General features: G+C 38.5%; 1 protein-coding gene across 1 annotated transcript; it reads left to right on the forward strand.

Moving 5' to 3' along the window:
• The first annotated feature begins 29887 nt into the window (after positions 1-29887).
• LOC139692228 (sodium-dependent serotonin transporter-like) lies at positions 29888-216774 on the forward strand. The gene is made up of 14 exons (XM_071590293.1): positions 29888-29917; positions 30730-31075; positions 99968-100102; positions 165892-166050; positions 166291-166342; positions 168764-168902; positions 171152-171286; positions 172494-172597; positions 178852-178976; positions 182658-182756; positions 186118-186263; positions 203686-203886; positions 207942-208109; positions 211756-216774. The coding sequence occupies exons 1-14, from the start codon at positions 29888-29890 to the stop codon at positions 211837-211839; spliced, it is 1923 nt and encodes a 640-aa protein (XP_071446394.1). The 3' UTR covers positions 211840-216774.
• Positions 216775-288358: the final 71584 nt, after the last annotated feature.

The following is a 288358-nucleotide window of genomic DNA, read 5'->3' on the forward strand; positions in this document are numbered from 1 at the left end:
GGGGAACAAACTCCTTATGGACCACTGCTTCACTGCCAAAAAAGACGGACATTGTTTTTGCTTTTAATTTTCTTATTCTTGCCTTTTTGGGCTTGGAGGACTGGTCGGTGTGCCACTAAGAGTTTTGGCGTATTGTTTCTGGGGCGTATTCAAAAGCCCATCTTTCATCACCAGTGATGACGTCATCCAAATAGTAAGGGCCATGAAATTAAGAATACAAAGTTACTTTCCACTGTTCTTTATTAGCGTACAACCGGTTTCAACGCTCAAGCGTCATCATCAGGTACAAAATAAATCAGTCGCAGTTCACTTATATACCAATTATGAGGGAGAGGAGGGGTGGGTAAGAGAGGGGGGACGAGGAGGAGGCGAAAGAAAATGGAGTTGCGATTGGCGTTGATGGGGAGGGGGAAGAGGGGTGTTAAGTGTCCGGACAGGTGTTTGGTTGGTTTTGGTTATTTTTGTTGGTTTTTTCTTTCGCCTCCTCCTCGTCCCCCCCTCTCTTACCCACCCCTCCTCTCCCTCATGATTGGTATATAAGTGAACTGCGACTGATTTATTTTGTACCTGATGATGACGCTTGAGCGTTGAAACCGGTTGTACGCTAATAAAGAACAGTGGAAAGTTACTTTGTATTCTTAATTTCATTAACATGAATTTCCACAAGGTTGAGCCAGAAACAATTGAATAAGGTCCATCTTCAATGCGTTGCAAAAGTTCACTTGAAATTTCCGGTCGGTTGGTCTTTTATTCGTCTGACAACACCTTGGGCACTAGCTTTGCGCACACTTTCCTCATCACTAAATATTCGGTCACGATACAAAACACAACAGTAGACGACAAGTTCAGTTCATTGGCAACCATCTTGATACTCATTCGACGGTCAGAGTCCAACAATTGACGAATACGAGCCACATTGCTGTAAGTTTTGCTGGTTGAGGGCCGCCCAGAGCGTTGTTCGTCGTTAACCTCTTTTCGGCCCTCCTTAGAGGCCTGTAACCACCTCGAAACTTGAGAGTAGGACAGAGTAGAGTCCCTGTAAGCCGCACGAATTATTTTGTTTGTTTTCTCAAGAGATTTTTTCAGCTTAGCAAAAACTTAGTAATCGCGTAACGTTGCTCGATTGTCGATTCTATTTTTCTCGTGACACGGTCGGCGCGCAGAGATTTACAATAACTGCCGACCTGCCACTTTCACAGTTTAGAGAGTACTGAGACCGGTTTTTCGGCAAAACTAACCGTTTCTTGCTGCTACTTCAAGTGGTTTAATCCCACTCCGAGTAATAGGAGCGGCGCGGGAAATTCAATGGCATTTCTTTTGGAACGCACCCTGGATTTTCTGCATTTTTAATGACTTCTTCGGGGAACTAGCGATATCCGCTCTTCTCTCACCATTCTTTAAACTTCCCCATTAGTCTCCCTCTCTTTCCAATATATTTTCTCAACGTTTCTCCATGCACACAACTCAAAAGCCTCTCATCTTTGCTAAACCTCTTGCCTCAAGGGCCATTTCTCCGATCCGTAAAGCGATATAAAGTCTTTACTAATCTTTTCTTGATAACTCTGCGCACATTTTTACTAATTCCTTGCTTCTCAGAAATGCTTCTTTTTTAACTTATATTTCTCTTATGTCTCCACTAATGCGACCCAATTAATGTAGACAAAATATTTGTGTGCAATTCATCCCTCTGCTTATGTTTTCAAATTTTGGGTTTGAAATTTTCTGACAATATTTTTGAAAACATTTTCTATTATCCTTGTCTCTTATATCAGTGTTACCAATCCCTCTCTGCGAGTCCTCGCAGATTACTCACGCAGAAATAAATACATTACCCTTGTCGTCAATGTTTATGAATGTGAATTCATAAACGTTGATGAACTTTCACTTCTTATCAACGTTTGTGAATGTGAATTATCAACATTTTTTACCGTAAAGACGGTGTTCAATTCATATAAATTCATGTGTAGCCTTGATATGGCGACCCAAAACGATATAAATTCGTATTTTTAATATTTTGGTGACTGATAGAAACGGGAGGGGGGCAATTCTGTGCTCGTTTGCTCTGGTTTTGAAGTCTCTGCCTGTTTGGCACATGCATTTCGCGGGGCAGAAGTCACACGCTAGTTCATATACTCCACATTTTTGCCTTTTGGATTGATCAATAGTTTGGAGAGGTTAAAAGGGGTGTAAAGGGAAACTTTTTATTTATCTTTGGGGAAACTATTGGCTATTTTATTTGACAGATGGCCGATGTAGGGGATCCTGCACCAACATTGAGAGGTTCGGGTGCAGGGAGATGTTTCCGGGGTTAAATAAATCAAGTTCTGTAATGCGTAGGTTTTCCTTTTCTTGAGTATTTAGGATTTCTATTCGGTTTATACTGTATCCATTGTTAATAGCTATAGTTTTAATGGTGTTAAGGTCTTTTTCGTAATGGGATTTTTTAAGTGGGATGTTGAGGAGCCTGTTTAGCATCGAGTGGGAGCTGGCTAGTTTGTGTTCGACAGGATTTAGGGAGGCATGTGGTATAATTTGGTCTGTGGATGTGGGCTTTCTGTAAATTGAGAATTGTTGTGTTGAGCCCTCTCTTCTAATGGTTAGATTTATGAAGTTAATCGAGTGATTCTATTTTGATTCGGGAGTAAATATTATGTTTTTTTGTTCCAAGTTTAAAAATAAAACAAATGTGTCTAGTTGTCTATTGGTTCCTTTCCAGCAGCAAAGAATGTCATCTACATAATGGAAACAATACATTACATTTCCGGTTAATTTTTTGCCTGAGTTGAAGATTGTATTTTCCAAATTATCCATAAACATATCCGCTCATAGAGGTGAGAGGGGAGAGACTATTTTTAGGCCTTTCGGTTGCTTGTAGCATTTATTATTGAACATGAAGTCATTTTGTTCTACACATAGGTTCATGAGTGAATATATTTGATGGAGTTTTTCTTTGGGAAAGTGTCAGTGCGTAGTAGAATGTCTTCTTCGAGTTGAGTGGTTTCAAAAGCGGGGATGGACGTGAATAAGTTTGAAACGTCAAAATAAATAAATTAAGATTTGGTGGGAATATTTATATCTTTGCGTTTTTCGGTTAGATTGATGATATTGTCCATCGCATGTTTTGCTTTGAATTTTGTAATTTTTCGGACCATATGTTTAAGTTCAAAAGCTAGTTTGTATGTTGGGGCGTCAGTGTTGGATACTACTGGCCTGATTAATTGTTGGTTTGGTGTAACCAACCAAGGAATATTCAAAATCCTCCTTGAGGGGCTGACACAGTTTTGTTATAAAATCTGAACGGTGCGGATGGTTTAATTGCACGGTTGTTTACATAAGAACATGGATCGATCTTTTCCATGGATGAAATTCTGAGGAAAATAATACGTAGGATAAACCTTAAAGCAACGAAGACGCGAGGACTCTCCGGCGTAGGTGCCTCGCGGCAGATGTGAAAGTCGGCGGCGATACTGATGACGTGGTTTCAGGGTGGGCGGTGATAGGAGAGGAGATTGGATCGGAAGGCATTCACCAGTGAGAGGCGAAGAAGAGGAGTTGATACGAGTGAGGAGGGCGGCCACGTGGGGGGGGAAGATGGGGGTTCCATGTGCTTGCCTAACATCAAATTCCTCTCCGCCCTCCTCCCCGGTCAATTTTCTTATCCGTTTGAGCCTTCCATAAGCCAAGTCGTGCGTCTTTTCCCCATTTCGGACCCACGTCCCCCCATTTGGACTGGAGGTGAGGGTCTCTTTGATCTCCGCTCACAATTTTGTCGTATTTTTTAAGATTATTTTTTTCATTCATCTTTAACTTTCCCATTTTCCAACTTGAAAACATGAAATATCGAAACTTGTAAGCTCTTGAGCTCATTCTTTCGATCCGTGCATGGCCTCCACAGCGTTCCATTCCAGTGGAGGAAGGTCAACGGAGGCGGATTATTCGGAATTTTCAGTAATTTCCTCCCTTCAATTAGTTAATTCCAGCTCACCCTGTTCTTGCGTACTTCCTTTTCACTATATCTCGTTCACGTAGTGTTTCGTACATGTTTGTGCATTCCTGCGACTTAAAATATTTTTCTTATTCACATTTTCATTCGAATTTTTATCAATTAATATTTATGCAGATGTATCAAATGTATTAACATACTTTTCTTTGCGAGTCTTAGCGTCGATTCTATTGTGATTGGAACACCTGATTGAACGAGTGCACAGGGGAAATCGTGAAAAGCTGGGTAGTGTGCGGATTTCAGACGCCGACGAATAGATAAACAAAGAGATTCTTCCAGTTCTAAACCCACTACCGAGTGCACAAAATGACTCATGCCTCCACTCCTCTTCTTCCTTCTCCACGTCACTTTCACTAACGCTTACAATGACACCCGTCACGTGGCTCGCGATCGACCGAAGTCAAATGCATGCGATGGTGATTGCTAGTCAATGGTTTATTTTTTCAAATCGGGGCACCGGTCTGCTTTTCCAGGTCGGGAGTTGTCCTTGAACATACTACCAAACAACATATGCTCTCATATAGCGGGGCAGGGCGGGTGAAGTCCCCTGACAAATCTAGGAGTGGCTTTGGAAGAGGCGGAGGGATTCCTGCCCCCTGTCACAGCATGGTTCGGCGACGGTGTGACACCGCCAACAGATCCTCATACTCCAACGATCATCCCATTCAATTCACTGCACTGAAGAGCTGAAGGGATAACGTCCCTTGTCAAAAAAATTACTACATGATACGTCTGGTATTTCTTGATTCACTCCCACTTCGCAAGCACAGAGAATTAAGCAGTTCAAGATAAACTTTGTTTTTAACTATATTTATGTATATATATATATAAATTCGTTTATATATATGTATATATATGTATGTATATATGTATATATATGTATATGTATATATATTTATATAATATATAATATATATATATATATGTGTGTGTATATATATACATATACATGTGTATATATATATATATATATATATATATATATATATATTGTGTGTGTGCATATATATATATATAAATATATATATATATGTATGTGTGTATATATATATATTTCAGAGCGCGAATCTTATGATTTTTGTCATGTCATGACGCAACCTTGTTGATGGAATGCCGCCATTTGAATTTGAATATACCTGGGGAAGGCGAAAAATAATTTGTTACCTATGACGAACTTTTTTGTTCCAATGTCAAACCTGACTGACAAACCTGAAAAAGGTTAGGTTGTCAGTTAGATTTGAGTCTGTCAGGTTTGAGTCGTCAAGTTATATTAGGTCATCACTGCAGATCCGTATTTTCATTAGTTTTCATTATTGGTGTGCTTGAGTAATCTTTTATTTTATTTTCACGGAAGTCACGGGGTTTGCTGTCAAACTTTCGGGATGAAGATTTTTGTATCAATTAAAAAATGCTTTTCATGACTCTCATTAAAATTCTTCAGAATCATAAGCTATTACTAATCCTATCAAGTTCTCATTAGCCAAAAACTATTTTTATTCGTAATAATGAGTCTAATGTAAAATATTTCTTACCAATAGACTGGAACAGATTGAAGATTGGTCTCAAACTAGTTATTCTATTTAAAGGAAAATGGAATCACATACTATTTAAACAAAAAATAATTAAGGCCATCAATCAGATAATCTAGTTAGATAGATGTGAGTAGAATACTGTCATAGTTAGGTCTGAATTTGCACGTTGAGGACAGATGAACCAGCTCCTTTCCATTGTGTGTCTGTGGCTTTCTAAGAAGTTACATTATTCAAGAAATCCCTAATTTTCTTCCGAAGAAACTGCGGGAGCTGCTGCAACAGTAACCTTTAACGAAATCCGCAAATATGTATTTCAATGCAACAATTTCAGAGTGTAAAAATCATTCGCTTTATATCACCACCATCTCTCCCATTTTCGTCTAAAGGGCCTCTTTAATCGGAGAACTGTATTACTTGCTTATAATAATAATAAATAAGTAAAACGCAGCTGAGGTGGGATCATAGGACGCAAACTTCAAATGGCAAGCTATAAAAACCTTGGTTAAGCATAATGATCTTATTATTTCTTCTGCTTCACGTCCGGTCACATCCTGACTTATCCTAATAAACTTTTCAGCAGCAATTTTCTGAACCACGACTCATACTTTTGGCCAAGTCCACTTCATCATAACCTTCATCTCTACAGAGACACTTTTGCACTTCAACTCTTTAACTTTTGCCACTATTGAAGTTGTATACCGACGGCATGACGACTGGAGATGTAATTTTGCCTCCCAAACCGTTTTAGCCCTTCAAAAATCTATCATCTGGTTGATGATAGCCACACCCAAATTGTCTACGAAGATATTAACAACGTACTTTAAAATACCTCTCACACGTCTTAAGATCTCAGAGCAGCTTGGCTTGCCTACAAACATGTAAGATATTCACCCTCTCGTCCATATATTTGAAAGTACTAAGCGTTACCATTGAAATGCCTTTCGTAAGCCCACGGCTTTTTATGACTTCGAGGAAGCCTTAGATAAAGTCTCTTACGATGGCATGCCGTTGAAACTCTTCTATTTAAACTGTCACATGATGTAAATCATTGTTTCCTTTTACTCTGGTCTCCATTTATTTACAGCAGCAGCGGGAAATCCCCACTCCAATATATTTATAATCCGCGCTGTTTGCCCAGGGAGGTGTGCTATTTCCGAGCCTATACATTCCCAAAGCCGATTCCAATAAATTCTTTCTTTTCGCTGACGGCACCAATATCTCCTCTTTTCACGTCTGGCCTGCGATCGCGGGACAAAATCTACTAATATCCCAAAGTCTCTTCGCCCAATCGGCTTGAAAATCCTAAATCACACGCAGTCGGACGTAGTGCCAATAGCTCATATTTTTTCACTCTAAAGATAAACTTAAACTCATGGATAATCGCTCATTCGTGAAAAAGAATTTAATACATTATTTGTCAAAATGTAAGGCGCCAACGTAAATAGTAATTAAAAATTCCAGCTTACCGTAAGTTCAATGAAAAAAGAAGAAAATTATTATTCTATGACAAAGAAAAAGCACCATATGCTTGCAGTAAAAAAGTCATCCATCCTGACGTCATTTATGTAGCCAAACCTGATCTGCCTTTCTTGAACACTTTTACCTCACCCGACTACGATCCTAACAAACACTCACCCTCCGCTCCATAACAAGCGCGCCAGATGGTACCGCAGAAATAAACAACTCTACTACGAGCTCATTCTGCTTCATTCGTCTCTTTTTGAGGGTCTTACACGTAATATTTACTCGAGGCTAAAAAAATTATGTTCTAATACCCTCTTCAGTATTATATAATTACTATGTATTGAAGAAAAATGAATTTTTCGATCAAATTGATTTGCTTTAAATTCGCTTCCCTCAGCAAAAACTAAAGCAAAACTGTTACTTTAGCCAGAAACACTAAAATTGCTATCATGCTAATCATGGGCTCTTAATCAGACAATAGGTTTGCTGCAGCTTCCCAAACTCTATTGCTCCATAACACCTACCATATTTTTATTTCTTCGTATTTTCTTGCCATGGTGTCCTTCATCCCTCGATTCATTAATATTTTCCCAGACCTCCCTTTTTAATTTCTCTCTTCTGTGGCCCCTTGAACTGGGAACAATTGGAATTGGTCAAACTGTCACGAGTAATTATTACTTCTTATTATTGTGTGTTCCAAAGGCTCCTCTCTACGCTCACTCCTTGGAGTGAAACTTAATTGGTTATTCCACCTAATCTGTTATTGATATATATCTTCTGAGACCCATTATCCGTATTAAATTTAAACATCCTTATTATTCTATGCCTAATCTCAATGCCTCATAGTTAAAAAAATCCATTTATGTTTTAAAAACCGATTTTATACATTAGGAATAGTAAAAATTGCTGTTAGTAAAGTTTCATTTGGTAAAAAGCTTTCCGCTAAATTTTTTTATCTTGTTTCTTCCCTTTGCTAATAATCCTTTGCCTAGATAGTTAGGTTTAGGTATTTGATAACCTATCCATCTTTTAAAGCGCTATTCTACGTATTATTATTTCAAAAATTGCCTCCCTCACTTGTAGAACAGACCATTACTTCAATTTTATTCTTGTTCACCTTGGTGATGTACTTATTTATCCCCTTGTTTGCAGAATCTACTATCATTGTAAATCCTTATTGTTTCCCTAGAGGTATTAATCTGTCATCCAAATAGTGTAGTATACTTATTTGTCTCATATGCATTCATAGGCCACCTTTTATCTTTAAATATATCTCCTCTGTTATTTTATCACTGTACACGTTAAAGAAGAGCGGTAAAACTCCAAACTTTTTGTATGTTTTGTAATACTAATATTTCTGTATCACATCTTTATATCAGAGCTGGCCTCTTCGTATAATATTAATCATTCTTTCATATTGCTCATTAATAGTAATCGCATTTGTCTTGCCTTGTTACTGCATAGGCAAATATTCTCCTTTCTCACATTATATTGCATTAGGTTCCCATTTAACTATATTTTTTCCGTGGTACTCATATTTTTCAATTCTCTGTTAAATTTAGTATTTCACTATATTTCTTTAGACTCATTGATACAACCATATATTTGGTTTTATTCAATATTCGTTCAAAGTAAATTTCATCCCCTATCTATTTAATTTATATATTTGTTGCGTTGTCCTTTCTCTCCCTTATTTATTATTTTGTTGCCTTTTTCTGCATTAGTCATTCTTTTTCTCTAGTATTTTGACCGAATTCCATCTTTCCATATTTGATGATCAGTTCTATATCAGATTAGTTGGATATATTTATAATAAATTTCAATTTACGGTCCAAATTATGCGTACAAACATATGAATTTATTATCGTTTTTTTACCAATATGCAATTGTGCGAATGCGGTTTAATTTTAGCCAATTTGTAGTAACCAATTTTTCCGCATCTAGAAATTTTGTCTTCAAGAGAAAAGTAAAAACTCTCTAATGGACTTGCTTAACACGTAGCTTCCGTATGAACTAAATCAGAGAACACATATATTTTCAATACCTTTTAAGTATTAACCGCGATCTTCGAAATGTGTCGTGTTGTGCAGTCGTGCATGCAGACATGACTGGGGAAACAAGTTACGCATTAAAATCATTTATTCGTTTATTTTTCCCAATCTGTTTAGACATCCATATTTTTTTTTAAGATCACCAGGATGTAACCTCAAGCTATACTATAATAATGAATGCTAATAGCTAAGCGCTAATCAACCAAACCAATTTGAAATTGAACGGATGCCTTAAATAACGTGCCATAACTCACGTTTGACTGAAGTTAGATCTTTACCCACTCACAATATCCTTAACTACTTTCATTGGGGACTCAAATTTCCCGAAAAACCGCGAAAAAGTTTTTTAAATGGCCTGATTATATGTACTCACCTTTCCCCATATGAAATGGAGGGAGTTGTTCCAGACCTGTAGTCACATAGACGCATTGGAGAGTCTCATCAAACATGGTAGTCCTGAAACGAGGAAAATGTAACTACAGGGGTCACGTTTCACTTTCTTTGACATTTTCAAGTCCCACCCTCTCAAGCTCCGCGAGTCCCGAAGTGATGATGAACTATTTTCGTTTACTCTCAGTCAAGGGTGGCCCCCAACCCCTACGGTGGCTCCTCCGTTTGGCCGCCACCCTAAACCTCTCCGCCCCTTCTGATTCTCCAATTTCGAAACTCAATTACGCCCACGAAATTAAAATAACAAAAACGTTAACGTATATTTGATTCGAAGATAGAGAGAGAGGAAGGGAGAAAGTTTTTATTTTTTGTACGATAAAAAATAGTATTTATGCCGCGATCTCTTTATTGGAATCTCTTTGGCTTGCCACGTGAGCGAGGATTTCATTTTATCATACCCGTCATTCCTCTCTTTCTCCCTGAACAAAATGCCGATAGAGTGGTTTTATTCAGATCTTCGGCTGTCCTTTGTCGGTGTTCTTTTCCAATTCTATTGCCGCACGTCCCGCGCTCACTCCGGAGGGCACGGTTGACGGGATGACTGCGACAGCTCCCGGCGCCGCCGAATCATAAGCATTGAGTGGGTGGGCTGAGCGACTCTCGATTAATTATAGACAAATCATATTTCCGGTTCAAAAATAAGCCTGGCTGGCTGAATGTTTCCCATTTGGTCGCTTTGGGGAGGGATCCAAGGCGCTGATTTTCAGGGGGGCAGGTTGAAGTGGAAGACGCTTGGTTGTCTAGAAATGGAAACGCTCCGTTGGACTTTATATGTTAAGGGAGAGAAACAAAATTTGGAAGTGTTTTAGACGATGATGGGCAGTGTAATGACACTCGGAGAAAATCTTCGCCAGCTTAAGATAATATAATGTGGAGGGGAGTACCGATGACATGTACTAAGTGTAAATATGCCATAGAAGTTTATTAGAAACTTGGATACGGAACGGAACATTGTATGGACACAAAACGTGGTTATTGAGGCGAGGGGAAAAATACAGATTGGAATATGTCTAGGTGTGGATTTGGAGAAGAATATAAAAATACAAGTGACCAAAAAGAAAGCAAATATGAGTATGTTCTAGGAATGGCTCAGGAAGGAGAAACGTTTTGAGAAATTCGAAAAGGGTAGGATTCTCTTGAATTTGAAAACATCATAGGATTAATTCCGAAGAAACTGCGGGAGATGCCGCAACAGTAACTTTTAACGGAGTCATCTGTTAATGTGCATTTCAATGCAATAATTTCAGAGTGTAAAAATCATTCGCCTTGACTGGGATTCGAACCCAGATTCCTTAATATCCGGTCGAGTGCTTTAGCCACTTAAGCTACCGAGGCGTCCTCTTAAACTCTGAAATTTTTGGGCTTTTAAAGGAACAAGGTGTTGTGACGAAATACCGTACATACAATGTCACAGTCTCCGTTAAAAGTTACTGTTGCGGCATTTCCTGCAGTTTCTTTGGAATTTGTCGAAGTATAAACACCATAAGTGTTTAAAGTTGGCTTTAACCTCGTGGACTGTGGCGCGTCGCGCACGACTACGAATGCCAGTGACATTGTATGTACGGTATTTTGTCACAACATCTTGTTCCTTTAAAAGCCCAAAAATTTCAGCGTTTAAGAGGACGCCTCGGTAGCTTAAGTGGCTAAAGCACTCGACCGGATATTGAGGGATCTGAGTTCGAATCCCAGTCAAGGCAAATGATTTTTACACTCTGAAATTGTTGCATTGACATCATTGGGTTTAATTGAAAATAGAATAGCATATGAAAACCAATAAAATACCTGGTTATGAAATGTTGAACATGCTAATAGAGGAGAAAATGTATGGAAGTGGCGCAGAGATATGAAAATTTTGATGCCGGAATGAAGAGGAATAGAATGTAATCTATGTGAAGATAGGAAGAGGTATGGTGTTATATGGCGTTGGGTAGGGCTTAGAAGTGTGGCAATCATATTCTTTGGATCCATCTTAAATCTCGGTTCACCGGCAGGGAACCGTCGATGGTAATGAAGTAAATCAAAGTTCAAATCCTGAATATTTGATTACAACCGAAAACGCCTAATCATACACTCGCATCCGCGCACACAAGTTCAATTTCCTAGATTTTCAAGTTACCGAAATTTCAGGTCCAGAACATGGTCTCATTTTACCTGGTCAGGCACGGAAGCAACATGGATGACTAATAATCTAAGTTATTGCGCGGATTTTTTACCTAATGACCCTGGTCGTTGTTACCTCCATTTACCCGAATACCATGCATATACTATTACTGGTTTTGAAAGTTTTTTAAATGATTTATTGTTTTCAATCTTCTCTCAATTATCTTAAGTTTCTGTTACCTCGAAATACGTAAATACCTAATCTTATATGTAAGATCTATTTATGATCCTCAGAATCTCATTCTCGAATATACTTCCGATGCAAAATTTTCTTCCTTTTCCTCCGTAGAAGAAGAATTAACACGATTCGAATACATCTGATTAATACGACCGGGAAATTACGGGAGGATAGGAAGGTGGAAGCATCTGATTCTTTCTGGGAAGAGTTGAGAACCAAGAAACCTTAGCTGAGGCACCAAATGAGTACCTGACGAACCAGTTGGTAATCGAGCGCCCTACTTTAGGGGGTTGTATTGAATTTAGGAACTTCCCCACGAATTGTATGCAACCGTGCGTACAAGCATGTTAATATGGAGAGCATATAAACTCAGGATACGGGCTTTATTTTTAACTATATGCTCCTTCAATGCCTTTCAACCGTTTTAAACGACGCTCAGTTCAGACAAAGGAACCGTTATTGAAATCAGGATAATAATTATTACATACCAACCTGGTAATTGTTTTCCTAATCACAATACATTGGCAATCAGATGAACTCTTTTACGCGATCCTACTCTCGTTTTGGCCGTCGTTTATTCCAGGTTTGCACGACCTGTACTTGGCTTTGTTTTCGTCGATGACACCATTTTCGCTTGATTAAAAATAAAGACTTTAGTAAATTATTTCCATAATTCTGACAGGGGAAGCTTTTATATTAGAGGCAATGTTAACTGGCAAAGGATTGCAATCCGTAAAATGGATGAAGAGAAATCTGGACATTGAATTGGATTCGCACGAGAACATTAGAAAACGGTACTAAAGTTTCGTGGAGTTGTTTATTGAAACTTAAGCATCGTATCTTTTTCCTAAAGTTCATAATTGACTCCTTTTATTCCATTTCATAATCCCTAATGGATGATGTTTGAGTCCAAGGCCAAAGAAAGCCATATCATATTAATGAATGAGATATGAGCCTGCGCCTCGAACACCCATGATCTCGCCAAAGGGGTGGGCGAGGAACTGCTAAGTGTCGAAGTTTTCGACGGACGGAAGGCAAACAGCCGATTTATGGCGATCGCTCTCGGAGAACTTAAGCTGTCGGATATTGGCATGGACCGGATAAGGAAACAGATAAGGGTGCCCGCGGAGGACATTCATTTCAAGTTTTGTGAATTCTGATTTTTTACTTTTCATGATATTTTAAGGCCACATACTCGTCAAAATTTACGATTCATTTTGTTCCTTACTCGTAGTCAGAGGGGGATGATTCTTTTTGACCTTATAAATATAATCAAAGGATTTAAATTTTATTTTTATTCCTTCAACTCTCTCTTTGAAGAAAGGGAAAGAATGGCCGATTTATCGGCATTTTTTAAGAGCAAACATTTCCAAGGCAAGGCACCGGTCTCGCCCAACAGGTGGCACAAGGACTTCATACTCGTAACAGTTATTCTTTTTGTGAGATTACGACCGCGTTATACTAAATATGTCGGCTTTATGGAGCCCAATATTGAAATTTTAGTGCTTTCGTTACTTTGAAAAATATATATTCGAGGATATATTCACGAAATGCGTAATTTTTGAGGAGGTACATTGATTCTGTAGTGGAACATTGAAGCAAATCCGATTATGCTCGATTATCAAAGCTGCAAGTCATTGTAAAAGCAATATTAGTTATATGAAACGGTAAATTAAAATGAGAGTAACACCGTTCCAGCACTCGTACTATATAATGACTCCATTTAATTGAGAATGAGGATTTTTAATTTTTATTATTGCATTCAAGATTCTTTAGGACTTGAAATTCAGTGCTGGCGTGGTATTTTAGTGAGAGCTGGGCTACTGATTAGAAGAATCCAGTGGAGCGCCCGATAATGCCTCGGTGCACCGTCAGCTTTACTTTAGATGAGTGATTTTTTTAGGTACCAGATCTTCTTGAGAAGTTCCATGCACCACAAAGAAAGGACTTAATGGAACTCTACCCTCGCGTTTGAATTTCACTCATCGTATAGGGTATGACATTACCTCTAACCTCAACTATAAAACAAATCTTCTAGTTGTAAGTGTAGTATTAAATTATCTTGCATGCTAAAAAAGGGGCCTCTGGTGTTTTCTCCAACTCATTCAGAGAGCTAATAGCTAAAAACGCGGAAATAGAAGAGTGGATAAGACTAAATATTTTAACGTACTAACTATGGTCACCTGATGCGTATTTAAACAAGACATAGTAACAGAGTTTGCCATGAGAGCCCTCGCAATTTTTTCGTGGCCACTGACATGGAGTATTATCAATGATTTATGTCCAGCCTGCAGTCTCAATACATGCTTTTCCTAGCTGTTCACTCGTAAAAATACCTAGACCATTTATCTACTTTGCTCTAAAACAATTTTCTCACATAAAATTTGTTGTTCGGGTAATATTTATGCTTTATTTCTCCTTACTCTCCATGGATTCTCAGTTTGTCCGATATTTTCCTGTGACCGTGAATGCATTGAATAATTATCGCATGAGTAAAATATTGAGCTCAAGCAATTGCAGACTTAATTCTTATCGATTCACTTCTATTGATAGCTTGGATGGAATCGGTTTTATCGTTTTCAGGCCTGAGTAGTTATGAATAAAACGCTTACGCTTCAAAAGATATTGCTTCCCAATGTTTCCTTCCACGAAATTTTGATTGTAGTTAATCAAGTAAGAACATCTTAAGCCAAAGAAAAAGGGTCGAAGGATCAGATTTCAAAATGAATTGCATGAAACCCAATAGTAAAGGATATTTCAATGTTGGATTATAGCATTGGCTAATTATCAAGACCAGCCGTCAATTAATGATTGACTTACGGATGACCTCGTTTTTTCTCTCTCTTAATTTAGATTTGGTCTTGAAAGGAAGTCGTTAGCCGTGAACCGAAGCAAGATCTGTTGAATTATGGATTCTTTTATGTGCTGGTGTCTCCTAGCGTTTTGCATTTATTCTTAACGACGTTCAAAAGAAGATGCTAAAAAAGAACTAGATGAGTTAACTGGCGGGCAAGGATGAAAAATATGACTGTTTTACGTATCAAAAAGGCTAAAGTGAGAGCCTTCTTCTTACGTTCTACGACCGTGACTCCACTCAAGCGTCTCTTCCGCAGAAGATATAAAAACTTGAAAACTCCGAATTTTTTTCCATAAAGAACCATGCCAGACATGTCGGTACTATTGTTATCGCGTTCCCACATTAGGAAAAACAATGTAAGTAATGTTTACCGCTTTCATAGATTTATGAGTTTTTTTTTAACTTCATGGTGAAGATTATAAAAATTTGTTGATTTGCTGGGGAAAATTTGTCTAACTTTTAATGTAGTGAGGTTAAGGATTGGTGGACTCAACAAAAGTGCAAATCGTGCAACGTCATGGAGAGGATATAGAGGTAGTATTTAAATATGTTAGCATTGAAAACAGCCACAGCTAAAAAGCTGTGGCTTAATATGCCTCTTCGAAGCCTTTAAAACGTGGAGTCGAAGGAGCGTGATATATACGTAGCAGGCGAAAATGACTAAGTCTGGTTTTTATCCTTGTTAATTATTAATATTTTGTGCATTAATTATTACTAAAATATTTTTCAATTTATATAACTGGGTATTAGTGACAGCAAATACTTAAGATATAATAAAATATTCATCTAAAATTGAATAAATTTAAATTATCTTGAAAACTGCAAAAACTGAACTTAAGGTACAATATGTCTTGTATGCGACAAAAAGAAAAAAACTGCAAAAAATACATGAAATTCTATTAATAAGATTTTTATTTCACATCTGAAGTTAGAGAATACAATTTGTTCCATTGTCATTCTTTTTGCAACCTAATTAGGGATGTTTAATATGCCATTACCGGAAGTCTGCAAAATATCAAAACAAAAGAAAAAGGAAAATATTTTTTCTTTAGAAATACATATTTCAATAAGTGATGATTCGTTAGGCTAGTTTTGGAAAAATTAGCAGGCATCACAACCTGTAAAGCACCAAGAGTAGAATGGAGGAGAATGCAGAAATAAAATGAGAATGGCTTGAAACCCTTCAAGAAAAATTTGACCTATTCAATTAAAATCTCATCTAATTAATTCAACAATAAATATGCATAATTAAGAATGTAAATGGTAAAGTTTCAAAATAATTCATGCTCATTAGTCACTCTTTCAAACCTCGCAAATATTTATCACTGCAGTTAGCGTGAATAGGTTTAGTATGCCGTGTATTTCCACAATGTGGAGCATGAGTTTAAGACATAAGATCAATTTTGATCACTGAGCGGCACATGGGTACATTATTGGGCCTCATATATACAAATTGGCGACATGAAACTTAAACCTCGTGATAATTTTACAGCACTTACACGTTATTTTGAAAGAGAAGGCCTGTCAAGGTGAATGCTGCAGTTTCGTACAGTATGGAAGCCAATACGACTTCTAAATAATGACGTGATTTACATTAATCAATTTTGATAAAATTTGAAATGAAGAATGAGGAGAGGGGTAATGTTGATCGAGAAGAGGCTCACGATGTGTCCTGAGCCTACGGTCTGCCACGCCCGATGAAGTGATTTTGTCTCTGGATCATCGAATCATAGCCTCGATGAGGGGAGAAAAGGCAGACCTTAAGCATGGACATCCCCATTGTGCTGACTGCCAGTCGCAAGGCATTCCCAAATGGGTAGAATTCTTTATCAGTAGCGCCGGCAGAACTACGTCTCTAGTCCAACTTGAACCTTAATATCGGTAAAATCGTGGATTCTTCTTCTGAAACATATGCCTCACGGGATATGGTATATGGTGGAATTACAATGATAATATCTTAATGTAGGTACGCCTCGTGAATTTGTAGTCATTGAAATCTATTATTTAAGCATAGCTAATGTGCTCAGTATTGTCTATTAAGCGTCACAAAGTTCGATTCTCTTGCTCTAGAAATGAATTATATGAATGGCAGTGAGTATTAATCTGATGCATTCATTGGGTTATTATTGAGAAAAATTGGTAAGTTACGGTAACAACAAAAGTCTTAGAATATGGACGTGACTGGTCAGTGGTATGTAATGTGACCGATATTTTCGTGTGTTATTTCTCTCAGCCTATAACTTGCTGTTAATATACAGATATTTACTGAAATGCCATCTTTTCTGAGTTAAATTTTACGAATAGTTATTAATGAAAGCATAATATTTCCATGAGTAAATCCATGCGTTGTTGCACTTATTGGAGTAAAAACAAAATATTCTTTCCAGTTCTTATATACTGTCGATTGCCGCAGGTTTTGCATGCAAGTAAATATAATAAAATTGTTCAATAAAAGTAGAAAAATTAGCCGGAATCAAGAAAAACATTAAAAGAAGGAAAGGAAGAATATTGCAGAATATATTATAATGTCAGGTTGCTTTCATCATCTTCTACACGCTCTCATGGCGACTTGTAGGTGTAAACGTAAGATGTAAATGCAGATGGGAATGCAAGTGATACACATACTCATCTCTTTTTGGGGAATTTTTTTTAGAATTGAAATATCAAGGGGGTCAAAAAAAGTTACGTTTGGAATTCCTGGAAACATTTCCCGTCCACGTAAGTGCTTTGCACTAAGAAGTTAGATCACTAGAAAGATAAAAGATATTTCCCTCGCCAGACGGCCTCTTCTGCCCCTGCTCTGCCCCACCCTCCACCTCGCCTGGGTCTCTTCCTTCTGAAGAGGGATCATTTCTTCTTTTTCCGCTCCCACTCTCCTCACCGACTGTCTCCCCCACCACCCACACACCCGCTTCCATCGTGTCTTCCGATTGAAAGTCACGAGTTGCCGTCCCTCAATCGCTCCCTTCACTCCGAACCCTAATGATCCACGCCCCCAGGCGATAGTGACCGGAAATAGCGGCGGAAGCACCCCGGAGGTGAGAGGACTTCTTTAGTTAGCTCTCCACGGTGGATGAGTTCCCTTGAGATTATCATTTCCCCGGCGAATAAATGAAGTAGTAAGATTACTCCGGCTGTAATTTCGAATGAAAACGTAATGATTTTTATTTGGATAAGCTTGGACGTCTGCCGGACTTTCAACGAATTTTCGCAATCATTAAAAGTCGCATTATCGGCACCAAGCATTTTGCTGAAAAAATCAGGTATAAAATCCAACTCCGTTGAATTAGACATAATATATTTCAATTGAGTTCAGCTCAAATTTAGAACACGATAAAATTAGTTTCATTAAAGTTAAATCATAATAAAAATTAATGCTCAAATAGTTGAGTGACAATATTTTTATCCCCGTGAAATTTGTGCCTTGTATGGTTTTTTCAAGGGGATAGGGATGGTGCGGTGGCTAACGATTGACTTTCCACCGATAGTTCCGGGTTCAAATCCTGGAAACAACAAATATTTTTCATTGGTATCCCGATCCCTACTTGAGGTGCTTTGTAGAAAGCACTTTGAGTGAGTACGATGTGCGTCAGATGGTACGTTAAACTACGGACCCCTTGGTGCCTTTCGACAAGAAAGGTGCCAAGGGCGTCCGTAGTTTAAACTACGCTGGTTTAACTCTTCCCTTCCTTCCCATCCATTCCTAATCGTGCAAATGACGTTAGCTGTTGGTCGCCTCCCATAAAAACTACTACTATTTGAACTTCAGCGATATAACCCTCCACCGACGTCAATGAGTAGTAATGATAACTACCTCTCCCGCTAATGTGATGAGTTCGATGCCTGCGAATCGTTTAATAATTTCGGACTCCTCCTGACCTCCATAGCTTTTCATATTACATGCCGAAAGTAAAATATTGGCTTTTAATCGTCCGCAAATCCTTTTTTATTCAAATGATTTGGTCTACCATTAATTTTGCGTGATCTGCGACTGCTTAGTTAGTGTATTCAGCTGCCAGATCTTAAGTTCCAAATTTCGATATGCGATATATTTACAATATTTCGATGCACATCTATCGGATCAGACACGCGAATACATTGGCTTGCAATGTCTCGCTCTCGCCTTCATTCAAAACGCTTAAACTAAAATTCTCAAGGTCCTGCTTTTCAATGTCCCTGCAGCACTTATATTCGCAGACTCAGTAAGCAGAGCTCGGGATATGAAAGTGAATGGTTCGTATTTTTGTGGTGGCTCGTCATTTCCGGGTGGTAGGCAGTTGGTCATCCCTAGATTTACAAATAAACGAGATTAGCGGGCTAAAGATTTCTTTTAAGAACCGAAGGGATCTGGACTGTGTATTACGGACTTTTTAATGGTACGTCACTCCGCACGAAAGACTCGTTATGCTCTTCGATTGCCCGCTTGAGAGCTTCCACACGCCTCCAGAAGACGTGGAGTGATAAGACTGATACACATAAAAGGGTGTTCCTATGAAGAGTATGGGATTAGAATTAAGTAGGTACCCTTTTGGAATGAATTGGAAAAATATACGATAGCATAAATGATGTCATATTAGTTTGAGGACGGAATCTAACCGATTCAGTTTTTGAAGAATGAATGGAAAGGAAAAATTATATTTTGCTTTACAAAATATCTTTTCATTGAAGCTTCAATTTAGTGTAGGCACCGATATCCCTAGTAATCAAAGACACGTTCTGCCTTCGATTTCGTCGTATAAGTTAGGTTGTACATACTTCCAAAATAATACAAGGTAGAGATGAAAACTGGAGTCAGTTACCTGTTCACATGCGTTTCAGTCATAAGTAAGGTGTTCCTAGAAGGTTCAATTACATCATGCCTGTAGATCGTCGTAAATCAATTTTGAAATCTCTGCCTGGTTTTCCCTTTTAATTCTGGTCTCGTATTGCCATTCCGCGTATCAAGGAAAATGGGAATGCCTATTCAGCCGGGTGCACCTCCTTTTGCGAATATGGGTGGTGTCCCCTTTGAAACACATCCGCGTGGGATTAAAAGAGTGGTGTTTTGCATGGACTTCGCACCCCGCTCTCGGTGGGATGATGGTTTTGGCAAGAGGTCTGGCCCACTAGGACGCCGATGGGACCACCTTGGCTAATCTGCTTGCGCCTATCTGAATATAAGTTGCGCGCATATGTATGCGTGTGTGAAGGGTAACCAAATTCGATGGAGGGGGTGTGGAAGAGACGGTGTCCTGAGCTTGACATTGGGAAAGGGTAGTTTTTTCGGATATTGTTCGAGATTTGTGGCTGGGGTAACTTAGATCGATTGATTCCTACGGGGCCTTGCGAGGGAATGTGGGTCTAACTTTCGCATACACATCCACCCTTGCGTGCTTAATTCCAACTCCTTAGGCCACTTAACTCCTCGTGGTGTTTTTACACTCTGTAGTCTGCACCTATCTATTATGTGAAAAGGTTTAGTGAAGCGAAAAAAATTTCAATCCTTGCCAAGGCATCAGGGTATCTTCACAACGGAGTTTTCTACATTCATAAGTTTAATGAAAATTTAAAACGGGCTTTTTATTCACGACAGTTTAAATACGTAAGAACGCCTACTATTCAAAAATCATTGGACAACATTGAATTTCGCTCAATACACCCAATCACTGAAGCCACTCGACATTATTACTCATACTATTATCATATTATATTGCTGATTATTACACACTGAAACGTCCGTGTAACAAACCATTGTACTCAACGGAGAAAAACTATATAAGTAGACTTACTACAATTGTTTGAGTAGTATCAAGTGCGGATGTTGACGCCATCCAAGCGAAAACCATGCTAATGAATAGAATTTATCTTTAATTCTTTTATATTATTAATTGACAAAATATTACCTAATTATCTGTAACCGTGTTATTTTTACTGATTGCCAGGTTCCTTCTTTGTAAAATCGATGTTTTTTTGGAAAAACTCATGTTTTTCTTTAGAATTTCAGAGAGAATTTCAATAGGCTAAATGTTAGTGGAATATAGGTGGCTGCGAAGGAAGGCGGAAAGTAGAGTGAGCAGGGAAGTGTAACCAAGAGAATCGGTAGTCTGGACGACATGGAAGAAGAAGGTAAAAGGTGTGAGCGACTAAACGAGGAATTAATGCGGTGGAATAGCTTTTGAGAAGAAAGAACTCTGTGAGTCGTGAGGCGATACATAATAGTTTCAGGAGATCGCCGCCCGCTACTGACCTCTAATCAATGGGCCACTTATGACGATCAAGCTGATGCACTTCTTGCGAGAGTTTAATAGGGACACGAGGACGTACTCCCTCCCTTAAGGGCTGGGGGTGAGAAAGCAGTGAGAGAGGAGACAATTTGCATTCCTAGAATTCGCTGCCCCCCCAGAGGACACTGCGGATGACGGGGCGGGCGCCCCTTATCTCCTATATCGTTCACCCTGGAATGGAGAAGGGCCGGCCGCACTTGTCTCGCACAACAAGACCTTAGCTTGCATCTGCCTCGTGGGCCACTTGCATTTACATCGCTCCCTCTCCGGAAGCAGTTTCAATGTGTACTTGAGTGTAAGGAGGCACACCGGTAATTCACATTAAATTCACAATGAACTCTAATTACTCACTCATACTGTAGTCAACAATCTTGCATCAAAGTGAAAATATATGTTTTTATACTATAAATGGCACACTTAGAAAACCTTTGGTGAAAAAAGTTTATCATTTTTCACAATAATATGTGTCGCAGATAATTCAAAAAATCACATAATGTATTATTTGGAAACATAGTAGATACAGGAGCTACTGAGAGTCAGTGGAATGCTGTAGACTGTAATAAGATAAAATTGATTTGATGTTAATAATAAGTATCTAAGTAATTGAGTGTTAGCTCTAAGAACACCGTTTGGCATTCATAAGCCACATATAATCCACAATTTACACCTGCATATGGGGTAGACTCTCTTCTACTACGTTCCTCAAATACTCATGTTCCGGTGTCTGGTGTGATTTGGGGTGTATTTGGAACTTGAGCTGAACCGCTAGGAAGTTTGAATATGCTAAGTTACTTCTGGGAACAACGATCAATTTCAGATGACTTGGAGGCCATGGTTAACTAATGGAAACCGTTCCTGCGGACGTTCAAACGGGTAGGGGATATGGCTTGAGGAGAACAATCTTATTTAATTTCTTCGTATCAAAGAAACACTACTGAACCAATATTTATTAAATGCAAAGTATTGCCTATACTATATTTGCAATATTTGCTAAACTCAGCCTTAAATATTTACGGGCATGAAAACAAGAATGTATATAGTCGAGAATTAAAAATTACCCGGGGGAGAATTTCTTCAGGTTTCTCAAGGCTTTCAAATCGCCGTTCCACCACAATGCCTAAATTTTCTACTTTGCATAAAAAAATCACTTCTTAGATTCTCTACTCTTTCATATTGAATCTTTGTCAGATTGCCATTCATTCAAAGGTAAATCATTTGAATGATTTAAAAATCAGCACTAAAATGGCAATATTATATTTAACTTTACATTTCTCTGCAGAGCATCAGTCAGTTGATTCCTGCCGCAGATATGCTTATGGTGCCTCGATAATTTTCTATTTTTGTGAAAAATTTCAGTATTCATCGAGATTATAGCGTCAAATATCATCTTCACTGTCTAAAGTCGAAATTTAGAATAAGTACTGAATAATTCTTCTGGTTGATGTCATTTCTGAGGTTGGTTATAATAATTTTTTCCAATGTCCCCCGAATTGTGCTTGGTTTACACATTATGAGTAAAGCAATCGGCACTGTCGCATTTATTGCATTCCCTAGCACTGCACTCTCTTTTGGTCTTCAGGTTTCAATGATTTAAGATTCAGTGATATGAGGATTGCTCTAAAATTATTGGTAAATATTTTGCAATAAACATATTTTATAAATGATTTATATATTTATTTTTCTCAAATCTCGTAAAGGAAACTCCAATGTTCAGTTCAATATTTTTTTATTTTGTATTGCTCAGCCAACGAACTAACGTACGCTGATGCATAACGTACCAAGCCTGATTATGATGGATGACAAGTTTAAACTTTCCTGTAAAAATGGATTCACTGCGTTCTACCCCATAAAATCAGTGCCAAAAAGCTTCGATTGGTATAAGTGGAAAGGGAACTAATATCTACAAAAATATTCTGCAAATTTTGGCGGATAGAATATCTTCTTACATTTTCATTTAAAAGAAAATTGTCTGGTCGATTGAAAATATATCTTATTCCATCATAAAAATATAAACATCACCCGAAATACGGGAAAGTTTTATTTGAAACTTTTTAACTGGGTTGAAAAAGATACAGCCCTCCTTTACGGAAAAAAATTATCGAAACAACATCGACTTTACATGATAAAGCAAAAGGTTTTGGATTAAATTATTTTAGTAATTATTTAGCTAAAGAGTTAGAGTAACGTGACAAAATTTGAATAAATATGTAAAATTAAAGTGTCTACAAGGTATGAAAATATTAATAATTTTAGAGCAGCTTGTGTGTGTTGCTCAAAAGGAAGGGAGAATGAGCAATGTTTTATCGGGGCATGCATATGCATAAATCGCACTCTTCTTGGCCTTCCACCCCTGCTCCCGTGGCCTGGAGGTGGCAGAGGAGAGGAGGAGCAGGGAAGGTCGCATATGTATCACGGAGAGGAGGGCTGGCGGACCACACCACGCCCCTGTTTCACCGCCGACCTAATTTCACTCCACCACCGACGATCCTCGTGCTAATGCTAATTGCACCCTCGTCACCCTCTACCCCCGCTTTTCACCCACAAACCCACCCTTCCCCATCCCTACCCTGTTCCCCACTTGCATCTTAATGCCCATGACGCACATTCGTTACCCTTAGCCACGGGCATTTCCGATTTTCTGGCCGACTTTACTTCTTATATTCCTCCGCACACTTTCAAGTAGCAGACTTATGTTTTGGAATACAACCTCAAAACATTCAATTCCTTTCGTTTTTTTGAGTTTTTGTTTCAAACACAAACAGCGAACTTAGTTTGCTCGGACAAAAAATGAGTCCCATTGGAAGTTTTTTATGATGACTAGGCATACAACGTAAAAAATTAAGAGTTTCTTAATAATTTGCTTCAATATATTTTTGTTAAATAATTAAATTAATTAGATTATTAAATTTACATTTATATACACTGCGATATCTAAATACACGTTGCTGCGTATACGAGAGGAGCTGAACGTTAAAAGATGGACAATAGTCACAGCTAGATGCGATTGTAAAGAAAACTATAAGTTTACTTAAAATGAAAAAAGAAAATCACTTTTCTCCCGTATCGTGGTCAGATACAGTAATTATGATCTCATATCTTTCGTGGGAAAGATTACATATTTTATCTCATCCGTCCATCTGATGCAAAACTTAGTCTCTCTCGTTTCATTGAATTGATCTTTCCTACCGTAGTGCGATGGAGGCATTAATACATTTTTAAAATCATTGCTGAAGATACCTGCTTTCAATTTATGCAAGACATTTCATATTTAAAGTAACACTCGCTCCGTGAGTGGATCCGACCCTAATTCCTCTGATAAACTTGATACGCTACTCCATTTATCATGACAACGTTTTACAAAATTTTCACTCATTGTTATGCAATTGTCATGCATTCAATTATCTCAAGATGGAAGGTATCAACATTGATTAATTGAATCCAACGAGATCAATTTGAGCCAAGCGATAGAAGAGTACGTTTGGTGTCCTTACTGGTGACCGTTAGAGAGTAATTTATTGAATTTCAAAACCTTTAAGTATTTTTAGTAAAAAATGTGAAATGTTATATTTCATATTATTTTACATCAACTGTGAAATTGTCAAGTTAAATATCTTGCTATGAATGCTAATGGGAAAATATTAAAGAGTTATTATTACTGATTACTAAGAGATCAGAATCCTTTTCATATTCTTCTACATCAACTGCCAAATTGTCAAGTTAAATTATATTGCTATAATTGCTAATCGAAAAGTATTTAACAGCTGAACACTTAGTAATCAATAATAAAAGCAGTTATTATTGATTACTAAGAGATCAGAGTGCCTTTACACTAGTCTACATAGACGTACCATTCTTGGGGGTTAATACCTTTAGCATTTTTCACTAATATCTGGTATTTACGTCCAGTTGGTTTCAGTTGAATTTTTGTCCGATTATTTTTGGCTCTCGATGTTTTTATTCCCTTAACCAAATGCCAATGCGAAATACTTAAATAAATGATTACATTTTCTTCAAAGTTGGTGCATTGAAAATTTCGGCATTCAACTACGGGGATTGAATCCTCGAAGATTCATCCGTATTTACCAAAAGTTAACTCATTTAAGTTAAATGCAATAGATTTCAACTGAGTTCGGTAAACACAAAACAGTTAGTCAACGTTAAGATAAACCATTATTTACTTTTCAGTTGATAGTTGAGGTAATTTAACAGAAAGATTTCTCCTCCCGTGAAAACTCAAGGCAAAACCTTTATCCGCTCCTCAGAGAAGAAGTGAAACACAATAGAACCTCACATATATTTACATATTTCGTGTAAGATTGAAATTTCCTGTTGAAGTTAAAGTTTCAATCTTTTATATTGTAACAATTACAAGCTAAAATTATTGACATTGAGCTTTCAATTCGTCCAACTCATTAGCTTTTAATGTGCCATGTTTTACGTCGTTTTTATGATAAAATGAACGCGTTATCTACATTGTACTTAATACCTATCTATATTGAAATTAAGGGTTGTTGTTGAGATGAATTGGACTACCTTACGTTATTTTCTCTACGGTCTATCAATGCATGCGAAAGAAAGAGAAGTTCTCAAGTCCTCTGTCCCTGCGTGGCAGCGATGTTGGCCAAGACGTGGCGCCCTGCGGCCATCTACGTTGATTGCCTCATGTTTCTTCAAAACCCCGCATTCCTCGGAGAGGTTTTAATCCACTCGTGGCAAACGGTCGAAGGGAAATCGCGGAGACACATTAGGGTGATTGAAGCCCGTCAGTGAAGGCACACAGACATACAAACACACTCACAAACACCCGCAGCAATTGGGAATCACTTATCAATATCCTTCCCATTCGAATTCAGACGGGTAGGAGAGTTTTTGAAGTTTGGTGGGGTGGAGGTGATAGATGATGGATGATTGGGTGGTCAGACCATTGCGATACTTCTCTTTCCCCATTCCCCCCTTCCCACTGAGACGAGGTCTGCGATCGGCAATCCATTTCCATCATTACTCATCCCCGACTCGTGGAGCAAGCGGCAAGGGGACGGTGGAGACAACATGCCCCCTGGGGAAGCGACGACATGTCCCTCGGCGCGGCAGTCTCCTCGGCGTTGCTCATCGCTTTCTTTCGTGCCAATCTCCGCGATTGGTCGTCGCCTGAGATTCTGTCGACGGGAGTGGAGGGGGATTTTGTATCGAGCATTGATTATTGCATGCTGAAAGAAACCACTTATGATTGGCAAGCCGCACTTTTTATTGCTACCTCAAACAGGCAAATTTGAGAAGCTTTCAATTTGTCCCATACTATCAGTATTGATAAGAAAAATAATTTCGGCCATTATCGTTTATACATTATCCGTTCATTTTACTAATTTATTATTATTAATCATTTAAACCAAGTTACGCGTATCGAAATATAATTTTTCACATTATTGTTTTTATGGAAAATATAAATTATAAAATTAAATATTACTTAAATTTAAGAAAGAATGAGTGTCAATTGTTTGGTTTAATTACTGGAATTAGATGATGTTACATAGCGTGGGAAGTTTTTGTTTTGTCTTTAAAAAGTCATGATGTTATGAAAATGAGAGTGTTATCAATTGATATTTGGTATTTTAGTACCCTTCACGCCACCGCTAGGGTGAGTGTAAAGGGGTAAATAAATACCAGAATAATTTTACCCGAATATGACCCTACAACAGCTGAACAATTATATTATGATCCCCTATCGTTCGTGGCAAAAATGACATCTTAAATCTATCTGTTCTACACTTGATCTCTCCAATTTTATCGACATGATCTCTCCTCCCGTAGTACGATGCGGGTAATAATACATTTTCAACATCATTGCCAAAGAGGCCTCCTTCCAATTTATGCACGAGATTTAAGCTATAATTTAACCTTCGCTCCGTGAGTGATTTCCAGCATAGCTGCTCCATTATTTTGGGTACACCACTAAGTTTATCATAACATCGTTTTACAAATCTATCTCCTCTACGCTACACGCGATCCAATTCGGCAATTGATCCTAACTTCGTGAGGATCTAATACACTTGCAGCATATTCTAAATGAGGCCTAACCAACGGCAGGTTACATTTCTCTTTGACCTTTTCATCACATTTACCCAGTACTCTTCCAATAAATCATAATTTTTTGTTCGCTTGTTACACCCAGGAGAGATCGAGAGTGATGGCAACGCCTAGGTATTTAATCGAGTTTACGCATTCCATTTCGATGTTCCCGATGCAGTAGATGTTCGGGAGGGAATTACTCTTTTTCAAATATTCTCATTGCAGCACACTTTTTTAAGTTTAATTCTAGCATCTTAATGTTGCAGCGTTGTATAGCATTTAGGTCATCCGATAAAGCTGCTATGTTCTCGGAATTACGGATGTCGCGGTAAACCGCTGCATCATCGGTAAATAAACGTATCATACTAGTGGCTACGGAGTCCATGCCGTTAACGTAAAGTAGAAATAAAAGAGGTCCGATAAGATTTCCCGATTTCCCTGGGGAACAACGGAAATAACTTCTGCTGCATTTGAGTTAACTCCACGTATGACTACTCTTTGTAACTGTTCATTAAAAAGGTCTTAAATCTAACCCAGGATATTTTTATCTTTGCCATGTGTTTCTAGCTTTGTGAGTAGTTTACTATTATGTACATTGCCGAAGGCAGTCTTAAAATATAGAAAAATCGCGTCCACTGGAATATTGATCTCTCTTGAAATGAAAATATCGCGTTGAAAAAGCGCAAGATATGTCTCGCAAGATCTAAATTTTGTGGTCTATCATTGCTCGCCTTCTCCTTGTACTCGTTTTCAAATATTGTTGTTACGTTAGCTGGTTTACAATCTCTGAGAACCTTGTGATCTACTAGTGACTACTAAAATATAATTATTAGATATGGTGCAAAATCCGACGCTAGATCCTTTAATATACGAGCGGGTATTTTATCGGACCCGGAGGATTTATTATGCTTAATATTTTTCTATTCCATTGAATGAGATTTCAATTTTGGGTATCAGTTGACCGGCACGATTTGATAAGCTATTTGAGGCATTCGGTGAGAAATACGTGAAGACGCTTTGAAAGAAGGATTTAGTAAGTTAGTCTTTGTCAACTGCTCCTTAATCTTTTGCCTTTGTCATTTTTAAGTGAATTAACTGTTGAAGGTAGAGAAAGAAACTTTGAAATCCCACATAAAGGTTTATTACTTGACTCGACCATGGTTTCGATGCTGCGGATCATCATAATTAGGTGATGCGCAGTCAAGCAATACATACATCTTTATGTGGAAGTGCAATATTTCTCTCTCTACCCTCATCATGAACCTCTCTGACGTACGACGGAAATGCTTTCGTATTATCTTTAAAATTTTCCACAAATCTTTTCCTTTTGAATTTTCTTAATGTTTTTCCAAAATTCCTTCGTGGAATTCGCCCTAGATATCATGTGATCATAAGTGATCTCAATTCTTTTGTCTCTATAGATATCATCCTTCATTTTTTTCATCTTGGCGTGACATAGCCTTTGACGTCGCAATGCTTTCCTAACACCCGCGTTGTACCATCTAGGTTCCGTGTTATCTTTTATAAATTTACTGGAAATGAACTTGACTGCTGAGCGTGTGATCTCAAGGAACTAATTCAACGTATCCTCAGTTTTTCGGTAATAATTATCATTGTTAAAACTTGTAAATTGACTTTGTAGCTGAAACTTTAGTCCATTGAAGTCACCTTCTTTAAACAAGCAAATTTTCCTTTTAGGCTTCTTATTTGGGACCCTATGTAGCGAAAACTTAGAATTTGATGTCCTCTGGTCACTGATTCCTTTTATAGTTTCTACATTTAAGACTTTGTTGGGTATGTTCTTAGATAAAATTCAAGCATGTTATCGCCCCTCGTTTGTGAATTGACTAGTTGATGCAAGATGTTCAACGTGGAAGAAATCAATACCGATTCGCAGGTATCTTTGTCTTAACCCCATTTTAAATCTATGTGTGCTCCAAAATTTTTGAAACTGTACCCGTTTTAAAAATTTGCACCAATCAAAAGGTGGGACATTGAAATCTGCGACGATTATAACGTCGCGATCACTGTATTGTCAAGACATAATCATTTTTCTCTTTCATCATGTGGTCTTATACTGGTACTACTAATGCGATCATAGTTGACGTAAATATTTCTTCATTTGTAATTACAAGTAGAGAAAAATGCTGACTGAATTAAAATAATTTATTTTCTTCCACATAATACAATTAATATTGTACTCAATAAGTATACACAATGATGGAATATTTAAGTAAAGCCATCGAATAAACCCTGTGTCAGTGTTACCGATAGAGAATTAATTGGGACATTTCATATGCCTACAAAATAAACAGGACATACAGTTAAAAAAATTATATTCCGTTGTTTGTTCCTATTTTTACATTTTACACTGCAAGCCACCTCTTGAATTTATGGCAGGGCGTAATTACACACGAGACTTTCAACATCAAAAATGTTGTTTTTCTTAATTTTTATCTAAAAAGTATGTATTTACAGTTTACATATTTGTATATATATGTATATATATATTTTTTTTTGTATCTAATTGTACATATACTTACATTAAAAAGGGGCGTCGTAGTCCAGGAGTTGAGCGATGGAATGGTGACCGGAGGGGACGGGCTCGATTCCCGAATAAACCTCTGGGTATCCTCAGCATCTACCTAGCTGCGTAATTTTATGGTAACCAGAACTACCTAGGAAACCAGGGAAAAGTAGCACAAGGAAAGTAACTGGCAGCCAAACCCAGGCGTGTGAATTTCACACACTGTTGCGTTAAGAATTGAGTAAACTCTACTATCATTATTAAACCGGCTTTTGATTCGATAATTGGGTTTATGGCTTTTTATAAGCTTGTAAAATAATTCAAAGATAAGCAGACATGCATGGTACTCTGGAGATAGCCACTAGGGTATGTGACAGGGGGTGATTACACAACGGAATACCTTTTGCACAAAATTCTCCTCGTTAGCCCCTATAGCTCGGTCGAACAACGTTATTCTCATCTCTCGCACGTTCGTTGCTAACAAATCAAATATATTGTTGCCCCTGGTTTTTTTCTATCTATCTAGCTACATGATGCCCTGTAAACCACCGCTAGAGAGTGTGGCAGGGGGTGATTATACACCAGAAATTTAGCATTAAAAGTTTTAATTGACAATTTTGTGTATGGTTTCAAGGTAAATGAATGTTAAAGTAACTCGCAGGAAACCTTGTCTTTACCCTCAACTTTAAAACTCTCTGTGTTCCAATTGATGGGATATTGAAGTCTCCACCGATTACGAGTATTATGTCTCGTTTGCTTTTTAACGTTGAAAAACTTTTGATTTGCTTCTTTAACTATAGTGTTGGATTTGATCTATCGTCCTTTATCGTCTATTATGAAGAAGTTAATGTATTATTCAATGTATACGTATTGTCCGCTGCACTGTTAATTATCCTCTGGATTTTTGTTGCATGAACATTTGGTTGACCAATTACAAGGGGACGAATTGCTTTTCGCAACAATTTAATAGTATTTCATTGTCAGTGAAATGATAATGCATACTCAATTGGTTCACATTTACGTAAGGCAACTCAATAAGCTCAAATTATTTTTTTTTCTCTTCCATTAAAAGACAACTAGTTTTTTATCCCTGTGACATTTAAGGAAAAGCAATTGAACCGTTTGGAGTGGATTGAAGAGAGTATCTCAAAACCCACCTCCTTTTCTTCCCCTTCCAGATGAGTAAGGTGGAGGGTGGCGGCGAGGGGGGCGGCGGAGGAGGGGGCGAGGAGGATGAGCGAGAGGGCGGGGGCAAGGGTGGCGGCGGCGGAGGGGGTGGTGGAGGGGAGGCGACGGCGGCCGACGGCGACGCCGGCACCGCAACGGCTGTGCTGCACAGCCCCCAGGCTGGGGGCGGCGTGGTGGTGCTGGACGGGGGTGGCGACGCGGTGGTAGTGGGAGAGGCGGAGGACGGGCGGGAGACATGGGGCAAGAAGGTGGAGTTCCTATTGGCCGTCATCGGCTTCGCCGTCGACCTCGGCAATGTCTGGAGGTTCCCCTACATCTGCTACCAGAACGGCGGCGGTGAGTGTTGTCCATCAACCGCTGAGCACTCTGTGATCCTTGAATATTTCATGTTTCTCCCGGATCAGTGAGACGTAGTAAATCCCGCCGAAACTGTGTCATTATAAATTTAAATTTGTAAACATTGCCACTGAAAATATTTTATTTAGCACTCTGGGGTTCAACATAATGTTGTTATGGGGGAATCAGGTTGTTGCGGTGTTTATTGCACTGGCTTTCCAAGGGTGTTTGAATCCCATCGGTGACAGGATTTTTTAGTGGTCATCCCGATCCCTACTTGCGGCACTATGAGGACAGCACTGCAGTTGAACGGCTTCGTCCATTGAGTAGGGTGATAATTTCTGCGAACCATTATTGCTTTTTGATGATAAAAATGCGGTAATGTCGACTCCTCTCCACCCGTACCTGATTTCCTGATTTCCGACTTTTATCAAATTGCAACCTATTACCAGTGGTGCAAATGACCTCAGCTGCCTAACGCCTCCCATAATAACTACAAACACATTATCATCTTGAGAGGTAGCCGCAGGATTTTCACAGCAATTATTGGCCGGGTGGGGGATGTAACGGCTTCCCTTAAGGGTAAAGGGTGACGGTGATAAAGCGGTTGCACATAGCGGTGGTGGGGAGGGTTTTGAAGATGGGTCGAGTAATGAGTTTGTTTTTTTATGATTTCAAGGTTGGTTTTCTATCGTTTAATGTATTTCAATAAATTAGTTTCATAAAAAGTTATGGTTATGCCTAAAGAAAAAAATGTACGAGTAATACATAAAACAATTTGCGAAAAAAATATTTTTTTATTGGAAATGTATAAAAAATTAATTTTACCCAATGCTCTGTTAAAAAGGTAGTTTCTGGCTTTTTCGTTGAATGCAATTCACGATAAACTGAAATACCATTATATGGAAGATATGGTTTTCACAAAACCGCTTTATGTGGAAATGCCAAGGGTTTCAATTTCGTTCCCAATGTTACTTCATCCGAGTTCAATGCAGACACATCCGCCACAAAAGCTAAAGGGTTTTGTTTTGCCCCATAAACGTTGCGTGAAACAAATATATTCCACACTCGTTCTTTTCTATGCTTACTAAGGAGGACCGACTATAATTGATCTCGCTAAATGAAAATCAAACGTAGAATATATTTTTTTTAATAAAAAATTTATCATAAAAATTGGAACCAAGGATGAATAAAGGCTAGGCTGCAAGGATAGTTATTGTACGTGTATGTTACGAGAGGCGATAATAACTGTAGCAAGGCATTAGTTAGTTAGTTTTAGTTAGTTAATTAGTTATTTACTGGTCAAACGTATGATTTTCTCTAACCCTTCCAGCGACTTACTTTCTTATGAAATGTCCGTCAAGGTTGTTGTATTTTAACTTATTGTCCCTCACGGTTATTTAGGACACTGTTGTTAGACAATAATTCATAACTTATCTTGAATTCAGTGGAAAACTGTACTCTTCTCATTGCTCTCAATTGTACCCATTCCGTTTATTTTACGAACAATTTCAACATCTATTCAACGATTTACTGATTTAAATGAATAATTGTTTGAAATGTGCTTCTAAAAGGAGGCCCTAATTACATAAATTGTAAGAATGTCTCTTTAGCAGTGATGTTGTAACTGTTATATTACCCCCATCGTACTACGGTAGGAGGTATCTTGTAAATAAAATTAGAAAGATTCAGAGTAGAACAGATAGATTTAAGGTGTCGTTTTTTCCACGGACGAAAAGGGATCACCACAACATTGTCCGACAGCAGTAGCTCAAGGAATAGGTACTCATTCTACGGGCCACAGATTTATCGGTATTACTATTAGGACCATACAACTCTCGTAATAGTGATGTAATGATTTGATTGGTAGAACAATAGGAAGCATTGCTGACCGTAATTTCAACTGTCTGAAAATAAAATAACACAGAATAACAATGATTACCGATTGGTCGTTGTGCTAATACCCCCCACCAATGATCGTTGTGCTTCCCCTTCCCCCCACCACACCCTTACGAGTTGGTATACAGGGTAAAATGCAGATATATGTAAATGTGATTCGTCTTCTGGAATAAACAGCTCATACGTTGGCAATCCTAACGGTCGTCCCACGGCGGCGCAGCGTCTCCGCCACGGGGGACTGCTGGCGCGCTCGAGAGCCCTCGACGAAGATTGACGCTCATTCCGCCGCCCACCCGTGCACGTCAAATAGCCTGAGGAGAGACGGTTCCCTAACTTCTTGAAACGAAAATGATATCCTCGTGAGCTCATCCTTAATCCTAGACCGCTCTCATAGTCGTCCTATATCATAGCATTGGGAGATTGTCCTAGCTTCACGAAGAATCAGAGCTAGATCCGATTACCGTTCCAAAATGTCGTTTTAGAATCTTCCAAATTTGAAAGAGTGGTTGCTTATGATTTAATGCGAAAACATAGCTGGTTACTTTTAATACTTTTTCAATAGAAGTAAATATCTTCACTCGTTATGTCGGGATATATGATTGATGCAAAAGCCTTGTTACATGTGCTGAAGCAAATACGTTTGGCCATTGTTGATACATTAATCAGGGTTAATTTAAAGCGATCTTTTGATTCTTCGTCGTCCCAGAGCATTTATATATTTTATGAAAAAATAAGATAAATTGTTAAGTTCTTAAAACTAAATTTGAGCAAAAATTAATAAAATATAATTTGCCATTGAGTTGTAGCAGTAATGAATATTACTTTCATCCCAATCACTTGACATTTCCGTGACAACGGTGAGTTGAGTTTCACAATATGTCATCGATTTTATCGTCTTTGATAAATTATATTTCATCATTATATTCAATATCACTAAATATTATCATTAAAATGCCTTCATTTATCATTTTTTGGCTGCGAATGATTTCAATATAATGTGCACAAATCCAATGAAAAGACTTCCCTAAATCCCTATGCCCAACTATCTCTATTCACGCGTTTTCAATCCTGAGCCACTTTAAATGAAATCTTGGGAAAGCCCCTAGTGATCTTTCGGTCCAATGCAAGCAAAAGTGCGCTCAGTAATTCACTGTGGCTGTTTAATTAGTTGGTGAAGGGTATTTCTCAAGTAGAGGAGATCAGCTGGTCGGGGAATCCAGTTTACCAATCCATGAGTTGTCTTTTTAGATTCGCTGAACAGCTGCGCGGTGGAAATTCTGAGCTCCTCTTGAGTTCGAATATATTAAAACAAAAATACGGATTCATATCTCGAGATTGAACTGTTAAAATTTAGGGACTCTAAGCGATGGTTTCCTACAGTTGATTCGCGAGCAAAAACCCCTGTAATCAGAAGATATTTCATTCTAAGCTTGCTTTTGTAACTTTTGCGTGACGTTTATCGCCACACTTTAATCTGCAGGCATCAAATACGATTCTGTCAGACATAGTCACAGCAAAATTAACCGGAAATTTCCTAGTTTATAAAAATAAAATTTGAATTGCTCGCAAATTATGAAATTGGACGCTTATCTCTAATGGGAAACAGAAGTTTATTTAAATGATAAGTTTACTGCTCCCAAAATTAAGAAATTTCTGAAAACGGCATCAATATTAAAATATGCTTCAGCATGAGTGAATATTTAAAATTTAAAATATAAACATGACATTTAGAGGCAAAATACAGTTTTTAATATAGGCAGACAGAATTTGGAATGAATCGACATCTTTGATTTTTTCGTGAAGAATTATTTTACCATAGTTGTTGAAATAATATTAGATAAATGCATGATTGATCCACTCCTGTCTTATTTCCTCAATTGGAGAATATAATTAACGCTAGAGATATGTATACTATCTGTTTATATTGAATGAATCATGTATTGGAAACATTTACTCATGATCTAACAGGAGGGATTACTTAAAGGGAAAATTGAGCGAAAAATTATGTCTTTGTTTATCGTTTTGGCGGGAGAGCTAGAATGCATTACTTTTTTTATCCAACGATAAAAAACAGCACTTCTGATCAAAGATTCTTGCTTCCTTGATTTTGAGGTTAATTGGCGTTGTTAGGCATGACACGCGTGCACCACTCGCGCAATATCGTGCTCATAAATTCGACCCGACCACACCCTTGACTCACGTGTATTTACACGTACATACAAGGACGTCGTGGCTCGTTACGTTGACATGTGTGGATGTTAAATAAAAGACTTTCCTTTGTGGCAAGTGTTTTTTATTATCAACGGCAGGCAAGATGGAATTGAAGCAGTTTTAAATTGGCAATAGAACCAAGTTTTACCAGAGTCAAATAAATGAAACTTCTATCAAGTATACATTACATAAAAAGTTAAAAATATTGTATATATATATATATATATATATATAACATTTTTGCACGATAAATAATGCAATTAAAAATTATAATCACCTTTCAATGATGAAAAACTATCGAACATCAATAAAAAGTAATTAAAAAATTAGGCTTTGGATCGTTTTATAAAAGTTTATATTATCTATTGTTTTAGAACAAAAAATCTGTAAATTTTCTCACCAAATATTCAGAATTAACCGTTCAAGGTTTCAGCAACTTGTGTCATTATCAATAACCATAATCACGGCAGAGTTGCTCATTTGTTTGAAGTGTTTAATTTCACTGCCACCAACTGAACACATTTCTAATGGCTGATGACCTAAATCCCCATATTACACGCCCTTGTGACAGATTGCAGGACATGATGTTGCAGATGTGAAGTCCAACCGCGAACACGCGAAAGTGTGAAGCTACACTCGCGATCCAATCCATTGCATCCCATTCTCGCTTAAGTACACGTGCACTCGGACCAACGCTTCTCAAAACGTTTTAGAGGGACGGAAACCGCTCGTAAATTTGGACATTTGTAATCTTTGTGGGGGGATGGGGGTGGGAGGTTGCACGGGAACGCCCCCGTTCCCCGTCGGAATTAAAAGAATTCTCCGCTCAACTGGATGGACGAGATTTCTGAAGGCTGGATGAGGCAAGAGCTCAGGGGAATACTTCGAAAGACACTTCCCTGCGCCACCTCGTGCGCTCTCCCGAAGGCGATTCGATGTCCCGTTAACGTCTGTGCGCCGTAAAAATTTATGTTCTTTGAGAGCGCGTAGGTAGGGAGGGAGGGCCGCCTCTCCTCTCACCTAAGTCACCCCGCTCCGCCTCCGGAGGAAGGCGGCTCACATCTGAAGGCTGTCTGCAACGGAGGGAGGGAGGAAAAATCATCCGTATCGTCCCGCATTATGTGACCCAAGGGGAGTTGGCGAGTGGAAGGGCGGCGGACCGGGTGAGGGCGCCGGGGAAACGCGGGATAACGAGGTGAGGCTACGAAGGAATTTCAGGGGTTTGGGAAATTATTGTATTAAGCTGGCGTAGTGCGGCGGCATTGCATCGAGAATCGTGAACGCGTATCTTTCACGTATTGTTACCTTCGTGCATGATTAGGCAAGAGAAATGATGGCATCCTTGAGTTCACCACTATTGCTGGAAAATCGTCATTTTTAAGAAAGTAAGCAATGACAAGTACTCAGAGTAAACACATTAAGAAATCAATAGAGCGTATTTATGGAGCGTAGCGTTTTATGAATGCAAAGACGTCTCTGATATACTACCTTGATCAAAAAGTTCCCGGAATAACCACCGTGTGGCGCTCCCATCGTTACGATTTGAGTTCTGTTTTTTTTGTTAAATTGGTACATCTGTTGTTGATATTCCCTTTAAATCTTAGTGTCATAACTTGATATTTGCAAAAGTTACGTAGCCAAGAGTACATCTATCTCTGTGTGTGTTGGCGATTTTTTACAATTGCAGAAATGTATTTAAATTTGCAACAACGAACTTGTATTAAATTTTGCGTAAAAAACGGATTTAGTGGCGCACGGACGTTGGAAATGTTGGAAAAGTGTTTCGGCAACGATTCTCTAAAAAAAACGGTCGTTTACCAGTGGCACGAGCGGTTCAGAAGTGGTCGTGAGTCAATCGAAGATGATGAACGCAGTGGCAGACCATCGACATCGAAAGACGGTGAAAAAATTGATAAAGTAAAAGAAATGTTGGTCAATAACCGCAAATTAACCATCAGAGAAATAGCGGAGGACTTGAACATTGCCTATGGATCCGCCCAAGACATTGTGGTTAATGATTTGGGTTTCCGTCGTGTAGCAGCAAAGTTGGTGCCAAAAGACCTCAATTTCATGCAAAAAAGAGACCGTGTTGACGTCGCAAAAGACATGATTTGCGAGGCTGAATCCGATCCCACATTCATCAAAAGGATCATTACTGGAGACGAGACGTGGGTTTATGAGTACGACACGCAATCCAGACATCAGGCAAGTGAATGGCGTTCACCAAATGAGCCGAGACCAAAAAAACCACGTCGTTTTCAGTCAAAAAAGAAGGCAATGCTGACGGTTTTCATGGATTACAACGGTGTAGTGCATCATGAATTTTTGCCAGAAGGCCAGACAGTAAACAAAGAGTATTATTTGGACGTTATGAGACGTTTGCGTGAAGCAATTCGCCGAAAGAGACCAGAAATGTGGGCAGAAAACTCGTGGATTTTGCACCATGATAACGCACCGTCGCACAGTGCTATCATTATTCGTAATTTTTTGACGAAAAATGCAACAAATACCATCCAACAGCCACCGAATTCACCTGATTTGGCTTCCTGTGACTTCTTTCTGTTCAATCGAGTTAAAAAACCATTACGGGGAACGCGTTTTAGCAGCCGAGAGGAAGTAATGGAAAAATCGCAGGAAGCACTGATGGACATACCGAAAACCGAATATAAAAAATGTTTCGAGGATTGGATCAAGCGCTGGCATAAGTGTGTTGCAGTCGATGGGGATTACTTTGAAGGGGACAATATAGATTTAGATGAATAAACTTGTATTTTTAATTTTCTGAATAAATTCCGGGAAATTTTTGATCAAGGTAGTAATAGGATAACAGAGGGTCGAGGCTTTTTTGACGTGGGTGTGGTGAAGAATGGAGGACGTCCAAGTACGGTGGACAGAGAAGAAGCATGACGTAGTTGATGTCAGTGTTATTTAAAGAGAGAGGAAGTTGCCAGAGGAGATCCAAAGAAGGCAGAAAAATTGGGCGGAGAAAATATTGAGAACCAGATAAAGGTTGTAATAGAATTGAGAATGATATTCATACGAGGTAAAAGAAAAGAATAAGCGTTTTAGGAGGAATGAAATAAGAAATTTTGTAGGAGATAATTTTGTCCAAATAAGATGATGTTCTCGTCATACTTAATCCATGATAGTTCTTAGGAAATGTGCTAAATATTTGTATTTATTTTTTGGTTGATAATTATAATGCATTATAGAGACGACCGAGTAAAATGTTCTGTATGCAATGATCTGTACATCTAAATTATGGAATTGCCTCTGGTAATGCTCCAATTCTTATTTTATTAGCTCTCTAGAATTCAAATTGACTGCATTATCCCACTTTTGAAGGTCTCGAGGGTTAAGAAAGAATGATATAGTGAGAGGGGGGAAGGGAAACACCAAAATGGAGAACTTTAAGTGCACCATCGACTCGGAGCTTGAACGGTCACAGAATGGTTGGTTGGCAGGTGAAAGGTGGGGACAGATGAATAGAACGGAATGCATGCTTTCAACAGAATAAAGAATTATTGGGACTATCAACCATTTAAATTTTTCCAGTAAGTCATATCTCTGCCCTTGAAACCATAGTGCGGAATTACGTAATGAGAATGGAACGTTCGTGCCAGCGCAGACTCACCCAGGTAAAGCGCAGTCACCCAGCGCTGATAAATTGACTACCTGATGACAATGGAGAGAAGTATACCCATGGTTTGTGCGCATGCATTATTTTATTGACCATTTCTCTTTTTAGGATGATTTTTCCATACTCAATACCGTTAATTTATTTTGGGCAAATTTAATGATGTTCATGTGATGGAACTTGAGAAGAGAAAATGATTATGCTTTGATCAATGAATATGAAAAGTTAAAGAGAGAGCTTTAGATCCAGGAAACCTTTCTTTGTAAAGAAACCTTTGATTTAAAAATATACACGAATAATTATGATATGACCACTTTGAGAGTTTCAATACGGTTATTGAAAACGACTTGAACAGAGAACGAAAGTCAGGCGAGCGAGACTTCTATATAATGAACGTTTTGAAAGATATGATTTATCGATGTAATGAAGGAAATAGGTAGCTATTTTTTACACAAGGTTTTATTGCATGTTCTCGTTGATTTGATGCCATTTTTCCATTTTTCAAATGATATTCTCCGTGGTCCCTAGCTCAATTAAGTGGCATTAAATTGAAAGGAGAGTATACATGTTTATACGCTAATTCCTTTTATATTGCTTGATGAAGTGGTGAGGAAAAAAGAAGTAAAAATAGCAGAACTAAATGCGTTTTATAAGTGATTTATTTTTAAATAACGTTGATATTAGAGAAGGGAAAAGGTGGTAATAAAGCTGATTTTATTTGGAGAGCTCTCGACACTGAAGTGTTTAAAATGGCAAGCGCGATTCCGGGAAAGCGAGGAGGACTTAGCGCACATTCACTCTCACCTGTTCACCCCACGTGGCCCAGCACACCCGCGACGTCACTTCCCTAGGTTCTCGCTGGGCTCGAAAGCGTTCCCCACCTGACGCGCGCACATCTCCGGCACGTGGCGGGCCGGATCTCTCTCCACGGCACACTCTTCGAGGCGGGAAATGTTTAATAAATTGATCGTCCGTCGTCGACGCGAGTGAGTTACAGCGGACAGAGGGAAGAGGTTTAGAAAAACTCGCCTTTCGTGAGAGGGTCGGCGAGATGGGAGAGAGACAAAGCCCCACGGCTGCTGAACCTTCCCTCTGATTACGAGAACGGGATGAGGATGAGGTGGGAGTCGCCCCCTTATCATGTTTTCTTCTTCCAAACTCCTCACCCTCCTCCTCCTTCGTCCCTTTAATCCTCTTCCCCCACCCCGAGAGTACCGGTAAACTCACTCCATTACTTCAAAGAGGAAGAAACAAAAGACGTCACATTGTCCGCATTCCGCCGCCTGCCTCTTCCCTCCTTTTCCTCTCCCCGTCTCCTCGGAGGAAGAGGCGGCGTCTCTCTCCCGCTCTCCCTTACAGCCACTCTCCCTCCCGCCGTCCAAAGGAGGAAGAGAATGGGGCCCACCTGCCTTGAATCGATGCCCCGTTCCCCCTCCTTCGTCCATCACCGGGGCCGCAGCCACCGCGGTTGTACGCAGTAATGGTTTTTTCCCTTGGGTTATGGAGCCTCTACATTTTTCCAAGCCTCCAAAAATTTAAGGAAAAACCTGAGATGTTTCCGGAATTAAATTTTAAAGAGTCGGCGGTCGTTCATAATAACCATTCATATTTCCAAAAGTAAAAAGTTGGAATTAATTCCTATCTAATTTCTCAAATCCTTGCTCTCACGACTCTCCCAGCGACATTTGTTTACTTGACTCTTTTATTCGATGTTTAAAAAACGTATCACGTGACGATCATGTTTTCCGTTCCTTATTTACGGAGTCTGGCTGATGTTTGAACAAAGTGAACTTGGTTAAAATTAATTATCTCTGAAAACTTATGCTATGAATATTTTCACAGTAAAGTCATCTAGGTAATTAAGAATGGGGGATGTAATCTGGTTTACAAAGTGAATTTACTCTGTATATATAAATAGTTTACTTTGTCAGTGAGAAAGGTGAACATAAATCCACAGCCACGGTGATGGACCAGAAGTTTTGCTTTGTGCTATAATGGATGATTTGATTAGACGTAAATGAAAAGTGTATTATTCTAATTTATCGAAATCATATATCTTCCGTGGAAGAGGAACTGGAACATTAATTTTCTCCTAAGTCCCTCCGTTCTCCGCGTATAAGTAACTGTTTCCTCCAAACCTCCTTTTTTTCATTAGCATGCCTCACCTGGCACTCACTTTCTCCGTCTCTTTGAGTGCATTAACACCTTTTTTTAGAGGAGAAGAATGCTTAGGATGTCAACGGGAATAAGAAAGAGACAATGGGAAACAAAAAAGAACACACAATAGGGGCCATTTCGGTGAAATGGAAACATTTGTATAGTAGTACCCCTCTGTCTGCGATTACAGCTAGCCGTACGCTTACGTCAATACACTATGGATTTGAAAACGAGGCATAACTTGCTGTTATTAACATAAAAGTGAGAGAAAAAGCTGTAGCCGAAGAGATTACTAAATATGCCTATGTAAATGTATATTTATTCATGTCAGTTACAGATGAATACCTTTAATATAATATTTGCGGGAGATTTATTCTATTAAGTACACAGACTAAGGCCGTTTATTATGCTTTTAAATCACGAATAGATTGGTTGATATTGTGCTTTGATTGGTTCAACTCTTAATCTGTCCGAATTGCATTGTAATAAATAAAAAACAATTAAATAAATACAGAGAAAATAAGGTGTTATCTTTGGTTAAAGTTTTTACTGAAGCAAACATTTTCTCCATATTTGTTTTGTGATCCTTCATTCATGTTTAGAATATTTTCAAATGTTACGATTGAAACACTTAGAAAAAAATTTCGTTAATTCAAGCGTTTTTTTGGCCCTACTGAGAATGTCGTTAGTAATTTACTGACGGCGTCATTTTATTCATCGTCCTTAGACGAACTTCAGTTCCGACGACGTTTTCAGTAGGACGAATGAAATGTTGAATCTTAGGAAATGCTTAAAATGCAGCACAAAATCTTTGAAAAATAGTTTAGAGAAAATAGGTCTCTAGACGATGCATACAAAACGTAACAATTCATAATGTTTTACTGAACTTTCTTGACAACTACTTAAAATTAATTCATGAACACTCAAGCAAAATCAAGTCTTTTATTTTAAAGTTCTACGAAATTAATGCCTGTAGTCTTTTAATCTTATTTTCGTATACCGTGTAATTGTATGTCCCTATTCTATTTGTTTCAATTTTTTAAAATAATTTGGCTCAACGCAATTTGTTTTAAGCTAATTGATTCTTCCGGTGGAAAGATTGTCAAAACAATATTAAAACTTCCCTGTATTCCAATGTATTCTAAAATGTTCAAATTTTTCGGGGGATAATATTTTTTGAAATGTTCTGTTGTCCCTCAAATGAAAATAATAACATAATATATTATTTTACAATTTATCGTATCTTTTTAATTTTATAATAACTTTTGTGGTTTCTCTTTAGCATACAGAATAAGTGGAAGTTGGTTCTGGTGGCATAATAATTGTACACACAAGAGTGACTTGGAAATAGGGAAAAGATTATTCTTTTTCGTAAGGTTCATTTCATTGCTGACTGCAAAAACAACCTAGAAAAGAGGAAAAATACGACTATCCTAAACGCTCTAATTCTTAGAAAATCATATTTTTTCTACGTTCAATGCACAATTACTCGTGGGTAGTTCAAGAAGTCCAGAGAAAAAAATAGGAAAACAAATTATTTTGGGTAGATTTTATTTTAGCTCTAACATTATCTCCTTTTATCTCCATACCCTTTCCCCAGCGTTTCTCCAACTTTTTTAAGCTTTCCAAAAAGTAAGATTTCGGAAGGTCCTCAATAATAGGCATCTGCGTTGGCAATGGCCTCCTCATTTGACGTGAATCGTTTTCCGCCGAGCCAGTTTTTCCATCTTGGAAACAAGAAGAATCACTGGGGGGCAAACCTAGCAAAAATGCTGTATTTTTTAATAATATGAACTTTAATTTCATAACTATTTTACCATTTTTCTAAATAAGAAAATGTTTTCTGCTTCAATCGACGTTGAAAATGAAGCCATGCGATGGATATATCTGAAACTTTTAGTGAGAAATTCTAACGCATTCTAGTGAGAGATGTGGCTTACTACAAGTAACCTATCTCGATACTACGAGCGTAATCTCTTGGATTTTCTGAGGAATTCTTGAACGACCGACCTATGTAATTAAAGTAATCAGAGGTTAAACTGCCCTCAAGATCGGGTTCATCTGACCTTCTTTTTACATTACTTTCCGTTCCAGTGATGCTTCAATTTTTTCTTTATAACGATAATTCATTCACATCAACTGACCACTCATCAATTTATTTATTCCTCTCCCTCTCTTTGAATTAACCTTCACTCTTCTTATACTCGTAACTGTGCTTTCTTAAAATACACCCAATCCAATTCGTTTTCCTTTTTCCGTTCATAGCTCTCATTTTAATTTTCCACTTATACAGCCTTTCTTACAATGCATTCGTTGAAGAACTTATTTATTTATATTTTTTCCATCCACATAATCTATCTTATGTTTAACCAAAGTCAAATTTGAAAGCCTTTTTCAGATTTTCTCTCCTTCCCTACTATCGACCGATATAAGTAAAATATTTCCCATCCATTGGATGCAACACTCTTAATCGAACATTTGGCTAATCTTTCCCTTTGATCTATGCCTATTAATGATTTTGGTAACTATGTATTTAATAGTATCTAACGCTCTTTTTCTTTTTTTTTAGTCTTCACTACCTGCTATTACTGCTGAATCATCCAACAAACGTCGAATGAAATTAACTTAATCTTCGGTAAAGAAAATACTTTGTTCTTCCACACATATCTTCATCTTCTCCTTTTCAATCTACTCGTTTATATCCCATCGGTTCGTCCTAAACGTTTTCAATAGTCCTGGGTGTATCCAGTAACCTTATTTAGTAGAGGCACGAATACCGCTTTGATTTCCTAGCTGTTGCAGCACCATAAAGGTGCTTTGAAGTGGTTTTCAAGGGCGCCTAACCTTAGGGGCCCCTGTCAGTTCCTCTCTTAAAACGGCAGGCCTCGGATTTGGGGCCGCTTTAAAGCAGATGCTCACCCGAATGTCCCCACTTCCGTATGGAAATGCGCTCGGGGGACGAAATTCAAAACCATGCGTGGCCTCCTGACATGTTGACATTCAATCGGCTGACAATTTGTACAGTTCGGAGCACCTCTTGCGATCTTCGTGTCACTTCAAAACAAGGGGAAGATTAAAGAGGTGGAAATTCGTTGACTCGCCCAATTAAACTCGGGGTTCAAAGGGTAAATTTTGCACTGAATATAAACGCAACCATGGAAGGGTGCATACGAAGACTCCGAGCTGTTTATTCGAGAAGATAAAGGCGGTAGGTGTAGCTCGGAGTGGGTTAATAATGACAAAACTGTCAAAGGGCACGTGAGAGTAAGGCTGATATTAAAGGGAGCATTAAATCGTTACCTTCTCCTCCTACTGTAAAGCGCGGATGCTGACGCGTCAAGAAGGGGAAAGTGAAAAGCTAATCAATTGACTGGTAGTACATGGTAGTTCAATCTCAAAGATGATGTGAATCTGTGGAAACACGCCAGTAAACCCATCGCGCTTCAAACTGCGAATTGGAAAAAAATATCATGTAGTTCATTCACGATGAAATATTCTGGACAAATGAATCAAGGAAATTTCTTAATGACCTCTTTGCAAAAGAAGGAAGAATAGCTTATAATAATAATAAGGATAATTATTAACCATAATAAATTATCATTGTTCAAATTTTTAAATTAGTTATACAGGGTTAAGAAACAATGATACCCTTATTTGATATCACTTTACCATTACCTATTTACTCAGCCTTCAGCATGCTATACGATTATAACTTCATCAGATACTGAGGATGGCATATTAACGTAATGCACACACGATGGTTTCAGGCTTAACTAGATGCAACTTAATTTTGAATGAAAGAAAACTACTAGGTATTTGCCTCAAACTTATTATTTGGTACAACTAGATTCAACTCACAGTCGTCAGTAGTACATGCAGTACTCGTAGTAGTTTCAACGTATAGATGCATACTATATCTCCTGAGGATGGCGCCTAGGCGTTGAAATTAATTGTACTAATTAATAAGCTTGTGGTAAATACCTAGTATTTTTCTTTCATTTAACGTAATTTATGGAATCCTTGAGCTACGAATGTGACCTATGTGATCTAATGCATTGCTGCGTCCTAAAGAGGACATTTTTCCGCAGGCAAAATCTAGAAAACAGAAAATGACGTAAAGATCTAAACTTGTCGAGTAAATGTAACCTGTCGTGTAAATGTAACCTGTCGTGTAAATGAAAAAAATATAAAATGGTTTGTACGAGGGTCATCCGGAAAGTAGTACCCGTTCGTGAAATAAAGACACAAAAGTAAATATTAACAAACATAAAAAATTTTATTTGAAAGAGGATACTTTAAACTACTTCTCAACATAATCTCCAAGCAAATTAAGGCATTTGTCATAACGTGTGACAAGTTTCTGTATTCCTGCTGCATAGTCCTTCGCCGCCAGCTCATTGAGATACGCGAGGGACCCATCTTGCACAAATTTTTGCATAATGCAGATGGTGTTTAACAATTTCATGAACAATTGTTCGAGAAACATTGGGAAAATGCTCACAGATGTCATCAATTGTGACGCGCCGATCGTTCCTCACGAATTCGTCAACTGAGCTCACCAGTTGGTCTGTAATGACAGACGGTCTCTCCGAACGCTCATCGTCGTGTGTGTTCCCCCTCCCCATGTTGAAGTTGCGACACCACCGCCGAACAGACGACTCGTCCATTACATTGTCTCCATACACCTCCTTTAATTGGCGATGAATATCACATGGGCGAACGTTTCTTGCATTGAGGAATTTAATCACTGCCCTCACTTCACAACTGGCGGCGTTCTCAATTTTTTTAAACATTGTAAACAATCACAGAAACAACACAGGCAATGCTAGCGTCACGCAACTTGGCTCAGAGAAGGCAGACAAGCCACTGAAGCTATCTGACCTCGTCCAGCGGCTACTCGCGTCGTCAGCACTTCATGCGGCACGAACGGGTACTACTTTCCGGATGACCCTCGTACGTACAAGGTGTTTTTTCCTCCTGAATATGGAGATATTCCGTATTACTGGAGTTTTTACACTCTCATCGTGGTTCGTGCTTCACGTCAGATCTTATGCAAGAATACATGGGAAATCAGAAGCATCACTCATTACCTAGTATTTGAAAACTCAATTGCACCGATTGTGGAATTAAAATATTCCAAAAGAATTAAAGGAACCTCTGTGAGCTGCAACGGTAAATTTTGTATGAAAAAACTTCGCGTTGCTTTCGCATTCAAAGAACAGACGAGGCAGGAACACTGCGAGTAAAATGAAATCCTTTGGGGCGAAGAAAATGTCAAGTCTATATTTAAATCCCTGGGGTTATTAAGAGCGCACACTACGTCGGCGGATTACGTAGTTCATCAAAAAATAAAATAAAAGATGTAGGTGGCGACGAACAATGGAAGGACGAGTCCAACGACCCGCGATTTTTTGTCAACAGAGGATCAGATGATTCTTCATATTATCATGGATTTGAAGCTGAAGCATAGAATTACTGTAAACCACTTTGCTTAGCTCATAATATTGCCTGCAGACAAATGTATAAAAGAACTATGCTTCTGCTCAAAAGACCTAAAAGTCCTTAAAGTTATTTATCCACCAATGTACGCTATTGCCAATTAAAGACACTTAAAGTTCCAGCCAAATTCAGTCATTAATTTTACAGTCCCCAGCTCCAGTAAATACTGCATATTAAACACCTTATTCCTCGAAGAATTTTCGTATTGGAATTAATATTTGATATGACACACATGTTTTCGCCCGTGTTCCGTGAATTTTCTCCATTTTATATGTATTACAGAAATATAGAAATTTCACAATCAATATTCATTAACCTAATAATCCAGGTTCATGCATTTATTGCCCAGTCAATAATTATTTATTGTGAAATTCCTGTGTTTCTGTTACCTATACAATTTTATGGAGCGCACAGTTAAATAACGCATTTTAAGTGCCCTGGATTTAAACAAATCACTTGAGGTTTATATTTGTCTTTTTTTGTTTACAATATGCACTCTTCCATATGACGTCACCCTTCCTTCATCCTTATGGCCGTGACGTGAGGCATATGGCAAACTATCTCAGCCACCCTTGGTTATTCCCTTACGTCCTCCACCACTCCCTCCCACCTGGGATTCTCCACTGAGTGCTCACATCTAAGAAGATCCCAGCATTTTTATAGCGTCTCTCGTATACACGGTTGGCGTATGAAATTCATATAAAATGGTCAGGAGGTTAGTTTCTTTTTCCATGGTTTTACCGCAAGATCAGGTCGGGAATAATTTCATGGCTGAGGGTATCTTAAGTCACCGGTAATCGAACTCACACCCTCCGTTCAGTCAAAAACTTTATCTGTTTGACTACCTAGCCATTGGACCACTACAGATTAATATAATTACATTTAAATCACAATATAATTACGTTTTCTCTGAATCACCCCTTGCTAAGTTGAAAGAGTTTATTTCTGAATCACACTCAAGCAATCTGTGCATACATGTATATGGTAAAGTTGGTAGTGTTGTTCTGGCATGTGTGCTGACCGCTTACACATATGAACTCGAATAAGAGAACAAGAGTTTTTTTTGCGTTTTATTGCTTTTCCAATTTTCTGTATTATACATGATCGCTTGCACGTCACCACTTGGGTAGGTGTCAGGGGGTAATATTGCACTAGGGTACATCATCAAAATGAACTAATACTTATATGTTAATTACTAAAAATACGCGATGTAATGCAAATATTGGATATAATTAAAACAACAGTATGCATTGCGAGTAAATACTTGTAGGAGTATAAATACTTCTCAACAAAGAAATATAAACTTTTCGTGCGCACACAAGGTTTCATAGCCTCTCTATAAATTTGATCCACACTTCTATTTCCGACAACTATGCTCATACTCACTATGCTAAGCCTCAGATAATTACTAGTCTAGCATTTTAGATTTTCTTCTTCTCTTCCTCTCCCTCTCCCTCCAAGGCTTGCTGAACCAAATGATTATTTACTGAAACAGAATGATCGATTAAAAAAATTCGTTTTACCGCATCAATTTTGTGCAGCCATTGTTGATTTTTGTCTCACTCGTCATGGTGAGCGATTAATCCCGCAGTACCTGAAATACTGACGTAGAATACTACTTCTACGATACGTGAGCTTAAATTGTTTTTTTTTCACGCGCATAGAGTACCATGTGACGATACTCCCGTGGATACAAAAACTACGTGTCTTTAAAGTTTACCTTCAGTTTTAGGCATCAGTCTTTTCCCTTTTTTAAGTGCCAGTAGTCAATGACCGATCACGCCTGCACAGACTTTAAAAAGCTTTGAAAGATTATTTAAAGGGCAAAAACCGTAACTCACTGCCAAGACCGCATATTTCAGATATCCTTGATAGCCGATGAAAATGCCAGCGTTATAATTTGCAGAGATAATTGATACTATTATAGCATCACATTTACTTGGTCAAATTCTTCCGAAAAGTACACTAGGTTCGAACTTGTCGATGTTTTGGCCCAGTTCGATATGCACTAGTCATTCTTCACGTACATTTTTGAAATCACAAATTCCGTTAGCTTATTGCGATGAGGTATCGCGCAAAATATGGGATCAAGTGCCTTTTTTTTAAAATCTGGGAGAGGATACCCTTCGGCTACGGTACATTATTGCGTACAGTGATATTGCGTCAAAACAATTTCCTGCGCCAGATATGCTATCAAATCATTGGATGAAGTTGGATTAGAGAATAATCGCGAGATTAAATGACATTAGATGAATATGGTGCAGTTTTTGATCTGACAACTTGCTCTCGCCTTAACTCTCGTCCCTCGATCACCCCTGGCGACCCCTTAAATCGTGGGTCTAAAGACATTTTCGGAAACACGAAAAGGAGAAGTAAAATCTCATCCCATTAGGACTTTAAGTCCCAAAGCTTAGGTATTTTTGATCGTGGCATATAAGGTATTAGATATTTTTGATCGTGGCGTTCGAGCGTTTTATAGCTGTGTATTCACGCATTCGTAGGTTGCGTCAACGCAGATTGGACCGGAAGTCAGACTCATAAATCAACGCCGCAGGAGTATCCATTTCTCTGCTTGAGCATTATGTTTGCTATGTGTCCAGTTTTGAATTACGTTTTCGCCACGTTGTAAGTGCCGACATATTCTGATTTGTTGCCTGGGACGATGACATTCTGACGATGGCAAAACTTCAGTAATAAACCGCCGGCGATCTCCGCCCTAATTGGCTTAGTAGTTGGCACAATGCTCATCGCTGTCTTCTGTTTCTTTTCGGCGAGAACGTATTGCAGAACCGGATGCTAAACGAATTGAGAACCGAATGGAACGTAAAACGATACTGGCTACTTGTTGGTAAAGTAGTTTTTAGCATCAATATTCTGCATTTAAGGCGGGACGGGTGGAGGGTTGAGTTGAGGTTGGGTTAAAAAGTTGTGGAATCTATGGGGAATCCTGACAGTCTCTCAGTGATCCGAATCCCCGCGAAATTTTTCTTCCGTCATCACTCTTCCTTGAGAAGTTTCTCTTTTGAACACATTTTTAAAGGAGCGTGAAGCGTATCGCTTTCAAAGTATATTTCGAGTAGTTTTTCGCGTGATCAGTAGTAATTCTTAATCTTCACGGTTTTACTCCTAGTGACGCTGACAAGAGAAGTCCGTGCCAGGATTCAAGGTGAAAGTTTTAACTTGTGCGTGATTGAGACCGTAGGGACGTGCAACACTGGGACGTTAACAATCGCCAAACTCGTGAGGAAGTAGACTAAGGGCGTATCACGAAAGTTAAGGGAGAGTGCATTTATGAGCAGTCAAAATATTTAGTTATCGACAGGTTAACATTTTTTATTACGACTATGTTTTCTCAGGTTCACATTAGGTGAAAAAAATTATCCCTGGATCTTTGGAGAACGAGTTACGAACTCTGCCTACCAGTTCCCCGGTCGCTCCATGGAGACTTGAAAAGCGTTCCGGGAGCATTCAGGCCTTTCCCGGTAGTAGTATGCGATATTCTTTTAAAAGTATCGATCTTCCATAAGAATGAATCTATATACAAGATAAACCAATTTGTACATAGATAATTACCAACGTTAACGAAAAAATCAACAATATCATACTTATCGTCAAAATATGCAACAATATTTACAGCGGATATTGAAAATATCCACCTAACCCATCCAATGTCGTTTAAATACAATATCGACAGTATCATCGTTATCGAATACGTACAATGCGTATATGTAGTTTATATCGAATCAAATACCTAATATATCATCCGTATTAAATATCGTCATTGCCGTATATTATCCGGCAGGGAGGTACAAAATCGTGTAGCAGGGGGTGTGAGATCACCAGGAATTAGAGTGGTTGATAATTAATAGTATTCCGTATCATTTAATAGATATGTAATAGTTTCCCGTATGATTTTATTTTCGATAGTTCCTGTTTCGTTGCTATAAGATGTACTTACGTACTTTAGAAATAGCGTTTCTATTAATGTCAGCTGGAATTTTTTATTTTCGTCTTCAATGGTTCTATGACCCAAATGAAGATTTGGCCACCTCAATTTTCTGCCTCCATCCATCTCGCTCCTTTCTCCTCTCCAGCTCCAGACTAGTCTTAGATATCCTCTCCGTTTCACCTTTTCATTGATTGCTTTCTTTGTCACTTTTATCTCAAGCATAAGGTGGACAAATCCTACCCAACGAAGTTTAACGTTGCATTACCCTCCTCTATCTGAAAGATTAAGAGATAGCTAACGTTCCGAAACTAAGAGAAATCACGGTATAAACATTATTCACATTGACTGGGACTCAAGCACGAATCCCACGATTATCGAGTGCGTGCTTTAACCATTTTGTTGTCAAGGCCCGATTCTGACCAATTTAAGCACTAGACCGAAAATAGAGGGATCCAGATTCGCGTTCCGGTCAATGTCAATGGTTTTTACACGGTGAAATATATGTATTTCGGTGCACAACTTAAGTAAAGTTCCATTTAAAATTAACAGTCAGAGTATCTATCACATTTCTTTGAATTTATGTAACCAAAGTTGTATACACTATCGACTTCTAACCAAGTTTCTAAAGCAAAGTTAATTCTTGCAGCCTTCAATGCACATTAATTTAGAACTCTTTTCCCATCAAGGAATCAACGACGAAAAGAAGTCTAGGACACAAATAGGAGTGAAAAAATGGCAAAGAAACAGTGAATTTTGAAAAATAACCGAAATAAAAGCATAATATTTTGAGCCACCGTTAAATTTTAGGAAAAACTTTATGCCGTGAAGTAGAAAAAGAAACTTGATGGTTTATACAGTTCACATAACCAATAATGTACACATATCGTACATATCGACAATAATTATCGACAGCCGATATATCGGTTCCGAAAAATTATTCATAGGCATCTATCTGTTGCATGTAAAAAATATCGACATGTTGTCGATATGTCATCATATCGTACAGACCCATCCCCAGGGGACGACGGACGCACTTTCACTTCGCGGGCAATCCCCAGGCGAGGGAGAGGGAGGGGTAATCACCCCCTCCTCCAATTGGCGCCCGTCTGCTTCGCCTAAATAAAACATCTGAAAACGAAGATGGCTTCCTGAAGATCCCATAGGGGGAGTCAGGGTGGGGAGAGTAAGGGGGGAGAAAAAGAGGGGAAGAAGAAAGAAACGAACTTTCCTCCCTCCCCCTTTTTGATCGAAAGGGAACGTTCGGAAATAGATTCCGCGATGAGGGAGCCTTCAATAATACCCGGTCGCAGGCAAAACCACCACACCCTTGTCCTTTCCGCCAGAAGGATCGAGGGCTTTCGCCGGGCGGGACGTGGCTAGGCCCTGGAGCAGGAGAGATCGAACCCATGCATGATATCTAACTGCCGTCCGCCTACTCGTAATATCATGAATCCTCCGAGAATGGTGGTCTGCACCGGATTCCTACGTCAGCGTCCGATTGCGTCCGGAGAGTTTATTTCGTGCATCACGCGTCTTCTTCATTGCTCTTCTTTAAACCCATACCCAGTGTCTTCAAGTTAAGTCTTATCTTAGGTCTCGAATATTTTGGCCATAGGTCTCCGCGTGGTTGTATGAAGAGTCGCTAAAATGCCAAAAGTATCGCGTTTTGTGAGCCTTAGTTTCTCCCAAGGCTCTCTCACTGAAAACATACCTTAGCTTCACGTTATAGTGATGGATAGATTTATTAGGTACGGCTGGACGTGAGTGCAAAATAATGGTTCCGTGTTTAATACGAGAAAGTGTCTTAATGTATTCATAAACGTAAAGAAGTAGATAGTATCGGAATGTTATTTAATTTTTAAGGTCACAACGAGCGTTTCATCGCCTAGGAGCATCTTAAAGCTAAAACTCGATTTACTATACCTTATGAATTTTATAATTTTTCCAAATACATTGTAAATATAATTATTACTAAAGATTAGATCAATTTTTAAATCACTTTTATTTGCTGCAATAGAAAATTAGACGATGCACTAGTCGGGTACCTGAGGGACAAATATCAAGAAAAGTTTAATTTGGTGTTATATTTTATTGTGCATTACAAAGAAGTACCTTAATTTAATTTTCTCCCCGCTATCTACTAAGTTGTCATCACAAGCATTCAGTATTGAGTTGGTGAATTCTTTAAAGAGTTGAACTTAAAAGAGAGCATACATTTGTAATAAAAATTTACTCTTAGCTCATGATTAATATCGTGCCATGCACTTGTCGTGTAAATTTCGTCGAGATGCTTAGTTCCAAAATAATTTCTTCAAGTTCACGTAAGAAACTGAACGTTACTGTCAAGGTGACTTAGCCGGAAGTATATAAATATATAAAGAGAGTATGGTGGAAGAAGAAATGCCTAGGGAAGATAATAATACGTATCAAGGGGGATGATATCACAATGAAAACATTGCCTCATTTTCAAACGCACTTTTGCTGAACATGGGTAAATAGGCTCTTGCATGAGGAGTTTTCCTTGAAATGGTCGTAAAACAACATAGTCTGCGGTGGAATTGCGGCACATCGCAAACCTCATCATCCTGAAACCATGAAGCGAAACGGCTCCGTAGATGCCTGCAGCACCGTGTTATGGAAAAACATGCTGAAAAATGCCTTTTGCGCGAATAATAGCGCAGCCTTCCTGCGGAAATCAATGTTGTGTAAAGAAGCATGGAATGCAGAAACCTATTTATAGGACGCTAGTTCCACTGGTTGATTTGTATGCCATCAAAGCGTCAAAAATTCTCAGACTTCAGTTTACGGTTACCATAACAGATTTAATGGAGAGAAGTTACATCCCCTAGACAGTCTTTTTGCATCAAGTATATATATATATATATATATATATATATATATATATATATATATATATATATATATATATATATATATATATATATGTGTGTGTGTGTGTGTGTATTTAAATATTTGTATAAAATGCGAGCGTTTACGTTCGATACACATGAAATTGTTTAACAAAAACAGAGTTAAGGATTTAAAACACCTCAAAGTGATACCAACTTATTTCAAAGAGCACCTTAGGATGAGGATTTTTTACGAACAGTCCCCACCTCGGGCAAGCCATCGGGAACCTTTGGGATCGCAATCTCAACCGTGGGAGTGAAATGAAAACAGCATAGATAAAATATCAGTCAAATTGGTGTCTCCAAACTGATTAATACTGAATATGAAATTCCCGTTGACGCAAATTATGTTTATTTAAAATGATATTTATGATAGAATTGGAATAAACAATATAATTGATTGGGTATTCGCAATTCGTAAAGAAAAAATGCTCCAAGGCGTCTGGAATTGGATCCCATTGAATCCCATTCACAGTTGGTGAGATTTTCTTTGATCAGAGAGATTCAACGTTGACATTGTATGTATAAGAGATGCACGAATGTTTTTCGTATTCATTTGACTCTAGATACTAAAACAAGGATTTTAATATTTCAGGGAAGTGCAAAGGTCTGGAGCCAGGTTTTCTGTGCCATAGATATTTCGTTTTTTTCTACTCAAGTTGTCAGTGAAAGAATACTAAACCTCTCAAGCTAGGAGACGCAAGGTATTTTGATAATAAAAACCGGTGTTAGTTTAACTTTTTATATTTATTCCAGCCGCATTTGTTTTTTTCCTAAATTTTATGTCTTTATTCGAAATATATCTAGATCTCCTACACGTATTCATAAAAAAATCACATATTTTTCTAATAGAAGTAGCAATAATTGATTTTTTTTAGGTTCTCCGAAGGTTAAGATCGTTTGGGGGCGTAATATAAATACAAGAAAATCTGTTAAAGGTGACCAAATGCAGGGACGAGGTGGAATTGCATCCCATCTCCTTTCAGAAAACTAATGAGCTAATTAATGTTCTTATCATTGCTCTTACAGGGCACGTTTCCTTGAAATAGTTTTGAAATTGGCTTTGAACGTGTTCTATCTCTAATTACTTCCATCTCGTGCTGTCTTTTGACAGTGCCATTTCAAGTGTTTGCCTCAAATTCTCGTTAAATGAGTGCTGCCCTATCAGGGGGCATGATGCGAGACAGTGTGAGAGAGAGAGAGAGAGAGTGGGATGTGGAAGCAAAGGAAGATGAGTTTGTGGCGCTATTTCCAATATTTCGAACACTCGAAGATCGATCGTCCTGTAATCGTGAGTTACGGTGTTTTTTCGTATTTGTCAATTGATTTACTTACACCAAGTAAATGAGAGAACTTGGTGTTGTGTCACTCTTCCAAATAATCAGGAGTAAACACTGTGTGCCTGGTAGCTTTAGGGGCTAGAATTTTATTCTTTATTCTTTTGCATTCACAGAGAATATTTAATCCAGAGTAGCGAAATATGTTGAAAATATGACACCTATTCGTTTAATACAAAACTCTGTAATTTTTATATCATTCAGAGCATGTATAATTGCAGCCCTGGCCAAAGTTATATGTGAGCTGAGTAAAAAGATGTTTCTGATGTTTTCCGAAATATAATAATCCGATATTTCAACATTTTACGGAGTCAATCGGTTGTTGTCCAATCCTGATACATTCACAAGATGCTTCACGTGATCCTGGGTGGACGAAAAGTATTGCTTTGGTTTTTTGGGTATTTATCTGCAATTTCCATTTTTTATACCACGATGTTATCTCGTCCAATGCATCTTGTGCTCTTTCTTTTATTGAGGTCATGTTTTTCCCTTTTACCAGGATTGCGGCATCGTCAGCGTAGAGGGCAGTTATACTTCGCCAGTCATTTTTGTGCTTTGGGAAGTCGGCTGTATAAATGTTGAATAGCAGAGGGCCTAATATGGATCCTTGTGGGACACCAGCTTTGGCAGTTTTGTTATCGCTTTTTTCTTCGCTCCATTTGACTTTAAAAGTTCTTCCGTCTAGGTAAGACTTTGTCCAATTTATCATCCATTTGGGGAATTTCCAAAACTCCATCTTTTGAATTAGGCCCCCATGCCAGACCTTGTCGAAGGCCTTAGATAGGTCAAGGAAAATACCGATGGCTTTTTCTTTTTTGTTGTAAGCGTCACTTATGAAGTCTGTGACTCTGTGAATCTGTTGTTCGGTTGAATATCCCTGGCGGAATCCGAACTGTTCCTGTGGTATGACTTCCTTTAGCTCCGCGTATCTCTTGATGTGCGGTGCTACAACCCTTTCAAGGAGCTTACCCAGGCTCGAGAGGAGGGATATTGGTCTCAAGTTTTCCTCTTTTAGCGTTTTCCCCCCCTTTTTAGGGATACATTTGATCAAGGCCTTCTTCCAATCTTTCGGGTAGTATCCGAGTGCGATTGACGCGTTAAAGATCCTTACCAGATACTGACCGGCCGCTTCCGGAAGTCTTTTTATTATTTCGTTAGAGATGTTGTCCTCTCCCGGGGATTTCCCGTTTGGGAGCTTGGCTATTTCTTCAACAACATCATCCAGTGTGATAATTAGTTGCCCCTCCGGTGACCCGGCGTCGTTTTTGTTCAATGGTTTTATTTCGGCTTTTTCGGCCCCCGTGTCGTTGGTCGTAAAAATGTTTTCATAAAATTTTGCCATATGTTTGGCCTTTTCTAGGGACGTCGTCAGGGTCTCTGTTTTTGTTTTTATACTAGGGTCACTGGTAGGGGATTTCCGTAGTTTCTTTGCTAACTTCCATACGGAGTGATTGTTTTTATTTAGTTCTGCTAGTTGCTGATTGAATTTAGCAATCCTAGCTTCCTCAATTGAAGTCCTTATTTTTTTGTTAAGATCTTTAACCCTATTTTTAAGTTCTCGGGTGCCTAGGCGATAGTATGATCTTCTAAGAGCATTTCTTTCTTTAATTAGGGTTTTTACCTCATCGCTTAGCTTGAGGTAATCATACGGTCGTTTCTTTGCCATCGGTATCCCTTTTTTCATGCCTTCCACAATGGCATTTGTTATTTCTGCTACCATCTCGTCTATCGTCTCAGTCGTGTCTGGGCTGCGGCTCTTTTCTAAGCCGTCTACGACAGATTCCCTGAAGAGTGGCCAGTTTGCTAACCCGAGAGAGGGTCGTTTAGTCCTTTCCAGGTTTATTATCGGTTTAGTCCCAATGCTTAACAATACCGGGTAGTGGTCGCTTGTTAGGTTTTTATAGGTAATGGCTTTCGCTGGGCTCCTTACATTTTTTAATATTGCGAAATCGATGACATTTTGGCCATGTACCCTCGTCGGTTCGTTTGGGGCAATTATTTTTGCTTTGAGATCATTTGTCCATTTTCTGATAAGTTTCCCGTTTTCGTTCTTTGTCGGGCAGTCCCAGTCATAATGTTTAGCGTTAAAGTCGCCACCAATAATTGTTGGTTCGTCAGAGTCTAAGAGGGCGTCAAATTCTGGTTTTACCATACTTTTTCTTGGTGGGAGGTAGCAGGAGTATATTTTTATCTTCCCTTTGTCTATTAAAATTTCCAGCCCTATGCTTTCTAAATTGTTAGAGGTTAAAATCGGCAAATCTGTGGTAGTCAGCTCTTCTCGTACTGTGATTGCTACGCCTCCTGCAGCTTTTTGTCTCTGTGTAAGGGCTCGGTCATTCCGTCTTATTTTATAACCGGGGAGTTCCCAGCTAACGTCAGTTTTTAGATGCGTCTCTGATAGAAGGCATACTAGTATGTCCACCTTATTCCTTCTGAGGAAATGAAGAAGCTCGGGCGTATATATATATATATATATATATATACATATATATATATACATATATATATACATATATATATACATATATATATACATATATATATATATATATATATATATATATATATATATATATATATATATATATATACATATATTCAAACACAAATTCCCGCCAAACGGCGAACAAATATTCATTTACTTCGAAATAGATATAAGGAAAAGGGAAAGGAACACACATAGAGGACGAACATAGGAGAGGTGGGGAAAGCGGAATCAAGCAGATCACGAATGCAAAAATATTTCCTATATATATATATATATATATATATATATATATATATATATATATTTATTTATCTATGCTTTGCATAAAAAGTATCGGGAAAGTTTTGGGACAATAGATTCATGTATTGCCACAGAACCTCCAAATTCTTCAAAGTTCATCCCTTGAGCGTCAACGCACTTTTGCCAGTGGCTTTTCCACGAAGGCTCCCTAATAGGCAGACTTTGGAAGGTCCTTGAGGGTACGCGTTCAAGTTATTTTCACGGCACTGAGGACCCAATGATGTTGTCCTGTGAGGGAGGGTTTCACTATTGGGAATAAAAAATAGTCTGCTGGTGCCAAGTCTGGACAGTAAGAGAGTTGGGAAATCGTCGCGATGCTGTTGCAGGGGGTCATCGCAAGCAGATTTCGACTCTTCTTTTGGTCTTACGTCAAGACCTTCGGGATGAGTTTAGCGTAGATGTTTCGCATCTCCAAATTTTCAGTAATAATGGTGTGCAATGTCATCTTATCAATGTCAATGCGTTCCGCGATCGTACGTCCACTTAATCGACCGTCTGAATTCAGCACTTGTTTGAAATTGTTACCGATACTTTTTATACAAACCTTGTGAAAGGACAGTTAGCCTGTGTCCACCCAAAACCTATGTCAAGCGGTTGACTACCTAATAATAATAATTAGTATCCCATATGTAAAAAGCAAAGATTATTAGGTATTTTTTAATTCCAGTGAAGCAAACGTACGTGTGTTCGAGTCACTTCATAGCCATCTCCTACAACCATCCGTCCTTGCCTTCCAGTTTTTACGTATCCGTTGACCCGGCGCCCTGTGCGTAATTGTCATCCTTTCCCATCGTCCTCTCGTGTCGCTTTGGAAACCGGTTTGTATTCTCCCGTCTGGGGGCTAGCGACTCGTCAGGCCTCTTTCATGGCGCCGAGGCGAGAGTCCGTATCACTGGGCACCTCCTCCCACGTCGTCTCCCGTGGGAGTCTTTCCCTCCGCGCCCTCTGATGCGTGACTCGGAAGATTTCCAAAAGGGAGGAGGAGGCGAGGGACGGATTTCGCTGCTGATTTGGAGGATTATCGCTTCGAAAACTTCACCCGTGCCCCGAAATCTCCTCCCCAGCCAGAATACCTTCGCGTTTCCCTCCCCAGCCAGAATACCTCGAGGTTTCGGTCCTCAAGAGCTTTTAGCCCATCTAAAGTGATTTGTTTCCATCAACTCTTACTCAGAAGCAACCATCAATCAATCATACGTGATCCACGAATCAAAGCTAGGTTTATTGCTAAAATAGAAATTTAATCTCATTTGAATTAAATTTCAAATGATTACGAGTTTACCATGGGACGTAGAAGTGCGAGGTAGAGTGTTGGACTGCAAACCGGAGAGCCCGAGTTTGATTCCCGAGCATATCTCCGGGCACTCTAATCTTCACTCGAGCTGTTTTATTTGGATACCAGATCGTTCTGGGAAACCATAGGTGCCGCAGGGAAAAGATCTGGACCCCCTACCCTGATCTTACCTATCAAAGCGACCTTCGGGTTGAAAACTGTATTTATATAGTTTACCTATGTACCAGAGGGTTGATTTGCATTTGTGTGGTACTTCGTATTCAGACCTGTATAATGTAGTTTTGTATGTTTGATTTGTTTTTAGCTCACAAATTCAGGCTAGAAATACCCGCTCCTTTCCCACAGTCTTGTGTTATTTTTCTAAGAAATTCTACTTTCCATAAATTTTCGCTTTTTAATGATGCTGTCCGATGGTAATTATTTCATCTCGGAATTCTGCAGTAACAAACAAACTGTCTACAGCTACGCTAACATGTCACCTGAGAAAAATTGTCAATTGCAATATTGCGGTCAATGCAAGTTTTCAATGGGCAATAAATTTACTACCACACATCTGGTCACACCAAACAGGGCATTATGCGCTGCAGAATCGTGTACTGTATTATGCCATTATTCTGTTCCATATACACTATGCCTCCTTCATTCGGTCCAATATGGTTAATATTTTCCTTCCTCCTACTCACTTACCCAATATTATTTCCTCTGCTACAGTCCGCTCAATATGCACCGCGATCCATTTTTAATACGTTATTCGAATATCACCTTCCAGAATATGCCTAGCACTTCTTCGTTTGTTTCCCTTTTTGTTCATCTTATTTTTTCCGTTATTCTCCACACCCAAATATCAAAAAATTACCGTAAAGGCATTTTTCTGGCCTGAAATACTAAATAAAATATTTATATTTAAAAATTGAAATGTAAAATTGGACATATTTATTATAATTTCATAATTATTCCACTGCAAATCGATATCCGCCCAAAATCATCAAACATTTACGATATATCCATTGATGTTGGAGGTCTCTGAACTTCAGTATATGAAAATCGTTTTGGATGGGCGAATGAAACGCATACAAAGCATGTGATCGTGTTCGAAAGGTTAAAAGTCGTCCTCCGCCGTCAAATTTTCGACCTCGAAACCCACGTACTTCTGGTTCGAGCACAAGGTTCGGTGTCACCGGAGAAGTGTGACAACAATGGACGGCATTTCATTCGACGGGCACATGTCGAAGAATGAGGTCCGTGATACGAAAGCCACTTCGTATCCGGTGGGGCGGGGAGGGGTGACTGGTCCTCATCAGCGCCGCACCCAGGACCCATCGCGGTGACATCGTGGCGATGATCCAACAGATTGCAGATCCCTTCTGGTCGGCTATGACCCCGCATTGATTTCCTCCACTTCCGTAAACACGGGGTTTGACCTTATTATTTCACTCTATTCTCTCCCCGGCGCTGTTTCACTCTATCGCCGCCCGACGCGCGCTCCTCTACGTAATTTCCGCACCGCCGACGTTTCTCATTTTCGCGACTCTTTTTTTCTCCCCCACCTACCCCACCCTCCTTCCTGAGGTACGCACAGCGTGCTTTCGCCGGTCGAGGCGCTATCCACCCACTTTTCTCAAAATCTCTCCCACTTTTCCCTCCCCTTCCCGCGGTCAGCCTTGGCGCCCGCGGGACCTCAACTCTCCCACGCGAGCGAAAGGCTGGCTATCCGGCTCCCCCGCTCCACGTTAGCTCCATCTCGAAATTATAAGGCAAACCAAATTTCTTACTTCCCAATAGGGCCGTAATTAAATTGAATGAGGCTATTTTTGGTATCAATAACTCCCTCCTCTCCTCGGCGTAAGGATCCGTGAGATAAGACCGCATATTCCCTGACGAAAGCATCGGCAGCATCATTAATATATGTAAAACAGGGCAGTTTTCCTAAAAAAGTGCAGTTACGTTTCACATAATCATTTTTAATCAATATTATCTACTTAACCTACAATATTGTGTTTAAAAATTAAATTAACTTGCATGAAAAATTGTTTTTTATTTATGTACGATCAGAATACTTACAGAATAGCTACAGAATACGAGTAAAATGAAACAAGCATCAAGAAATTTCTTCAAACGATGAAATGCTTTAATGTTTGAATGATTCTAAAGAGACAATATCATTAGTGAGCCCGAACTTTTCGTTGATGATAAACAAACATCTACGGGGATCGAGATGGTGCGGGGGCTAACGTACTGGCTTCCCACCCTGAGGGCGCGGGTTCAAATCCCGGCGGTGTTGAATATTTTTCAGTGGTATCTCGATCCCTACTTGAGGTGCTTTGTGGAGGGCACTTTGAGTGAGTACGTCGTCCGTCGGATGGGACGTTAAACTGCGGACCCCTTGGCGCCTTTCGTAAACAGTAGGCTAATGTCGACGCCGGGTTTCTCTTCACCCTTCATCCTCTCCTGTCCATCCCCTATGGCGCAAATGACTTCAGCTGTCGGTCGCCTCCCCTCAAAACTACTACTACTACGAACATCTACATCTGCATAATACCCGGCAAGCCGCCGCAAGGGCGTGTGGCGGGGGGTGTTAGGTTACCACCCGTAAAAGATAACAATACTACATGCAAAAACAACAACATGGAAAACTACACCCACAGCAGCGCACACACTCATGCAAAAATCACTTTATCCAACACTCGCGCAACGATATATACCATAAATCAACGGACAACTGCACCCTAGGATGCAGCAGGAAAGCCATCCAACAACACGCAAGCCCGGAACAACACGCAAGAAGGCGAAACTCCACCACCACATGAACATGCAACACAAAACGTTCTCCTCCCCAAAGAGACAGTGAAAGGCAGGGAATGCGACCCAACGTTGCAGGTAGCGGGCAGTTCCCCCCGCGGAGAAGGACAAGGGATTAATGGGGATACTTAAAAACAGATGAACAGAACACTAATGAGGTCATTCGGAAAGAAGGGGTTATGATAACAAAACACACGAGGTTAGTGAAAGAGCATGCAATTGAGTAGAACTAATTATTCCCTAGACGATGAGGGTGGCAAGTGTAATTTTTGCTCTCTATAACCCTGCAGTTGCTATTCCGTATTGTTCGTGGGAATAAGGAGTCCTTGAGTCTGCTAGTTCTGGCATATATTTCCCGAATTTTATATGCATAATCCAAGCGGCCAATGTACGTAAGGGTGCGAATAATTTGCGAGACCTCGGTGCTGAAATATGCGGATTTGAATTTATTTAGTAATTTCAATCTTGCATTGCATCGTCTCTCTTCTAATGATTCCCACCCCAACTCCATAAGCATTTTGGTGACGCTTTTCGTTCCATCGTAAGAATTTTTAACAGAACGGGCTGCCCGGCGTTGAACCTTCTCATTTTCCCGAATGAGGCCTTCTTCACTTGGATCCCATACGCTGCATGCGAATTCTAAATGAGACCTTACAAGAGCGTGCTAATAATGTTTCTTGACTTTTGAGTCACTTTTGCCGACAATGCTTCTAATAAATCCCAATTTTTATATGCTTGCCCGCAGACTTTGCGTATGTGAGTCCCCCAAGTTAAGTCTTTGATGGATGTAACACCTAGGTATTTTACCGTATCAACTACTTCTAGGTAAACTCCAGCTAATTTGTAAGTAAATCCCGTTGATGTTTTAAAAAATTTACCAGCGAAAATTTATTATAATGTAATAACAATCCCCATTTAGAGCACCATTTAGTAATGCTATCTAAATCCTGCGCTAGAATAAAACGATCCTCATACCCAGATATATCCCGGTAGATCAGCGTGTCATCCGCGAACATCCTACTCTTACTTTTCACTGCGCGGTTCAAATCGTTAACAAAAATCAAGAAAAGCAACGGCCCGATTACGCTTCCCTGAGGTACCCCCGAGGTGACTCGTACGCTGTCGGAACTAACGTCATCAAGGACTACCCTCTGTTCCCACTCTGAAAGAAAGTCCTCAACCAAATTTATTGCGCCCTGGTTTACATCCGCGACCTTTAATTTATGAATAAGTTTACCATGGGGAACCTTATCGAATGCCTTTTGAAAAACTAAAAAGAACGCATCCGCTTGCCTAACTCTCTCACCCGATAAAATTAGCAACTATAATGTTGTAACCAAACAAGCTGACCGAAATAATACATTAATAAAAATTTCTTAAGATGCCTTCCGACCTTCCTCCGTAAGGAAACGTAATGAATAGCACAAAAACACCTCCCCATCCCCAAAAAATGTTAAGTGATATAAAATAGCCATCGTTGCCGAGATCCACTCCCTCGTTCCCTCTCCTTTCGTCTTCTTTGCAGTGGAGCGACGATCCTTTATTCCACGTCCACTGCCGTCCGCGTGACATGGGACAGCGGCGGCGAGAATCTCCGGGTGGCTCTGTGAACTTTATCTCCCTACCTTCTCCCTTCTCTCTCCGCTCTCTTCTTCCCCTTCTCTTCCCCTTAACCACCCTTGACTTATCCAGCCATTTTAAGTATCTGCCAGTATTTTAAGTACCTTATTCTTAATGGTTATAAATTTATGTTTAGCGGGAATCATGGAGTATTCGATTGGTTACCAGACATAAACTCCCGGAAGATTTCCTTGCACAGGACCTGAACTCAGGGGAGAATGCAATGGAAAAACAGTTTATTCTCAGTTTATCAACCTCCGTCTATTTTGATGAAGGTTCATTAATGCTCAGAAAAATTACGATTGTTCATTCGTATCCTATCAAACTTTTTGAAATTTTTTCCAGTTCGATTAATACTTTTCCTGTTCTATTTATGATAGTTAGTACTCGTTTTCGTTTCTCACTTCTTGACTCGAAATCATATAGGGGATTAGGGAGATGCCAAAATTTTATTTTATTAAAATTGTCTCTTTTCTTGTTTTTCCTTTGATGTTTTCTATTTTTATGTAATTTTTTAAAAATTTGGTGTCTATTATCACGACGATTTTCGCCATTCCACTTAATATAATATCCTAAATATTAAAAATTGTTCTATATATTGTACATTTATTAAGTACTTCCTTATTTATTTTCCTTTCGATCCATTTCACCTTCTCAATTCTTCTCAAGACCCACATTTCAAAAGCCTTCCATCTACGTCTATCCTCCTGCTTTAATGACCACGTTTCCACGCCGTACATAGCTACGATCCGCATCAAAGTTTTTACGAGTCTTTTCTTAACATCCTTACTCAACGTCCCTGTCATCAACTCCCTCCTACTTGCGAAAGCCATTTTTCCTAGCGCAATTTTTTTCGTTACGCCGCTACTACTTTGTCCGTGTAGGTTGCTGGATTGTGTTTTGTTAGGAGTCACAAAATATTTATTTGGTAGTTGTGTCCATCCAAAACCTACCTTAACCGATAGATTACCTTATAACATACACACACACACACACACACACACACACACACACACACACACACACACACACACATATATATATATATATATACACATACGTATATATGTATGTACATATATATATATACATATGTATATATGCATATGTATATATAAACAGATATAAGGAAAAGGGATAGGAACACATATAAATGATGAACACAATAAAGGTGGGGAAGGCGGAATCGAACGGATCGCTAGAGTAAAAATATTTCCTTGACCGGGACTCAAACACCGGATCTTTCCACTTGCCGGGCGGATGCTCTTAGCCACTTGAGCTATCGAGGAAACGTAATTTACCCTGAGATCCGTGGGTCTAATATGTCTAATATATACATAATTTGTTTTTCCTAGTATAAAATTATAAGATCAATATTTTTGAGTATTAAAAAAACTACTAAAAATACTACAAAGTAAAAGGGAGAAAGACCTGTAGTGCAACAGTGCTTCAGACCACCTCAAATCTGAATCAACGGCGCACATGGTGAACATTTCTTTTCAGCTTTCATTTCCTTAAAGCCGAGGTTTCTAGAAAGATACAGGCGTAACAACGGATGCTGATGTGTGGTGCTAATGACAACGGCTACCGCGGTATATCTTTACAGAAATCGCGTATACACAATAATATCAAAATCACGATAACTCGAATGCACGAGGACGAAGTGGTTGGAGAAATATTATTCCCGCCAACGCTGCTCACGTACGAGTGGTCCCGGAAAAGTCCAACCAAGAGCCCTTAACTCAGGGATTCGCGGAAGGATTCACGTAATGTTAGCCGCAATTCCATATGGAGCCCCCGAGATGGAGTTCCCCGAACCCTAGGGTCGGCCGCTCCCTTATTGTTCGCGCTGTGCTCTGCGAAGTTTTGGTCCCTCATCAATCTCGGAAGATGTGGTCCGAAGGGAAAGAGCCAGAGACTCGGACTTCGCCCCTTCATCGAGTGCGCCGTCCCACCCTGTGAACTTCGCCTTCGAGGGCAAATCCTCAAATTTATTTCAAGGAAATCTTGTCACACTTTTTTCATTTATCTCCAATGAATTACACAAGAACGACCGGAGTGCTTTATCACCCTGGAAAGTCCACTGTAGTAGCTTTGTCTGTTACCATAATTATTTTTTTCTTGATTATAATATCATATAGTCCACTTTATGAAAAGGAGGTTATTATTTTCAATATTGATACGTAGTGCCATTTAAGGTTAGTTTTGGATGGACAAACAGAGCAATGCCACAGTCTTTAGCCTAGCCTAGCAAAACACGACCTGACATACCACAGTAAACTGTTCTTCAATTACGCATACATCCTCCCTTCAATCCATCCAACATGCATATCCTATTCCCGCCCCTTATTCATTGGCCTAACGTTTTCCCCTCTTAAACAGTTTTAAGCATTTCATCGCTAATCGAAAGGCTCTGCATCCGCCTTTCCTTACTCCATTTTATTTCTCATAGTAATTCTCTCTCGTCCTCAACATACCTGGTAACATTCATTCGTCTAGTTCTTTAATTTAAAGTTCAGTTAACCTTTTACACGCCCAAAGGTCAGAGATAACTTTGACATAAATAACTTTGAAAATAAAAATATTTGTTTTTGAATGATTTGACTAAAAATTTACATTACATGTTTCGTATCATTTTTCAGCATCACATGCTTTTCATAGGAATCTCTTAAAAAGTGGGATATGGATAACATAGGAGATGAAGGATAGCCATTTTTTGCAGACACGAACGGTTTATCCGGCTCTTTTATCCAACGGTTTATCCAATATTTTAGGTTTATCAAACTTTCAACGATTCGATTCTCTATTCGCTAAACTGGCTTTAAAAAATATCCTTTCGCCGCATTTTTCGCGGGTAACTTAGCCCGATGAATAGGTGAGGAATTCCTTCGATCATTTCAGCTCCAAATCCAAGGTGGCGAAGCTATTCCCTTTTTAACTACAGAATGGAAGTCAACATCAAGCAATTGTCACGTTGTAATTGATTTAGCCTTCAACATCCCTATTCACTCAAGTGAGACTGTCATGAATTCTATTACCTTCTTTTTTGCTATTTTTTTCGACTTTTGTGATTGATAACCCTCGAGAAAATTTTTAAGTTAGTCTAAAGTTTTCAAACGAAAGACATCTCTATTGAGTGCATTCATCAAAATTATTCTCTCTACTGGTCAATGATTAGGCTCAGTGTTGTTCAGTCATTTTTTTTGATTCATGGTGATCGATTCACCGTTTCAATGGCATTGATTAGTCACTAGTTAAACGAATCGCAGTCAAATAGAATTCTATTTCAATGATCTGAGACAATAATATGAGAATAGTTTTTAGGAGGCTTCATTTGTGTCCCCGACGGCCACGCCATCTGTCGACTGGCTCGCCCATGCGTTCTCCTTTTCTCAAGCTAAGCTAGTTCCTCGACACTCCGAGCGCCTCCTTAGAGCGCCGCTCGGTCTTCTTCCCTCTGTAGTCGCGATTGCAATCAATTGAATGCATTAAACATGCTGAATTGTCCATCGGAGGAAAAGTTTTATCGTATTTTCTGTTGATGTAACTGCATTCCTGGCAAACATGTTTTAAATTAGGCAGACTTTCGGCCTGGATTCATTGATGGCTAATTGGTTGCTCCCCACGCTCATGTCCTCTTAAGATTGTCTCTCTCAGATAAAGATGGTATTTTACTTAAAATTCCAGTCACAAATGGTGTATGGAGAGTGTGTTTAGATTACTTAGTTGATTGAAGAATACGTATTAATTTATCTGAATTATGAGAAATTTTTTTGCAAAGACCTTCGATATTGCTGTTTTGGAAGCATGGTAAATTCTCTTAATTTTCACCAACAAACAAAGGTGAAAAAAACTTAATCGATGTTTTCTTATGGAAAATGCAAAATTTCCCCTCTAATTCTACTCTTATGACCTGAATGTTAAATCAATGGTGAGATAAAACAAATCACATTATATATATATATAAATTAAATGCGTCATAAATTTTTCGAAAATGTATTTCACTGCCAACAATTTTCACATCAATTTCTTCTAAACGAATGCATGGCTAATACATTGTGATGGGAATATAGTATTCACATTACGCTCCGTAAGCTATTCCACATCGAGTAAATCTGAAAAAAAGCCAAACTTCCAACCAGAGGTCAATAATTCGATTCCCACCTCGGGTATAGTGGTATTGTTATAAACCCATGGAAATATATATTAACCGCCCCTAGAACTCTCAAAATTACAAGGAAAATGCTGTGGCTAGCTAAGACCTATACAATTCAATGAACGGAGGCAAACAACATCGGAGTGATTCGTATGGATTTCTGAAAATAAGTATACCATGGTAATGTAGACTGAGGTCACCTAGAATAAAATACTTACATTATTATTTAAATATTACTTCAAAAAGCAACACTTGAAATGCGTGAAAATGTCCTTTTTTCAATAAAAATGTCTTCGGTGCGCGTAGTTGCAGTTGGTAACTCTCGTTTTCGAGTCCCGGTCAAGGAAATATTTTTACTCTTGTGATCCGTTCGATTCCGCCTTCCCCACCTTTATTGTGTTCGTCCTTTATATGTGTTCCTATCCCTTTTCCTTATATATGTTTCTGTATATATGAGTATTTATTCGCCGTTTGGCGGGATTTCGTGTTTGAATGTGTATTTGGCCAATGTGGCTCATCTCTTTCTTCTGGCTATGCGTGCCACGAAACGCACTGTTCCTTTCCTGTATGATGTTGTATGAATTCTAAACCACTGCCCTTTCCTCTTGTGTATTGTCTATTTCTCCTTTGGTGGGTGAAACAGTCCCCTGACGCCATCTCTTGGCTAAAGAATCGGGGCGCTTGGCGACATATTAGACCCACGGATCTCAGGGTAAACTACGTTTCCTCGATAGCTGCCTTGACAGCAGGACGTGCCTGTGTTCACCGAGTGTCTAAAATCGCCGGCGTCCGAGGCTTCGGCCGCCGGGGTTTGGAGAGCGGCACTGCCGGACTCTCTCGGAAATCGAGGTTCCGATCGTGTTTTGTTTCGAGCGGCGGTTGACCGCCTAGTTCATCAAGAAGCGTGCAGTTTGACTCTCGACTTCTTCCGCCGGGAAGGCCGTACTTTTGTTTTGTTTAGTGGATCTAGACTGACCTTGACTCCTGGTGTAGAGCTTAGGCTCCTTTTGTTTGCTACCGCCGGGTGCGTGTGGCGGGGAGGGAGCGTTCGTGAGTGTTTTATTTCCCTTTAAAGTGCTCGTTTTTTTTTGTTGCGCTTTCCTTCTTCATGCTAGTGTGCTGAATTTGATTTCTTCAAATGGCTGTGCGCCGCTTAAACACGCTCGCCTTGCAAGTTGACGAGAAGGCGAAGCCCCCTACCCCGTTGGAGGTCCACCTCTTCACGTTAGAGTCGCTGGGCCTCACACCCGAAGAGATAGTGGCGATCCAATTTGGATACAATCGCCATTTGATATTCCTGAAGTTGGCAACCGAAGGTACAATGACAAGGATTTTAGACAATACTCCGCGGAAACTACCGTTTCCGTCTTTAAGTGACCAGAGGACGACAATAACAATTGACGAGACTTCCGGCAGCCCGTGTAATGTCAGGGTTCTTTGTCTCCCCGTGGAGACCCCATTGGAAGACATAACAGGCGAGCTCCAACGCTTTGGTAAAATACATCGCTCGTGGGAGAACAGGTGGGAGGGAGAAAATATGGCGCGGGTGCTTACTGGCACCAGGGTTGTGCGGATGACGGTCGAGAGAAATATCCCCTCGTACCTCCACATCGGCGGCAACCGGGCCATCATCATCTATGAGGGTCAGCGCCGCACTTGCGCCCGCTGTAACCAAGAAGGTCACGAGCGCAAGACCTGCCCTCGGAACCAGGGAGGTAAGAGCTATGTGGAGGCAATGACGATGCCCTCCAACCCTAACGCCGCCGTGGAGATGGACGAGCCCGAAGTGGCTGTGGAGGAGAGAGCGCGGTCGCTTCTACTCATCGAGGGTGCGGCCCCGGCTGCTCCCGTCGGTCCCCCGCATCTCCCTTCAATTGGAGGGAAATGTCAGCGGGAGCGAAAATCGTCAACGGAGGAAAGGGAACCGAAAAAGAAGAGGGCTGACAAACCCAAGCTCCTGGACTCGAATACGGATCTAAAAATGGCTCTCGTACCTACCACCTCGCCTAATATCACACGACCTCCAGCCCCCGTCTCCGTGAGCTCGTCAAATGAGGAGGGATGGTCTTTCGCCCCCCCTCCCCCCGCTCACGCCATCGACGCCCTCGCTACGCGATCCTTGCATCACGGGTTTCAAACACCCGGAAACCTCTGGTGACAGGTGAGGAGGATGCATCTGATTGCGATGTTTTCCCGTCCCCAACAGCTCATCCCTCGACCCCTTTATCATTGACTGTAAAGGAAGCGTCACCGACCCCGGAAGTCGACCCGCATACAAGTTTCCCAAAGTCAAAAATCCCACATACCCCATCTTCTTTCCCCATTAAGGACAGCCAAGGTGTCGACGATCTTCCCAGCGCTTCTCAAGATACGGACCACAAGCAACTATCGCCCCTGATTTTTCCCGACCACAACCCTTCCGCAGATGAGCCCCAGCCCGCCACTCCGACCCTCCCCGAGGGTACCTCCTGCCCCTTGGCGGCCCCCAGCGGTGCTCCTTCGAAGAAGGCCCCCTGTGGAACGCTGCCGAGTTACCCGGTCTTCGTGGGGACCACGGCTGGCTCTTCCTCTTCGGACGAGGCCGGGGGGGAGGGATGTAGCGAAATGCCGCGTCCTCGCTCGTCGACCCGTTGGACGAGGCGTCCCAGGAAACGGCGAAGCACTCGTCGCCCTGGGTCGAGTCGCGACCGGAGCGACGCTAGCCACGATCAGAACTCTGGGAAGTGATGTCCGGTAGCCACCCGGTGCCGGACACATTTCGTCCATCGTTGAAGAGTTTTTTTTCTGAATGACTGATTGAATCGATAATTTCAACCCTGCCATTGATAATTTCTTACAATACATAATTTTCCATTGCTAGCTAAAATCTCCCTCCTAATATCTGTGGACCTTGTCTTCCTTTCTTTTTTCTTTCTAAATGTTAATGGTCAAATGTACGAGTATGCGTCTGTATGCATATGCTTATGTATGTGCGTGTGGATGTGCATGTGTGCGTATGTATGTACAAGTGGATATGTATGTGGGGTATATGTATCATGTATTTATCCATGTATACACTTATACTAAAGAAAAACATGATGTACCCATAATCTGTGACCTGATATTATGCATAATGCTAACAAACTCTGTAATATTCTGAGCCGAATAAAATAATTTATATCATAGCTCAAGTGGTTAAGAGCATCCGCCCGGCAAGTGGAAAGATCCGAGGTTCGATTCCCGGTCAAGGAAATATTTTTACTCTTGTGATCCGTTCGATTCCGCCTTCCCCACCTTTATTGTGTTCGTCCTTTATACTATATGTGTTCCTATCCCTTTTCCTTATATCTGTTTCTGTATATATGAGTATATATATATATACATATATAGTATATATATATACTATATATACATGTATATATATATATATATATATATATATATATATATATATATATATATATATATATATATATATAATCTCTTAAAGAAGAATGAAAAAACTTTAATACTAAAAGTTCCTTTTACCATGTCAATAATAAATTTCGACTTAATTATTCCTATCTTATTGACACATCATTGTCAATACGCACTGACGCTTGCCAAGAGAGGAAGAGGGAATTCCACAAGATGTGGCACAACCGTGCCATTTCCACCCCGAGCAGCCGTGCGTCCTCCAATTGTTGTTCGCCGACCCTGCCCGCGCTCACACCCTGACGGACTCCACACCCTACGTAATCCTCGCCGCATCCACTCTCACGTACATCGCCCTCGACAGTCAAAGTGCGTGCACACGGACAAAAGAAAGGGAGGGCGGCTCTTGGCGTGAGCATGGCACGCCCCATTCCCCTTATCCACCCTTCTCTTCATCCAGCGGTCGCTCCTCCGGAAACCACACACCCTGTAGAGCCCACCATGTGCGGGTCACGCATTCATCGACTGGCGGTTTGTCTGCTTTGATCGTCGCCTTTTGGATCATAGGCGAAAGCCGCTGGCGCCCATCTTCTTTAAAGCCGTCCAGAGAGGCGCAGCGATGATAATGCCCGAAGAAGACGCTCTTTTCTTTATTCCGTACCATAGAATTACATCCGCATCAGGGTTTCTAAAGACACAAATCCGCGGTCCAAATAAAAGAAAGGAAGGAACACGGTGGAAGTGCTAAGGACTCGTATTTCAAAGCGACTAGTTAAATTTAAAGATCTCTGAAAACTTTTGTAAATATAATAAAAACAAACTAAAGCATACATTTCCTGATGAGCAGACGTATAAAGTGTTTGGACGTATTTACTTCCGTTGTTGGGTGTTTCACAAGAGAAATGCGAGAAGTTGTGAATCAACCTGTAGCTCTGAGAATAAGTAAGCTCCTGTAAATGGGTAAACATTAAAGATATATAGGTAATGGTTTTTAATTTCGAAAAGATGTTCTGGGAGTCTCTTTGTAACATCTAACCATTCATCACCACCTTGCGATTGTAGGCACATTTCATAAAATCTGTGAAACATATGTAAGCATACTGGATAAAAATTGCATCACACGAGTACGCAAAATTACATATGCATATCGTTTATGTACTTACCTATTCGAAAAATAAAAACCGAGACTTGATATAGGCCTTGAGAAAAAGAAAGAAATAATATCTTAACACAGATCCGTTAACCGAGATACGCTAACTTCTTGGGAAAAGTAAAGATTATGGTATTAATTCATATAAGACAAAAATGTGTGAAAAAAATGGGAAAACTAATGGTAAAAAAGCTTAAGATTAACCTTGTGGATTATTACTACGGTTTATATACGAAATTATGCTGGGAATATTTTATGAAACATATAACCTGAAATTGATAAAATGCTGCCATTTATGTTGAATAATAGGTGAATATGGAAGTTATAGAGCTAAATGCTAAATCTATAGCCACATATACATAACATCCTAGAATCGACCGCTAGGGTGATCCCATATGATGCATATATTATGATATTTTAGCGTTGCCTAATTCCTAAGTATTAATGGGTTTGTTAAATAGTGCAAATGATGATAATTGTCCTTCAATGAGGCTTACGTGCCCTGCGGTATCTATGCATAAAATACTTCTCCACAAATAGTAGATGAACTGGTAGTTAGGGAACAAATAGCGAAGAGTTAGACAAAGCAAAGGCCTTACTCTAGACTATAAAGCTTGAAAATATAATTGTTTTCTAAGCGCCATATTTAGCAATTTATTTTTTGTTAAACTCTAATCGTTCGTGGAAAAAATAAAATTTTTAAGCTGATGGATCTATAATTAGCCTTTTTTTTCTTTTTTTCCCATAACATCTCCTGGGCATTGCGATGGACCCAGTTAGAGCATTTTAAAAATCGTCGCAATAAATATCGGATCTCAATTTATGAAAGAAATTTAGTCTTTTATCTCACCTAAGTTCGATGAGTGATTCCCACCCAGTTACTTTAATAATTCAGAAATGCTGCTAATTTTAATAGATTACAATTCCTCTGACTCCATTAGGAATTAGACTTGTGATCTTGAATCTCTTCGGAAATTTCATTGTATTTTAGATGTTGATTGAGGGATAATAATTTTTCAAGGCTATTCCTTGGGAATGTAATCACCAGCTCACGAGGGAGGAAAGAACTGTCTCACTAGTATTTTCTCTCCGGTGATATCTCCCTCACGCCTAGATACCTCCTCCGCCTTGCTTCCCTCTTTAATTGGCCCGCGCATTTGCTCATCAGTATTAATTTGCAAGGTTTTCTCTCCCCTTTTCCTTCCTTTCATATTCCCGTAAAATCGGTGTAAGTCCTGTCAAATTGTGCCCCATTATATCTTAAGGTGTTCCCAAGTCATTTGGTTCTCCTTAATTGTTTTTTTCTTCCTTATTATATATATTTTTTTCATAGCCTATTTCGCCATAGCTATCTTTCCGTTCACTGCAGAGATGCATTTATTATATCTTGTAATTACACTTCCAGTGTAGAAGAACTCCTTGATTCCGCTATCATTAAATTTACGAAGAGCTATGTCCTGATTATAGAAACTACCATAGCTTTGGATTTATTCACATTTATTTTCAGTTTCCATTTTCCCAAAGCTGTGGAAAGGATTTTTAGCATTCTATTCATATAATTGGCTGATTTTTCCAGTGTCACAATATCATATACTAACCAACGCTGAGTAACTTTCTTTCATTTATCTTCGTACTATTAGTCTTCTCCTTCATTGCCTCTATAGCTACTTCAGTATAAGTTAAATGGATATGGCGTAGGTGGACATCCTACTCATTTCCTAATGTTTCTTTCTTACATCTCTTTACTTCGATTTAAGTGTTCTGGTTGAGCTGCATTGTAAGCCTCCTGTGTTTGCAGTCTATTAATATTTTCCTCATGTTGTCAGGCACAAACTTTTTATACACAGAATTGAAGGCTTTTTCCGAATCAATAGATGTAAGGAAAACTTTTCTGTTCATTTCAAGCCTCCTCTCGAGGATCAAGCGCAGTTCTAGGATAGCTTCTCTCGTTCTTTTACATGCCCGGAAGCCAAATTGATTTTCTCAAACATTTTCCTCCACTTTTCCTTAGTGATTCTGTTCCCTGCTGTACGTAAAAGTATCTTGAAATGATGCGATAGAATAGCAATTATTCCATTATTTATGAATTCAATTGATTTTACTATTTTTGGTATCATAACAGGTTTTGGCTATTGCCAAAGTCTTCGAGTACCTTTCCGTTTTCATGATATTACCATACTATTTTATCGATTATTTCTTTCATTTTATTTCTAAGTTTTTTATAATTTCTCAGCGAGTACATTATCCACATATTGCCTTTTAAACATTTAATTTTTTTAAGGGCATGCTCCAATTTCCACTTCTTGATTGGGGGTCCGATTTCTGTTACAGTTTTTTCTCTGCTTTCAATGTAATAATTACTCCATTAGTTATATATTTGCCATGGTTTAGCTTCTTCATGTATTTGACACTAGAATGCACCATGAAAATCACATCTTTTAACATAAAACAGTTAATTGGAGGTTCGAAAATCTTTTGCAAAAACGTTTATTTGGAGTACATTGTTACACAGATGTGAAAATTAGAAGCTGGGAAAGATGAAAACGTCTCAGTTGAAAACAATGGAAATGTACATTTGTAGAAGAATAACAAGAACAGATGGACAGAGAAGATAGGTAACATAGAATTTTTGAGAGAATTTAGAGAGGAAAGGTATAATGGAAGAGATGGAGAAAAGGCAACTTAAATTTGTTGGGCATGTTCTGCGGTATAACAACTTTCAGGATAAATGTAAAGGAGGGAAAAGTACAAGGGAAAAAGGAAGAGGAAGGCCAAGAAAAATATTTTTGGGTAAAAAAAAGTACTAATGATTTGAAAATAACCGCACTAGAATGAGGCACATGTCTACTACGACAAGGCTCCGCCTATAGTGGATGATAATGCTTGAATCTCTCGTATATTCTCTTTGGAATATTTGCTCATCTCTCATCCTATTGGTCGGAGGAAAGGAGGTGACATTAGCGCCAATGAAACTTAAAACCAGATGAGAAGATTAACGGGACACCATCTCCATAAAATGTTGCTGAAAACGATTTTTTACATTTAACACTTTTTTTTCAATGACCATTATACTAACACTCTCTCCCAAAGACTCTTGCAACAGATTTCGGGCTTTCGCGATAAAATATTTATAAATTCACGTTCCGACCCCTTCATCACCCATTTCATTCTCTGGAGTTGCCTGTTTCTTTTTAATGGACCTGAACCTTTCCGACTCCTAATTCATCTCATTCAAATGCAAAAAAACCCGACAAAAAGCAGTTTTACCGACAGTAAGCAAGCTGCCAGTACAAGACATAAATCAAGGAAATCTGTATTCTCTGGGCCCGGGTAAGCAATAATACAGTTATAATGATTAATCTTTAACTGATTGCTTTCAAGACGAAATCAACACTGCAAGATTTTAAAGGGTTTTAATCCTCTATTCGGTAGTGATTACGAATGGTGATTAGAGGAATCAACATTTTTTTAAATTAGGTTTTCCGCCAGATTGTGTATAAATAAGTATTTTTTATTTATTTTTAAATGAATATTTTTTCCCTTCCCCTATTCTCTCATATAACTTACCCACCCTTACTTGTATTTGGACCCACTGCCACACACCATTTTCCTGACTCGCGGCGTATCGCCAAAGATGGGTTTTCTTAAACGACTTCGAACAAACCAATGATTAAAAAAATAATTTGTGCACATTTTTATCTAGTGATGCCACTGCAATACTGCAGGTGGCAAAGGAAAAGGAACTTCCTCTAATTAATGACCATACCTATCCCTAATATAAATATTTTGATACGCCAAGAGTTATTCCACGGTTAGCTCTACCCTGTCTTATCCAAACCGACCCTTTCGTGGGCTTCGGCATAACGTTTATTACTGTAATGTTTTAAAGTCTCCATCCCGTGTCGTAGATCGGACGCCAAAGTTATCATAACTTTCAAGCATACAGGTATATCAGTTTTCACAGATTATACAGAAATGAACTCGTAGAAATGTGAACTCTTTCCTTTAGAGAAAATTCCTTTAATTTCTTCGGCGTCGAAAAATACATCACTCACACGCATTAAAAAGTCTCTTCGTATCTGTAGAAGGCAGCTCAGCTGTAGCTGGAAGAGAAAAGTGAGTCAGGGCATGCACAAGTACAAGGCAGGAAAAGCTTTCGTGACAAATGAAGTGTTACTATCCGAGGAATCGGAACACTGAGCGCAAAGAAGGAATTTTACCGGAAGAGGAAGTTGCTGAGCGGTGATCACTATTGAAGTATTGAAAGAAGTGTGCTATCATTTCGTTTGGTGAATTCGTGTGCCTACAGAAGCCACTTTTTAAGTAGAGTGAATAGAAGGGTCATAAGGGTATTTTTATAATTTAGCTGATAAATCTGTCATATTTTGGCGGTGTATTCACACAGTTAAAAGTGGCTAGATAAATGAATTCATGCTGCTTTTTGGTAATTACCGTCGCGTTGGTGAGTTGATGGAAAACTGATTCGCCCCCAGTCCTGGAGGCGTCTTCAGATCGAAGTGGGACGCCTGAAGGACTGGGGACGAAACAGTTGTCCATCAACTCACCAACGCGGCGCTAGATTCCCGGAAGCATTATGAATTCATCAAATAGACGTCGCGGAAGCCTAAGGATGGCTTGATATACATTCGATTACCGAGTTCATCTGAGGAGAACAAATGCTACACTCAGTCATTGATATCGCGGCTTTCTTTCTTACTAATAATGAAGTATTTTCTGGATAAAGAGAAGTTTCTCATGAGGTGGAAGATTGCGTTGCGATTTATCTGGAAAATGCTCTGCGTTAAGACACGCTGAACGGTCTTTAACGTTAAAATTTAAACTCTGAAAATTCCAAAATCTGACATCCATTCTCTACTCTGTTTTATTTCATATTAAGTTTTATTTTAGGTTTTGGAAAATTATAGTAACAGATTATAAATTTAGGGGAAAGGTGGAATTGGAAGATGAAAATTTGCAGTTATTTTTGGAGAGACTTTTTTTTTCTCGTCTATTCTACGTAACTACTTACTCACAACTTAGAGGGAATAGTACGTTCCAGAGTATAAGAATATAGAATTCAGGCAAAACAGAAATTTATATAAAACACGAGCTGTAATAAAAGCATTGATTATTTGTCAAGTAAATATTATTAATACCAAGAGGGAGAAATTTAATGTTTCAAATTGCGACTATTCTATTTTAATTTTTTTTCGATTTTACGGGGAAGTAGATTATACAGGTAGATAGAATTTGAACCCAGAATTGATTGCGAAATGGTTTAATGTATTGAAAATTTACGATATGATTAAGGTAGTTACGATTGTATGAAAAAATATCGTTTTTTAGCTGAATGAAAACTGACGATAAGAAAATACCCGCGAAATATATTATTCGACAAATATGCACACTTTTGAAATCTGCTGAAGATCGCAAACACCAAATTTAATTCTAAAATACAACTCAGATAAAAATGTCAATCATTAAAATACTGGACTGAAGCCTTTTTTTCCTTTTCACTTTGTCGTACCTCCTTCTTCGCACGGTGATACCTCCTTCGTCAGGCGTAGAAGAAGCTGCGAGATGTGAATTCTCAACGCCTGGCGTAGGGTCATTACCACCAAAACGTGAACGAAATTACATAAACCCCCTTTTCATGTGTCATAAACATTTCACCCAAACGGCAAAGTGGTGACACATTAAGGAATATCACAGAAATACGAGAAAAAAACACTCACTTCTGTTTCTGAATTTCTAATGGTCTCAGCCACCTTCGTCGGTGCGAGAATACGATTTGTTTGAAGAGCCTGTCAACAGAGTTGTAAAAAGAGGAGAGTTCTGGGTTATCCACCCTCGATGGGCGCAACATGTTATGCTTGGTGCGAACGCTGAGGTGCACCGGTCGATCAAGGCGTGGAGGAGAGGCCACTCTCGGCACCCAAGATCACCCTCTCTCTCCCACCCCTCGACAATCCTTTGCCTCCACCCTCCCAAAATCCCCCTCTTCTCCCTTCCCCTGTCGCCGAGAGGGAACGAGCGAATTATTTCTTAGCGTCGTCTTCGGGAAGGAGTACTCCCGCGCCCCCTCCCCTTACCTCCTTTGTTTTTTTCTTAATACCACCCCTTTCTTCTATAAATGCCTCCAGCCCCTCTCTCGCTTTCTCTTTTTCTCGTCTCCCCTCCGACATTCTCCGCAAAAATCCTCATAAAAAAATTGTGGACCCTGAAGGAATAGATAAAAGGTTCGGAAAAATTCTCCCTTCAGAGAGAGCTTATTTATTCCCCTGGAGTTGGTTTTTTTCATTTCCCTCAACCCCCGTCCCAGTTCTGAGGAAGCAAGCGAAGATCCCTCAAGAGGGAGATCATGTATTCTTTTCCCCCTTCTGGTAGGAGGGGAGGTGTGTATGTGTGTGTGGAGAAGAGAGGAGATAGAGTAGGAAGGGGAGACTTATTGTCACGGCGCTCGGATGCCGTCCTCTCGGCGGAGGTTCGGCCCCGAGGGCAGAGGGGGGTAGGGTAGAGGGGTTGGCTTCCCCACGCGCCACTTTGTAACGACGACACACGGGTTGCCAAGGAGCGGATTTCCGTTTTCGTGGGGGGGGGGAAGATGAGGAGGGAGGAGAACGGGGGAAGAAAAACGTCTCGCGAGGAGTGGCGACCGCTTCCCATTGGCGCGTCGCAATTAAGCGTCGCAATCAACTCGCGACTACCCTCTCTCCCTCCACGCCGCTCCCGTTACAATCCATCCCGCCCAGCGGCCCCTCAACCCATCCTGCAATCCCGAGACTACTTACACAAAATTAAGTTTCGTATTGTTCTTATTCTTTATACATGCATATTAATTTTACTATCTATATTGCATAAAGAAACTACACCATTTTGGCCGTATACACAAACAAAATGCACAAAAAAATAGAGACATATAAAAGAAAAAATACACTCACGACTTGATATGTTCCTGCGGCCTTCATCACCTTAAGCATAATATGAATGACCTTTCCAATATATAGAATTATAATTTTATATATATATATATATATATATATATATATTATATATATATATATCTATACAGGGTTCGTCCGGAAAATAAGTGTACTGAGCTCAGGAAAAAAATTTATTACACTTTTACATATATTAAGCTAATATTCCTCAAAATAGGACCCTTGTGAGTCGATACACTTGTTCCAGCGGCGTTCCCATTCCTGGAACGCTCCCGCGAAGGCATCATCCGGAACCTCTCGAAGACACGTCGTCACGGCCTCTTTGACGGCGTCCAAAGTCCCGTATCGCGTTCCTTTCAAACTCCTCTTTATCTTCGGGAACAGAACAGTTCTCTAAAAAATGTGGATCATTTTTGCAGTGATCCGCAAGTTGTGTCGCGATTTCCAAACGATTGAGTCTTTGATCATCACTGAGCACTTTCGGCACCAACTTTGCACAAATTTTTCGCATCTGTAATTGGTGCCTAATAATCTCGTGCACTATTGTTTTTGGCACATTACACTGCTCTGCTATCATCCGAACACTAAGACGACGATCAGAGTTCAGTACATCGCGAACTTTTCGCACATTTTCGTCGGTGAGTGTCGTTGATGGGCGTCCAGGCCGTGGTTCGTTGTCGACCTCTTCTCTGCCCTCCACGAACACCTTGTGCCACCAAAAGATCATGTTTCTGGACATGGCTGACTCCCCGTAAGCCTGGTTAATCATACCGACAGTTTCGGTAGACGATTTCCCAAGCTTTATCGCAAATTTGATGGAATAACGCTGCTCCAAAAACTTCGGCATCGCGTTCCGTGACGTGGGTCGAGCGTGGAGGTTCGCGTTAACAGAGCTCCTCACTACACCACAGCTCAGAGCCGACTGCCTTTTTCAGCGTCGCTTGCCAACATACCCCCCTCCAATCGCAGCCCGTCAGAGCGGTGCTGGGCGGCCTAGAGCGGCGGGAAAAAATCAGTACACTTATTTTCCGGACGAACCCTGTATACATATATAAACCATAAACACAGAAATCAACCCTAAGGTCGGGTTGATAGGTGATGATAGAGCTCACCCAGTACTAAGCCCAACGGCATGTGAAATTCACACATCAGGGAAATATAGTAGTAGGCCGGTTCCTTTCGCTTATTTGGGTGTTCTGCTTTTATTTCCTTCTGAAAATTCCTTTTTCCCAAAATTAATGCGTTCCCTATCACTAGCTTCGACAGTTACTCCGTCATCATGATGGTCTAGCTTATGAAACCGCTTTTTGGGACAAAGGAGTCCTTGAAGAGCATTTGACCATATTAGAAAAACCAAACTTTAAGGGGAAAAACGACTACTGTCAAGAGTAAGTTATCATAAAAAAGTAAAAAAAAACGGTATTTATTTTTAAATGCGTAGTATTTTTGAATGGAACCAGTTACCTGGAGAGTTGTTTGAGCCCTTTCCATCAAGCGTGAGGAGTTTTCAGAATAGGTGTATGGCAGACACTTGACGAAGGACTAGGTGCTGAATTTTACGACGACTGTATGCGATATTGGTTCTTAGTGATGTGGACGGTCTAAGAAGTTTAATTGTGATATTGGGTAATGATTGAAGGCGATAGATGTTGGACGGGATGCGAAGCTGGGCAAGGTGCGATGGTATTTAATTACCCTTGGTTAACCTTGTGTGCAGAGGTTGAATTTTCATTTATTATTGATTGAAAAGATTTTGGTGAAGAGATGGTTTTTTTGGCGATAAAGAAATATTAAATATTTCCTTTAATTTTATTATTTACTTTTAATTTTATTACTATTCTGAGGTGAAATCAATTGTTTTTCTAGGGACTTGTGTGTCATCTGACAATGTCTATATGAACATGTAATTGAATAACAATAATTATGAAGCTTTTACTCTTTATTAAAATAAATTAATTTAACATCTATCCACAGAAATCAATATGAAATCAAATGTAAGTAACGGTAGAGTCATCCCTGAGATAATCCGTGAGTAGTTTGAAATTCTCACATTCTGTAAAATGAGGGAGACCAGATGCCTTTCCAATGCCACCATGTGGTGTCCCAGTTAGAGTAACCAGGAAACAGCATCACCTGGAATTTTAGGAATTTGTTTCAAAGTCATCCCTTGGGATTTGAACTTACGGCTTTTCATAATGTACTCACACACTTCCCAGCAATATGCTACACTGTTCTTAGCATTCCAAATTGTGCACTGTCTTCTTTTTTATAATTTGTATTGAACATGGATGTTGTCAATGTCTGCTACTATTGCTAAGGAAGGAAATAAAAATTAAATTTTACAGTCACGCGTTTAGACGCAATAGTTTTGTGGTAAGTGCTATAAGGGAACGATTCATGAGAAGAAAGGAAGAGTATTAATACAGTATTTGAACAGGTTCAGGCATTGATAAAAACAGCTAGTTGCGTAGAGGTCTAGAGATCAGAATAAAATAGGACCGTAGGGTTGCACCCACAGGAATAGCCGATAGTTAACGAAAACCTCTCGGCCGAAGTAGGAAAAGAGTGCCGAAAATATCCTTTGACCCTTGGCATGATTTTCATATCAGATTTGAGTTTCAAAATATTTACTCAAATTTCGGATCGCAATCAAGGATATCAGATATCGCGGCATTATGTTACCATTAGACGCCTGAGTAACAGCAACAGATTTCGTTTTACTTATTCTTTGTTCAACAAACATATTCGATGATTGCCACTGATTACCACCCCGCAAGTGCCGGAGAAAGACTTTTTTTGGCATCAGGCTTGAATTTAGGAGTCATAAAATTATCCCTCCTTTTTTAAAAAATAAACTTTTAAAATAAATTTTCGATTGACTATAGAAACATAGTTCTTCAATGATCAGGAAAGGATAAATAGTCGAAGTTTAAATAAAATTTATGTAGAAAATTAGTTCATGCAGAATTTATCAATCGTTTATAATTTCTAGTGGAATAAAAAATATGACTTATGAGTTGATATGGCTGTGGCAGTCCAGTAAGTAAAGTGCTGGGCTACAACTCAGAGGACTTGGGTTTGATTCCCTGCGATACCTCTGAGCGCCTTCCGCAGTTCGGTGATTTTTTGAGTACCAAGTTTTCCTGGGAAACCACAGGCTACCCTACCTTGCCAAGTGAATTCCACACGTCGTTAGGGTTTTGTGTTAGATGAGCTCTACCCTCTCCTATCATACCAACCTTCGGGTGATTATTGTGTTTTGGTTTTTTCAATCTGTAGGTGTACTCGATATATAGTATTGGTATAGAAGAATAGAAGTTTGATTCACCACAAAAATATGTCCTATTATATTCGTCACACTTAATTGATTTAATATTCTTCTATGATTTACTGAAGGCAGTAGCCATATAACCGGAAATATATTTAAAGTTCATGTTAGTCTTAAATGCGCTCTCGTATATTGGTTATTTTCGTAACTTGCAAGCCACCGCTAGGGTGCGTGGCACGGTGAGAATGCACACCAGATTAATTTTGACCTGAATATGACCCTATCGCGGTAGGAAAATGTTATTCTGATCCCTCATTGTACGTGTAAAGAAGAACATCTCAAATCTATTTGTTCTAACTTAATCTTTCTACTTGTTTGACATGATCTCTCCTACCGCCGTGCAATGGGGTTAATAATGCTCGTACATTTTCAACATCACTGTTAAAGAGACCTCATTCCAATTTATGAAAGAGATTTAATCAGTAATTTAACCTTCGCTCCGTAAGTGATTTACAAAATAGCTACTCCATTATTTTGGGTTCACTACTAAGTTTATCATAGCAACAATTTACTAATCTAGCTTCTCTCTACTGTACGTGATCCAATTCGGCAATTAATCTAACTTCGTGAGGATCCCGTATACTCGCAGCATATTCTAAATGAGGCCTAACCAACGACAGATAACATTTGTCTTAGATCTTTTCATCACATTTACCGAGTGCTCTTATAATACATCTATTTTTTTGCTTACTTATCCACGTATTCTACGAATGTGTTTCGCCCAGGAGAGATCGTGAGTGAGGGCAACGCCTAAGTATTTAATGGAGTCTGCACATTCCATTTCGGTGTTCCCGATACAGTAGGCGTTCTGGAGGGAATTTCTTCTTTTCTAAAAATTAATCACTACGCACTTTTTTAAGTTTGATTATAATTGCCAAGTGTCGCAGCAGTGTAGTATAGTATGTTTGTTACTCAGTTGGCAACCAAATTTTTATAAAGTTTTTAAAACCTTTGCCGGGTTTGTTTGCCTAAAAAGATCCAATATATGACACCTCTACAAAGTGAACACTTAAGCATTACGATCTTTGATGATTTCTACCATTCAAGTCAAGTGCTTTCACGCCATGGACCACTAGAAGATAGGCTTTCAGTGGAAGTGAGCGAACGTTTCATGATTTCACCCCTGATGGAACACATCGTGGGAAACATCCAACGCACTCGAGTATACATCCAATGTGTACACTCGAGTGTGGACATGCCATGCTGGGATAGTCTCTCTCATCCCTTTCTGCAGAGAAATATAGCACTTCAGGTGCTTTTCTACTTCAGGGTGGCGCTCTCTGCCGCGGGCGGGTGACGTTTGGAACGTCGCATTACCCGACAGGCTCTCGAGCAACAACTTTCGTTACCGACGAAGTCAACTGATATCTTAACCTCATGATTTTCATTTCTTAGTACGTATCAAGGGAGTAACTGTCGTACTCGCATTTGTTCATGCCATCCGTGTGACTGGAAACGCCGTCGCAGCGAATTTAAATGTGGATACATTCCGTGCTTTAAGAAATGAGTTTTCTTTTAGACTGAGGCATCTCGATTGCGCTGTTTTATACTCCTGAGAATGAACATGGAGGGTGAACGTAAAAACAGCATTTTACTACGATTTACATATGTAACCCTCTTATCGTTAAATTAAAATATTTTCAAACAGTATTCTTATGCGTAAATAGCATCGATGTGCATTTCAAAATACAATTTTGCCAATTTTGCAACTTAATTTCTTTTGAAAAGTTTAAATTGCAATAATCTGCAGCAAGCTGATTGCAATTGAAATAGCTTGCATATTTTTACAACTGGAGACATTGATGAATATTGAATTTAGAACAAGAAAGCAAACATATGACTTGCACGTAGACAGTATAACCTTGTCTATTCTTCTTTATTTAATTTGCGCTTCTTAAATTGTTTTAATTAACCCCTTATTTTAATGCTCGATGCATGCCTCAATGATCACAAGCCCATTCCGGGAGAACCATTTTGTCTGAAATTGGACCGCATCATCAGCGTCTATCCGAACACGACTTTATCTTACACTATTTGGACTGGATTCATTTGTTTCGACTAGAGCGAAAAAATCCTAAAGATAAGGTTCGCGGAAGGATAAGAAGACTTAAAATTATTTAAGTTTATTCCAAATAAAATTAACTAAATAAAGAAATGAAATTATATCCACAGAGTTTAATTAATTTGAACGTTTTCATTTATTTTCAATTTATTTTAGAACCCTGCAAGCCACCGCTAGGGTGCGTGGCAGTGGGTGGATGCACACTAGATTAATTTTGACCCGAATATGACCCTACTGCGGTCAGGCAATATAATTCTGATCCCTTATCGTTCGTGTAAAGAAAGACATCTTAAATCTATCTGTTCTACGCTTGATCTCTCTAATTATTTTTGACATGATCTCTCCTACCGTAGTACAATGGGGGTAATAATACATTTTCAACATTACTACTGAAGATACCTCCTTCCAATTTATCCAAGAGTCGAAATTATTTAAAAATAGCTTTGGTTTTTCCACAGCGATGCTGTTGGCAATGGATATAAGGGCGTTCGATCTTTAACAGCGTACATAAAAAGAGGACGCCATTGTAAAACTGAGACAATTTAAACATAGCCGAGGAACATACTGGGCCTACCACTCCGCTCTTCATCATGTAAATTTGTGCGGTCGTTTATGAAGTCTCAACACCATATTTAACATTTCCTTCGTTTATTATTGTAGGTCCGTAAACTAGGCACAACTCTTAATGGGTTTGGAAAGCTGATGATCCTTTAGCAAACAAAACAATCAAGCCACATTTCGCATTTTGCAACTGGCGGGAACAAATATTTTCTTGGTCATTATTATTTACATTCATCGGCAGGCAAACGACTACTAAATCAAAGCAATAACTTCAGTGGCTTCGAAAATAATAAATAGATGGCGCTGTATGCGTGTGACTTGGTTCTAACCAGCTACTATTTAAATATGAGAAAATGTTCCTTAGCTTTCGATTGCGTCTAGTAATATCCGCTGTCTTTAATACAAAGGACGAGCGCCATACGAACATAATTTGACGAAAAATAAGCAAAATCATAATAAAGAGGAGATATGTTTAAAATAATTACCAAATGCACACAATTAATTCTATTTAAATAACCCAGAAATTGTCACCGAAGTGAAGTTCACTTCAAATATATTCCATGGTTCTCTTCTGTGATTGTTTGAAAAAGTTGACGTAATTCCCTCCATTTAAGGTTAGCCTAGGGAAAGAACATGAGTGTACGAAGTGCCAGTAGTTTTTGGTTGAATTTTCTCTAGTGGTTTCACGTCTGATGGTATGCGCTGAATACCGTGGTAATGGAAATGTGCATCCGGATCTGAAGGAAGCTATTTATCGTTGGTGTACATTGACCAAGGAATATAAACAGATGAATGATCCTCCTAGATGTGTCATTAAGTACCAATCCATCCATTCTTGATTTTTGCGAGACTTATCAAATGGCCGAATAATTTTGCTCAGTGGGTTACATTTTTCACCAATGTCGAATATGGTGTTGATGAGGGAAAGGGAAGGCCGTAGCGAGAGCAAAAAGATAATTGACCACCGAGTAGTACAACATACGCAGTCCTTTTCGCCAAACACAATAAGAAACCTCGAGGATATAAATCAACTACGCTTACGACGATTCAAACTTTGCGCAGAAAGTTTGAATTCGCCATGCTCCGTCTTCCACTAGACTGAAAAGAAATAGGAGTTCCCACGCGGGTGAAAGTTTTGGAAATACGACATCGGAAGCAATCAATGAAATTGGCGCAGGAAACAAAGACTTTCCTAATTCCACCAAATGCCCTGAAAGAAAACGAGATTAGGATAGAATCGGGAATCGAACGTAGGACCTTACGTTTTCCGGGAGAATTCTCAGAATCACTGGACTGCCTTGGGTTTTTCTAGAAAATATTCCTGCTTCCATTGACTCTCGTTTGGATTTCCTCTAAGTTTAGAGGTCATGACGGTTCTAATCATCCGCTAGAAAAACGAAAGCTCCTTCCGCGGTTTAATCCCTGCCGCGGGTGTTTGATTTCCTGAGGCAATTCGTTGAGAATCACTGACTATTTGGGCCCAACCTTTCATATTCTCCAACTCTAACGATCCCTTGAACACCGGATTCCTACGAGATCAAGAATATGTATCTCACCTTTCTTCCATCTTTCCTTCCCCTCTCCCGTCTCTCATGATAACAATCAAAACAATTTCCGTTTCTTAAAGATCCTCGCCGGTCGCGGGCTCATCCTTGGAGTAGTTTGTACTCTTTACGGGCGCCACCGTCGCGCACGCGTCTTTTCCGCTAGGTCAGTTGTGTGGCAGGATTCCTCGGGTATTCTATGCGCATAAACGGTACGAATCTTGACTGATGCGTGCAATTTCGCAGAAATCAAGAAATATTTTACCCGAAGTGACTTGAATGTGTATATATAAAAGAATTAGTGGTACGCTGCAAGAGTAGTTCGCGAGTAATTGATTATTTAGTTTCATAGCTTACAAATGGTGTTGGGAAAAATATCATATGGATTTACTTAAATTTTCTCCTGAAGGAAATTAATTTAAGCTCAATGAACGTATATTGAAATTGGATCGTTTTAAGGAAATGTCTCTAATACGACAGAATGGATTTAGAGCACTAATTCTCAATTGTTTGGGAAAATTTGTCAAGCATTTTGACGCATTATAAATTGCTCAAGAAGCCATATAGAATAAAATCAACGTTACATGTATACTGCGTCTAAATGAAATAAATATATGTGAATAAATATATGCTTTCCCAAGTTTAGTGATGTGAGGTAAAAATTAATGATTCACCTCAATTGTTTGTGAATAAAAGTGCGTATCTGACCATGTTTACTGCAATGCATAAATCAGCTTATGCAATTAACCATGCTTGGTATTATTCCATGGTGAAAGAACATAAATCAGTACAAAACAAAATCAAATTGCTTGATGCTAATGTTCACATTGAATTTATTTCACGCAATGCATTTGTACTTAATTTACGCGAGATTCAAAGCAGGATTACCTAACTTGTTATGGTACAACAAAAACAATATGTGGTACCTCACTGTGTAATCCTAATGTAGATATACCTTGCTGTGTCTTATGAAATACTTTCAACAAGTTTACTTCAATTCCTATGATTTTCTTATTTCAACAAAATTATCCTGGCAGGGTATAATATACAGAAAAAGGTACACTGTCTTATTGGAATACAATATTGTGAGCAAAATAAGGGGTGGTGATTGCTGTTTTAAAATTCCTACAAAATTGCCATTATTCTGGCCTCTATGAAAGCTAAATACCATCCTACTACCAGCCTAGGCTGAGAAATATTCTAGAATTCGAATTATTTGCTTTCATATCTAAAGAGCGTCTATTCTCGCTAGAGGAAAACCTTACCCTTATTCTTGAGATACGTTTCAGGATATACAGGTTAGTCTTGGCTTACTCTCAGATGTTTTATTGACGATTTTGCATATTAAAATTTTCCTCGATTTTTTCTGTTCATTATCACCTTTGGGTGATGTCCAGGGAAGATTGTATTTGAAAGGGGAGGGAGACGCGTGGGTGAAGGTTAAAGTGCGTGAGACTGCATAATTGGTGAATGGATTGTTATGAATGTGTAAGGAATCAAGAATATTCGGCACTGAGAAGAGACATCAGAATTTTGAGGGATCTTAATGCATCGTCGGAGATATTTGTTTCAATCGGGGAAATAGCCATCGAAAAGAAAGAGAAAATGGCTTTAAATTGGACACAATGGTTTGATTGACATGGGTATGAAGGTGGCGGAGGAGCTGAAAGTTATATAGGCTGGTAAAAAGCGGCAGGTTTTAGTAAATATGAAAGTGTGGAGGGGCAATTCAACAAAAGAGAGTGCCCCATGTCAGTGGCACATCAGGCTCCGTCTTACAAACATGGAGGGACTCTCTGATCCCTCTTCTAATTACACATGAGCCTTTTGTCTTGCCAGTTTTAAGCTAGGAAATGATTTCAATTTGTATTGCCTTTTCAAACCTTATTTTAACAATAGGAACGGGGTTGGGACGGATTTATACTATTTTGAATTTTCAATGTATGCAAAATTTAGATAATTTTTCCCAGATAGAAAAAATAATACGTGGCACTCTACGGATCAGAGACATGAAACATGAGAAGATGACCGCTGAAAAGTAAAAGAAGCCTTAGAAAAAGGGCGCTGAAAGAGAATGCTGAGGAATAAATAGACAAAGTGGAGAACGAAGTATATAAAAGAGCAGAAGAGGACAGGTCCATGTGGAGAATTTTGCGACAAAGAAGACCAAGATGGATTGGACACAACCTGAGGCAGTTAGAAGCATAAAAGAAGGGAAAATTGAAGGAATGATCCCATAAGTAAGACCAAGGTACGAGTAAAATGAACCGACAAAAAAGAAAATAAAAGAGAGAAGCTATCTGGGGGCGAGGGAATTAACACAGAATAGAGAAGAATGAAGGGCTGCAGAAAATCAGTCTTAGGACTGGAATATTAATGATAATGGAAGCAGAGAATTTGTAACTCAATATCATTGTTAATAAATTTTTAGCATAATTTGGACCTCCCTAATTAATAGTTATTCCCGATTTTTTTTGGCAGGCAGACAAAATATATATGCCTCATTTAACGTTTCCAGTTAATCGCAGCATATTTTGAGTGTTGTAGGTCCCTGTAATACATGTATGTTCGCCAAAACTTTGCATTATAAAACTAAAGATCGCACAGTATGGCTAACTTCATATTAAGCCGTGCGTCTTGTGGAAATCGCTCAATGGGTTAGGGTCTGCGGTTTCCTAGGAAAATCTCGCAATCGAAAAATCAAACAACATGGCCAAAGATTGTCTCCATCAATCAAATCTAATATACGTACGCATTAGAATTAAGTTTTGGACGGTCCCTAAGTCTTGGATGTGCACTAAAATTTTTGTGCGCGTGTTCCCTCTCCATGTTTCCTTTTACCATTCTTCATATTATCTACCTCCATAGAAGATGTTATACTCACTTGGAATTGTACTCGGACCTTCTGTTCAGCAGTCCAAGGGTTTAATGATAGGCTATCATACCCCTTTTCATTATCGTTGATTAATATCAAAATATATTTCTAAATTTAATTACCTTACTCCGTAAAATGAATTCTCTAAAATTTCGCAATTCAAAGCATTCCTCCGCCATTTGTGCCACCCATTTGTTTAGCTCCCCAATCGGAGGAAGCCTGGTACCATAAATCGAAAGGATTACACATCGTGAATAGGTATATGAAAGATAATTTCGGGAAAAAAATCTTTTTTCACTGAATGAATTTTCACAGAGTAGAGCCTCAAGCCATCGATTTCAAAACCTCGTTAATAACATGAAATAGCTGAAGAATGATACCTAGTTAAAGCAAAAATTATTCGGAACCTTTCGAAAATATAAAAGAAATAAAGTCTTAAATTTTATAATTGGCGGTAAGAAAAAATTGCACAATTTTTTTCATCGTGAAATACTTACATGAGCTTACTAACTTCTCTTCAGCGAAATGCATTGTTTGTTACTCCTCGTAAAGACGCAGCATCAACATCAACGTTCAATAAGCATATAATTTCGTAGAACTATTCTCTGCAGCGTTTATATTAATGGATATAAAGAGGCCCAAAAATATAAATAAATAGTAATTGACTCCTTAAATATCGAAATTTGTGACAAATAGAGTCCTGCTTGATAGATAAAACGTCTGTCCAAAAAGTAGTGAGACATTTTTTCCGGGATAGATGGACGGAAGGGCAGCGGTTTCTCTGACTGGGATCGAGGGAGGGGAGTCTCAGCAAAGACTGGAGATTGGTGGCAGTTGACTTAATCTTTACAGAGTGGGGATCGTTCGTTTGCGAAATCTCTATAACGTGACCTCGTTACGCTCCGTCATGAACCTGTCATTGAAAATCATCAAATTTTGCGCGAAACTGGGAAAAACGGGGAAAGAAACTCATTAGATAATCAATGGGCAGATAGGATGATTTTGAATGGCACATGTTGTTTTGGGAGAATAGAGAAGATGTTGAAGAGGCCAAACGTTCAGGAAGCCCGTTAACCTCGTGAAGTGACAAAGAAGTGACGAAAATCTTGCAACAATGAAGACATTGTTGGACGAGGATCGCAGAATAAGTGTTTGTATGGCTTTTGATGAATTTAAAATCCGTAAAAGTCATGTGCATTGATTTATAACCGAAAATATGGGAAAGGTGTGTGCAAAGTTGGTGCCGCGAGTGCTCTCAGACAAACAAAAAGAAACTCACTCGCGGATCTGCCAAGATCTTCTCAACCGTGCCTCATCCACCCTACAGCCCTAACGTTGCCCTGCTAATCTTTTTCCTCTTCCTTCGCCTGAAATTATTGCTGAAAAGACGTCACAACGGTTCGGTGGAAGCGTTACAACAGGTCATGACGAGAGAGCTTAGCAGTATTCCGGTCACCGCATTCCAGAAGGCGTGCGAGGGTTGGAAAACCCACTGGGAGCGGTGTGTGGCCGCACAATGGAGCTACTTCAAAGACTTTTGAGTAAATTTATTAACTATCGCAATGCATATTTTTCATAATCGACTCAATCCTACTCTTTCTGGCATTGTCCTTGTATGTGCTAGGAGCATACGGATGCCATGATAAATCGCAAGTACAAGTATGATCGTGTGGATAAGTTAAAGCTGTCAATCATTTTATCATGTACTCTTTCACTGATAATAACAGGTGTTTAGGTATCATATTCGAAAATACATTTTAAATAAAAATGAGAACTTACGGTTGATAATTTTAAAAATAGACATTATACTGGGTGCGGCAACATAACGTCCTTTTTTATAAAGCAAAACCACATTAAAAAAACGAAGTTATATCGCCGCACCTTGTATTTGGATACATACAAATATTTTCGTCCTTAAGAAAGTTTTTGGGATCAATATAAATTTTGTTGGTTCAGTATTATTTAAATTCAATCAAATAATTGAAAACGCTACATAACTTGGAATTTTTTATTACTTCCGAGGGAAAAATTACACCAGTGATTTTAATTGTATTGTGGACAGTTTGTTTGTTTATTTTTCCCCCGTCCATTTTTTATGTGTTCTCTATGTGAAACGTTCGCGTCGGCATAAAGTGTACTTGCGCGTACATTGTGTTTTCCAGCCAAGCTGTCAGTAGCGGCTGGACCTCTTTTCAAGTACATCCTACTCACGTTCTTGCCAAGATGCAGTACTTTGAATAACGAGCCTTGCACCTCAAACTTTTACAGCGACTGCACTCCAGGCTGGAAGTTGTAAATTCGCGACTATACTCTAAACAATTCGAGTTCGTCGTCATGCGTCTAAAATCGAGGTTTCGCGCTTACCGTTAAATTGATCATAAATTAACTCAAAGATAGTATTAGTTACCATTTTAAACAACATATTATTACAAATTAAAAAACATTTATGCTTGGTTTTCACTCTATTTCATGGCTTTCACTTTATTTAATAGTTTTTTTTAAATAGCCGAGGTACTCAGTTTTTACCGTGTGGTGATGTAGTATGTTATTTCATTTTCATTTTGGTTACCATACAGTTTTGAATTAAAATTTATTAATTTTTTAATGTTCTACAGAAGGCTGTGACACACATACGCACACTCACGGAAAGGAAATGTACTCTCAGGGGTTAGTGTAAAGTATTTGTTTGTGCAATACAGTCATTTCTTCTGATCTTTTTCTCTTTATATTTGACCGATTTTCCGTTTAGAATAATTAATTTTATTCCCATATATTGGTTTATGCCGTCTTTATTCGTTTTGAAGTGTAAGCACGCATTGATAGCAGACACTGTTTCAATTCAGTCTCCTCTTATAATTTCGTATGCGGAGTGGGTTGGAGAGGATAGGGCAGAAACGGACGGTAGGGATGTGAGTGAGAAGGGAGAGAGGTATGGGATGCTGACTTATGACAGGCATCACGTGACCGAGGAAGTCGTTTCATTTCCCCCGCCAAATTCCCTGGAATAGAAATCTGGATTGGGGAAGTGGGGAGGAATTGGAGGGAGCTTGGTTGGTGGGGTGGAGGTGGTGAGAATCGGGTCTCGGGTAGAGAGTCGGGAAGGGGATACGAGGGTGATAATAAGCGCCTGGGAAATATTCACCCTCCTCCGACTGATTCTTCGCCTCCGAATGTTGGACGCCGCGAGAAGGGCGTGTGGAGGCGGTGGGTGGGAGGAGGGGTCTTAAGACTTTAATCCCCTTATTAAGAGTGGGGAGGGAGGGGGCTGGGAGAAAGAGCCACTCACTCACACTCTCCAATGAGTGGCGTGGGAGGAGGCAGGTGGATTACGTCGCCAACTTTGCTTTCGCCCATCTCTCTCTCTCTTATTGTTTTTTCTGAATCCCTATTTATCCCCTCTTACCTCTCACCCCACCCTCCATGTCTCCCCTCCCTTTCTCCGCACCCCCGGGCGATAGCGCATTCATTTGTGAGTTGAAATCAACGAAGTAGAACCGTACGAATGTTTCAAAATTCCACTTTCGCTTTATTTAATATATTTATACTCTTCTAGAAAGAATCCTATTCACACCGTGTAGCGACTTACCAATTCTAATTAAACTTTCCACCTCATCACGTTTTTTACCTTATACAAACCGTTTCATTTCCTAAAGCAGGGACTGTCCTCTGCACGAAAAAGAGCCGCAGGGAGGTTTGGTGTACCCTCCTGCCTATTATGGGATTGGTGGTTTTCGGGCATGACGCAAGTTCCTTGAAATTAGAATGCAAAATGTGGTTTCTGGTTCCATGTAGACTCGTTCGATTTTCTCGCTACCAATCAATCTTTTCCTTCATTCATCTTCTCCTTTTCCTGACGACTTCCATTATCATCGTTTGCTTCTGGGATATCATCGTTTGTAAGGTACATCCCACGGGAAATCAATGAAATCTCTCGGTGTATTAATGACTGTCTTCCATAGTTTCCTTGCAACTTAGGTTAATATATGAGGTTCTTCTTGTCAGGTTACTCCCCCAAAAAATGTGCATATTATGTACTTTAGTAATACATAATTCACACATCAATATAACATGCATGTGCATTGATACATAATTCATGATACATTACGTTTTCAATCATTTAAAATTATGGTAAACGAAATCCTTCCAACAAACCTGTTCCATAGTTTTACTGAATACATGGTTCCATAATTTTACAATATGTATATATATATATATATATATATATATATATATATATATATATATATATATATATATATATGGAGATTTTTAACTAAAAATGCATGTAAAATTATGATCCATGTGTTCAGTAAAACTATGGAACAGGTTTTTTGGAAGGATTTCGTTTACCATAATTTATATATATATATATACATGGAAATTTTCAAATAAAAATACATGTAAAATTATGATCCATGTAATCAGTAAGACTCGGTATAAATATAATCAGTATATATATATATATATATATATATATATATATATATATATATATATATATATATATATATATATATATATCCCTCCCCGGACTACAACCTTGACGTGGTGGAAGGGCTTGTGCGTTCCGATGACCCCTAGAGCTGTGCTGGCGGGAGTAATAATTATTGCTCCTGGTAGGGTCACCCATGCCAGATAGGTCGAAGGTTAGGAGCCAGACGAAAGGTAGTCCACGCAGCGTCTGTTCCTCAGTGAGGCGGCTGCAATGGCGTCTGACCCCAGTGGGGCGGCCAGTAAGTGATGGTGTCACGTTAAAAACACTATTGAGGAAGGCAACGGGAAACCACCTCAATTATCATTCCCTAGAAAAATATGATGGACAATAGAGATAATTTGAGTCCTGGCAACCACGGGGCTCGGCCCAATCGGCCGTGTGTCGTGCCCGGCAGCGGGGGAGGCAAGGCTTCCGCGGTCGTCATCCCACGAAACCCTTGCAAGGGAAAACCAGCAGCAGCAGGACAGAAGACGCAGGAGAAGAAGACAAAATTAGTTAGAATAGGAACGTGGAATGTTAGGACAATGATGAGGACAGGGAAATTGGAGAATGTTAAGCGAGAGATGGAAAGGGGAAATATAGATATTTTAGGTCTATGCGAGGTGAGATGGAAAGATAGCGGGGATTACTGGAGTGATAAGTATAGAATAATATACAGCGGTGGGGACGAGAGCCAACGAGGGGTTGCCATAGTATTAAATGAAGAGGTAGGAAGAAGCGTAGTCAACATAGAGCAGGTAACGGATAGAATACTACTAGTGGAGATAAAAGCAGAACCGACGAACTTAGTTATTATTCAGGTATACATGCCACCGAGCAACCATAAGGAAGAAGAGGTCGATAAGATATACGATCAGTTAGAGGACATGATCGCGTGTGTTACAGCAGGGAAACATTTGATAGTGATGGGGGATATGAATGCGACGGTAGGCGAAGGAAGAGATGGTGATGAGGTGGGCGACTACGGTTTAGGCACGAGGAATGACCGCGGGGAGAAAGCAGTTGAGTTCTGCAGGAGACAGGGGTTAGTCATCACCAACACTTGGTTTAGACACCACAAAAGACGCAGGTATACATGGAAAATGCCAGGTGACACAGGAAGATATCAGCTAGATTATATCCTGGTTAGACACAGGTTTAGGAATAGTGTGATAAATTCCCACAGCTTTCCGGGAGCGGATGCGGACTCAGACCACAATTTAGTTGTTATGAAATGTAGCGTACGTTTCAAAAAGATAAGGCAGTGGCGGCGAGTTAGAAAATGGAATGTAGAAGCATTAAATGGGTTGAAAAGGAAGGAATACAAACAGGCGGTAGAGAAAATAATGGAGGATGGTAAAGGGCTTATTACTATCGAAGAAGAATGGGAAATGATCAAAAAAGGGTTGTCTAAAGCCGCAAAAGACACTATTGGAACCGTTAACGCTAAAAGGACTAGGAAACCATGGATCACGGATGAGATGATTACAAAGATGGATGAGCGGCGAAAATGGAAGAATATAAATACAGAATTAGGCAAAATGAAGTACAAAGAATTGAACAATAAATTGAGGCGGGCAACAAATAAGGCAAAAGACGCATGGTGGAAGACGCAGTGCGAGGATATGGAAAGTCTCCAGAGGAAGGGCGAAATCGGTGCGCTGTACAGCAAAGTTAAATCGTTATCGGGAAGTAAGAAAGGAAGAGCTATGCTAATAGTTAGAGATAAGGCGGGTAAGGTAATAGTTGACGCAGGAAAGATCCAAGAGAGATGGAAGGAGTATATAGAAGAACTGTATAGTAAAGAACTCAGACCAACACAGTTAGACATTGAAAAAGAAAATGACGTAGAGGAAGACAGCTTAGGTCCAGGCATACTAGACAATGAGATAAAAAGGGCATTAAGGGAGATGAAACTAAATAAGGCCGTGGGGGTAGATAACATTACCGTGGAACTTTTAAAATGCTTAGGAAAATGTGGGAGGAAGAGGCTATATGGGCTGATCCGTAGCATTTATGAGGAGGGAATCTGGCCGGAAGACTTTGTGAGAGCAGTTTTAGTTCCGATTCCGAAAAAGGTAAAGGCCACGTCATGTGAGGACTATAGGACAATTAGTTTGATATCCCACGCAGCTAAAGTTGTTCTCAGGATCATAAACAAACGGATAGAGAGTAGGGCAAATGATTACTTAGGGGATGATCAGTTTGGGTTTAGGAAGGGGAGAGGTACGCGTGATGCCATTGCAGTAATGAGGTTATTAATCGAGAGGAATATAGAACACAACCAGGAGGTATTTGCCTGTTTCGTAGATTTCGAAAAAGCGTTTGATAGAGTGAATTGGGAAAAACTAATGAGTATATTGCAGAAAATAGGAATAGATTGGAGGGAAAGGAGGCTAATCCGCAACCTGTACATGTCTCAGACTGCTCAGGTGCGGGTGGGAAACGGGGAGTCAGGATGGGCAGTGTTAGGAAGGGGTGTAAGGCAGGGTTGCCCATTATCACCGTTGCTGTTCAACCTGTATGCAGAGGAAATGATCAAAGAGGCATGGGAAGAACTAGAGGTAGGAATGAAAGTGGGCGGGGAATTCGTAAAATCAGTTAGGTTTGCTGATGACCAAGCTTTAGTTTGTCAGTCAGCCAAGGGGCTGCAAGCATTGCTGAGTGAATTGGAAATTCAATGCGACAGGTATGGGATGAGAATCAACATTAATAAAACAAAGGTTTTGCGATTTTCTAGAAAGAAAAAGGGTAAGCTTAACATTAAAATAGGAGGACAAAAACTAGAGCAGGTAGAACAGTTTACGTATCTCGGTAGTGTTTTGGACCAACACGGTCAAAGTAGTAGGGACGTAAGGAGAAGAATTGCGCTAGGCAAAGAGGCTTTCACGAGGAGGAGGGAGTTGATGACGGGGACTTTGAGTAAGGATGTTAAGAAAAGACTCGTAAAAACTTTGATATGGAGCGTAGCTATGTACGGCGCGGAAACGTGGTCATTGAAGCAGGAGGATAGACGTAGACTGGAGGCTTTTGAAATGTGGGTGTGGAGAAGAATGGAGAAGGTGAAATGGACAGAGAAGAAAACAAATGAGGAAGTACTTGGTATGGTGGGCGAAGAGAGGGGTTTGTTGGGAGCAATCCTATGGAGGCAGGAAAAGTGGATGAAGGGGGTGTTGACCGGCAGTGGGATGTTGAAGACTGTGATAGAGGGTAGAATGTTGGGCAAAAGAGGAAAGGGAAGGAACAGGATAGGGATGTTTGACGGGATGAAGGGAGGAAGAAAGTACTCAGAGATGAAGAGGGACCTGGTGTAGAGTAGAATTTAGGGTTGTGTTTTGTTAGTAGTCACAAAATATTTGTTTGGTAGTTGTGTCCATCGAAAAACCTACCTTAACCGGTAGATAACCTTAAAAAAAAAAAAAAAAAAAAAAAAAAAAAATATATATATATATATATATATATATATATATATATATATATATATATATATATATATATATATATATATATATATACAGGTATATTTATAGTTGGATGACAACTTTACCATGTCACTAATCATTTAGCATATCGTACAGGTTTATCATAAATATCATTTAGCAATATTGTACACCAACAGAATGGAAATTATGGACTAATTTTAATGGACTAGTTAATAAAATTATTGGAGGACTTATTGCCAATAATATTTATGTCTTGTCAAAGAAATATTTCTTCGTCTGAGCTTCCTCTTTGCTATCTCATTTTTGCTTATGCATCATTCGTAACCTTACTGGCTACATAGGAGGTCTATATTTCTTGAAGCACATGTTTTCCTTATCTAATTTTAAATCGTGTTTTTTCTACTGCAGGCCATTACTTAAGTTATTTATTTTCATGCTGTAATTATCCACCTGCATATATATACAGGTTATTTTTCTAGTTATTTTTCATATACAGAACATAATGACATCGCTTTAAAACTCAAGTTTTAAATTCAACTTGAGCAGCCTAATATAAATAATGAGTTAGTTATATGCATTGCAATATTAGCTATTTAATGATTATTTGGATAAAAACGTGAATATTAGACTCTATGAGTGCACACGTACTGAAATGCGTCATTATTTATTTATCTTCGGAGTTCTTTGTTATTAACTCGATCTTTCAATGTAATTTTTCATAATTCCTTTGTAAAATTGTGTTTGCATGCTTTCCAGTCATCTTCTCTTAACCATAATTCGCGTCTTACAGCCTTACAAATGAGAGTTCCTTTGCCAGTTTTATTTCAAATTGATGTTAAGTTTTTAACAGCAATGATATACACAATGGATCAGTATTCTTTGCCTTTAAGAGTTGCTTTTCTCTAATTCTTCCTGAAATAAAGTCTTCTTCCCTTTCCCTATTCTGCCTGCAATATCCCATCCACTTTTTCTTTGTAATCCTGTCACCACAATGGGAAAAGTTCTATATTTTTTTCATTTGCTCCCTTTCCTAGTTGTTTTAAAAACAGTTTTAATGGAATAGGTAACTCCACGTAAGTGCAGTATTAAATGTCGATGCCCTAAATTGACGTCCACTCGCAGGTGCGACGTATCTAAGTAGATCACACGATTGCAGCCGTCCAATTCCGCGACATTTCTCATCCCTGATGTCCTCCTCGGCACTAAAAACAATCTCAGACTGCTCTCTCTTAAGCGACGTCGACCGAGGATAGCAATCTCCTCTCCCACCTCCAATCGTCCGTCGCCATCCGCGGTCAATTATCTCCAGCAGCGCTCCCTCCCATTCCCCCACCCCCGATTCGAATAAACCCGTTGAACCCCCACCTCGTATTTTTATCAACTGAGGAATCGACTCACTTCTCCATCGAACAACCAATCACCCTCTCCCCCCTCCTTGATGGGGGCAAGGCTCCTCTCACCTCGAAAGATTAAATATGAGAAATGGGAATGAACTGCGATGAGCCCCCGGTGCTGACACGTCGTGGGTTGTGAAGCGCCCAATCAATTATTAATTCTGCGAAAGAGATTGCCAAGCGGTGTCCTTCCAGGTGACGGGGAAGGGGCGAGGTTTAAGGCTAGGGATAGGATGGGGTGTGCGAGGAAAAGGGGCAATAATGAATCCCCCTCCTCACTCCTTCCACTCGTGTCAAGAGTAATACAAAAGTGTGGAGTAAATCCACGGGCAGAGGCAAGTGTGCACGATACATATGTACGTGCATATAAAGATTAAGGATTCGTCAGGTAGTGATATTGAATGAAAAATAATACTTTTGGGGTAATATCGAAAAAACCATTGCGCTGAGATAAAACAGGAGTGTAATTATATAGAAAAAATTAAAGCTAAATATTCAGTCAAGTTGGAAATAAGATGTATGCTAACTTAATCGTTAAAGTATAAAGAAAATGATTACGTAAAGTAATCCGGGTAATCCAAAAGAGGTAATACAGTAGCATGTTAATTGGAGGAATACACATTTATGGAAATTTTAAAACAAAAGTATGGGTTAAGAGAATAATTCTTATCGGAGCCACCCGAAGGCTAATTTTAGGTATAAAATAATCTCATTTTTAGATATCTTGTTCGTGTTGAAGCCAAAGCTTTGTGAGAATTCATGAAAACAAATCAAGCCCATATCGAGTCACCGGTAAACTTGAATTATTGCCACTGTTTTTGCTAATATGTAGTTTCCTCAGGTAACTTCGAAGGTTGAGTAGTCACACATTTTATATGATCATTATCAATGGGTGAGGACAGGTAAGGACGATGTGCAAGGGGCGGGGGGAGATGTGGTCCCTAATAATTTTCTTTTATGTCTGTAACGCTGATTCCTCAAATAAAAAACGAGCCTTAAGAGGTTTCCGTAAACAATTCTTTATGGGATTAAAATTATTCCAAGACGCTCACTTTGCAGTCGTGTCATAATAGTTAAAATTTAAATCCTCTAGGACACGTAAAGCTATTTGTAATCCCCTTTTTATTTATATTATGAAATTTATAAATTATGGAGTATATCCAAATTTAGGGGTATTTAGTATTATACTAAGTTTGGTTTAATACAGAGTTTAGTGGGGGGGGGGCAGTTGAAGCATTATTTAGCTCGAAAGAGTTCCCTACACCACACCGGGAAGTGTTTTTGCTGGGTTCATTGAAAACCGAACTTTGGTATTTTGGCCACCCAATCAAAAACAATAATTAGGTTTTGGTGTTTTAGTGATATATTATCCCCGTTGTAAGTTCACTCCCCTTCACCATCCTACCGATGGGTTTTAATGGTTTCACGCAGGTAGGTGAAGATGTTCTCATTACCATCCACTTTCTCATCCGCAGGAGCCTTCCTCATCCCCTACACACTGATGCTGGTGTTCGGCGGTCTACCACTCTTCTACATGGAGTTGGCCCTGGGGCAGTTCCATCGGTGCGGTTGCCTTACCATTTGGAAGCGCATCTGCCCAGCACTCAAAGGTAAGCTGAACAAATATTCCCGTCTTCAACCCTCTCCCTCATATACACTCCTCTTAAGGGGTGATTTATTCTCAAGTGTTATGTGTTCGTTCCGCTTTCGATGGTAGTCATTTCAGCTGCTACTCGCAAAGGTAAGGATTGCCCAACTGAGGACTACAACGGATATCTTAGAGTGAAAAATTCTGTCAGACTTATGAGAGCGCTTTCGCAATAATATGCCGCAATTATCTCTAACACATTATTATTCTCTTGTGGGAGGTGTACATTAATAATATCTTCCAATTTGGACTTTCAATTTCCAATATTTTTTATAAATTTGTAAATTTTCATATTTAAATACAGCCTGGTATATTTTTTCATGGCTGTTCACAGATAAATTTCAAGTGACCAAATAATGTATTTGTTTCTGTACCGAATTAAATGATATTGGAATTCAATTGTTCCCGGCTCATATTGGAATTACTATAACTTTGAAAAGTTACATGCTATTTTATTATTATTCCATCAAAGAATGCAATCGTGTGTTTACATAATAATGTATATGTTTTTTAAGACACGCGAGCAAATGTGTTTTCCTTTTTACCATACTGAAGGCAAATTGACACTTTTCCAAGTCAGGTTTGGCCTTAAAGGAATTGATTCATCAGTTTAAGAAATAAAACTACGCTCTATTAATAATACAACTGATGAAATCATGTAAGGTCTAATAAATGAGTAAAAGTCTGTTTCGGGCGTTTTCTTATAATTTCATTTTCATGAATACTACTTGCACGAATGTCTCTTAAGTCTAATAAGTATTTTGACGTTGAAGACGTTGTTGGAGACAAGTTATTGAATATTTACCAATTCGATTCCCTCCCACGTGCAATTGCCTATTAACACAAGGTCTTGACAAAAAAACCGCGTCAGATTCGCCGTCAATCCAAATATCAGGAAGGAGGAAAAAAACCCACTTCCTTTTGTAAAGGATCGCATTTCAGCGATCAAACACTCGATAGCATTTCCCATTTGATTTTGATTGATACGGAAGAGAAAGCGGCGCGGCGAAATGACAGCGGGCGGGCAGCGAAGAAGCCAATCCAAGTTTATTCGATTGTATAAGTAACCGACTCCCTCTCTCCCCCTCTCTACATTTCTCGCTCGGGCTATCCTTTGATTGCTCACTGGGGGGGGGGGGGGGGTTGGGGAAAGGGGTGTCAGCGAACGATTGAACTGGGGAGGGGAGTGAGTGTCGAATGGAAAAAGGGAGTGGGGAGGCGTGGCGATCGATCAGACGCCGAAGGAAGTTGAATAGGGGCGCGAGGAACACCTGTCGGCGGAAGAGAGGCATCAAACTGCGAGAAACTGAACGGGCGTGATTCACACTGGAGCCGTCTCCAGGAAGGGCGTTAGGGGACGGCGTGCGAAAGGCTCGAATAGATTCGTGGGCGAAAGGCGCTGATCGTCATCGCCAAACTCACTCACGCCTCCGCATATTTCGCATTGGGCGTCAGTTTGGGTTGACAATTTCTGAAAAGTTGATTCCGGGAGATGACTGCTACATTAATAAGCAAACCCAAGGGATAATCTCATGAAGCTAAACTGCCATATATGAAAGAATGGTAATTTATCTTAGGTGTGATCCGGGTTATTTTGAATATTTTAGAGAGATAAGTAAATGACAAAGCTCGAATAATTCCATCCAAACACATCGTTGTTCATTCAAAGATCCATAGGAATCATCTTCGAAGTTATTCGGTGTGATTGTTTTTCACTTTGAACAACGTCAACAGTTGTTTTTATATTTGATTGAATTTCAATTCGATACAATTTCCACCTTGTTTTATGCATATGGGATAAATAGTTTAGTGAATTTGGTATTTTTTTTCTTTGCTATTAAGAAACTAGGAAAAAGAGAAATTATGTCATTATTGTCTTTGGAATTCAAAATATATGTATTCCTTTTCCTTTATATGCATTCCTTTTTCTTGATAAGGAACAAATTAAAAATGGTATTTTTTATCTGAAATTTCAATCAAGAGAGGTTGAAAGTATGTTGGGCTTGGGTAGACATTACTGTAATATGAATATGTACGAAGGTAGTTAGGTATAATATATGGAAAGGTCTCCGAATCACCATCAGATGCCAGTGCTAGCGCAATGAGTTCCTCGCGTAGAAATAGGCCATCCTTTATGAGTATACCATCCTTTATGAGTATACACGTAACGCGTCAGTGCTCTAGGAGGATATCTGTGGTGATGACACCTCTCTGTTGTTGTTCCTATGTAGTGGTTTGTGAAGATGGAAAAAATTGAGATCCGAGCAGTAATTCAATATTTCGTGAAGAAAGGTATGAAAACAAGGGAATTTATGCCAACTTATAGAACACTCTGGCGGGCTCTAATCTTTCTTATTCAACTATTTTCAAGTTGACAAACGAGTTTAAGCTTGATTGGGACAGCTTAGATGATGATCTGCGTAGTGGTCGGCCGAAATGTGGCAATACTCCAAAAGTTATGGCAAAAGTGCATGAAATGATCATGGAGGATCGCCAACTGAAAGTGCGAGAAACCGCTGAAACTGTAGTGGTATCATCTGAAAGGAGATATTTAATTGTAATTGTGGATTAAGATATGAGAAAGTTATCTGCTAGATATGTGCCGTGACACTTGACACAGGGTCATAAACCCATCAGAATGGAAATTTCCAAACATTGTTTGACCCGTTTCAAGAGCAACCAACAAGATTTTGTGCACCAGTTCGTGACCACAGATGATGCATGGGTCCCCTACTACACCCCAAGGACAAAACAGTGGTCATATTATCGGGCCTAAGGATATATTGTGTTGCTTTAGTTTGCGCTAAAAGATTTCAATAAGGTCCATAAAAAAACTTAACCCGAATGAATTACTGATAATAATAATGTTTCGAAATCTTCAATTCATTTACTCAATGGTTTCCGGATTTCCAATGCATAGTTATAAATATTGGTAGAAATTAGACCAAAAGATGCAACCTGGGACGCCGAAAACACTTTCGTCTACAAAGGCTAGTGATCTTTAAGTCACCGCGGAAGAATTCGCAATGAAATACTAATTTAATAGGAAACGTTATGTGAGTCGGAAAAATAAATGTCTGTATTAATTTCAATGTACTACAAGAAATAAAAAGCTCACCCTGTTTGTTAGAATTAAATAAGCTAAAATTTAGCTTTTCCCCATTTTGCCAAAACTTTTATTATTTTTCCTTTGTTCATAATGAAATTTAGCCATTATTTTCTCCTGATATGGGATTATAACTGATTCGTTCAACGACAAAAATTATTCTATTTCACTCTATCCTTTTCTCTGAATCTACTTAGTTTTTCTACTGGGAGATGTTATCCTTCCTGGAGCAAATGGCCTCTACTGTCTAATTCTGTCTACCTTCTCTAATAACTACTACTGGAACTCCTTCATGTATAAGTACATAAATATCGAAAAATTTCCAGGAATCAACCTAAAATATATCGGATGCCTTACAAAGACTAATTAAATTTCACTCATCTTGTGACCCACCCGTTTAAACTGCTTATATGAAGAGAGACTAGCGTTTTAGTGTGCCCTTGAAGTCTTAGTTTAATTGCTCTGCGTGGAAGGTCTTGAAGTGGCCTCGTGTATTAATCTCAAAAGATTATCCGGGCCATGAGGGGGCAGACATGGATTAGGGAACGAGGAGAGACACGAGTGAGAGAAAGAAGGAAGGGCCACTTGCTCTTTTGCGTGGGCTGCAGGCAGAAAAAGCGACCTACGATATAATATAATCGCGACATTTTGGAATAAAACCCATTAATTGAAAATCCTCTTTAAGTCCCTGCCGAGATACACGCCTGGAGGGTGTTTCTACCTGCCACCCGCCACTCTCTTTCGCCCCCCTCCCGGCTCTCCTTCCTTCTCCCCTGAGGGCACGCCAATACTGATAGCGGCACTCTTCGGGATGGCCCGTTTCTCATTCCACTCAGTCTCACCCGCGACTCCCTGATTAAAGTCCCGCGGATATTACGATAATACTCGTATAATGATTATAACAATCATCATCACTTCATTTCTTGATAGGTTAATTTACTGCGTTCCATTAATCTTCATTATTTTTTGATAATTTCTTTAACCCCCCAATAGTCGTGCTGTTTTCTGTCTTTCTCAATATGTTCTCTTTATTTGTCTCTTGGCATTCCTCGAACGATCTTTCGTTCTTATTTCTCATATCTTATATTTCTAACTTATTCCTTGTCCCTCTAGGTGTGTTCAATTCGTCTAGTTGTCCTGTGCCGTAGAGTTGTCTCCACATAGTACCTTATTCTTCAGCTCTTCTGTATACCTCTCCCGTCTTCACTTTGTCTACCCCCTTAATCTTCAGCATTCCCCTACAGCACCATATTACAAGGATTTTTATTCTTTGCTGGTCCACTTTTCTAGGTCTCTGACTCGAAAATTTAGATGCTTGATAGGAATGTTTTGACGAATCACCTTCTTGTTTTAAAAACTTTCGGACTGATGAGATAGATAGGATGCAGAGGATCCATGGTGGTCGTTTCATGCGGATGTTGGTACCCACACAAATATATGACACACTCGTGTGTGTCATATATATATGCACGAACATATATATGTATACGCACACACATTCATACAAGGAAACTTGCCATATGGCGATCAAATATTCATTCCAATAGATATAGATACAAGGAAAAGGGATAGGATTACCTATAAAGGCGAAATATGGGAGAGGCGAAGAAGGCAATCGAGCAGATCATGAGTGCAAAAATATTTCCTTGAGTGGGACTTAAAGCATGGATCTTTCAACTTTTCAACTACGATCTTTCCTCTTGTTGTCCATTTCTCCTTGGTGAAACGCCATTTCCTGGCCAAAAAATCAGGGCACTTGGTTGCATAAACCCTGCACATATTTCATTGTAAAATACACTTTCTCGATAGTTCAAGTGGTTAGGTCAACGGCTAGGCAAGTCGAAATTCCGAGGTTCAAGTTTCAGTCGAGGAAATATTTTTGCATTTGTAATCTTCTTGATTCCGCCTTCCCCACCTCTGCTGTGCTTGTCTTTTATAATACGATACTCGTACACACCCATTTTTCGAATAAAATTTGCAACATTCTTCCATTAATTATTTTACGATTTGTTTAAATAAACTAATAAACTAAATTAAGTAATGTTAAGAGCAAAGTGTTACTTTTACACACACGCAAACACACAATTACATGTATGAACGAAAAATGTTCACAAAATAAATACAAGGTTAGTCACGAGCATGGTTTTGTAAAAAGTAGAGGCAACTCAAAATATTTAGTTTCCTTCTTTTGGTTGAGGAAGTTATTAAAATATTAAAAAGCCAAAACTGTGAATGTCTCTTTATTTTGTGCTTCTCAGTTTTACATGCAATCGTCACATTTTGGTCTGACCCTGGTGTATGCGTATGTGTGTGTATATATATATATATATATATATATATATATATATATATATATATATATATTAGTACACACAAATATATATATATATACATATATATGTATGTATGTATATATATATACATATATATATATATATATAGATCCGGTGTTCGAGTCCCGGTTGAGGAAATATTTTTACTCTTGTGATCCGTTCGATTCCGCCTTCCCCACCTCTATTGTGTTCGTCCTTTATATGTGTTCCTATCCCTTTTCCTTATATCTGTTTCTGTATATATGAGTATATATATATATATATATATATATATATATATATATACTTAACCAGGAGGTATTTGCTTGTGTCGTAGATTTCGAAAAAGCGTTTGATAGAGTGAATTGGGAAAAACTAATGAGTATTCTGCAGAAAATAGGAATAGATTGGAGGGAAAGGAGGCTAATCCGCAACCTGTACATGTCTCAGACTGCTCAGGTACGAGTGGGGAACGGGGAGTCAGGTTGGGCAGTGTTAGGACGGGGTTTAAGGCAGGGTTGCCCATTATCACCGTTACTGTTCAACCTGTATGCAGAGGAAATGATTAAAGAGGCATGGGAAGAACTGGAGTTAAGAATAAAAGTCCGCGGGGAATTCGTAAAATCAGTTAGGTTTGCTGATGGCCAAGCTTTAGTTTGTCAGTCAGCCAAGGGTGTTTTGAATTGGAAATTCAGTGCGACAGGTATGGGATGAGAATCAATATTAATAAAACAAAGGTTATACGATTCCCTAGAAAGAAAAAGGCTAAGCTTAAAATTAAAATAGGAGGGAAAAAACTAGAGCAGGTGGAACAGTTTACGTATCTCGGTAGTGTTTTGGACCAACACGGTCAAAGTAGTAGGGACGTAAGGAGAAGAATCGCGCTAGGTAAAGAGGCTTTCACAAGGAGGAGGGAGTTGATGACGGGGACGTTGAGTAAGGATGTTAAGAAAAGACTCGTAAAAACTTTAATTTGGAGCGTGGCTATGTACGGTGCGGAAACGTGGTCATTGAAGCAGGAGGATAGACGTAGACTGGAGGCTTTTGAAATGTGGGTGTGGAGAGGAATGGAGAAGGTGAAATGGACAGAGAAGAAAACAAACGAGGAAGTACTTGGTATGGTGGGCGAAGAGAGGGGTTTGCTGGGAGCAATCCTATGGAGGCAGGAAAAGTGGCTGAAGGGGGTATTGACCGGCAGCGGGATGTTGAAGACTGTAATAGAGGGGAGAATGTTAGGCTGACGAGGAAAGGGAAGGAACAGGATAGGGATGTTGGACGGGATGAAGGGGGGAAGAAAGTACTCGGAGCTGAAGAGGGACCTGAAGTAAAGTAGGATGTTGTGTTTTGCTAGAGGTCACAAAAAATTAAATTAGTAATTATGTCCATCCAAAAACCTACCTTAACTGGTAGATTACCTAATATATATATATATATATATATATATATATATATATATATATATATATATATATATATATATATATATATACATATATGTTTATCATCCTCTACAGGCGGAGCCTTGTCGTTGCAGCCATTTCCCTTTTTTGCCATTCATTTCAGTTCCTCGTACACTGTTAATCTCATATATATACATGTATATATATATATGTATATAGTTGTTTATTAGAATGTAAATTAACGTTACTAGAGAAATTAAGGCTGTGCAATCAATCAATCAAATACTGGGGGTTGCCGATTTTCAAGGGGGCGGGAGTGAAGAGTGAAATCGTTAATCAGAAAAACAGGGTGGAGACAGGAACGACATGCGGGTGGTAATGGGGCGGCAAACTCTGCTTGTTTTTTCCACCACCAGGAGCAGCTGCGTACCTTCCTCGCGAGTCTTCCCAACCAAATGACACCGTGCTCCGATGCTCAATTTTGAATCCAATAAATTGGAGGAGGTGGGAGCTGGAGAAATGTGGGGAAGATGAGGTAGGGAGGAGGGGAGGAGTAAGGTGTCGGTGGCTCCATCACAGTATTAGACCGGTAGAAAACCAAGGTTCGACATCAGTGTAATTGCGGAAATATTGAAGATACAGAAGACTTCCATTAAGTTTCCGACTGGAGAGAATAATAAAGTGGAGAAGAAACTGCTGTACTGTTGCCTCCGTCCATTACTGTGCCTCGTATCTAATTTTTTATTTTTAGTTGCGAGCCGCTGTGCGTTAATAAATAGCGAGAAAATATCCCAATAACTTCATGGAGTACTGAAATCCCAGGGCAGTGTTCCTTAGCGTTATATTAACATGACATAGTATGCCGAAGAGATTTTTGGCAGTGGGGATCAGGACGTCAGTCATGGAAAAAATGGAAGAAATTAGTTAATGGGTATTTCTGTAATTTAATTTGTCAGTGGAGTAATAATTGTATGAATACATGTATATCTTGGCGGACAGAGCTTCCGTCCGGGAAGCATAAGGTACACTTTCGATTCCCGGAAGGTTAAAAACATTTTCTGTTCGGCATAGACGTCTAGGTACTCGAAAACAGAGAAGTAAAATGAAAATTTGGTGTCAATACCCCTCATTTTCTGCCTCAACCATTCCTGTTCACATTTACTCCCGCCTTTGGAAGATAAACGATTGAATCATCAAAAGAGTCGGCCGTAGCGTTTTAATGAATGGGAAGTGAGAAAATACGTACGGTCGAAGAGTAGGTTCGGCTTCCCCTTTTCGTTCATTTGTTACTTTACCTGGGATACATACGCACCAACGAGTATATGCATATGCGATGTGTTAGCATGGCCTATCTCCTTTGCCTCTCGATATACATACATGTTCACCTCTTCTCCATCCTTCGCCCGTGATACCCGGGTCTTTTCAACTCCATCATCCTTCGCCTTTCTGAAAGAAACCCCCCGAGCTCCTGACTCCCCTCTTAGGGGTTCCCCAAGATAGAGAAACGGGGGGGAATTTCGAAGGAACCCGCGCCGCCGACTGCAAATATTGTTCCTCCAAAAATTGAAATTTCACCCCCGATGGAACCCTGAGTGAGTGGATTTTTCGCTTTTCTTTTTAATTTCATCCCTTCTCCCCAGCCCCCCCTCTCCACTCCACTATCCCAATCACTCCCTTTGTTTCCCTGTGGGCGTGTCCCGGCACCCTCTTCCCGCCCCGAATCAATTCCCGTCCCACATCACTCCCGATTTCCACTAGCGGCGGGTGCGGAGGCGTGTCGCCATATTCGGGCGCCCGCCTCAATGTGAAACCTGCTTCTCTTTCCGGGCGCAATTTATTCGGAACTCGTTCCGCAAGGAATGCTTTGCAATTTCAGAATAAAACTAATTGATTAACAAAGGATAACAAACGTTCAATAAGGACTCATTCCAATTAGGCTGACAAATAAAAAGTATGCCAGTAGATAAGGGTCCCTCTTATCCTTTTTCTACACCTACAAAATACCCCGCAAGCCGCCACAAGGGTGTGTGGCGGGGTGTGTTTGGACACCACCCGAAATAGAGAATAAGACCGCGAGTAAAACTAACAAAAGAACGCCAATTCACACCAGCAAAGACGTTTATGTGCATGCAAAACCCATTTTAACTCGCACACACCCAAATGCATAAAATATCAGATAACATGCCCATACACCTATGAATGCATTAAATGTCCGCGCAGCGTTTAATCGTGCCCTAGCTTGTGACTCGAATCTCTTGACTATTTCTATTGTGGCTTTAATTATATTGATATGCAAAGAACTATAATTGTTTAAATCTGTACTGGAGTATCTCCCTTATCTTTGTATTCTAACCTACCCAAATAGAGTTTGACCATTAGAATTGCTTTTTGGCCATTGTTAAACTCATGTCGTCTGAGCCCTCTGATATACATTTTTGGGGGTATTTTACCTCTATGGGCGCTATTTCTGATTGGCTTTAAATTGATGTCAGACTTCGGCATTGTACGAATTGATAATTGTATTCAACTTATTCATATTTTTTAAGGTACATTTGTAAGCAAAATTGATGAAAACAATGAATTTCCCCTGATGATTTTCACCGTTTATAAAATGGAGTCGGCGAAAGAGCGAAAATATTTACGGTCACTTATTTTTATGAACCACATAGTCACTTGAAACTTTATTGTACATTGCTAATTCTAATATTCCATGTTTAAATGTACTGCATTAGTTGATATCCGACTTTCCCTGAAAATATTGGCCTTGGCAAAACTCCGAAGGAGTTGGATTTGAAACAGCTGTATTTTAGAAATTTTATCTACAAATCATTTTTGAAATCTTGGTTAATGCATTTCACACGTTTGCTGAAAAAATTCTTTGAATTTTAACGGATCTGATGTTACAGCATGATATCAATTCATGGCCATACAGTTCACCTCCCCAACCATTTTTGTTTTCGGTTTGAACTTGACTCGTTGCGCTCCACTCACATGTAATGGAGAAAGTTTATTCCAGTGATGCGAGTGACTCCTTTGACGGACTCCCGTTTTTAATTTTCACTTGAATTCGAACGAGGGCCTCTTTAGCCAAACTTGGCTAAAATCCCCGCTAGTATTTTACCTTGCGTGGTCAAGGTTTTGAAATGGTGACGCGAGCGTTGAAAATGAATCTACTTAAGTCTGTAAAATATGTATGTTAGTATGTAAAAGATAATTCACCTGTGCATTATTTTACCCTCTGACATGACTTCTTATATCCTGGAGATCATAAAAGTTCTCGTGCAGGTAAAACATTCATCGTTTATGATTTTCTGTGCACCAGGGCTTGTGCTCAGAAAATTAAAGATTTTTGGAAAATCGTAAATTGCACTTAATTTTATTAACTGGTCTATACACCCTGGCAGTATATTATCTGTTATTTTACATCAAAATCAACCTTTGGTTTTGTTACTGGTGAAAAAAATGGTAATTGTCTCAAGCAGTTTAAGTAAATCATTTTTTCTAAAAGCATGTATGATGAAGTTACCCTCGAGTAAATAGTCACACGCATAAGTATACACCTTGCTTGTAGGGATTAAAACGTTGCAATGACGATGGAAGTGTTTTAATACGAGTAAAATTTCAAATCCGGGTAGAAAAATAAATGATGCTCGTTCGAAATAGGGTAGTTTAATTTAATATAAGACGCAGTGAAGGTAAAATTTATTTAGAAACTAAAAAATCTGGCAGTATTAATTTTTCAATAAACTTGAGTCAAAGGCAAATGGGAAAGGATACGTTGATCACGTGTTCTCGCGGGGTGGAGAATTGAGGTTCTTTGAACGCTACCGCACCGTGTCGGATCCAATGAACATGACTTGGCCCCCTCGCTCTTTGATTGAAATGGGAAAAGCTTGACGTGCCCATAATGATATATGTGAACCTCTTTCCCATGCGTACAGTATTAAGCCCAAATGTCCAAGTATATTTATTGCCGTCGATGGATTAAATCTAAAGCCATTATTTTTTTCTTCGCCGTTTTTTGATGTGTCATCTATTACATGCTTCGCGGCGGTCGCCTGCCTAGTTCTTCCGTGACAGTTCCCATTCCATCTGTCAACTCAGCGTTAGACATTTTATTTCTGCTCCTTCCTAAATTGCGTACTCCCTCCCGATTTGGTCTGCACGTGACGTACGCAAAACGGAAAAGAGGGGTGCTGTTTCTTTGCTACGAATAAGGTCGGTAAGAGCGAAGGACACGGTCCCTCTACCACACCCAATGGAAACGATTAGTGGCGTTATTTGTGGATGATTAAGCTTAGGTTTTGTGCAGGGCACGTCAAAAAAGTTTAAATCATTATAAATATATAAGGTTTGCCTCAAATTTTAAAAATGTGTATCCAAAATAACGTCTTCAATCGTAATGGATGGGTAACTTACGAAAAATATACTTCGCCATGGGAAAATATGCCAATTTTTTAGCGTTTAATATATTAATCTAGAATTATGACAAATCTTTCTAAAAGTTTACTTATTTAGAACAGATTTTACATTATTTAATCCATCATTCAATGAGTACTATAACACGTATAATAAATGTGAAACTCCAATAGCCGTAAACAGTTTACCTTTCTAAACAAAGTGAAAATGAAATTAGTTGGCTAGCGCCACAAGTCAAAAAGGGGTAAAGGTAAAAAAGGATAATGAGGTAGGTAAAAGGGGTAAAAGGTAAAAAAGGAGAGGATAAGAAAGGTGAATACGAATACGCGTATTTCGGCCACAAAGTAGCCCTCTTCAGCGTACTGAAGGGTAATCGTCACTACAACACAAGTCGAAGTGAGAAAGGGTAAGGGCAATCCGAAGAATATATAGTGTTACATGTGTGGGGGAGGGGGGGGGGTTGGTGAAAAAGACAAGAGCCAATGGACGAGGCTGATAGTGGAGGAGTTTGAAACGATAGGTTATGTAGTGAGGGGGAGGGGGAATTACACGGTTTCTATCAATTCTATCAATATTACTATAACACGCTTTACTCGTATTTCTGTATAACTTAAGTGATAGCTATCGTTTTTCCTGATTTGGATTTCCGTTGTGGCGAAATCATCGATGAAATTTGTGATAATAAAAAATTGTTTAGATTTTTGGAAAGTTTTCCTTGCGGTTAGATGGATAAAATTATATTTTTTAGTGCATAAACCTGTAAAATTTAACATTATATGAATCCTTATGAATAGTAATTCATCAAGAGACTATATGAACTAACACTCCAGAGTAACCTGCACCTCCAATAGCGTCAATAAATCGTCGCTTATGTTCAAATCAGTTCTCACAGAGTAGCTCTGACTGAAGTCTTGATGGAAAGTTTTCAGGTGAAGTCAGGCAGACAATGTAATGACTGAATAGATTACTTTTTCGACAGTATGTGCTTGATGTTCCTAATATATATCCGGTTGCGGCCACTTTGTCATCATTAAGACAATCACAGCTGATGGTTCATTTGAATGTAGTAAACAGCTCTAAAAACATGGTCGTTTCAAAGTTTTTTTCTAATGTTAATATAAAAATAACAGATTTCGAAGGATTAACCCCAGTTTTACTTCTTCAAACTTTTTATTTGATCAAATGCTATGAATGGTATTTGTTCAAATAAAAACAGTGAACAAGTACCATGTTTGTCACGTCTTTGAATAGAAATCAATGCCACAATATGAGGTCTGAAACTGCTAATTTTATAAGAATATTTATTTATTGATCACCTTTAAGCGTTTTATTAAATGCCTGTATTTGCTTTGCTGATCAAAATTGCTCAATTATCATGTAGAGAATTATTTACTTTGTATTATCTTGTTTATATATTACGGAGCTTAGTTCATGAATATCACGATCGGACGATTGCTTTTGAGACAGTGAAATGACATACTCATATTCGTATTATTTAATTTGACTGAAATCTATTCTTTTTTCTGACGTGCCCTAATAAATGGAATTAAGGAAACTGTGAATAAACACAGTGTAAAAGGAACTTATAAAAGATTATAGAATATTTTCGAATCATTAAGAGTTAATGGTGATTGCCATTTCAATGTCATCCAACTACGAGTACACAGCATGAATGAAAGTATATTATATGCAGTGCCAAACAGACTTTCTCAAGTGCCTTTTAAACACCCTAAAATGTGTTGCGTAACGATTTTTGGAAATATTTCCACTGTGAAAACTCTGAACATTTACAAATAAAAAAGAAGCAATTTATAAGTGTTTGTAAGGTACATTCGCCTTAATGTTTTTATCACTATACATTTTATAAAGTTGTATTTTCTCACGTATATTAATGGAGTAATATTCTCTGATTTTAAAGTAGCATCCGTTCCGAGATTACCCATAGAAGTGGAGGTCTTTCCTTTCTTCTTGGCGGCAGACAATTTCTCAGCCGACAAGCTTAGAGCACACTGTGCAAGGCATTAGTCAACCCTAGTTTTGACTTAGCTAGCCACGAGGTTTGTTCAATGTCCACGGTAAGCGTCCCTCTACGATTGCTCTAAAATATCCCCCATCCCTTTATTCCTGAAACTCTCCCCTCTCCCACGCCACCAGTCTCCATTCCTTCCCTTTTTCCAAACGAGATCCCTGACCCCATTACTCTCCAATCCACGTGCATGTATAAGGATTGGCCAAATCAGAGATGCGGAGCGACCTGTTGCTGGGGGTGGGCGGAGCAGGCGGGATACTGTGGCGGGGAGTGGGGTGGAGAGGGCTGGTTGGCAGGGGAGGAGGTAGGGCGTGTCTTCCAAACGGAAGCAAAGCCAGCAATTGCTCTCCGAGTGCATGAGGAGAAAAAATACACTTTGCCGAGACCAGACCAGACAAAAGACGTCGCCGATCTGAGAAGAAATGAAACAATCTAAATCCACGTATTTCAGTTTGCTACGCGAATCGTTCTCTTCAGAAAGAAATCTCTCGCGCAAATGGAACTGTATAAAATTTTTAATAAACCACAGGAGTCAAATCTCTGGTTGGTTTTATAGTTCAGGGTAGAGCTCATTTAATGCTAAAACGTAGAAATGCACAATAATCAACGTTGAAATTTGCACGTTCGCTGTAGAAAGGCGGTAGTTTATTTGCCTCTTGCCTCTTACTTCTTCCAGGATAGTTTAGTTCCCAAAACATCACACAGCTTGGGTGAGGATGAGCTTCTACAAAGTCACCGAGACTCAAACCTGGGACTTCCCCATCAATAGCAGGATGTTCCACTCAATAGGATACCATGCTCCTAGAAAAGTATTAATAGATTGAAACAGAAGGAAGACTGAGGTATTATTATACTCTGTTTAGATCGATTTGGTGATGTGCAAATCGGCGATTACGTATCTGCTTTGAATTGGAGTCACTTCACTATTACACAAATTCTGGACTGAGTCAGGACCAATGAGATGAATTGACTGTATCATATTTTGTCGGGAAAGATTGAATTGAAATCTTAACGAATGTTATTTAGATAGGTTTTTGGAGAGTCTAAGGGGTGAAGTAATTTATTACGATCGTAACGAAACAAAATTCAGTCGCTGTCCTACATTTCAGTCTTGGACGTCCATATAGGGACTTCACGATCTGTGACTGTAGAGTAAAAAGGTCGCATTCTGAAGTCTTGGAATTCAACTGAAATCTATGTCTACTTTATTTAATAAATATAGAAACATTGTACGCCATTGCTTTCGATGTCTATCAAAGGAAACTTTCATAATGAACTCCCTGATTTTCTTTACTGGCTCTATTCTGAAGGAATTTCGGATATTAGCTGAAGACTAAAGGACCATAGTCATATTCACTATTTCAAAGCAAATTACATGGATTTGGCCTACCACAATATTCTTTATCTAATTTCCGTTCCGTGTTTTTAGTCGGAACGTCTTGGAAAAAGTTTGATGTTTCTAACTAGGTGATAACCGTCCTGATGCCCTTTAAATCATCATTTTAGTGTGTGACAGGAGTAACTGTACACTAAATCGCACCACCAAATTAAATATTTCGATAATCGGGCTTAGATTTACAGGGACTGACGGAGACGTTGTGCAATTCAAATGGTGGAAATAGTTCAGGCCGAAAAATACCCAAGAACTTGACGCATACTACATAATTTACGTTTAAAGCACCAAATACTCCACGTTTGAAATTTCGGCTGCTTGTACTCGTAATAGCTGCAGCAAAATATGAGTTAGAAGAATGGCTATAAAGTAGGCTCCCTAACGTATTGAAAATTTTTATTATAAATAATAATTCTAGTGTCGTATTTTTGGGGAGATAATCTTAGCCGTCGGTCGTTTATCTCATCTCTGTATTTTTATATTAATTAACTATCCTACTGTAGTACAAAGGTGACAATGAAATTTAATTTCATCTAAATAGAGTGTGAATCGTAATATATATGTAAGTTTAGACAGTACTGGAATAATAGGTACAAGAGTGACTCCAAAATTAATTCTATCCAATCATGCCGCTAAGTTGATCATTGCTTAAGGAATTAATCAGTTCTTCATTGCATATTAATTTATGCATATATCTAGCTCAGTAATAAAAATAACCTCGTAATTATTATGTATACATTTGCGGAACTCTGAGGCACAACTAGTGAAAAATAAAGTTGCCGTATTACCTATTTGTCACACATACCTAAATATCTTTAAATGAATCCTAAATCCCTGTTAGTGTTTGCATATTACTAAAAAATAGCAAGGATCTGAAACTGCAATCGGGTGAAAAATTCATTGACCAGAATTTCGCTCGCATATTCTCTGCAAGCCACGATAGGGGCATAATGAATAAACCCCCGTGAATGGTGAGTGGTGTCCTTTTGAGGATTTTATTCTCTTCTACTACGTTTTGTTGAAAAAGAGTATGAACCACGTGACGGACAAGACACCATCGACTGAAAAACTTCAAAAATAAATAAATAGAAACTTTCCCCATTAAATTCATATGAATATAAAGAGCTGTACGGAGGCAAAATGAAAAATTGAATAATAATGTTTCACTTTATATTAAATCTTATATTAAAAATGTCCTCTTGCAAATATTTTTGCTTGAAGGGAAATACAACTTCGTTTTCGCGAAGTGCTCGTTCGAGCAGATTAGTATTGCTAAAGAATTTTAATTTTAAATCATTCTCTGATAAAATTTGAAGTATTTGGTATAAATATATCTTACCTTGGTATCGTAAAATAGAATAAATATTGGTAGAAATATTAGTTGACTGAATGCTGCATTGGATCTGGTGTAGCGTAGAGGAAATAGATTTGAAAAACACTGTTATAACAAACTGAGTAGCGTATCAAAATTATGAGTGGAGCTAGGTTTGGAATCATTCAAGGAGCAAAGGTTAAATTACAGATTAAACCTTGAATCAATTGGAAGGATGTCTCTTCGGCAACGATATTGAAAATTTATTATTGGCTCCATCGTAAAACGGCAGGAGAAATCATTTAAGCAAAATTATAGAGGATGAGTGTAGAACAGATGGAGTTAATATGCAATTGTTTCGACGAACGATAAGGGATCAGAGTCAAGTTGCTCGACCGCGCTAGGTGGTAAAAGTATTTTTCGTCAAAAGGTTGTCTGGTGTATAACCATCCTTTGTCACACACCCTAGTGGTGGCTTGCAGGGCGCTATGTAAAAAAATAAAAAAATTAAAGAAAATACGTTTAAATTTAGCTCCTTGAGTTTGTACTAGATTTTCATACAATCATTCTTCTGAAATATTAAAAGTTTTAACTCATCTCAAATTTGGACGTCTTTAAGGGTTGCGAAATGTCTTCTAAAATTGTGCAAGAAGATCCTTACACTGTTGCTATTCAGATTAAATTTCTTGAATGAAGAAATCTCTACTTCTGATTACCATGTGAAGTAAATAGCTGATATTTACCCTATGTGTTTTTAATATCACAGCTGGAGAATGCTAATACTCCAATTACGGAAATATGATGCGTCATTCAATCCCTTTTTTGCACTTTATCAATCACAAAATTTAACCCCGCTCAAATAATGTACCTACAATGCCGTTGCTCCAACATAATTTCATTGTGACTCTCTACAGTTATAAAAGGTGAAAATTGGAACGAATTGATGTTATTGTCTCTTGGATTTTATGAAGCATACCTTTTTACATAACCTATACGGGGGTGGAATGAAAAATAATGTGGATTTGTAAATGTTGAAATAATTATATAAAACTCATTTCTTCGTCATGGATGCATAACAAGTAAATATTACCCAAATCTGTAGGTATATAGTATGCTCATTTATCATAGGAGATATATATGTCGTGCACAGAATCTATTTACGATATTTATTCTTTCACATGAGAGTGACTTAGTAAGTATTAACTCTCTGATCAAACTTGAAGAGAACGGTGTTTTGGCTTTCATGCTACATGCATAAATGGGTCTTTTTGATCTCTTGGTCAAAATATTGTTCATTCTCCAAAGATCAAGGGTGGAAAAATAAATACTATTTCCATGAGTTCTATTTGTATTAATTTGAATAATCTTAATAGAACTGATTCGTCCAAATATATGTGCATTTATTTCGAGTAAAAGGACATAAAATATGTTTCTTATGGAAAATACCTATGAATGATTTACGCTGAGTACTTTTGTACTTTTGATATTGGGATTACTCATTCGATCAAAGTTCATTCTTTTGTAATATATAATACCATATAATTATCTGAATAATCAATACGTGCCATGACGTTTCATGCATATTATTTTAGAACTATAATAAAGTTGATTTATTTTACCCTCAACAATAAATAACTATGTAATAATTATCTCAATATCCTTTTCACGCAATGAATATTAATTACTCTCTTCTTTAGTAGTAAAATGATGATTAGTGCAGATTACAAGTATTTTGAGAGCCTATGCAATGTTGAGGATTGATACAGAGGGAAGGACGTTACATAAGCGAGGGGACGGGAGAAAAGAGTAGGCATATTGGGCGGGATAAAGGTAGGTTTGTGAGGATATGAAAGCTTTATTTCAGTGGATTGTGTCAGGTTGTGTCGTATTAAGCGAGACTTTAAAATGAAGCAAGTACCCTGAACGGTTGATACCAATAATGCAAATAGATCAATTTTAACTAGATTATTTCATCCATCACTATGAAACGTGCTATATTAAACTTGTCAATACATATCAAACGGAAACGATAACTTTCATTCTTAAGTCATCGCTATCTCCTGTAACTTTCCTCAGCCATTTATTTTGGAAGGAGAGGGAACAATGATTCGCTTATGAGCACAAACTTGATATTCACCAGCAGATGGCATCCGTCCCCTTTTCCAACGAGGACCTCCAAACCGTTGCCGGATTTAGTTCCGGAGCATACTTTTGCGATATGGTATAAGTAACACCACCTCACATTAAAAGCACAAAGATGGGGGAGGAACGACTGAATATTAAGCTACCAAATACGCAAAAACCAGAGAAATTCAAGGTTGGCGCGTGCGACCACTCCCCCTCGCTCCTCTCTCGCGCTCCTTGACGACGTTTTCTGCCGACAAGTCTCGCGAATGACGAGAGCGAGTGCGCAAAGCGGTAACGCCGCCTCCGATGCAAATGGGACCCCATTAACCCCGATGATCGAGAGAAAATAACAGAAGTAGCGGAGCCCTTCAATTAAGGGCTCGATTCAGATTGCAGCAATTATCATTTCCGGGTGGTGAGCGAAGCGAACGATTGGATCGATAGCGCATTAAAGGACTTGTCAAGCTGGCGCCATCGTTACCGGATCCGATAAACACCCAACGACGAGGATCTCGCAAAAGGATTTGGAGCGCTACCATTGGTTTACGAAGCAGATTTTACGAGCAGCGGGAAACTTTTTCGCTTTTGTGATTGGGATTCGCCCGGGCACTTCCGCTGGGGCGACTCCGCCACAGTGAAGCAATTGAAAGAGGGAAAGGATTTTGATTTAACTAATGGCTTTATATTCTTGTTCCACCGACTGCTTCATTTCCTTCCTGATTTGGACGGTAGAAGTGGGAACGGATTTTCTCGTGAACCCTTTCGGTGCACCCCCATTTAGACGACAAGTAAGGATAGAGAGATAATTTGAAGGCTCTTTCAAGTAGCATTTTTATATTACCTTTTAGGCTTACGTTTCGTGAGCCAGGAGCGAAATAGGTGATTCAAAATTTGGACTTTGGCATATCAATGTTCCCAAATTAGTTCTCGAACGTTCTCGTTCTGTCGAGCTAACTTCGTGTCCGGATCTCGTTTGAAATCTCGGAGAACGATATAGTTGAAGAACGAATACATTGCGGAAGTTGTCTTATATTTGAAAAATGTTTTTGCTTATTGCTCGGGGTATTATTTAAGGGTTACGTTCATAGATTTCCCACCAGATCAGTAATCCAGTTTCCTGTAATTTTGACCGTTAACGTACCCATCTTCGTGCTCTCATCAGCTTTTCTCCCGATCCTCCCCATGTTCGACACTCTTTAAAGGAAATAACCTTCTAATAATGATATTATGGTGAATTTTCCCAAATTTGCGTAGTTTATTTGGAGTTATGAGAACTTTTCTATCAGTCATGTCATCACGAAATTAATTTCCATTATGGTATTCGAACTCACCACCTTTTGAAGTGGGAGTACCACGCACTGACTTACTGAACTCTATTCGGTAACTGCATCCAAATAGCCTAAAGAAGGTCTTAGTCGTGTTGATGCGGCGTTGAAGTCCACGGTAAAGTTTATGCCTATTAATATGCTTGAATGTTCTTTGTTCAATTCTTATATTCGTTACTATTGTACCCAAGAAATTTTGTGAAAGACTAATAGGTAGAGTCTCCGGTAGAGGTAGAGGATTTCCTTTCCAGATCCGGATTAGAAATTTAGATACCTCCGGCATCTTCACCCAATCTCTATAATTTTTTGGGTGCTAGATCTTACTGGGAAACTACATGTGGAAAAGAAAAGAATATGCTCCCACCGACCGTGCTGCATCACCATGATGAACTGAAAGGTTTACGAAAAGAACACCTTCAACCTAATCCATCAAACCTACCTTCGGGTTGATACACTGAGGAGGTTTTTCTGACTTCAGTGCTGGTAGCAGTGGTACAATCCGCTCAGAATAACCTGTCGTAATCTTAGCAGTCCTCTACACAGGTGGGTCTAGTCCTCCTCGGATAATAGGGGCGGCAGTTTTGAACGTGGACGACAGAAATGCGCCAGCATTGATTCAGAGGGGAAAGAATATTTAGAGAAGGTAAGGTTGGTTTCCTCCACCAGAATGGGCGTGCTAATTTACATCTGCTTACACGTGCTCCCACAAATACACTCCCCTCTGTGGGAAACGTTCCAAACTTCGGCTCCCACGAATCAAAATCAGTGACTGCGCATGACGCCTGGCATGAACACACCCTACCTCACCACATGAGATCGGCCAAGTTTATGAGAACGGGCTATAAGTAGTGAACGAACGAGCTTGGCAAACGAAACCACACATTGAAAGGATTACGACCTTAAATATGAAAAAGATAAGAATTTATACCCGCCTCGTCGTGGAGATGGGGGAAGGGGGGTATGATTGCCGCGACTGGAGAGATTAAGCGAACTCTCCCTTGGTCAAATTTTCGAAATCCAAATGTTTCGGCGTGCTTGAAAGTTTCCAAGAGGTGTCCGTTCCTCCTCTGTGCCTCATATCCCATCCTCGAATCTTACCCGGGCATCCTTTAAATTGGGCCTCCCCTTCGTGAGTGATAAGGAAGGCGCGGGTCGGGTGGACGGGGGAGGTTATCGCGGGTGAAGGGATGGAAACAAAGAGGGAGGTGGAGGCCCTTATCTTTCTCTCTCGCCCCTCGGTGCCCAGACATGGGGCCTCGTTAAACGTCCGATCCCGTCGCTGACGCCCTCACCCGTAAGCAAGGGAAAGACAGAGAGAGAGAGAGAGACAGAGAGAGAGAGAGAGAGAGAGAGAGAGAGAGAGAGGAGAGAGAGAGAGAGAGAGAGAGAGAGAGAGAGAGAGAGAGAGAGAGAGAGAGAGAATACCCCGGCGACGATGCCAATAAGACATGCGACCCTTGAAGAGAAAGAGGGAGGGAAGGGTGAAGGGGAGCCGGCCCTGGATCACACACGCCGCGGTGACGATCACCTCGATGGGGGCAACGGGGGGAAGGAAAATGGGTGGCGGAGGGCACCTCTATATCGCGACGCCCTGTCATATCTCTCTTTCTCCCGTTCTTCCCCGGTCCTTTTTTTCTCCACTTTTACCTCTCCCTTATCAATTTTCCCTTCCATCCTCATCTCATATTAGAGGAAGATACACAGAGAGGTGATAGGGGTCAGCGCTCCCTTGGATAAAGTAAGGGAATACACTGTGGTACATGTCAAAAAAAAAGAGTTACCCCAAATGTCTCGGGATAAATGTTCGTCAAGTACAGTGGAGCAGTCTTTTTTGGGACCTGAAAAGTGTCCGTTATTGAGAGGTAGACTTGATGCACAAGCCCAACATTTTCCTCCCTTTGAAATTATAAAGACCAAGTTTCCTTTCCTAAGATTATCATGAAATCTTTATGGTTGCATTCTCATGGCAATGAATTTTAATTAATTGAAGCAGGCGTTTCAATACGGGTTTCTTGATTCCAGGAGAAAACACTTGAGTCATTTCCTCAAGAAACTGCTTTAAATGCTGCTATTTTAAATGCAAATGAATTAGCAAATGTTTAGAGGCCATCCGTTACAAGAGCTACAGCTCTAATTTATACCTTCTAAATATAAGAATTAATATTTGCTATTGAGAGGCCGTGCATTTATACACGTTTATTGTTGGCTACCAGGTAAAATAAAAATAATTATGTATCCGCCATAGGAGAGTGGAAATATGTCCTATAGATGGTGCTGCCGAGGCGAAAACAGAATGCTTGTGACGAAAAGTGAGAACTTGCCGTTCTGTCCTCATTACTTGGTAACAATTGACCATTATGTGCATACGCTAAATGTTTTCGACGACTCCGTGAGTTATTACTCTTAATTCAATACTTCTAAATTAAACAAAAGATTTTAATAGATTTAAATATAAAGAAAAATTTTATCATTCAGGCATATACTTATTCTCTTAACATATTTTGATTAGTTTATCTAGTGAAAAACTTATTTTTCATTGTTAGTGAAAAGTTGCACAATTTTATTCCTACTTCCCTTTAGAAATGGATTGATTGCATTTGAATAAATAATTTAATAATAAATTTGGCCAAATAAATTCCTGAAATTACTAATAGAGGTCAGTAGGTGGTACAGAGAAACTTCCTCAAACGTAGACTCAATTGCGAACACTCCCAAATTATTATTACCTAGTAATCTAACGTTAAAGGTAAGTTTTGGATATAGACAAACTCAACATTCCTATGATTTGCAAATTCCTGAAATCACAGGCCTTAGTACAGTGTATCAAGCAGGTCTTTCGGGTGAGATAGATTTGATTGGTGCTTGTCGATTTAAGGAAAGTAGTCCTCAGAATTGGAACTACTACCACTTAGTATATAGTATTCTATAATGATTGTATAAAAATGCTTCGTATATAAATGCTGCGTAGTATAGGAACTTGATACCGGAGAATTTCTATTTTGGCAGCTGAGGCCTTCTTACATCATTTATATTTTTTACAGGTATATTAATTCTGGTGAAGTTTATGTTTCTTTACCTTTTAATTTAATATTGGATACGAATGTTAAATTTTATGTTTTAATCTCGTACCTGTTTCAGTTTCACAACCATGTAACTCTTTAGTAGCAATTTTTCCATAATTGAGATTTTACTATTAGCTTCTCCTGTTCCAGTTTCCCCTGTTGCCTTTCCACAATGCTGCTCTTTCTTCTATGGTTTTTTGTTTGAATTTGGATGCCATATGTAAGTAACGGCGTTCCAAATATTATAAATTCTGATTTAACATCAAAGTTTTCCAGTAAAAATAACTCAAACGGACTTAAGTGACGAATTTTTGCTTCGACGCTGCATCAGACAAAAGGCAATGCGATACTTTCTTATTACCCATCATCCTTAACGGAAATGTAGTTCTTTAATTTAAAGGAGACCAAAAGCTTACCACTCCTCTCTCTTGTGCTTTACCACAAAATTCCTTTACTCAAAATTAACTATGGTGAAAGTGGAAAATATGTCCTGCCCTGAGAAAAAGGACGTTTTATTCTATTTTCGCTTATTTTCATTAGTTATTTTTAAAGTTAAAATAAATAGATCTAGCTTTAAATTATATGGCTCCTAATTAAATCCGTAGAAAAATACGTGAGGCATGGCTGAAAGAGTATTGCAATACTGCTGGTGCTTATTACTTTGAGTTAAACGAAAGGAACGACGTACTAGACTCAAATTTGCCCGAATAAGGACACTTACAACCACGCTATAACCTGACACCCCTCTTTGCGTTGTCAAGACACCGCTCTTTATCGCGCAAAACTTTGATGTATATGTAAGCATGAGGAAATTTAGCAGGTAATCAGATCAGGATCTTCGGAATTATTTTTGAGGGTATCTAACCTTTTTTCAGATGTATTTCTAAATTGTGTCAGGAAAGAGTATTTGAATCTGTCTAAACCATCTTTGATTTCTTTGATTGTTCTACTAGTAGGTGTACCAAAACATAAAATTTTCAAATTTTGGCTAAGTTTTATAGACGTATTACCACGAGTTTTATTTTTGTGTAGATACTATTTGACAAAACTTCAAGTGCTTCCAAAATCTTTGGTTCTTTCCAAATTTTGGCTAAACACAGCATATTATTTCCTGACCTTATGACAAGAGATTAGGGATTAACATATTTTGAATTTGAAATAATTAATTATATTTCAAAATAATTTAAAAATCACAAAATTGTGCTGAATTAGTGGAAGAAAATCACGTGAACTACTATTTATGCCAATAATCTCCTCTTGTGAACACAATAATTGTGCATTTTATTCACCAAGTGACAATACATTCGAACTAGAAGAACAAATATAGTTTAGAGAAATAATCATTTTCAAACTCAATGAAAATGGGTAATGGAAATGATTTTATTTTTATTTTTTTAGAGTGTTCAATCACCTCATTGACCCTTTTCAAACCCAATAAAATAGGTAATGAAAATGACTTTTTCAGATTGATAAATCCTTAGTTTTATATTTAGTGTCCTTGTCATGAGGATCACTATTAAATCTTTCTTGATGCTACACGGAAAATCAGGGTGCCCTATACTGTTCTGCCAGTTATGTTCTCAAGTGCGGTTTCCAATCCATTTTATCCTCACAGCCTCCCAAGGCCTCTCCCTCGCGAATGAATGGTCTTCCTCGCCCCCCTCGCCCTCACCTTCCTGTCATGGTTTAGGTCGCTGGGGGGGGGGGGGGCGTTGTTATTTATCAGCTTTTACTTTTCGTTCTCAGATTGTCAACTCATCGTTAATAATTTGGATTTTGAGGTGGGTTAATTTCCTCTCTTAAAACTAACATTTTCCAAATTTACACTCATTGGGTTCACTACCATGACACCTCTACACTTGTCTTTATGCTACTTTGTCGTATTTCGTTGTTTTGCAATTTGTTTTTCACTCTCCTAATGTTTCCGTCACCCAGGAATGAGATCACTCCATTTCAGTCACTTAGGTTTTGGGATAATCAACAGAAAAATAATCAAAATTCATTTCGTTCCATATATTTATTCTTACAAATTAAACTGCTAGGTTATCTATGAAGGAGGAAGTGTCAACTCACCCTTGGGTGCCAAATACAACAAATACCAATGGCCCGGAAACGGTCACGATAGTCATTTTAATTTCCCTATTATTATTATTGAAGGTTTTATTCCTGTAAGTATTCCTTACTCGTGAAAGATTTTTTTCGTAAACGCGTGCATGTGCATAATCCGCGTGAAAAAATCCTTCGTCATTGTAATTCCCATTGATTTCATAGAAATGTGTCCATTTTCAAATCCACAGAAATTTCTTTCGTTTCTTCCTTGGTGTCTAAAATATTCCGTTTTATATTTTGTCTCCTCGTCATGTGAGTTCCTATTAATTCCGTCGTTAACGTCAGAGGTACACTTGAAATCTTCCCTGTCGTTCCAAACGTTTTATTGTTTTCTCACGGACGGTTATCCTTCCATTTTATCCTCGAGATCCCTCCGACGAGAAGTAAGGGTGGTCTCTCCCTGGCCTCACACGTCTCAACCCGCCTTCCTCACCCCGGCCCACCCACGCCACTTCCTCCCGCCCTCCGCTCCCCTTCCGTGGGACGTGCGTGTGCGCCGTCTGCATCTGATACATGCACATCTCCGTCTCGCGCTTCGCTTTTATTTGTCCTGACCGTTCCCCTTCCTCCCTCTCACCATTCCCTCTTCCGTCTTTCCTTGGAGAAGCGAAGACGGGCTTGTCACTCCAGTCAATATCCCTCACAATCCAGTAGAACGACCTCGTCTCAATCCAAATCTATGGATCCATCCGGAATCCAGGCAGCTACCTGCAACTCCGCACCGGCATGGTCACTATTCCCAGTTTAAAAACGTGAGCGGATTCACTTAATTTTTTTGCGACCCTCATTTCAATATTTTGCCATGTCTAAAATAATTTTGGCAAGAAAATTATTAAGGAATTTCCCGTAAATTATTAACGAAAGGAATTGAGGGATTCAGGAGTTAAAGGAATTCAGGAATCAAAAATTCAGGATTCTTGGAATTTTACAACTAAATGAATATTGCATTCTCAAGCTTAGCATGAGAGGAGGTCTGGGATCTATCCTAGTAGATATCCCTAACTCAATAAGCCGAGTATTAACCTTTCTTAAGGATACAGGTTTGCTATACAAAATATAATGGTGCATGCATATGGGTATTTATTGCGAGGTATTTATTTATTTTACAGCTCTTTGTCTTCAAAGTACGACAGTGATGCAAAGTGACTAATGCTATCGATACACTCTAATTTTTACCGCTACTTCTACTACTGGACTACTGACACGAATTTTATGACAGATCGTTGCTGCTGTTTTAAGCCGAACACCGACATTTTTGTGTTAACGGTATTGTACTGGCATGACTACGACCGCTACCTTTATTATGGCATTGTGATAAACACATCTATTTGCTACGATGTCGTACGTTTAATGTCGAGATTATTTTAGAAATTATATCGGTCAAACCGGTAGTAAAATTTATAAAAGTATCAATATGAAAATAATATATACAGGTATTTATATGTATTAATGATCTGAAGGCACTCGATTCTCAGATACATCAGGTTCAATAGTGTTGTAACTATGTTACTCGTATATAACGAAGTATTGGTTTAATATATTTTGAATAGTGCTATTTTACATGCGGTAATACCTTATCAAATATGTTATTATTATTATAAAAAATACACATGTGCTGATAGACATTGTTAGGTGGCACACAAGTCCCAAATAATCACAAGAGATAATTGATAAAATCAGACTTCAAAACACAAATGTCTTTAACAAAACAAGCGAATCCCCATCTCATTCACATCCATCAATCAGCAAGAAAAAAAGATAATTAGAAAAAATAAGCTATTACATATAATACAATACACCACAAATAAATCAAATTATTACATACAGGGTCGCACCCAAAAGTGGTAGGACTGATTTTCTCTGGCACGAACGGAGCGGTGGAGGGGGGTCTGCCTGGCAGGGTAAGGTGGAGGGGGCTCTTAGCAACAGACCAAAACTAACCTCAGTCACCCGCGGGTTGTCGTTGAGTGAGGTCACCGTTTTTAGAGAAGCAAGTTTTTTGTCCGCGTCGAAAAACAAAATGAATCTGAATTTAGAGCAATGTTATTCCGTGAAGTTTTGTGCGAAACTCGGGAAGACGGCAACTGAGACCCTCGATATGATCAAGCAGGCTTATGGTGACAATGCCTTAAGCCGTTCCACAGTATTTGAGTGGCACAAGTTGTTTAAAGAGGGTAGGGAGCTCGTTGAAGACGACCATCGCTCCGGACGGCCGTCGACGGCAAGAACCGACAGGAATGTGGACAGAGTGAGGACACTGCTGAACACAGACCGACGCTTAACCAGTGAAGAAATTGCAGACCAGTTGGGTCTGTCTGCATCCAACGTCCATCGCATTATTTCACAGGATTTGGCCATGCGCAAGGTGTGCGCCAAGATGCCGTGCCATGGCGCACTCGTCATCAGACAGCTCCTGGCCAAATACGGCGTTGCCACGTTGCCGCACCCGCCCTATTCTCCCGATCTGGAACCACCGGACTTCTTCTTCCTCCCCCTGATGAAAAGACAGCTCAAGGGACGACGTGTTGACTCGATAAAGGCCGTTCAAGAGGCTTCGACGAGGGTCATCAACGGCATCCCCAAAGAAAATTTCCAGCGGGCGTACGGGGAATGGGAGCAACGTTATACTAAGTGTGTAACAGCTCAAGGAGCATACTTTGAAGATTATTAAGTCGATGTAAGTATATCGTCAATAAAATTCTTGTAAAAAAATCAGTCCTACCACTTTTGGGTGCGACCCTTTATATTCCTTACATCTTTTCTTAAAAGTATACACTCTGTTAGGAAAGGGCTCAAATATTTTTGCAAGTAAGGTGTTCCAATGAGCAATTGTTTTGTTTTGTTATATATATCGGCATTTTTCCACATTTTTCATTCATCCTGTTAGCGGAATTTAAACAAACAGTCAAGTTCCTAAAATTTAAATTCTTATTAATTGAATTACTGCTTACATTGGACAACTTCGTGGAGAGAGGAATTATTAAATATTCTGATAAAACCCTTTCAAAGCAGAATACTTATTCATTTTGTTTCGCCCATTGAAATTCCAGGTCCAGTTGAGAAAATCTCATACGATACCTTAAAATTTTTCCCGAATATTCAAACCTTGAATTCGAATTCATTAATCTCGCAGACGAGAGAAGCTCAGTAGCAATCTTTAGACTTGGATTTTCAATTTTTATCTCAACATGCAGCTACTGAAACAAAAGGGTCCTCGATTTCCTCTATAACGAAAGTCTTGAGCTGAATCGAAGGTGGATTTCTCCGTGACCTTAAGAATGGATCTCGAGTCATCACAACAATGTAAAAATAATAACTGTGCTTTTTCATCTGAAAAATACATTACATTATGAAAGTGCATATCACTTTGGTCTAATTATGTGCAATTCACCTAAATTTCATATTTCTTAGAATTATAATTTTAATTCTCATAAGTATTAACAGCTTATCTCTCCCACCCCTCTCTTATTTTCATTGGTTCTATGAAAAACTCACGAAAATCCAGAGAGATATATTATTTGTTTTTTTAATTTTAACTGAATGTCGCTTTCTTCACTCAATGTATTCTTTCAAATTGATTTTTTACCAAGATCTTTTTCATAAAATATTCAAGGAACGTAGTTGAAATAATTTATAGTATAATAATTGTCCCTGGACTTATACATTTATTGCTTTTTTTCGACACACAATTTGCGGTATTAACAAATATAGGAAATGAAAAGAAATCAGCCCACCTCTACCACTCAGTACTGTGCATCAGGTTTTGTCATACTGCTCCTTTGTTCTGCTCGAATTGGGGCACATTTCTTTATTTCGTCTGAATTGATTTCTATTCAACGTTTGAAATCATATTCTATATCCAGCATCGTCTAAAATTGGTTTCTTTTCTTCCTGTTTTTCCCTTTCCTTCTGTAACTCCTGCAGTCGTTCACATTTAGCCTTCAGCCAAACCAGTTATTCCTCCTTTTTTATATTATATTCTGTATGTTTCTTTCTGAAATTCCCTCAAGAAGAATGATAAAATTCTCTATCATAAATTGATAAAATGTTTGATTACTTTCTAGTTGAGTAAAGCGTTTCACCTTTCTGTATTCACAGAAAGAGAGAGAGCAGCTGGAGATATACCATATACTCGACCAACTATATTAATACGTAGATCGCTGAGATTATAAAATGCCGTGCAACCCACATCGGAATGAGGGCCTTTCAAGTCAATCGAATTTAAATCAAAGCTTTACCCTCACGCTCTCTTTTTCTATATTGCATTAATCAATCTTCCTCCTTCCCGAAGGACATGTCCTTGGCGTCATCCGAGAGCGCAATTAAACCAATCATCCGTGCTGTTGCGTATTCGTTCCGCCAATCAATTTTCAGAGGGGGCGTGGCAAGACTAGCATCGGCGACCCTGATTGGCGGATGGATCCCGTTCCGCTCTCTTCTCTAGGGGTCATTAATCGCAGCCCGTCGTGATCACCCCCGGGAACGTCCGACTCTGGGGAGGTGACGAAGCACCCTGGGGCGGCCCCTGGTCACCCTTCGGATGGGACGACTCGCTCAGCGATGTCAGCTCGAGACACCAATTTTGACCTCCTCTCTTCTCCGTGGGGGAGTCGTCTCTCGCGTCGCTGCCCTCAACTGCTCATCGCCTCCTTGGAAACCTTTTGAAATAAGCAGATACCCTAAGTTTACCCTCCGAGGCAAATCATATGAATGGGGATCGGGATGGCATTGTGGATAATTTGTAAGCTTTCCAACCCGAAGACCCGGGTTCAAATCCTCCAGGTTGCAGGATTTTTCAGTGGTATCCCGGTCCTTACTTGGGATTTTTGTGGCGTACACTTTAAGTGAGTGAGACCCGTCTGTCGGGTTGGATGTTGAATTTCAAACCCTTGGGCCATTAAGAGCAGGCTGATGCCGACGCCGGGTTTTCATTCCTTGTGCAGCAGTGAACCCTATTACAACATCTCGCATCTCCACACTCCAGAAAAGATGTGATATTCAGCTACAGCCAATAAAATATATGTTGTCGCCACCATGATTTCAGAAGATAATACGAATTTTTTAGGATGTCCAATTACAAATTAATTTCATGTTTTTCATCACTTTTTCAGACATTTCTCCTCCTTAATGTTGATTCGCTTATTTTTTCTGTAAATAACTCCAAATATTTTAATCATATTTCATTTGTATGATGCTCTTCCTATGCATTGAATTAAGCAATTACTACGAGGTATATCTGAAAACTAAAAACCGTGTTTTATATTTAAATTTTGTCAAAACAGAACGAAGTTGTGCGCGCCATCTAGTTATTATTTTCGAAGTCACCGAATTTATTGAGCTCTTTATTTCTTAAAATATAAGAATCTGAACTCTACGGCCTCGTAAAATAAAATGAAAACTCCTATAGCCGTAATAAGTTAGTATCAAACCAACACAACAAAAAGTTTTGTATTCATTGCAGGACGAGTAGTTCTAACTTATTACGGCTATAAGAGTTTTCATTTTATTTAGTTATTTCTTATTTAGCCGCTGAATTTTGATTACTTATTCGTTTGCCTGCCTGTGAATGCAAATAATAATTTCCAAGAAAATCTTTGCTCCCACCAGTTGTAAAATGCGAGCTGTGATTCGATTGTTGTGCTTGTGAAATGTCATCAGCAGCCCAAATTCATCGGTAGTTGTGTCTAGTTTACGGACCTACAGCAATGAGTAAAGAAAATGTTAGAAAATGGTGTCGAGACTTCAAAAATGGTCGCACAGTTGTACATGATGAAGAGAGAAGCGGCAAGCCTAGTATTCAGACCGAAGAAAAACTTCAACAACTGACCAAGAACTGACTGACCTGATTGACGATCAAAGATTAGTGCTCTGGCTGATAAATTCTTCTTGTTACACGCACCGCTATTTTATGTTTATTAATGTATACCCTGCAAGCTACCGCCAGGGTGTGTGGCAGGGGGTGAATACACACCAGAATAATTTTACCCGAAAATGACCCTACCGCGGTAGAACAATGTTATTATGATCCCCTATCGTTCGTGGAAAAAACGTCATCTTAAATTTATATGCCCCACGCTTAATGTCTCTCATTTTATTGACATTATCTCTCCTACCGAGGTATAATGGGGCTAATTATATATTTTCGACATCTCTGCTAAAGATACCTTCATCCAATTTATGCAAGAGTTTCAATCTGTAATTTAACTTTCGCCAAGTGAGTGATTCCTACTCCTCTAATTATTTGGGTAAGCTACTAAGTTTATCAAAACAACGATTTACAAATCTAGCTCCTATACACTGCAAGCGAGCCAATTCGGCAATCAATCCAACTTCGTGGGAATCTCATTTGTACTAGCGGCATATTTTAAATGAGGCCTAACCAACGAAAGAATTCATTTCTCTATGAATTTTTCATCACATTTACCTAGTACTATTCTCATTAACCTAAAATTTTGTTAGATTGTCCACATATGGGTCCCCGTATGGGTTTCACCCAAAAGAGGTCTTCAGGTAGGTTAACGCTTAGGTATTTAATTGAGTCTACACATTCCGTTTTGGTGTTCCCAATGCAGTAGGCGTTCGGGTAGGAGTTGCCTTTTTCCAAAACTATATGATTAGGCATTTTTTTAAAGTTTCTTTTCTACGAGGGTCATCCGGAAAGTAGTACCCGTTCGTGCCGCATGAAGTGCTGACGACGCGAGTAGCCGCTGGACGAGGTCAGATAGCTTCAGTGGCTTGTCTGCCTTCTCTGAGCCAAGTTGCGTGACGCTAGCATTGCCTGTGTTGTTTCTGTGATTGTTTACAATGTTTAAAAAAATTGAGAACGCCGCCAGTTGTGAAGTGAGGGCAGTGATTAAATTCCTCAATGCAAGAAACGTTCGCCCATGTGATATTCATCGCCAATTAAAGGAGGTGTATGGAGACAATGTAATGGACGAGTCGTCTGTTCGGCGGTGGTGTCGCAACTTCAACATGGGGAGGGGGAACACACACGACGATGAGCGTTCGGAGAGACCGTCTGTCATTACAGACCAACTGGTGAGCTCAGTTGACGAATTCGTGAGGAACGATCGGCGCGTCACAATTGATGACATCTGTGAGCATTTTCCCAATGTTTCTCGAACAATTGTTCATGAAATTGTTAAACACCATCTGCATTATGCAAAAATTTGTGCAAGATGGGTCCCTCGCGTATCTCAATGAGCTGGCGGCGAAGGACTATGCAGCAGGAATACAGAAACTTGTCACACGTTATGACAAATGCCTTAATTTGCTTGGAGATTATGTTGAGAAGTAGTTTAAAGTATCCTCTTTCAAATAAAATTTTTTATGTTTGTAAATATTTACTTTTGTGTCTTTATTTCACGAACGGGTACTACTTTCCGGATGACCCTCGTAGTTTCCAATTGTCGCACCAGCGTTGTATACCATTAAGGTCATCTGACAGAGCTGCGGTGTCCTCAGGATCACGGATATCACGGTTAACCACTGCATCGTCGGCAAATAAATGTATCTTACTGCCTACGGGGTATAACTACGGGGTCCGATGACACTTCACTGGAGAACATCTGAAGTAACGTCAACTGTATTTGAGCTAACTCCATCTATCACTACTCTTTGAACCTGACTATTCAAAAAGTCTTTAATCCAACCCTAGATATTTTTATCTATCCTATATGCTTCTAGCTTTGCGAGTAGTTTACTTAGTGGGAACTTTGTCGAGGCTTTCTTAAAATCTAGAAAAATCGCGTCCACTGGAACATTGCTCTCTCTCGAAATAAGAATATCATGAACAAGAAGCGCAAGTTGTGTCTCGCAGGATCTACCTTTTCGGAATCGGTGCTGATTTTTCATTAATAACTTCTGATTATAGAGGTGTCTCACGGTTAAACTAGCACCTATATGTTCCATAACATTGACCAAAATGGATGTGAGGCCGTGGAAGACCGTGATAAAAGTGACACAGCGCAATCACATGGGACAAAGACTTATATTATCAGACAACCAGTTGACCGATGATAATGGAGCTCCCTTTCGACATATATATTCAAAGGATTCGAAACCAATAAGTGGTGTGATAACTTACATCAAAACGATTTTGTCAACGTTCAAATTATTGATTATTGAGATTTTATTCCTCGTACCATTCTCAAAAGAGAATAAGTTTAAAGTATAATGCATACGAGTGTGTCTCGGCGCGGAGCCATGGATGGTTGAGAAAGTAGATTAGATTTTTTACCCCCTTGAGGCGGAACTTTCCTAATCAATCGTCTTGACGCACCCACCTGTATTTCCCTGGCTGTTTCTTAACGTCTTGTCTTTAGTTTTCCTCAAAATGAATCCTCTTGGCAACGCCGGCGCATCAAGTACACCCACCCCCCCCTTTTCCTCGCACATCCCCCTGCCATGCCTGATTGGCCCTATTCTTCTACTCACACTCTGCAAATCACTCCCACGAGCACCCTCTTCCCCTTCCTCTTCTCGTGCAAACCGAATTTCTTCTCCTTCGACTGATTATCCCCCACCACGCCACCCCCCCCCTCCCAATCTCCTATCAACTCGTTCGTGAAATCCCTTTCGAACACCCCTCTCGAACTCTTGTCTCGTCCTGCGCCCGTGTTCTTGAGCTTCCTCACTTCGCCACTTCTCACGAGGAAGAGGTTCAACGTATAGGAAGGAAGGAAGAGAGAAAATGAGAGGTGTGTTGGTTGGGGAAGGCGTGGATCTTCTTGGAAACCACACTTTCTCATCCCTCCTTCCCACTACCTTGTTCTCACCCTCCGAATCCCTACCATCCCCCCTCCACCCTCCCCCTGCTCTCCAAAAGGAACACAGCTTCGATGATTTAATAACCCAATTTCCGCCGATTGAAACAGATTTTGAATGTCGTGCGATTGAATTACTCGAGAGGTGTATATAAGGAGAAGGATACAGAGGGAGAGAAAGAGAGAGAGATGGAGAGAGGAGTTTACTTCTTGTGACGCGCCGGGTTTCTTTCTCCTCTTGCGCCATCAAACCCCCCTTCCATCACCCCTCCTAGACATTTCACCCCCGGAGTCCTTGCGTCCTCCTTCGATATGAGCCCAAATCTCTGGCGGGGTGGGACTGAATCCCTTTCTCTCTCTTTCTCTCTCTCTCGCTGAGACCTAGATGCAATTCAAATAATTAGTTTCCATGGCACAGATTTCATTCGGAATATATTTACTTCTGCCTATTAGTTGATGTTCCAGTAAGTTTGATCGTATTATGTACTTGCCTAGTGTTGGCTTGCTAGTGGCGGACTCCTGCACTGGAAATAGGTGCTTTTCCGATCTAATTTGTGGTAGACATAAATTTTATCACCTGTGAAATATTAACCCACGTATTGAATCAATAGAATTTTTCGCACTAAATGCATAGAAGTAAGAAGATTAAATGGTTTGAGAGGAGGGAGAGGGCCGAGTGAGTAAATAGATGGACAAGGGAGAATTGATGGATGGTGGATATAGTCCATATTAAGATTCAATACCAATTAATCCTCGACCTCCCCTAATGGGCGCTGCACATGGTGCGTTTCCCTTATTACGAAGTTATTTTATTTTTATCCTTACTTACCGCAGCACTGTACGTAAATCAATGTAAAATAAGGTTCCTTTTTCAGGCCCTAAATTAATTTTTTCTTCGTTTTGTTTCACTATCGGTGATTCAATGAAATCTGTTTTTCCATTGATAAACACTTTATTGGTGGGGTTCCAGTTTCTCCCTTTTGTATTCATGGCAGTAATACAAATTTTATTAATATTCCTGATTAGCACAATTTTCAAGTTATCTTGTTTTGAGAATGGCATTTTAAATCTAGAGTGTAATATTCAGAATAAAATAAATAACACAATATATGGGGTTGATCGAGGCGAAGGAAGCATCTGAGAGTGCCAAGATCATTTTGATGATATGATAATATGGATTATTTAATCGGATATTATCTCAAACAGGGATGCGATCAGTAATATTTGCCGGGCAGACTCCTTTTCTTCGCTCTCTGAGATCAAGACTTTATTCAGTATCTATTAATCACAGTTACACCCCGAAGGTTAGTTTGATAGATTAGGATGAAGGTTCTGTAGTGCTAAGCTCAACCGTGTTTAAAATCCACTCATCAGTGTCGGGGGCTAGTTCCTTTTCCTGTGACGCTAATGGTTTATCGGGGAGATCTGGTACCCAAAAAATCACAAAGCTTGGGTGAAGCTGAGAGTGCCCAGAAAAATTTCGGAAATCAAATCCTGGCCCTTCGGTCAGTAATCAAAAGCTCTACCCACTGGAACTCCATACCCTCCTATACAGTATCTAATAATGATAATTTATTTTTAACATTCCCTTAAGGTGGTTGGTCCGCTGTCGTGTTAATCCCGACTCCGAATGCGTTTTTTTTCCAAATATTAATTACGCTAATGAAATATTAAAACCTACTAGATATGTTCAATAAATAGTGATCATAAATTTTTTATGTTCTAAATTTTTTATACATTACCTTTGGGTTATATTGTTACTAACTGTGTAATGCGAGTGATGAGAGTAACGTTTCATTTTACCTCTCTGTTGCGTAAGTGGCAGCCGTTGCAATTTGGATGTTCAGCTCGACTACTCTTGTTTCTGGTGATGAAAAACACTTACCAATGAGCCGTTTTTTCATATTAGGGAACCAGAAAATCACAGATGTGGCCAGGTCTGGGCTATATGAGGATGAGGAACACAACTACCTTGTATTTTCGCGAAAAGTATTTCTGACATGCGATCGTGCATTCTTTTGGAACAAAATCCAGCCTGTTGCTTTGAAATGTAGCATTTTGCGATTGATGTCGCATTCGAGAATTATTAGCATAAACGTAAAGCATGTTCTATTTATATTTTTCAGCGTTGCTATGACATGCTAATACACCTTTCTTTGAATCCGGCTCTAGATTATATTTATTGGTTCGGAAAACTCCATTAGATTTATTTGTTTCGTTGTTAATATATTAAAACTTAATATTTCCTATTTTCTCTTCCTTCACTTGTAGCTGGCACATACTCATTTATTCGTACATTAGATATTACATTCTCACATTATAAGTTTGTCTCTGCGCATTACTCTTACGCTATTTCTTTATTTTCTCGTTATTTCCGAAGTGTATAAGTCGCATTTGCATGATTTTCATTTCAATTTTTTCGCTCCATTTTTTTGAGTTATCTGCCGGATGCATTCATCAAAGGAGACCGAGAAAAGGTTTTCTGTCCGGCATTTTCCCATTAATATCAGTCTTTTTTCATTAAATATAAATTTAATTATTATTTATTTTTGATTCGACTTTATTTTTTTATTACTCATTCTCATAATAAAATTTATTGAATGAGATAAAAAGGCGTGAAAACGTATGTATAAGGAACTTTTTGTGACGCCAAAGATGAATGATTCTTTCAGGAAAAGAAACCATTGATGTAATTCTCATTAATTTAATCGCACTGAGCGTACTGTGATGCATTATAGCGCATCATTTATGTATCAAAAAAAGTTTTTTCTCCGTGCATTTTGCTGTCATGCATGACTGTGGTAGAGACAAAAGAAGTTTTGCAGGACATTGTATTCCGGAAAAAAAGTAATGTGTGCTTGATGAAATTGCCGGTACCTAATCAGAATTTATTGATTTTCCTACTGCAAAGAGGAACGATGTGAAGTCTACTTGTTTATACAGAAATGCAATGTCTTTCTTTCGTTCCGTCGAAGAAAAATTATCTATTCATTCACTCTCGTCTCTTCCTCAATATCGCACGCTCGCTCCCGCTCTTCCTCACCGTCGTGTTTCGCGGAGTTAACCTCTTAGAATGACATCCACGAGGATATTTTATTTTTAATATATTATCCTCAATCCATAATAAACTCACAATTACACCAATTTTGATAGGATGAGAGGTTCATTTGCTGTACTTCGGTATCTTCAGATGCCAAAATATGATGGATGTTGTGCGATTTCTGAAGGTTGCGGATGGGTAAAGGAGATAGAGTGAAAAGGAACATATGTGGTATTTTTAGGGCGATACCGAGTTAAGTCTGCCAAATTAACCTTCTTTGTAACATTTTTTTGGAACTTTTTGCTATTTTGCAGAAAAAATGGAAACATTCCTATCTTGTATTTCTAATATAAGCTATGTTTGAACTGTTGGATCGACGTTTATTCTGTTTCAAGGAACAAATTCCCGGAGATAAAAATTTCTTACTCAAATGATTTTTGCACGGTGAAATGTAGTGTTTGAAAACATTTGTCCAGAGAGAGCGAGTTAGTAGGAAAAAGGAAAAAGAGGAATTATGGACTAGGGTATAAGTTTAGATACTCCAAATATGGATTTGAACTTTACTACAGAAAGCGGGGAAAAAATGAGGATTTCGTCTTACACTACTACAGCAATCGACTCGGAAATTATTTTTGATAGGCGAGCAAAGAAGTATGTAGGCACACAATTTTCACGTAGTCCCTCGTAATTCTCTAGGGGGAACTCGTGTTCGCCTGCAAGCGCGACATCCCCGAGGGCTTAGATGCACAGGAGGGTCGGAATGCGTAGTTTGGATGATGAATCCCGAAAATTCCCCCAGAATTATCCTGCGGGTTCGGTCAAATTCCCTTTTCTCCGTCGTCATCGTCACTGTGATCAATCATTAGGTTGGTTTGGGATAGAGGAGTAGTGGTCATCTCATCTCATACCATTCGCTACGGTGCGCGGTTGATCTTGGCGCCCCGCAGCGAGTTCCATTCTCGCATTCAGGAAAGGTGGGCCAGTTCATTACTCCGCTACACCATAAGGTTATTCACTAAGTGCCGATTTTCAAATAATTTCACCGCACGACCTTGTACTCTTTCGGGTGCGTCATCCAGAATCGAACGCGATACCCTCCGGTTACTTGACGATTAATTGACCTGCTACCCATAAAATTATCGGGTCAATTTGCAAAGGAATCGTTCTAAGATAGAGGTGTTAATCAACTCGGAAAGTAACTTGAATGCTTTGTTGTACCTTATCTCTTAAGACAAATAGAACTTCCTAATGAATTTGTAGAAAAGTTACGTAGAATTAGATTATTATGAATACGTGAAATTTTTGAAATATCACCCGTCTAGCAATAAATATACTTGCTACCCCGATAAATGTTATGGAATTGGATTTTAGTGGGCAATGGATTGGATCAGAAGATGCAGAATCTCTTAATTTAAAGGATTGTGAATAGCATCTTAATTGAAGAACACTTCCTGTAATGACAAAGTAAAGCAAATAATAGAGTTCTTAAGTATCTAATGGTTTCATATTAGTTATGCAATATATATGTACATGTTTTTATTCAAATCAAACGAAATATAATCAACGGTGACATTATTTAACCGACCCTCGGGAGAGTGTATATTCGCTTTAAATTTCTTCAGAAATATCATTCAGGGGCTAAGATTTTAAATCGTGTTTTAAGCATAATTGCTCTTTACCCAATTCTTAAAAAAGTCTGCTACTTTGAGTTGTATTATTTCCTTTAGATTAGAAAAGCATTAGACATTTCTTCAGTGCGAGTACGTTTAGTATTTTTAACTTAAAACATGTATTTTTTATTCGGCTGGCCAAATTCTGAGTATATCTACGGTTTTGAATGGTACCAGGAAGCTGCTAAACGTCAGAGAATGGGATAGCGCGAGTAAAATAGTTACCATATTACGTAGAAATTGAATCTTTTTCCGTCAAGGATAGTGTACTGTTTAGCTATTTTTTTAAATTGGTGGAAAAAACCACGCCCAACATGAATTGCTTTACATTGGCTTCGAAAGTATTATGAACATCTACTGCATTGGGAACACCAAAATGGAATGTGTAGACTCAATTAAATACCTACGCGTTACCCTTACTGACGATATCTTCTTGGTGAAAGACCTGCAGGGAATATGTGAAGAAGTTAAAAAAAATTAGGATTTATCAGACGAGTACTTGGTGAATTCGATGAAAAGGTCAAAGAGGAATGTTATCTGCCGATGGTTAGGCCTCATTTAGAATACGCTGCAAGTACATGGGATCCTCCCGAAGTTGAATTAATTGCCGAATTGGATCGTGTGCAGCGTAGAGGAGCTAGAATAGTAAAACGTTGTCATGATAAATGGAGTGGTATATCCAAAATATTAGAGCAGCTAGGCTGGGAATCACTCACGGAGCGAAGGTTAAATTACGGATTGAAGCTCTTGCATTAATTGGAAGGTGAAGTTAAAATACAGATTGAAGCTATGCCATAAAGTGGAAGGACATACTTTTAGCAGTGATGTTGAAAATGTATTATTACCCCCATGGTACTACGGTAGGAGAGATTATGCGAATAAAATTAGAGAGATTAAGTGTAACACAGATAGATTTAAGATGTCATTTTTTCCACGAACGATAGGGCATCATAATAACATTGTTCGACCGCGGTAGGTTCATGTTCAGATAAAATTATTCTGGTGTGTGTTCGCCCCCTGCCACGCACCCTGGCGGTAACTTGCAGCGTATTTAAATAAAATTACAACCTTTTAGTTGCCATTTTCTCGTGGAGAGACAGTATTTACTTTTAAATAGTGTGTTCTGCAATTTAATCCTTGACATTTTTCTCTATGAAATGGTTAAAAAGCCACAATGAGCGGCCTGGACATCTTTCCGTCCTTTGCAAACGGTACTCGTCTTCACTAGTATTCATCTCAGAGACAGGAATGTAAACAATATCACCCATTCCACTCTATTCTCAATTTTTTAATTATCTTCTCTCTATTTAAACAGTTTCCACTTTGGCTCTCAATTTTTCACCCTTCCTCACCTCTACCTCATTTCACTCTGGTGACTCTACAATAATGAATAGGTAATCGCTGTTGGGAGATTTTTGGATGCAAGTTTCAAGTGAATACCGTCATCTGGCCATTATTGGGACAGAAACGGTGGAATGGAGAAATGTTTAAGGCTGGATGACAGACATAAATTCTAGATCAGCCTTAGACTTGACTTTAGAAGTGAAAAACTTTGCAGAATGTTCAAACAACTCAGAATGAAGATATTTACCAATTTCCTTGATTTTCATCCGGAGTGCTCTTCAAAAGACGGAAATATCTGACTATATAATAAGATTGCATGGGAAATGCGGAAATTTTTGGCCATGTTCTGTTACATATTTTAATTAATTGAGTTGATATTGTACTTAATACACCTAAAATATGAAGCCTTTTTTCGTATATTTATGCATCGTATCCCGCTGAATATATTGGAAAAGAATTTTTCTAAGTGCTGTTTCTTAACTATTTCCTCATTCTTTCGATTGACATATCCTTTTACTTAACATTTCTTCTGCCTTTTGCTCTTATCGAGTAATGCGGACAGTTAAACCATTAGTTCTATAAATTATATGTTCTTAATCGACACTGCGCGCTTGATCTCAACTTAAAAGTGTCATTATAATTGATTTATTATACGAGGGTCATCCGGAAAGTAGTACCCGTTCGTGCCACATGAAGTGCTGACGACGCGAGTAGCCGCTGGACGAGGTCAGATAGCTTCAGTGGCTTGTCTGCCTTCTCTGAGCCAAGTTGCGTGACGCTAGCATTGCCTGTGTTGTTTCTGTGATTGTTTACAATGTTTAAAAAAATTGAGAACGCCGCCAGTTGTGAAGTGAGGGCAGTGATTAAATTCCTCAATGCAAGAAACGTTCGCCCATGTGATATTCATCGCCAATTAAAGGAGGTGTATGGAGACAATGTAATGGACGAGTCGTCTGTTCGGCGGTGGTGTCGCAACTTCAACATGGGGAGGGGGAACACACACGACGATGAGCGTTCGGGGAGACCGTCTGTCATTACAGACCAACTGGTGAGCTCAGTTGACGAATTCGTGAGGAACGATCGGCCATCCACCGTATAGCCCGGACTTGGCCCCTTCAGATTTTCATCTCTTTACAAAGCTTAAAGACTTTTTGGCAGGAAAAAGATTTGACAGCGATGAAGAACTTAAAGAAGGAGTGACCCTGTATCTCAATGAGCTGGCGGCGAAGGACTATGCAGCAGGAATACAGAAACTTGTCACACGTTATGACAAATGCCTTAATTTGCTTGGAGATTATGTTGAGAAGTAGTTTAAAGTATCCTCTTTCAAATAAAATTTTTTATGTTTGTTAATATTTACTTTTGTGTCTTTATTTCACGAACGGGTACTACTTTCCGGATGACCCTCGTATAAAGAGGCACGTTTGTATTTATTAATCATAATTCTACTCAGAAATCTTGAGCGATTTTGAACGAATAGCGACTAAAACGTGTCTAAAAATCATAGGCAGAGTTGAGGAAACTCAATTATGCTTCCGGAGATGATATGGTTTCGTTAAATTTCTATTTCGTTCCTTAGGTGTATTAAGGTGTACTAAAACTACTCTAAAGATTACATGGTGTCATGAGAAATAAAGCCGTGAGGTACATTCAATAAAAAAGGCAAATTATCCATGTATATTACAAATTATAAGGAGTCCATAAAAAATAATCAGCACTACCTTTACGATAATGTCATATGACTGGATATTTTAATGTAGCAGTGGGGTTTCCATGATAACGTTAACGTTCCATGGCAAATATTCCCGAATGCTCTCATGGGATTGTATAAGAAATTTTCGCATGCTCGATTGGTTTTAAAAGTTTTGGAAATAGAAATTGTGATATATTCCAATAGGTGTACTTATACGGTAAGTCTCTAGAAGATTTCCAGTAGGCTCTTTCTTCTTCATGCAGATGAAATAAGGTCGGGGAACGTTTATAAGTCTAACGTGCAGACTGAAAAACGTGAGAGGGCTCACTTTATGCACAACTCTTTACAATTCGAAGTTCGTCTACGAAAAACTTACGGACGCTGATAAAAAAATCCTCTCTCTCTCGCTCTCTTCTCGTTTTCCCTCCCTCTTCCCTCCAGCCCCATCGTGGGGAAAAGAGGATGATGTGCTTGGGTCCGAAGGGGGTGAGAGAAAAGGAATGGTTGGGGTAAAGGGCGGGAGTGGTGAAGTTGGGTGGAGATAGAGAGAAGCGATCGCGGGCGTAAATAAAGGCCAACGAAGCAAGATGAGGGAGCGAGTGGCAGCGAATGAATAAAACAAAAGGGAATGCATTTACACACTCGTATTTATTGAGAGAGGGAGGATTTAGAGGAGTACAATGTGGGGAAGGGGGGGTAGGTGAGGGGAGGGGTGGCATAAGAAGTGGCCGTAGCAAGGAGGCCACGCTACATTTGTCTTCTTTGCCGAGGCTAGGCTCTCGGTGAGCGATGGGAGCCCTATAACCCATCCCACACCCCTATCTTCCCCCAACGCCCCACCTCCTCGGGCCGCTATTTATCTGTCCTTTCCCCTCACTCCACCCCCCACTTGGGTCCTCCCTGCCGATCGCTTGCTTTTAGCGCCTTGCCAATTCCCAAAGCGGCGGACCCTTTGAGAGAAGTAGTCGTCCATCAATCGATGAGGCATCCGATCGATCACGTGAGCAAACCTATAGCTTTCCCCCCACCCCATCCTCCCCGCAATAAATGCATAATTACATAGTAAATCGCGCGAACGCTTACGAATCCCCTTTCTCCGAGACGTCCAAGTTACGCGCCACCTTCGGTAGAGGATTTGTTCGTTCGGAGTGTTGAGAGCATCGTAGTGTTTTTGCGAATTGACCAAAGGAAACGCCCCGATATAAGTTTCACCTCGAGGGCATGTTACAATTAATAATGGTAATATTAATAATATTTCGAATGAATTTTCCAGACTTCTCTTAGAGTCAAATGGGTGGTGTGCAATGTGGAGCTATTTCGTAAAAATTGATGTTTGACGTAAAAATACTGTCAATTTGGATGGCTGAAATCAATTTTCTTAGCTATGTATCTTAAATTCAATTGTGTAGAGCAAAATGGGCCGTTTCGTTATAAAACTCTTCTTATTGATAGGTTTTTTATGAATTAAATTAAATGTAGTATATTTACTGCATTACAAGATGTAATGATTTGTTACAATAGCATTTTATAACGTTAATAAATAATAAATTGATGAAGTAATTTTACTTTTCAATGCGGTTTTATTCACTAAAAAAGGTTTCATGTTTTCTTCCATCAAAGAATATAAAAAGGAACTGAAAATGCACCCAATTAGTAGTACAGAGTTGGAAGATCCGACATTATAGCAGAATAATGAGTAGAATTACCAGTACTCGTACTCTTGTTTGAAATTGAGTTGATTCTGGTGATTACATAAGATAATAGATAGTAATGTAAAACTGAAGTTTAATAATAGTTGAAATAAGTGTGATGAAACTTGAGGTTTTGTGAAAGCCCTCAGCATCTTGGATCTTAGTTGAATGACGATCTCTCCCAAAATTCGTGGAAAAAATTAATCAGGATATTTGGCCAGGATTGTTCATCCATTCAAAAATATTATCTATTGATATAGGTTCTATCAAATCTTATTTGATTTTCATTAGATAGAAATAGGCTTTTCCTCCAGCTCAGCAATATCAAATAAAGCTGCATTTTATGATGGAGACACCAACTCATTTTCAGTTAAGTTTCTCTCCACCGAATTCTGCAAAATAACGCAATTGTTTAGGATAATAATTTTTCTTGAATTAACGTATGGCCTTTTTATGTAAAGGCCATTATTAATTGGTTACCCCAGAAATAGCTTTAACTAAAGATAGCCACTTGTGTAGTCGGTTGATTTAAAGCAATGATCCCAATGAAAAATAACTCGCAACAGTTAACACTCAATAAATATCATGATTTTTGTGCACCTCGCTGTACTTTACATTCCTCTTCTACGTATTTATGCCCATGGAGTTTGGAATATTAGCGATAATCATATCCTAAGGTATTTTGGGATTCTTCAATGGATGGGTTTCGATAATAGGGATCAATTAGATACGGAATTACGCTTCGAGACTCATATACCGGTAATATCACACTTTACTCCTCCAATTAAGAGAGTAACTGTCTAGTGACATAAGAAAAACCAAGCTCATTACGAGAAGTGCAACCTGAGCTCCGGATGAAAATTCCTTGAAGTAGTTTAAAAGTTTTCTCTGAATGCTTAGTTTAAATTAGTGTTTCAATCCGGAGATTTGTCAAATCTAGACCTACCTAGATCCCTCTCCAATGCTGATTCTCTTTGACACTGATAGCTCCATAGTCAAGTATTGCTCTATTTTAGTAGCTTAGTCTATCTCTCAGGGTCTTCTCCCTTATGTATTTCGACATTTATTACGCTCCTGAAAATCGACTATTTGTCAAAGTGTGCCCAATCAACACTTTTTTTCATAATATGTCTGTATCTATGTATTGCCTTACCATCCTATACTCATTCATTTCTTGATCTGAGTGAATTAGCTCGATATTTTGTAGAATTCCATTAGGAAAGAAAAATATTTTGATCGAAAAAATTGTTTTCCGTGGCATAATGTACAGTAGGAGAGATCATGTTGATAAAAGTAGAGAGATTAAGTGGAGAACAAATAGGTTTAAGATTTAATTTTTTCCACAAAGGATAAGGGATTGTAATAACATTGCTTGACCGGTGTAGGGTTATGTTCGGGTAAAATTATTCTGGTGTATATTCACCCCCTGCCGTACACCCTAACGGTGGCTTGCAGGGTATACAAGTATATATAAATAAATGTATTTTTTACTTTACTCTGGTATCTACATATAGGCGATATATTTTTTAAATTGATGCCTTGTACCACCAAGTCTGAAATTTCTGCAGCTCAGGGAAAGTAATTGTATAGGTACATTAGGTAGGTACATTATATCGAGGAACGCAAAGTTGTTACGATTTCTCGTTTTTTTTCTTAATTAATAATTGATTGTGTTTATTTCATCTTTTTTGAAGTATTTTTCGGAACCAGGTTCTAAAGCCCTCCTTACACTTAGTGCTCTTTTCTAGTGGCCCACGTGTCTGATCCATAGATTAACACTCCAAAATTTTCAGATATTGCTTCCTTGTATGCAAGAAAATCCCTTCAAAGAGCCCTCGTCGTCAACCCGCCGACTGCCAATACCTGAGCCGCCGTTTGCTCCGCCTCCCTAGTCCCATTCACTCACACTTCTCCCAGGGTGGTATCCTTTCGCAATGAATTTGTGCTTTTCTTTTGGCTCACCCCAAAGTTTCTGCTAACTCCGTTCTCTTGCCGTCACCGAGACTCAAAAAAAAGTCGCTCCCAGCATTTTTCGCTCCACGGGCCGCGTAGCGGGGTCTTCCTGGCGTGTCTTTGAATCGGAACGTGACTCAGACGTGAATTTCACTAATGGAGGGAATCACTTGGTGCCAAATCATCAATTGTTAATAAATGTCAACGCATCACATTTTTTGTCGCAATACAGTCGTTGTTTGCGATAAAATCACAACATTATATGATTTCTAGAAATAAATTCTCCCACTGTTCATTTTCTCCAATCTCATGTGTTTTCAATAATCGATGTAGAAATTCACCATTATTGATTAAATTTTCTCTTTGGTTTTATTATACAAACTACTTTAGAGTTGATCTATTTATCACTCCGCACACAAAAGAAAAGCGATGACACGAAAAACACCATCAAATAACTGACCGCACAACTATGGCAAAGTGGAACAATAAAGAATAAGTATTTAATGACAATCTAATCACTTACTCAACTTTTAGAAGGAGGAGGAGTTTTATGAAAAAGGCATTGAATAAAGATGTCAGAAGAAGACCATGAAAAATTTGATTTCGGTCGTAATTTGTACAGCGCGAATAATTGATCATTGAGGCAAGATGATAGTCGTAGCCTGGAGGCTTTTGAGATGTGGGTAAAGGTTTTGGATATGTGTCTAAGGATAAAAATGTTTAACTGAACAGAATGGAAAACAAACTAAGAAGCGTTAGACATACAGAATAAGGACAGAAGGATTTTGGGAGAGATCCAAAGGAGGCAGAGAAATTTTACGCGCAGGATTTTGATTGGCGATGAAATATTGAAGGCAGTAATAGAAGGAAGGACCTTAGGCAAACAAGGCAGGTGAAGGAAAGGATATACATGTCGGACGAAATGAAGAAAAGATGAATGCCTGAGGAGTTTTAGAAAGGTTTTTTAGTGCATAATTTCTGTTTGTATTTTTTAAGAAAGACATAAATAAAGCTGTATTTAGGATGTGTCAATCTAAAATCTATCCTAAGCGGGAGACCTTCTCAAAAAGTAATTATATAATCAGTGCAGATTGATCAAAATGTACCTCGTAATTTCATTTTAAAATGTTCTCTTAGTCTGAGAAGACCGTGGCAGATGGAATGAAAGAGATCGAACCCCCTCGATTACCCTCAGCCAAACTATGAGTGCATGGTCGACTCGCAAATACGACGACGCTTGATGCAATCGCTTTCGTTGCCGTCATCAAACGATTCCTCATCCAAACGAGACCAGGCCGCCTCATTCATATTGCATCTCGGGATGTGGTGAAATCACATATAACAATGACGGAAGAGTCGAAGACAAGATAGGAGCATCGAGAAAAGGTAGTGGCAAGAATTACACTCAGGGTTGACTTACACAGGAAGGTGAACTTCTATATTAAAGCTTGCATGGAAAGTCGATTTTTTCGGCAAAATATCGCGTTTAATATTCCGATGACAACAAAATTGGGGCTTTAATGGGAAAGAGACGTGTTTTGGGCATGAAAACTGAGTTGGAAAACATCAAGTGGCGCTTACCGGAAGGAATTATACTAATCATTGTCAATAGGCTCCGATGTTTTGAGATCGATCTCTAAAAGAAAATATTTTTAAGTAGAAAAATATTAAACCACAATCAATACTATAATTTCAGTCACTAATTTCGCACTAGGTAGGTCCGTCCACGATTAAAAATCTCCGACATCAACCATTGAGCACAGTGCGTATTGGTTTTACTTTTGCAGCGTTAATGATATCCCTAACGACAGTGATATACTGTTGAGAGAAAAAATAATCATATGCCACTTCATGATAGATGCTGTATTCCCATTTAAAAACCTCTTTCTCTAAATGTTCTCCACCAAGGTCTCATTATCAGTTTCCACAGGCCTTTGTGTCAGCTCGCTGGATTCTTTAGGTTTATTAGATTTAAAGACATTTGAAAACTCTGCTTCAGCGGAAAATAACTATTTCAAGGACAATTAATTTGTGTGTTACACTGAAAAGTAAATATCTAATTCCGGTCATTTTATCATCATAGAATTTTCCCTTTCCGCAATTATAAAGCCCCGTAAGTTCTTAAAATCTACTATTACCATACCACTGGGATTTTTTTATAAACCTTTACCATTATCCTAGAACTTATAACCACCACGATGAACGGTATAAAGATCCTACAGCGTTATTAATCTAATTCTATATATCTTTCGGTCAAAGAAATCACGCCTTTATATTTTTGCAGTTTGAGATCTGACATTATTTTCTTCATACATCCCATCTAGGATCTTTATTTAAGTCCTTCTGCCAAAATTTCCCTTAATCGAATACCTTTGCCAATCCTTTTTGTCTTTAAGTGTGCTAAATATAATTATGCCGTTATCTCTTTGTATAACACATCATTGCTCAAACATTCTCATTAATATGTTTCATTAGACATAGTTTCTTCTATTCCTCCGTTTGGAGGATGTCTATACAACTGCTTAACGATCCCCTTCACCACGATGAGCAATCAATCCAAAGAATGGTCTGTGACAGCTCTCCACGCTATATATCCAGTTTCCTCCTCCATTCTCTCTTAGCTCCTTGCGTTGGCACCTACCATCATCTACTTCTTCTAAGTCATCTTTTAATATACCCTTTGATTTCTTCCCTCTATTTTTTCTTTAATTAACATCTTCAGTGAAATATCATGTCATCATGTTTGCTCGTTCAGTTTTAATTTCACTCTTATTCATAGAATCGGCGTTCCTATGTCATCCATTCTAGAAGTGCTTCTTCGTTCGTAATTGAAAAAAATTATTTTTCATCATTCTTTTAATGCACCATATTAGTTTTAATATTATTTTTTTTGCTGTCCTTATCGCTCATGCCTCACAGCCTTAGAAAAGTGATTTCCGTGCATACGTTTGATTGAATCGTTTTCTTACATCTGAAAAAAAATCTCCTCGTAACAGTTCTCTAAATATGACCCAATGCATGCAACCAATTGCGTATTTTATGGAAAAAATAGAAATTATTCCGCTGAAAAAACAGTCCGTTGTTGGTACTCACACTTCTAACTAATCAAAAATGTAAATATTCATTTATCCCTTCTGTCACCTGCGGCAATTTGATATTGTTCAAAACGCCCCAAAACTACATAACTCCACCAAAAATTGAATACATCTAATCAAGTAAAAAACTCGATTGCGTTTCCTTACTACTCTCCACACTAATCAAAAATGTAAACATCCAACCCTTCCATCCGTCACTCAGATTGTGCCAAAGACCCGCATTTCCCCCTTGTACAATCTTCCCGCAAACCGAACCCCCTCCCCCATTCCTACTCCCACACGCACCCGCATTCATTCCACGGACGACGGCGAAGGCGATGAATGCGATTCCCTTGCAAAACCGACGCTCGTCCTCTTTCTTTCTCTCTCTCTCTCTCTCTCCTTTCTTCCATCCCTCCCTCCGACTCATACTCCACCCCTACGCACCACTCCCCTCAGCCTCACTCCCGGCCACCTCGCCCTCAAGCTTGATGAAAAGTCAATAAACCGTTCAATAATCTACCTACTTAAGAAAACGCGAGAATCTACCCCCTTAAGAACCTACGTCGAATATGCCGCCTATCATTTTGGGGCCCTTCTCGATAAAACATTAGATATTCAAGAAGTGAGCGGAATACGGACGGAAGCCGTCTGAAGGTGCGTGAGTAATTACCGAGTAGGAGCGCCGCCCATAATGCAATAATAATGATTATGTTAATTATTGTTCGGTGGCAGAACTATCAAATAAAAATATCGTAATATGCAATATATGCTACACGTTTAATCGCATTCTAATGCGGTACACGTGATACAAAATGTGTGTCCTGCATTTTACGTAAACAATGTATGTGGTAAATTTAGCAAGTAGCCATTAATTTTACAATATTATTTCTAAAGAATATGACACATTTACAATAATATACATAATAGGATATACTAAATTAGCAAAATAGGTATACAACATAAATTACGAGCTTTTGTGGCGCAGACGTGGAACAAAAACGAATTGTTTAAATATGAACTGAGATTCTCAAAAAAACAGATTGAATCTTTTTAGAGTGGTTACTTTTCGTTTCTTGCTGGAAATAAAGTGCCAAATTTACATTGCAGTTAAAGCGATCAATTTTTCGTACCTTGTGTTTTCATGAAACGCATAGCAGAAGATAATGTTAAAACCTCTTGTGCTTGGGTCGTAGTCATGTCAAGTTCAAGTAAGGAAGGTGAAATAGGTAACACGGTTTTTCATCAGTGAACGTCGTGTACACTATTACAGTGCAATCACTAATTAATCTGTGGATGGAAACTACTGGATGGAAGTGAGGTTCTCAAAGATGGATTTAAGACATCACAAATGTATTAATGATCAAAGGAAAATTCACTGATTAAAGGAATTATTTCAATTCCTCTGCATGTTCTTAGGTAAAAAATATTGAAATATTTACTGAAATCTTGCGAAACTCAAATGAAAGTTATTTGTTATCCTCTCACTTTATGTGCTACCACGAAATATTGAGAGTAATGCAATAAAAATGTACATCTCCAAATTGAAAATTAATCCCACCCCTTTTTAGATACAATGGTAGGTTGCCATACCACATGAACTTACAGGAGATTATAATGTATATTATATTCTATAGATTGCACAAGGACTGAGAATGATATTCGTAATTTCGTAACCAAAGAATCGTGGGGTAATGAGAAAAACTTTGACCGATTTACATCAATGACAAAATGAATTATCAATTATAAACCTATTTGGACTTAATTTTCTACAACCTATTTTTCGACGGTTTTACAAATTATTCAGGTAAAGAATAAAGATGATGTAAAACCATCGAATCTTACATCTCATTAGATTCAAATACATCGGTGGAAAAGTGTTATTATTAGTGAGTTACTATTCTCTGTATTCCACCGTAACACTCCTTGAACTTTGCAATTTGTCAGAAATTTTTTTTATCCGTGAACTAAAATAATCAACAATTCAGCGTGTAATTAAAAATGTAATCAGAGCATATGGCAGTCTCTTCTTCCCACTTTAACACAATTTCATCAAATTCCTGACGGGATCTCATTTTCCCGGGAAAAAATTAGATTTTGATCTTCATTTTTCCTTGTCCTAAAATTATCATCACGATCATTAGCCACGACCATTGTGGAAGAAGGGTTTTTCCGCAGCCACCCCCTCAGCCAGCATTTCCAGTCTTTCATAACTTTCGGTATTTACATCTCTCATTATTTGCTCGAGATATTCCTCTGCACTACTATTCAAACATGTTCCAATGCACGATTGCCTCAAGAGGGTGGATTTTACGTCTTAGATCTTACCAGTAAGTTTTTATATTACTTCAAAATATTTTTGCACAGCGTTTTCAAGGCAATTACCCCATCATTCTTCGTAGGTATTTTCATTTTTTATTTCATTCATCCATTCAATTTACCTAATCGCTGTGTTATTTGTTAAATACACCGCTTCAAATAGTGAAATAATTTTTTATTTGCACCCTGTTTGGTCGTGAAGCAATATGTGATCGGAGTAGTTGGCTTGTAACGTCACAAGGGTACAATTCAAAGAGTTTACCATACAATCTCGCAATGCGGCATTTGATGGTGTCGAAGGTTTTCACATTTGCATACTCGCGTCTGCAATTACTGAGACATAATTTGAATTTTCTGTGGACCCGCTCAACTTTAAAGAGGGAAATGACCTTTGGGCGTTGTCTCAATGGATGGGATTCTAATTATCTGCATTAACGGGAAACGATTAGGAAAATTTAGAAAATGGGAAATAACTGAATTTCGGTAGCATAAGAAAATAGAATGATCATGCATCCTTTATAGATACCAAAATTTCAAGTACATATCTAGCAAATGTGAATTCGGAAAACAAATCATTGCGTTTTGAAACAATCCCTTAAGAGCTAAGGCCATAGAAAGATGTCCAGGCAAATTCTTCACGGCTTCCTTCAACGCTTCCTATAGAGTATAAAATTTATTAAAAATCTCACCATTATCTTTTTAATTATTATATACAATGCAATTTCGAATAAATCATACTGATGGATTTGAAATTGTATTGAAAAACCTATTAGAGTAAATTTTTCCCCTTGAATCAATACCCAGATCTTGACGTGTTTATATAAAATCGATTGTAAACTAAATTGATAGTAACTTTGTTCGCGCATGTAAATGTATATTGGCTATTGTATTCATTCATATTTTTTTCTGAAACGTTTCTCGAAAAGAACATACTTCCAATTTTTAAGGCCGACGTAGAATTAAAAAAAAACCATTTGCCAAAACGTTTTCAGCTTATGCCATTCATTGCTAAGAGTTTTCGCGTCATCTCCCATTGACTTCCAAGGAAGATTGAAAAAAAATCAATGGCTGCTTATTAAGGGATAAATACTATTTTTCAAACGTCTGCATAAAAGATATTAACAGCAGTATCCCATTAAGCATCAATGACTTAACTGGTTACTCACCAATATGGGAGAACATTTGGAAATATTCCGACTTCCATGCTTAGAAGAGCACTTTTGTAAAGGTTTTACTAAGTGAGGTACATTTGGGCCGTCGAGAAGAAAATCCACACCTTGGAGATGAAGAAGGGAGAAATTACCCGTTTCCCTAATGAATACTTGAAGCTTTTTCAAACACTGGCCAATTTCATATGGGAAATCCTTTTCAAAACAAGTCGGGAACATTGAAGAGAAATATACAAGATACTGTTTGCTAAGCCGCGATGCAAAATTTCCTAATATCCATGCCATTAGACTGATTCCAATGAGTACATTTTTAGACTTCATATTTTAAATTCAACCGGCCATGGTTTCAACCACTTGCGTCATTCTTAAGACAAAGGTTTTCAATACCATTGTCTGTTGAATGGAAAATATAGTGCGCAAACTTATATAGCGAAATTGGCATGTACTCATCGATACAGGAGTATATTCCAAAATTTTAGTTGGCTTTCCAAAATATTGGAAAACTCACACCCTGCCTAAATATTGATAGTTGCGTTTTATGAAGATCAATAACAGTATATGAATTTTTTTTCAGGAAACACTTGGAAAGTCAAGTAGAATTACTTATATTTCTTTTCATCTTCAGGATAATTATCGAATGCAGTACAATTGGAAGATAAGCTTTCACAAATGTCGAAAAGGTATTTTTACGCTTTTCATAGTCGTAGTATTTAAGGGAAGCGACCGACAGCTGAGGTCATTGGCGCCATTAGGAATGGACAGGATTTTTGTAACTAATTCAGAAAGTAGACGCCACCAAGTTGACACGTGTATACGCGGATTTAAATGATGACCTTTAGGTCGTTATTTTGGCATATGGCAGTGAGCACGAGTATTATATCGAAGTTTTATCACGTCTTGTGAAAATTGATTTTATTATACAATTGCGAGTAATTTTAATATTTGGAATTTTTTTTACGCTGCTTTGGTCAAGAAGTTCACGGGAAACAAAGAACGTTTAACATTCGTCTTTATGAGTCACTTTTGCTATTGGTATTTTTCTCTCGGTGCTGGCATTAAAAATTGTTCCGTGCCTATTTTTCAGCATTTGAAGTGATGAATTTAATCCCCATGCTTATGGAGGCTTCTGTTGTATTTTCTTTTAATTTTTTACACTTTTTGTCCTTCCACAACTACGCTTCATGGATAAATTTTCCATTGTATTTTATTTAATTTGGAAACTACGTAAATCTACTCAACACGCTTGTTGATGCAAATGAGGTGCAACTGTTTTTAACTAACATCAATTCGTAGCTTTTTACTTGAATACCATGTCTCCATTGATCATTAATAATGAAGCTAAGTTTATTTTAAGCATGAGTTTTTGTAAGACTTACTCCTCAGTGGCAAATTGAACTTGAGCATTGCTGTTCGTACATGCGCTTATATACCAGCCCTGTTCCTTGACCTCCTTCCCAACATCTTCTACCAGTTTCGGTATTATTTTTAGCATCCCAATTCTTTCTCTCACATCTTCAATCTAGTTATTTCCCTTATAATTAAAGCCTAACAATGTCCTATTTTCTTAAGGCTTCTTCGGTAAATGTGATCTTTCTGGACTTGACTGATTGACCTAAGCATGAGGCACTTTGCCTTCCCCTTCACGTTTCCTAGACAAACAGCACTTCAACTTCCGCTCAATTTTGCGGGTCATTGATTAACCACGAGAATTCAAAATATCTATAAGGGACTATCCTGAGAAGCTTGTTAATTCACAGGAGGAGGTCGTGTATCACTTAGTACACTATCCGCTCTCTCACCTGCATCAATTTTGAATGTTCAATTCAATACCCATTTCATTTTCGCTTTCGTAAGTTTTTCAATACTCTGACGCCCAATCGGTTTTATCATTTCATCTGACAAAACATTATTGACTCACAACTCAAAACATTTGAGTATAAAGTGAGCATTCCATCGGTTCATTCTCAATGAGCAAATCAAAGGTTGGTTTCAAAGAGTTGAGGGTAGAACTCACCATTTAGATCAATAGCCGTACGTTTTATCCACTCGGTTGCTACATTAATGATCAAGGAATGTTTGACAACCACAAATTCACCCTGTACAAGGTAATGATGATTAGCCATCTCATGTACAAAAAAGTTAGATCATCGTTGACGAATACAAAAAGGTGAAGTTATAACGTAATTGAGGTCATTTTGCTTGGTATCGGCACCACCTCTATTTATTTAAGCCTCGAAGTAAGAACCCTAGCGTAAATCGTCCCTAGAGGACTACTATGGAAACGACCAATGCATTCATTGTTAATAGGTGAAACAACAAGTTTCCTTCATTTTCTTCTGAGTTCCTAAATTGACCCTTGTCTTCATTTTCTTCCAATAGAGGGGAGCGGTTTCCAATGGCTCCACACGTCGCCGTAAATTTTTCCATTGAACACGTTTAGATCATTCTTTCTTTTGCCTCATCCTTTTCTCCTGTCACTTCTTGGACACGGAAAAAAGTCAGAGCGGGCTTGCATCTTTCTCCGCAATCCACATAATTTATCGGGGAAAATGCGTGTTTTAAATCCCCAATTCTAAAGCGTGAATTCTGTCCTAATGAATTATCCATTACGGTATTTCTTAACACTGTCATAAGTTCTTTTTTTTCCAATAATTTTGCGCGTAAATGGAACAAAATATGAATGTGACATGGGTGAATAATATTCAAGAACAGAGTAGTATGAAGGGAATTAGTAAATGGGAGTGAGCCCCACGAAATAATTTAAAAACCTGGCTTTTTACACGTTTCCCATCCAGAAAAGAATCGGCAAGATGGCTATATATGTGATTTTCCCTTCCGCCGAGTTGAAATATTTGCAAGTATATTAGGACTTATAAATTTTCGCCTGTGATTAGATGTTGTTTCCCTGTTGGTGAGATTGAACCGTCTTATTGGTACTCTCTAAGTCTTAAGTATTCTATTTATCGCGGCAAAAATACCGCGATGTAAAATAACGTATGATACATAGGTATGCGTTTCCAATCTCTATCTTTAATTAATGTCATGCAAATGTACCTCCAAGTGCAACAAATATAGTACCGCACGCTTATGATAATGTTTTAGGTGCAAGAGAGAACTTTATGGACCTAAGTTTTCGCAAAAGGAGAAATTAAACTTCTATTTCATATCATCTATATTATACCTATATTTTCTAAGTTTTTCATATATATTACATAAAATAAAGTGGCAAAATTATTCATCCTAAGGACCATGCATTAAAAGTACTTCAATTTCTGATCCATTTTTCAAAGTAGAAAGAAAAAAGTCCGGGTGTTTTTGAACACCAAAGAGCCAATGCGTGTCGTTTCGGGAGGACAGAAAGGTGCTTCCGGACGGCAGGGAGGTCATCAACTGCGTTTGTTTGCACAGTCGTGTCCGCCATTTTAGGACACGTCTTTGGACCTTCAGGCGAACAGCACTTCCCTTTCCTTAACGGGGGGAACTTATTGCAAATGGAAATCGATGCGAGAAGCTGATTTGCATGTTACCATCCCTCCAATAAGGTACGGGGCGACTTTTTAATCACAAGTTAGAACTCGTAGGATGCTGTAAATTTGAAAGTTTTTTCACCTCATTAATGAGTACTTCAATCTGTTGACAGATTGATAGCAGGTCTCCATCGCTTCATTTTCATTAGTTTTACTATACGAGGAACCTCAGCCCTATGCTTCTAATGTTAACTTCCTTGCTCCAGGCTAGTGCTTTAGTCTAGCATACCTTTTTCCTTGATATTCGTATTAGTCCTTCGGTCTTCCCCTTCAACTTTCCATCCATTTTGTTTTCTACAAATCCATTGTCTCAAGCTGTGCCCAATTTCTATGTACTTCCTTGCTCCTTGTCGTGCATTATTTTCCCCTTTCATGTGTTGTGTAAAACTTAATAGAAACAAAATGAGAAGGAATATGGGAGGAAAGCCGTATAAAATATATGCTCGTGTTTATTAATTGTTCATTTACACTATCCCTTTGTTTTCATCATTCAAATTCAAAGTTTTTGGATTCAATTCTCTAATTCTCCGTTTTTCCACTGGTGCATTTGCTCTTAATGGTGCATGTACTTTCTACCTCACAGACGCAAGATCATATGCTTACTGAGCACAGCATTATTTATGAAATAGTGAAAAATGCTCCAAACAAATTCGAAATGCCTCATACCGAGCACATTTCATTTCCCTCTTTCGTAGGATATGAATTCTGCACGTTCTGTTCTTCAACATGCACCCGTGCTTTTTCAGCTGCTCATTATATCATCAAATGTCTGCCTCCGGCTAAAGGCTTTAAATGCTTCAATTTTCCTGTTTTACTATTCCAGTGGCCCTTGTATCCAATACGAAAAAGACTTCAGTCAACGGAAGTATTTCCTCGAGTGATACTTCCGTATGGGTAACAGAGAGGTGGTAATTTCTTGTGATATCCTTCCTGATTCGTGTTTCCTTGGAATTTGCATAGGTGAGTTTGCCTCAGAAGGACCTAAGACTGAACCGACCCGTCAATATTGCAGTTTCTTAAATCCACGGCCGCTGTAATGGCTTCAAAGTACAATTCCTTTAAGTCAGCGTGACAGCTTTGCGAGTTTTGCAGTCTTTAACATTCGCTTTCGGGTGGACACCTCACTAGATCCCGACCGTAATCCCTCATCTCCCTACTCACGTCGGAGCGGGGACCTCCTTGCAATCGTCTACACGTATCCTATCTCCCATTTGGGGCCGTCCTCACAATGACAGGCCTTCCCGTCATCCATCACCGCGTCTCAACTCAGTTTAGGCGATTAGTCGAGTCCACAGTTGAATGTCCGCATTTTTTCTGGTTATCCCAAACTTCCTCTTACTTCCATTCGTCTCAATCTCTACTCTCCCGACACCTTCATCACGCATTCTTAAAGTCGGATGAAGAGAGGGCACCTGGAGAAAGATGCAGAGTTAATTAATGGTCACTATGAGGCGTGGAGGCTCTTAAGTGCGAAACGCAATCTTACTAATTTCCTCCAAACATATTATAAGTCATTTATCCTAAAATTACGGCTTATAAATGGTCAGATGATATGGTACTCACTTCCATGTCTTTTATCTTGAATGATTTTTCTTCTGTGAAAAGGCTGGTGTTTTAGTTGTAATAGTTTAGTTAGAAGTAATGTTTAATTTCATGATAGAGAATATATGAGGATTTTTCATTTCAACCTGTTCCTTTAATACGGTCGTTATATATTTGTGTATATATATTATATATATATATATATTATATATATATATATATATATATATATATATATATATATATATAATACACAGTAACATACAATATAGAAACACAAAAAAAGAGAACACTCACACGTATTTTCTTGATATTTCGACGGAAACAATCCGTCTTCCTCTGAAGATATAGAAGTAATGGTAAGTAAGTCATTACTTTTATTACATTATTAAGTAAGTAAGTCATTACTTCTATATCTTCAGAGGAAGACGGATTGTTTCCGTCGAAATATCAAGAAAATACGTGTGAGTGTTCTCTTTTTTTGTGTTTCTATATTGTGTGTTACTGTGTATTGTACTATTCGGCACTTCCGTGTTACGTCTATGAAAGCATATATATATATATATATATATATAGTGTGTGTGTGTGCATCGCATTAATGAAACACAGGTTGAATCCTGTCATGAACACGAAAAATAAGAAAATATCATTAAGTGTTAAGTTTTGTATGCAGTTATATCTTTTTGTAACTGAATTTTTGTCTCAATTCATTTTATCTCTAAAAAAATATGTGGAGTCAATTTTGAACCATTGTTTCGGAAACTCGAGGCAGCGGATTTACCACTGAACTCCATCCTCTTTTTTTTTAGCTAGTCTTATTTGAAATATTTCCCAGCGAAATACATTATCTCATTGGGGAAAAGAGTCAAATTAGCATGTTTATCGAGCCGCACTTTGAATCTCTTCAATTTATATGTTAGCCAAAAAAGTTGAGTGATCCAGTAATTGGGAAATACATCCCCTAGTTAGCCTGATATGGCAAGTAAATGCTTTTAACATTTATAACGTCTTTAATATCTCTCTATTTTTAATAATTAATTTTTTTTAAATCGTCATTTATTTAACTCTGTGTAAACCAAAGACACAAATGAACGTTTCACGACAACTGATTAAAGATTACCCAATAAATCACTTTATGAATACATATTACACAGAATGTTTCGATCATTTTTCGTTGTGAGTGGAAAAAGTTAAAATTCTCTCGGGAATGGCTGAGCGAATGCACAGACTTCCGTAGAAAATTTTCTTTTCTAAGTTATTGGGAGGTTGTTAATTCATCATGCATAAAGTATTCATTTTTCTTCTTGTTAATATTGAATACTGTGAGTGATGAAAAGTCTGTATATCTTCCGGGAGACCGCCGTACTCTGCGATGGAGATTATATCAATATTTACATACTACCCCGCAAGCGGCCGCGGGGGCGTGTGGAGGAGGGTGGCACGTCACCACCCGTAAAATAGAATTAAACTATATGCAAAACCAAATCATGTTGCCTCTTTACAGATTTTAGTTTGATCATGCCATCGTTAAATTTTAATCATAAGAAAGAGAGTACTTACGTATGTACATATATTCAAATCATGCTGTAGGACTGTTAAATAGATGGGTCTATTAAATAAAAAGTTTGACTTTCAGGAAGAAACTTGTAGCTTCTAGATCAAGTATATTATTTCCCCTGGTGGGTGTTAGTACTAATTGGTTTAACGAATGTGAAGTGCAAGCACGAATCAATGACTCGCATGACTCCTGCTATGAAATTATAGTTTTCGTCGTCTATGGATGGAATATTGAAATCCCCTCCGATTAAAATTCTCCTGTTGTATACCTGGGAATTCAAACTAGCCACCTATCTTTCTAATTCGAAAATTGACGTTTCTCCGGAATCGGGGGCTTTGTAATATGCACAAATATAGACTCTTTGCTATCTAGGGATTTTTATGGAACACCAAACACTTCCTATTCTACTATTAGGGAAAGATTCACTTCTGCTTTCGTCGTAGTAGTAATTTTTCGGGAGGTGACTAAGGTCTATGGCCATTTCTAAGGTCATTACCGCCATTAGGAATGGATGGGAAAGGAACGGTGGAGAGAAACCCGGCGTCTGCATTAGCATCCTCTTGTCAAAAGGCGCCAAGAGGTCCGCAGTTTAATGTCCCATTCGACGGACGTTGTACTCACTCAAAGTGCTCTCCGTAAAGCACCTCAAATAGGAATCGGAATATGGGACCGCTGAAAAATATGTTGTCTCTAGGGTTTGAACCCGGGCCTCTCGGTGGGAAGCCTGTAGGTTAGCCACCGCACCATGACGATCTCCCAATTCAGATACTGTCCAGGGGACTGGCGTCCGATTCCAAGTGATTTTGGATGTCCTCCAAAGATGTGAAACTTTTAAAATATAGGATCTCTATGAAAAGCTGAAGTTGGTACAAAGGAAGAAGCTGTCTTTCCTACCCTGATATGAGTAACATACGTCGGCACATAGTATTAGAGTTTAGCATTTGGAGAGCTCTAATCGCACCGTTTAAATGTTGAATGATTTTTATAATAAACAAATTAAATAAGGTTCTGTGATGGTACTTATCATTGCCTTGCCAGCCAATTCAGCATTTCCTAGATATTACGATTAAAATGTATTTTCATATTTATTTAGATTTCAATCCATACTTATTAAAGGAAGAGCAAATAATTTTTGGAACAGCATCTTATTTCAAAACTGCCTCTATATACTTCTATAGTGCATGCACTGCATATGTATTGCATAAATAAAAACATTAATAATTTGAGAAAAATTGTAATTAAAAACTAAGATAATGATAGGTAAGGCAGTAAAACATTCATCCTAAAGTCGTGATAAATTTTCTGTCCTAGGCAGAAACACAACTTTGTCCCTTTAGTATGTTATCAATCACAACTCTTGCAAACAGCAGGAAAGATAGTTAACTTCTAACCTACCCCGTTATATAGTGGATGATTTTCTAAACATCATACTGATTCTTCCTCTTACATTAATTATTTTCGGAAATTGCAAATTTGGGTGTGTATATATGTTAGAATGAATTAATTATATGATTTGAAAACCACTCATTGAATATTTCATTTTAAATCCAGAGAAAGTCTCTTTCAGCTGACTACTTCGACGCCCTGAGAACATTCCATCAAGGAATTTTGACATTATTTAACCTGAACTTTTATTGTTCGCCAAGAATTTTTGGGCCATGACGCTTTCACGTGGTGATGTCAGTTTTGGATTCCTATCTAGTCACTGCCAAATGCTAGTAGTTCGAGAGATTGAGCGCAATATCAAGACCTAACTTGCTTTGGCAAATCAGCTAAACTATGAGGCAACATTTTCGAAGTATAGTGATGGCATATAATGGGCTTAATTTTTGCAGCGTTAGCCTCGAGATAGTTAGCTCCATCATGATGAAATATTTTGGCTCTTTTGTCTAAAATATTTCCCTTTTCCCTTCCATCTTCGTCCTGGTCACTGCTGTGCAGGTCTGCGCCACCAACTCGCTGGCTGGGGGTTAAACGGATAGGGTGGAGGAAGCTGGGTGGATACGCGCGGAAAAAAGGAGGGAGAGGAGGATCCTTTGCGTCAGTGGCTTCACCGCCACCGTGTTTGCCCCAAGAGTGAAACCTCTCTCATTCCGGCCTGCGCTCCTCCTATATATGTATATATATATCATAATACCCCGCTTACACCCCACCACTGCCTCCGCCCCACTCCGTACCCATCCCCTCTTCGTGTTTGTTTGGCACACAGCCGCATCTAGTCCATCCTTCGGAACGATCCTTCGTTTTAGGTTTGCACGGGAAGTCACTTCGAAGGGGACCGTAAATCGCTTTCGCCAACAGATTTGCCGCCCCACCCTCTCTCCTCCTCCTCTCCAAACGTGGCCGTAAACCCCCTCCTACCCACCCTCCTGACCACTCTTCCCCCTCGCCTCGTGTCCTTCCCGCTGTGGCTGCCATCTAGCTCTCTGCTTTTGTATTCGGGGGTAATGTGGACGGGAGCCCTTTCGAACACGCACTCACAGACACACGCACTCCGTTCACTCTTCTGTTGACTCACCCAACTCCTTCAACTTTTATCCTGCATCTCCGCTTTCATTTCCATCGCGGATCGAATGAGAGCGAATCCTGGGATGCTGAAAAAGCTCTAGTCCTAAAAGTAGTCACTCGAAAAACTTTATTTATGCATGTGTTTGTGTGTGTGTGTGTGTATGTGTGTGTGTGTATATATATATATATATGTATTTTGATGCACTCATTTGTATATATATATATTTTTTTTTAAATATGCACCTCAGGTGACCTATATATATATACACACACACACACATAAATATATATATATATATATATATATATATATATATATATATATATATATATATATATATATATATATATATATATATATATATATATATTACCTGATGGTGCTGCGTGACAGCGAAAACATTGTCATGTGATGATAAATAATTAAATGAATGCCGAGTTTTTTTGCCATTTTTATGTCTGAGGGAGTCTGCTCAAACTGTTGAAATCGTAATGCCTACGCAAATCTCTGAAACTCCTTGTTTCAAGGGGTAGGCCAGCAAGTAATTCTGCCTCTAATGTCGTAGGGAATTGTTTGCGGATTAGTTTGTCTGTCGGAAGTACACAACCTAACCTATCTCAACCAAAGTGCCTATTGACCTCAAGAAAATAAAATTTCTTCAAAGACGTACTTGAAGAGGGAAGTGTATTTTTTCTTTGCTTGGCGCAACGATGCCATTTGCTTATTAAAGTTCTTACCCGAAGAAAAGAATTAAATTTAGTTTGACAATTGTACCATCAATTTAAGAATGTTCGGGTATCTCATCAGAAAGCACTGCTACTCGCACTTTTATTTCCTAGTCTCTTCGTAAGGGGTAGAGCAGTTTTAACTCCCACGCTTATTTTCTGATTATCGTTAATTCCGTTCATGAAAAACCAATCAGAGGATTTTAATCTATAATTATAAAGCCAAGAAAGTACTTGTTAACGTTAGCGAGACTCGTTTCCTTTCGGCCACATCAGCTTTGGCGGGAAAGGCAATATGGAATTTAAATCGTAATTCTCTTCTTACTCCAAAAAGTACCATTAGTGAAAATGATGATTTAAAGCAAAATGTACTAATTTTAAATACAATTCACATAGTCAAAGTATTTAAGATACTTAAGAAAATGTGTTTATTGATAAAAATGATATATTTATATTATTTAATTATATATTATATACATTTATGTCCGAGGAGAGAGCTGAATCAAAAGATATACGTCCTACTATCTGACCTTGTCACTGTAAACTGTAAAGAACTTGTTTCAAGATACTACCTTGATCAAAAATTTCCCGGAATTTATTCAGAAAATTAAAAATACAAGTTTATTCATCTAAATCTATATTGTCCCCTTCAAAGTAATCCCCATCGACTGCAACACACTTATGCCAGCGCTTGATCCAATCCTCGAAACATTTTTTATACTCGGTTTTCGGTATGTCCATCAGTGCTTCCTGCGATTTTTCCATTACTTCCTCTCGGCTGCTAAAACGCGTTCCCCGTAATGGTTTTTTAACTCGATTGAACAGAACGAAGTCACAGGGAGCCAAATCAGGTGAATTCGGTGGCTGTTGGATGGTATTTGTTGCATTTTTCGTCAAAAAATTACGAATAATGATAGCACTGTGCGACGGTGCGTTATCATGGTGCAAAATCCACGAGTTTTCTGCCCACATTTCTGGTCTCTTTCGGCGAATTGCTTCACGCAAACGTCTCATAACGCCCAAATAATACTCTTTGTTTACTGTCTGGCCTTCTGGCAAAAATTCATGATGCACTACACCGTTGTAATCCATGAAAACCGTCAGCATTGCCTTCTTTTTTGACTGAAAACGACGTGGTTTTTTTGGTCTCGGCTCATTTGGTGAACGCCATTCACTTGCCTGATGTCTGGATTGCGTGTCGTACTCATAAACCCACGTCTCGTCTCCAGTAATGATCCTTTTGATGAATGTGGGATCGGATTCAGCCTCGCAAATCATGTCTTTTGCGACGTCAACACGGTCTCTTTTTTGCATGAAATTGAGGTCTTTTGGCATGCTACACGACGGAAACCCAAATCATTAACCACAATGTCTTGGGCGGATCCATAGGCAATGTTCAAGTCCTCCGCTATTTCTCTGATGGTTAATTTGCGGTTATTGACCAACATTTCTTTTACTTTATCAATTTTTTCACCGAATTTCGATGTCGATGGTCTGCCACTGCGATCATCATCTTCGATTGACTCACGACCACTTCTGAACCGCTCGTGCCACTGGTAAACGACCGTTTTTTTTTAGAGAATCGTTGCCGAAACACTTTTCCAACATTTCCAACGTCCGTGCGCCACTAAATCCGTTTTTTACGCAAAATTTAATACAAGTTCGTTGTTGCAAATTTAAATCCATTTCTGAAATTGTAAAAAATCGCCAACACACACAGAGATAGATGTACTCTTGGCTACGTAACTTTTGCAAATGTCAAGTTATGACACTAAGATTTAAAGGGAATATCAACAACAGATGTACCAATTTAACAAAAAAACAGAACTCAAATCGGAACGATGGGAGCGCCACACGGTGGTTATTCTGGGAACTTTTTGATCAAGGTAGTATAAGCGCTTAGTGGGACAATACAAAAAAACAGAGAGGCAATTGACTGATTTTTTTGGCTATTTTATTGGGGAAAGGTAAATGTGGCTGTATGCTTTAGAAGCTCTGAACCATTATATACTATATATCCGTATTGCATACGGTATGTGTCTATTCACTCGAGACGTAGATGACTTAACCAACTCATGAATATGTGAGCGCATTTCATCATTTCAAATTTAGGTCTTAAATGTGAACTGTCTAAAGTCACTGATTTAAATTTTATCCAAAGTCCGCTGCGTGAGTGGTGTCGAATTTTCATTAATGAAATTGAATGTCAAATATTTGATAGGAGGAAGAAAGATCTTGATTGTAAATATCGTATTCCGTTTAAAAGAAATGTTAATGATGCGACAGAATTTGTTTTTACGTAATATTTAATTATAAACAGAGAAATTTCATATTCATATAGCTCCCATGGTAACATTGCCAAACTGATATTAACCAGAAAGTGTGGGTGAAAATTTAAGGTAAAAAAATCAATCGCTTATATCCGATGAATTCGAACCCGGACACCTCGATTTCCGGCCGAGTAACTCATCCAGTCGAACTATAGTGATGCAAATATCCAAGATCGTTTAAAGGCACCAATTCCCGGTCTCCCAGTCTGGGTGAATCCCATCTCTGGAAATCTGGGAAAATTACTCTCATATGCACACACACCAACGGGTGACTACGCCCATGGAAATTGCATTGCTGGTGCCCACAGTCTCTATGTGTTGAATCGGTCTCAGCATTATTCAAGGGGAAATGACAGTGAATATTCAGCCGAAATAATCGGCACATCGTTTTTCAGTGTAAATACCGTTCTTACAACGTCAATGTTGAATTTTCCTGTGTTCACTTGAAAAAACCTCGTCCATAAAAACACTAAAAATATATTTTTTTCATTAAGACGTACGTTTCGACTCGCAAATTGTTTTGCTCGGGGGATAGTTGAATTTCCATCTTCAAACACTACTTCATCCCGTCTATCAGAATCATTCGCTCACTCCGCACGAAGGCCAACTGCTTTCCGGGCGGCACCACCCTCGTCTACCAGTTCTCCATGACCCAGCAACAAGTGTTTCCCATTGCGTCACACCATTTCTCACCCTCTAACTCGTCATTTCCTTTTACAGCTTCCCATTCCCATATATATGGGAATATATATATATATGCATATTTAATATATATTATATATATATACACACACACACACACATATATATATATATATATATATATATATATATATATATATAACAATTTCAGAGTGTGAAAATCATTCGTCTTGAATCCCAGTCAAGGCAAATGCTCTTTGTATTGTGATATTGCTGCATGGTAATGCATATTAGCGTTTGACTTAGTCAAAAGTCACTGTTGCGGCATCTCCGGCACTTTCTTGGAAAGACTAAACTTATCAGAATGCGCAGTTCTTGTTCACTTGTTTAAAAATGTCATCCTTCGGAATACTAGGTCTGCCACTCCACGCTCTTCGTCGTGCATATCTGTAGGGCCATTTTAGGAGTCTCTACAGGATTTCCTAACACTTCCTTCCCTCATTAATGTAGGTCCGTAAACTAAGCAAAACTCCTGATGAATTTGGACATTTGATGATTCGTTTGCATATAAAAATTGAATCACAGCACGCACTTTGCAACTATTGCGAGCAGCGACTATCGAGGAATTTGTTATCTACATTCACCGGCAGGCAAACGATTGATGAATGAAAACAATAACTTCAGTGACTTTAGAAATGCTCAGTGATGACCCTGAATGAGCACAACTTTTTGTGACGTGCCAATATTTTGTATAAGAAATGGCTCTTCTTATACTAAAATGTGTCTTATAATATATCAAAATATTCACTGACTTCTACGCAAGATTTATCGAACATCTGAATCTCTGAAATGAAACAGATACGTCGAGATACAACGTGAGTAGAGAAAGTGAGTAACATATTAAAAAATAATGTAGCTTTAAATATATTGGTTTAAATAAGCTTGTATTATCTAAGTATTACCTTAAAAGTTTCTTAAGGCTTTATAGTTTAAAGATACCATGATATATACCTCTATTTTAATATCCCTTAACAATAGTAAATGAAGAAAAAACTATAGCTTAAGTATAACTATTCCGTAATCATATTCATGATGGAAATTATAACCCAGTCTGTTAGTTTGCACACGCGCCACACAGAAATGGCAGTAAGCCTTTAAACATAATTTAGGCGTAATTTTTTTAGTCAATTGCCATTTATTTGCTGAAATCATTCTTTTTACAAACAACTGGTGACTGATTTCGATAAAGTTTTCTACATCAGGTTTGTAGCACTGATATGCACCCCGTTTGACGCACCTGTATTTGCGGGTTGCATTACCATCAGGATATACTTACATGTACTTCTTGTAAGAAGCTCTGTAAATGTGGATGCATGCGTAGTGGTCCCGTTAGCATGTGTTTCAGAAAGAAGAATGGCCTAACATGGTGGTGGAAAATAAGTAAAATCCTTTTGGGGATACCTGCAATCACAAGAACAAAGGCGTCCTCTCTCGTGGTCTCCTTTGGTCTCCAAGTTGTCCCTTGGTGCAAATACGAGTAATCCCTTTCTACGGCGCCCTATAGGTGTGACTAATTCTGCTCACTTCCATCTATTTCCCATTCCAGGAATTGGTTACGCCATCTGCATCATCGACACCTACATGGGCATGTACTACAACACTATCATCGGGTGGGCCGTGTACTACCTCTTCGCCTCCTTCCGCTACGAGCTCCCGTGGACAACGTGCAACAATACGTGGAACACGCCCAACTGCGTACCCATCATGGAGGATAGGCCGGTGGACGGGGACCTCCTGGTTGCCGCGGCTTCTGTCTCCTCACGCACCTCAATGGGCGCCGGTCCCTTGCTTGACGGGGAGCTCAACTACCTCAAGGATGTAATGAGTGGTGGCGGCGGAGGGGTCGGCGGCGGCGTTGGGATGGCGGGCGGCGTGGGATTGGGACTAGGAGAGGACGGCGCAGCGGGGGTTGCCGTCTCCCCGGGCCTATACGAAGGGGCCATGGCGGCTGCCAATCTCTCCTCCGTGTCAGTCAGCCCTGCCAAGGAGTTCTTCGAGTGAGTCCGCTGAAATGGTTATGTTCCCTAATATTGAAGATCACTTTTTATGCTCTCAAAACTGAAGTTTGCATGAATATGGGGACCAGACAGATTTTTGACAACTCTCGATACACATCTGATTCGAATCCAAACTTTGGTAAACACACTATCTTCCGCCTTTAAGACAGAGGTCCTCCTAAATGTCTAACTACTGAAAGATATCTCAACTCTCTTAGCCCCTAAAGTTTGCACCCCTCAATTCTATATTCTTTCAAGTATTCATAATTTTATCGTACTTGGTCGAACTGTTGTTCCTTCACCCAACACCTCAGCGGAATGCATTTCCGTTTTCCACTGCCAATTTCAATACATTTCCCAGTCCATTTTCTCTTTTTTATTCTTAAATACCTTTACCAGTGAACCCTTTTTTCATCCCTCCGATAATTAGAACTTTTTTGTCAACATTTGTTAAAACTGTTATACCTTGGTTTTTTCGATGTTAGTATAAGCACGTCTTTGTTAAACTTTTTGTCATATTCCCCCCATAAATTGCCAGCATTTCTATATGCGGCTAATTTTTCTAATGAATAAATTATTGTGGTTAATCTATAAACCGCCATTGAAAATATTTCCTTTCATCCACCTCTAGAAACACTTTGGCTATTCATTATGTGTATGAGCGAGGGGGACCCAAAAATAACAGGAATGCTGTTATAGATTCTGTAGTTCCAAATGTTTACATTAAATTTTGTTCACCTTGATAGCATTCCTAATTGACCACAATGCTCTTCTCCAAACGATACTTCCATTCTTCGAAATATTTCTGAAATTCATTTATCGGGATGTCCTTTAGGCCTTCTAGCGATTTCTGTTTTGCCTCCTCCACAGTGTCAAAAGTCTTTCCTCTCATGTCCCTTTTGAGTCTGGGGAACAAAAAGAAGTCACAGAGAGCTAAATCCGGTGAGTAGAGGGGGTGGACAATCGATGTCATGCCGTTTGTTGTCAAAAACTGCATCACGGAGAGGGCGGTATGAGCCGCGTTGTCATGACGGAAGAACCAGTCGCCTGTGTGCCAAAGATCTGCTCTTTTCTTCCGGATACTCTCCCTCAATCTCTTCAAAACCTCCAGGTAAAACTTCTGGTTGATAGTTTGACCCGCGGTAGCGAACTCCGATTGCACAATACCTCTGCAATCGAAAAAACAAATGAGCATTGTCTTGATTTTTGATTTCACTTGGCAAGCATTTTTTGGACGAGGAGAGCCAGCTTTCTTCCATTGGCTTGATTGCTGCTTCGTTTCAGGATCGTATCCATAGCAACATGATTCCTCACCAGTAATTACCTTGGAAAAAACATCAGGGTCCTCTTCGAGCTGATTTTGAAGCTCAAAACATGCCTGAACTCGACGCTACCTTTGCTTGTTAGTGAGATGGCGAGGCACAAATTTGGCTGCAACCCTTTTCATATGCAAATCTTCAGATCAGAATCCTTTAAATTTAACTCCATGATACTCCAGACATCTCACAGAGTTGATCAATGGTTCTGCGACGGTCTTCACAAATGAGGGCATTGGTTTTGTCGACGTTTTCGTCAGTTCTTGATGTTGAAGGGCGGCCTGAACGGGGTTGGTCTTCAATTTACATTTCACCATTTTTAAAAGGTATAAACCACTCGTAGACTCTGGTTTTTCTTAGATCAGCTTCCCCATAACCAGTCTTGAGCTTTACCATAGTTTTCGTGGCCAATTTCCCCAACAGGAAACAAAATTACACTGCAGCGGGTTACTCTTGATAATCCGCCATCACGTTTTTCGCCGAAATAAAAAAAAGTTGTTTCAATTACACGGCTCTCACGGACAGACCGATCCAGTCACAGCGACGGCGCTGCGCATACTGACGCATGTGGCGTGAGCCTGACGTACGACCGGCCGAACAAAGGCTTCCCCCACTCTTCATCCCCACCGCAGCCCAATGCCCGTTACTTTTGGGTCCCCCATATACATATACATTTAGACAGACATATAAAAGAGGGTATGTAATCCGAAATTTTTGGGAGCCTAATCTCCTTCTTTTGCGGGCATAAAGAGCTGTTCTTCACTAAAATTCCCCAAAAATTTCAGAGTACGTATCGGTATCCTTTTTTATTAGTCTTTCTATATTTGTGCTGGCTGACGCCCTCTCGTCCTCTCATTTGATTTATTATTCATATCCGTGGGACTTTCATAGATGATAAAATAAACGTCAAAATTTAAGTATATGTAATACAAAAGTCAACTTGCAATTGGAGTTAAATTATGGCTACTGTTTACAATTGCTCGCAACGGAGGGATTGGTTATGAAATTCATATGTTCGTATGCATTCGCGATGAGTAATCGCTGATTTTAAAAGCTATTATTACCGATTAAAGGCCATTAAATCAAAGCGAACTGATCTTTGCAGGCGGAGTGTCTTGGAGTCATACCGGGCGGACGGCTTGGACCGCATGGGCCCAATAAAGGGCTCACTCACTCTGTGCGTCTTTGCTGTCTTCGTCCTCGTCTACTTCTCCCTCTGGAAGGGAGTACGCAGCACGGGCAAGGTGAGTCCTTCCGGATCTCTCGATCACTTGTCGATGCAAGCAGTGATACAAGCCTCCCCACACGTAGTCCACCCGAAATGAACATGACCTCTCCCAAATATAAGTAGAATAAATCAAATGCATTGCAAATCAATGTTCAAGTTACTAAATTCCAAGAAACTGTCGGAGATGACGCAACATTATTCAAATTACTAAGTACTACGCGAATATCACCCTAGTGCATGGACACACCGGCTAGCTCCAGCGCCTCTGCCAGTCGCGGTACGCTTCCTGGAAGTTGTCGACGGAAACCTTGTCTCGGTCTCTTTGACGTTATCCATCATTCCAAAATGGTTGCCGTTCAAGCTCCTTTTTATTTTTGAGAAAAAAAGATGTAGGGCGGCTGGGGTAGCATTACTACCTTGTACTTGGCCAGCTACTCACTCACGAGAAAGGTGGAGTGAGACGGCGCGTTGTCGTGATACAGCCTCCAGTTAGCAAAGATCTCCTTCCTAACGCTTATAAATCTTTTCCACAGCCTTCCGAGGACTTCCACGTAAAACTTACTGTTCACTGTCTCTCCCTGAGGCACAAGCTCTGAGGGTAACGCCTTTTGAGTCGAAAAAGCCGACGAGAATTTTATTACTTATTTTTATGACAGACCCAGTAGATTTCAATTACCTCACGGTTGAATAGATACTTTAATGGGTGATCATCATTGCCAATGCAATGTTTTTTATCTCATCCCCAAACTGATTTCCTCTTGAAAAAGTAATAGGAATCATCTTTTAAAAAAATATTCAAAATAAATTCCGCAAGTCAATGTCAGTCCATTGGAAAAATCGATTGAAATAACATGTGAAATAAAACTTATGTTTTACTGTGTTCAGTTTTTGAATCGTTTCCAATTGTAACGTGTATTTGCTCATTACACGCAATGGATGAATGCAGGAAGACTGTACTGTGGGTAGAGGTTTGCATGTATCTGTTGACTTTGATTGGGGTTTTGTTCCCTTTTAAAGGTGGTGACCTAACACCCCCCGCTTCACGCCCTTGCGGCGACTTGCGGGGTATTGTTTATATGTAGAAGAGTATTTTAAAATTTGTCTACAAAATTTGGTTGACTGCCTAATTTTTTAATCTCCTAACGTTTACTACCACTATTTAACGTTTAGTATTAAAGCCATTAAGCTGTTCTATAAAAAAAATATTTTCAGGAAAAACTAATTTCTATGAAATTTTTCGTTTTTCTAATAAATTTATATTGGGAGTCAATATGAATTTTTATTTGTTTTAGATAAGAAATAGGTTTGGATTATGAGCTAAGCACAGCTGGAGTAAGCTGTTAACACCACTGCTAGCAGTCAGCTACTTTTTCAATTTGAGATACCATTTAAAAAGCTATAAATTGAAAATAGCCTAAATTTGTCCTTAAGTTTTATTCTACTGGATTTCGTTTATATCTCATTACAAATTACAAAATATTTTCATTCTAAATATATCAATAAAATGGTAAATAAAATGCCATAACCTCTTGTTAAAATAGCCTTATTTTTTTATACACGTTCATTCATTGCATTCAACTTCAGTTGAGTTATAAAATAGAATGGAATCATTTACAACTAATTAAAGCATAAAATCTTCAAATATGATTTACTAACTTGCACCGTGAACTGTACCTTTCTGCCATCAACATCTTATGTGACCAATCGTAATGATTGCATGCGTGGTTAAGTCAATGATAAGTTCATTCAACATTTCTTTCGTGAGTACGAATATGCATCAACTGCATAGTAATTTAAAAGCCTCGTGAATCTCGTAAGGGAGTGAATGCATCGGACACAGCCGGGTAGATTCGGTCGCAATAATGATACAGTCTTACCCTGCGGAATATTTCTGTGAATGAGTAGGACAGAAAAAGATAGCACTTGTTGGCATAGGTTTTAACGCTTTGTATCATCTTTACCTGAAGATATGTTAAAGGCAGTTTATATTATATTTTTATTCACTTTAATGAATATTCCATAATGAAATAAATTTTTGGCTTTCTTAAAATCAGGTAAACAGCAGCGTGATACTCACAAATGAACTACCAGAACACAAACCAGACGATTGAGACTCGTGTGGCGTTTGCTCAATAATCTTAAGCACTAAATAAAATTGATGAATACTATAACTATTATATCTCTGTTGAACTATAATATTGCTATCGAAATGATATAGAATGGGAGCGTTTTGATGGAAGAGTCCTCTTTACGTCACCTCGATAGGCGGTGTGGTTCACGGCCCTGGCACCGTACGCCATCCTTTTCATCTTGCTGGCCCGCGGAGTGACACTTCCGGGCGCCGAAGAGGGCATCCGGTACTACCTCACACCGCAATGGGGCATGCTGAAATCATCTAAGGTGAGAGACACTCTCCGAACGAAGAACATACTCTGCTCTGCACTTTTCCTACTCTTTTACTAACTATAAGATGACTTCCATATTATTTTTTCATTTCATTCACTCTAAAGATTCAGAGTAATTTCTGATTTTATTCCTGTATTACCCACTTGCATTTTTGAAAGGGCATAAAAAATACTACGGTTTTTTTCTTCCGGAGCCGTGGAAAACTCTTTCGAGCCTTCTTACACTTTATTCTCAGCTAAACACGGCTTATTAAGGACTTTCTGAAATATTTTCTTAGCTAAACATGTTAAGAGAAACATTTATGAAATAAAATTATATGGGAAAGTGGTATTAACTTCAGTATCAGTAAAATATAGGAAATAGATTCTAAGTAGTGCTTTTAGAGTTTTTTTCAAACAGCACTATCCATTTTTATGCAAATCATGGCACTAAAAATGATTTTGCGCACGTCAAATTCCGGGTCACAACAAAAGTGTTTTTATTAAAAATTATGCTTATTTTGAAAATTTATGACTGAAACAGTTTTGTATTACGTACATGCCTGTACTATAGTTCAAATCCTAAGATATTAAAATACGAATTATATTTTACTAAGTTATATTTTTTAGTAATTTCCAGCGTATTTTCGCTCCTCAAACATAATAAATGTTTGCAGAATGCATCTTAAAATTTGTCTTTATAATTTAGTAAATTGCATAATTTTTTACTAAATAAACGCTTTGATCCAGTCACTGCTCAATTGCACCCGTTAAAAGTTTCAAATTAATGCCCTTATTTAAAAAAAAGTTTATAAAAAAAACTAATGAACGTATATAGATATTTTCATCTTTTAACATTTTCTGTGTGTTGTAAGATATTACTCCTGTATTTTTTCACTTCTTTTAGCCCATATCTGAAAGAATACAGAGTTGTATAGGATAATGACGTGTCCTAAAAATTCCCTCGTTGTCAGGAACGAGTTTCAGATGCCCTTAATATGTTATACCAAGTGTTGAGGAGACTGGGTATACCATAGCCTTTATGTGCTGAGCCTATATTTCTATTGGAATTGGTTGCTGTTGAAATGCCCTGCAATTATTTGACAAGCTTCATACATTCAGAGATTTAAGCAGCAAATAAATGGCACAGGTTCATGAAGTGTGGTACTGCTGCAAAGCTTTCATGCACATCGAATGTGACTCACCCCAATTTCATTTTCTAGGTTTGGATAGACGCAGCCTCCCAGATATTCTTCTCCCTGGGTCCCGGGTTTGGAACCCTTTTGGCACTCTCCAGTTACAACAAATTCAACAACAACTGTTACAGGTAAGGAGTGACCTCCAAAATTTCTTAATCATTCCTTTCACCAAACGTGACCCATTTGTTCATTTTCCGGTCGTATCCTGTTTCTTTGCAAGCAAGTTCAGGCTAATAAATGTTTGTTTTAGGGTATAAAACAGGGGGCGTGGGCCCCAAGCTCGTGTCCTTTGCTTTTTTCTCCCTTGAGCACGATTTTGGTACCTGGTCTCTGGTTCTCACTCACTTGATGGGGAAACATGGCCATTATTTTAAAATGCCAACCCCCCCCCCCACCTTTCAGTGGCCGCTCCTGATACTGAGCTGCTGCTCTACTCCACGCTGACTGCCTCTCGCCCATTTTCCTAACTTCCATCCCCACTTATATGGCCTCCTTCCTACATCCTCGCTCATTCTTATAAGTACCACTTACCTTTTGGAGCAAAAGAATGCACTTGAAGTTTGTACTATGCGCCAGAGCCTCCTTCTTTTAGCCATGATCCTATATCCTTTGGTCCCGAAACAATGTATATAAACCAGAGATGAAAGATGAAGGCGGTGCCAGGGATCCCTCCTCGTAGCCATGGCAATATATCCTTTTGGATTTCCAAAACTGTACGTAAACAGGTCTGATTAGAATCTAAACTCACAATTACCTTATCCCGCGAGACAGCAACCTCGTTAGGCTTGGTCTTCTTGCCTTTGTTACTCCCTTTTTCGTGAATAAATCTATTTAAACGATAATTTAATAGTATAAAATAATTTTCATGCAAGTATATTTTGAATAATATCGTAAGCCGTATTATAAAGATACAACACACAAGACTACTGAATTTAATATACCTTGTATCTAACACGATTGAATTGGCATTTTACTGATGCGTTCGTTAAAAATAAAACATGGATTTTTTATGCATATAATGCACAGCAAATACACATATACATATGAATAATACAGTGTCAATAATTTGATTTCAAGATACAGTGAACTTTGAGGAGTTCCGATGGATACTTAAGCCATAGCTTCGTAAGAACTTTTTGCATGATAGAGGAGTCCTTAGTCACAGCACTTGGTGTTTCCCCGAAATATTACACTATAGGAGAGATACTAATGAATTTTCGCATAATGCACTAGTTTTAGGACATCTATAGAGGTAGTTGGAACAAGCTGACGAATCGAAAAGGCTCATATTGGCGTTTCATGAGAATTTTCAGACGTGTACAGTATCGATAACAAAATATGACATTTAACTGTATAGTATACCCAAACTATGACTTAAACACAAAATAATTAGTCTGGTGTTTATTTACCTTCTGCCACACACCACAGCGGTGGATTTTAGGGTGCTTAGATATCAAAATACATCAAATATCAATGAATAGTGTACAAAGTACTTGTATTAATGGTTAAGATATCCCTACGGCAACTGCATATTTAGTTTTTTGCGAAATCTACCAATCATCCCCAAGTTGTTAAATAACAAGGCTAAGACGAAGATAATTGGTTTCATAATTGATTATTTATATTTATGTATGAATGATTGAAGTAATTCTAATTCATAACAAGTGGAGATATATATATATATATATATATATATATATATATATATATATATATATATATATATATGTATATATATATTGTATATGTATATATATATGTATATATACACATATAAAAATTATATATATATATATATATATATATATATATCTTTACATTTACTAAAGTGCAATTTTACCAGGGTTTACAGTTTATATTCGATGGTGAACTGCAAATATTGGAATAAGTAGACGACCAGGGATCAAATACCGATTGCTTTTGGTGAAATTGGGCCTTAATCTCTCCAACCTTTCACTCCATTACCCCTCTTACTCCCCATGGACGTACATATCAAGAAATGAGATGGCTAATCCATGATAAACCCTTCCCCCCAGCTTCTGTGCTCGATATAATTTCGTAACCTGGCGTTTCTTCTCCCTATTTCGAATATGATGCGCTGACAAATCATTTCTCACAGAATACTATGCCCACATTGCAACTGGTATACCTCCCAAATTTGGTCAAAGATGGAAATAGAATGACATTTATTTTGCTCTAGGGCCTAGACGTTCTTTAAAATATAATTTGTGCTAAAATTTAATAAAAGAATACTTTTGCAATGCTCAACTTTGAAAAATCAATAATTTTTTAAATATACCATTGAACTGTTTTTTGTGGGATTCAAATTAATGAAAGTGATTTAATTAATTGTTTTCAATACAAAAGGTATGTAAGTACTAAATGGTGTCGTTCATTTTATTTATTCAAGCCCAGTGTAGTAAGAAAACCAAAACGTATCAATGAGAGGTAAATAAACCCACCCCTAGATAAGATTTCAATAATGAAAATGAGGGCTGGAAAAAGATTGGATAATTTAGGTTGTGGTTAAATGCTACAAGAAGCATAATGCATCGTATCTAAAATATAGGAAGGATTGATGATTTCTACTTCAATCAGTTTTTTCAAATAGTTATGCAAACAGTCATAAAAAATAAGTGTAACTAAGGTTTATTCTCCCGTGACAACGTGTATCTCGACTTTCTTTATTATAAGCAGCTTTTTCTATTAGATTCTCGAGGAAAAAATGCAGGTTTGACAAAAATGTTTGCAATAAAAGTTAATATTATGCACGTAGACCTTAGTTGTTTAATTTCATTGATGATATTGCCAAGCGAAGCCGTCTCCCACCTTTTCTCTCTCGTGCTTGCGAGATATACAAAGCAATAACGTCGTCAGCCGATACTTCGACGTTCTTCTTTTGTCTTTCCAGCCACGTTTATTGTTTCCTAGTCGACGCGCGTCTCTTTCCCCTTCCCTCGTCTCCAGGGCCGGGGTAGATATCCCACCGCCGGTCCTGGAGGGAGGATTGGTCACGTGATCCCACGACCCCTCCCCAACGCACATTTCTCGAGTGAACCATTAAAAAATTCTACTATGGAAGTAGAGATGGTGGTGTGTATTATAGTTGTTGTTCTAAACATGCTTTTGCGTTTGTCTGGAAACGCATTGGTCAATTTTCAGTTTCGCGGGGGCAAAGTCTGTTTTTTCATTCCAGGATATGCATGCAATGATATAGTTCAAAACACATCAAAAATACACTGACTGCATATTGAAAGCCTTCGTTTCATTGCTCGGGCAGATGAGATAAATTTAACTCTAATACATGAGGTTCCATGGAAGTTTTGAATGGTTTTTTAAATTAAACGGTCGCACTTCTCCGCGGAAATATATAAAGGGATAAAAAGCGTAACATCGAATTATTACATCATCTAGTGCAAAGATTAAACCATTTGTATACTGTTGATTTAAATATAAAGCATCAAAGAAGATCTTTCACATGATTTAACACAATAAGTTTTGTAATATAACGTCCACAGAGATCCGTTTACCCATACAGGCATATTCCAATTTCGAGCAGATATGGTCTCGTAAATACGCCGCGTGACGGGAAAAGTGATTCAGCGATCCTTCTTGCGGGATTTACGGGGGAAATTTTTGATGCGGCGTTTGTCATATTTCAGCGCAAAATATGAAAATTTTGAGACCAATTGTTGCCCTCACGAGGCGTTCAAACGTTATGGCGCTCTTGAAATCTTTTTCTAAGCCTTTAATGACTTTTTTATTAATAGACGTACAAAGAGATGAGACAAATCCTCATATTGACTACCTGTTTTGATGAAAATCAATGGGTATGAAGTACTTGAAGAGAGTTGTCGTGTAGAGTAGAAGCAATAGTAGAATTTAGTACTTGAACGGAAAGGAGAGAGAGGGTTTAATCAGTATTCGAGAGAAGAGGGAGGGAGAAGTTATGACTAATGGCCGTCGAAAATAATCTCAGGTTAAGGAATATTTAAGATTTGAGGTAGAGAAAAACTCGTATGAAAGAATGTATGGCATCAGGCTCCCCCAGTCAACCTATGAACTGAAATTTGAAACAAACACGTGTCTAATCGTACAACCGTCGGAAAATATTGGAAACTTTGAAAAAATAGGTCGAGCTTGGAACCAAGATTAGAATTTTGGGTGTAATGTGCAAAGCACTGAAATCAATGTGGATCTTAAAGAAGGACCTATCCATATTTTACGGCTTTAAAATAAGATACAATTCATTTTATAGCAGTCAGACTTGGACTTATTTGCTTGTCACCTATTGAAATTCATTATTTCTTATGCAAAAGCGAGAAATTTCCCATTGCCGTCAAAATTTAAACCAGTAATGTCGATGAAAGAATTTCAAATGATGAAAATTAAATTGAAAAAGTAAACAGAATAGAAGTGGGTCCATTCTATTTGGGGGGTCTGCACGAATATTAATCCGGCAAGAGGGACCAACTCACGCCATTCAATCGCCAAACAAAGGCATACTCACTTGCGCTACACGCGCCATGTGGTTACATGCGGAAATATCGATTTCTCAGCAGAGGCAACCACAGAATATGAACCTACTGGCCGTTCGTGATTCTTTTCCGGACAGCTTTAGTAGGCTTAAAAGGCCTTCCATATTTTTGATTTTGTGTTTTTACTTAGTAATGTAAAAAAATAATTTCACTCAATCTAAAATTAATTTCAAAGTGTTTACGGCTATTTGAGATGCCACATTTAAAGTAACAATTAAGTCGCAAAAATTCTACAGTATTTTTAAATGTTATCCTACATTGAAATTTGTTGTTCCTTATTTAAGAGATTATCTAATATTTTAAATTACTTCACCAAGCTTTCCCCATTTACTCGCCGGCATTTAATGAGTATATAGAGAACTATGAAAGCCATATTGTTACAATGTTCTGAAAGTATCAACGAAAATCATTATTTTATGCAATATTTTAGCTCACTAAAAAGAAACATTTTGATTCTGTCTCACCATCTTCAATATTTTTTGGATATAACATTCATCCTCAACATAGCAATCAGCAACTTGATAACAATATCTACCTCATGTATCCTTTTGACATCCGTATTTTAATATTTAAATTCTCAAAAGCAATTGCTACTGCAAGGTGTTTCCTAATTATAAAATAAATAAAACAGGTTCCTGGTAAACTGAATAATCCAATTTTATAAGTATGATTTGATTTGTTTCCATCGTAAAACCCATTCCGTCACATTTCGGCAGGAAGATAAAACTCATCACCTATCTTCTAAGATGGTCCCTATTTTGGTCAGAAAAGTTGTTATTCGGCTTCCGTAATAACTGCGGCTATTAGAAAATGAGAAAAACAGATGCCATCTGTAAGTGACATTTTATGCTATGACTCCCATCATATTAAACTCATTTTCCCCAAAGCTTCTCCTTTCGTGTCGCGGGACTGCTCGCTCAACTCATATTTGGTAGAGTGCGTTATTAATAAGAAATGATGATGTTAATTTCGTCATTGAAAAATTACCAAGAAAATACAGAGGTGAGTGAGAGCAAATGTCTTTTTCAAGAGTTCACGCGATTAAATTTGAATATAACCTTATTAACAGCTGTTATTTTATTACAGCCGTGTGTGTATTTACTTCATTTACCCCTCACGAACCTAGCTTTTCCTCATTACTCAATTGCTCCGCTAACTCAATGAGGCTCATTGGATACAACATATATTTCCAGTAACAAGCCCCCCGTTTTCAGAGATTTAACTCAAACAGAATATTTTGATAAAATCATGTAAATATTTGGTGTAAAAAGTAAAAATGTTCGTTTTATTTATTCAGGATGAACATTTTTCCACTGTTTTCAAAAATACCGTATGTTTTCATTGCAATTTTTAATAAGGTTTTCTAAGTTTCTCAACATATAGTTCCAAAAACTTCTCTTGTGATATAAAATTTATGCCACTTGGTAAACTTTTGATAAGCATCTGTAATAAAAGATGATGGGAAATACTCAATAAAGACACTATAAAGGGATGCAGGAATTAACAGAGAACTGAGGGTGAGCTGCCACAAGCCAATACTTGGATAGATAACGTTTCGAAACTTGGAAATAATCATCTTAAAACTCACCTAAAAGTAATAAACTTTTCGCACAGTTATCATTTCCCTCTTTTCCTAATTATTTTACTTTTTTCGGCTTGAATTCAAGTACTTCATACTTGACAAGACTCATCAGATCACCCTACCCGACGGTCTTAGAGAGAAAGTCTATGTATGTAGGGAGCTTATCAACCCCTATCTTTCCTGTCTTCCTCTCTCGGCAATTTATACATATATTAATCTATCGCTCTCTTCTTACTCTGTCTCTCCTTTCCGCCCGAAAAAGGGACGCCATCTTAACAAGCAGTATCAACTGCCTCACCAGCTTCCTCGCGGGATTCGTCATCTTCTCCGTGCTTGGATACATGGCGCACGTCCAGAACAAGTCCGTCGCCGACATCGGACTCGAAGGTGAGTGTCCTCTCATGAAGTAAACTTTGAACTTTTAAACTGTCTTTACTTTATTTTCCAATAATTATATACTCCAATTGCTATTATTGTGTTGTTTGTTGCTGTAATTGTGTTTGTGTATTTAAAATTCCGATCCTAGAACACGCCATCATTGTTATCTAGAAATCTATTACGGTTGGTACTGTTATGGTGGATACAACCGGGATAAACGGTAAACAAATCAATATATATTATATTAATTGCGAAAAAGCTTTGAAAACATCAAGTTACTAAATAAACAGGATTGTTGGGGGAAACAATGAAATGAAAAAAATACATTTTACAGCAATTTTTTGAACTCGTATTTATTTAAATTGAAAAATTTAAATAATTTGCTTGTTGGACTTGGCATGCATGAAAAAGTGGTTAAAAAACTCGGTTTCTTAGAATAGAAAACATATCCGAGTGACTTTTTCATGTATTTTTATTCCTTATCGTCCGTGACTTTAATGGCATTTTTAACAATTGCTTATAAAGTTTACTTGTCATCTTATTTTCATGATCTCTGGCACCGTTATACTTCTAGGTGGTTAATAAATTTACTGGACCGTGATTGATTTTTAATAGCCGCCTAACGTGTTTATATATATATATATATATATATATATATATATATATATATATATATATATATATATATATATATATATATATATTTTTAAGGTAATATACCGGTTAAGGTAGGTTTTTCGATGGACACAACTACCAAACAAATATTTTGTGACTACTAACAAAACACAACCCTAAATTCTACTCTACACCAGGTCCCTCTTCATCTCTGAGTACTTTCTTCCGCCCTTCATCCCGTCCAACATCCCTATCCTGTTCCTTCCCTTTCCTCTTTTGCCCAACATTCTACCCTCTATCACAGTCTTCAACATCCCACTGCCGGTCAACACCCCCTTCATCCACTTTTCCTGCCTCCATAGGATTGCTCCCAACAAACCCCTCTCTTCGCCCACCATACCAGGTACTTCCTCATTTGTTTTCTTCTCTGTCCATTTCAACTTCTCCATTCTTCTCCATACTACATTTCAAAAGCCTCCAATCTACGTCTATCCTACTTTGACCGTGTTGGTCCAAAACACTACCGAGATACGTAAACTGTTCTACCTGCTCTAGTTTTTGCCCTCCTATTTTGATGTTAAGCTTGGCCTTTTTCTTTCTAGAAAATCGCATAACCTTTGTTTTATTAATATTGATTCTCATCCCATACCTGTCGCACTGAATTTCCAATTCACTCAGCAATGCTTGCAGCCCCTTGGCTGACTGACAAACTAAAGCTTGGTCATCAGCAAACCTAACTGATTTTACGAATCCCCCGCCCACTTTCATTCCTACCTCGAGTTCTTCCCATGCCTCTTTGATCATTTCCTCTGCATACAGGTTGAACAGCAACGGTGATAATGGGCAACCCTGCCTTACACCCCTTCCTAACACTGCCCATCCTGACTCTAGCTCCCACATTGCCTCTTCCTCCCACATTTTCCTAAGCATTTTAAAAGTTCCACGGGAATGTTATCTACCCCCACGGCCTTATTTAGTTTCATCTCCCTTAATGCCCTTTCTATCTCATTGTCTAGTATGCCTGGGCCTAAGCTGTCTTCCTCTACGTCATTTTCTTTTTCAATGTCTAACTTTGTTGGTCTGAGTTCTTTACTATACAGTTCTTCTATATACTCCTTCCATCTCTCTTGGATCTTTCCTGCGTCAACTATTACCTTACCCGCCTTATCTCTAACTGTTAGCATAGCTCTTCCTTTCTTACTTCCCGATAACGATTTAACTTTGCTGTACAGCGCACGGATTTCACCCTTCCTCTGAAGACTTTCCATATCCTCGCACTGCGTCTTCCACCATGCGTCTTTTGCCTTATTTGTTGCCCGCCTCAATTTATTGTTCAATTCTTTGTACTTCATTTTGCCTAATTCTGTATTTATATTCTTCCATTTTCGCCGCTAATCCATCTTTGTAATCATCTCATCCGTGATCCATGGTTTCCTAGTCCTTTTAGCGTTAACGGTTCCAATAGTGTCTTTTGCGGCTTTAGACAACCCTTTTTTGATCATTTCCCATTTTTCTTCGATAGTTTTAAGCCCTTTACCATCCTCCATGACTTTCTCTACCGCCTGTTTGTATTCCTTCCTTTTCAACCCATTTAATGCTTCTACATTCCATTTTCTAACTCGACGCCCCTGCCTTATCTTTTTGAAACGTACGCTACATTTCATAACAACTAAATTGTGGTCTGAGTTCGCATCCGCTCCCGGGAAGATGTGCGAATTTATCCCACTGTTCCTAAACCTGTGTCTAACCAGGATATAATCTAGCTGATATCTTCCCGAGTCACCTGGCATTTTCCATGTATACCTGCGTCTTTTGTGGTGTCTGAACCAAGTGTTGGTGATAACTAAGCCCTGTCTCCTGCAGAACTCAACTGCTTTCTCCCCGCGGTCATTCCTCGTGCCTAAACCGTAGTCCCCCACCTCATCACCATCTCTTCCTTCGCCTACCGTCGCATTCCAATCCCCCATCACTATCAAATGTTTCCCTGCTGGAACACACGCGATCATGTCCTCTAACTGATCGTATATCCTATCGACCTCTTCTTCCTTATGGTTGCTCGGTGGCATGTATACCTGAATAATAACTAAGTTCGTCGGTTCTGCTTTTATCTCCACTAGTAGTATTCTATCCGTTACCTGCTCTATGTTGACTACGCTTCTTCCTACCTCTTCATTTAATACTACGGCAACCCCTCGTTGGCTCTCGTCCCCACCGCTGTATATTATTCTATACTCATCACTCCAGTAATCCCCGCTATCTTTCCATCTCACCTCGCATAGACCTAAAATATCTATATTTCCCCTTTCCATCTCTCGCTTAACATTCTCCAATTTCCCTGTCCTCATCATTGTCCTAACATTCCACGTTCCTATTCTAACTAATTTGGTTTTCTTCTCCTGAGTCTTCTGTCCTGCTGCTGCTGGTTTTCCCTTGCAAGGGTTTCGTGGGATAACGACCGCGGAAGCCTTGCCTCCCCCGCTGCCGGGCACGACACACGGCCGATTGGGCCGAGCCCCGTGGTTGCCAGGACTCCAAATCTCTGTTTTTTCCATCATGTAAATCTTGGGAATGACAATTGAGGTGGTTTCCCGTTGCCTTCCTTAATAGTGTTTTTAACGTGACACCATCACTTACTGGCCGCCCCACTGGGGTCAGACGCCATTGCAGCCGCCTCACTGAGGAACAGACGCTGCGTGGACTACCTTTCGTGTGGCTCCTAACCTTCGACCTATCTGGCATGGGTGACCCTACCAGGAGCAATTTTTATTACTCCCGCCAGCACAGCTCTAGGGGTCATCGGAACGCACAAGCCCTTCCACCACGTCAAGGTTGTAGTCCGGGGAGGGGATATATATATATATATATATATATATATATATATATATATATATATACATACAAACACACACATACACTTTATATGTAAATTAAGCATATAATATATACGTAAATCATATAAACTTTGAAAAACAATAATAAAGTTTCGTCATTCGAAACTTACTTCTACGTTCATTTTAGAGAACTCACTCCAAAAAATATTAATTTTTACTGATAGCCTCCGCTTACCCTTTACAGGTCCCGGCCTTGTGTTCATAGTCTACCCCGAGGCCATAGCGACCATGACGGGTTCCGTATTTTGGTCCATCATCTTCTTCCTCATGCTCATCACATTGGGTGAGTTGCTTGTCGACTGACCTGTGAATGATGACGGTAAAACGAGAAAATCTTGCAATCCTTGTGATCACACACTTATGCTTAAGTTTTCGTCAAGAATTAGTGATTGGCAAAGTGTGAAATATTAAAGGAAGTTTACTCACAGAAAACGTGCTCACACGATTAGGATGACAGATTTGGCATTCCTATACTTTAAAAAAAACGACCAAACTTAACCTGAGTAATTACATCTTTTTTGAGAGTCCTATTGATTAAATTTCGTGAAAAAAATAATGGTATCCCATAGTTTGTATCTTATTTTGATTTATGTAAATAGATGTTAAACAAAAACTTGGAAACTTGAGTTTGACTATATTAGAGAGAGGAAACTATTAAAGTAAAGCCTCGTAAACTTAAATTTTAGAGAAATTAAAAGAATATATATGCAATGAATTTTATAATTAAAAAAAAAATCAGAAATTTAAGGATCTACTTGCATTTCAGTACTTCTCCGAGGGTTTTAAAAATCCAACACGAAATCAGTTCCTGTAACAACCGTTTCAAGTCTACATTATTTGAACGATTTCTTTCAGGTTCCCCGATATATAAATCTAATTCTTGGTTATACTCTTCGGTTTCAGGTTCACTCCGAGAAAGTATATAGTATCCATATTTTAAAAATTTGTACTTTTCCACAGAATTTAATTTTTTTTAATATAAAAAATGTCCTGTGGAAAATTTCCAATTTATGGCATTTCTAATTTCAGGTACGTTAGCCTTTTGCAGATAAAAAGTATCTTACCTCCCTGGTTGAAACAGCAAATTACTTATCACGCTAGACTGATGTAAAAGTTCATGGGTCTAGGAGAGTCCACATCCGGATATACGAAATAGGTACAAGTTACCTCTAGAGCAGTGTCCCCAAACGTTTTCGAGCCACCTTGAATTTATAAACCTATACTCAACGCCCCCTAATCGGTAGCTTTAAAATAATAATCTAAGCCATAAAACAAAATATCCAAATGAGGAGCATTGAAATAATTAAATTAAAAACAATGACTAATAAAATGTTTATCCAATTACTATCCAATAGGTGTATGGTTTTCATATCACATTTACGCAAAAGACTAAATAGAAAATTAAAGAAACTTAGGTGAGAATATGCTTTTTACATACAAATAAATGATCAAAAAAAATAGTTTTAAAATGCTTTTTTTAAAGTTTAATTGTCAATTTTTACTTAAATTAAGCAATTTTATAACATCTACATTTTCAATTTATGAAATTTGAATAATCCATCATATTTTGTTAACATTATTTAAAATAATTAAGTGACTATTAATTACAGTTTTTCATAGTCTACAAGTCATTTAAGGAGATTCTATTGCCTAATAGAATGAAATATTTCCATCAAATAAAATTTTAATGAGATGGTTGGGCTTGATGACCTGATACCAGTTTTCCAACGTCCAGATTAATGTCACTTAGCAGGAGTCTTAAATCACCGTGTTCACAAACCTAAAGTCTATTTCTCTGCTCGGAAATAAGCTGAATGACTGCAATAAAAACCACGTTCCACCAAATATAAAGTCGGAAATGTAAGGAGTTTTTTTAACCAGGATAAGGATCAGAAACCTCCTTCTGCAACCAAAACTTTTGATAATTTATCTTAAACTTTGGTTTCAATTCAACGTCATTTTATAGTCCAATTAATTCATCCTCTAATTCTTCCCCAATATTTACAAACAGATTTATCATCCATCCAGTCTGGAATTTCCAACAAAAGAAGATTCTCAAATAACTGCGTCATAATTTTATGTAAGGTGGCTAAATGGTCCTAAAAGACTCTCAAATCATCATCACCCACACCAGCTTGCTCTTCTAGCTTCAAGCAAGGAAGAAAGAGATACAGGTCGCGGCGACCTATGTTGCGCTTAAATAAAATACAACGTCACTCCTAATCTCTTTAAGGTTGTCGCTGAGAAAAGCATCTTTCTCCTCAAAAAACTGCACGACATTATCAGAAAGATTATAGAAGCGCCTTATTAAATTGCCTTTTGATAGCCAATGATCTTCCATGTGTAGAAACAAACATTTGTAATCTTCGTCGTTTCCATCACACAACTCTCAAAAAAAGTCGATCATTAGGAGCATGGCCTTTGATTTTGTTAACCGCAGTGATTACAATGTTTGAGGACTTGTGAAGGCGATCATTCAGTATTTTAGCCACTAGATGTTGTCGGTGAATGACGCAATGAATACCAGAAACATTTGGTACATATTTTCTCAAGTATAAAATGCAACCATGGTGACGAACAGTCATTGACGGAGCTCCGTCTGTCACAACAACAAGTTTGTTAGAAAGTGGAATTTTTTGGTCCCTAATGAACTGCTCTATGATAAGAAATATTGAATCTCAGTGTTGGTTTCTTATTGCCTTGCAAACAACAACCCTTGAAGTAGTTTTCATCTTTAATGAAGCGTATGTAAGCTAGAAGTAAAGATTCATAACCTGGCAGTGTTGACTCGTCCAAATGTGATGCAAATTTTGTTGTTTACAGGATGTTGCACAATACACGTATACAGAACACAATATACAGATACAGCAGTTGGATCTGTAGCCCGGTGAACTCACCGGTAACTGTCGCCATAGGTTATGTATGTATTAAGAATAAATTACCCTTTACAATAATGAGAAAAAATAAGAAAAATGGTTTACAAGTAGAATCATCCATCTCCACATTGACATACATCCACACATACATATATCCACTATTACATCCCAGTATGGAAACACAAGAACCACATTAATTGAATTTAATTGAATCGTTATTTTACTTACCATAAATCTCATGTTGAAATTGCATTCATCTAGAACACATTTTCCTTAATTAGGAGTCTTTTCCGGAACCAGTCACAAACTCTGGATTTCTTACACTTGTTAGTGATAGTTTAAAATAAAAAGTCATCTTCATGAACAAATTTTGAGGTAATAAATGATCCCTCGATGCTATCAATGCCCTCGTGACACATCCAATTTTACTCCAACCTGAACTTGTTAGCCCCACATTTTCCAGGATGTTTAATGGAAATTGCATTAAGTACGGATAGCAGATTAGTTCTATTTGTTAATTAATGTTTGAATTTTTAAATAGTCTTGCAGTTGTGAATTAATATCATTAAGATTATTTATAAGACGCTAGGATATTCTGCGCTTCCGGTTTAAATAAACATTTTTAACGCAGTATTACACGTTTTTCATTCCAATTTTTTTACGTGTCTTACTAATAAACCAAACGACAAGTGTCTATTTTGTTTGTGCGTATGTGTTTTTTCATCATTTCTCATCGCTCGCCTTCCCCTCTCTGATGGACACGCGAAGGCCTGGACAGCACGTTCGGGGGCCTCGAGGCGATGATCACCGGCCTCTGCGACGAATACCCGCGACTCCTCGGGAGGCATCGTGAGATATTCGTCGGCTGCCTCCTGCTGTTCGTCTACATCTGCGGCCTGCCCACCACCACCTACGTGAGTCGCTAACGCAAGAACCCCACAGTAAACAAGGAAGGGCTGGCCCTCACTCCCTAATATTTTATCTCGTCTCCACTCTAGATCAGCGGTTACCAACAAATAAAATATTCTCTCCTTTAGAGGAACTATAGGGTTCAAAGATAAGAAGAATTCAGGCATCCATTCAACATAGAGTGATGTCCTGTATATTAACTACAGTCTGTTTAAAGTGTCGTTTTTCTCCGATTTATTCTGCGGCATTCATTGAAACTCATTGCATTTCGCATGTTAAAATCAATTCCTCTATATTATTTGAGGTACACGCTTTTAGGTGGACTAAGTATCTTCGGTAAGGGGGGGTTATTATTAATTGAACTGTGTTGAGAGGGGGAATGGAGAAAAAAGTTTGATAACCACTCCTCCACATGTAATTGCAACTTGACTCCAAAACTCAACCTATCCAAAATGTCCAAAGACATGAGTCATCGGGGTCACCAAACGCATATAGCTTCTCATTAGTCACTTGTATTATGAAATGAGGTTACGTATCCAATGCAACCTACTGACATTCTTTATCAACAGTAGTATTCATATTTTCATTTCACCACTAAAGGCACCTATAGCATGTCTTGAAGTTTTTCACTCAAAATAAAGCAAGACCTATCCTCTATCATGATTTCAGCGTGGTTCATAATCGACGGAGGACAAAAGATTCAACCGTTAGAACGATATCGCTGCATTAATGCTATTGACTTTTTATGCTAGCTTTCCAAACGAAGTGATATGATTTATTTTTATCCCTACTTAAATAAACATCGGTATATGCGAATATATTTTGACAGCTCAACCAATGTTTTTCGAGTATAACAGATTTTTAAGCCGCAAATTGAAATGCGATGAATGCGAATCATCCACGATCTGCGAGAGATGACAGAGAACACCCTAGGGTGTGGTATATTGGCATTAAACACGAACCAACGTCGTAATCAATGTACTTTCAGGCGTTGCGCGTGCATACATTACTACGCACCTGATGGGGGCAATGGATTCCGGAAGAGTAAGCGAATGACAAATGGGTTGGGTGGGATTATGTGCAGTGTGATATAATGCGAAAAAATGGCGCAATTTTGCACGGGATGCGAAATGAATTACATGCTAAGCGAGCGTAAATACAATAAGAAAGTTAATGCGGCTCCATGCATGTCGCGTTAATCATTGTGTGAATCGAAACTTGGCGGAGAAAGTGTAATGGTTGTCGGAAGGGGTGGTGGAGCGTGATAAACAACTCGGTCGACAGGTCCACTAATATGGACAAAACTCAACATAAATAATTTCTTTGGTTAAAAATGCCCTTGTTCAATGATTCGTGGAAAATAAATCCGCTGCCGAAGAAATCCACTCAGTTTTAATTAAAGTTTCATAGCTTTGCTCTAATGATAGAATTTTAAATACAATAGCAATAAGTTATTGGTAAATACGAGATGCGTTCAATTTCTCAGGTCACCCAACATTTTCTCGTTTTTTGCTGAGCACGGATTGTAGAACGCTAGAACGATACATATACTTATCTCTCCAAACAAAACATAACCTGACATCCGAAACTAGAATTAACTCTTCTTCAATTCCGCGTACCTCCATCCTCCCTAAATCCAATCCCTACCCCTTCCTCGTTTGCTCAACATTTTCCCCTCTATGACCATCTTCAACGGTCTATCGCCAATCAAAACGCCCTGCATCCATTTTCCCGCTGCTTTTGCATTTCTCCCAACAATTCTCTGTACCCCCCACCATGCCTAGGACTCGGATTACCAAATTCCCAACGTGTTTTAACCTTGGGAATCGAGAACGGGAAATCATATTTCCCGAGGATTCTCGAGAAATCCCGTAACAATCTTTTATATTTAAATTTAGTTTATTATCTGTAATAAGAGTAATGACTGTAACAGTAAATGCTAATAAATAAGCCAGAGAGAACGTTGGGCCACCGGGTTCCTGGCCCCGGCTCTGTCTTTCAGAGGTTTCTAGACACTCCTATAGGTATTATGCCAATGTAAAACTTTAGTATATAAAATTCCAAAAGTGAACGTCGACCGAAATTTCATGACTAGTTCATCTAGTGCTCTCAGCGCTGGGTTATCAAAATATAAACAATGTAATTAATACGAACTTTATTTATTAACCAACACTTATAGTATACAGTGAGTTTTTACGCATATTACACAAATTATTCACATTCTCAATAACATTTGCATGTTTTATTTATTAAATTAAGCACTACTGGAAAATAAATGAAAATATTTTTCGTTTGAAAATTTAAAAAAATACTTTAAATATTTGTTATTTGTTATTTATAAAATGAAACTTAAGGAAACAGGACAGTAATTTCCCGATAAGCCAATCGTGATATTTGCTTTGTAACAAATACACTGGATTTGGAAAATTTTCTTTCATTTTCTGTAGATGTTGGTCGAATTTTTATCTCTGGGTCTAAAAGCATCTTCAAGGTGGGCGTGAGAGAATGCGTTGCTTCATTTAAGCTCATTTCCTTCCTTGGAGAAGCAAATACGATATGTATCTCGTCTACGTGCATAGGCTAGGCTTTGATGTTGAAATTATTGCTTTAGTCAATTCATACTTCAAATCAGATTCTGATTTGACGGCAGAACTCTCTTTAAAGACATTCTTTATTTCTTTTCTTGTAACTTCTGCTGTGAATATTCCGTTAAAAAGTCTTTCCATTTATGACTTCACCAATCGTGCAATTTATTTCTCTACAATCCACCATCTAACAGTCTAGCATAGGCAAGTAAGGTTGCTCCAGTACTTTGCAAGAGACACAAGATCGCTATTTCTACGTTTAACCAATTCACATTGTATTTCCTTTTAAGGCATTTGGTTCATTAAAGAATTCTGTTTTTCAAAACTACTGAACAGGAACTTAAACATTCCTTCACTTGTGAGAAGAAGTGAAGTATTAGCTTTTAAATTGCTTAAGGCTTCAAATGCTAATCTTACCGACCGTAAACAATTCAAAAAACCTATAAATATTTTATAATACTCTTCTTTCCAGAAGTGATCGAGTTTCAACTCTCGTAAAACAGTCTAAATCGGATTTATGATCTTTAGAAATATTTGTATCGTTCCCTACAGTGTGTTTCAGCGTGTTTTATTGTCAAAATAACTTCTAGTTCCTTCTCTTCACTCCTGGTTATTTCTTGTTGCAAAAGAGAATTTTTGCAGAGAGAATATTTATATTTTTCACAATTTTTCATGCACTACTAAATGCCGTAGATAGATCATCTCGCAAATCATGCTGATCAGCTTGGTTCACACCAAATAACTCAGAACCACTGTTCTGATCATTCTCCTACTCAGAATCTGTATTTAATTCACTATCACTATTATAAGTTACTGATGCTACACATTTCAACTTCTTAGCATAAAATCCTTTTGCTACAGCTAAATGTAGCGCATGGTTGTAATAGCGACGATAGTTTTCCGAATTTTTCCATAACAGCTGCACCGTCACTTGCAATTGCAACCGCATTTGAAATTGCAACTGAAATTTTTCTAATCTTTCCTGAAGCAAGGATAACAATTTTTCCGCAGGAAAGTTCCCATGTATTCTTATTAAACATAGAGGTCTCATTGTAGTATTAGTGAACATTCATATATCTGCAATTATTGCAAGCGGTCCACTCGTCTATTGAAATACTCAATTTTTCATTATCACGTTTAAATGCATACAGTTTCTGGATTTTCAGTTATTTCACTTTACTATAATAATTATGTATTAGTGCCGTAACTGATGGTGGACTTTTTGGCAACAGCATTCCTTTGCTTGTGAAACTTTCCCTAATAAACCCACTTTTTGTGGTGGTGTTGACTGATATCCCATCCAAGGCTGTTACTATAACTACGGTTTCTTTTATTTTCAGTCCCTAGACTTGATGTAAAATTACCGTTTTTCTCTTAGAAGATGAAGTCATTCACTCATTATTATTCATTTTCGACTTTTTTTTTCCTTTTCATTCCATGGATGTATTCTAAGTGCTTACGAGGGCGGCTCAATAAGTACCCGTGTTAGAAATGAAGAAACCATTTTTTCAAAAATTTTTTTTTTACTTTTCAACATAGTCCACTTTTAGAAAGATACACTTCTCCCAACGTTCCGGCCATTTTTTTAACCCCTCCAAAAAATAGGATTTGTCGAACTCTCCAAAATACGCCTCGGTCTCGGCGATAACTTCCACGTTTGAGCTAATTTTTTTTCCCGCGAGCCATTTCTTCATGTTAGGGAATAAGAAAAAGTTGCAGGGAGCCAGATCGGGTGAATATGGGGGGGGGGGGGGTGCGGCAGCAATTCACAACATAGTTCATGCAATTTTCGAAGTTGACAGCCGGATTAGCTTGTTGTCCACCGTGAGCAATCGCGGCAGCCGGGCCGACAATTTTTTCATCGCCAACTTATCAAGTAAAATATTAATTGCAGCTCCGGTCGACACACCATGGCTTCTGCTACTTCGCGCACTTTTTTTCGTCGATCAATGAGAATCATGGCGTGAACGTTTTGAATTAATTTCTCGGTAACCACGTCTGCCGGGCGTCCTGGTCGCTCCTCATCAAAAACAGATGTTCGCCCACGTTTAAATTCGTTGAACCAATATCAAACTGTGGTCATAAGTGGCGAAGTGCCCCCATAAACAGCATCCAACTTTGCTTTTATCTCCTCACATTTCTTCCCATCCAAAAACAAAAAGCGAATTACCGAACGATACTGCTCTTTTTCCATCTTAACGAAAATCACGAAACACGTCTTACTCGAATGGCTGCCAAATCCAAACTAACCTTTAAATCAGTCTGAAATTTGTTTCACCGTAGAAAGCAGCACACGATGATAACATAAACTTCCCTCAGGAACGCCCTTTGTCGTTAAACACGGGTACTTATTGAACCGCCCTCGTATATAGACCGCTGGTTGATGATGCTTTGCATTGCAAAGTTTTAAAGTATATCCGGCGACGAGCTGATTCGTTATCTTTATCTTTATAAAATATTCCCAACATTCTTTAAACTCTCTAATCATTGTGACGGAAAACTATAAAAATAATTTTAAATATATATTTAGTTGAAATAATAATTAATAAAATTATGAAGTATCTACATTGTACAGCGAATATTTACAGTTATCAAGTGCCACAAAACATAAATATATGAAATTGGATATTATTGTAATATTGGAATAAAATAATTAGCATTGCAAGTTATTTTGTAATACTGAGCTACCCAGAGAAACTGAGAGAGCCTAGAACACTCAACTACATCATAATCGTCAGCCACAAACAAACTGATCGAATGTGGTAGATCGTCGACCGTCACTTTGTGGAAACTATTCATCATGGAAAACAGAAAACATTTTGTTTTTACGAAGAGAAATTTATTTTCACAACCCAGAACTTGACTCCCAAGTCATCTTAAGGTAAACTAATTAAGAAAATCTAAGGATGTTCACCTGAAGATGACTTGGGAGTTAAATTCTAGGTTGTGAAAATAAATATTACTCTGTGTAAATGCAAACTGTTTTCTGTCCTCAATGACCAAATTTGCTCGATTTAAAAGGGCTAACATTAGCTGGTCATATGGTATCTGATTCTGGTGTCACGCATGCATGTCTGGTGGCGTGTAACATTGTAACTTTAGACAGCGATAAATGGGAAAAATGTGTAAGAGATACCTGATGAGCAGTAGTTTTTTTTCCCACTGTGGGTCTTGATTGGTTCAAGAAGTCGATTTTCCCGACCAACTTTTCTCCGGAATCAGGAACGGGAAAGCGAAAAAAAATCCCGAGAAAGGTGGGAAGAAATTCCCACCCCAAAACCCCACTTCTTCGTTTGTTTTATTTTCCGTTCATTTCAATTTTTCCATCCTTCTCTACACCCGTATTACAAAAGCCTCCAATCTACGTATGTCATTTTGCTTAAAATATCATGTTTCCGCACCGTACAAAACTATTCCGCGGCATTTTTTTAGGGGATACCGAGTCACTACCTTGTACGACACCCTATGCTATGACCTATGTTAAAACATTTCAGCTACCAGTCATCTGTCGAGTGATGCTGAACCACCAAAGTTGAAAATCATTTCGGCAAATAGTGTAAAGTAGAATCTCGACTCATGGCTTTAGTTCTGGCTCTTTCCAGCGATTTCTTTATTCTCCAACGGTGATTAGGAGGCTCCTCGGATTTTTCTTGAGGGTATTTAAAACTTAAAGGGAACATCCCGCGCCAAAATTAATGTCTCGAAAACCTCCCGCTTTTCACGCCACGCTGAAGAAATCCCTTCTCATGAATCCCTTTGAATTTTACCTCTTCGTTATGTGACTGCAATCAAGTCCATCGCCGTCACAAAGATTGCCCATCCCTGGCTATAACATTTGTTTCACCCTTTGGATAAAAAGCAGTAGAAGGAATCAAACATTTTCCCTTTATGGAACATAAGTCGCGATGAGTGGTGAAGTTTTTAATAGTGAAGGGCCATTTTAACCTTCATTGTCATCCATTCGTTTAACATTAAAAAAAAAAACATTTTCCTTTATTCTTTTAATATTTTCTAGAATGAAATTTTTGATCTATTCTGATTCATTCGTGGGAACAATGATTCATCTGTATTAGGGGCAGTACCTACCGTGATTAAGTTGAAATTGAGTCGCATATATTGTTGAAATAGTAGGAACCATGGAAGAGGAAGAGTTACAGAGGAAGGTCCAGGATGAATTGCTGTAAGCGGATAATGGGTAATATCGGTTCAAGGAGCTGTGAGAATGGGAAAGGATTGACAGGGGACGGAATAGTTTAGAGAGCTATTGCCGACCATTGCTCAGATTAATAACCCGTTATGATGTTAAGTAAAAAGATGACTCTAATGAAAAGGTATTTTAATCACTATTCATGCAACACAAAATCTCAAAACCAACATAGTACTCATGATAATGCGAACAAGCTTCGATGGTTTAAATAAGTGGTTCCCAAAGTGGGCACTATCGCCCCCCGTGGGCCGGTGCTCTAGTCAAAGGGGGCGATAAGAGGCAAGGGGTGGCAGGGGGGCGCCGGAGGTTCCTGACAATGTGACGTTTTCGAAGACTCGGTAACATTCCTTTTGTCTCCGTTTTTTAAGTTTACATTGTTTCCCGCATCTGGAAGTAATTTAAACAACATTTTTGCTTACATTTTGAAGTAGGAACGGTTGAAAAATATTTCAAAGCCTTTCTCGCACAAGGGAAACTTTAGAAGTGGTTTAATCTTATTTGGTCTTTCGTTGGCACAACTTCACGACACTGAGTGCTTCGGCAGCAATGTTTAGTGTGAATAAAACGGGCGTGAATCTGGATAGGAGTCTGCTCATCTGATAATTAGCTACGGTGTTTTTCATTAAATTTTTAACTAGATAATCATTTTCCAAACAATTCGGTTCCAAAAAAATTATTAAGGCTGTATAGTAAGTAATTAATAATTCATCACTTGATATAATTCTTGTTATAGTACTATTATATAAGTTTTTGTATTATTTTATGATGGCGGAATATATTACGAAAATAAACGGCCAGAATATTATTTATGTTTGCATGAAATGGTAATATATAGTTCAAAAAGAGGACTTTTTCTCTCATATTTCGTATAAATACCATTGAAATTCCCCTTTGCCATCTAGTTATCAATTGAATAAATTCCCGGTTCACCGATCTAAGTCACGGTTTTGCTGCCATCGTGCATTTTCTTGAAGAATAGCTTTTTCAATGGGTAGTATTCATAATAATTATTTGAATAAAAAGAAAACTTTGGAAATATTTCGCCTTCACGAGTAAATTGAGTAGTAAACATACTTCTTCACAAAATTCTTCTTAATAAAATATCATCCAATGAAAAGGTAGCCTTGATGTGGAAAAAACGTTAGTTGAACCAATTTACAGTAAACGGTACGGTACATACTGATTCATTGAAATTTCTTTATGATTCAATTATACTACGACAGTCATTGATCCAGCCTGACGGGCGTTGGAATAAAATTTATATCTTGCCAAAGCGACAGAGAAATGAGATTAGAGTATTCCCTTGAAATCCAGCTATAAATTTATGACTGGTTATGACCATGTTTTGTTAAGATTAAATGATTCTCAGTTGAGCCCCGCCACCTCGCGAGGTGTCCTAATACCCTTAGTTCCCAATGAATTCCCCTCAAACCCCCCATCAACACCCTACAGCCCTCCTTTTCTCTCAAACCATCACCACTCTTTACTGCTCCTGCCTAATACCCTCAAAACCAATTGAAACGTGCCATCCAAATGGAGAACCAGGTGATGGGCGGTTCGATTTGGCTCATTTGACGGTTAATTATCTTAAAACGGTTCCCGGTTCATTTTTAATTGAAGATTTCGCTCCTATTTCGATTCAATCCCACATGCGTACGATTCGACTTGGCAATTTCTCGATTCACTTTCAATTCTCCGTAATAACGAGTCTCGGAGAATATAATTTTACATTTTATCAATATAATTGCAGTATTTTGATGATTATCCCCTTAATTATATATATAAAATATATAAATATATTAAAAAAAAAAATATATATATATATATATATATATATATATGTGTGTGTGTGTATGGGTCGCGGTAGTCCAGGGGGAGAGCGTTGGACTACTGACCGGAGGGTCCCGGATTCGATTCCCGGGCAAGTCTCTGGACACCTGCAGCTCCACCCAAGCTATGTTATTTTTCGGATACCAGATCTTCTGGGAAACCATAACCGGCCCAGGGAAAGGAACTGGCCCCCCTACCCTGATATATGAATTTCACATGCCGTCGGGCATAGTATTGGGTGAACTCTACCATCACCTACCAAACCGACCTTCGGATTGATTACTGTGTTCATGGTTATATATATATATATACATATATATATATATATATATATATATATATATATATATATATATACATATATATATATATATATATATGTATATATATTTGTATATAAGTATTTCGTAAACTCGTACATTACCCGAACCATTTGAAAAATGCTTGCCACATTTGTGTAAACATTTTATGCGACAGCAATAAAATTAGCCCGTAACCTAATGAAAGTTAGTTTTCACAAATTTTAGTGTGAAAAACGAGAATATAAACACTAAAACGTTTTATCTGTCAAAATATTGAGCCAAATTCCGCTGATATTTTTTATTCAGCGCCAGAAAAAATATAGAGGAGGATTGGTGAATCAGAAAAGAGGATTGGTAATAGAGAGCGTCAGGCTGATCATCTTGATCTTGAAGAAAAATACAAAGGAGAATACTGCTTTAAATACAAATGAGACTATTACTTATTTTGAATAAGGGAAGTAAGCCGCTCAAGGCAGTTTTTTGAACGACTCCTAGATTAATTATTGATGCGAGAGTACATGTCTCATAACAATAAAACTAAATAAAATCCTAATATCCCATATTACAGAAAAAATATTTGTTCTCTTCATGCCTCCTGTTTTCCTCTTCGTACAAACCTAATATTCTCCTTCAAGAATAGTTGTCAGCATCCAAGTATCATTCGATATATCTCGCAATCGCTTGCCCTGCCTTTTTCAGATTTCTCCCAAAAACCGCCTCTCTTCCTCTGCCTTTCCTAGTAGATCCTCGTTTGTTATCCTTTCGGTCCATTTTATTATTATTCTTCCCCAAATCCGCATCTCAAATCTCGAGAAAAATCGATTGCTGGATATAGCTCCCCCCCCCCCCGGCCACATACCCTAGCGGTGGCTTACAAGGTACTGAAATATCAATTAAATATCATTAAATGGTTTTCTTAGGCTTTTCAACAATTGACTGACGGAAACATTCGACTCCATATTCCTTTGCCTCTTCAGCTTATTGATCAGGATATTTTTTCTCCTCGTTCCTATCCGGTGGAAATGCACTGGCAAGGTCTGTTACATCGGACGTATATTCTATGAGTGAACTCCCTGTTCTGATCCATTATTCCTTTCCAAAATATTTCTTGACAGTAACTTGTCCAAAACAAATGATTTTCAGTTCGCATTTCATTATTTTGGGGGAATTGAATGGAAATGGTTGTATTCTCTCAAGTGTAACTTCTTCTTTATAGAATTCTTTCTTGGATCATCAATATTACTTGCAATTAGTTTGACGTAAGTCACCACTGAATTCTTCCGCCGGATGACCTCTTCTTGTCCACATATACCTTTGATTTGACTTCTGCCTTTACCTGAATTATGTATCTCATCCCTTGCATTGTTCACATTTTTCCCAAACACCTTTTTCTCGACGATTATCTTCATCTAGCCATCGCGTTTCAAAATTCGTCCAATAAAAATACATTTTGATTCTTTCAGAGTTTTCAAAATGGCCTTCTCGCTACGTCTGCTCATAGAAGTACGTCGATTGTTAGATCCATTCATTTTATTTTCAGTATTCTCTTGAAGTTTCAAATTTTCCGCGATTTCCAAATTCTCATATTTTGCCTTTGTTTTCTTCTGGGATTTTGATATAAAAATATGGAAACACCACGAAAGGAAGTCATTCAATATGTCCAGAAACTGAAGCGATCAATGGCACGAGGATATTGCGAAAAAATCCGTATATATAAGCGCTCAAATTTCGACCTGTTACTCACTGGGAAAATTTGAAAAAAAACAGCTCAGCAAAAGAGGGTAGAGAGGGAAGATGTTCATAGATTATATTATAATTTTGTACGGGATGATTTTTCTCAAAGACCATTATTTGCACAACTGTAATAAAAAAGTAAACAAAATTGATAGTATTGGCCTTGAAGATATATTACATTAAGATTTAGGTTGTATTAGCAGTATAACTCCCATTCCTCTTCTTCCGCTCAAGATAGGATTTGATGGCTCTAGTGACAATGCCATACTGTGCCACTAAATCTTACTCGACACATCACTTAATACCTATAAGTACTACGACACTCTGCATAAAAATAAACCATTCACCACTGAATACTTTCTGCCTCCCTTCATTCCGTCCAAAACGCCCACTCTTTTACTTCCTACTACCTCGCTTTCTCATAAATCTCCACTCTATCCCATTTCAACATTCCATCACCGCTAAATGTGCCTTTCACCCATTTTTCCTAGCCTCTTGGAATTTTTACCAACGAAATTCTGTTCTACCCAATCTGGGGCCTAAGGGATTGTATTTGGTATTATCTCATTATGGGCTGAGATAATACCAAATACAATCTCCTTTGGTATTATCTCAGCCCATTTAACTATTTCTATCCACCTTCACACGAAAATTTCATAAACCTTCGTCTACGGTTTGCCTCTTGGCTCAATGACTAAGTTTTAGAGCCATACAATACTACGCTTTATATTAAATTAATTTATTTCCAGCTGCTCTTTCTTCACATTTTTCTTAAGGTATCTGTCATCAATTCCCTTCTCACTGCAAACGTTTCTTTACCTAACATAATTCTTCTTTTAAAAAGCTTCAGTGATGCTAATGTAATAGTAAGTAGCAGAAAATAGGAAATATGAAATATAGGACATACTTTTAAAGCCTAAAATCTTCTAAATTTTTTCTAATAAACTACTTGCATCAGAAAGTTGAAACGTCTGTTACTTTTCAACATTACTTCTTTGTAGATGTACAGCTTCAACGATTCCCGATTCCACGGTCGCCGATAATACTTCAATGGGCTCTTTTTTACCCACTAGAAAAACCGGTTGGTCTGTGACTGAGACTTCTTGGGTTCGTTGTCGCGCAACGTTCGGCATTTTTAGAACTGCTGCGCTAACGAATGAACATTTTTCACGTCCAAAACACTTACCCCGTGTGTCTTTCACTTACCGCAAGATGAAATTGGATGGGTATTAGACAACAAAAGGGGAGAAAAGGGATGACTTGCTCTTCTTGAGCATCAAACGACGCCTTTTCAAGTACTGAAGACGCTTATCACTCTTACATTAGCTATGCAAACTCTGTAAATTTCAAGGTACATCCATTAATTTTTTGTTTTTTTTTAAGAGTGCCCGACTACTTTAAGCTTAACTAAATCCTTCCTATCCCCTCATTCCTAAGACGTAAAGTTTGGTCATTTCAGAAGGACTTGAATATCTCATTTCCCAACTCTACTCATCCATGGATTTGAGTACAGTTGGGAAAGGAAATACAAAAAAAACTAAGATAGGCGTTTGGTAACAGAGAGATAGAAATTCTAGGTTGCTGATTTCTCGAAGGAAATGTAGGAAAATTTCTCGAGCCGCAAACTAACTATAAGGTCAAGACTTCCTTGGCCCTCGACAGTGGGATAGTTAAGTTTGGCGGGGGGGAAGGGGGAAGGAGGACGAGAAGGAGAGCGGACGTTGAAGGGACAAGTCTCTCATCCGAAAAGGGTTCCGGTGTTATTCATTAAGCGGGGCGGGGTCGATTGGTTTCAATCTATTCAAGGCTTAGCTCCAGCCAATTAAAGGGTCACTCGGCGGGTGGGCACTTGGAGAGGGGAAGGTTTAGAGCGGCTGGAACGGTAGAGCGAGAGAGGAAGGGGGAGGGGGAGAATTAGAAGTTTTGGGCGGGGAATTGGACGGAACGGAACGTGACCATTCACAATTTTTTTTTACCCCAAGCACATTTTAGTCTCCTGTGACGTGTTTATCGCGCAGGATAATCCTTGCTCCGGCTGATTCAGTTCTCTGTTGGCTCCGCGCGTTGGAACCGAAGGATCTCGCGCCATCTGTCATCAGAGCACGGCGGTGGCGGGGGAATGGCTCACATGAGTCACTCTCTGAGTGTTTCAATGGACTGGAAATTGCTTCCCTCCCGGCGGTGCTCTCGAGGACTGACCACCCACTGGATTGATTTAATAGCCGGCTGCGCATTCGCCTCAAGCCATGAGACCTCGGAACAAGGGTTATGTTTATTCGGAGTTTCATACTGCGCTCGCTCACCATCGTCAATCCTTCCGACTTAATCTTGGATTTCCCATGAGCTGCCCCGTTTGGGCTACTTCTAACCTGGCTTTCGTCAAATTGACTTCGGTCTCCTGCTCCCCGCGTTCATCTTTTTGGCCGTCGTAAACTTTGAATCAGATGAAATGATATGACTGATTTTTCATTTATCAGAACCTATAAGAAAGCTTAACCTAGCTGTCTGGTCATATTTAATTCAACAGAACTTAAAATAAAAGACGCTGATGGAGCCATTTTAGCACCATGCCAGGATTCACGTCAGCCCATTAAGATCAATAAATTGCCTAGGCACAATCTATTCCATTTTTATTTGTTAGCTTCTATGAAGTTGAGGGATTGGGGAAAATTAATGACCACACTTTGAAGACAGGGCAATACACCCCTCTTTGGTGTTCTTCTGTTACTGCAGGCATTTGTGTCTGGGTGTCTTCTCCAGTTACAGGTACAGTCTCCTGTACTTCTGTTCTCCTTCGTACTGGGCATCTACAAGGTCTGTCCCAAAAGTAGTAGGATTGAGTCGATTAAAGAAATATTTGCCAGAATTGATACATTCCCCCAAGAGTCTTTGAATCGGTACCCTCGTTCGTCCACACACCGTTGCCAGCGAGTTGTCCAACCCTCGCACGCCTTCTGGAAGGCAGCGCCGGGAGTGCTGCTAAGCTCTCTCGTCACAGCCTGTTGTAACGCTTCCACCGAGCCTTGATGGCGTCCTTAAAGCACAGATTTAAGGTGGGGGAAGAGAAAGAAGTCAAATCGGGCACTGTCTAAAAAAATTGGATCCTCACTCACATGGTCGAGAAGCTTTTGGCAGATCCGCGAGCGAGTTTCCTTTTGTTCGTCCGAGAGCACTCGCGGCACCAAATCCGCACACATCTTTCTCATACCCTTGTTTGCGGTCAAAATTCGATGCATATCACTATTATGAATACCAATTTCATCACAGTTCATGGGAGCACTTGATATGCGATTGCTATCCAACAAAGCTTTCACGCTAGCAAGACTTTCGTCACTTTTTGAGGTCGAAGGGCGTTCTAAACGTCCGACGTCTTCTACATCTTATCTACCCTCCCGAAACAATTTTCGCGATATTCATTGTCCAACAATGACCATAGATATCAAAGAAATATCAAGATGAGAACGATAAATCGAGATGGCTAAAATAATTGAACATGTCGAGTTTTATATCGAGTGACATCGTAAAAAGTGGGGAAGATAATGCGATCACAGGAAAAAAGCAATTTAGTTTGCATAAACGCCATTAGAACTGAACTAAGATCATCTCTGTAAGTTTTAAAATGTTTGCTTAAAAATCTTCTCCTGACGAAATCGTCCACCACATTTTACCTTGAATATGATTATTTTATAAAATTCGGTTATTTAATTGGCAACTTTCATGTCCTACCTCTCATACCGTGCATTTCTTTTCTTTTTAATGTTCCTAATAATTTCCTTGCCTTCTTAATCACCGAGACTTCCACCCCCTATTTGTTTCACGATGGGGGTTACTATTTTCTTTCAAATATATTTCCATCCCTTACTCCGTAAACACGTTCTCTCCCATAATTTTTTCCCCAAACCATTTAAAAATTAATCCATCTCTTCACAATAAAATTTTGTATTTGCGTTCATGTATTTTTCTCCCTAGGACCTTTCACGTTATTTTCGTGAAATTAAAATGTATATGTTGGAGAGAAAATTCAGAGTAAATCTCTGTTGCCTAGGTTGTTTAAAAACGTCAAGGATAGGGATCAATCTGGACCTCGTTAAACTATGACGTGAAACTCCCACTTTCAAAACCAAGACTTTCTGATACCCAGAGAATCACACAGCATAATTTTCGATGGATAAAGGAAAGATATCGCCCTATATTTGCACTTAAGACCTTTTGGTTATTATACAACCCTTATCCACTAGCCTACCTCGTCGCCATTTTTGAGGTGATACCTACAGCTAATCAAAACATTGATAGTTCTGTTCATTTATTATTTTTTCAAACATAACTCTCATTTCTGATAATCGCGTTATAATCTAGGGTGTTTTTTATATCGGAGTTTCATTTAATTCTATTAGAAGTTTGTTTTTTAATGAAGAAATGTAGTCTACTTTATAAGGAACTAGCTGAATACCCGGCTTTGCACGGGTTAGGGAGAAATAGTAATAGAAATATACTACATAAATAAAAACAACAAATTATAAAGTACAATAATACACTACTTTATACAAATTTAAGAATCTTTTTTATTTAACACCTGTTTATAAACTACATTTTTTGTTTCATATCCAGGAGAAAGAACATATAAATTTTTAGGCGAACCTACTCTGGAGCAAGCAACATAAAGTTGCCCGTGGCTAAAACATGGCGATCTTAGATCAACACCACAAAACTTTAAAGACTGTCCCTGTGATTTATTAATGGTAATTGAAAAAGCTACCCGGACTGGAAACTGTAATCTTTTAAAGTTGAAGGGAAGATCGGTTGGGATTAGAGGTATCCGTAGAATAAAAATTATTTCACCTTTTCCTTTTCCAGTTAAAATGACTGCCTGGATTATATTTTTCATTAATTTTGTCACACACAATCGTGTCCCGTTGCAGAGTTTTGGTGGATCTAAATTTCGCAATAAAATGATTGGAGATCCTACTTTAAGTACAAGGCGATGTTGTGGCAATCCAGCTGGATCAAGTGAATTTAGGAATTCCGTTGGATAATTGACGGCTTCGTCAGCATCCACTACGGTATCAACCGATTTATATTCAATCACGTCTCCTGGCAGCATGGCTAGTATCTCCTTGTTAATTTCATTAACATCATCGTTCTTAGGAGCAAGAATGGCTCTTTCTCGCAACCATTCTAAATTTTTATAATTTTGATTAACGTTAGGATAGACTGCTTGTATCATATCGCGGACAGTTTTCACCGATACACATACATCTGATGACAATTTTATCATACCAGATGCTTCAATAACTAATCTATCTTCTCCAATCTCCAAAAGTTTATTTGCAAAATTTTGAGCATTTCCATCTCTTAAGAGGACTCGCATGTTTTGTTTAAGGCTAATTTCTTGGACATGATTCCATAGAACAGAATGTTTTAAACAGGCATAAATTTCATCGGCTGGAGTCGATTTTGGAATGACAGGCAGAGTTTGACGGAAGTCTCCACACAGGAGTACCAGAGCTCCTCCCGTTAAACTGCAGTTTCCTCTAAGATCTTGAAGTGTTGCGTTGAGGGCCTCAAGAGATTTTTTATGAGCCATCGTACACTCATCCCATAGTATCAATTTACATTCTATAAGAACTTGTGCCTGGCCGCTTGTTTTATTTATATGACATGTGGGATTTTCTTGTCGGGAAATATTAAGTGGCAACTTAAGGGCAGAGTGGGCTGTTCTTCCTCCTTCCATTAATGTCGCTGCAATACCTGAAGATGCACCGGCTAGAGCAATTTCTCCATGAACCCTGATTTCAGCGAGAACTAAATTAATTAAAAATGTTTTTCCCGTGCCACCAGCAGCATCAAGAAAAATGATACCTCCTTCTTGTTTATCTACTTGATCCATTATTGTTTCGTACGCGAATTTCTGATCTTCATTAAGAAGTGGCTTTTTATCCGCGATGTATGCTTCTAAGTCTAAGACATTGTAGCTAGTTTCACGTATATAATCTGGATAAAATACACCCTGTTGATCTTGTACAGGTGCAAAAAGACCGAGTTCCACTAAAGTCTTGTTAACCATGGTGATACACTTTTCCTCCAAAATAATCAAAGTTTTATTAAAAACGTCGGAGTTAAACGTAATATCCAATGTAGGATTTTCACTTCGAACTTTAGCCAGTATATCCTCACTCATTGATTCTTTATATATTTCCCATAATGTTTTTGGGTTAGATGGATTACAGGAGGTTATTATGATGGCAAACAAAATTCGGATTTGTCCTGGAAGAGAAATCAAACTGGCCTCTCGCAATGAGTCATCCCAGTGTTGATCTCCTTCTAGCAACCCTAAATTCTGGCAAGCTTCTCTGAATGTCTCACATATTTCTCCGTTTACCGTTCTTAATTCTGCAAATGAGTGAGGTCCTCTAATGGTATGTAGAAGCATTCTTAAAAAATAACATTCGGCGTTGTTAGGATGGACTGTGTAGACTCGGCCCAATGCGTCACATGAATAAATATTATTCTCAGGATCAAAGTTGCCCATTTTTCTTCTACAAAAGACTTTCCTTGATGTATTCCACGTATAATATCTCGGCAATTCTGAATACAATAGTGTTCTTGCAAAAGTATCCTGCTGGCATAGTTGGAAAAATGCTGTTTCTATGACAGCAAAAAAGTAAACAAATTACATACATACAAACAAACACTCTCCTTTATATATATAGATTACTATGTGTCACTTTGAACGTACTCTGGTTTATGCATCCTCTCTCTTGTGTTCCAGGGCGGCATTCACCTGGTCAACCTGCTCAACATTTACGGCCCAGGGATCGCCATTTTGTTCGTGGTGTTTGTGGAGGCGGCCGGTGTATGTTGGGTGTACGGCGTGGAGCGCTTCTCCGACGACATCCAGGCGATGCTTGGACACCGACCCGGCATCTTCTGGAGGGTCTGCTGGCAGTACATCAGTCCCTTCTTCATACTCGTGAGTTGCCTGATCCGAGCCACCTGAGCAAGACGCTTAATTGTTACAATTTCTCCATTTTTATTCACATTTTTTGCTAAAAACGGTAGTCTTTCTGTCAAAATTTTCTGACCCTGAAAGATTTTACTCAATGCATTGGACTTCTAAGGTGCCCACATAATACCTCTTATTACTCACTTTTAAAAATAACTAAAGACTAAATCATTCTTCAAATCCACATTCTTCCTCTCTGCCTTCATCTTGTTCAAAGCATTCATTCTTCTTCTCTGCCCAATCTTTTCACTCTTATCTTCAATACCCAAACGCTTATCGAAATCTCCTCCATCCTTTTTTTCTCACCACTTTCGTATTTCTATGAGCAAACTTCTAACCTACTGTGTCATACCTGATGGTATTTTTGCTCTTCTAGTTCCTCATTTTCATTTCTTCATTTTCAGTTCTTCACGCTTATCGAAATCTCCTCCATCCTTTTTTTCTCACCACTTTCGTATTTCTATGAGCAAACTTCTAACCTACTGTGTCATACCTGATGGTATTTTTGCTCTTCTAGTTCCTCATTTTCATTTCTTCATTTTCAGTTCTTCACGCTTATCGAAATCTCCTCCATCCTTTTTTTCTCACCACTTTCGTATTTCTATGAGCAAACTTCTAACCTACTGTGTCATACCTGATGGTATTTTTGCTCTTCTAGTTCTTCATTTTCATCATCGAAACCGAGTCCTATAATGCTGCGTTGTGCGCCACATCCTTCTCTCATCTATATGATTAATTATTTCCGGTCATTTCTATCCACTTCCTCCGCTTTGAAAAATGCGTAATACCTAATTGGAGTCCTCAAACCGAATAAAATGTCATTTATCATTGTAACCTCTTCAGCCCTGGATTATTTTGACCCTTCTTTTCATTATGATGTCCTCCGTCTTCGCAAGTCGCCTCAAAATTCTCCCTTTTACATCCTTCATTAGCCAGCCAGTGTTGCTTTATCTTCCCTACTGCATGAGAAGGTCAAGATCTAACGAAAGACGTCAGGGGTGGGAAGAATGAAGCAAAGGAATAATGAATATCCGAACAAAGGGCTCATCAACTTGAACTGTCTATTGAAAAAGTGCAACTTAAGTATTGAGGATTTATACCTTAGTGGAGGCGTAGTCACATCAAATTTAAAATTGGACAGTGAAAAGTTAAAGTAGATGAGATCTTTCCAATCACGAATGCGTCTGATATACATCATCTCATCGACTCGCCTATAACATGGATCTTAAATTTGGGAAAGAAAGATTGAAGACAAAATATAATCTAAATATTTAGTACTTCCCTGTCGTATCCTGTATAAAAAGTCTAAGCACGTCTTCCACTTGGTCATGCAACCAAATCGAGGTGTTTTGATAGCTGTCTCTGTGGTCGTACTCAGTCAGTTCCCTGAAGGCGATGAAAATTGATATGTCTGGATCGGCCTCCGAAACTTTAGCAGCTGATTTTTTCATCTGTCGCAAATAATGGACGACCTTAATCGCAGGAAGAGAGGAGATGAAGAGCAGATTATCTGAGGCAATGGAAGAGTTTTGACCAAAAGGAAAAATGTGCCAGCAGATGGAAACACTTTCTTGATTAATACATGCGGACCGTTCTGATCTACGAGTATGATAGTGAGAATTGGAAAAAACAACAGCTAAAATATAAGCATTAAAACGTTGTGGCAGAGGATAAATTGATGAAGGTCAAATGAATTGAGTGAATAATAGGGCTCTACGAAAAGTGAAAGAAAGAAGGCTTATGACAGGTCTGAATATAAGTGATGTTCCATATCGGACTTACTTTGAGACGCAATCATTTTGGAAGACAGTAGTTGAAAGAAAATTGAACGAAAATTACCAAAAAGTAAGAAGCGGAATGGAACGCATTGAACTAATAATAACAGACCACAAAGGGGAAGATTTGAATTGCTGCATCAACCAATGATGAGAAGTAATTAGGATGAGTACATAAATAATGTATGAACCTACATATATCTTAAACAGAGATGAGATTTTATATATTTACTCAAAGGTATAAACATTAGACAAGATCATTTAGTTACTCAAATCATCATTATTTTAAACACGGGAAATAAATTTAACTTGCTGACCAGTGCATCTGTTTTTTAATAAAGAGAAAAAAATATAAAATATTTTAGTGTCAAAGAAAAGTCAAGTCGAGAAAAATCTGGAGAATTCGGGGATCAAGAAATTTTAATTATAAAAAGCCTCACAAGAAAGGATTGCAGAGGGGGCAGGGGTGGCGGAGGGAAGCAGTATGGGAATTTCATTCCGGAGACAAACCTCCTTCCCGCATGAATATTTAAGATGTTAAACACACCCGCTCCCGTCAAATCTCAGGCATTTTGATTTTCCCTTCCCCTGAGGGCCATTCGAGTTCGTATTTAATGTGCTATGTTAAACATCTACCTCCAAATTGTGGAGGTTCGGGGCGCTATATCAATCCCACCCGGCCAGAGCGCTGGGTTGGCGACACCAAGGAAGAAGTTGAATTTCGAGCTGAGATCGACATGAACAGAAAATCGTTAGAGCATAGATATCGTATTTTTACATTACCAAGACCCGCGGCCACGTACGAGCTTTCAATTCCATGCAATATTTGCTTTTTATTTAACTTACCGTTAAACTGTTGAGCCAAAACCTATGCGAGGGTAGTCTAAAAAGTTTCCGACCTAACAAATAAACGAGTAATTTCTTCTTCAAATTTATTTTTATTTTTCAACATAGTCTCCTTTTGAGTCGTTATACTTTTTTTAGCGATTCTCTAAATTTTTAAACCCTTCCAAATAGTAGTTGACGTCTTTCTCCGCAAAATAGGCATTCACGTATGCAATTACCTCCTCATCCGATGAAGATCTCTGTCTTCGTACTGTTTCGTAACAATGTATTTTGAGCCAAAATCATTTGATCATACTCACTTGCACTTTTCGTGAGCAATCTACTTTAAGTTACTGATAATTTTTAGTCGTTTGCTATCTATAACTCTTGTATAAAAGTTTTCTTTACATACAGTTTAATGCTTCTCCAAAATGAAACCAGAATTTTCAACCCGAACGAAGGTCGGTTTGATAGGTTAGGGCAGAGCTCATCTAGTATTAAGCCTAATGGTGTGTGAAATTTACACATCTGGGTAGCGTAGACCAATTTTTTTCCTGTGCCACCTGTAGTTTCCCAGGAATATATGGTACACGAAAAGTCACACTGCTTGAAGAATGCCCGAAAATCGAAGACGGACCCTTTGGTAACTATTGCTCTACGCAATAGACTATCACGCCCCACAATGATTTGATAAAAAATCAGTATCCCCTTTAAGACGATATATGGAATAGTTCCATTCATCCTTAATAGTTCACGCCAAACTTAAAGCACAAATGAAAAACCAGGACAAGAAAAGGGCAAACTTGTTGCTGTTATCTTTTCAGTGGAGTTGATTTAAACAAAAAATGCTAAAATAAAAATTGAGTTTCCTGTTACAGCTTCCATAAATTCTAACACTGGAGTGCTTAGGATTACCAGCACTGGCCTTTCACATATATCTCCAAAAGACATTGTTTTCTTGGTGCCACTGCAGATTTCCCCTGCTGAACACGGTATTAATTCACGATTATGGGAATGATAAAAACTTTGGTATCAAAGGAAAATTTTCTGTGATTCTTCTATATTAGACAAATAGGTGTACATAAGCGACTCCGCCATCGGCAGACATATTTTTCTTTCATTTGACAAATCGGTGATGTAAATATTGCGTGTGGGCATCATTGCCAATATGAGCTCTCTCATCATGTAGATCATCATGTCGTAGATGTAGAACATCAGAATTCCATGAAAAGCTGCAGAATGAAGTTTTTAAATATATGTTCATGTTTTCTCTGCTAGAATTCGCGTGTTTCCCATGAGTGTGTTGTAACTTTGGGGATTGGAAGCTCAGCGATTAACATTCCATTTCACGCGTCGTCTCCCTCACCCAGTTATGTCATAAAGGCTTGTCTTCACTTTCTTTTCTTCTCACTCCTCTCTAAGGTCATCTTCATCTGCTCCCTGGTCAACTACGAGGACCTTAACAGCCTAGAGTACAAGTATCCGGCGTGGAGCATATCCGTGGGATGGGTGCTCACGGCGTCCTCCATCATGTGGATCCCCATCTACATCGTCTACAAGATCGCAATCACGCCCGGAAAATTCCTCGAGGTGAACTATTTTACAAATATCTTGATGCATACACCTTAATATATTATTTGAGTCGTACGGCATTAACTAAATTGATAAGCAGAAAGAAAAACTCAAATAGCCGCAATAATTTGTATAAAAAACTGTGCTCATTTACTCCTATGCTCACGTATTAATATTGAAGTAAATTAAAAGTGATTTCAAAATCCCAACGTGGAACATATTCACAGAAAGAAAACATTGAAATACTAAAGTATATCGAAACTGAGATACTTTTATCACATTTCTTTCAAATCTCCCGTATAATATATCTGGTAAAACAGCCATGTCTACTAGTATTATAGGCATCTCCTGGAAAGCATGGTTCCTCAATGGAACTTAAATTTTGTAAAATGACAATTTATTCTGTATAAATATTAACTTATATAAATAGAATTTTAAAATTTTAATAGATTTTATTTCGGTAGATTAAAAATAGAGTTAAGATATCATCAAAGGGTTTTTACGCACCAACTAGTATAGGTACTTTGAATGCAAAAGTACCTCAAGAATCAAGTTGTACGCACATTAAAGAATATTATGCTTAGATATTTGGTAATTAAAGTTTTAATAAAATATTTGCCACCTAATATCACTTGTATATTTTAGCTTCCATTAGTATCTCTATACAGATTTTAATAAAAAATTAACTAACAGACATGATGAAACAAGGGTCATGTTTTAGAGCGCTGAGAAGAAATGATATTTTTCAGTTTATAGGTTAAGAGTAAATTGGGAGAGTAAATTTTGCACAAATAGCTTAAACCTTATAGTCATCATGTTCAGAATCTGTAATTTTTACTCATTCTTTCATTTCAAAGTCACTCATCCATTTTTAGCTCAACAAGTTGCATGCTATCCGATAGTCATAATATCCGTTTCACAGACCGATATTGGAAGTGTAATGTGATGAATGCGAGCAATGGAATATGATGCTGGTTTTTTCCAAAGAAAAATATTTTTATTTACTCTAGCATTTATTAATAGGTTTTTACGATTTCAATCGCTGTTCTGCGAATTAGTTTTACTGTTGGTTTAAGTATTGATTGAAATTTAATTAAGTAAATATCGATTAAATGAAGAGTGTCGCGAAGACTGATAAGGCATATAAAATTATTTATAAGGAACATTTATTCATTTAATAAAACTTTGTAACATTTTTATAACCTTTAAAACTTTAATTTACTTTTATAATGACATGGATCAATGTGAATTGGGCTTCCACAATTATCTAATAGGGCTTAACTACAATTATCAAATAGAAAGTTGGTTTGATTGGTGAGGGTTAGGGTTCATCTAATACTAAGCATATGAAATCTTCACTTTTAGGGTTTGGGGACGAGTTCAATTTTCTTTACCACCTGCCGTTTCCAAGGAAAGTGACTAGATGGATAGATAATCGTGTAACATCATAAGGCCTCTTAGACTCATGAGTAAATACGCTCACAATTTTTTCGCCCTTATAGTAATAATAAACATGAAAGAAGAAATCATCGTCATAGAAAAATATGAAGCACATATTTGACACTCAAATAGTGGTAGTTTCAGTAATCAAATTTAGTTCCATGCCTGAAGAACAAATCACACACACACGTTAGTTCATATCATAATTATACACTCATGTAAATATAGAAAATAATTATCAAGTATTATAGTGATAGTTTAGTATTAATTGCTTCAATAACTATGTTTAGTTTCAGATATTAGTCTTTATTTAATTTTAACCGCATGTTTAATATTTTAATGCAATCAATGTCCTACTGTTTTCTATTTCGCTGCGTCACTCAAATATCACACGGGTGAAGCTCGAGTATCCACAGATATCTCTCGAAATTGAACCCAAGCCCCCCAGGCAGCAGCCCAACGGTTTGAACAATGGAAAACCATCCCCCAGATTTATTAACGATGGTGATTAAATAGGATGCCAACCCAGGGCTGGATCAGCCGTGTGGACGTCCCTAGTTAGTTGAAATCTTGGATTTCACCTGCAAACGATCTCCTAATTTGATATATAATGCGTTATAATTTTACATATGAAGCATGTAACAAACAAATTACTATGCTTAAAAATATATTAGCATTGTTGATGTTACTATTTTATTCAATGCAATGTCTTAAAACTTTCCTCTATTTGTTTGTGGTGAAATCTTTCAGGATATCTTGGAAGGTCTGACTTTGTAAAACGTCATAGCCAGTGGCATTAATGGCAAGTTGCTTCAAACGCTCTTGAGCATATCAAATATCGATGACAATTGTTTAATAGTTTCAACTTTGAGAAGTTTCTTTCGCCGTTAGCCCACGCATTCAAGAGAAACCGTTCGATTCATTGATGTGATGATCCGTTGTCACGTGGCCATTGAAAGTAGTGGGAACGACCGGCCCGGGCGTGCCTTGCTCAATCCGTAATCTGGCACTATGTCACCCTTTCTCACGGTAACATCCAGTGTGGCCAGCGACCTCTTGGTCTGCGACGCCAAACACCTTAAAAAAAATTCCCCCATCCTGTTTCTCCGGATTGGATTCCTTTCGTATCTAAGGTACCTCAGGTTTCTGTTCTTGGCTGACTGTTCGATATGTGTCCTAAATCTACCGATGAAATTACACCACCACTGCGGACGAATTTCAAATATATGATCACTCTAAAGCTTTGGAACTATCGTCATACTTGTAACTTGTAACATACTTGTAAAGCTTTGGAACTGTATTGTCAATACCGTTAACAACGATATTGAAGCTGTTCGCAAATCGCAAATAATTATTTCGCTATTGATTTTGATCATCTAACTAAAACTGATGCATATGGAAAAGAAATTGAGCATTCTCAATCAATAAAAAATCTAGATGTATGGATAAACCGTATTTTGACTTTTGCTAAACACATTATTTTCCTGAAAAATAATAATTTTAGTTTTCTTTCTTGAGTGAAAGTTGTAATTTCATTTTAATTAAAATAAGAGAAAACTTTTTATGTTTTTAGCATTACCAAATATAGATTACTGTTGCATTATTTAGAGTGATATCATTGGTGAACTAAATTTTACATTAAAAAGAGCTGTAAATTTTTCATATTCGATCTCTTTTGTTTCAAACTTTTCATGGCTATTTTTTTCGAAATGGAAATGGTTAAAATTGACTTACTTTCGTAAATATTTCATTGACTTTTTCATTTTTTTCAATTATGAAAACTCAAGTTTCCTCTTATACATTCTTCCAATTCACATTTACAAAATCTGTAACAGATCGAAACACAAGGGAGTATATGTATGACCTGCTAATCCCAAATCACCGAAAAGATACGTACCACGTGACATTCTCGGTGTCAGCCTGTAAATGGTGAAAGTGATACTATAATTGAAACCACAAATTTAATTGTATTTAATGATAGTTATAAGGTACCTTTTACAATTAAGAGGTTGTTTAGGATTTTTGTTAGAAATAGTCACGTAATTTTTGACTTTTTCAAATTTAATGTTTAAACAAAATTACTTTGTTTTCTTTATGGTATTCCTATGCTCAGAGAAGGCTAATGAAGACTCAGAGTATAATTTCAAATTGTTATCGCCATTTTTCATTTACAAATTACATATTGCAATAAATGCTTCTCAATTTACGCTCCTCGTGTCCGCAGCGCCTTGCCAAGGTGATCAAGCCGGAGGAAGTGCCAGAGCAGGTGGCCTTTCGGAATACATCTACCTACGGGACGCACGTCTGACTTGGCGGCGCTCCGGGCCAGAAGGGGTCGCCGGCGGCGGCGGCCAAAGGTCCACCCGGGCGCCGCCGCTCGAAGCCTCCCATGAGGGCCGGCGGAGGATCCTGGGTCGTGGTCGCCACAATCCCTGACTGTGTTAGGCAGAGGAGTACCTATGGGGAGTGGCTTGTCTAATTGGTCGGTCGCATATCGTCATCGGTCACTTCGGGACACCTGAAATGGAGAGACGCACCCAACGCCCCTCCCCATTCACTCAAGGACATCCCTATTTCACCCTGCATCGCCATATCCCTGTAATGAGAAAACAGAATGTATTAATTTTTCACACGTCTGCATCTATCCAAATCACGGTACTCTCGATTTGAAACAATAACATTAAAATCCTCGGATTATCACGCAGCAGTTCTGCCAGATCAAAGCCACAAACCTATTTTTCACGCATTGAAAAATGCATTCCGAGCGTGGTTTTCATCGCTGAATTGATTGCTTTTGACATTTTTTGAACTGTATTTTTTTCTGTGCTGCTGGAAACTCAGGAAGGGATCCACCCACCGTTTTTTCCCGGCGAGAGAAGCCTATTCCCATAGCATTTGATTGTCTCCAAACGAGGCTTGGCAAATCAGTTTTCTCATTGCTGTAGAACGCTCTGACGTGTCGGACTGTCTCCTATCCCCTCGTTGCCTCTGTGCATTTTCGACCGCTGGAGTAATAGCGCTTAGTCGAATATTCGAAGGCCGAACACTCAATAGTATAACTAATTCAAGGATTGGCCTTTAAGTTGCAGAGAATGCGCGCAGCATTTGTTTTAAAATGTTTTTAGATAAACTCTAATACCAAAATAAACTCAGAACTTGTTATTTTCCACATCCATATTTATTATACAGATGGTTAAGACAGATTAGAGCCTTGGAAAATATATTTAACCATCGAAATCATGGTTTGCTACTAATAAATTGTGGTGAGGTAAACTTTAAATTCACGGTTCGTTTTGATAATTTATGTATTCTAAATAATCAGATAATATTCTTGGAAAACGGCGATTATAAATGCCCATTCGATTTATGCTCGTTTAAGTTTCACGACGACGATACACTTGGTTAACCTTTAGAAAAAAATGCCGTCGGGAGAAGGTGTTAGGTTCACTCGCGACCAAAAAGGCCCATCACAAAACTTATCAAGTGAAAATGCGACCAAGATTGCCAAATGTCACACTCCTCGAACTTTGGAATCGAGGAACAGATCATCGTGCCGGGAGAAATGTGGCAACTTTGCGCTTCATTCCGTTTGATGCATATTGAAAGAAAAATTCCGAGATTGACCTTCATTTCAAACCCAAAATTAACTTTTTGTGAGACAAGTTCCACACACCGCCGTTATTTTCCGAACACATCCACCAACTACAAGCATTCCCCCCTTCTTCTCCTCAACATATCCTATTCCTGGTGACCCACGATCCCTCTTCCCTTATTCCTATTCATTCTCCTACTCTTGCTTCTCCTTCTTCCGCTGAACCCCAGCACGCCTTCTGCTCCTCTAGCATGTTTTGGCATTGCATTCATTATATTGTCATCCACATGATTTGAATCGCACTCGCCGTGATAACTTGAATCGATATCATAAACTTCGAAGGTGAAGGACGGTCAAACGGCAAAGAATCAGGAGGGAATGTTGAGGAACTATTTCCATATTGCGTTCGCTGTTTGCACCCACTCCGCGAAATAATTCCTCGCCTCACCGTTGTCCGTGGAGACGGAATTTTATTTTGACTTCAATTCGACTGGTAGGTATTACTTTTTGATTAATTTTAAGATATTCTATTACCATTACCTTTACCCTCTTACTTTTGCTTCCTCAACCATTTATTACCATTTTCCTTCTTATTTTGAAAGATTTCGGCAGTTAACGTACGTTTCTTGGAATCAGATGGGCGGAGCACAACAAGAATTTAAATCAATGCAACGATTTCAGAGTGTAAGAATCATTCCCCTGAAATTGTTGCATTGAAATGCATATTAGTGGATGACTCTGTCAAAAAGTTACTGTCGCGGCATCTCCCACAGTTTTTTGGAAGGATTCAAATTTTCAAGTTTTAGATGTTGAGCAAGTTTTTATAGAAATGATTTATTGGCATCATTTTCACAGAGTGCATTCCATATATTGAAGAAAAAGTTCTCCATTTCATTATAGAGAAAATTCATTCAATGATTTACCCTCTCATTTACTTATTGCTCATGTCTGATAAATTTTCAAACTTAATAACCCGTCTTGCATGAAAATTCTGACTTGATCTCTGCAAAAGTCGTCTTTAGTCAAGTTTCGAGAATTTAGTTCAGTTGTGGGGCACAATGTGACTTCGATGTTACATTTTTCACAGAAAGAAAGTCATTTCGAAGACGCTGTGAATGCCCTTTACAAAACTGAAATTATAAAAATGTCAATCTCACCCAAAATTTCTTTCTTGGTTCTAAATGGTTAGTTCTTTCTTGGTTTATCATTTTACTTAACATTTTTTCTATTCTCAATTTAGAAAAAATGTCTCTAGTTCCATAGTTAACAATACAACTAGCATTTCAGTCCTTCGGTTTGTTCCATTAGGGTGGTCGTAGCAAATGAAATTAATCGAGCGCTTTCGTTTTCTAATATTGAACCTTTACTTATAAATGAATTAATTTTGAATTCAAAATTTGTAACACTCCTGAACCTTTGCATCACTGTTATGATTACCGCTGTGAGAAACATTTAGGAGAGGCAATAATCTCTTCTATAAAAGTAAATGCTGGAAAACCTAATGACGAAAACTTTTGTCGTAAAACAAGAAAAAATCGAAGACGTAATAATATCCGATGTAAACCATTTGGTAATATGTGTGCCTATTAACCGGGTAAGCAGCCATTGTGTAAATAACAGTACTTGTTAGTGCAAATTCCTTTTTTCAAATTCCTATTGTGCAGTAGTAGGAGTAGGGTTAGTAGGGTAGGGTGGAGAAAATATCGTAGTTTTTCAACATCATTAACTTTGAATTACCTACAACTAAGACAGTAAACTCTATAATGCCCGCTCACCATGGTGAATTGCGAATACGGTATATTATATCGGGGCTAAGTGAGCCTAATGGAACTCTAATGTTTTATTCCGTGGGATTCGCATCACTCGTAATTTTCTCCGACTATAATTTCTAGGTGTCTTCCCGAAAACTGAAAAAAAATTTGTCCGCTTTCCCTTTTCCCCGAATGCTATCATGGAACGTCAAATGTTCTATCAAATGAACCTCTCCCTTTCAATCACTATCATAGATCCCGAAATTCATTCCTCCATGTATCCCGAAAACCGAGCGACTCCCCACTCGGTGACTCCTCCTCGGCCGCCCCCCACCCACGACCGCGCGATTCGATATAAACGGGGAATCCGAAGAGAACAACAGGAAAGGCCAATACAAAAATCCTGCGTCGAAGTCTACCATTATGAGTCGTGCACGACGTACTTAAAAATAAAAAGTAAAACAAGAAGGAATCTAGGCACACGACCATTAAATAAATTAGGTGTTCATAAATTATTTTGCGCGCGTGTGTGTATAAATGAGTGTGTGTAATATTATAAAATTGAATGTGCAACAGCGCGAAACATGTAAAGGTGGTGGTGTCATAGACAACGGGCGAGGCATCGTGATTTTTGTTGGTTGCCGGCAGAGGCGCTGGAGTCGCCGCACAAATGCACAAGAGTCTAATTTTGCCAAATCATTCCAGCATTTTAATGGAAAATGGGATGGACAGGTATGAAAATTTGACAAAAACCCCCTTTCCATGAGTGCTCATTGGTACACCAAAATGGAAGTTTGGAATTGTTTAATGTGAACTTACACGTAAAAAGTAGCCTGCGACTATAAAAAGCATATTAATCACATGACGTTAAATATTATTGTTAATCCAGCCATGTAGGATCATGTGTAGATAGGCAATAATTTAATAAGACCTTCCCAAGTTGTTCGGAAAGAAAAAAATTACTATGAGATGTTTAAACCCCAAGGGAGTTTCAAAATTACATATAGTCTTTGGTCATGTGTCGCGTTGTAGAATTGTTTTTAGTGCGAGAAGAAGTTGTTTTCAAGAATAACGAACTAGGATTTCATTTTTTAGGCGCAAAAAATTCGTCGCTAGGAAGTTGTCTCTTTCCATCCTATTCATACATGTATGGGTGATTGAAATTTTGTACATGTGAGTGTGTCTGTGTGTGACCGCAATGTGTTGTAAATCTGGCGGTGTTCGTTCATTCACGGGTGAGTTATCCTAACGGGAGAAATTATCAAGAAATGTTTACAGTTAAATGTCGTGGCTGAGGCGTGGTGCTCTGGAGAACCACCGAAAGGAAGAAATGTTATATCTATTCGGTGCACGGCAAAGTGTGCGTGTGCATTAAATAAGAGAATTGATTCCTCGACGTTTACCTACTACTTCCATGTGTGCCACGAGTGTTCTGTTCTTCCACAATTGTGCATAAGTGTGTGCTGTTTATGTGTGCAAGAAGTTTTGCAAATTCAAATGCCAAATACTTCAAACGGGGGATTTTTTAAAAAAGATCAATTCGTGAGGTAGCTGTTACGACAAATTATAATGAGTGTACCTTTGTGGTTGTCAAATATTTATTCATATATGCATAAATATATACATACATACATAAATCTATACATAAAATATATACACAAATAAAACGTGTAATTCTATATTTAAGTGCTGAGTGCCTGCCATAGTCTATCAACAGCCAGATAGGCTATGGCAACCCTTGTTGTTGACACTTGATGTCTCTGTGTTGTTGGTGGTCCAATGGTTTATCAGTGTTAAGAGTATTTTAATGTTGAAAATCGGTGATTTTCACTAAAATTATCTATATACTAATTATACAGCCTAAAAATATTCAGCGTTTATTTTTGGTGTAATTTTGTGGACAGAAATGTAAAAAATTGATATTGTTATTGTAACTTAAAAACAAATATACGAGGTAGAACAAAATTGTTGTTGTTCACAGTAATTTATTTGACTTAAAATTTACCATCCGAGTTGAAGATAGGGACAATAAGTAGGCATAAGGATTTCAAAGAATCGTATCATTAGCCGTCCGTGGTAAGAGCTATCAATGAGAAGTGCTTATTAGGTTAATCCTCGGGGGAATAATCAGATTGCATACGCATAGAATTTATTCTCCTTTCTTTTTGTTTTGCATTTCAGCAATTCACACTCGAGGCAATATCCCTATGTGTGCATATAAGAGATTTCCTCTACGCATGATCACGAGTGCAAGGACTACAGGTTAGTAAGTAAAACGGTGCTAAGTGGGCATAAGGTCACCTGCTTACAAGCAGCACTTAAGAACCCTTGCTGATGGGGTCAGTCAGAGGAGAGGGGCAAGAAGGCCTTCTGCGGAGTCGGATCACCTTTGAAACCTAGTGTTTCGACTATTCCCTTGTCTCTGGAGTGTAGTACCCGTTGTGTATCAATTTTTCATCCACCGTTATATATAGGCGTAGCAACTCGCCAGGATTAGCGATAAAAAAATGCCGAACTAGCCTCCAAACCGACCAAACAGTTGCTTTTATTCTCCACTGAGAGAAAACACAGCACCATCTTGTCGAGATTTTTTTCACATCCAACTTTTTGCCAAATTGAAAACACTTTGGCTTGTGATATGTCTGTGGCGTCAGCTATTTTGCGGACTTCGATCCGTCGATTATTAAACAATCATACATTGGATTTTGTTAATAATTTTGGAGGATGTCATTTTCCAGACGATGCTCATCACTCGCGGGCGTATGGCCACGTTTAAACTCGTTTGACCCATACTAAACAGTCGCAAACGTAGAAGCAAATTTGCCATGAATATCATCCTACTCGGCTTTTATATCTGTTGGTGCTAAGTATTTTAAATAGGAGTGTTAAATCACCACCCGAATTAATATTTTTCCATTTTTTAAATAAACAAAAGTTTGTTGTTTCAATCGACTATGAAAAAGAAACCACTGGATAGATATGGCTAAACTTCGACAGCAGTCTAGCGAGAGATGAGGTTTACTGAAGGCAAACCTTTTCTGATGCTACGAGCTCCATCTCTAGAATTTTTTAAAGAATTATAGAGCGACTCGCGTTCTACAGTCACACCCATAGGTAAGAACGAAAGCAAATTTACTTTTTTGCGTATATCATGTATCAAATGGCTAGGTTTATACGTTTGTTTGATATCACAATTTTAAACCAGTCTCACTCCTATTATTTTCGTCGCTGCCGTCTCCCGGATACACTTTATGCGCGGAACCTAGCTCACATAGTGTCCTCTCCTCTGCAACAGTCTTCGAGGCAATGAGGTCTCTCAGTTTATCCCGTACCCGCCTCTCCTTACTCATTTGAATTTCTCATAGTCACCATTTCTCTCTTCCACTATCACTTTATTGTCTTATTTTCTTTTCTTCCATTGCATTTTTTCCATTCTTGTGTCCAGGGTCTCAAATGCCTCTTATCTATGCTTATCGTCTTGTTTCGATGACCAAGTTTCCACGCCGCATATAACTATGCTCAATATTAAAGTTTTCACTCACAATACTCTTGTGTTGCTTTTTTAGGACGCAAAGCTCATGGATATATGCAAATGTCTCATAATAATTCTGTCACAGAGCTTTCTCAAATAAAATAATTGCCACATATGTTCTTTCGGAATTTTCCACCACTTATTTATTTAAGTGTAAGATGCTGAGCCATACAACTACCGCCAGGCATTGAATATTATTGATTTTGTTTCATTTCAGTCAATGTAATCTTCTTTACTCTTACAATCAGCATTTTATCGAACTTTTCCCTGGTTATTTTTTCAAGAAACAATTTGTTTATTGTTGTTTTGTGTTCCTTATGGCAAATTTTCTACTAAAGCGACTTTTTTTAAGGGAGCTGATGGAATAATCCTTTTGCTAAGTTGAAGACACACCATGCTGTTGAAATTCCCAAAATTGGTTTCAGACCTTTTTACCAGCTTTCACGCGGGAATACAAGGCAGAAACGATAGTGAAATTTGTGAAATTAATTCATTTGAAAAAAATGGGAAATTATCAAGAATAACTACCTTTAAAAATTACGCATATTTCCGATCCAGATACTATGACAAATAGTAAATGCAATATATTTCAGGATTTTGGCTTGGCATTATTCCTGAACTCATAGATATGGTGTTGCACGGTATCGCTATCTTAGATATGAGTGCAGCAATCATCAAACCAAAGGTAGGTATTGATAGATGAGATCAGACTGAGCATTACAACATGTGAAATTCGTACATGTAGGGTAGGGAAGCCGGTTCCTTTCTCCGTGTCACCGCCGTTCGTTTTTTGCTATTTTCATCTTCGTTGGATATTTTTTGAGTCCCGGCAAGGCCTTAATCCCTCGGCCACGACTCTAAGTTTGCGCCGAATTTTGTTTGGCGCCCGCCGTAATTATGAATGCCTTCTGCGCTGGGGACTAAGGGAAAAAATCCTTTTGGGCCGGAGGCCGAGAGACACCATAAGGCGGCTTCAGTTCATCAGCGTCAACTTCCACAAGCCGCTATCGCTTCTAACGACGCATAACGGGGCCGAATGTAATTATTAGAAAAAGTAATTCTCCCACCCTTTCATTTACAAAGGAAATTGAAAAGTACTTCTAAACCTTGATTCAGTGGTTTTGAAAGCAGCAAGCATATATTTTAAAGTAACATATAAGGAATCGCCTGCATTCTCTGGCCTTTTCTGGCCGAGGACTGTCAACTGGTCGCAGAAACATGTAATAAATTCCAACATTTCGGTACATATTCACATTTAATTTTAGTATATATACTCATTTATACCATAATATTTTTAATTTACCTTATGTACAGGTCTTAAAAAAATGAATATTTAGCGGAATAAAAAGTGTTAGCATTACAGCTCATTTTGAAAAGGAAGCAGAGAACCCGTAATGCAGCATGGGAAACAATTGAAAGATGAAGTGCACGGTACGGTGGGTGAGAGAAAGTCTGTCAGTTATAATTTCGTGATTCTGCATAATCAAAGGTTTCCGTGTTTAGATTGAGACGGGATTCAAAAAGAGCATAAGAGGCGTGTTGGAAAACGCAGTATGAGGACATGGAAAGTTTGAAGAGGAAGGGTGAACATGGGGCACTATTCACGAAGGTTAAAAAAATATCAGGAAGTAAGAAGGGAAGATTGTGGTAACAGTTGGAGATAAGACGGGTAAGATGTTCGTTGATACAGAAAAGATCCAAGAGAGATGGAAGGAGTATATAGAAGAACTGTATTTAAAGAACTTAGGCCAACAAGGTTTGACAGAAAAGGAACATGACGTAGAGGAAGATAGGTTAGGTCCAGGCATACTCGACGTTGAGATAGAAAAGGCATTAAGAGAGATGAAATTAAAGAAGGCCGTAGGGGTAGACAACATTCCTGTGGAACTACTAAAAGGTTTAAGAAAATGTGGGAGGAAGAGTCTATATGGACTGATTCGTAATATCTGTGAGGAAGGAATCTGGCGGGAAGATCTAGTGAGATAAAGGTAAATACTACATATTAGAACTACGGAACTATAAGGTTGATTTCACACATAGCTAAAGTGGTTTTCAGTATCATTAACAAAAGAATGGAGAGAAGGGCAAATAATTACTCAAAGGATGATCAGTTTAGGTTTAGGAAGGGGAGAGGTACGCGTGATGCCATTTCAGTAATGAGATTATTAGTCGAGAGGAGCATAGAATACAATCAGGACGTATTAGTCTGTTTCGTAGATTAAGAAAAGGCGTTTGGTAGAGTGAATTAAGAAAAACTACTGAGTATATTGCAGAAAATAGGAATAGATTGGAGGGAAAGGAGGCTAATCCGCAACCTGTACATGTCTCAGACTGCTCAGGTTCGGGTTGGAAACGGGGAGTCCGGATGGGCAGTGTTAGGAAGAGGTGTAAGGCAGGGTTGCCCATTATCACCGTTGCTGTTCAACCTGTATGCAGGGGAAATGATCAAAGAGGCATGGGAAGAACTGGAGATAGGAAGGACAGTGGGTGGGGAATTCGTAAAAGCAGTTGCTGATGACCAAGCTTTAGTTTGTTAGTCAGCCAAGGGGCTGCAAGCATTGCTGAGTGAATTGGAAATTCAGTGCAATAGATATGGGATGAGAATCAATATAAATAAGACAATGTTTAGGGAGTTTTCCAGTTAGAGAAAAGCTAAAAAGGAGGGCAGAAAATAGAGCAGGTGGAGCAGTTTATGTAACTTGGAAGTGTTTTGGACCAAAATGGTCAAAGTAGTTGGGACGTAAGGATATTAATTACACCAGCCAAAGAGGCTTCCACAAGGAATTGATGACAGGGTCCTTTAGTAGGGATGTTAAGAAGAGGCTTGTTAAAACTTTGATATGGGTCATTGTTATGCATGATGCGGAAACATAGTCATTGAAGCTGGTTGATAGGTGTAGATTGGAGGCTTTTGAAATGTGACTGTGGAGAAGGTGCAATGGACAGAAAGGCAAACAATCCAGGGGTGCGGGCTATTGTGGGGGAAGAGAGAGGATAGTTTGGAGAAATCATAAGGAGGTAGGAAAAATGGACGAAAAGCATATTTATCAGCAGTGGGATGTTGAAGATTATGATAGAGGGGAGAATGTTAGTGAAAGGAGGACGGGGCAGATATAGGATAGGGATGTTGGATGGAATGAAGGGAAGAAGGAAGAATATGGAGATGAAGAGGGGCTTTTTGCAGATCAGGATTTTGGGTTGCGTTTTGTTTGGAGAAACAAGATATTTATTTGGTAGATGTGTCCAACCAAAATCTACCTTAACTGGTAGTTAAAAAAGAAGGATTAACAAGGTATAACGTTTGTGAGGACTCTTTCAGCTCTGGATGACACTTATTTATTTATCATGGGAAAATATTTCCTTCTTTTCAATGCAAATTTCAATGCACGGTAGTTGTAATAATAATAAATGCAAGTTTTTTAAAAATTAATTAGTAATACAAGGCAGAGCTTCTCCTGCTAGTGCTGGTAGTGCTATATGTATATATATATATATATATATATATAGCAGTGCGAGATATATCTATGTGTAATTTATATGTGTAATTTATATAATTATCTACAAATAAAGATATAGCAGTGCAAAATAAACTTAGGAAATACAACAACAGCAATATAACTTCGATTGCAGTTTAGGTAACAGGAATGTTTAGGAAACAATACACAGAAAAATCTAAGGTGGACAAACAATACTAAATGGGATAAATAAAATAAATCATGGCTTATGGGATCCTTGGATTTCAAAATTGAGAATGAAAAAATATATATTTTGTGATAATCGGTTATAGGCTCTCATGAATTTAGGGAAAAGCATACAAAAAGTAAGCTTTTTGGATAAATAAGGAATATTAAATGTATTAGGTATACAGGTGCAAAAATTCTAGTTTTACCCAAAGTAAGGGTAGTAAATTTGCTTTTGTAGCCAACAATTGGCCAGTAACTTTCCTTAGGGAGTAAATCAAGATGAGTTCCGATATTATCTTAACTAGTATCAAATGAAGAGAGGCCAAACCCACATATTGCCATGATTCAAATATGCAATACCATACAGAATCTGCTTGAACTCTTATTTAAAAGGCTTATGTACCTAGTCTAATCATTCAAAATAGGGGTCCCTTGATGAATGTTTTTTAAGACAATTAGGTTTTTAGTTAGTATGCCAATTAGTTTTTGCACAATTTTTGGGCAGCTGTTTGCAAATTTTATTGAAGGTTACTTTCACCTGCTCCTTTTTAGTTCATCTTTTAATGTTTTAAAGATATTTCCACTGGATCAGGGTCTGATCTGGTGCAGTAGAGAAGTGGGATCTCAAGGAGAAATCTCGTCACTCACAATTTTTCAAAATTTAGTGTCACTTATACTTGAGCATTTTTTAATGAAAATGCTCATTACAATTAGAACAAACTATCATCTTCCTAGTCAGTGTCAAGCTTCTTGCAACTTTATAATCACTTCATGACTGCCATATAAGATTTAACCACCAGACTATCACTCATGTTATCCAATGATAACAAGAATAATATGCACTCACAAGATGTAAAATGAGGGAAAATTACTTCAATTTACAACTGCTTACTCCTTGAAAACACTTCAAAATATATACCCCACCAGGATATATGCTACACAAGGTTGTGTCCCCATTATGTATATCGTAGTACCTTTGTATTAAATATTTGAATTTGGTATGAGTATTAACATTTTTAAATGGGGAAACTCAACAATTAGCATAACTATTGAAGTACTAAAAAATTCGTCATTCATTTACTTAGAATGGAAGTCAGTGAACTTAATATTTTTTTGTTTCATGCTATGGCCAATGTGTATATCATTGATTTATTAAAATTTATTAATTTTACAAACGCTTGGTCTCACAAATAAAATCTCAATGAAGTAAAGTGATGAATAATTTAGCTTAGAAAAAATCTCATTAAAAAAATTAGAAATTTATAAATGCTATGGAAATGCGATGACCGAAAGATGGAAGTTATTTCACAGTCACCACATATATGAATGTTGAACAATTTTTGAAATGAAATTGACTTGCAATATGGAAAAATTACTCTAGCCTGTAGAAATTGTAGATTCACAGATGCATCATAGGTAATTAAATGATATTAATGCATTTTCTGGGAGTTAATTTTGTGTCATTTAAACAAGCACTAGCTGTGTACCCATCAGATATAAATTACATTCAGGATCTGAGGGGTCAGATCATTAGGTATGTATGTGCCTTTGTATCTTAATTCATACGTGAGAAACTAGTATGAATTAATTTCATTCAATCCATCAAATTCATTTGCTATCTTGCCATTAAATTCCTGATATTAATAGCTAGGAATTGAGACTCTACTGTGATCTCATTTCAAAAACACAGTGTATTTAATATTTACAAATTCTATTAAATTCATTTCAGCATATAGTTTAAGGATTCCTGTGTTGCATCTACAGAGACTTCTGTATTTGAAGTTAATATTAAATGTTTAGTTAGCAAATAGACTTGATTGTTATCTGATGATCCCCGAAAACTGGTGAAATTCTTTATGCAAATTTGAGTTCAATACAAAAACTCAAATAATCTTTGTTGTACTCTACTACCTTCTTTCACCTCTCGTAATTTCTCCTTCCATCACATTACCGAATTGATTCTTCCCTGTTTCTTGCATACATTTTATATCTGCTGTATCAAATACTTCAGCTTATCAATCTACATTGTATTCTGTTTCACTCTTCTTAAAATAATGCCAAATAACTTTTCTACTCTTAAGTGGTCTAAGAATTAAGGCTTGTCTTTCTTTTAATTCAGTCTCTATCAATTTTCATGCACTAATCTCTAAATCCTGGTGCAGTTTCTGAGCTCAATACATAATAGAAATAGTTCATAACCATGTACATCATTATTTTACTTTTTGAAAATTGTTTTTCTATTTCACGTACTTTGAGCTTTTAATGCACATTTTGTGTTAATCACTGTAGTTAATGTATTCATGAGTACTGTTAATCATTTGGCCCAATTCCCTACTGAAGCTGTCTCACAAATCTGATCAACATCATCGGGACACACATCTATCTTCAGCCTTTTCCCATACCTCATTTACTCTGCATACCTACTCAATGACAAGTATGGACACAACTGCTACTTACTTACCTCTAATTACTGAATCGTATCCCAAATCAGTATCCTCTACTGTTGTGATTCATGTGATTTGTAGATGTATAAGAATAGTCATGTTCCAGCAACTTTCTCCTTCAACATTTTCATAAACTCCTTTTCTCACTGTACTCCACAAAAATCTAGAAATTCATGCAAATCTAGATATATCAGTTGCTATTCATTCTTGTAATGCTATTCTTCTCTACTGTAACACATAGCCATCCATTCCTTTTTACTATTTATGCGCAACAAGACTTATTACTAAGAAATTACTGCCTGCATTTCCAATCCACCTTGAATCAACCACAGTATTATTCTTTCTATTCATTAAGTGAACTTTTTACTTGTTCTTGTGGATTTTTTTCTTGTGCTATTGTCTTCATTTTGTTCTTGTGGTATTTGATATTTTTAAAGGGTTCAGGTGACTAAAATACATGGTAGTTCATTGAATTTACTTGAAATGTACAATAGTTCGTTACTCATACAAAGGAGTTCAACAGGAGGTATAAAATTTTTGTCAATATTTGTTTATGAAATGTTTCTTTTTTTACTTATAATTTCCATGGTACAGTGAAAGTTTGACACCCTAGAAGCAATAATAATGTAAAAATGGCCAATGGTTTCGTATTCATTCCTCTCACATAATTATTTTCATATATTCTCTTTTTACTTTGTAATAATGGTAATGTCATAGAGGTAGGTTTGGGATTATCATTGAAAACTGTTGCATATTAATCAAAATTTCTAAAAAGTTAATCCGTGAAATATTTTATAGATTTAATGTGATTTTTATCTTAAGTTCTACATACTCCCTGTCCAATTGGGAAATTAACTTCCTCCCCTGATCCAGGTACACAAATTGTGTGAATTGACAATCAACCTTCATCATCTTCTCAATCCATCTTTTCTGTTTGTTTTTTACTTTAGCATGAAACTTTTCTTTTCCCCACCATGCTTCAAAAGTAGTCATGTTTTATTTTTTTTATTTTCTCATGGTGATATTTGTGGGACAGTTATAACTATAATTAAATTTTCTTTGGAGGCTCTTCTCTTTTAATTGATTGTAGTGTGTTTGGCATAGGACTTTGCCTTACACAATCAGTGTCATGTTGACGGCAGTTGCAGTAAATTATATTTTTTTATCAGAAGTGAATACATAATCATGGAAATACATAACTTTCAAGGGCACCATTATAAAAGTAACAAGGTCTTTCTCTTTCTTTTTCACCAACAAACAAAATCATACACGTTTTGAATCCAGTAATTGTCATATTTTCCTTTGGCCAGGGAATTAATACAAATTCTGTGGTAGTTGCTAGAAAACTAGACTTAAGCATCATCATTCCTAGAACTTTTTATTTGTGAGAGAGGGATCTTGACACACTAGTAATCTGAACTAATGGCAAAATTTCATGAATACAATGGTGAAATATTTATCAAGAAAATTAATTCTCTGCAAATTCATCTATGATATTGTATTTACTATATTTACATTTCAGAAAACATATAGCTTAAAATGATTCTTATTGAATAGTGAGTTGGTTTTGGAGGACTTGCAAATTGACGTAGTAGAATTGAAAAATGGGCTGCTGGTATGACATAATGTGAAGGAGGAAACAAACATTGGAGAAGTGTCACATGTAAGATGTCAAATATAGTGAATGCTTTTGATTGAATAAATTCAAATTTAGAATTTTTTTCAAGATCGGAAAGGTGGTACCAACCAATAGATTTTCTTCTAGCATCAAATGGATTTTTCCAAAGAAAAAGCCTCTTAATTCTCTCATAGTGTTCTTGCTTTAGCGCACCTGTTCATGCACCTCCTTTAACTAGCTTCTGCTTAAGCTTAAATTTGTGGTTGTTGATTGTCTTGATTGTACGATAATAAAGTTGAATTCAATTTCTATGGCTGGTGGCGATAGCAGTTATGACTGTAATGCCATAATGTTCACCTCTGTCATTTATGTCAATGTCCATGGGATATTAAAATGTGTGCACCAATTTTGGGAACTCAGACTGATGGGAACAAATCGTAGGGAAAGTTTGAACATTTTCTTTAGTATAAAATTACCCCTAATGCCATTGAAAACATGACTGAAATATTTGTTAAAAAGTAGGCTTATATGGGACAGAAAGATTCTTTTATCAATGTAAATGCATAAAAGTTTAAATAATTAGTTGTTACTTTTAAAATCACAAACCAAACCAAATCTGCTACTTATCAGGCAATTGATAATATATTGACAGCTCTTGATTGCAAGTTAGAATCTGTAGGAATGTTCTTTGATTTTTCTGACGCATTTGGCTCAGTAAATCACAATTTACTATTGCAAAAAATGCATAAATATGGCATTAGGGGCAATGCACATGACTGGTTAGCCTCATATCTTCAGGGCCGTCAGCAGCACGTGGTATTGCTCAATGATGGAAAAAAATTCATCTCTCCTGGTAAAGTTGTATGCCAAGGTGTCCCACAGGGTTCAGTTCTGGGTCCTATCCTGTTTCTCCTCTACATTAATGACTTACCTGAGAATATAAGAACCAACGAAAGGGATGATCCACTCCTTTTGCAGACGATACCAGTATCATACTCACTGCCTCTACAGTCCAAAGTTTAACAAACAATGCTAAACAAACCGTTCAACATCTGAACTCATGGTGTAGCAGGAATCAGCTGAATTTAAATGTGGAAAAGTCCCAACTACTTTACTTTGCTAATAAAAACAAAAACATGGCCACTTTTGCAATTGAATCAAGTGGAAAACTAATTCCCCAAGCGCCCCATGCAAAATTCCTAGGAATAGTTCTAGACGGGCGGTTGTCCTGGTGGGAGCATATATGTCACCTGGGCAAAAAAATGAATACCATTTGCTTCCTTATTAGAAGCATCAGGTTTACCGTAACAATGGATGTCCTCATGTCAATATATTATGCAAATATCTACTCCTGTATAGTATATAGTATCCTTTTCTGGGGTTCTTCTCCGCTTGCAGACACAATATTTAAAATTCAAAAGCGAGCCGTACGGCTAATTGTCAAAGCAGAGCATAATGCTCCTTGTCGTCCATTATTCCATAAATTGAACATTCTACCTTTGCCATGTATTTATATCTATGTATTACTGGTGTACACCTTTGTAAACCTTTCAATGTATGACACAAATTGTGGTATTCACCACTATGGGACCAGGTCTAAAAATGATCTGCACCGAACTTACGTAAGAACTAGAACCACCGCACTAGGCCCTAAATCTATGGGTCTCCTTATGTTTAATAAGCTAAACGAGGACCTGAAATCCAGCACAAACATTTATCTATTTAAAAGAAAATTGAGAGCTTTTCTTCAAAGGAATTTGTTTTATTCTATTAGGAATTTCATGGAACATGAAACTTAGAATAGGCATATGTATTTACATTGTGTATTATTGTATATATTGACGTGTCCTATACTATGTACAATTTTTTTTGTATGATGGTCTCTGGACAAATAAAAATTATTATTATTATTATTATTGTGACTTTGGTGAGTTAATTAGGTTATGAAAAGGTAGTTCTTTCATATTGCAAGCATTCTCTTTGTCAATTAAAGATAGGATATGCATTTGTATTTACATGTACATACAAAGGAGTACCCAAAAATGGGCGGAAGTATTTTTTTTGAAGCTATATATGCAAATTTTTACAAAAAAACCTTATCACCCTCAACGTACTCTCCATTACACTTAATGCATTTTTCAAACCTCAGATTCCATTTCAGGAAAATTTTTCAAACTCATCTGTTTTGATGCTCCTGCCTCATTTTTTTTCTTTACCGCTTTCAAGTATTCAAAATTTTGTCCTTTCATGTCCCTCTTTATTTGAGGAAACAAGAAGATATTGTATGGAGCGAGGTCAGATGAGTAAGGGGTGTGGGGCAGGGGAGTCATTGTTTTTGGCTAAAAACTGGCATACTGAAATGGCTGCATGAGTCAGTGCTTTGTCATGGTGGAAAAACAAGTCTTTGGTCTCCCACAAATTGGGTCTTTTTTGTCACACACTGTAATGCAATCTTTTGAAACCTCCAAATAGAGATCCTGATTAACAGTCTGATCTGGTGGAATTAATTCAGAAAGCACTATCCCTCTCACATCGGAAAAGAAATGAACATCATCTTTAGGTTTGATTTCACTTGAGAGGCCTTTTTTGAGTGAGGCGACAATGAGTTTTCTGGGCTTGATTGTTGTTGATGGATGTCCAGAATGAGGTTTGTCCAGAAGTGACTTTTCATCTTCTTTGAAACGGGAAAACATTGGTACAAAATAAAGAAAAGGTAAATAGATATAAATTTTCCACTAGATATATCTAGTGGAAAATTGTAACTATCTTTTCTGTATTATATTTGAATTCAGCCACATTACACCTGAAACTACTCAATTTGTCTATTGGTGCACTTGAGTTTTTCCCAAAGCGTAATCCGTAATAAGCTGTTTTTAACATCACAACAGCTTCTGTGGCTTTTTCCCATGCAGTAAGCAAAATTTTGCAGCAGTACGCTGTTCACTTAAATCTGCCATGATGAAGAACAAGGAGCAAACAAAACTGCTTTTACAAAACGAATTGTTGTGACTGCATAAAACCTTCCCAGGTGGCAACAATGCCGGTGCCGAACTCTGAACCATTTGTGCTATGCTCACCTAGTGGAAGAAATGCATACTATGTAAGCTCCACAAGCCTCAGCACTATTCTGTTTATTTTTGGGTACCCCCTCGTATACAGCTCAAAAATCATAAAAAATGTAATAAAAATGATGGCTTGGAGTTTAGTTAACCCTAAGCTCATGGATTGGTTCCATAAATTTCATGTTATCAAGTTTCCACTCCATGTCATCGGATACAAATAGAAGGAGAAACTTATCATCACATTGATAAATATTATGCCGTTTTGGTTTTTCTTTTGGTACATCTCACACCTGTAGGAACACAGGCAATACTTGACCATTTATTATATTTGCTATTGTTTCCTCAATGCATTTGGATAACTGATTAAAATATGACTCATCTGAAAGATTAATATGTAAGTGCCAATCATTTTGTGATTGAAAGATTTTGTCGAAAGTCTCCCTTGAATATGAAGGAGTTCCCCCTCCTTTTTTCTTTCAGGTGCAATGGTTCCTTCAACCTTTTAAATGATATCTTCCAGAGAAGTCTGAGGGGGTTTGAGATGGTGTGATGGCTAACGCACTTGTTTCCCACCCAGAGAGCCTGGGTTAGAATCCTGGCGGCAGATATTTTTCATGATATCCCGATCCCTACTTGAAGTGCTTTGTGGAGGGCACTTCAAGTGAGTACACCGTCTGTCGGATAGGATGTTAAGCTGCAAACCCCTTGGCACCTTCTGTTAAGAGCAGGCTAATGCCAACATCAGGTTTCTCTCCACCCTTAATCCTTTCCTATCCATCCCTAATGGTACAAATAACCGTAGCTATGAGTCACCTCCCTCAAAAACTACTGCTAGTGAAGTCTGAGGTTTCACCATGGCACAAATACAATGATGTCTATGTGTCAGGATTATTGTAGAAATACCCAGGAGTGTTTGATGTTATCTTTCTTTATGTTTCTAGTGACCTCTTCTCTAATTTACTTCCTGTTATAGATGCGTAGAGTTAGTGTGAAGGTTTCTGCTGCATCTAGAGAGTACGGGCTTTGAGCTTTGGGGCTTCATCACTTGTGTTGACTTCAGGGGGAAATGGTTTTGCCTTTGTTATCTGAAAGTCACTTTGACTGGAAGATAACCGTTGGAGCACTGATTAAACTATTTTCATGTAAAAGCAGGACAAGTAGTGAAACCTAAGAGGATTTGGCCCACATCATCTACATATGCTAATGTCTTTCCTATCAATTTCATTTGGTATTTGATTTCTTTGGGATTCATTTCTCTGTGGTTGCCAATATGTATTGGGTGGGATCCTAAGTTGGAGGAGAATGGGGAAATTAAATACATCCCTTGAAGATCAAGAATGATGTTACAGATTTGAGAATCTGATGCTGTTTAATGGATGCAAGCTTCTCAAGTCCCTGGTTGGTTAGGAGAATGACAAGAGCCATATATTGTATGAATGGTCTCAAGGAGGCCTTGTACAAGAGTAAAAAGTACTTTGAGAGCCCTTGCTGCCCTGCCCTGGGAGTGTGCAGAAGACTTGTACGTATGCACCTTGACCACACCCACATTGTGTGCTAAAAAGGAAAGATGTTCTGTCCATCGTGACGCTTGGGTACTTAACACTGGCCAGGGAGGATGATTGTCCACCAGAAGTGGATTTGGAGGATCTGTGGTGCCCTTAAGATGGCCTCCTCCACTCTAAAATATGAATATTGATTTTCTAGCTTTGGTTTACTTTCTTCATAACTGGAACCAGGATAGCATCATCTTGGTGGCTGCTTGAAGTCTAGATGATATTTAGGTATTTTCCGATCACCTGCAGTGATGTGTCATCAGCATGTTGTGCTAGGGTGAACCTTACTTGTCTTTTGACTGGCATGCCCCCACAATATAGGCTAGAGAGCAACAGATATTACTTACTGTGCCCTGTGTACACCCACCATTGAGTAGAATGGGGCGGAATACCTATATACCTCACCTTATACCCTCCCTGTGGCCTGTCTCTCTGAGATAAGGTGGTGGAGATCAGGCTGATCATGTTAGGCGAGATCCTAGGGACTTCTGCCATTATACATATTAAGTCTTGATGCCATAAGTCAAGGATCATGATTGTAGAAAGGAGGAATGATGACTTTGTTATGCTCAGTGGTGGCATCCGTCACTGTGGTTGTAAGTAGAGCTGGCCACTCATCTCAGTTCTATTCTTTCAAATCACTTTCCTAAGTGACTGGTCAGCCTTATGTGCCTCTAGTGATAGGTGTCCTTCCTAGGTTTCTTGGATCAGGTATAATCATTTTAATGAGACTTAAAGATAAGGTAGTAATGTGCTTGTTATAAAGGGCATGCTGGCGCAGTTTTGATGTTAATGGTCATGATCCTATCAGCCCTGGATGCCTTGTCCTGGCATCGTAGTATTTATCTCCCTCTGTAATGGGCTCCATGAGGTGATTAGGGTTCTCTTTCTCTCATATTGATGCCTGGCTGAATGGAGAAGGGGAATCAATAGTTTCTCAGCATTCATAGGTGTGTGTCTAATTGAAAAGTATGGCCCCCAACAGGCTAGTTCCTCTGGAACTGCGCTGCTCTCCTGGTGTTTCAATGATCAGCACTCTACTGGTAATGATGAAAGGGCTAGGGTTACTCTTCTTTGGCCTAGTTAATCTGTTCAGGTTTTAGGATTTCCTACAATCCTGGTTGTCATTTTTTACAGACCTGTCTTCATTGTTCTTAATTGTTCTGTTAATTAACTTTGCACCTTTAATCAAGCATAATTTGTCCTATAAAATTTTAATTTTTGTCTCCAGATGCTGTTAACCTTCTCTCCTAGGGGAGTGGATGTATCCTTGTAGTTCATTACTATTTGTGATTTAAGCTTATTTAGTTCAGAGCAACTACAAGCACTGGAGGGCTCATTATGTGCCCTTCAGGTTGAAATGTTTTCTATTCAGTACCATAGGTATCTACATGGCCACCAAACACATTTTCTTTCTAAAGGCTTGAAACATTGCCATCTGGATGCTGAGTTGGGACAGAATGGGACCATTTTTGTCCCTGGATCCAAGGGTATCAATGATGATGGTGCCAGGGAAAACAGTTTACGAGTACCCATGGGCAATTTGAAGGTTCTTGGCTAAGTCCCAATATCTGTCCATCTTGACCATACATGGCACTCAGAATGCTGCCATCTAATTCTCAAAGGGGGCTATTATATCCACTCTATGGATCATTTACTATTTGTGGATTACCAGTTTGGGCCGAAGCTTTGAACCTGGCTGGGGAACATTCTATCCACAGCAACTTCCATGAGGGTGGGAGATATTCCAGTAGCAGCTCCTGCTTCCTGTTGTGGCAGGCAATTTGAGGCTGACAGTGGGTGATGCCCTGGTCCAGGGCATGGACAAGTCACATCCATCTCCTTGCAGGGCCTGCAATAATAATAATTTTATTGGTCATTACACAGGCATTACAATAGAATTCATCAAACAGGCAATACATCAAACAGGACAGAACATCAGACACACACATGTGTAAATACATCGGAAAATCATAACAGATTTTGTATGAGTAAAAAATTCATTCCCCAATTACAGAGCTTTATAGGCAAGCCATGAATACAAGGATATTTTAAATTTGTCAGAGCTAGTATACTTCTAGTTTCTGTAATAGTCTACGGCAGTTGGCTAAATGCTTTTGTACTAAAGTTAATCAAGTAATGCTGCGATATTGTTAATCCTTAGTTGCACATGGAATGGTGATTTTTTATTCTCATTATAATCATGTACTTCACATCTTTTGGGAAACTAATGTAAGCTTTCTTTTGTATAAATCAATATTTTCTAGATATGCGTGCTACATACAGTAAGAATATTCATGAATAAAATCGTCTGAGGCGTCACTTTGTGGAAGCGATTCATATCGGAAAAGAAAGAAATACTTAGTTGTTCCACATATATTTTATTAACACGACCTAGGTTTCGACTTACAAAGTCGAAACTCACCTGATGATGACTTTGTAAGTCGAAACCTAGGTCGTGTTAATAAAATATATGTGGAACAACTAAGTATTTCTTTCTTTTCCGAAGAATATTCATCTTGATGAATAACGGTCAGCAGTGTTCTGTAGCAGAGATTGAGTAATTATCCTAACGGTTTTTTGTAGGATAAAGGTAGATTTTAAATCTAGAGCATGCCCCCAGATTTCCTTGTCATAATTAAGATTCCTGTTAAAGAAAGCGTAGTAAGTGGGCCCTAGGTGCTCTGCAGGGATTAAGTTACAAAGATTTCTAAGTAGATATAGAGTCGTGGACAATCTCCTGCTGAAAGGATTGATATGTGAACTCCAATTCAACATATAGTCAAGCTGGAATCCATAAATTTTACATGTACATGTGTATATATATATAAATATATATATATATAAATATATATATATATATATATATATATATATATATATATATATATATATATATATATATATATATGTATGTATGTATATATATATTTATATATATATATATGTATATATATTTGCATGCTTGAGTTTTTGTTTGCTCTAAATTTAGTGTGAATCCCTCAATCCCTTAAATACCTTAAACCATTCGGTGGCCAAAATTAAGGAGGAGTCGAGCATATCTGTTGAATCCAGTTAGTTAGATTTATGTAAAAATGTTGCATTATCTGCATACAGGATGGACATAGTTTAAATATTAAAGGGAAGGTCATTAATCATTAGCAAAAATAGGATTGGATGAAGAACTGAGCCCTGAGGGACACCATATTGAACTGGGAGCATGTAAGATTTAACACTATCTAGTTCAACACTCTGTGATTGTCCTGATAGGTAAGATTGAAATAAGGCAATTTCTGTTCCAGTAATTCCATAATAGTTTAGTTTATACAGAAGATCAAGATTGTGAACAAAATTAAAAGCCTTTGTTAGGTCACATAGAGTCAATGAAAGGTTGGACTGCTACTCAAAAGCATTAAGTATGGTGCTGTTGAAATGGTATAAAGCCTTACCTGCATGAAAGCCATATTGGAAGGAACAAAGAAGGTTATAGCTTTCTAAGAATTTTCATAACTGTGAGGTAGAGATATCCCTCTATGCTAGTGAGACGTGGGGTAAACTACCACTAGGTAATTAAAAGATTAATTTGCAAACATGTTTTTATTGTCTGAGTCATACCGAGCATGGTAATCATATGGCGATAGTTTGACTCTGTTGACCTCTATTGACAAAATGGCATCCTTCATTGTTCCCTCCTCTTGTCACCGGATCGGTGACCTCTGCCTGTGATATCTGGAATGTGAAACAATTGAAGTAACCATACGCACTGTATTCCATTTACACATTCCTGGTGAATTTTTAATGCACAACTGCAATGGTTATTTCATAACAATTTCAAAGATTTTTCCAAAAACAGTTATAATAGAGATAGGACAGTAGCTTATAGGGATACATTTTTTCCCTTTAGTAGTTGGGAACGACTATAGTAATTCATGGCTATAGGGAAGACAACAGATTGTGAACAACTAATTATTACAATGGATAAAGGCTCAGCAATATATACACTTAGACTTTAAATTAGATTATTGGACAGGTCATATGAGTCCTTGCTGTTTGATTATTTAAGTGATTTAATTGTTTCAACAATGTCTAGTTGGGTAATTTACTTCCATTTGAAGTTATTTTTATTTCCTTTTTACCCAAAATCTTTCGTTCACTCTTTCGTTCTATGTCAATGGATGACATCAGGCCCCCAATTGAAGTTACAAAAAATGCATTTGGATGATCAGGTGAAAGAGAGATAGAGATAAATGAGAAATAGTATCTGATTTCCTAATCTTTGATTACTGTCCAGATAGCCTTCATTTTGTTTTCTGAGTCAGTTATATAGGCGCTGTTTGCTTCTTTATTAGCTAGTTTTAGTTTTAATGTATATTCCCTATGTAGTTGATTAAGAAGTTTTTTTATATTTTTAATATGGTTGGCAATAAAATATTTATGCTGAGAGACAGTTTAATTTCTTAGACTTAACAAGTTAGAATTGTACTAGGAGTTCTTTTTTTCTTTTTACTAGGGTAAATGCATTTCTTGAGAAATCAACACATAATTAAATCAATGAATTCTTCAAAAAATATTCTTAAATTTTCTCCCCAATTCATATGAGTAAGAGAGGTAAACCCTTGAATAATGGAAAGAAGATTCTAAAGAGAAGAGAGAAGAAAGATCATATGTGATAGGTGTAGTTAGACTACATCTGTTATTATTCTTTGGAACATCATTAGATAAGACAGAAAGGAAGAAACTTAAGGCAAGATGATCGGAAAAGATCGGGTTGAAAGGTTTCATGACATATTATTGCTCGCTAAGATTGGTAACCGCATTGTTCAGACATGCTTTCTGTTGAGTGGGCTTAAAATTTGCTGTGAAGATTAAAAGAGAGGAGAAGATTAGATAGTATTATGGAGCTATTAGAAATTACTGTTATGCCAAAGCTTAGATCTGCACAGAAAATTATATTTATATAATTACTCATGCTTGAGAATTGTTCCAGGGGTTTTCAAAGTCATCACAGAGCAACTATAAATCTCCATTTATAGAACATTAAATCAATGTGACCACTATTTTATGAACCTTAATATAAATTGCTACCATTGCCAAATTATTCAGAACATTAACTGGGCAAATTAATGACAGTATAAGATATATTACCTTTAAAAGAATTGGCACCCCACCATTTTTGTTAACTTTCCTGCAAAATGAACTCAGAGTTTGAGACCCATTAATGCAATAAAACATCAACTTCATAAGTATTGAGCTAATGCTCATTGATACATAGCATAACAGACTTAGTTTCCATGAGTACGATGCCCAGTGAGTCTAGCTTATTACATAAACACTGCACGTTATGATGGTAAATACTCAACTTGCCTAAATCGCAGTAGTTTATGTTGGGAATGCTCACTCTGGTGTTTTTAGAAGGAAGGGATGTACATTCTGCCAACCAGAAAGCCTTCCATTTGATAGCTCTGGATTGCAGTTGTGTTCTAGGTGGTAGAGGAAAATTTTGAGGTGTGGGTGAATAACAGCTCTAGTTATCACTTATAGCGGCAATGAATTTGGAAATATTCTCCTTATCATCCTTTGATGAAGTGGGAAGACTCAGCCATTTGGATGGGAAAAATTTCCCTACATGTATACCATTAGGCCAAATCTCACTGTTGAAACATTTCTCACGTATGGTGAAGGGGGCACTGACTTTAAAAGAGTAGTGCCTCTCACCTGCTGCTAAGCTTTAGTATTTAAAGACTGCTTCTGGAAATTTACCAGACAAATACTTAATGATATCAATGGACGTTGTATTAAACTGCTAAAACTGCGAAACTGAACACGACCAACATAGAGGTATGTCTGATGAACGGCTCCAGTAAAGTTGCACTCCTTGCTTGACTGGGTGTTACTTCCAAACACTGCTTCCCGTTTCCACTTATTTTTCTTGTACAATACCGTTCTGAAGCCTTCCTTTTCGGTATCAGCAGTAATAGTACAATCCACAGGGAAGACCACGGATTAATTTTTGGATAGCAACTAATAGGCAGGATATTTTGAGACCGGGGTTTTGATGTATGTATTTGCACTCCCATGGCGTGCGATAGAATTTTCTCATATGAAGTTTGTTTAGTTTTACCAGAAGACTCCAAAATATTACCCAAAGTTTCCACAACATTTGTAATAAAGACAGTTTTTTTAGTATTGAGCTACAAATGGGGACTGTTGTTTGGTTTAAGGGCCATTAATTCAATTTTCAGGCTTTAAATGTCAGTGGCCATGTTAGTGATATTGAGCCTGTTGGTACGACAGAAAAAGCACAAAATTACTCTCGACTAACCATTGGAGAGTGCTTTCAAGGAAAGCTCACTGAGACTCCAGAACACTTATAATGGTATGCAGATAGACAATTTTTGAAGAAAATGCCTTTTTCATATAATACTAGTGGTATTTTACAGAAGCCACAACAAGGAGCAGCCATTTTAGACGCCATCAGTGGAAAACCCCATTAATGGATTAACCCTTATCCTACATTGCATGTCACTGTGCCCAGTAGGGGGGGCACATTGAGCCAACCTTAGTAGACAAAGGCCCAGTCCACCAGGCAAGTGTGCTCCCCAGATTGCAGGAAGTGATTTCCCTCTCTTCATTGTGAGTACCTCCATCATCCTGCCCTGGCCCAGCTATGCCACAAGGCAGAAGGGGAAGCATTTTGGCATAACTCCCTTGAGAATGGCAGTGAGTCAGTTCTGAGTGGATGGCTAGTTGAGTGGTTGAAGGGATGTATAGCTTGGTGGATGATTCTCGGTTCCTGATGCAAAGCAAGATCTTCCATATCTCCTTGCTCCACTCCTACTCTGGAGGTCAGAGTGGGGCAATGCCCCCAATGGCCTTTTTTACCCCTGAGCATGTTGAGGTGACTTCAACCAAGTGGATCCTCAGGTCACCTTCCATCAACATTGAGAGGTCACATTATCTGCTTGCCTGGTGGAGCACTGCCCTTCCCTGCATATTTATGTACAGTCTTGGAGACCATACCATTCCACATCTCAGATTGTCAAATCTCTGGATGTTAGCATTCTGTATGCCTGCATGATAGTCTGAATGCTATTCATGTGGAAGTGGCATGTAGCCTCTACTCCTGACATGGCTTGGTAGATAGACAATCTTTTGACTGGCCCTTACCAGGAGGAAGAGTCAGGAGCTCATTTCCTCCCAAAAAATGGGGTACTCTTATCTTTGCCCTTAGAACTGGATAAGTTGAGGAAATTCAGGGAAACTTTTTCTTCTTTTTCATATGTAAAGCTTACACTGGAGTTGAGAGAATTTAAATATCTAAGAAACTTATCTGTTGCCATTCAGAACCTGTCCACACTCAGATGACATCATCCGCATTGTAACCAACAATATACATCAGTAGTTAGAAGAGTGAGCTGATGAGAACAACTATTTTTCAAAATGTTTCACATACATATCGGACTGGAGTGGGACGAAAATCCAGCCCATGCCCAAAAAAATGGGCTGTTCGCAATATGTTCATTAGAAACATGTTCAATCATCAAGAATAAACGCCAAAATTAAATGCTTATCCCTTAGAAATTGGACCAAGAGTATGAGGGTCAAATGCAGGTGTGAGTTTTCGATTTAATTACTTTATTGAAATTTTTATTTTAATAGTTTCTTTTTAAATTATAATTCTATTTTTATAAGTTGAATCTCCAAGGGAGTCTTATCCTCCTCAGCTTTTGCAGCTCTTCAGATACTCAATGCAGTTTAGCTGCCTGCTCCTCAGATTTTAATAGATTTTTGTTGGCATCCTTGCTGGTTGTAGCCTTTATTCAAGCAAATCATCAAGTTTGCTATCTAAGTTTGGGTGTTTCTGCATTGGCTTTTCAAATGCTGCTGTGCTGTTAAGAAACATTTGTTTGCAATCATCAAAAAACTATATTAATGGAACAAAAGTCTGTACATATCAGATTATGTCAATATTTTCTAAAAGTATTCACAATCTTCAATAAATTCTATTGGAAAGACCTGCTCAACAGAAAATTCAGCTATAAATGTATCTACTATTTAAAATAAAAGGTGTAAATTGATTTCCAATCATGTTTTACATAATAGACAATATGCCCCAGCTATTAGGTGGAAAGAGAATACTCCCACAGCATCCCTGCATATCATTAGAGAGACTAAAATGGTGGGGAGACATCCCCAATAATAAACCCCCGGTGAGCAAAGGAGAGAAGTTGACCTTCTATTTCATTTTCTTCCACTGCAACTAATATCTGATAGCAGACTTTGAAAATAAAGAGCAATAACTATGAAAAAACCTGTTACTCAGTTAAATTTGTTTCAATATATGTAACAGAAAATTTGGGAGGAAGAGGCTATATGGGCTGATTCGTAGTATCTATAAGGAAGGAATCTGGCCGGAAGACTTTGTGAGATCAGTTTTAGTTCCTATTCCAAAAAAGATAAAGGCTACATCATGTGAGGACTACAGGACAATACTTTTGATATCCCACGCAGCTAAAGTGGTTCTCCGGATCATAAACAAAAGGATAGAGAGTAGGGCAAATGATTACTTAGGGGATGACCAGTTTGGGTTTAGGAAGGGGAGAGGTACGCGTGATGCCATTGCAGTAATGAGATTATTAATGGAGAGGAATATAGAATACAACCAGGAGGTATTTGCCTGTTTTGTAGATTTCAAAAAAGCATTTGATAGAGTGAATTGGGAAAAACTAATGGTTATATTGAAGAAAATAGGAATAGATTGGAGGGAAAGGAGGCTAATCCGCAACCTGTACATGTCTCAGACTGCTCAAGTACGAGTGGGGAACAGGGAGTCCGGATGGGCAGTGTTAGGAAGAGGTGTAAGGCAGGGTTGCCCATTATCACCATTGCTGTTCAACCTGTGTGCAGAGGAAATGATTAAAGAGGCATGGGAAGAACTGGTGGTAGGAATGAAAGTGGGCGGGGCATTAGTAAAATCAGTTAGGTTTGCTGATGACCAAGCTTTAGTTTGTCAGTCAGCCAAGGGGTTGCAAGCATTATTGCTTAGTGAATTGGAAATTCAGTGCGACAGGTATAGGATGAGAATCAATATTAATAAAACAAAGGTTATGCAATTTTCTAGAAAGAAAAAGGCTAAGCTAAACATTAAAAATAGGAGGGCAAAAACTAGAGCAGGTAGAACAGTTTATGTATCTCGGTAGTGTTTTGGACCAACACGGTCAAAGTAGTAGGGACATAAGGAGAAAAATTGCGCTAGGCAAAGAGGCTTTCACAAGGAGGGAGTTGATGAGAGGGACGTTGAGTAAGGATGTTAAGAAAAGACTCGTAAAAACTTTGATATGGAGCGTAGCTATGTACCGCGCGGAAACGTGGTCATTGAAGCAGGAGGATAGACGTAGACTGGAAGCTTATGAAATGTGGGTGTGGAGAAGAATGGAGAAGGTGAAATGGACAGAGAAGAAAACAAATGAGGAAGTACTTGGTATGGTGGGCGAAGAGAGGGGTTTGTTGGGAGAAATCATATGGATGCAAGAAAAGTGGATGAAGGGGGTATTGACCGGCAGTGGGATGTTGAAGACTGTGATTGAGGGGAGAATGTTAGGCAAACAAGGAAAGGGAAGAAATAGGATAGGGATATTGGATGGGATGAAGGGAGGAAGAAAGTACTCAGAGATGAATAGGGATCTGATGTAGAGTAGGATGCTGGATATGGTGTTTTGTTAGGAGTCACAAAATATTTATTTAGTAGCTGTGTCCTTCCAAAAACCTACCTAAAGCAGTAGATTACCTAATAATAATAATAATATGTAGCAGAAAGAAGTTTATTGCAAGAAGAATATCAAACTGAATTGGTTGATATACAAACTCCTCTGAAGTACCCTATGAAGTCATAACAATATTAAAATTTGCATCAACAAAAGTTTTTGTTGTACAGCTGCTTCTATCACAACAACCTAACAACATAGGATTTCAAAAGGAAATTATCTTACATTCCTATGTTAGGTACATTTGTTGGTACAAAATGTCAAATTGTCTTTCATTACTTTTGAATATCCAAATGTAATTGAATTATTATCTTTTCATGGACTTATTGATATATGAAGACAGATTTTGCCAGGTAAATATTATTTATGTTTCGACCAATATGAGCAACTATAATGATATTACTACTCATGCTGATGTGTTTAATCCACCAGCATAAGGCATATAAGAAAACTGTCAACAGCTCTTGATTGTTTTCCTAGCTGCCTAGGTATTTCATCGATGCTTTTTCTTAAAAATATCATGCTTGTTAATTGACATGCTTCATCAATACCTGTAGCAATGGAGGGTTATGTAAGCTTTGTTAACATTTCTATGTAAGGCATGTGTTAATATTTACATTTATTCTGTAGCATAGTAACCATAGTTACAATGGCAGGACCCTTGTAAGGGTATTATGGGTCAACCATTGAATATATAGTGATAAGTAACTCCATTTTTCATTAAGCAGAGATGCTATCACCCACATCTCTCTCCTCAGATTCCATTGCTGCAATAGATATTTCCGTGACAAATAGAAAAGTGCACCTTTTTTTCATCTGTCTAAGGGGTGTTCACCGATGACATATTGAAATTAGTGAAGTATAACCCCAAGACAGATGATAATATCCATGGTGAATGCATTCAGCATTAGAAAAGATATTACAGAATATTTCCTGTTTCCCTTCTCTCATATACTCACTTCACATTTCATGATCTCACTTATGCTTTGAGATCCTTCAAAGCCTTCACAAATCAGTAAAATGAGGTAAATGAAAGTATTACATTGTTTGAATGTGTGTTATAATATTGTAAGCCACTATTTTCTAGGCAATTATTTTAATTTTTTTACACTGATCCGCCCTCTTCTAAGGGCTGTGGCCATCAAGGAGCTCCTACTTTCAACCATTGATTTTGATGATTAACCTTTCCTAGTTGTCCATAAAATCTACCTTTAATTAAATTGTTATTATCTACCATGTAATCAACACATTACTTTGTTTTATATTAATTTTTTGTGATTTACTTAATCTGAAAATGAGTGTGGCCTTATATTTTCCTTTCCAACCAGATATCACAATTAACTATAACAAGGTAGTAGATAGATAATTAGGCTATATGGGTAATCATGTCAACGGTATATGCAGTTATTTCGCTTATAAGAAATATATACATAAACAAATGAGTCCTTTTTTTGTCAACAAAAAAGTAGGAAAAGGGTAGGTGGAAATGTTGAAAACACTTGTAACAGATCTAAACATTGGCTGCAGTCTTGCTCGTTTGCACCATAGGTATTATGATCTTTGTTTATTTGCAACAATTACCAATACCCATCAACTACTTCCTGCTTGACCCAATTATAATTATTATTTACATGAAATGGAAATTCTATAATTGTAAAAAAACAGGCTGAATATAGGCACTGCCTTGGTGATAGGTAATATAGAGTAAAGTGATAGGCACGCAGGTTTGATAAGAGGCAAGGTAGGGATTTGGTAGTCCAAGAAAAAATATTTTGGGAATATATTAATTGATCAGCGGAATCATTCATTTTTTTCTTTCATCTAATTACTCTTAAAATGCATAAATTAATCCCACAGTTCCATAGCTGCTTGCAATTTCAGAAAAAAATGACAAATCACTGTTGAAATTTGCAATTTCTCCTATGAATAACATGAAGACTCCCTCTCTGGATTGATATGATAGATTTTCCTGTCAGTCTTTCCCAGAGATTGCTTCAGTATTTATAAACTTGGCCTGACACACTAATTTTCTTTTAGAGATTCCTCTCTTTCCTACAAGGCATCCTAAAAAGTAGAAACCAGAAAGTTGAATAAAATTCTGTTAGTTAGTTAATTTGTTTTTCTTCAAAGACTGTGAGTTCTTCTTTTCATGTTGAAATCGTTTTTCTTCAATGTACTTTGGATTTCTGATAGGCATTGATTGGCAATAATCATAATTTTATTGGCCATTAAGTAAGCATACAATAGACCTTGTAAAACAGAAAACTTAGGACACATAACACAAGACAGCACATCAGACATACACATGTGTAAACATATGAGAAAATCATGTCAGATTTCTGAATATCAGGTGTTTGCTTGGAAACCCTGAAACCCAAAAGGGAGAGAAGGGGATCCTAGAGGGTGAGCTCTCTGGTTACCAGCCGGGTTTCGGATGCCCGGTATGGGCCAGGGAGTAATACACCTCTTTGGCCCTTGATTTTGCGTAAACGGGCGGCCGTGGGTCAGCCACCCCGGGTCAATCAGCTTCCGTCATGGTTTCGTTCCGATGGGAGAGTGCCAAGGCGGTGGGGGTCTACGTAGAGCGGTCGGAGGTGAAGGGTTTTTGTTGGGCCCTTGCATTGAAGGTTCAATCCCGAAACAGACAATCACTCCGGAAGCGCTATATCCCTCCAGCTAGCCCAGGCGACCGCTCCGATTTCGCTGTGCGGCGATAATTCTTTATATTGGAATGGAGGAAAATGAACTTCCACCACCCAAAATTGGAAATTCTAACTAGACTCCTCATCTTTAAATGCGACAAAATCTATCCGAACTTCCGGAAGTATCCAAGAACAAAGGCCGAGTACAACATTCCCTTTTCCCTATGGAAGTTGAAGTCAGCAACTACAGACGCCCTTGACACCTGTCCGGGCGTGGACCAAATCCACAATGCATTCCTCCGGAATATTTCTGAGGCTGCTTTAGTGGAGGTCCTCAACGCTCTCAACCAGCTGTAGACGGAGAATGACTTCCCCGATTCCTGGCGGGAGTAAGTAGTCACCCCAATTCCAAAGCTGGGCAAGGAAGAGAACGACCCGAGAAGCTACCGTCCATTATCTCTCACCAGCTGCCACTGCAAGGAGATGGAAAGTATGACTTATCTCGTTTGGTGCATGGAGAGGCGACACCTTTCCAATGCTCAGTGTAGTTTCAGAGAAATAAAAGGCAATGACTACTCCTCCTTGATTTGCTCTGACTCCTCAAGCGCACTAAAATCTATTTACTGCTTATTCTCAACGTACCCTGTATTCCAGTAGATACATTCTAACCTCGTATCCCATCATCAGAGGGGAAACAAATTATCCTTTTTATGGATCCCTGGACACGTCGGAATTGGGGGAAATGAAAAAACCGGCGCTGCGGCGAAAGGAGCTCTAAACATGCTCGAGGCTGATTCTATTTTGGTGCCAGTGGACGATCTCAAGGTAGAATTGCGCAACTTGGTCGTACAGCAATGGCGGGATGTATGAATGAATGCCACCAATAATACTCTCCGAGGGATAAAGTCAGTGGCATCGGCGTGGCCCTCATCCGTAAGGAAGAGCCGGAGGGAAGAGGTGGCGATAGCACGCCTGAGGATAGGGTATTGTGCCCTGACACACCCGTACCTCTTCATGGAGGAAAAATAACAACCTCGCTGCGAAGAGTGTGACCTACCCCTGACGGTGTAGAATATACTGGGAAATGTGAAAAATATTAGAGGGCAAGAGACACTCTTAAAATAAGAGACAATTCGGGTAATATTTTAGGGAATGATCCTAGCTCTTTAAACCGAGTGTTGAACTTTTAAAAGGAAACCAGCAGTGAGAAAGTAATGAGAAAACTATGGCAGCGATATATTTTTTATACTATTGGCTTTAAATATTTATATATTAATTCTTCTGTTTATTAAAAGTCTTTTGAGGTTAAAAACCATGAGGCAGTGGTACAATTTGACCTTAACTGTCGACGTACTCTAAATATAACTGGTACTACCCTATCCTTGTAATGGTTGCTGTAAGGAGTTATTTAACTTCTGACAGAAAGCCCTTGGCTCCTTACTCTAGTGCTCTTATTTCTTCCATCACTAGTCACCCTGCTTCTAAATGGCAAAACTCTTCTACTAGTTCTAGTGTGTCTTTTCCTAGTCTTATTTCGACATCATCTTCCCTGCTTCAGCTACAGACCATGAGCTTAGTTTAAATCTTATTTATCTCTAGGGTGTACATTTTTACCCATTCCCCATTTGGTTCTTCGGTGATGTGATCATTATTGCATTTAGAAAATGTGCTAAATATTCAAAGAAATTCAAATTATTATTTTAATGAAATAAAATGTTCAGATTTCCAATGTCTTATGCCAAACTGATGCATATTGTGTCATAGTAATTTATTAATTGTCCTTTTATATAACCAAATGGGTTTAGTCCTTGCTGTTTAATTTCTCATTAGTGCTAGCAAAATTCCATTTCATGAACTAATTAGAATTGATACTAGTAAGTTGTTGGGGAAATCCAATAAAAGACAGCAGATTTTAAGATGTAGGGTGATCTTAGAGGCTATGGTTTAACGGCAGTACTGGGTAAGCGCTGTATAGTGAGGCAAATTTAAATCATAAATTAAATAAATAGGAAGGTAAGAACAAATAAACAAGTGTTGAAGTATATGCTTGGTCAAATTTACATATATTTTCAAGGTTTTGAAGTTCCTTAGAAAATGAAGATGTGAAGAAGTCAATACCTAAAGGACAGCCACTAATTAAATATTGAAATGCAGTATGCAGTATCTATGGGCTCAAATTCATATGACATAATTACAAAAGTAAAAGCCTTTGGGGAGAAAAGGGGATCGCAACTTTGATCATCGTCATTTAACACAACCACCAGGGCTTCATTAATTAAACAATGATCGACTGTGCCTTCGTTATATTTTTCCAGCAGTATGAAATGTAGAAGAAAAACATCTGAAAGGTTCCTTGGAATCACAAAGTTCGAGTTTATTATTGAAAATAACGGATTGCAATATTTCACATTGGGTGCTCACTTCTTTCTTTTCACTTTAATTTTCGGAAGATACCTTAATATATATTATTATATTCGCGAAAACTTTCGAACAAATGTTAAAAGCTTTCGCGGTGGGACTTTTAGACATAAGCCCAGCGTTTTGAATCCCTAACATTCTATCCTGGACAGTTTATTTTCACCTTCCATTACAGTAAAATTATTACCGGAGAGTTGTTCCTTGTCTGATGTGGCCTTAATTCTTGTAAAGTATTTTGCCTCCCTAGTGACTCGTTTCCCTTCTTTAACAGTTTCTTTTCCTTGATATCTTCTCTCACTCAGATGCATATTACGTCCAGATTGAACGAAAAGTTTTTAATGTTTTTAAATAACCCGTGTTTAATAAACCCCATTAAAGTCCACGGTCAAGATGTCTTTATGGTTGATAATTAATTTTTAACTTTTACGTATATTTTCCCAGTTAGTCATTCTCTCATCAATGTTATCAGGCTCGCATCTACAAACGCTTTTATCTATAGAGCAATTCTTTCCCTCGGTCCTGAAAAAATCCTTGGGTCCTGGCGTCACCAAAAACACCTTTAGAAAAACAACTATTCATCAATCTTTCAATTACTAGAAGGCTTTCCACGACGATATATGCTTATCAGCGTGACAGTATGTAACCAAAATTTCCATTATTTTTCCCCAAGAGTGTTATAACTCCTCCATTGCCACTGACGAATAGTCTAGGAGACTGTCATCCAATTTACGGCCCGAGAGCCTGATTCGCCCCAGCGAGTCCTCCACGGTCGGCTGTCCGCGAGAGTGCCCGAAAAAGCCAAAGGTATCGTTGCTGAGAGAGCGTAAAATGTCAAAACTAATGCAGATTTAATGCTCCCTTGCCAGAGAGAATAAAAAGTGGTGAAAAGTTCATAACAATTTATAGTTATAACATTGCCGAGTTCATTAAGAGGAGATGCGAATTGTTGTTAAAGCACGCCGAAGTTCAGTTTCGGCCTATCGATACTATTCGAGAGTACTTCTTTACCTCGTTCACTCCCACGAAACTAAAAGGCATTGGCCCCCATCTGACCGGGGGACCGATGGGGATTCCCGCCGGAGAGGGGGTTCATCTCCTCCCTCCTCTTCTTTTTCCCCCACCACACCCACCCGCCTTATTGTCTCCGTGGTCACCATTCACGCGCGAGGGCCCCCGCGCTAAACTCCCCCCAATCCCTCATCGCCCCCTCCCCCCCGGAAATTGCACCTCCTCCTCCCCCTTTTGCGGGTGGACGAAACGGATATCGAGCACCGGGGTGGCATCGACGGAGTTTCCTCGCGAATCGAATCGAATGACTTGAGGGGGTTGGGGGGTTCGCCGCGGGGGGTGGGGTAAGAGGCATGAGGGGGATGAGGTGAGCGTGCGTGCCGGAGGGTGCGTGTCTGGACGGTGCTGCCGCCACCCGCCGACCGGGCGAACCGGGGATATTGATTCCATCCCCCCCGCCTGCGCAGCTGAAGAATCATTCCCCTCCGCCTGGGTCTCTCCCTCCACCGGAGTTTCACCCTCCCCTCCAACAGGGTTCCCTCCACCCCTCCAAGGGTTCCCTCCCCCCCTTCCGACCCTCTCACACAGACACACCCACTCACTCGCGGGAGGAAAAGCGAGAGGGAGAGAAGAGATGGAAGACTCCTGATTCTCTCTCTCTTTTCTCTCCATCCCTCCCTGCCCACACTCTCCCTCTCTCCCCAACTACCGCCCTCTCCACCCCCCTCGGACGGGGGGGGAGGGGTCGAGTTATTAGAGGGAGGGGGGAGACACCGAGACCCATCCCTACCGCATTCCACGAAACATCCCCCTCCCATCCCCCTCCCCAGGGTCTCTCCGCCCCCTTCGACGCCGCCACCTTCGCGTCCAAGGTGGAGGAGGTAAACCAAGCGAGAGGGGAGGGAAGGAGAGAGGATGTTGTTTAAACATTTACGGACGACGCCCCACCCCCGGAGGAACGGGGGAAGGGTTTCGCAGGGTCCGGAGGGAGGTTCTCCCCTATCTTTTTTTTTACTCGACCCCCTATCTCCACGTTCCCCCTCCCCTTCCCCTCTTTTTCGCATCGCTTTCCCTTGCGCATCGCATCGCCTGCCCCGCCACCGCCGCCCCGGTCCCTCCCCCACCCTCTATCCCAAGCCGTGACCCCAAAACCCAGTCTGTCGACGACATCTCTTTTCTTTATCCATCATTGGAAGGGGGCTCCGTGTATGCATACCCACACTTGTGTGTATGGGTACATAATCCGTAAGCATGTAGTAATATATTTAAGTGCGTGTAAGCACGCATAGGCGCTAATTTATATCCATGAATGCGTGCGTGTGTGCCTGCCAGTTTGCAGGTATGTATTATGTGTATAAGTAAATATATAATATGTATTTACATATGCATATAAATAGATAAATATATATATACTATATATGAATACTATGTATATGTGTATTAATATGTATATGTATGTATTTGTGTGTATATATATGTATGTTTGTATATATATATATACATATATATATATATACTATATATATATATATATATAGTATATATATATATATATATATATATATATATATATATATATACTTACCTAAAGAAGGCCTCAGTGAAGGCTGAAAGCTTAATCTTTCTGAAATGTGAGTGTCATTTTACGTGTTATCTATTTTATTTTCGTGTTCTATTGTGCCGTCCAAATGCTATATATATATATATATATATATGTGTGTGTGTGTGTGTGTGTGTGTGTGTGTGTGTGTGTGTATGTGTGTGTGGGTCGCGGTAGTCCAGGGGGTAGAGCGTTGGACTGCTGACCGGAGGGTCAGGTTCGATCCCGGGCAAGGCACTCTGGGCACCTGCAGCTCCACCCAAACTATGTGATTTTTCGGGTACTAGATCTTCCTGGTAAACCATAACCGGCACAGGGAGAGGAACTGGCTCCCCTACCCTGATGCGTGGATTTCACACGCCGTGGGGTTTAGTACTGGGTGAACTCTATCATCACCTGCCAAACCGACCTTCGGGTTGATTACTGTGTTTATGGTTTTATATTAATATATATATATATATATATATATATATATATATATATATATATATATATAATGTAGTACAAGCACAAATGAAAAATACTTCGCTATTTTATTCCTTTATCTAAACATAATGATTAAAGTTGGGAACTTGAAAGAAAGAAGTAATACTCACGGAACTAAACTGAAGTGGCTGCAAGTTTCTTTTGTAGATGGTGCATGAAGTGGGGGAGGTAAAGGTTAGGAAAAGAGAAGCATTCGGGCGGGCATATACATGTATGATTATGTATTAATGTATACGGACTAGTATGTGTATATATGAGACTCTCTAGGCAAGGATTAAAACCCACATAAACATATGACTACTTTGAAAATAATTCTTGAATCTGACAACGCCGAAATATTGAAAATATAGGGATGTATAAAATAAATTAGTAAGAAGAGGAAATATGTTTCACAAAGTGGCCTAAAATCGGCTTTAATACCTACCCTGCACCGAGAAGGAACGGTGTATATACATCCTGTATGTGTGAATATTTTTATCCTGATTCTCTGACTATTACTTTTTGTTTGCCCATGTTTCTTCTCCTGTGCTGCTAAAATGTTAGTCTTCCTCTTTTGCGATATTTTCGTTACTGTCTCCCTCTGCATTCACCCGATCTGGTGGCTATGCGGCAGTAGAATAGTTGTTCCATTTCAGCTAACATCCTCTTACCTATTTGTATATGATCATTTTAATCTTCGTTTCTTCCGTTACAGCCGATTGCCTTTATTTTAACCAGAGTGGATAATGGATTGCTATTCCAATGAATGATTGTACCAACTTTCCAAACATTTTTGTTAACTGTCACTCTCTTCAATGGTGCCCCGAGCTAATGTCTTTCATACACTGCTTCTCATAATTCATCCTTTGCCTTCCATCGTAGTCCTCGTTATGGTCCACCCCATCATATTCCATTTGGCTCTTTTGTATTTCATAAATGTCATCCTCTTTTGTGAGATTCTTCACTGCACATTCGGTAAATCCATATGTATTCGCATAAGCACTCAAGTGTGCGTATTTATTTCGGTAAACTAAAATAATAACTACGAATATTGAACCGTAAGATATTCAAAACTGCACGTGTCATATGCCAAAAGACAAATAAACAATAAGGAAGGTAATTTATTCAAGTAATATTGAGGTTAATTTTATATTTTATTAAATAATCGGTTTAAAGGCATATTTTATTTAAGTAAATGCTGTCATCTTTTGATAACAAAGGTGAACAGAACCATCAAAAATTTTAAGAATAGCAGTGACTGGTCTTTATTTTTTCGTTTGTCTTTTAATGAGTTGTTAGGAGTAAAATTTTTCAAAATACAAAAACAGTGAGCCTGTGTTTGATATTGTCTGTGCTATGTAACCAGGTTAAACTAAATGCTTCTAGAGCGTGTCACGTGTGATATTAACTTTTTTACGCGTTTATTTCGACGAAAATGGATGTATTTGATACTTTCTATGTAATTTTAAAACTATTGAGGGGTGGGGGCTGTGTTAAGTTTCGCAAAGTCTCAGGGAGACAGGGAGTCGAGCTGGTCACACAAAAAGTAGCTCCGCGAATTTTTTAAAGTGGTTTGACGGGTAAAGTTTGACTCAGAGCAATTCGAGTGACGCGTGGAGAGAACTTCAAGCTCAGCATTCCGTCCGTCGAATGGGACGTGAAACTGTTTTGATCCTTGGCCTTAGTGATCTAATCCCGTCTCCTAGTTTCTTTCCACTCTCTTTCGTTGTTTGATCAGGTAAAATGACGGGCTAAGTGTTCGCCTAGTAATCCAGAAATCGAAGGCTTGGGCAAGCGGTTAATATGCAAGGGAAGATATTGCGATATTGATATCGCACTTTATTAAAATATATTGTTTTTATTAATTTACAATTTGTAAAGATTTCTACTCTAAGTCCCCGGCAAACATCTGGCTTCATAGTTATCATAATCTCCAGCGAATTATTATAATAATTATCTCTTATAATAATAATAATAAGATTACTATTTTCCTAGATATTACGAGTATTAATAATTATATTATAATTAATATTATTTATTATAATATTTTTATTAATATTAAAAAGTAATATAAATATTTTGTTCATCTACCGTTTAAATCATCGCTACATTTCCCAACTTCGTCTAACAAGACACCATGGCCTCCCCAAACTTGATTAAACTTCTTCAATTACTCATATATTCTACCTCCTTTCATTGTGTTCACCATGCTTATTCTTTCCCTAGCCCTAACGCACCTAACTAGCGTTAACTACCTATCTCGTTTTCCTTCCATTCTCTCCTCTGTTACAATTTTCAAAATTCTATTCCAATTAAAATGATATTCTTCCCTTAATCTGTCTCCTTCGGATTTCTCACAACAATCCTCTCTCAACTCCCACTGGTAGTTTTCTTGCTAGCCTATCATCTTTCTTCAAAGACTAGTTCCCGAGCCGTGCAAGACCAGGCTACATGACAAAGTTTTCACCATTATTTTGTAAACAGCCTTTCGCAAGGTCCCTGTAAGCAATATTCTCCACCTTCTGACAATTTTTAAAACCAATTCATTATTTTACGTCAGTATATTATATTACTTTATTATTATATGTGCTATCTGACTCCATTCCTTTTTTTCATCTATCCTTCTTTGCAGAAACCTAGGCACTTCGTTACCGACTCTTGAGTAAAACTCCTGCTTAATTACAGTTCATGAACCATCGAATCTTTGCTCGGGAAAGTTTTACACATTTCTAGTTTCTTTTTTTCATATACACAGTAATCAATCAGTAAGGTTTTTCATGTGAGGGTGGATCTCATCGCGTACTAAACCCTGTTCGACGCGTATATCAGGGTAGGGCTATTCTTCACCTTTAATCTCCAACTGGTTTCCAGTATCCTCTGGAGTCCATTTCTGAGAGCTGGAAGTTAGTTTAAATGTCCATTTAATGTACATCTAAAGAGTTTATTAATGGTAATAAATGGTGAAACGCCGCTTATATAGGATGCAGCAACATGATTTCCTTTTTTTATAAAGCAAAACCCCTTTAAAAAAGGAAGTTATGTTGCCGCACCCTGTATCATATGAATATGAATGTGAACACTGCGTGATTTTGGACAAATTTTTCTATTAATTTCAAGAGGATTTGTGAATCAACTCGTAGATTTTGGACTCAGGTGGACAAAGGATCACTCAGCGTGGGTGGAAATTCGTGAGTCCAGAGGCATCCGTCACCTGAACCCAGGCTCTCCCGAAAATAACCACTCTACTCACTGAACTGTAATGCACCTTCGGTTCCATTGCTACGTACCTTTGAACATTTTCCCAGTAGAGAAAACACGAGTGTGTACCTATCGTTGCGATGTGAATCGTGCGCAACAAAGCAAAGTCCCTAACAATTGGTGAACGCTTGAAAATAGTCTTCCGGCCACGCTCCTCTGCATCCTATTCCGTGGGAATCCCCCACGGTGTTCGTGTTGGCGGTCGAGATCGCACCCGGTAGATAATCTCAACAGCCAGGGCGCCGCCGCCGCTTTCAGAGTTGGGGATGGGGGTTCATGGCGAGTGATCCCCTCGGGCCTCCCCCCCCCCCCCCCGCCGCGTCCAAAGAAGCAGAGAGCATCCGTCAAGATTCAAGATAGTATGCGCGGGATCCTTTCGTGGAAGATAGGAGAGCTGGGTCTGTAAAAAGAGATTGCAGCAAAGTTGCTCTAGTAACAAGTGTGTTAGAAGAAGTGGAGTGGGAGAGTAATCTTATGTCGAAGGTTAAAATAGATCCCGATCTCTGGCGTAAATTTGACATAAATTTCCGAAAATGTTTCGAAAGCGCTGTTAAAAGTCGTCTTGCCACGAAAGAAGTGACCGTAAATATAATATTAGAGGGATAAACTGAGGTTTAAACGGGCACTTTTTTCGGATGCAGTAGGGGATTGAGAATATTTGCCATCAAATTTCCTGGGTGGATAATTCGTTGGACCTGGCAGCATAGCCTTCTTTCTGTAGCCATCTTTATTTCCATGCATGCGTATATATTCCTTGTTAAATGTGTGTTCTCAGGGAAACTTGGGTCATGTTCTTTTGAGTTAGAAAGCTCAATATATAGATATATCTATGTCTTGTGTCCTATTTTTCTGCGCAAAAGCAGAGATACTTTATTTATAATGTATTCGTAATTTCTCTGCTCCTGTAGGTATTGTGTTAGCTGAGATTTGACTCATGTTAATCTATTCATGAGAACACTGGAAACTAAGGAGGTTGTGTATAATATGAGAGATTCCCATGGGAAAATAACATATTTCTTATTGTGTTATGAGCACTAACAGCTTTTTATCATAAATGCCCAGGAAAACGGATTGGGCTTAAATACTCTTGTGTGCGTTGAGCCGTGTGTAACCAAGTTCATCATTGCGTAGCTTTTTTATTAAGTCCCAAGTCTTTAACGTGGAAGATAAATAGCCTATGCCATACATTCTGCGGCTGCAACACTTCTGGCCGCTTTTAGGATACCGCTTTGGTGTATTTTCGTACCTCCATGGATATGATTCCTACCTACATGACAAAAAAATCCCAAAATCTTAAACCTTTCCGCTTCCACGAATCGCTAAATGAAGTTAAATCCTCTTCGAGTTAAAGTGAAAGACTTAGATCGCACCTTTGGAAGTATCATATCAGTTACTAAAGTTAATGTTTCGCAATTAAATTTGCCAATGTGAGGTAAATTTTGGGTTCTTCTTCCTTTTCCGTACGTATGAATAAAGAAATAATTATGTTTATAACTCTAGTAACAGTACCTAGGAATATAGGACCTAGGTTAGGAGGTCCTGGTAACGAGATATTGGTGCCAACGTTTCTTAAATAAGGTAATTCGGAATATGAAAAATTATTAATGATAAAATTTACTTAGTGTCGCACATGCATTTTTTCAAAAAAATATTTCTTTCCTCACCACGCCATCTTTTCTGCCAGGAATTGGCATCTAGTTTAGGAAAAGTAGATCTCAGTACCAGTACCTAGGATACAAATATGTGACGGTAGACTGGTACTGATACTTTATCAAGTATCATAATTACCTTGGTACCGAGAAATAATTATCATTGTAACATTGTAACATAATTACGTATGATTATGGCGTGAGGTTTTGGGAACGAGGTGTCGGTACCCACATTTCTTAAACCAGATAACATGGTAACTTTTCACATATTGGTGAGAGTATGCCATCCAATATGTCAGTCGCCAAAAGTGGCTTCTATGGACTAAACCATAAACACAGTAATCAACCCGAAGGTCGTATTGGTTGGTGATGTTAGAGTTCACCCAGTACCAAGCACGACGGCGTGTGTGAAATTCACACATAAGGGTAGGGGGGCCAGTGCCTTTCCCTGTGCCGGTTATGGCTTCCCAGGAAGAACTGGTACCCGATAAATTACAGAATTACAGAGCTTGGGTGAAGCTGAGGATGCCCCGAGAGACTTCCCCGGGAATCGAACCCGGATCCTCCGGTGAGTAGTCCAACGCTCTACCCCTGTAATACCGTGGCCCGCTATGGACTAAAAATAGAATAATATTATTTTTTATCGGATATAAGTAAAGTGTTAACTTTATCCTGTTAAGTTATTTGTCCGTAAAAATCAGGAGATTTTGAACTACAAAATACCTCTTCCTTTCCTCATTTTACCTCGTTCACCAAGATCCTCCCTTCTATCAAGCCCTTCAGCTCCTCACGGCTTCTAGGTATCATTCAGTTTTTTTTGCCTTGTTCGTATTCCCCTCAGCCAATTCCTCTACCTTATCTCAAACTCTTTTTCATTTCAATTCCTCCATGACCACATACCGAAAGCTTCCAAATGACGTTCACTCTCTCGCCTCTATGGCCGTGGAGTAAATTATTCTACTTTCGGCGACTTCTCAAACGGCAAGGTTTGCACTTATTGTGGCGCGATTCAACCCTGTGAACGTTAATTGCAACCTTAAGCACTTCCACAGTTTTCATGACGACGCGCTAGCCTCTTCCGTCGAAATTGATTGCCAAAAATGCTGTCAAATTTCTCGGTTGCAATTTCTGAGACGTTTTTCGATCATTTACCCCCCCCCCCCCCCCCCCCCGGTATCACTCGCGTTCCTGACGTTCCCAAAATGTTCTCGCGAATAAAAAGCAATCGCTCGGGGCAGATACTGGTCCCCGATTATACGACAGACTTCGTAACTGTACAGGACCTTACTTCTCATCACAGAGAAAGAGTAAATAGAGAAATGGGGATAATGCTGCCTATCCTTTGGCGTTAGCCTAGTTTCAACTTCTCTGAAGAACGGAATTTTACACCAGCGAGATTGGGACGAAATGAAAGAAAAAGTCGAATCATTTGCTGGATGTGTTTGATGAGGATGTGTTTACTTTAAAACTGAATACGAAGGTGCATACATTTATATTGGGGCGACATAATCAAATTAGAGATTTTGAGGAGCAAAATGTTTCAACTTTGAAGTTTATCTTAAAGTTAAAATTGGCAAAAAAATGATCAAGGGAAGACATTTAAAGTGTTTTCACTGTAATTTTTGGCTACCAAATTGCCTAGTTAAAGCATTAGATACTGACTTATTCCTCTGGCTAATGCTATCCTATACCTTTGAAATTCGATGACATTGAAAAACGGTCCTTTTGAAGTAATGTGACAAATTTATTTAAATAATGACAATTTGATGATCTCTGTCACCATTCATGTCAAAAATTCTTTCTTAAAATTTTTCATTCTAGATTATAAAAAGATTTGTGTGGAATCAAGATATACGAGGGTCATCCGGAAAGTAGTACCCGTTCGTGAAATAAAGACACAAAAGTAAATATTAACAAACATAAAAAATTTTATTTGAAAGAGGATACTTTAAACTACTTCTCAACATAATCTCCAAGCAAATTAAGGCATTTGTCATAACGTGTGACAAGTTTCTGTATTCCTGCTGCATAGTCCTTCGCCGCCAGCTCATTGAGATACGCGAGGGACCCATCTTGCACAAATTTTTGCATAATGCAGATGGTGTTTAACAATTTCATGAACAATTGTTCGAGAAACATTGGGAAAATGCTCACAGATGTCATCAATTGTGACGCGCCGATCGTTCCTCACGAATTCGTCAACTGAGCTCACCAGTTGGTCTGTAATGACAGACGGTCTCTCCGAACGCTCATCGTCGTGTGTGTTCCCCCTCCCCATGTTGAAGTTGCGACTCCACCGCCGAACAGACGACTCGTCCATTACATTGTCTCCATACACCTCCTTTAATTGGCGATGAATATCACATGGGCGAACGTTTCTTGCATTGAGGAATTTAATCACTGCCCTCACTTCACAACTGGCGGCGTTCTCAATTTTTTTAAACATTGTAAACAATCACAGAAACAACACAGGCAATGTTAGCGTCACGCAACTTGGCTCAGAGAAGGCAGACAAGCCACTGAAGCTATCTGACCTCGTCCAGCGGCTACTCGCGTCGTCAGCACTTCATGCGGCACGAACGGGTACTACTTTCCGGATGACCCTCGTATTTATAGCCTCTCATTGCGATTCAATTGTAGGATATTGACAGTTTGCAGAATACTTTCACCAGCCCTACTCTACCTAGACTACTAAGTTTCATCAGAAGTCCTTAAAAGAAAGCCTCCCTTCCTCCCTGTTCATCGTCTGGAATAGATATTTGAACACCCTCTCGGCCCCAACACGTCCCTGTCCACCATCATTATACAAGCATAGAAAACCATATTTTAAACAGTCATAATGCATCCCGCAACTAAGTAATAACGGTAAACCAGTAACATTTGCAAGAATTTGGCAAGTGATTGATTGATATCTAAACATTTGAAGATCTGTCTCGCTATTAGATTTTATCAAATAATAGGAAGAGTCGTAATTAAATTGGCTAATATTCTGTGTAAGTTAACGTAAAGTGCGAATCATAAGGGGTTCAAAAGACGTAGGATCAGAGAGCTAATTTTTTTCAGAAAGGTAAAATATCCCCCACAAACACGCGATGCCGTTTAATTGCTCCAATGATGGAAGCATTATGGCCCTCCAAGCCCGCAATGCCCGCTGAAACACGGACGAACAAGGCGGAAACAACAGCGCGGTGCCCATGGTGACCGTCCAGGAAGGAAAGGGGCAGTCGTTAAAAAATAAAATCCCGAGTGAATGCACTTTTTAGTACTTACTTTCCAGATGAGAGAAACGACGGCTAAGGACGAAATTTTAGAAAAAAATATGAAGTGGGAAATGTATATGTATTGGAAAATATGTTAGTTCATGTGATAATATCTGGAGGATATTTCAATATAAATTTCACAGTAATTGATTCATTTAATCTCATTTTAATATCCTGATAGAAAATGTTTTGTAATCTTCGATTCTTTTCGTTCAGTCGAGTGTACGTATGACTTCACCAGCCTGAGTGCCAAAATTCAAACTCGTAGATCACCAGGGAGTTCCCGGTCATACGTGAACAGATTTACAAATATTGATATGTACCCAACTGTTTTTTAAATCGCGGGTGTGACACACCCAAAATCAGAAGTAAACAAAAAAGAAATCATTGTTTGCTGACTACGTAGGTACACTGCCACGTTTTTTTGCCCTTATTTGAAGGTTACACCACGTAAATATATAAAAAAACACTGCGCTCCATTTTCGTGTATGGATAACACCTTTAACTCAGAAAATCTTTATTTGCTACATCAGTGAGTATTAATATTCATAAATTTCATGCAAAACTGGAATAAGTCAGAGTAAATTCAAATTGCCTAAATACGGTGTGTATTTAGGGTGAGGGTAGTAACATTAGGTGAGGAAGTGTAAGGAAAGAGTACATTATGAAAGAAAATGCATTAAATAAAAGTCAACTCGCCTAACCGATTTATCCATAGAAAAGTAAATGGATTGAAGTTAAGGAGTTGACCGAGTAAGGCATTAGTTAAGGTGTACCTATCAAGGTGATGAATGTTAGGACTTTTAGGAAAAGAAGAGCATGCATAAAGCAGGTATGAATACTACAGTGGCGAAGAGATTTTCTCAATAATAAAATGTAAAAGAGAAAAAATGTACCTTGGTAACGGAAAACCATGATTTTCTCATAGTGATCGCGCCGATAGGAAACAGCGTAAGTATGTAGTCTGATTTAAGTCCAGCTACGTGTAAATTGGCAAATAGATTTCGTAAATTTTACATCAACCTTGCTAGTACCTTGCCCTCAGGCTCATCGATTTCTTCCTACCAATAGTTAAAAAAATTGACTAATAAGGTCATCACATTTCATTAGAAAGACAGCTAAACGCTTAACGCCTGCGAGACATTGCTAGGTTGTGTGGCAGGAGATGATTTAACACCGTGAATATGCATTAAAAATTGTTTTACTTTATTTTAATTACAATTAATATGTATAACAATTCAAATAATGTTTAAAATAATAACTAAATGCCCATGTTTTAAGGTTTCTAAGTGTGGAATACTTCTTTGCCCACAAGAGATTGTAATTATCAGGGACTTGGAAATGCTAAGAAAAAGTTACCGGCTGAATATTCAAGAAAGCCTAATGCCTTCTAGGGGAACAAACAGGATAAACTCTTAACAACGGCTCACCAAGAGAATGCCTTTGTGGGGAGCGTGAAAATCCAATCCAAGGGCATTTACCATAGGAAGAGATGATATCCGACTGTGGACATTTTTTTTTGGGTCCAGCAGCGATAATGAACGACTCGCCGGTCGACGTGTTCGGACAGGTCTGATATCGATAATACGCTACGGTTCCGATATGCGGACTATGCGTACGTACGTACGATATGCATACTTCAGGAGGACAACCAACCAACCGGTATTACGACGGAAAAAAACAGCATAATCTTTCTGTGTCCACCAAGCGAAAAAAAACAGGCAAATGTGTTTTTACAGCGTCGACAAACGCCTTTGTACGTCGCCGGATTGGATTTCTTGCTACCGAAAATGACGGAATTCCGAATTTTTTAGTGTTTTTAATAATTCTCCCCTCCCGTATCCATCTTTACGTGGAAGGGATTCTTCGTTTTTCTCTCTATGGTGTCCCAGTTTTTATGGCACCCGAGCACTTTACACCTTATCGTCCTCTTCCTCCTTTTCCTTTCTGGTTAAAAAAAATAATTTTTTCATATTCGAAACAATCAAATGTGGTAGGGGGGAATTCCCTCTTCTCTTCCATGTCATTTTTTCACATCTGAAAAAGAATTGCGGCGGTCGCTTCCGAATTGATCCAAGACAATGATAAACTTAGTAATATTCCACTCTTTCAATAAAGCGCGGATGGCTCAAATGTTTTCACGTCATCGCCATCATCAAGAGATATAAAAAAAACCACTGAAAGAGCTCATTTTTTTTATCTGTTGATGATACTTTGAAATCATCGAAGCCGATCGAGGTTTATTGGAAGTGTGGAATATTACCAAGTTTGTTTTATCATTCAGTGGTGTCTGCTTTGGACAAAGTCACCGCGTCTGACATTGATTTGATTGATTCAGGAATTGAATGCTGAGGAATGCCGTGAGGAACATCGCAAAACATATAACGAAGCTGCGAACAATTTCTGGAAAATCTGGAATGCGATTCCCTCGTAGTTTGAAGGCTCGATGCAGTAATAAACCTATAAAAAAGTTGTCAATTGGTGAGATTTTACTCACGGCAACGAGGAAAAAAACCACAATCAGCTGCTTGTTTAATTGGAAGGGAAGCATGACTACAAAATTTGCTGATATATTCAGGAGTTCGCCTTCCTTATGCCACCCAAAAGCATAAAATTAAGAGAGAGAAAGGTATTGAAGTATTATAGTTGAAACATGCAAATAAATACATAATAATAACCCTTCTCCCCCACTCCTGTAATCTTTGTGGTAGCTTAACACTATACCACCCACGCTTGTATGGCAAAGAGTCGATGTATGTTGGTGAATAAAGTTAATACCTCTCGAATTACTTTAATCAGTCTGAATAACATTAAAATGTATCATATTTGTGTTAAAAAATTTGGATTTAATGTTTAATGTCTAATATTTTGTTGACCTCTGGGCCAAAACGAATCATATGGAAGAATAAAACTCCGAAGGAAAAAAATCTTCTATCTCTAGATATAAACATTAAGGGTAAGTTTAAATGTATAGGACTTTATAAAAACACCTTTCCTTTTCAAAAATTTCAATTTATTAATGAAGTAAGTATTTATTAATGAACTGTTATCACTATTTCTCTCCATATTTTCATGCCAAAAATATTTACATTTTTTTATTTGGATATCCGATTGCGTTGATTTTTCTATTTTTTCAAAATCAATCCTTTTTTAGATATGGCAGTATAAAGCCAAAACCGTCATTTTTATGGCCAACCAACCAACCATTGTACTATAATAAACTCAAACGTCAATGATCGGTGTATGATAATATTTTTTCATAAACAATGGCAATATGGCTGGCGGTATGACATTGGGCTTTGTCTAATCGAGGCTTTAATTAATTAGTTTATTACATCAAATTATTTAAAAATAACAACTTAATTAGATTTTCTCAGTTAATTAAGAATAGTAATGGAGACTTCAACTCGGTGCACGGTATACTATATTTTAGTTTGCATCCAGGGAGGAGAAACAAAGATATGAAAATGAAGGAAAATGAGGAAGAAAGAATAATGAACCCGTGTCCGAGGGGACGGCAAGAATAGGTAACCAAGTGTAATTATCATCGCCGCATTAATCATGGGGCACAAAGGAGTTTGCTCGTGCGCGTCTAGCCTCCGCACGGAGAACAAATTTCCCAACCCTTTCCCCACCCCCCTTCCACCCCCCCCCCCCGGTTCCCTCGCGTGACCTCCTTCGGGAGCGCATTGCACACCACGATAGGGGCAAGAAGAAATTTCGTTGTTATAGGATGACAACAAGTAGGTTAGCAAGCAACGAGCAAAAGCATGTGACGACCCGCTCGCCTGAGCCCATTTTCTTGACCCGAAAAGTATTGATCACGCGGTCATGCCCGTCCGTCCCATGCGATCACACGGTCATTGAATGGGGCGGATCGCTGGAGGGTGGGGAGGGTGGGGAGGGTTAGATGGGGGACGGGACGACATCGGATGATCACTCGCATGTGGGCACTGTATGGAGGGAGGGGTGTGTTGCCGGCCGCGCCGCGAGTGAGGGCGGGAGGATTCCGTTGGTTGAGGGGGATGTGTATGTGGGAAGGGGGATGAATCGGGGGGGAGAGAGAGAGACACCCCTCGCTCTCACCACACCGACTGCCGATCCCTCCTCCCTCCGAGCCAAGTGCTCGCTTTCCTTGGCTCGCCGCGATGATGGGAGGAGGAGGAGGGGGAGACAGAGAGGAGGGAACTCCCCATTTGACGATTGGCCACATTTTTGTGCTCTGGGCGTTCGTTTTAAATCCCGGCCGTTGTTTCGGAGGGATTTGGGACTTTGAAACGAGAGCCCTGTTTCGAGGTACTCGTCGTGCTAGGGTTTCGATGGAAGCGTGCTCGCCTCATCATCGGACGTCAACCCTTCCCCACATGGGAGTCTTTCCAAGTTCATCCTTCGGTTCCCCATCATAATTTTTTTTTCTTTCAAACAATACCTTCGAGCGTTAAATAAACCAAGAGCGCGCCCTCCCTGGGTAACACGGGCTTGTTATCCCCTCACTAACGTATTCGTTAACCGATGACGTCAACTTATCTCCCCCATTAAAACTCTCTATATGGAAAAATAAGATCGCTTTAGTACACAGCGCCATTATTGTGCCCCTTAGAAGGGATTGCTTTTATTAGTTTTTTACCTGGCTTCACTCTGAAATCAATAGTCAGGCATGTCATCTTATGTGATTGACATCAATTTATTAATTTCCAGGCATAAAAATTTTGCATAAATGATAATTTTATTAATTAAAAACTTAGGGCAGCTATCGCGTAGCGGTGTTCTTCTAGGGCTTAACTGAACTACTGCATAAGATGCCATCCTTTCTCTTCACGATTTTGATTAACCAAGGAAGATTTTTACGGTGGATGCAGTAAGAGGTTCAATACAACGTAGTTTGTTGGCCTAATCAAGTCTACACAGTGTCAGGAGAGAAAAGGATTTTTAGCAATAATTAAATAATAAGCAGAATTCTTAGCTGAATCTGGTTCGTAGAGTGGATCGTGAATTGGGAAGGGAATAAGAAATGAGTCCCTCCTTTGAAGTCGCAAAAATCCCTCAAGTCTCTCCAGATGACCCGTCATGTTGAAGTGTGGGCCTTTTTGTTAAAATAGGGCGAGGGTCTTATTTCATTAATGCATGACGAACATTTTAGTGTGGGAACATGTCATATTTTTTCGGCAATTGTGCAGACATTCAGTTCAAGACTGTAAACCACTTACAAATTTTTTTTATTCCGATATAGATTTTGTCATATGCACCTGTATACGAGTACAGTCATTTTCAAGCGAAATTTCATTACTATATGCCTGGATCAGAAATAATTATGTTCTGTCTTGGCATCACGAAGTCTTTTACTGAGTGCTGTGTTAAGCTCCATAAAGTCTTGTCAGAAAACCGCTCGTGTAATTGATTAGTCCTTAAATTTTTAAGTTGGTTAATTGCACCCCTACCTTCGTCCCCGTCCAAATGCTGGTTATTTTATGCCATACAGATCGTCGTTCCATGCTACCAGTCCGCTTACAAGCCCTTATGATTCAAATAAATATAGAGTACTGAGGGAAATAAATTGTCCTGCTTTTGTTACTGGCCTGCGTTACAGTGTGCGAATTCGAATATTATGTATTACAGTTAGGGCCGAATTCAGAGAACTTGTAAATCGAATTTAACTTTAAAAAATTGTTTCAATCTCTTCCTTTTCTTTATTTAGCCCATGTATTTGTTATCCGAGCGACCTTCTCTTCCACGTATATTCCCTCCTTTATGTTAAAATGAATCATTATCTCAAAACATGCTCCTGAGCCATCTTGTTCTTCTTTTCCTTACAACGCGCCTTATTTTCTTTTCTTCTTCCGCATACATTTTCGTTTCTCAATTCTCTCTGTTGATTTAATCTTCACAACCTGCCTCAAGCTCAATTTTTCATGAGAATACATTCTTCTCTATATGCTCTCCTCCATTGCTCTCTGATTCAGTTTCCCCTCAGCGGGGTTTCACCTAAGCCTTATTATATGTGCGCGGAGCCGTTTTTTCGCGAAATTCTTGTTCCTACAAAGGGTAAATGATATTAATATGCCGGAAAAGGGAATTTAATGACTTGTGGGGTTAAAGCTGATGGTCAATGATACAGTTTTTACACAAACGAAGTTTTTATTTCACCGCAATATATATTAAGTTGTGCTAAGGGAATCATTAGCATGGAAACACGAGCTTTTCCAGATGTGTCTCAGTTAACGCCACCCAGTTTCCGAGTAGAGGGCATGTTGTGATGAGGGTGGACTTATCAATTACCACGGGAGGGTTTCATCAGAAACATATCTCCATTACGATGTACATTTTTATACATCTTCAGTTGATTCGAATGGTCATCACTTATTAGTTTAAAAAAATAATATTATTCATCGTAATTATAGGATAATAGCGTGAATTCGAGGAGCATAAGGCAGATTCACGGATCCCGTCAGATTTACCACCAAAACTGATGTCCATGAGGCTCTCTGAGCTTTGATTCATACACCGTTTATGCACTGGTAACATTCCTCTATGGGGTCACCTTCAACAATCGAACAATCAGTTTGCGGAAGACCTTTGAGTGGACACCTGCAACCAATCTGTGGGTAAACAGGTCAATAGTTATAATAGGTACGTTAACAAAGGTTGATTCTTCGACTATTTGAACATTTATCAATGTAAATTTACTAATCATAAAAGAATAACCCTCAAATTGGGATGGATTAAAGGGAGCACGTCACATCACTTGGGGAATATTTTTGAGTTCAAAATAAATATTACTTACGCGGCAGAAACTAATTTCGAACATCTTATAACCTCCCAAGCATAAAATATCTACTCCAAGCCACTTTGCGCTCTCTAAATGAGTCCGATTAATTTCATATTAAACGAGATTTTCAGCATTTTTGTAGGTGAAAAAGTGAAAAAGAGAAATTGTTTTTTTTATTCATGTTTAAAAATTCAACCAGCCTTAGAGGTTTCCTGGTATCGATATTACCTTCGCAAGTATGAAAATAGACAAAGAGTCGTGGGCTCACATGATGGTTAGGATTTGGAGTCTTATGAACAAGATACAGTATGTAATATGTATGTACAGGTATGAAGCACTGTATGTATGTGTGAAGCACTTTATGAATGTGAAAGAGACAAAAGAAATTATAGAATTACGTAGAATAAAAATTTCATTTCAAAGTATTATGTCTAATGAAAGGCAGATTTTGTACAACCCATAACGACTAATTACTTCTAATTATTTTAAGAGATTTCTTTTTTTCTGAGTAAATTTTAATTAACCTCCGGAACCATAACCAAAAATTAGACTTCTAGGTTGCAACTTCCTCTAAAAGTAAACCGAGTTGAGGGTAAGTAGGCATTTATCAGGTAGTATACATGCATGTAGTCACCATCCATGTGAACCACTGTAGATGAAATCGGCCCCCTTGCACTACACGTGGGGATGACACACGCTTAGGATAAGGTGAGCGCTACCCTCACCCTTCGAATCGAAAAGAAACGATATGATTAATTCCTCCTCTCTCCTGATCTAAACGTGTGATCAATGGTTCAGGTGGAAGAAGAGACTAAAAAGTCTGCCCCAATTAAGTTTTTCAATAAAATAAATAAATAAATAAATATATATATATATATATATATATATATATATATATATATATATATATATGTATAAGTTACAGTTTATCAAATGAATAAACGCACATTTGAAAAAATAATATTTTTCCTTGCCGTCCTCTTTGTCTCGCTTAGGTATATTGACATTTATTTTATTTGAATTCCAATCCATACTTAATCAAACACTGCAATCGATTCGTTACACAGCGATGCGAATGATAAACACGATTTATTTTTTCCATGTTTGAGTTAAAAAAGTATTTTTTCTTTGTACAAAACCAAGTATCTCCAATTTCTCTCCCACTATTCCTCACAATGGTTGTCATATTACTATTTAAGTATCGGTCTAGGTGATTGAGTCTTCAAACGATGGCATGAAATCGGGGGATCGGACTGGTGCCGTGGCCAATGTAATGATATCACACCCCAAGAGTCCAGTTTCGAATCTTTGAGGTATTACGATTTTTCAGTTGTACACCGATCACTAATTAGTGTACTTGTAGATGGCACTTTAAATGAGTTCACCGTCATCGGGTTGGGACGTTTCAACTGTGGACTCCTATGTGGAGCCTATCGTTCAGAGCTGCATGCCGACTCCGGGGTTCTCTCCATCCTTCCTCCATTACCTGACTATCCCACTCCTACCATATTACCTATCTGACTTCTAATGGCGCAAATGACCTTAATTGTAGGTTGGCTACCCTCATTATGTACTACGTAATTCGATATACAAATAAAGTACAGGATACCCGCTGGACATATAACCTAAGCTATTTAATGACAAATAGAAACAGAGCGAAGGTGTGTGCTTTCGGCACGAAGCCGTGGGTAAGACAACGATTTCTAGTATGCCCTCACACTCTTGCGGGGTCTGGTTTTATAAATCGTTGAGCAAGGGGAAGAGGTATCTTATCTCTGGGATGTAACATTATAAACTCGAGATTTGAAGTTCTCAATCATACGAATTTCTTTTCACATGGGCAAACAGTGATTGGGCTTCCTAAATAAATTATTCCAGATTTCTTCAAGCCTTGTATAGAATCGGTGTTGATCACCCTAGACAAAAATTGTTTTAATCTGACCGTGTGCTTTACCGATGGCCTCTTCAGACGAGTCTCTACATTGGAAGCTCACAACGTATAGTGTGATTAGGTACGAAATCGAATGTCGTCGGACCAAATGGCTGAATTGAATCGCCTCTCTCCAAAATGAAAAATGTGGAGCATATTGACGCGACGAGAATTTATGCTTCGTCCCTCCCGCGGCTGGGGGGTGGTTTTGTATTTCCACCAAAAAATATAGTAAATACGTCGATTTAAACCCATTCTTGTCTCGTGAAGTACGAGAAAGCTCCATAAAATGGCTGTAAAAGGATCTGATTGTTTAATAAAAATATAAGAGAGCTTAAGGAGGCACTTGAACATGCTTTGGTTTGAATGGGCAAATGGTGCCTATAAATGACAGACAATCTCTGAGTGACCATCAAACGATCTCCATGTTATACATTTACACTTGGTACATTTCTCAAGTGATAAATCTTCCTATCCTCCATTTTATTGCTTCATTCTTAAGCAATGTCTTTCTTCATCAGGTTTATATTTTCCTGTATGCGCCATTTCTCTTTTTGAAGTACAATACATGCATTATTAATAGAAATTTAATATTACTATATCTATATATATATATTTATTTATTTAATTTTTTAGATTAGTTTTTCCAGTTAGATTAAAATTGTTTCTTATTTACTTTTGAAGGTCTCTGATATTAAACATTTTTTTGTGTTTTTTATGAATACTTACTCGTAGCGCTTCTCAGCTTCCATTTTAAATTCATGGCACAGTAAGTATATCTGGAGTATTGCGTCAAATCTTAGGTGTTCACCATCTGCATGTACAAGGTATCCCACCAGTCACGTTAGGGTTAAAGGCAGGGAGTTACTCCCCTTCAGGAATACCATATCAACATTAAATTTTGCTTAAATGTTAGTTACCAGAAAAAATTCAAAATATAACAAATAATGGAGGCAATGTTAATTAAATATACGTACACTTATGTATCTTCAGGCAAAATATTCTCTGCACAAGCGAGAGGATTACAATACAAGAATAATAAAATAAAGGTAGGTTGAAACAATGATAACATTATAGGCTTTTCAGAATTCGGAAGACAATTCCCCCCCCCCCATGCCGGTCGTTTGTCTTTACTATGATTCCTTATCCTTCGAGGGAAAAATGACTTCCAAAATCTTGGATCTAAAATCTTGGTTGGATCTACATCTCATCCATTTCATCCTCGTAATAAAATTTCAACACCTTTGTTGAAGAGACCCGCTTTTAAATTAAGGAAGAGGTAAATTGTGTCAGAAATCTTCGCTGCCTGAGTGATTCTCAAACTAGTTCCTTAAAAAATCTGGATAGACTTTTACCTTTATCATTTAAAAGTTTTACTACTAAATCTCTCTTTCCACAGTACATATATAACAACTATTTACGTGCTTATAATACTTTAAATTTCCTCCGCTAAACAAATTTTATACCGCCGTTGAAAATTACTTAGACAATTCAAAGAGCCCTTTTAGATATGAGAAGCCATTTCATGGCGTTTACGTTATTAGATAAGTGATATTAGACATATGGTTGTGCGTTACGAATTATTTCAATTATACTTTTAATAACTCGAATTAATAAAACGCATGGCATGGTCTCTTAATTACTCAGTCAATCAATAATCACTATACATATGTAGATTGAGTTCTTCATGTACATTGTTTTGCATTGAACAAGGCGTTAATGTCACGGTGAGATTGTTTATTTCAAATAGGTGTCTATAAACGCATCGCGTATTGTGGAAGGTGTTTGATGCTCAACTGCTCTGTCGTATTCATTGTCGACTGCAGTTCCGTGATGCCCTGCGCGATTGGTTATATTCTTTGCTTTGCATTAAAATTTTGTTTTTGTCACCAGTTTTGTCTTCGTCAAGGATAAAATTTTTGACTTTTGGGTGGATAAATGGAATAAACGCAAATGAAAATTTTACTTGCCACGGTCTCACCATACAATCGAAGGGTCAACGCGTTTGCTAGAGAAGGGTTTTGTGAAATCGACCTCATTCTATGGGGACTTACAATCGATTCCATGCGCGCGCGATCATTTTTGCAGTGATCCGCAAGTTGTGTCGCGATTTCCAAACGATTGAGTCTTTGATCATCACTGAGCACTTTCGGCACCAACTTTGCACAAATTTTTCGCATCTGTAATTGGTGCCTAATAATCTCGTGCACTATTGTTTTTGGCACATTACACTGCTCTGCTATCATCCGAACACTAAGACGACGATCAGAGTTCAGTACATCGCGAACTTTTCGCACATTTTCGTCGGTGAGTGTCGTTGATGGGCGTCCAGGCCGTGGTTCGTCGTCGACCTCTTCTCTGCCCTCCACGAACATCTTGTGCCACCGAAAGATCATGTTTCTGGACATGGCTGACTCCCCGTAAGCCTGGTTAATCATACCGACAGTTTCGGTAGACGATTTCCCAAGCTTTACCGCAAATTTGATGGAATAACGCTGCATCGGCATCGCGTTCCGTGACGTGGGTCGAGCGTGGAGGTTCGCGTTAACAGAGCTCCTCACTACACCACAGCTCAGAGCCGACTGCCTTTTTCAGCGTCGCTTGCCAACATACCCCCCTCCAATCGCAGCCCGTCAGAGCGGTGCTGGGCGCGCCTGGAGCGGCAGGAAAAAATCAGTACACTTATTTTCCGGACGAACCCTGTATACACTACATATATAATCATATATCGATATTAAAATAAAGAGACATTCTACCCGGTCCACTCTTAAATAAAGTGAATACAAAATATTGATTGCACTATTCACGGACACAATTTTAATGGCATCGTGTGTCAACAATATTTATTTTATTAATGTCATGTTTCACTTCTATAAAAATTATTTGAATAAGTCCCTAAATGATGGACAGCCCAATGTTAAGACGAATTTTTAAGTATTTATCTTTAATTAAACGCTATTGATCCCTCAAATAAGGTGCATTTTAGCAAAAATAAAAGAACCAAGAGGTTTAACAAGTGCGTAATACTATGATAAAGGTTGATATCCTAATATGGTTATTATTGTTAATGAGGGTTTATGACATTCTACGACGCTTTTCGCTTCCCAATCTCGATAATTCGTGGTCATGTCAAAGTTTTGTTTCCTAACCCACTCTCTCCCATCGCTTTCTTCAATCCTTCTATCTACGCTTTCCTTGGTTTACCTCTACTTTGTCTTCCATTTGGGTTCCCTCCCATTATTTGCTTAGGAATTCTCTTATTTCAAATCCGTTGGATGTTTCCTCACCACCTTAATGACTGTGATTTTATGATATCTACAATGATGCTAAACTACCTTCCTAATTTGTGAAATTCTTTCCTCCGATATCCTTTGTCTTTTTAATTTTACAGCTGACCTTCAAAGGTCCATGTGGACGGTCAATTTTAATCGTTAGGAATTGTCTTCTATTGGCCATACTACACAGCAATAAGATGCAATTCTTTTTATAATGGCATTGCAAATTAAATTTATTTTCTTTAGGGTGGACTGGCTCCACAGAAAAATCTTTCAAAAGGTTTGTTGATATTTTACCGTGACTGCACCTTTAAGACCGTGTCCAGTGCTCCATTGTCAGTATTTTATCCCCAAAATATATTCAAATTTCATTGTGAAAAGCTGGAAATGAAAAATATATGAATTGGTTATTATACAAAAGACAAAATAATATTTATTTCATCACACATTAAAAATTGTTTATGCATGTCATAAGTACATGTAAACGAATCCATACGCACATAAGTATGTATGCTCGTATGCGAAAAAAAACATTTGCAAGGAATCTATATGTATGCGTATTGACGGATGCACTGCCTGATTCGGCTACATTTTTCGATCATGGGTTTTAGATTTATGCTAAATCATGTCCGTATACACAAATACATTATGTATTCATGTAAAATTTTTTGGGCCCTGCCGTAGACACCGATCCGGTGCAATCCCCGGCCGCGCGAAATGTCTGCACTCGGGAAACCCTGAGCTCGCCCCTCCCCTCTCTCCCTGCCCCACCACTAACCCTTCCCCGCTCTCCCCTCCGGCCATTCCGGGGCGTCCGGGGCTCCGGGTCGAGAGGGAAATGGAACAAGAGAAGGAGACGATACGCCGATGCGAACATCGAAGGATCGATCTTTTAATTCGGAGTAAAAGAAGCGGCCGTCGGACCCTCTTTAACCATCGATATTTTGAGCGATGTCGTAAATCGGTCCCGGGTTAAATTATTATTTTTTTATCGTTTTGCGGCCATCCCGCTTCCGGAATTTTTTTTCTTGGAATAATATTGCGGAATCCTTCTCGGTCAGCCATGACCCGATTCCGGGGACTAAATGCATAGTCGATATGATCCGAGAGGAAGGATCCACGGTCTGAGGGCCACAGCTCGTCCTTCCGGAAGTGCTTCTTGCGGTAGCAGGATGATATTTGCGTAAACATGGATGGATCGTAGTAATCCCTCCGTATTGGCGTAGCTCTACTTATTCGCGCGGAATTAATTATTGCGAAGGTTTCCAAGTTAACCGCAAGGAAATTCTACTCGTTTGCGCTCCCCGGCGGGTTTCTTTAGAGAAGGGAAAGATGGTCCGTAGTGGAAAACCTGGATGGAATGGAGTTGGGATGTATTTTGTATACTCTGTGAATTTACATGGAAGACTTTCGAAAGATTTCGCGAGTGGACAAAGTTAATGAAAGTATTGGCGTTTATTGTAAGGATAAGGAGTCGACATTGGTCGTAATGCGTTGGGGACTTGGTCAGGATGGTCGGTCAATGCCAATGTTGTTTTAGCAGTAACTCTGAATCAGTGGTGTAGCAATACGAAGGGCAAGGTGGATGAATGAAAATAGAGAGGGAGAGGATAAAGGCAGATACGTTTGTGGCGGGTGATAAAAAAATAAGCCAGTCAATGGACCGTCGTAAATATTGTTCGGAATGTTACTGAATTGATGTCAATTATATGGGATTAGGATATTTTTATATAATTATAAATGTGCACTATTATGTCTAACGTAAATTAAAGGAAATGTTAGATTAGATAAGATTGGAGAAGACATGGAGTGTAGCATATCATGTTTCAGAAATTTGATGCATGAGGAACAAAAATGATGAAGGGTGGATTTATATATGGGTAAGTAGAAAGATTAAGTGAGTAATCTGGAGAGACAAGACCAGGAAATGTGTTTGATTCGATTGGCGTATTGAGGGTGTTCCTGGGGAAATGGGGAAGGAGACAGAAATGGATGAAGTTATATTGAGTGGTGGGTTGTAGAAAGCTGCCAAGGGAGGAGATTGATGGGTGAAAGTGGAAAAGATAGATATTTGAACTAGCACCAAAGAGGTGGACATTATAAATAGCTGAATAAAAAAATACCACTGGACAAAATGTGTACGTGGTTCATTAGTGATTTATGGTTTTACGACGATGCGCAATAATTTCAATAGCTCGTCCAACTCTTTCCTTTTATTTTGAGCAAATGGTTTAAACTCCTGCGATGCCATTGAACCTAATATGCTCAGGCGGTTCCACTATTGGGTTATGTTTCCGAATGCTAATAAAGGAGGAAAACTTCTCAAGCTGAAAATTCCAATTCATTGTCTTTTATTGAAGAACACAGTAAACTCATTGGGACATAATATTCCTAACAAGGTAAAATGACTGAAAAGTTTCCTAGCCGGGGCAATAAAATAATGCCTTATTGATAATGCAATATTCCTTAAAATATTATGATTTAAATTAGTAGATGGCACCACACACATTTTAAGTGCCTATTTATAGTATCCCATTCATTATAGATCCATTTTGTCTCATTAATTGCTGTCAGATGTGCTATCTAGCCTAATTTGGTAGTTACTGCTTGAGATGACTTTGGAATGGGCACTGTGAATACCGCTACAGTTCTAAGTCTCACTTAACGAGGCACAATATGACAACATAGAATGCAATAAACCCTTCTTTAATTTCGCATACATTCTGCCTCTAAAATGCCTATTCTTTTCCTCCCATGCCTCGTTTTCCTAACGCTTTACCCTCTATCACACTCTCCAACACCCTATTGCCAATCAAAATGCTCTGCATCCAATTTTCCCGCCTCCTTTGCATTTCTCCCCACAGTCCTCTCTCCTAAGCCACCATGCCTTGTCTTTTTTCGTTTTCTCTCCGTCCATATTATCTTTCCCTTTTTCTTGAAAACCACGTCACTTAAGCCTCCGTCCGATCTGCGCCTATGAAATTGGTTTAGCGATCTAGTTTCCGGGCGTAGAACGCCAAGCTCCGAATAAAAGTTCTCACCAATATTTTCTTAAGATTCTTGCTAAAAGTATCCGTCATTAATTTCCTCCTCTTTGTAAAAACTTCTTTGTGAAAGCCTCTTTGCCTAAAGTAATTCTTCTCGTGTCCCCTCTACTTTGACTATCTTGGGCCGAAAAACTACCCAGATAAACTGTTCCACTTGCTCTGGTTTTAGCCTTCCTCTTTCAACGTTTAACTTTGTCGCCTTCTTTCTTGAAAACCTCATAACATTAGTGTTGTTTACATTGATTAAATCCTAAACCTATCACAATGATTTTCTAATGATCAGAATTGGTTGAAACCCCATGGCGAACTGATTTACTGAAGCTCGATCATCCGCTAAATTTTTGCAGCTCAAAATTTTCAATCTCTACAAATTCTCTTTATTTTTATTGAATTTAGTCATGTTTGAAGTGGCTTAAAAGTTGATGAAAATCACTTTTCACTCTTGTAAGACCACTTTATGAGGGCCTATGCGAGTTGTTTAGACATGAATCGACGACGGTTATATGGAATGTATAAAAATGGAATTCCTAGTTCAAGACCATTTCAATCTAGGAAGAATATGTTCACAGGACAAAGTATTTTTGTTTTGAGGCAAATAATATAAGAGAGTACAGAGAAGAATCAAAATAGCACTCGTGGATTTCGAGAAAACATTCGGTAATGCCACTGAAACCGAATGCTTTCTTCTGAAGAGCATAAAAGGTGGTGCCCGAATGGCCAAGCATTCTCTCCCTAAAGCATGCTTGGCCGTGACATCTGGATGAGGTACCGGAAGGAATGCTTCCAAGGCCCCTTGCACCGTATCATGCTCCGAGCTTATGACTCAGGCTACGTGCTTCGGCTAAAGGCTTCCACGTCCGGACAGGCGTCGGGTGTTATCGTAAAAGTGAAAGGTCGCCAACGCACTTCTGAAACATGCGAGCCGGCGTGAAGAACTCATTTTGAGCACGGCTGTGTGTGCGGAATGGAGGCGCGAAGAACGCTTCTTGTTTAGCAATCTGCACAGTGAAGCGAATCGTTATTCCACGAAAGTACGAGTTTCGTAAAAACTTAATTTCCATGCTGGTGAAAAATTTATTTTACCAATCCGAAGAATAATTACCTAAGTAGGAATAATGAGTAGTTTTGAGCCTAATGGCGCTACAGCATCATTTACTCGTAGTTTCACAGGCCCATATAAATGTTTGCCGCACTCACAAAATCTATACAAAGGTTGCGGCGGTTGGGTAAGATATTTTTTCAAGTTCCTGCTCTTATTTTTTATTTGTTTTGAATTTGAAATGCATCTTGTTCAGTAATAAGAGATAATCATGTATGTGACGTAGTTCTAATGTCCCGTCAGTTACCCTCGTCGATCAATATGACTCTATACATTCAAATAGGCGTGAATAAGCAAAGACTTCCTCAGTTTTTGTTCAGCAATCGAGGACTCGATGTATATTGCCGGAGTCTTTATTGATGTGAACCTAATATGTTCTGATAAAAGTCTTAACATAATTTGCCTAAATTTCCCTCTTCATGGCGGGGGAGAGCGTATTATATTTTGCTGTACCTACCCAAACAAATGTAGCTTGGATAATATTTGCTAGGAAAAGGACGTCATCATTTTACATGTAAATGAAATTTGCGATTCGATTTCATGAAATAATTTTTAACGAATACTTTTTGTCACGAATAAGTTAATGTATTCGAATCAAAATTGATATCGAAAGTTTCTTCAAAAGATCTTATAAATTGAATAAATTTAATTTAATATTTAAAACAGATTTTTGGATTTGGTCAAAATCCTCCCATAACTTCTTTGGCACTTTTCGGCATCCGGAAAATTAAAGGTCTGAAATGTTACGGTAGGCACTGTCCAAAATTTAATTGTATAAACCCGAGCACATTGTGAATATAATGTCCTTATTCTTCAAATATCCTTATGCCTGTCGTCATGCACTTCCTTTTGGGCGATTTACTGACCGAGAGAAATCACAAAAATCATCAAATTCTTCAAAGGCACCAGAATAACATTTGTTTGGTACGCTTACGCTGTTACTGTTACAAATCAATATTAAACCATTTTACCCTTGAACACTTTGAATAGTTTTCAATTTCGCGAGAATAACTTTTGCTTGACTTCATATCAAAGCTACACTAAAATGAAAAAATAACGCCCTGCTGTCGCATGTAAAATTTATTTACGGCCATAGTACATTAACGTCCTAATGTCAAAGGGTATTACTCTGTAACGAAACCATAGCGTGAATTAAATTTTATACAACTGCAGAAACGCAGGATTATTTTTCATCACAAACTGGATGAGTTCCATAAATTTTAGCCATCTCAATAGTTATTTCCATCCCGTGTCCCAATCTATTAGGATTACTGTACATATCTGTGTGAGACCTACCTTCAAATTTATATCTCAACACGATTAGTGTATTCAGAACAGAAACCTTTTAAAATCATGTCCGGCTTTTGTGAGCACGCAAGTTATTTTTTTTATTTATTTATTTTTATTTACACAATTACGTTACAATTAGGCGATTTTCCTGGTGGCAACGGTCAAGTTTGGTCACAGTTGTCTCTTACAACGAAAATTACATACGGACACATATAAAAACAGATAAGAGACAAAATATTTTTACATACAATGGCACTTCCACATCACATACAAACAAACTTCCACATCACACACAAAATGCCGTCCACATCACATACAAACAATATTTTCATATCTACAATGAAGTTTATTACCCAGTGGCTGATTTACATTTATACTTAAAACTTCTAAAATTGGATGGAAAGGGCTCAAACAAACCTCCAGGCAGCTGGTTCCAATCAATTATAGTTTTAGTTAAAAAAGAGTATTTTTTCTTATTTATTTTTTGAGTCCTTATTTTTATTTTGAAATTATGGTCGTTTTTTCCCTTAAAGTTAGACTTCGTCACAAGCTTCGCTCTTTTACCGTTTGATTTTTATAAAGAATATCGACCGTATAACCATAACTTTTTTGGATAATTTCTCAATGCAACGCTTGTTTAGTGCTCTTGATGATCACAACTTGAATTAAAAATTTGTACATATCCCGTAAATTCATGATAAGGAAGGTGAACGTGCACTTTGGACATTGCAAATATTAGTTCCTTATACTCATTTTGTTCATTGTTCAAACAATACCTTTTATGGTTTGCCAATATGAAATGTAGCAACGCACTACGGTAAGAATTTCAGATACTGAACATTTTTCCAGCTACCTCTGACAATGCCAGTATATCTTTCACTTCGAATTCCTCATCGATAACACTTCTCGTAGTTTCACGGACGTTAATCACTTCTTGAAAACTTTCTACTGATTCTCTCAGGATGAATTCATTTGATTCCTAGATTAAGCAGTATTTTATAGATTGGTAGGAAGTTGGGAGGTGTTAATTTTATTACTATAATACCACTGATGTATTTTCATGGAAATTTTTATCGGAGAAACTAAGGCATAAATGTGACTGAATGAAAGTTCAAAAAACCATTAAAAATCTTTTTCTTTGCACCATATCCTTAATGAATTTGAATGTTTAGGCTTTGACCCGAAGCTCTATCATAATACCATTGTATTTTAAAAAATCTTAAAAAGATGAATTTCTCAATTCTTCAAGTTTTGCCTCGGGGATAATCGTCCTATTTCATTTCATAGGTCGTAGGTACATCATTTATTTGCTATTCAATTATTTATGAGCTTAAACATCTATGCTATACCATGGACTGATATTGCTTTGTCTGATTATATTATGATTCTAAAGCTGTCTTATCCTACAAGTAATTCGATGATAAAAGCAGAAAGTTTTCTTTTGACGCGAGCATGACGATTCCACAGCATTTATTCCAGGTTAGCATCAAATGTTGTTCGATGAATTTGTAATTATTTTAGTTTTGTGTTAGAAATGGTAATTGCGAGTGTTAAATGTTAATTTCATCCAGTGTTGTATTTCTAAGAGCATCGCAACATTGTAGGGTACTTTGTTAACATATTTTAATGAAACATCCTCTCCTTGCGATGGTTTAGAAGCCTCATGTCGTGAATTTAATTTAACTTTTGACTTTCATTTGACTTAACATTCAAGTGACACTTTACGGCGGAATTTAACACCTCTTTCTCATCATATTTCTATCGTAAGCAAATTTGTGCTCCAGTTTTTAATCTATTTATTCCTTGCCTGTGTTTCGTGTCCACCGGATCGCTGGTCGAAAGAGTTTCTAGCGAAAAAGGCCATTTTTTTAACTAATCCTCCTTTCACACGCTTAGAATTCGCATTGATTTTCTTTGGCGTTTTATTTGGAATTTTAATTGTCGGATTATAGCCTAAGGTTTGTGTTTATCAATAAACCAAGTTTTCTGCAAAGATTGTCCAGCGCACGAGAAGCGCCGTATTTTTATGAGGAAATAAAATGGGTAAAAATTATAAAAGTTTCAGTTTGACGTCCTGACCTGTCGCTTGCCACTGGACACTGTGGGAGCTTTTGGTGTGCCTTTACTGGCCGTACAAAGTTTTATTGAGCCTGAAGTGGTTTTACGCTAGGACGTTGTTCTTCGAGGATATAAGGTGAATAGATTGAGTTTCATAAAGCATAGAGTGACCTACCTGAAGAAAAATTGATGATGGATATTGGAAGAAATAGTGCTTCAAATTTTCTAGTTTGAAAATAATTTACCACGTCTAGTTTCATCACACTACAGTGATAATGCTACAGTAAAGCGAAATTCTTTTATTTTTACGTACGCATCATTCAAGCTGTTCAATTTCGGAGTGGGCGATGTCAAAATATTCTAACTTTAAATTGTGTACCCTATTAATTTCTTATAAACTGCTCTGTCCTTGAAAGCGTTGCCTCTGTTGCTTTAATCATTGTTTCATTAATGCTATCCTTTTCCTAGTACCTTTTATAACTCTCCTCGTACCTAGTCTCTTCCATCTTATAACTACGAGTTTGTAAATGAGTGTAATTTATCTGTGAAAAGGCAAATTACCTTTTATTCAAATTTCCATCACAGTGAATTTTCACAAAGATTCGGAATCAGCAATTAAACACAGGCATATAGACGACACGCCCGTCGGCGGAGGACCAAAGCGGTTGAAGTCAGGACCAGATGTGAACAACTGAGAACAAAACGTGAACCGTGATCGATGCTCTCACCTCTAAAAAACAGCGTCATTTAGACGCTCATATTTAAACTGAGATATTTAAGACATATTTATCCTGAGATTTCGTAGAGTGAAGAAATATGAATCCGCATTTTTTCTGTTATTTTTTTTTTAATTGAGTGGAATTTTTGTCAACTTATTTCTATATTTATGCATTTCTGAAACTAGACACATTGCATGACGTGCTGTAAATCCCTTTTTGGAGCATGGAAATGACTTCCATACGTTCTCACTCCTTGGTGCAAGAATTCAAAATACCACACAGTAATTACAATAGTGCTTCAAACTAAAAACCGCTTTCATTAAGATTCTTCAAATCATTTTACATGCAATTCCATTAAAGCTAACAAACTTAATGACTTAATTTGCGAAATTCAAGTCAATATTACAGGTCTCATCAAAAAGCCTAGCACTTTTGTTATTTTTATTTTGAGATAATTTGATTTTAATCACCGAGTAGTGAGCCCTTATAAAAATACCGCAAAAAAAGAAAAAAAATTCACTCTTGCTTCTTTCAATTCCGTCCTCCAAACTCCAAAATCACGTGAAGTAATAGCCGTTCGCCTATTGTGGCAAATGGGAATTGGGCATACTTGAATCTAGAGTGATGGAGGGAGACGATGGAAAGGGGAGTATCTAAAACATCGCACGATGGTAGAAAACGATGGAGGATAACAAGCATATTGCGAAATCCGTGAGGAGTTTCTAGAGGATGTTCAACCCAGTAACTCAAAAGCTTCGAGGATGGAAGCCCTTTCTCACGCTCACAATCGCGCATATGAAGAGGAGGGAGGGAAATATCGCTAGCTTCGGTACTCGTGTGACGGCATTTTGAGAACTTTGAAGAATAGGTTTGAATGAAACCGATTAAATATGATGAATACAATTTACTGTTGAAAAAAACAATGTAATAAATAAATTATGTTTCCAATTCATTTTAATATGATCTCAATTTAATGAGTTTTGCAATCGCAACGAAGCCCATTGTTTCATTTTTCGACTTTATTTTTTAAAAATCTTGGTAACTAACGGGAGATTTCAATAATAGAAGGAGATTTAATTCATCTTCTCGTTTTTCTGGAACTGCGCTTTCAACAGATTTTTCACGATCAGATTATTCACGATCCCACAGCCAGTTCAATAAACTCACACTTGTACTGAATAAAATACAAAAGGCTATCTCTCGTTAGATAACTTCAAAACGGAGGCATTGGTAATTCATTTGATATCTAAGTACATTTTCATTTATTATATATATTTATATACCCTGAAAGACACTTTTTGAGGCAGAGGGTAGCCACTAGGGTGTGTGGCAGGGGATGAATATCGTACACACCAGAATAATTTTACCCGAGCATGGCCTTACCGCGGTCGAGCAATGCTATTATGATCCCTTATCATTAGCGAAAAAAATGACATCTTAAATCTATCTATTCTACTCTTATGAGAGTAATCCCAGAAGTACCCGAACCAACAAACAAAGCACAAAATTTATGGAAAAAAAATTATTTATTTTTCTATATAATCTCCTTTCAGCTCTATACACTTTTAACAGCTATTCCAAAAAAACCGACGCCATGACCTTGCCTGCATATGAAATGGACATCGTCTTCTCTAGAGGCAGTTCTCCGTTTTGAATCCATTGTTTTGATTCTTCTTTTGTCTCGGGCGTGAAGTAATGGACCAATGGCTATGGAACGGCATACAAATTCTGCTTTATTGCTGTGAAACCTTGCTAATCACTCAAATACATTGATACTCTAATACAGTGATATTTATTAAACAACTGCCGCCATCCCTAGGTTAGGCCGGGTACTTCTGGGACCACCCTCGCAATCTCTATAATTTATTAGCATAATCTTTCATACCGTAGTACAATAAGAGTAATTATTTATTTTCAACATCACTGCTAAAGAGACCTCCTTCCTATTAATGCAAGAGCTTCAATCTGTAATTTAACCCTCGCTCTGTGAGTGATTCCCAACCTAGCTGCTCTAATATTTAGGATACGCTCCTAAGTTTATCGTAGAAACAATTTACTAATCTAGCTCCTCTACGCTGCACGCGATTCAATTCGGCAATTAATCCCACTTCGTTAGGATCCCATATGCTTGCATCATATTCTAAATGAGGCCTAACCAACGATGGATAACATTTCTCTTTGACCTTTTCATCAAATTTACTAATTACTCTTCTAATTAATCCAATTTTTTTGTTAGCTTGTCATCAATCATATTCTCGTATATTTTTCACCCAGGAGAGATCGTGAGTGAGAGAAACGCCTAGGCATTTAATTGGGTTTGCACATTCCATTTCAGTGTTCCCAATGCAGTAGGGCTGGGAATCGCTCTTTTTCTAAAAAAATATTATACGCACTTTTTTAAGTTTAATTCTAATTGCCAATTGTCGCACCAGCATTTCTATAGCATTAAGGTCATCTGAAAAAGCTGTTGTGTCCTCAGGAGAACGGATATCACGGTTAACCACTGCATCGTCAGCAAATAAACGTATCTTACTAGTAATTTCGGAGTCAATGTCGTCAATTTAGAGTAAGAATGAAAGAGTTCCGATGAAACTTCACTGGGGAACACATGAAGTATTTTCTACTGCATTTGAGCTAACTCCATCTATCACCACTCATTGTCCCCGACCATTCAAAAAGTCTTCAATAAAACCCCAGATATTTTTATCAATGTCATATGCCTCTAGCCTTGCGAGTAGTTTACTGTGAGATACTTTGTCGAAGTCTTTCTTAAAATATAGAAAAATCCCGCCCATTGGAAAATTTTTCCCTCCCGAAATTAGAATATCATGATCAAAAATCGTAAGTTGTGTCTCGCAAGATCTATCTTTTCGGAAACCGTGCTGATTTTTCTTTAATAACTTCTGATTATCGCTGTGCCTCACTATCGAAATAGCAAATATATGTTACATAATCTTGCGCAAAATGGATATGAGTGGAATAGGTCTGTAATTCCTCGGTTCCTCCTCTCCGTTTTTAAATATTGGTGCTAAGTTAGCCGTTTTACAATCTCTGGGAACCTTGTGATCTACCAGTGCCTTCTTAGCAATGGTTTCTACGTAGATACTTCACAATTTCCGAAGCTAGATCCTTAAATATACGAGCGGGTGTTTCATTGGGCCCGGAGGATTTATTAGGCTTAATATTTTTCAGTGAACGTTTATTCAAGCATATGAAATTTAAATTGTGGGCATCGGTTGCTCGGCACGATTTAGTAAGCTATCGGGGGTACTCTGTGAGATATTAGTAAAGACATTTTAAAGAAAAAAAATAAGTTAGCCTTTTCCAAACTGCTGGTTACTCTTTCACATTTATCATTTTTGAGTGAATTAACAGTTGACTTATTTCCCTGAACCCCTCTGACGCATGGCCAAAATGCTTTTGGATTCCCTTTCAAATTTTCCGCTAACCTAACCAGATTTTATTGTAAGTGAGCGTCAGATATTTATTAGCATTAAATATGGTGTTTACTAGTCAGTTTTAAAATGAACACCAACCACAAAGGAGTGGTAGATATCAGTACTCACTCATATTACATCGAATTTGTCAGAATGTTATCAATTTTAAGGACATACACCTATGCCCCCGGCGAATATCAAGATAACTCTTGGTGATTGCCGACATTTGCTTCAATGTGGCCAACCGCCGTAACATGTATATAAGCAGTTTAGTTGCAATACCTATCACAGAATTGAAGAATGTATCCGTCATGAAAAACAAGACTAGAAATATGGCATAACATGGCGGTGAAGAAAATTAAATTGCGCGAAATAGTATTATTCTGCTTAAACACCAATTGTAAACTCCTATTTGATTTTGTCACATGAGTGGTAATTAAGCAATGTAAGCAGACACATCTAACACATTTTACTATCAGTGTAAATTTTCCTATTTAAAGTGCTCTACAACTAGGCGAAAAATCAAAATATATCATACATTCACGATACAAATTATTTTTATCTGTATATATTATGTTGTATGTTTCTGTACTTGTGCTGATTATTGTGAAAATATGTACTAATTGTACTCGAAGTGCCTAAAATCTAATGCTCTATGTATTCTGTGAATGGTTAAGTGTTTAATTCCAAATGTATTATTATGTATGTTTTGGATACTTGAGAGTTTATGTAAATAGCTGTTTAAAAATCTCATATCGGGTAACTTTGGCGATTGAAGACAAAAGGGGAATTTAATCGTGAGGAGGTATCCCCTCAATCGAAATATTGCAGTGTTGTATAACTATGTATGTTACTACTGGAATAATACCTATGGAAGATAATTTTACTTTTTTCATTTCCGACAAAACATATCTGCTCATGAAGTAGTAAGGAAGAATTAAGATTTGTTGAACGAATTTCGTTAAAGATTTTGTTTCCCATAAGCTGGACCAGTCGTATTGTATTTAGATTTGCGCCCCCGTTGCAAAAAGGAAATCATTTATTATTTGATAGTCACTATTTAATATTTTTCATTACCCTGAAAGCCACCGCTTGGGTGTAAGGCAGGGGGTGAACGGTATTGATGATCAATGCAACACATCAAATTTTCGTCTGACACGGCACATGACACGGTAACACTGCACCCCAATGAATCATAGCGCAATTCTCTTTCATCTTATCTTATAATTATCTTTTATTTCTTCAGAATCACAGGTTTTCTTTCAGCTCAAAAAACTAACTAAGCACTAGTGGCATAACATATAGTTAAAGGGGAAAGCTTGACATTTGCTTTTCTACATTATTCTAATTGGCATTGGTAAGTATGTGAACTTATTAGACCATTGGCCTCGCGATATTGCGGACTGAACTGATTCACAGTTCTAAAACCAAACACAGATTGCGAAAGAAATTGTCAACACGGTTGCTTTAGCACTTAGCAATAGCTGCCACATTGCATAAAAAATTGCAAACGGATTGGACTACCAATATAATTAAAAAAAGAAATTAAGTTTCATTAATAATTTCTTGGCAAATTTATCCCACAGCATACCAGAGCAATTTGCAATAAATGGTTACGAAATAATATGGACTATGGGCACTTAAATGAGTTGTGAGAAGCTTGAAGGACAACACAAACAAAATAGCTCAAACATAGAAGGCGTTTCTGCTAAAGAGAAAGCAACTTTGACCAAAGAAGATTAAGTTACAAAGTATAAATCAGTTTGTGGAAATATCTGTGCTGAAGCGTGACACACCTGTGGGTCGTTGGTACGTTCTTTGGCAATGTAGAGGAATGGACCTTTGAAAAGGCAGGCCAGAGGCGATTAGAAGTCATGAAAACCTGGTGCTGGAGGTAGATGCCGAAGGTCAAATGTCGTACGTCAAAGTGAGAAACGGATAAGTGTGTAAAAGAGTAGAAAAGGCCTTTGGACCAAAAGAAGCAACATGGACAAAAGAAGAAACGAATTGATTGTTCTTACCTTTGAAGCATTATGGACTAGTGAGGAATATAGCGGAAGGGAAGAATCCACGAAAAAGGCCAAGAGACAAGTTTGTTAGTCGAATAAAGGGGGATTTAGCATGGGTGAGCTAATATTGGTATTTGATTTTTTATTTGATATGAACAAAAAGCGCAAGTTGTGTTTCGCAGGATCTACCTCATCAGAATCCGTATTGATTTTTCATTAATAACTTCTCCTTTCATTAATAGCTACTATATGTTCCATAACCTTGCACAAAATGGATTCGAGGGAAATTAGGTCTGTAATTGCTCGGTTCCTGCCTATCTCCGTTTTTTAATATATGTGTTATGTTAGCCGTTTTCCAATCTCTGGTAACCTTGTAATCTACTAGCGACTTCTTAAATATTATTTCTAGATACGGTGCAATTTCCGAAGCTAGACGCTTAAATATACGAGCGGGTATTTGATCAGGTCCGGGGTATTTATTAGGCTTGATTTTTTTTCAGCAAAAGTTCTATTCCATTTTATGTGATTTCAATTTTTGGCATCGGTTGCCCGGCACGATTTGATAAGCTCTCGGTGTACTGAGAGATGTAAGTGAAGACGCTTTAAAAGAAGGAATGTAGTACGAGTAAGTTAGCCTTTGCAAACAGCTAGAAGTTTCATTTGTACGAAGTTGTATATTTTACCTGATGATTCAAAGGAATTGAAGCGCGTTGTACACAATGAATTGTTGGTGAAAAATGCGATTTCATTATTCAAAAATAAGGTTTATCCCCAAACATTAGGCACTATCGCTACTCCTTATAGGTTTCTGAATCTTTTTTGGATCATACCCGGCCTAAGCATCGTAAACATTTATCTATCCTCTTTATTATAATAGCCTATCAAGTTCTGACCGAAATATATTCTAAATAAGGACTTAAAGTAAAGAAAGATATGTGAAACTATTTAAAATTTGACTTTCTTCATTGGATTTATTTCAAGTACACTCTCATAAAGATTAAACTTATTGAGAAAGTATGCATTTTACTGCATCGGCGATAGAGTGATGAACACAATATGATTTTCTGACTGCCCCTTTGAAGGAGCACTGGCGTAGAACAATAAGGGAGGACGGTAACTCGGTAGGGCCGTCAGGGCTAAAGCAAAATATTGTAATGTACAAGAGCGTGATGGTAAAGAGATGGGGAAGAACAGAGGTTTGAAGTTGACCAGTCTTCGGTTCGTAATAGCGATGGGCGGACGCGCCAGGGGAAGGAGTGTTGGATTACACAGCCGAATAATCTCCGCCGCTTAGCTCGCCTGCCACGTCAAAAATCCTCCCCATCTCCCCTCTAGATACACCGCGGAGCTCACTCGTGCGTGGCGGCGCGGGTTTGTTTCATCCCTACTTTTCTCTGCTACTACCCCCGCTCTCGCGTTCCCTCGATAAACGCCGCCGTTAAGGGATCGGAGAATGGAAGAGGATCGGCAAAACGAGCGCGGTCTCTTTGTACATCCGTGCCCCGAACCGCCGGTCACTCGTAAACCCTTTGCTCCTTCAGCTCTCCACTCCAACCGGATTCGTTTTTGGATGCGAATCGGGGGCGATGTGGCGCTCATCTCTAGAGAGAGCGAAGAGGAAACTTGAGGGTGGCGGGTGGCACCTTTGGCGCGGGAGAAGGAAGGGAAATGGCCCAATATTTGCGTTTTCCGACCCACTGGAGACCTCTTTCACCCACACAGAAATCTCTACCTATCTGCATGGAACCCTGCAAGCCACCGTTTGGGTGTGTGGCAGGGGGCGATAACAAAACAGACAAACATTTCCCCCCTGGCGCGGTCGGATAATGTTATCCTGATCCCTTATTGTTCAAGGAAAAGATGAAACCTAATATATACACACTCATATATATATATATATATATATATATATATATATATATATATATATATATATATATATATATATATATCTTCGAAATAAAACACTCTTTGGTGATGCACAACTATATAAAAACATTGATTAGGATTTTTTAACACAGGAGCACAAAGAAAGGACACTCAAATATGTAGTTTTGACGGCACGACCGTCATCATCAGATTGTGATTGTGTTTGAAAATCTTAATAAAAGTTTATATACAGGGTTCGTCCGGAAAATAAGTGTACTGAGCTCAGGAAAAAAAATTTATTACACTTTTGCATATCTTAAGCTAATATTCCTCAAAATAGGACCCTTGTGAGTCGATACACTTGTTCCAGCGGCGTTCCCATTCCTGGAACGCTCCCGCGAAGGCATCATCGGGAACCTCTCGAAGACACGTCGTCACGGCTTCTTTGACGGCGTCCAAAGTCCCGTATCGCGTTCCTTTCAAACTCCTCTTTATCTTCGGGAACAGAAAGAAGTCCGGTGGTGCCAAGTCCGGGCTGTAGGGCGGGTGCGGCAGCGTTGCCACGCCGTGCTTGGCCAAGAAGTCCGACATGACAAGCGCGGTGTGAGACGGCGCATTGTCGTGATGCAGCCGCCAGATGTTTTTGATCGCTGGCCGGACGCGGGCGACTCGTTTTCGAAGTCTGTCGAGCACTTGGACGTAAAATGCAGCATTTACAGTTTGTCGTTCAGGTACAAATCCGTAGTGGACGACTCCCCTTTTGTCAAAAAAGACAATGAGCATCGCCTTGATCCGAGATTTGCTCATGCGAGCTTTCTTTTGACGGGGTGATGATGGGGTGTGCCACTCCGCACTTTGTCTCTTCAACTCAGGGTCGTACTCAAAGATCCACGTCTCGTCACCCGAAAAAACGTTCTCTAAAAAATGTGGATCATTTTTGCAGTGATCCGCAAGTTGTGTCGCGATTTCCAAACGATTGAGTCTTTGATCATCACTGAGCACTTTCGGCACCAACTTTGCACAAATTTTTCGCATCTGTAATTGGTGCCTAATAATCTCGTGCACTATTGTTTTTGGCACATTACACTGCTCTGCTATCATCCGAACACTAAGACGACGATCAGAGTTCAGTACATCGCGAACTTTTCGCACATTTTCGTCGGTGAGTGTCGTTGATGGGCGTCCAGGCCGTGGTTCGTCGTCGACCTCTTCTCTGCCCTCCACGAACATCTTGTGCCACCGAAAGATCATGTTTCTGGACATGGCTGACTCCCCGTAAGCCTGGTTAATCATACCGACAGTTTCGGTAGACGATTTCCCAAGCTTTACCGCAAATTTGATGGAATAACGCTGCATCGGCATCGCGTTCCGTGACGTGGGTCGAGCGTGGAGGTTCGCGTTAACAGAGCTCCTCACTACACCACAGCTCAGAGCCGACTGCCTTTTTCAGCGTCGCTTGCCAACATACCCCCCTCCAATCGCAGCCCGTCAGAGCGGTGCTGGGCGCGCCTGGAGCCGGGGGAAAAATATCAGTACACTTATTCACTTATTTTCCGGACGAACCCTGTATATACATACATGTATACATACATGTATACATATATGTATATATATATATATATATATATATATATATATATATGTGTGTGTGTGTGTGTGTAAACAATAGTTTAATACTTTTCCTTCACCATGACCTAAAGGTGTAAAGGAATATATAAAAAATAAGGGCAAGAATTCAGCTCGTTGCCAGATGTGCTCTAAAACTTTGAAATGCAAAACATTATCAACTAACGTTCCGCATTGACACCATGAATACATACGCAATGAAAAATGAAACAGTGTCGATTGAATAATGGCGAGCCAATACTTTCACCAACTTGGGTTTAGAAGAAACTGAGACAACATGAAAGCCTTGGATGGAATATCAGTCAACACTATCAGAAAAAGTGAGGTTATTAAAGAATATGTCACAAACAAAGAAATACCGTCAGCAAGAAGTCCATATTCAGCTCATGGCATTTAAACATAATTATTTAAATAATGGGAAATATTTGAACTTCTAGAAATTGGATTTTGAAAGTTGGAAATCTAGCCAAAATGATACCGTAGTAACTCCTATTCAGGACTTAAGGCAAGAGAAGCACTAGTCACCGTATTCCACTCGACCTCCATTTGCGATGAGGGATTTTGGTCCGAGGTGTGAGTGGGGGGGGGGAGCTGAAGAGAGATGAATGGAAAAGACGACTTTTGGTCATACACTAATACAAGAGATGGAACCGACCAACCCCTGTGATAGTTTATAGCTATGTATCAATAAGTATTAAGCCAGATTATTCAAGAAAATAAGGTATTTTGTTCGATTTCAACGCACGTCTTTGTGATACATTAATTATATCCTAAATTTACACTTAAGTCCTTTTCAGGAAGAAGAAATGTGTTATTTATTAATACACTAGAAGTAGGAAATGGGAACTCGAATCCCTCCTTAAAGCTCTCTAAGAGCAACCCTTGCGATATGCGTGCAGCATAAAAGATTTTCCAAAGATGTTTACGCTTTTGAAGATGGTTGACACTCATGGTGATGCGACGATATCGTGTCTTGGCGTCTCCCTGCCCCATTGTCGACTTTTGCGACTCTAAATTGAAAATGAAGTATATCTTGACTAAGTGTGAAAAGTATCGGTCTATGGGTGAAATGCTGAATGACTGAGGGGACTTATTCTATATTTTAGAATGCAGCGAGTTCATTGGTAACGTAATTATTTTTAAAACAAACTGGCATATTAAACTCTTGTATTATTTGTACGTATAAATCAGCTTTAGCCATCAAATAAGAGTATTAAGTCACATATACTTTATAATATTACAATGAATTGAATCATATCCAACCAACTACAGATATCTACCCAAAGGTCGATTTGATTGTCGAGAGTAGAACGTGCCCAGTACTAAGCCTAACGGCGCGGCGTGCGTAACTCACACATCAGGGTAGGGGGGGCAGTTCCTTTCCCTGTACCACCTATTGTTTCCCAGGAAGATCGGGTACCCGAAGAATTTCACAGCATGTGTAAAGCTGAGGGCGTCCAAAGGCCTGTCCTAGAAACGAACCTAGGCCCTCGAGTCATTGGCCCAACGCTCTAACCACTGGACTACCACACCCCTCAATACATGTGTAGTTCCGAGTTCTCCTTTGATTAGAAAAATGTACTTAGATATTAATAGTCCCGAAGTAATACAAAATGATATTGTTGTCGCAGTGTTCACCAATTTTTGCAGCATCTAGCTATCTAACTTGTGTCTCTTCATGCCCTTGATCTGTTAACAAGCTATCCCCATTTAATCTACCTCTCGTATTCAGTATGATATCCCAATATGACTTATTGTATTTATTAGATTAAATGGGGATTATTACTATGAAATTTGTTCAAATGAATGCTTATATGATAGATATAAAAATATGAAAAGAAAAATAGAAGAAAACCAGCATAGTTTTATTGGATTTGTGAGCCAGGAAAAGGCGTTCAAAGAGTAGAGTGGGTAAAACATAGAGAGAAGAGGTGGAATGAGGCGGAATGGAGGTAACACATTCAAAACCTCGAAATTAATCAGGTGGCATAGTTAAGAGGAATAAGCAAAGAACTCGTATTCTCAGGAGCTATGAAATTCAGGAAGCTTGAACATTTCTGCCTCATTATAAGAGGCGGGAAATACCAATTACTGAGGAGTATCATGCAATGAAATTGAACGGTGGCGGAATAGGGGAAGAAGAAGAGTTCTCCGGATGGTAATTTAACAAAAGTGGTCTCACTGTAGATTGAATTACAGTTTTTGAAGAATTGATCTTGATTACTAAAATCTTCGATAGAAGTGGCATCAGAAAAAGAAGATTTGCAAAATACTGAGTGATATGAAAAAAATTAGGATGGTTGAGGTATAAGGTAGGAATGAGGTTAATTATTCGTCTTTAAACTGATAGATATTAACATTTATTAGAAATTGGGAAAACAATTTCTTGGGGCTCAAAAATAC

This window comes from Hetaerina americana, unplaced genomic scaffold (genome assembly GCF_022747635.1).
Source record: "Hetaerina americana unplaced genomic scaffold, ioHetAmer1.1.p SCAF_4, whole genome shotgun sequence".
NCBI lineage: Eukaryota > Metazoa > Arthropoda > Insecta > Odonata > Calopterygidae > Hetaerina > Hetaerina americana.

Bases quoted from the DNA above. Each gene is read 5' to 3' on its own strand.
- LOC139692228 (XM_071590293.1), top strand. From the start codon at position 29,888: ATGCATGGTACTCTGGAGATAGCCACTAGG. The intron at 29,918-30,729 runs GTATGTGACAGG...TTCCCCTTCCAG, and splicing joins CTCTGGAGATAGCCACTAGG to ATGAGTAAGGTGGAGGGTGG. The intron at 182,757-186,117 runs GTGAGTTGCTTG...GGACACGCGAAG, and splicing joins CCTCATGCTCATCACATTGG to GCCTGGACAGCACGTTCGGG.